General features: G+C 42.1%; 17 protein-coding genes, 2 long non-coding RNA genes and 1 other non-coding gene across 31 annotated transcripts; 14 read left to right on the top strand and 6 right to left on the bottom strand.

Moving 5' to 3' along the window:
* The first annotated feature begins 4,955 nt into the window (after nt 1-4,955).
* Nucleotides 4,956-24,450, top strand: ptp4a3a (protein tyrosine phosphatase 4A3a). 2 transcript variants are annotated; one of them, XM_062989283.1, is made up of 6 exons: nt 4,956-4,998; nt 14,544-14,907; nt 16,492-16,584; nt 20,118-20,248; nt 21,982-22,056; nt 23,019-24,450. In XM_062989283.1, the coding sequence occupies exons 2-6, from the start codon at nt 14,803-14,805 to the stop codon at nt 23,134-23,136; spliced, it is 522 nt and encodes a 173-aa protein (XP_062845353.1). In that variant the 5' UTR covers nt 4,956-4,998; nt 14,544-14,802; the 3' UTR covers nt 23,137-24,450. The 2 variants fall into 2 exon arrangements, with proteins under 2 accessions (XP_062845353.1, XP_062845361.1); XM_062989291.1 differs by having other exon boundaries at nt 4,966-4,998; nt 14,547-14,907.
* Nucleotides 23,324-35,518, top strand: LOC134300852 (C-type lectin domain family 10 member A-like). Its single transcript, XM_062985292.1, has 10 exons — nt 23,324-23,387; nt 26,911-27,000; nt 28,070-28,150; nt 31,637-31,699; nt 33,013-33,072; nt 33,161-33,250; nt 33,572-33,649; nt 34,672-34,826; nt 35,101-35,213; nt 35,301-35,518. Exons 1-10 carry the CDS (start codon nt 23,324-23,326, stop codon nt 35,467-35,469), a joined length of 963 nt encoding a protein of 320 aa, XP_062841362.1. The 3' UTR covers nt 35,470-35,518.
* Nucleotides 35,519-37,193: 1,675 nt separating this feature from the next.
* LOC134300847 (CD209 antigen-like protein E) lies at nt 37,194-41,496 on the top strand. Its single transcript, XM_062985278.1, has 8 exons — nt 37,194-37,257; nt 37,608-37,697; nt 39,139-39,201; nt 39,517-39,588; nt 39,681-39,746; nt 40,470-40,624; nt 40,986-41,098; nt 41,200-41,496. Exons 1-8 carry the CDS (start codon nt 37,194-37,196, stop codon nt 41,363-41,365), a joined length of 789 nt encoding a protein of 262 aa, XP_062841348.1. The 3' UTR covers nt 41,366-41,496.
* A 2,624-nt stretch (nt 41,497-44,120) lies between these two features.
* LOC134300838 (C-type lectin domain family 4 member E-like) lies at nt 44,121-49,821 on the top strand. Its single transcript, XM_062985266.1, has 8 exons — nt 44,121-44,196; nt 45,594-45,683; nt 47,204-47,266; nt 48,023-48,112; nt 48,310-48,388; nt 48,927-49,110; nt 49,450-49,562; nt 49,665-49,821. Exons 1-8 carry the CDS (start codon nt 44,121-44,123, stop codon nt 49,819-49,821), a joined length of 852 nt encoding a protein of 283 aa, XP_062841336.1.
* A 1,380-nt stretch (nt 49,822-51,201) lies between these two features.
* Nucleotides 51,202-54,247, top strand: LOC134300829 (perlucin-like protein). The gene is made up of 5 exons (XM_062985256.1): nt 51,202-51,214; nt 52,377-52,466; nt 53,275-53,429; nt 53,843-53,955; nt 54,058-54,247. The coding sequence occupies exons 1-5, from the start codon at nt 51,202-51,204 to the stop codon at nt 54,224-54,226; spliced, it is 540 nt and encodes a 179-aa protein (XP_062841326.1). The 3' UTR covers nt 54,227-54,247.
* Nucleotides 54,248-65,861: 11,614 nt separating this feature from the next.
* Nucleotides 65,862-68,005, top strand: LOC134300819 (perlucin-like protein). Its single transcript, XM_062985245.1, has 4 exons — nt 65,862-66,015; nt 66,791-66,963; nt 67,330-67,442; nt 67,529-68,005. The coding sequence occupies exons 1-4, from the start codon at nt 65,862-65,864 to the stop codon at nt 67,695-67,697; spliced, it is 609 nt and encodes a 202-aa protein (XP_062841315.1). The 3' UTR covers nt 67,698-68,005.
* Nucleotides 68,006-69,901: 1,896 nt separating this feature from the next.
* LOC134303811 (CD209 antigen-like protein E) lies at nt 69,902-82,611 on the top strand. Of its 5 annotated transcripts, none has more exons than XM_062989249.1 (11): nt 69,902-70,522; nt 70,741-71,330; nt 72,135-72,199; nt 78,474-78,563; nt 79,839-79,919; nt 80,173-80,235; nt 80,547-80,618; nt 80,711-80,776; nt 81,478-81,632; nt 82,026-82,138; nt 82,225-82,611. In XM_062989249.1, the coding sequence occupies exons 3-11, from the start codon at nt 72,139-72,141 to the stop codon at nt 82,385-82,387; spliced, it is 864 nt and encodes a 287-aa protein (XP_062845319.1). In that variant the 5' UTR covers nt 69,902-70,522; nt 70,741-71,330; nt 72,135-72,138; the 3' UTR covers nt 82,388-82,611. The 5 variants fall into 5 exon arrangements, with proteins under 5 accessions (XP_062845319.1, XP_062845302.1, XP_062845329.1 ...); XM_062989232.1 differs by having other exon boundaries at nt 80,173-80,253; XM_062989241.1 differs by having other exon boundaries at nt 69,903-70,522; nt 79,839-79,901; nt 80,173-80,253.
* A 2,141-nt stretch (nt 82,612-84,752) lies between these two features.
* Nucleotides 84,753-87,780, top strand: LOC134300809 (CD209 antigen-like protein E). Its single transcript, XM_062985235.1, has 7 exons — nt 84,753-84,783; nt 84,900-84,962; nt 85,419-85,508; nt 85,903-85,968; nt 86,629-86,783; nt 87,207-87,319; nt 87,426-87,780. The coding sequence occupies exons 1-7, from the start codon at nt 84,753-84,755 to the stop codon at nt 87,580-87,582; spliced, it is 675 nt and encodes a 224-aa protein (XP_062841305.1). The 3' UTR covers nt 87,583-87,780.
* Nucleotides 87,781-94,531: 6,751 nt separating this feature from the next.
* On the top strand, nt 94,532-97,140 carry LOC134303800 (uncharacterized). The gene is made up of 3 exons (XR_010007705.1): nt 94,532-94,665; nt 96,470-96,579; nt 96,727-97,140. It is a non-coding gene; the product is annotated as an uncharacterized LOC134303800 (long non-coding RNA).
* Nucleotides 97,141-102,692: 5,552 nt separating this feature from the next.
* On the top strand, nt 102,693-108,064 carry LOC134328500 (CD209 antigen-like protein E). 5 transcript variants are annotated; one of them, XM_063009623.1, is made up of 9 exons: nt 102,693-103,060; nt 103,936-104,023; nt 104,141-104,203; nt 105,245-105,349; nt 105,483-105,563; nt 105,831-105,902; nt 106,345-106,499; nt 106,925-107,037; nt 107,140-108,064. In XM_063009623.1, the coding sequence occupies exons 2-9, from the start codon at nt 103,993-103,995 to the stop codon at nt 107,294-107,296; spliced, it is 777 nt and encodes a 258-aa protein (XP_062865693.1). In that variant the 5' UTR covers nt 102,693-103,060; nt 103,936-103,992; the 3' UTR covers nt 107,297-108,064. The 5 variants fall into 5 exon arrangements, with proteins under 5 accessions (XP_062865693.1, XP_062865686.1, XP_062865678.1 ...); XM_063009616.1 differs by lacking the exon at nt 102,693-103,060 and adding an exon at nt 103,223-103,617; XM_063009608.1 differs by lacking the exon at nt 102,693-103,060 and adding an exon at nt 103,223-103,766.
* Nucleotides 108,065-110,840: 2,776 nt separating this feature from the next.
* Nucleotides 110,841-111,862, top strand: si:dkeyp-92c9.2 (uncharacterized protein LOC571482 homolog). The gene has a single exon (XM_062989230.1). The coding sequence runs from the start codon at nt 110,897-110,899 to the stop codon at nt 111,860-111,862; it is 966 nt and encodes a 321-aa protein (XP_062845300.1). The 5' UTR covers nt 110,841-110,896.
* A 6,602-nt stretch (nt 111,863-118,464) lies between these two features.
* myo1g (myosin IG) lies at nt 118,465-144,973 on the bottom strand. The gene is made up of 22 exons (XM_063009584.1): nt 144,879-144,973; nt 141,016-141,224; nt 138,308-138,401; nt 137,738-137,903; nt 137,182-137,235; nt 136,966-137,064; nt 136,764-136,880; nt 136,137-136,343; nt 135,872-136,017; nt 135,546-135,660; nt 134,449-134,619; nt 132,801-132,871; nt 129,049-129,123; nt 127,905-128,037; nt 126,641-126,807; nt 126,349-126,556; nt 125,296-125,519; nt 125,066-125,210; nt 124,327-124,431; nt 124,125-124,238; nt 122,846-123,003; nt 118,465-118,729 (listed from the first exon to the last, which is right to left on the bottom strand). The coding sequence occupies exons 1-22, from the start codon at nt 144,971-144,973 to the stop codon at nt 118,567-118,569; spliced, it is 3,036 nt and encodes a 1,011-aa protein (XP_062865654.1). The 3' UTR covers nt 118,465-118,566.
* A 2,844-nt stretch (nt 144,974-147,817) lies between these two features.
* si:dkey-154b15.1 (RNA-binding protein 43) lies at nt 147,818-155,095 on the bottom strand. The gene is made up of 5 exons (XM_062989229.1): nt 155,020-155,095; nt 153,323-153,515; nt 153,153-153,238; nt 152,980-153,069; nt 147,818-147,948 (listed from the first exon to the last, which is right to left on the bottom strand). Exons 2-5 carry the CDS (start codon nt 153,498-153,500, stop codon nt 147,931-147,933), a joined length of 372 nt encoding a protein of 123 aa, XP_062845299.1. The 5' UTR covers nt 153,501-153,515; nt 155,020-155,095; the 3' UTR covers nt 147,818-147,930.
* A 2,217-nt stretch (nt 155,096-157,312) lies between these two features.
* Nucleotides 157,313-159,520, bottom strand: LOC134303757 (uncharacterized). The gene is made up of 5 exons (XR_010007692.1): nt 159,478-159,520; nt 159,280-159,368; nt 158,612-158,698; nt 158,282-158,328; nt 157,313-157,860 (listed from the first exon to the last, which is right to left on the bottom strand). It is a non-coding gene; the product is annotated as an uncharacterized LOC134303757 (long non-coding RNA).
* LOC134309456 (small nucleolar RNA SNORA9) lies at nt 158,410-158,539 on the bottom strand. Its single transcript, XR_010011171.1, has one exon. It is a non-coding gene; the product is annotated as a small nucleolar RNA SNORA9 (small nucleolar RNA).
* A 2,887-nt stretch (nt 159,521-162,407) lies between the features above and the next one.
* On the top strand, nt 162,408-173,272 carry LOC134300798 (uncharacterized). Its single transcript, XM_062985224.1, has 11 exons — nt 162,408-162,464; nt 163,078-163,332; nt 163,458-163,745; nt 164,422-164,694; nt 164,938-165,045; nt 167,643-167,708; nt 168,919-169,173; nt 169,753-170,040; nt 170,185-170,457; nt 170,928-171,035; nt 171,273-173,272. The coding sequence occupies exons 1-11, from the start codon at nt 162,422-162,424 to the stop codon at nt 171,314-171,316; spliced, it is 2,001 nt and encodes a 666-aa protein (XP_062841294.1). The 5' UTR covers nt 162,408-162,421; the 3' UTR covers nt 171,317-173,272.
* Nucleotides 173,273-207,156: 33,884 nt separating this feature from the next.
* On the top strand, nt 207,157-215,109 carry si:ch211-195b13.1 (STKc_SGK domain-containing protein). Its single transcript, XM_063009573.1, has 12 exons — nt 207,157-207,328; nt 208,400-208,475; nt 210,206-210,284; nt 210,411-210,454; nt 210,547-210,688; nt 211,230-211,361; nt 211,669-211,781; nt 211,887-212,010; nt 212,106-212,201; nt 212,875-213,030; nt 213,127-213,216; nt 213,334-215,109. Exons 1-12 carry the CDS (start codon nt 207,259-207,261, stop codon nt 213,499-213,501), a joined length of 1,290 nt encoding a protein of 429 aa, XP_062865643.1. The 5' UTR covers nt 207,157-207,258; the 3' UTR covers nt 213,502-215,109.
* A 1,088-nt stretch (nt 215,110-216,197) lies between these two features.
* eya3 (EYA transcriptional coactivator and phosphatase 3) lies at nt 216,198-232,213 on the top strand. 3 transcript variants are annotated; one of them, XM_063009550.1, is made up of 19 exons: nt 216,198-216,267; nt 218,719-218,815; nt 218,912-218,961; nt 219,045-219,145; nt 220,610-220,681; nt 220,759-220,825; nt 220,915-221,021; nt 221,201-221,338; nt 222,005-222,084; nt 222,852-223,032; nt 223,119-223,249; nt 223,327-223,410; nt 225,100-225,189; nt 225,805-225,863; nt 226,647-226,807; nt 226,903-227,017; nt 227,120-227,241; nt 228,230-228,330; nt 229,336-232,213. In XM_063009550.1, exons 2-19 carry the CDS (start codon nt 218,783-218,785, stop codon nt 229,414-229,416), a joined length of 1,773 nt encoding a protein of 590 aa, XP_062865620.1. In that variant the 5' UTR covers nt 216,198-216,267; nt 218,719-218,782; the 3' UTR covers nt 229,417-232,213. The 3 variants fall into 3 exon arrangements, with proteins under 3 accessions (XP_062865620.1, XP_062865615.1, XP_062865625.1); XM_063009545.1 differs by having other exon boundaries at nt 223,116-223,249; XM_063009555.1 differs by lacking the exon at nt 221,201-221,338 and having other exon boundaries at nt 223,116-223,249.
* A 20-nt stretch (nt 232,214-232,233) lies between these two features.
* On the bottom strand, nt 232,234-236,300 carry LOC134328469 (XK-related protein 8-like). Its single transcript, XM_063009565.1, has 3 exons — nt 235,993-236,300; nt 233,914-234,104; nt 232,234-233,831 (listed from the first exon to the last, which is right to left on the bottom strand). Exons 1-3 carry the CDS (start codon nt 236,298-236,300, stop codon nt 233,101-233,103), a joined length of 1,230 nt encoding a protein of 409 aa, XP_062865635.1. The 3' UTR covers nt 232,234-233,100.
* Nucleotides 236,301-240,447: 4,147 nt separating this feature from the next.
* On the bottom strand, nt 240,448-244,469 carry xkr8.3 (XK related 8, tandem duplicate 3). The gene is made up of 4 exons (XM_062985213.1): nt 244,464-244,469; nt 243,621-244,057; nt 242,421-242,608; nt 240,448-241,190 (listed from the first exon to the last, which is right to left on the bottom strand). Exons 1-4 carry the CDS (start codon nt 244,467-244,469, stop codon nt 240,448-240,450), a joined length of 1,374 nt encoding a protein of 457 aa, XP_062841283.1.
* Nucleotides 244,470-245,301: the final 832 nt, after the last annotated feature.

The raw sequence follows: 245,301 nt of genomic DNA, 5'->3' as shown, positions 1-245,301 counted from the left end.
GTTTTGGACGAGGGTCTGCTCAACCCTTCAGCCATAGAACTTTTAGGACGAGGCTCTGCTCAACCCTCCAGCTGTAGAAGTTTTGGACGAGGGTCTACTCAACCCTCCAGCTGTAGAACGTTTGTTCGAGGGTCTGTTCAGCTCTCGAGCTATAGAAGTTTAGGACGAGGGTTTGCTTGACCCTCCAGCTGTAGAAGTTTTGGATGAGGGTCTGCTCAGCTCTCGAGCTGTAGAACTTTTGGACGAGGGTCTGCTCAACCCTCCAGCTGTAGAACTTTTGGACAAGGGTCTGCTCAACCCTCCATCTGTAGAAGGTTTGGACGAGGGTCTGCTCAACCCTTCATCTGTAGAAAGTTTGGACGAGGGTCTGCTTAACCCTCCAGCTGTAGAAGTTTTGGATGAGGGTCTGCTCAACCCTCCAGCTGTAGAAGGTTTGGACGAGGGTCTGCTCAACCCACCAGCTGTAGAAGTTTACTAAACTAAACAGCTAAACCAGCAGCTTGTGTCTTGATCTGCACTGCAGAGGAGTGATGAGTGGAGGAACCACAGACTGAAGATCTGAAGGTGATCGAGCAAATATGGTGGAGCTTTAGGTTCCTTCCCAACCAGCATCTGGATCCTTAAAAAAATGAATGTTTCTTTATGTCTTAACCAGAAAGCTGCATGAACAAAACGATGGGTGTGGGTTTGGGTTTTGATGGATCATCTCTTGAATGATGGATTTTCTCAGTGTAGCCTTCAAGCTCTTTTTCTGATTGGAGCCTCTTGATGTTTTCTCCAGCCACCATTGCCACCCTGATGACTTACTGTAGACGTTTCTTTTTATTTTGGTCTCTTGATGTCTCATGTTGGTATCTTTTTTCCTTTTTGGTCTTGATGGACTTCAATCAGTCATCATTCTTAAGTCTGGGAGCCTTTATTATGGACAAAAATGCACTGTGTAGCTTTGTGAACATAAAATGTGATATTTTTTTCCCCTAATCCAGTCATGGCCAGTTGGAGCTTCTCTATTTTGTCATCGCTGCCCCCACCACCACTGCCACCGCCGATTAAAGGGCGCAGATTTCCACTTTTTACTGTCAGCGGGGGAATTATGTGCTGAGAGCCACGCACTGCCATCTGTGCTAATCCATCCCTCGTGTAGGTGCCTCGACCGGCCAGCAGAGGCCGCCTTTACACCAGCGACAAGTTTTAGCCTCTTACTACAGACACGCAGCCAATCGTGTGTCTGTGCAGGCGCCCGACCGGCTGATAGCAGAGCTGAGATTGGAACTTTAAAGCACTTGTCAGTAAAACGAGCACCACATGAGCTTGTCCCTTTTTTAGGTTGGTGCTTTTTTTCTTCTACTGCTGCAGACCTCCACTCCTGACTGAGGAAACTTGTGACTTACATGTGTGCAGTAGCCGACCGCTTCTTTTCACCTGCACCAGGTGGGTTCATATGGAGATGCGTATTGTGCACTGAGAGTCACGCATCTTGCAGCGTTGTCGATCAGACAGCAGAGGTCGTAATTGCAGCAGTTCCCTTTTTCAGTCGAGCCTTTAACGTCCCTATAGGTGTTCAGTCACGAGTTCTGGAATATTTAAAGCTGTGATGGGATGAGAATGAACGTGTGGTTGGTTGGATTGTCGTGGGGATTTTGCAGAGCTTTATCGGAGGCTGGTGATTGGTCTTTGCTTCGTTGATGAGGGCTTTGTGAGGATGATCTCACTTTATTTGTGAGGGGCGCTGTAGGTGGGTTTAAAGTATTTTCGGGGATGTTTACTCTGTTAAAGATATTGAATGTATTACTTGACTCCTGATGAGATCCTTACTTGCTTGAGCTGAGGGTTAGTGTGAGAGTTTATAGGAATTCCTTCAGGACAATTAGATTTTCCGGCCTTGTGGAATCTGACGGATCGAATTTATTCCAGTTTCAAGATCTGTGTTGATGTAGCGTATTTAAACTGACGTGTCGAGTCAGGCTAGACGGAGAACTTGATTTATGGTGGTACACGGTGCGCTGATATTGCTGTTTACACGTAGATTCATGATTATAAAAGGTTTATAATCAGGGAAAGCCAGCATGCAGGGATCTGAAGAAGACTTTTTGTAGCATGTTTAAGCCTTCCATTGTTTTAAAAACCATTCAGTTTGCAATAACCTCCTATGCCTGATTTAATTTTGGTGAAATATTGTTTGCACTGCTGCAAGAAAAAAAAAAAAAAACTATTTTGTGCAATATTTGTTTTCAGGTTGATCCCAGCCAGCAGAAAATGTGATATTAATCATATAAGGAGCAAAAAATGATCCTCATGGTTATGAAATAATGGCTTCTGTAATTATGTAGTGCAGCACGACGGTACTGAGATATTACACAGGTTGAGGGTTCAAACCCACCAAAAAGAACCCCCACAAATGCTGTAGTGAAAATGTGTTAGAAATCCAGCTGTGTACTTCATATCTACTAGAATTCATTAATATTAGAGCTTTTTAACGTATATAATGACCTGTTCGAGATCGGGATTGATTTTGGATTTGGCTGCAACGTTGGACCCTACAATATGAACTTTGGTATGGATTGGAATCCCTGCGGTCGAGGAGGGTATATTGATGCTCACACCTCCTCCGACCCGCGTGCAGCCCTTAGCTGAACCCTTTTCCATCCATGCATTCTGCACAGGCGCCTCTATCTGCCAATCAGGGTCCTTACACAGCCTTTGAAGACCCCACCCACATTGTCCGGTCATCCCACCCTAGCACTAATTATGCCCGCTAGATGGCGTCCAGAGTTTTGAACCGAGGAGTTCAGAATCCCGGCGCTGGTGTGCTAGTGGAATATCCCACTGCGCCACCTGGGCGCCGCAATTGTGGCTTTCTTGAACAACTTCAGTGTCTGTTTATACAAACGCTGTCATTGGCACAAATCCCCATACACAGACGTACTTCAAAGTCTTGTGAGAGGGTTTTAATACGGTCCGTTTTTGAGATGGGACGTCCGGCAAGCTCACGCTCAGGTGTCCACATACTTTTGGTTGGTTTAGATGACCTGTGATGACTGCATGAATTATAGAAGCCGTTATTTTAATGTTAGTTGGCTGTCGGTTCTGGTTTGTACAGTTTAATCTTTATTCACAGTAGCAAAACTAAACGGACACTCAGTTCCTGTCGGCTCGTGTGTGAATCTCTGGTTTTTATCCATCAGTCTTTTCCTCTTGTTAGTCAGAGCACAAGAACCTGAACTTTCACCCGGTCGACAGGCTGTAGAAGTAAATATTACTATTAGAGATGTAGCTTTTACCCGGTTCCACTATGTATTTAAGCTTTTAATGATGTATTCATGTATTCATGCCCTGAGCTCAGATAGAACCCGGGATGAAACTGAGGGCGATCACACGAGGGAGGGAGGTGAGGACGACGGGTACCAGCTCGCTACAGAATCGAACGGAGCTGTAATTTTCTACTCGTGCTTTGTAAATGTTTTCTATGTGCAGTATTTGATAATGTAAAACTGGTATTTTTGTGGTTTGTACGCTGAGGAATCGACTATTTAAGGTGCACGTAGTTTTATAAAAAAAATCAGAAAGGGTTTAAAAAAAAAAAAGAGGTTTTTAATCTGAAGCCTGTATCTGCATGCTCAGTGAGTGCTGGAGGAAGAGAGTCAATAAAGTTCTAATGGAATCAACGTTTGGTTCGTCTCCAGTGGTGTTCTGCAATTTCACTGGCTAATAATAATTAAAGCATTATGTTTTTACTCTTTAATATTATTTTATTAATTTAAATGAACATTTCAAGTGATTTAAAAACTTAAAAGCATTAAGCTCATTAATATTTGCATGTATAAATGTGTAAAACAATAAAAGTAAATATATAGAAAAATAAACAAAAATACTTTTTAAGGAAAAGAAATTTATACAGATCAAGAACTTCAATTTAATAATAAATAATAAAAGAAAATAATAATTAGTATTAATACTGTTTTTGTATTCATATTTATTTTTCATTTATATTTATTATATGATTATTTTTATTTAATATAATATTATAATAATATATATTATAAAGAATATTATAATAAATAACATTATTTAATATAATAATAAATAATAGTAAACATTAGCAAAAATAATTGCTGTTTTTTATTTTGTATTATTATTAGCATTATTTATTATTATTATTATTATTATTATTATTGTTATTATTATTATTATTATTATTATTATTATTATTGATACCACAGTATTGTGAGGGGATTGGCCTGACTGTAAGAAGTTTGGCATGTTCAAAATCTTTAAAACATGAAGGTGGAGTTGATTGCCTTTAAGTGTGAGTGAGTGTGAGAGTAAAATTCCACACAGTCAATTATTATTATTATTGTATTATAGTTATTATATTATATTATATAATATTATAATATATTTATTATATATTTTTGTATTAATATTTAATTTTCATTTATATTTATTATATGATTATTATTATTTAATATAAATAAATAAATAATACTAGTAAACAATAGCAAAATAATTATTGCTATTATTTTATTTATTATATTATTATGTATTATTATTATTATTAAAATTATTATTAAAAATTACTAATTTATTATTATTATTATTATTATTAGTGAAACAACAGTATTGTGAGGTGATTGGCCTGACTGAGAAATTAAAACATGCAAAAGGTGGACTGGCTGCTCTAAACTGCCTTTAGGTGTGAGTTTGAAAGTAAAATTCCACACAGCCAGGTCAACCCCCCTCATTACTGTAATAATAATAATAATAATAATAATAATAATAATAATAGTAACAATAGTTGTAGTAGCAATGATTGACCACTAGATGGCTCTCCACGATGAGTAGTACGTTTCACACTCAGGCGAGCAGGCGGTGCTGGTGACGCGATGTTTGTGACGTCACTGGGGGAGTTGGGATCAGTGAGTGAGTGTTGTGATCTCACCGGGACCTCCACGATTCATCAGTGTAACGGAGAGCTGCTGCTACCGAGGAGACACTCCGGTAAGTACCGGGATTTACACACTCTATACATTATTATTATATTTTATATATTATTATTATTATATATTTTTATTATATATTCTGTTGTGATCTGAACCAGCTGGACCATCCGTTATTAAGTCTCTCTTTATACCGAATATACACCAGACACTAAATACAGTCATGCTCCTCTGATATGTGTACATGTATAAACGTATTTATAAATATTTGGACCTAACTGAACTACGTGTTGAACCAGGCGGCATACTGGTGGCACAGCTGGCATTGTCGGTGCCGCACAGCAACGTGGGTTCGGTCGACTCTCCACCCGCTTGTCTGGTTTCCTCCTAAAATGGACTAACTGCCCTACATTACACCCACACCCAGCTGTGATTGAATACGTGAATGGGTGATGGACTGGTGCCATGTACAGGGCGCTTTCCTGCCTCGCACCCACTGTTTTCACGTGGCTCGGGACCCACTGCAACCCTGATCCATGTGAATAAATAAAATACGTAAGATATATCAGTTACGTAGTTTGTGGAATGACCCAAACCCCAAAATATAAGTGAGGTACGTTAATGGTGGCATTAAGTAGGTGCCCAGCAGAATTATGGGTCCGTGGACCTGGGGAGTTTCCCAGGATGTTCCATGCCAGCGTGGGCTTTCTCTGATTCAACCAGAAGGTGGATTGGCTGCTTTAAATCGCCACTGTAAGGGACTGTGTGCATCTTTGGCTTTCTTCTCTAGATTGAATCCATGTCCAAAGTCCAAGTGCTTCATTTCACTCTGTGTTGTCAAGCGGTGTCAGGACCCACCGTGTCACTGATCACTTTTGATTCCAAAGAGTGAAACTATCAGGTCTTGCGATGAATGGACAAAAGTATTGGGACTCTGACCGTGAGCTTGCTGGGCATTTATATTGAATCGCTTTGTATCGTCCACCCTTTCTGCAAGACTTTGGAGTGTGTCTGTGGGGATTTGTGCCTTTTGTGACCAATGTTGGAAGAGTAGAGAAGGTGTGGCTCACAATCCAGGTTGAATTCATCCCGAAAGTGTTGAGTTGTGTTGAGTGTTTACCAGGCCTCTGTGTAGAGCGACTGGAGCTCTATTGTGCACGACTAGTCGAACCATGTCTGTATAGAGCTCGCTGAAGGAGAAAGGGAACTTCCCCAAACTGTTGCCACAATGTTTAAAGTTTATCATTTACCTTACATCATTGTTTGAATTAGTAGCTAGCAAGCTAAGCTAACTCGGGTCCTGTAAAATATATATACATGATTAGCACCTCGTCCATATCGGACCTACTGCAAAGTAAAAAGCCGCTTCACCCACTTCCCCCGCCAGCTCATCCAAGACGTGAGTGTGTAAGCATGGTTTGAATTATGGGGGGATTGTGGGGTATGACTCTCTCTCTCTAATAAAGACTTGGAACCCTTTAAAAAACATAAAAACAACATTTGGGGGACATAAATATTACAATATATTTCCCATATGTATGCCTGGAAGAATACGATTTCAGATACTGTTAAAGTGGACCGTACCGCTTCTGCTCTCGTCTGCTGCCTTCACTCACGTTACTGGTCACTTGTTTGCTCCAAGTTGTGGCATGTAGAATAAGACAGCTGGACAAATTCAGATTCTGTGGTCACATCACACGTCATCAAAGTGCGAATATGAGATGAATCTGCATTAGTGTGGAATAAGCGTCAGATCCAGTGTTACAGCGTCCACATGTATCTGTGTTTATCTGGATTTTCCTCCCTGTTTCACTTTTAAACTTGTGTTACAGCTCGAGCTTCTGAGAAATCATCAGAATCAGAATCAGCTTCTCCCAGAGTCCCAAATAAAGCTTAACGTGGTTTGATGTAGTAAAAGACAGGAGCACTAAACTTCTCTTCATTATTACTGCTCATAAGTCACTTTTATCGCCTCATATCAAACTGTTCGTCTCATTGAAGGAGCTTTGAAAAAAATCCTGGCCAGGATTGTAAGACTTCAGTTAATTGAAGCAGCACCTGTGCTGTACTGGTTTCCCTTTATGTCCTGGAGAAAAAGTTTAACCCCCTAACCCCTCTATAATTCGCACTCCGCCCGCAGTCATGTGATTCGCCGGCCTTGCTGGCGTGACGTTCTGGTCCTCGGCTGTTTGAAGGATTTGCCCTCGGTCGGAGCCTCTCGTCATTTAAAGCTCTCAGAGCAGAAATCCCACGTGGGTCCAGAGAAAGAACAGGAGGTTCTCAGGACAGGGAACTTCGCAGAACTTCCCCCAAGAGGCTCCCGGAACCTCAAATAAATAGTTCCATGTGACCCCGTGTCCCCGCGGCTGAAGGAGCACAACAGTGACGTCCAACCGGCCTTAACATGTCAATTAAGGGTCCTGATTGTGGTCAGGGTTTGACCTGGGGACAGGGGGGGGTCTCAGTTTTGGAGGATCCTGGGATTTTTCTTATTAGTGATCAGGCTTCACCACATGCACAAAAAAATCTGACGACCCAGCGCATTAGGAAATACAAACAGTGCTGCACTGATACAACACTGTGCCGGTATTAGTAGCGATATTGGCATTACGCTGTGTAAAACTTTATTAGATTATGCTAGCATACAGCACGCTCTTTAGTCGTGCAGATTTGAGCCGTTCGGGGACCGTATCGCGTCTGCGATGCTTATCGAGCTACACAAAATTTCTGTAAACAAACAGCGCCCTGTCAGTGGCTTTGAAGCCTGGCTGTTATACCGATGGTCATCACAGCGCTGCTGACCCAGAGCGGCCGTGCAATTAGCCAAAGATAAACAGTCGTTAGCCTCACACTGAGAGAAAGCTGACCTTTGGAACGTAGTCAGACTTTGGGACAGCCTTTGGGTTGATTTATGGTCAGAAGTATGTGGACGCATAAGCTTGTTGGACGACACATTGCATGACTATGGGCATTAATATAGATGTGGTGAACCTTAGCTGTGCTACTGACCGATTGGCTGTGTCTGTACGGGGGAGGAACGTTGGTCGAGCAGGGATTCCTCATCACTGCTGGAGTCACGGCCTCTGCTGGCCGGTCGAGGCGCCTGCACAAGATCGCGGATGGCAGTGTGTGACTCTCTGTAGCTGATACTACGGTCTGTGAGACCCCCCATCTAACAAGTGAAATGAAGCGGTTGGTGGCAGCATGTGTCACAGGCGGTGCATGACTGCCTACAGCCCTCCTTGGGGGTGGTGGGGAGGGTCTAGGATCCTCTTTGCAGCTTTAACAGCCCTCATTGTTTTGGGATGGCTTCTCACGAGATTCGGAAGCGTGTTGTAGACATTTGTACCCATGTGTTTAATAAGGTCGTGTTTAGGGCTGTGTGCAGGCAACCGGAATTCCTTACGCCAATTCCATGACGCCCATGCTCGCCCAAGAGAGCGCCAGGCTAACACGCGCTCCCGGAATGTGTAAGCCACTGGCTGCTTCTTTACATGGCAGACCATGCTGTACTCTCTGTATTCCTTCACCACTTGGTCCAGCTCTCGAACCAGACAGCAGCTGATTGTGTCTGTTGGGTGCCCAACCAGGCCGGCACTGCGGAGAAGATGTGACAAGGCAGGGCAGACGAGCTGCTGGACGTTGTGAAGGCGTGTCTTAAAGGTCAGCGGAGTTAAAGTGGCCTCGAAGCTTTGCTTGTGTGATTTATTTGCGTGGGAACCCCAACGAGACGTGGTTCGGACGTTAGTGGGAACGGGAGTCGCCCCAGATGTTCCGAGATGTTCCGAGACGGGGTGGGGGGGTGGGATGGGTAGGCGAGAAGCCCGTGTGTGGTTTATGGGTCGCTGTGGAGGTTTTTCAGGGAAATCCTGAATCACTGGGGGATTTCAGCACGCTGGATGAATGATAACGTCCCTGCAGTGAGAGTTTTGAGGTCGAGCTCTGCGCTTGACCCCCGTCTGACCAAACACGCCCGTTTTCTCATGTTCCGCATCACTGATCAAATCCAGACGTGGACGGCGGATCTGCTCTGCTCGCTCCAGCGTTGGTTCTGGTCTGAAGGTTCAGATTCGTGTGTGAGACACGTGAGTGTGAGGTTTTTGTTTTTAGGAGTTAATTACCCCGCGCTCCTCCCCAAAAGACTGGAGGTCCAGCTGCAAGTCGCAGACAGGAAATCCCCCGACATCAGAACAACATCATGTGGTTTGAGAAGATCCAGCTGCAGGATCATACCGTCGGACGAGAACTGGGCCGGGGTTCAGGTTTAGAAAGGCGTGACCTGGCAGGTTTTGGTTTGGAGGGACGTCAGTGCCGGACCTCACTAATGCTATTTTGACCAATGTTGGGAGACACGCCCTAAGATCTTGAGACATAAAACAAAAGCTGGAGCAACCAGGTGCAGCTGGAGGCACTTAATCAGGTTCTTATAAGAACACTTGGTTCTTGAGGCACTTAATCAGGTTCTTATAAGAACACTTGGTTCTTGAGGCACTTAATCAGGTTCTTATAAGAACACTTGGTTCTTGAGGCACTTAATCAGGTTCTTATAAGAACACTTGGTTCTTGAGGCACTTAATCAGCATCTCTTGATCAGTTCTTGATCAGCATCTTATAAGAACCCTTGGTTCTTGAGGCACGTGATCAGCTTCTTATAAGAACCCTTGGTTCTTGAGGCACTTAATCAGCTTCTTATAAGAATCCTTGGTTCTTGAGGCACTTGATCAGATTCTTATAAGAACTCTTGGTTCTTGGGGCACTTATTCAGCTTCTTATAAGAACTTTTGGTTCTTGAGGCACTTAATCAGCATCTCTTGATCAGTTCTTGATCAGCATCTTATAAGAACCCTTTGTTCTTGAGGCACTTGATCAGCTTTTTATAAGAACCCTTGATTCTTGAGGCACTTGATCAGCTTTTTATAAGAACCCTTGATTCTTGAGGCACGTGATCAGCTTCTTATAAGAACCCTTTATTCTTGAGGCACGTGATCAGCTTCTTATAAGAATCCTTGGTTCTTGAGGCACTTGATCAGATTGTTACAAGAACTCTTGGTTCTTGGGGCACTTATTCAGCTTCTTATAAGAACCCTTGCTTCTTGAGGCACCTAATCAGCTTCATATAAGAGGTACTTGATCTGCTTCTTATAAGAACCCTTGATTCTTGAGGCACATGATCAGCTTCTTATAAGAACTTAACAATCCCATTGAGCCTTTCAAAAGTTCTGGACCCTTTTCACCCAATCCAGCTTTCTTCTCGTTGCTGTTGTTCCCCCCCCCCATCTTCAGTTGAGGAGGGCCGAGGCTGACAAACCCCCCCTCCCCCCGCGCCCAGACACAACCTATCGCTTCTTTTCACCTGCCAGGGGCGGAGTGCTTAGAGCCTGTGTAGGCGCCCAACAGGCTGACAGCAGAGCTGAGATTAGAAATTGAGAGCTTGAGATCTCAGTACTGGTGGGCTAGTGTGTTTTGGAATGAATGAATTATTAAATAAATATATAATAATATTACTTTTAGTAAACAGTCATTTGTAAACATGTTTTGAGAGCTTGAGGATAAAAACCCAGAAGAGATTTCCTCCAGGCCTGGATGTGCTATCAGAGCTGAAGGTTGAGTGTGTAGATGTTTGTGAGACAGGATAAAGGATTTCCTGTGTTGTTCTTCATCTCTGCCCGGCCTAATCTGGGCATTCCTGAACCTTCCCAAATGCTTTTACACTTCTAGTTCCTGCTCACGGTCTCCCTCTGACCCCGTTCCTTATCCAGTACTACGGGTTCAGGGGGTCCGTCTGAAAACCTGCTCCCTGATCAGCTGCCTCAGTAGAGAGGATTCTAATCAGACCTGGAGCTCATAATCAGATTATTTAGACGCTCTACTTACGTCACGCAGTTTTAGTGTACTACGCTAACACAGTTAGCCTCAGACCGTTCAAACCACACTAGCACGCCAGCTGTCTCCCTCCGTGTACCAAAACGGTTAAACTGTCCCTGACGAGCCCCAATTTACAAATAAACAACACTTGTGCACCTTTATACAAATTAAACATCAACAAGAATTTATTTACATTTGAAAGGAACTCTGTTGGTTGCTCCGCATTTCATTCATTCGCCAAGTTTGTAGTTTTTTGTGAGGAAAGTCGTGCCGCACTGAATGATGGGATTGCCTTCAGCGCTGAGAACGCGTCGGACGCTCCCTCGTTATTCAGTCAGATTATCACTCAGAATAAAGGCGCACTCTTCTCGGGAGTGTAGGACGACGCAGCTGGTTATTGTAACTCCATTCATCCATCTATTTAGACACGCCCTCTTCTCGGGAGTGTAGGGCGACGTAAAATGTGTATATGTAGGTTGAGCGTTGAAAATTTGTTCTCTTGAGTCAAGTGACACCTAATACGGGACCGAATGTGATGCGTCCTAATGTGTCCAGACTAGTGCGGTCAGGTAGTATGTTCATCGTTTTATGATGGACGTGGTCTCAAAGCAGCTGTACAGATTCCAGAACAGCATCAAGGAGTAACGTCCCAAATATTAGGAAGAGGGAAGAAACCTTGAGAAGAACCAGGGACCTCCCTCATGTTTGGGTGGCTTTGAGGATATTCGGATGAAGATTGCGAGGCTGTTTTGAACACAGTAGCGCCAGTGCTTGTTATATTGTGATGTCACAGTGTCTCTTACCATCGGAGCAGCTTGTTTGTTTACATTCATTGAGGTAAATCTTTTAAATATGAAATTCCTTTGCATCTGTTTGGTGTAGAAGCCTGACCGGCATATTGCAGAAAAGCTTAGACTCATATCTTCATCGTACGAAAGTCGTCGTTCATTTTTAATCTCTAATAGTTCTAAATAAACTCGGCGCAGCAGAAAAAGCAGCGGCCGAGCCGTTTTTAACACCCAGGCGGTCTAAACAGAGCTGAAGTCCACAGCACTCATCACTGAGGGGTGTGTTCGCAGCCAGGCGTAGACCGCCAGGACCACATTGGTGTTATTTACACCCCCTGTCTGTGGTTCGTTTCTAAATATGACATGAAGATCTAGTCACGTCGTGAACTTTTACATCTGTGGCTAAAACTAGCAAATATTTCAGTGTCCGAGCCAAGAAAAATGTCTGAGATGAAATACAGAGCAGATATTAAAGATCTAGAACGTTATAAATGTACGTCCAGTTCTGCCAGCGGCGGTTATTAGAGTCTAAATATTATTTTGCATACTTGGCTTGGGGTGAGGGACTCGTAAACCATGACATGCAGAAGGGGGCATCATTTTGGCGCCGTATGCAGACTTGGAGTCGGGTCAGGAGGCCAGGAATCATGGCACACTTAGATATATCCAAGTCCTCTTTTTGTACTGTGTTGATACATACCAAGGGTCTTGTGTTCCCTTCTTTTTCATCAGCCGCTTTATCCCAGGCAGGGTCACGGAGGTTGGGGTGGACAGGGTGCCATTCCAACCCCACCCCCAGACACAACCAATTATGTCTGTGTAGACAGTTGGCTGGCTGACAGCACAGCCAGCACACAAACCTGGATCCCAGTGACAGTTGGGGATCGTGGGTAAAAAATAAAAGCTTAAAGGCTGGCAGCTTTTTGTGTTTTTGTTAGCATATTCTACCAGGCGATATCCTTCCTGAACACGGCTGCATCATGCATTGAAGTGACAGTCGTTTTTATAGAGTTGCCTGTAATTTCTCTATAGAGAGATTGGATTGTAGCTGGTTGGCAGAGATGTTCACAAGTCACAAAATACGAGTCCGAGTCAATATAATAAACACAAAACATATATTGGAAATGTAACGTAGAAATAAAGAAATAATCTGTAAGTTCAGATAAAAACAACAACAGATTAGCGAGTGTATTTAGCCATTTTACTTCGTGCCTTTACTTTCCTCCTCATTGTGTAAATGAATGTAATTTCTGTAACAAGAAGGTTCCAGTTAAAAGCTTCAACTGATACGTTTTGTTTTCATTACAGAACCAAAGCGCTCGATAAATCACGGTACAGCGGCCAAAGTCGTTAGAAAGCCGATCGAGCGTTTCATTACCACGTCATCTGTGTGACGCAAACTGAATAAATGCAAATAACAGCATTTCTTACTAACAATTACAATCAGAAGCTCTGATTGGTTCAGAAAGCGCTCTTTCAACCATTAGCGCCAATTCTGTAGGAGCATTCCATTCACCCCGGTCGTTCCTGTGAAGTGCACTACGTAGGGTATTCCACCATTTTAAGTGAGATTCCAATCCAAAGGTAATGAAAATCTTCAAATGAAGTGAACTTCAAACTGTGTAGGGAGTAGGGAGCGACGCATCATATATATATATAATTGTCATTACGTGCAACTCAGACTCGAGTCCCCATCTCTTGGTGGACTGAGTAGCTGGAACTAGAAACTCCATTCTTCCATTAATTTGTCATTAATCTATTTATTATTCCATCCATTCATCCGTCGTCCATCCGTCCGTCTACCAGCGTTGGCAGCGACTATAAAAACAATACGTTTTTCTGTGCAAAACCGCACATACAAACCAAACTTCTTTTTGGAAAATTAAAAACAGGATGAACTTTTTTGCAGAGCTGAGACTTTTTTTTTTTAGAGCAAACTTAGTTTCTTGCTCTCACAGGACCTCATTAAAAGTTTCTCGGTGCACCTCGTGGTCGCACGTTCAATTCCCGGCTGGAGCTGCCAGTGTTTTACTGATCTGCCCATGTTTGGTGGGATGTCGGAATAACGTTACGTGCAAGACGAGCACGGAGATCATGGTTTGGGCTCATCTGGACACATGACATACGCTGTATGGTCAGAAGTATTTGGACGCCTGACCATGAACTTGTTGGACGTCCTGTTTAAAAAATAAAACTATTAAAATAGATTTTTTGCCATTTAGCAGATGCTTTTATTTAAAGTGACTACAGTCTAAAGAAATGAGAGTTAAGGGCCCAACAGTGGGCTTGAACCAAGTGACCTTTTTATTACTAGTCCTGTACCTTCACCTCTAGGCTACAACTGCCCCTAAATAGAGTGACCTCTGTGTGACCTCGGACAACCGCCGCTCTTCTGAGCAGGCTTCTCACAAGACTTTGAAGTATGTCTGTGGGAATTTGTGCCCATAAAGAAGCCTCAGTCGATGTTCCAGTTCATTCCAAAGCTGTTCAGTGGGGCTTATACAAGTCCTTATATTGTGAACCCCTTATCACACGCCCAGAGAAACATAACTTGTGGGACTTCACGTGGTTCTGTAGCTACTCTTTTGTTCTGGTCGTCTCGTCCACTCGCTCAGTGGTGATCATCTTGCTCCAAGAGATTTGCAGCAGTTTTCTAATGCACTTGTGCTCAAAACCTTGAATGCGTCTTTCTTCCTTTCTTCAGTGTCCAGACTTCTGGCCAGACCAACGTTTTCATCAGTCGTAGCTTGGCGATGGTGCTGATTGGCTGGTTTTTCCAGATATGTGTCAATTTGACCATCGCTGCCACGTCCATTACCGTTCTTGACTTCCCTTTACCAGCACATTCTGGAGTATTTGATACCCAAAATGATGTTTGATTCTGTTTTAGTTGATCTGATTTGCTTTATTGATTATTTATTTAACCTTGATTTACTGTCTTGTGTCTCTCCAGCAGCCGATTGTTCCCATGGTGCCGTTCTTCATGGCATTCCTGCCGAAATCTGGATCTTACTGCCATGCTCAGCACTGGTGAGCGATGATCTGAACTGATCTCCGCTCTTCACCTCCTCTTCACAGTCATCGCCTGATGGGGTGACCTCACACGTTTTATGGTTTAGAACACCAGAAGTGGAACGTCTGATCTGATTAGCTTTCAGTAGCTGCTGTTTAAGGTTCTTCCTCGAGTTCGATCGGGTTTCGGGCGAGCCAGGATGGCACGGGTGAACAGGCCGGCGCCGGTGGAGGTGCGCTACAAGAATATGAGGTTTCTGATCACCCACAATCCCACCAATGCTACACTTAGCAGCTTTATACAGGTAATGATGTACCATACGTTCAGATGATTCTTTTACCTTACGCTGCCCAAGTCAGTGTTCTTCACTGGGTGTGTTTTTGCTGTTTTATTTCTTGTCTCACATAAATTAGCCTCATGTAGTCGTGTCCAGACTAAAATACCTTACAACCCTGGTCATGAATAAGGTTTTAATTGCTTTTTTCTGCCGGTTTCATCTCTTCACACCCTTTTTTCCATGAAGAGACCTGAGACGTGACTTTTTTCTGCACCCACGTAGATTAAAATGTAAAGCCGCGTGTGTTCAGTTAGCTGGAATTAGCTTAAGAATTCCAAGAACGCTGGAGCTGTTGGACATGGTGGTGGTGGTGGTGGTGGGGGAATTAATACTTTATTTTTAATCCCCACTTCATCCTGAAAAGATCTGCACTGAGAATACAGAAGAATAAACCCCAAAAGGAGGGCATCAGTCCCCAAAATGAGGGAATACGACCACAAAAAAAGGACATTAGACCCCAAAAAAGGACAAAGACCCCGAAAGGAGGGCATCAGACCCCAGAAAGAAGGAAGTTAGACCTCAAAAAGGAGGGAATCAGACCCCAAAAGGAGGGAATCAGACTTAAAAAAGGAGGGAATCATGCCCCAAAAGGAGGGAATCAGACTTAAAAAAAGGAGGGAATCATGCCCCAAAAGGAGGACATCAGACCTCAAAAAGAAGGATATCAGACCTCAAAAAGGAGGACATCAGACCTCAAAAAGAAGGGAATCGGACTTCAAAAACAAGGACATCAGACTTCAAAAAGGAGGACATCAGACCTTAAAAAGGAGAACATTAGACCCCAAAAGGAAGGGAATCAGACCCCAAATAGGAGGGAATCACACTTCAAAAAGGAGGGAATTAGAACACAAAAACAGGATATTAGACCCCAAAAAGGACAAAGACCCCCAAAGGAGGAGATCAGACCTCAGAAAGGAGGACATGAGACCCCAAAAAGAAGGGAATTAGAACACAAAAACAGGACATTAGACTCCAAAAAGGACAATACCCCCAAAGGAGGAGATCAGACCTCAGAAAGGAGGGAATCAGACTTCAAAAAGAAGGATATCAGACCCCAGAAAGGAGGGTATCGGATCCCAAAAAGGAGGAGATCAGAACCAAAAAACACGAGGACATTAAACCCAAAAAGGAGGGCATCAGATCTCAAAAACAAGGGCATCAGACCTTAAAAAGGAGGGTATTAGACCCTCACAGTGTTTTTGGTTTTGGTGTGTCGACAGCGTGAATGGTTATTAAAACTTTGCTGGGTCTCGGCCATCAGTCCCCCCTCTCAGACGTAGCCAGTCATGTTTGTATGTAGACCCCCCGGACCTCTGGATTCCAGCAGTAGTGGACTGGCGTGATTTACCGCTGAGCCACTCAAGCGCATATTTAATATTTATTTAATTATGGTTAAAAAAAAGTGAACCACAGTGAAAAGTAAATGTTTATAGTAAAATAAAAACACGTCTTAGGTGATTAAAATGAGCGCCTGAATACTTCTGGCCGTATAGAGAGTCGTTGTTTACGTTATCATCAGTTTCATTCGTTGTTCTGGTTTCTCTGATTCAGGACCTGAAGAGGTTCGGGGTCACGACGGTGGTCCGTGTGTGTGAGGTGACCTACGACAAAACCCCGCTGGAGCAGGACGGGATCACTGTACTGGTGAGTGGCGACGCACGTCCAATACCAGTACTGTTACACCATACAGACAAAAGTATGTGGACGCCCCTTCTAATCACTGAATTAATGTGTAATTAATCAATTGTACAGTATAAAGGAAATTATGTACTTCCAACTGTGCATTAACAGTTTAGGGAAGGCCCTTTCCCATTCCAGAAGACAGAGCCCTGATATCAGCACCACTCAAGAGCTCTGGGATGAACTGGAACATCGACTGATCAGTCAGTGCCCAGCCATACAAACGCTGTATGTTTTAACTGAATGGGCACAAATTCCCACAGACATACTTCAAGTCTTGTGAGCTGTTTTTCTATCTGAAACTGTCACAGAGGTCACTTCTTTTCTATTTACAATTATGACTGAACACTATCTGATCAATTGAGGGTCAAGGGCCTTGACCAGGGGCCCACCAGGGGCAACTTGGCGAAAATAGAGCTTAAACCAGCAACCTTCTGATTACTAGTCCAGTACCTTGACTACTGAGCTACTACTTTTTCAGTAGTGTTTGTTTTTGTCACGGGACGTCTGACAACTAACGGTCAGGCGTCCGAATACTTTTGGCCTTGTAGTGACTGGACGGACAGACGCACGCTGAGCGGAACGTTGGGAGTTTGGGGTCTGGAGTCGTTATCGTAAAGTTGTCTTTCACACACACACACACACACACACACACACACACACGTAACACGGAGTCGTCCTCCGCAGAGCCGCCACACGTGTTTCTGATTACCGCCATTGACGTTTTTCCCTGTTGCCATGGCGACGGCCTCCAGTTCGTTCTGTTTTGTTCTTCGTTTCTCAGACTTCTGAGCGAAAGGCGAGTGTGAAGAAGCGCCGTTACATAAGAGCCGCTCGGCTCCGTCTCAATAAGTAAAAGACGGCGTGTGCCAGATTAACAAGAGCTGGAAAAACTGATGCTAATACACCCTAAAACCACTTCCAGGAAAGGAGGCGTGGCCTCTGTACCTGTTAGTTCCAGTAAAGGAGGCGTGCCCTTTGAACCTGTCAGTCTTAGTAAAGAAGGTTTTGCCTCTATACCTGTCAGTCTCAGGAAAGGAGGTGTCGCCTTTGTACCTGTAAGTTTCAGGAAAGAAGGCGTGGCCTTTGTACCTGTAAGTTTAAGGAAAGAAGGCGTGGCCTTTGTACCTGTAAGTTTCAGAAAGGAGGTGTGGCCTCTATACCTGTTAGTCCCAGTAAAGGAGGTGTGGCCTCTATACCTGTTGATCCCAGTAAAGGAGGTGTGGCCTCTGTACCTGTACGTTTCAAAAAGGAGGTGTGGCCTCTATACCTGTTGATCCCAGTAAAGGAGGTGTGGCCTCTATACCTGTTAGTTCCAGTAAAGGAGGTGTGGCCTCTATACCTGTTAGTCCCAGTAAAGGAGGTGTGGCCTCTGTACCTGTTAGTCCCAGTAAAGGAGGTGTGGCCTCTGTATGTGTCAGTCCCAGTAAAGGAGGTGTGGCCTCTGTACGTGTCAGTCCCAGTAAAGGAGGTGTGGCCTCTATACCTGTTAGTTCCAGTAAAGGAGGTGTGGCCTCTGTACCTGTTAGTCCCAGTAAAGGAGGTGTGGCCTCTGTACCTGTTAGTCCCAGTAAAGGAGGTGTGGCCTCTGTATGTGTCAGTCCCAGTAAAGGAGGTGTGGCCTCTGTACGTGTCAGTCCCAGTAAAGGAGGTGTGGCCTCTATACCTGTTAGTCCCAGTAAAGGAGGTGTGGCCTCTGTACATGTCAGTCCCAGTAAAGAGACCCTGTCTTGTGTGGTATTTGGCATGTTCTCTCTGTCTGTGTATTTCCATTTCCCAAAGCTTTAGTGTGTAGACCCTTGATGTGAGTGAATAAGTATGTGTGTGTGTGTGTGATGCCCTGAAATGGGCGAGCAGCCTGTCTGCTCTGGACTCACTGTGACCCTGATCAGGATGAAGTGATTAGTGAAGATGATTGTTCATGTGCTTGTTTGCTGGGTGTTTATCTTTGTTGTACCCGATGAGCGAACACTCAGGGAACAGCAGCGATTTGGGACGTCAAGTGCTGCTGAAGAATAGTTCTCAGGAGGGTAATCAGCAGCACCCCAGGGGTGTGTGTGTAGATGTGTGTGTGTGTATGAATGTGTTTAGGTGTTTGTGTAAGTTTGTGTGTGTCTATGTGTGTGTATGTGTGGGTGTTTGTGTGTATATGTGTGTGTATATGTGCGTGTGTGTATAGGTGTGTGTAGATGTGTGTATAAGTGTGTATGTGTGTGTATATGCTTATAGGTGTGAGTAGATGTGGGTGTGTTTTGATGTGTGAGTATATGTATGTGTGTATAAGTGTGTATATGAATAAGTGTGTGTATGTGTTTCATGTGCTTGTGTGTGCATGGCTGTGTGTATAGGTGTGTGTGTATGTATGTGTGCATGTGTGGGTGTTTGTATTTGTAAGTGTGTATATGTATGTGTGTATGTGCATGCGTCTGTGTGTCTAGCTGTGTGTAGGTACGAGTGTGTGTGTGTATGATGTGTAAGTGTGTGTGTGTGTTTTCCTGTGCTTGTGTGTGTTTGGCTGTGTGTAGGTGTGTATAGGTGCATGTGTTTGTGTGTGTGTGTGTATATGTGTGTACGTGTTTAAGTGTGTATGTGAATGTATCTGTGTGTATAGGTGTGTATGTGGGTAGAGCTGCGTGAATGTGTGTATGTGTGTATGTATGTATGTGTGTAGATGTGTGTATATCTGTTTTGTGTGTGTGTGTGTGTTTGTGTATAGATGTGTGTATATGTACAGTAAGTGTGTATGTTTGTATGTGAATAAGTGTGTGCATATGTGTGTTTGTGTGTGTATGTGTGTATATGCTTGTATGAGTGTGTACTGTATATAAGTGTGTATATGTATGTGAGTGTGTGTATGTATGTGTATAGATGTGTGTATATGTAAGTGTGTATGTTTGTATGTGAATAAGCGTGTATAGCTGTGTGTGTATAGCTGTGTGTATGTGTGTGTATAGCTGTGTGTAGATGCATGTATGAGTGTGTACTGTATATAAGTGTGTATATGTGTGTGTGTTTGTGTATAGATGTGTGTATATGTAAGTGTGTATGTTTGTATGTGAATAAGTGTGTATATGTGTGTGTGTAAATGTGTGTATATGTATGTGTTTATGTATCTGTGTGTATAGCTGTGTGTGTGAGAGTGTGTAAGTGTGTGTTGTTGTTTAACCCTCGTCTCTCTGGTGTGTTGGACCCATGTGGACGCGTCGCCCTGTGTGTCACTTTACACGTGTCACGTAGCAACCGGTCCACATTAAATCCCAGCATGCTTTGTTTGGGTGTAACTGGGCAGGACGGGAGCGCTGCTGTGTGATGCTACATTAATACTGCACTGCACCGTCGCTTCATTTACTAATGACGTCACTTCTGCTAATGCGTCTGTGGGAATTTGTGCCCATCCACTCAAAACTGCCCTAGAAACACAGTCCATAATTAGAAGAGGTGTCCACATACTTCTGACCACATGGTGAGTACTGACCCCTGTGTGTGTTTATCTGCAGGACTGGCCGTTCGATGACGGAGCTCCTCCGCCCTCTAAAGTGGTGGAGGACTGGCTGAGCCTCCTCAGGAGACGCTTCATGGAGGAGCCGGGATGCTGCGTGGCCGTGCACTGCGTGGCCGGCCTGGGCAGGTCAGTCGAACCAGAAAACAGGACGTCGAAAGTATGTGGACGCCTCTTTTATTATTACATTCATTTCAGCCACTGCAGTAATTATATGCTTCCGACTTTGCAGCAACAGTTTAGGGAAGGTCCTTTTTTTGTCCCAGCATGACCTCAACCCCACTCAACACCGACATCAGTGCCCAGATATACACACAAATGACTGAATGAGCACAAATTCCCACAGACGTGCTTCAAAGTCCAGTGAGAAGCCTTCACAGAGGAGCTGCTGTAATGATTGGAGTTTCTTGTAGTATGAACCGAGCAGCCGGGCGTCCAGGGTCCTGTCTGTGTGGTGTTTTGCATGTTCTCCCCATGTCTGAATGGGTTTCCTCCAGGTGCTCCTGTTTCCTCCCACAAGTCCAAAGACAACGGCCTTCTCCCAATGTATCGGACCCACCATGTTTTGACTGAACGGGCACAAATCCCCACAGACGCACTTCAAAAACCTTCAAAAGTGAGGAGCCTTTTAGAAGAGCGGCTCCTGTTCTAGCTGAAACGATCGCACACTGTTTGTTTTTGAGATTCCGAAAACATCGCGCCCCTTGATGTGATCTAATCATCCATGACAAGACTTCGAAGTATTGGTATGGGAATTTGTGCCCATTCAGTCGAAAGAAGAAGCGTATCATTTCCTTGATATTGTGAGAAGTCGGTTTTATCTGCACACGTCTCAAACGATGCAAATGTGGCTCTAATAAAACCGGATCGTTGGGAGGGGGGCCGGGAGGGGGTCCAGGGTCGCGCCGCACCGTTTCACATGTACGGGAGGTAAGAGCTGGTCTCTGACGCACGTCTTCCCCCTCCGCCGGGACTCCAGCTCGACTCTTGACAGAGCGCCAGTGTTTTCTTGGCCCGGCTGGTTATTTTCAGCCGTCGGACTCTTAAGAGCTTCTGTGAAAAAGTGGAGAACGTGGGCAGAACGAATCACATAATGAGACGTGTTTACCGGAGCCTGGCGAGCTAGAGAACGTCTGGATGTTCTTCTGAGAAACTCACAACTCACCACGATTCCTAGAAAGTCGTTTTTTTTGTTTTCTTTTGAGCATCTGTGGGTCGATTTAACCGCGAATTGTCTTTGTTATAAATGTTGTGAGTATTTGGACCTGAGCGTGAGCTTGCTAGACAAAATAGAGCGACCTCTGTGTGACTTTGAAGTATTGGTGTGGGAATTTGGGCCCAAGGGTTGAGGTCAGGGATCTGTGCAGTTTCAGGCCACTGGAGTTCCTTTAAACCGAGCTTGCTTTGTGCAACTGTTGTGTCTGAAACATGAATTAAGAAATTAGAAGGGGCGTCCGTATACTTTTGTCCGTATGGTGAACGTGCAAACCCCATCCTACATTCTGAGACTGAAGTGTTTCGGCCACACCTACTAACGTGGCTTCCAATTTTGTGGAACGAGTCCCCATTCAGACACGACATTTGGTGCACAAAGCCCAGACCTCAACACCACTGCTGTTTTGACTGTTTTGAATGGGCATAAGTTCCCACAGACACACTCTAAAATCTTGTGGAAATCTTTCTATAATAATAGAGGCTGTTATAAGAGGCAGCTTCATACGAATGCCCGTAATTGTAGAAAGAAACGAAGACAACAGGCTTAACTCCAGAAAGCGAGTAGGTCGGTACCTATAGAGGCGTCTGGCAGTGTTGAGTGCCGGACCGTGTGTCCTGTTCTTTACCGTGTTTATTTTTATTCCCAGGGCTCCGGTGTTGGTGGCGTTGGCTCTCATCGAAAGTGGGATGAAGTACGAAGACGCCATCCAGTTCATCAGACAGTACGTAGCGCCGAGACACTTCCTGTATTAGCATGCTGCTTTTTAACGTGTGTTCACTGCGAGCGCTTCATCCTGGTTGCGGTGGGTATAGCGGGGCAGCGATTTTACGAATTCACTCAAAGCTAGCATTATCTAACTGAGGTTCCAGGGACTTTGACCAGCTGCACCGGTACAGCTGCTACACAAAGCATTTGATCCAATAGCATGTGCTAACGGCCGGCAGGCACCTACACAGACCTATATATGATTGGCTTGTCCGAGGGAGGGAGGGTCATTAGGATTCCTCATACCTGCTGCAATTACGACCTCTGCTGGCTGATCCATGGTGCTACACAGACAGGTGACTCTCTGTGCGCTATATGGGTCTCCATATGAACACGCCCGGGGCAGGTGAAAAGAAGCGGTGGATAATGCGCACGTGTCGGAGGGGGCGTGTGTTAGTCACGGCTCTCCTCGGTCAGGAGTGGAGGTCTGCAGCAGTACAGGGGAAATACGATCGGGGAATAAGATCGGGCTGGTCGACATGCTGATGCAAAGCTTGCTTGACTGGGGACAGTGTCATCTGTGGCACAACTTTATAGATTGTGGTGTTTCCAGGGTGCTTCAGGCCTTTTGCCTAATGAATCGCACCCACCGTGACCCTGACCAGGGCTAAGCCGTGGTATAAGTGAACAGACAGTGAATCAAGTGAGGGTTTGAGTTTCTTTCCAGTCTTGGCCAAGAGACGACTGTTCCACGTGCACTCAAACAGACACCGTCTAAATACTTGTGGAAAGGCTTTTCATAAGAGCGTAGCTGTTATAGCCTCAAAGTATGGGGCAGAGGGGTGAACTGTCCCCCCTAATGACCCTGTAAATTAGTGCACCGGACACACCGAGACCCGCACCAGGATGAAACGTTTAGCGAACGCGAATGAACGCTAGTTTCCGCTGACGTTTTGCTAACCGCGTTTCCTTTTCCAGGAAGCGACGCGGCGCCATCAACAGCAAACAGCTGACGTACCTGGAGAAGTACCGACCCAAGCAGCGGCTGCGCTACAAGCACCCGCATTTCTTCAAGAGCAAGTGCTGCGTCATGTGACTCCGGACCGTCCAATGAACCGCTCCCTGAACTCGGACTATCAGAGCAGAGACTGATCCGGACTGACCGAATTCCTGCCGGTGTCTGAACCTCCTCACGCTGCCACCAAAGGTGCCACACGGTACCCGGAAGATGACCGCTAACGTAGATGTAGCAGCAGGCCAGTGGGCAGCTACACTCCGTAACGATGGCGTGGTCAGACCGTGAGACCATTGTGTCCTTCGGGGTTCGTTTTGTATCCGTGCGGACTCGTACGTGGGAACTGGATATGACTTTGCAGCTTCGAAAGCGCCGTTTGTCGTCCTACGTGTACCTGCCAGTCTGCCTCTTCCGTCCTAGCTGCTTATAGCGAGCCATGCTAATTCACCCTCTTCAAAGCTAAATGATGCTATTTCTATGTTTGCAACGTGTGAATCAGTAATAAGCTAGTGCGCCTTCGTCTGGGCGTCGGAAGAACGATCCGAACCAATGAATCCTCCACCAATTGGCAATGTGTACTCGCTGGATCCCGGCCAGCACAAGCAGCAGTCCTGAAATTGGGCATGAAGGGATTCTTTATGCAGTTTGGTTGCTTTAGGGTGTCCCGTCTCTTGCTAATACATGTTAAAGGGCTGTTAGCTTCACACTGAGCTAAGCTAAAGGAGCCCATGCGCTCTGTGGAGACGGCGAGTGATGTTGTTGTTCCCTGCTGACCTGACATCAGTTTTCCCGTAGCTAAAATGCTACGTTGTCATTCCATCGTTAGTTGACTAGCAGTCCCGACCTCACGCTCCAGGGTTCTAGCCTGACCTTGATGTTCTGATGGAGACTCAGGTCTGAGTTATTTAGCCGTATTTACTTTCCCCCCGAGATGCTTCCATGTTTTGTGGACGCAGAAGGACCAAGAGGCGCTGCAAAAGGGCTCGTCTGATTTATCGATACACTACATGGTCATGGACTCTCTGGATTCCGGCCAGCACAAGCAGCAATCGTGATTCTTCATGCAGTTTGGTCGGTTTGGTCAAAAGTATGTGGGCGCCCCTCCTAACGAGTGAGTTCAGGTGCATAAAATCAACGATATAAAGTTCATTATATGCTGCCAGTATCCATGGTTCCACAAGTTTAGCGTGGAGGAACTCTAGCGGCCTCCACTGATCCCTGGTCAGATCCCTGGCTAACTTTTGGGTGGTTATCACTGTATCGATGCTCATGCTTTAGAAACAGAGTCAGTAAGTGGGTGTCAACATACTTTTGGCCAGTGTACTCGATCAAACTTTGCAGCTTCTAGAAATATTGAATGTTCATTAAGAATAAAAGATGTTTTCATGATCTTTATATCAAGTGTTTATATTGTTCATGTTCAATCTGGTTTACATAAACAGTTTACACACACCAGTAAAGGAATCACTGCAGTCCTTAAACAGCCCTGATAATAATAATATTAATAATAAAATAATAATAATTATAATTATAACAATAATAAAATAATAATTATTATAATTTAATAATAATAATAATATTAATAATAATGATAATGATAATAATATTAATAATAAAAATTGTATTAATAAAATAATAATAATAATAATAAGATAATAATAATAAGTTATTAATAATAATTAAATAATAATAATAATAACTACAATAATAATAACATAATAATATAATAATTGTAACAATAACAATGATAATAACTACAACAAAACAACAACAATAATAATAATTAAAATATAATAATACTACAAAAAACAATAATAAGAATGAAAATAATATAAAAATATAATAATAGTATTATTAATAATAATATAACAATATAATAACAAATAATAATAAAAATAATAATAATAAAAAAATAATAAAAATAACAGCAATAAAAATACCAAAAAGAATATAACAAAAAATAATAATAATAAAACAAATAAGAAAAATACAATAACATTAATTATAATAATAATAATGAAAATAATAATAATATAAGAACAACAATTATAATGATAATAAAAATAATATAACGATAACAAAATTATAATAATTAAAATAAAAAAACTAATAATAAAACAATAATAGTAATACAAAAACAACAACAATAATAATAACAATAATGATAATATTTAACAGTGTTTATGAATCACTGATTGTGGTTTACTGTAATGTGAGTGACTGAATGATGTGAGTAAACGTGTGACTCACAGTTACATCATCACTCACCACCTCATCAGTTCATCCTCTCATCAGTGTAGATGTGAAAGTGCTGCCACCTGCCTGCAGGAAAGAACAACTGCACACGAACCGGGGCACATTTTTAATGCACTTAAAAACTGAGTTCCTGCTATCAGCCAGTCTTAACTAAACCCTCGATGTGAATGAACGACAAGATCTGGAAATGGCTGGAAATAAAGTTAGAATAAAAACTGTATTTGGTAAGATTTTGGGTTCTATATAAGAGAGATAGAGAGTTTATCCTATTATGTAAAGAGTTTAATATGTTTTGTTTGTTTCTGTTATTTAGATGATAATATTTACATGAACACAAGAAATAACAACTACCCAAAGACCCAGAAATGTCCAGGTATGTATAATGTATTATTATTATTATTATTATTATTATTATTATTATTAGATGAAAAGACACAGACAGGGCAAATATGTTCCAGTTTAAATATTCACTCTTATACACTTTACGTCTTTAAATTCTAAATATTTATGAATGTATGAATGTGTGAAAAGTTTTGAACCACTATAATATAAATGTACGTCAATGTTACATAAACATAAATCTAATTCATGCTGAGTTCGACTGGTAGTGGCAGGTAGTGAAGGTGCAGTTTGAACTAGACTTCAAAGCATTCCCTTTGCCCCATCAAACATGCTTTAAAAGTGTACCTGAGACTCACATCCTGACGCACACTTCTTCTGTTTCATATAGCTGTTACAGGCTTTACAGTCTTTAGTTTAAAGCTTAGTCTATAGGTGACGTGGCAGCATTTTCTGGTTGTTCCCCTGTATGGTTCCTGTGGTGAGCGTTTGGGTCAGCCCCCCCCCCTCCCTCATGGCTTGGTCTTGGTTTGGGTTGCACCGGTGGACTGAGTAGCTGTGCTCTCAAGTGCTCTTTTGTTCCTTTTCCAATCGTCCCCTGTGTGTTCCATTTTTCCGACCGCCTGTCTCTTCTGGTTGTGTGTCATTACAGTCTCCCGCGGTTCTCAGTTTTAAGCGCTCACCCCGCCGTGAAAGGTTCATGGAGGCACAAATCATTTTGGACTGGTGCACCGTATGGCATGCCTTTAGACTGTTAATAAGCAAGGTAGGGGAGAGAGGCCGGCAGTTTGTGTTCCTATAGCCTAAGCAAAACTCCTAAAATGAAGCACAGGGGTGCTAACACGTCCAAAATTTGCACACAGGAATTAAAGCAAAGCAAAATATTGTTGAGATAAAATCGTGGCTGGAGGAAGAACAGTCGAGGTGGAAGATAAATGGCATGCATGGTAGTTTTGGGGTTTTGTAGCATTTCTGTCTGTTCGAGCTGTTACCGTTATTGTTAATGTGGACAAAATGTTCACTGCATATTTCTCACATCTCTGACCACACTGGGTTTAAAGCCGAAGAAAGAAAACCAACTTCCTCCAAAACAACAGTGAAGTTCCTCCTGGTGTTTCTTGGTGTCCTTTCGATTGGTGCTTCAATTGCACTTTGTGTTTTGGGCTTCCTGTGTGAGTATCACTCATCATCATCATCTCTTGTATAACAGATTTTGCAGTGTGTTATGAACTGATTTTATTTTTCACCCAAATCCAACAGATCACAGTCAGTCCGTCTCGTTTAATGAATTAAGCGAGCGGTTTGCTAACGCTACAGCTGAACTGAAACTGCAGGACCTCAAAACCACCGGTGAGAGATTCAAACCATTTCATTTTGTACGTGGGTTTAAAATACACCAAAGCCACAGTTTTAAAACTCTTTTAATAATGTCATGCACTGTAGATTGTGAAATAATTCCATAATTCCTTGCAACTGATCACTACAATGAGGCTCTTTGGTAGCCCATCATAGCATCACCTTTAACCTATTTACCTGTTTACCTGAGTTCCAGATTCCAAAACAGGTTGTTTTGAACCATTCCACAAACTTTACAGTCTTATTTTGCCCCTGTCCAAACTTTTTTTGGAACGTGTTACAGGCATCAATTTAGAAATTATCATATACACAATATGAACCAAAATATCAGGTATCAAGTATCAAGGGCGTTGTTATCTAATTTAATGTGTTTTAGCCACAACAGTTGCTAACAAGTGTAATAAATCAATTATATAAAGAACAGTTGTAGCTTAGTGGTTAAAATGCTGCACTAGTAATCAAAAGGTCGCTGGTTCAAGCCCCACCACTGCTAGGTTGCCACTGTTGGGCCCTTGAGCAAGGCCCTTAACCCTCAATTGCTTAGACAGTATACTGTCAGAGTACTGTTAGTCACTTTGGATAAATGCTAAAAATTTAAATGTAAAGGAAATTATATGCATCCAACTTTGCAGCAACAGTTTAGGGAAGGACATTTCCTTTTCCAGTACGACCGCACCCCTGACCACAGCCCCACTCAGCAGCCCTGGAATGAACCTGAACATCAACCCCAGCACCCAGCCATACAAATGCTGTCATCTTTTGAATGAATGGGCACAAATTACCACACACAGATGCACTTTAAAGTCTTGTGGCTGTTGTTCTAGCTAAAAAGATCACACAGACGTCACTCTGTTTTAACTCTGTTTTAACTCTGTTTTAACACTGTTTTAACACAGTTTGGTTTTGAAATAGGATGTCCAGCATGTGGTCAGGTGTCCCATTTAATGCCATATAATTTATTCATGAAAATCAATAAAATGTCAGCGTTCTTGCTCGTCTGTATTAGCATTTGATATTGAACACTGAACATGCTGGTGAATTTCCTGTGTGATTTTTCTTCTAGTTTCACAAAAGCAAGAGGAAGCGTGCACGCTGTCAAAGCTGAAGTTTCAACGACTGCGTCAGTGCCTCCACCAACAGAACGGTAACACTTTTAATTTCATTTCCTCCCATTAATAAAAAACACCCATGTTTTTAAGTGGAGCGGTACGAGTCCTTTGTGTCTGGAGTTTGCATGTTCTCCCCAGGTCTGTGTTGGTTTTCTTCTAAAAGTCCAAAACATACAATCAAGCAAATTGGAGTTACTAAAATTGCCCTTGTGTGTACCCTGTGATGGACTGTGGACCTGTCCGGGCTATTTTTAACTTTCGCTCAGTGAATTGTACCCACCACGAACCTAAATAGGATAAGACTAGAATAAGAGGATAAGAATGAATGCATAAATGAGTTAACAGTGAATTTTATTTTTGATATATTTGATATATTTGTCTATTTAGTATGTTTATACTGTATTGTATACATTATGTTCATTTATATTGTCTCTTCTTTAAGAAATAATAATAATAATAATAATTATGATAATAATTATAATAATAATAATAAAAATAATAATAATACAATAATAGTAATAATAATAATGATAAAATAATAATAATAATAATAATAATAAAATAATATTGACAATAATACTATTAATAATGATAATAATAATAATAATAAATAATGATAATAATAATATAATAATAAAATAATAATAATAATAATATTTTAATAATGAAAATAATAATAATATTAATAATAATAATATTAATAATAATATTAAAAACATTTTAAACCCAAGGTCACTTTACATATGTGAGATGAAGGTTAGGCAACAAAACACTTAGGATCAAGGAGTAAGGAAATACTGAGAGAAAAAGCTTTTTTTTTAGCTTATTGTTAAAAGTAGAAAGTGAAGAGCAGAAGTGGACAGTTTGTGGTTATGCGTTTCACAGCTTTGGTGCAATGACACTGAATAATCTGCCACCGACAGAAACCAATCTGAATTTTGGAACAGATAAGAGACCACAGAGAAAAAGGAGGGGTGTAAAAGTTCTGACGATGGAGGGATTTGTGTGTTAGCAGTAGAACTTTAAATTGAATACGAAGTGAGGCGGGTGGTCAGTTTTACATCATGTTTTACACTTTGGTTACATTCATGACAGGACAGGTCGTTACTCTTTACACAAGATTCATTAGTTCACGTTTTTGGACTGTGAGAGAAAACCGGAGCTTCCGGAGGAAACCCGCACAGACACGGGGAGAACATGCAAACTCCACACACTCCGCCGTACTGCCTTACGAGTGTGTGTAAACCTTTGATTTAACCAACAGCAGACAGGAGCTGTGAGCTGTGTGATGATGGGTGGACGTTCCTTGGGTTGAAGTGCTACTTCTTCTCCACTGACAAACTGACCTGGACGGAGAGTCGAGACTCCTGTGTTGAGAAAGGAGGCCACCTAGTGATCATAACCAGCCAAGCGGAACAGGTGATCGTCATACAATATATGGCCAAAATATGTAGACACCCCTCCTAACGATTTGGTTCAGGTGTTTCCGCCTGTATATTGTACCGTAGTTTGTATTGCAGTTAAGCCTAGCGGTTAGAGCACTGGACTAGTAGACAGAAGGTCGCTGGTTCAAGCCCCACCACTGCCAGTTTGCTGCTCTTGGGCCCTCGACAAAGGCTCTTAACCCTCAGTAGCACTGTGTACTGTCACACTACTGTAATTCTATGCTGAAAATGTAAATGTATTGCACTCAATTATTCTATACTAATTATACCATAAAGTGAGCAAAAAGGAGAAAGAGATTCAACTTTGTGCCAGCAGTATTACAAATGCTTGTGGCCTAATGGACACAAATTCCTACATACACATTCCAAAGCCTTTACAGTAGGAGTAAAGGTTGTTATATCTGCAAGGAAGGTGGGCTGAAACAAGGTGTACATCAAGCTCTTGGTCATTTGGTGCCATACAGTGTACTTCTTATTTATTTTAGACATTTTTAGATCATTGATATTAATAATAAATAATGAAGATCATTTTATTTATTAGAATTTTCTTGCTTCACAAATTAATGAGCTTCACTGGTTGGGTCTGAATGATCTGGAGACAGAGGGAAAGTGGATGTGGGTGAACAACAAGACCTTGGATGAGATCGGTGTGCAGTAAGAGCTTTCTTCACTTTACATGTTTTACTGAAACGTTTGAGGATCTGAAGCTAGAAAATAATTTAGCTGATAAGATACTTTTTTTTTTAATCTGTAAAGGTTCTGGTATAAGAGGTCAGATCAAGACAGAGAGCCTGATAACTGGAAAGGGGAGGACCCTTCTGGAGAGAACTGTGCTTGTATAAGACAACTGCAGGGAGCGAAACACTGGGTGGACGTTTCCTGCCTTCGGAAAGAAAAGTACATCTGTGAAAAGCAAATACAAATATAATAAACTATGGAGTGTGTGTGTGTGCGTGTGTGGACACCTGACTAATTACATTTATTAAACTATTTACATGTACATTATTAAATCAATCATGATTAATCATTAAATAACTGATGTCACTTTATTTTCTAAACTTTTAATCTTATATTTATGTGCTGCGTATTTTTATGTACTGTGTGTGGGGGTGCATGTATAGATACATGTATAGATGTACAGTATGTATATACTATTATATATTATATATAAAACATATACATTGTTTACTATACCTTATATTGTGTTATAACTTCATATTTGTATATCCCTGCCATACTGTTTTCTATATTTTGTATGGTTGTGCAATCTGTCTGTCTGTCTATCTATCTATCTATCTATCTATCTATCTATCTATCTATCTATCTATCTATCTATCTATCTATCTATCTATCTATCTATCTATCCGTCTGTCTGTCTGTCTGTCTGTCTGTCCATCTATCTGTCTGTCTATCTGTCTGCTTATTTAGCTGTCTGTCTGTCTATCTACCTTCCTACCTATCTATCTGTCTATTTATCTGTCTGTCTATCATTTTCATCACATCCTAAAGAAGGTCACACACTTGTTTTTTTGTACATGTAAAATTGTGTCTCTCATTAAAGCTCCGGATGAGACTTGAACTCTCTCTGTATCTGAGTGATCACTGTGTCTCCTGATATCAGTTTACCTGAATCTATCCACTGGGGTACGAGTCCACTGGGGTTTTACTTATAAAAATCGATAAATTTGGCTACTAAAACAGCATCCACATGATTTTCAGTCCTTCATGAAGGTGTTGGGTGGAGTCGAGCTCAGAGCCTCATAAAGGCCACAGAAGGAGCATGTGTACGAGTGTATGTAAACTTATGACTCTAACCGCATATGTACAGTATTTTTCATATTAATGTACCTGCTGCACTTCCTGAGGTATAAACACCAGGGTTTGTAGTATTTCCTGTCAGTCGACTCTGAACCTTTGATGTGAATTAACTACAGAAACTTTCAGCTTCCAGAAATGGCAAAAAATACCAGAAATAATCAAACAGGTAAAAAAACTTTTGTTTCTGTATAAAATGTAAAAAGATTTGATTCATTGTAATTGTGTAATTAAAATAACTATTTTGCTTCTGTTACCTAGATGAAGATGTTTACGAGAACGCTATAAAACATGAAGAGGATCCAAAGAGGCAGAAAAGTGCAGGTACAATTTCATATTATTACTAAATAAACACTATTCTTATACTTCTGTTATTTAATCATTTAACCTTATATTTATGAATGTATTCTAAATGTAAACATAAACAATTTTAGATGTTAGTGCTGCATATTAATAAATAATCTTTTTAATGGTAAATGTGTTGCAAATTACCATCAACAGCTCTGCAACAGAGAACTACAATTATTACATTACATTACAATACATTATTATTATATTTTTATACTATTATTATTATTTTATACTGTTATTATTGTTTTATACTATTGTTATTATAATTTTATACTATTATTATATTATACTATTGTAAATATTTTATACTACAATTATTATGATATATTTCATTATTTTATACATTTATTATTATTTAATACTATTATTATTATTTTATACTATGATTATTTTATACTATTATTATTATTTTATACTATTATTATTTTACACTTATTATTTTATACTAGTATTATTATTTTATACTAGTATTATTTTATTGTATTATTATTTTATAATATGATTATTATTTAATACTTCTTGTTCTAGGCTAAGGAAGATGTAAATGTGAGATGGATCAGTGTAATGTTCTGTTTCTGACCATGCAAAAAGCAACAAAACATTTTTTAAGAAATTAAATTTTATACACTTTTATAAGATGTCTGTTATTTAAGAATCTTAGAAGTATTTATCATTTTTTGCTCTGTTCAGATTCACTGTATTCAGTAACACTGTGTGTGTGTGTGTTGAGCTTCAATCAAAAGCTTGCGGGTCGAAAAATGGCGTTGCTAAGCCCTTGTGTGTTGTGCACACGTGTACCTGTATATAATACATACAAATGTACTTCTATCTGAGGAACATGTTAAACTACGAGGATTCCTTTGCCGCTTGTGCCGGTGATTATAGCATTATAGAAAGCTGTACTTCGTTATCATTGTGTCATGACCTTATAGTTTCTTCTAGAGTTCCTACTGCAGGATGTACCAATGTCATGCTTAAGAATGTGTTATTAAGGCTTTATAAAGGGAAGGTATTCTTTTAATAACGTGTTACCCGATATACTTTTAAAACTGGTACGACTGATTTAGTTTCATATTAAAGGTTTTATTTTTTATATCTGTGACACAGTTGTTACTGTGGTAAATATTTACTGCTTATTTTTCCACATCTCTCACCACACTGGGTTAAAAACCGAAGAAAGAAAACCAGCTTCCTCTAAAACAACAGTGAAGTTCCTCCTGGTGTTCCTCGGTCTCCTTCTGATTGGTGCTTTAATTGCACTTTGTGTTCTGGGCTTTTGTTGTAAGTATCACTCTTCATCATCATCATCATCATCCTTGTCCTGCTCATCATCAGATCTCCCTGTGGTCAGATTAAAATGTGTTCTTGTGGGGTTTTCGGTGCACAAACTGCTTTTATTCAACCCATATCTGACCTCACTTTATGATCCAACAGATCACAATCAGTCCGCCTCGTTTGATGAATTTAGCGAGCGGTTTGCTAACGCTACAGCTGAACCGAAACTGCAAGAGCTCAAAACCACCGGTGAGAGATTCAAACCTTTTACCTTTTAGTTTTTCTTTCAGTAAGTTAAAAATATACCAGTCAGAACTGCTCTGAATTCAGTTGAAGTTGAAAAGTAATATTCTAGCAATAACTAGTATTTGTTTTGTAGTCTTAAGATTGTTTAAGTTAATGTATGTATGTTTTTGACCCAGATAGACAAAGTAGTATGTGTCCCTATTATTCAGACACATATTCAGAATAAGAGCCCAGGGTGCCCTCAGGACACCTGACCATAAGCTTGTTGGATATCCTATTCTAAACTGTTGGGCACTGGTACAAATTTTTTTGTTTTTGCTTCAGATGAGAAAAAATGTGATAGTGATAAAGTGATAAACTGGAAGTTCCAACAAGTCCATCAGTGTCTCTCTGTACAAAACGGTAAGCATGTTTCTAATATCTAATTAAAAAATCTGTAAATAAAGGGCCCATGTGGCGCAGCGGGATGTTCCGCTAGCACACCAGCCCCGAGATTCTGAGCTCCTCGGTTTGAAACTCGGCGTTGCCACTGGTCAGCTGGGTGCCATCTAGCGGGTATAATTGGCAGTGCCTGCAGCAGACACATCTCTACTAGGGTGGGATGACCAGACTAAGTGGGTGGAGTCTTCAAACGCTGTGTAAGGATCCTGATTAGCAGATAGAGAGGCGCCTGTGCAGAGTGCATGGGTGAAAAAGGGTTCAGCTAAGGGCTGTATGTGGGTCGGAGGAGATGTGAGCAGCAATATACCCACCTCGACTGCAATCGGATCCACCAGCAGCAGAGGACAGACTGACTACAATAAAATGAGAGAAAAATGAGAGAAAATGCAGAAATAAAACAGAAATCAGTAAATGTATGCTTTTAGCTAACACAGTGGTGCAGTGGGTAGCCCTGTCATCTCACAGCAAGAAGGGCATGGGTTCAATTGTGTTTCCATTGGGTGCTCCTGCTTTCTCCAACAAGTCTGGTAGCAGAGCTGACCAAGAGCAGGTTCATCTCTAAACGATGCAAATGAAACGCTGTAGCAGGACATTAACAGGAAAGTTCCCCTTAAAGCCTACACTGTGTCCCAGTAAAGAGGTTTTGTAAAGAAGAGTGACCCAAAATATGAAAGATCAATCTCCAGATCTGAAATAAAGTGTGGCACACGGTATTTAACACAACGTTAATCAAGACATGAACAATTTGAGTGAATATTGACTCATCAGAAGCTGGTTTGAGTTCATACATGTGTATTTATTCATCCCCAAAACTAAGAATGTCTGTAGTTCAAAGATTTTCACTGAAATGATGCAGCTCATGTGATTTTATTTGAGAAAAAAAAATTGAATTAGAAGCATTTTCACTTGTGGTCTCAGACTTTTGGCCACTACTTTATATTCCAAACCCGTATGACTTTACATGCTTCTGTTTCTGACAACAGCAACCAAGACTTGTGAACTGTGTGATGAAGGGTGGAGGTCTCTCGGGTTGAAGTGCTACTTCTTCTCCACCAATAATCTGAACTGGATGGCGAGTCAAGACTATTGCATCGAGAAAGGAGGCCACCTAGTGATCATAACCAGCCAAGCAGAGCAGGTGATCAGTATAAGTCACACACTCAATGACCAACATCTGCAGAACCAATTTTATGTTTCCAACGTGGTTTGAAACTCGAGTGGACTGCACATTAAATACGAGAAAATTCCTACAGACACACTCCAGATCCTGATCAGAACAGCCTAGTTGTTGTAGGCACAAAACGGGTGGGGCACAAAGCTTTACATTAATAACCACGGCCAGGTGTCAACATACTCTTCCACATGGATATTTCCACATTATTTATACATTTTTATTTTATTTTATTCATTAGAATTTTCTAGCTTCACATTTTAGAGTTCTTCACTGGATCGGTCTGAATGATTTGGAGACGGAGGGAAAATGGATGTGGGTGAACAACAAGACCTTGGATGAGACCGGTGTGAAGTAAGAGCTTCATTCACTTACTTTACATGATTTACTGGAACATTCAGCATTCAATTCAACTGATTAAATTAGTTTCTTTCTGTAAAGGTTCTGGTATACGAGGACAGATCAACCCAGTGAGCCTGATAACTGGAGAGAAGAGGACCCTTCTGGAGAGAACTGTGCTTGTATGGGGCATTTATTTGGTGCTGTAGGTGACTGGTTTGATATCACTTGTCGTAGAAAGCAAAAGTACATCTGTGAAAAACAAGTGTGAGATACAAATATAAGAAACTTGAACCATTTATTCAAATGTTCGAACCGGCTTGAGTTATTTTTTATAAATGTCACCTGCATGTTGTAGCCATCAATTCTAAATGTGTTTCTATTTACAAAATACCATAAAGTTAATCAGAAAATCTTTTCTTTCTACTTTCTACTAGTTAAATAAAGATTTAAGAGAATGAACACATCACAGATTCTTCTTTTTATTGTGTTTTACAAAATGTCCCAACTTAATTCTAATGTTAATGTTAATTATATTCATTTAAAATCTAATAAACAGAACAATAAAGAGTGAAAAAGTCTGAATACTTTCTGAATCCACTGCATCCACAGAATAAGCACTGACAGGTAAAGTGAAGACGAATCCTTTTTGTGTAAAGTTTGCATGTTCTCCCAGTCCAGAGGCAGTTTGGAACTTGGTAGTGAGTCTCTCTAGATGTCGTGTTCTGTACGTAAGCTTGTGCAACTTCTCTACTGAGCTGTTGTTGCTCCTAGATGATTTTTACTGTACAATAACAGCAGCCGGGGTTAAATCAGATCAGATAGGTTAGGAAGATGTCGAATGAAAAATCAGGAAGGTCCTCAGTATGACTTCTTCTACTGCCAGGGTGTCTGTGGAGAGTGTACACCCAATTAATCGCAGTTTGTGTGAGCAGTTTACATTGTTATTTTTATTATATGATAATTACTCACTTCCTTCGTGAAGCAGTTATTTCCTGCTATCTGACACTTTAGCTCGAGCTTCTAGTGTAGAGATCAGAAAATGGAGAACATCTACAGTAACGTTGATGTTGAACTCTCAAATATGAATGAAGAAGAGAAATGTTCAGATTTTGCAGGTATGGACACTTTTTGATTCCAGCACTACATGTAGTTGCAGTTAAAATGTTAATTTATATGATTTTTGCAACTGTTTTTTTGATTCACTGAACGGTTGGAACGCTTCCCTTTTAAAGTCTTTCTCAAGTTCACTGTGGGTTTTCTAAGAATCTGCTGGGTCAAGAATAGATGCACAGCAACTGAGATCATATCAGTGGTGTAGGAAGTTCCATAACGTCCGTTTAATTGTGTGGCATGATATTTTAATTCAAACAAAGTAAAGTTGATCAATCGTATCGTCCCTCTAAATTGACGGCCTTTGTTATTGCTAATTTTATGACGAATTCCGGCCCGCTGTGGGGACATGGATGCAATGTGATGATGCATTTGTTTGCAAAATGGTGCAAAAACATCAGAAATCCCAAAAGCCTCTTATAAAATTCTGTGGTAATTTCAATTATGAGCTTTTTTGTCAGAATCTGAGAATGGTGATGATGATTATGAAAATGTTGAGGAGATGGATGGACGTCCAACAGCCAGCATTCACACAGGTAGGTTCTTATAGTTATAAGAATGACTATATATAAAAATACAAAAACTAGTAAAAAAAAAAAGTGGTTGAATAGTTTTCTGTCACTATAAGTAAAGCTGTCCACTTCACATTTTATTCACATTTTTGTCCACTTCTAATCCTGTAAGATGGTATTAGAAGGTTTTGGTTTGAGTGGTGTGTTTTGTAAGCACAGCTTTTGACTGGAGTAGTTGTCCCCACCATGTGGAACTTCTCACAACAGTAAACCTATGATCCATTATTATTTTTCAGATGTTTCTGATTGTGCTGAGTGGAAAATTAAAGAGAGAGAATACACTCCATCAAAAAGAAAAGTGAAGTCTCTCATGGTGACTCTCATCCTGCTCCTGCTTGGTGCTTTAACTGCACTCAGTTTTCTGGCCGTCCTTTGTAAGTAATTGATTCATTTATTTATTTAACCGTCTTCAGTAACAGCTTCTGAGAACAGGGCAGAAACAGACACGACCAAGGGGACGCAAATTTATTCACATCCTATTTCAGAACCATGGGAGTTAATATGGAGTTGCAGCCTCCACTTTCTGCATGTGGGAAGGCTTTTCCATCACATTTTGGAGTGTGTCTGATGTCAGACACTGATGGACAAGAAAAGTCAGGTCTGAAGAGTGTGGCTAAATAATTAGGGTGTTCACATACTTTCGTCCACATGTAAATTATCGAGGTGTGCATTTTTATTAACTGTCTGACTACGCTCATTTGATTTTGCTTTTCTTGCTTTACAGATTTCAGTCAGTCAGTCTCACTTGATAGAGTTAGTGAGCAGTATGCCAACGCTACAGCTTTACTGAAGATGCACGAAAATGAAACTACAGGTAAAAAGTTTTAATCATCAGTGATTAGTTGATATATTATTGATTTCTGTTCATTTCTTTTTAAATATACAAACTGCAATTCTATTTTTTCTGTGTTAAAGAATTAAAATCCAGTTTGGAAAAAGTTCAAGTGAGCTACCAGGCTGCATCAAAACAACTGGACTCATTAAAAGTTAAATCAGTTTAGCCAGCCTTGTGAATGCATTTAGTGGTTAGCAATAACGGTTAGCATTAGTGATTAGCTTTAGCTTAGTCTTCGTTTATTCTAGTGTTGCAACAAAGGCAACATAAATGTTTGTTTATGAACTTTTACATTTCTATGTATTATTATTATTCCATTTGTTAACACTCTTTTCCAGGACTATTTGAGCTGTGAGGTGTGCTTGTGCTTTTTTGGAACTATCAGACACACTGGTTTTGTTCAATCTTTTTATTATTATTTCATCCAATTATCCAATTTTTATTTTAGAATATAATAGTAAAATAATTAATATGTGAGGTCCAATTGACACTTTTCACACATATGGAGCTCTCTTTGTCTTTTTTAGATTGTTTATTTGGGTCGTTAATATTCAGAAAGCCAAAAGCCAATGAGCTGTAATTTTGTGGAGAGCCAAAAAAATCCTTGATGTTTGAAAGTTTAGACAAATGCCCAAAAGATTGAATATTAAGACTGTCCAAATTACCTGACCTGCCAGCATGTGGATTACCAGATCCCAGTTAAGCCTATCCTAGAGAGTTCTTCTATAAAGACAACTTGATCCTGTCGTTTTGTCCTTTACTCGTCTCTCTAGTCTCTCTAGTCAGGTCGCCTATGACCAAAATTTTTGGATTTACAAAAATAAAATCATTGCCAATACTATGTATATGTGACCTCATCACACTGTCAACCAGAACTGTATAAACAGTTTTTCCATGAATACAAAGTTTTTTGTAATACAGATAACAGTCACAGTTAAGCAAGTTTCACATCACCAAAACTGCCAATTTGTTGTGAATCACAAAAAAGGAGCATGGGAAATATTTTTTGTAAACATAGTTTTTACTTATTTTTGATTGAATTTATTATTTTGTGTGTGTGTGTGTGTGTGTGTGTGTGTGTGTGTTTAAGAATTGAAATCAAGTTTGGATAAAGTTCAAGAGAGCTACGAGAGTGCATCAAAACAACGTGATGGTAAATCATTTACCTACAGTAGGTAAAATTAAGTAAAGTAAAATTAAGTAAGTAAAATCTGAAGAACTGTAGTATAAACTAGAACTGTATAAACAGTTTTGCCCTGAATAAGAATTTTTTGTAATACAGATAACAGTCACAGTTAAGCAAGCTTCACGTCACCAAAACTGCCAGTTCGTTGTGAATCACAAAAAAGAAGCATGGGACATAGTTTTTACTTATTTCTGATTAAATGTATTATTTATGCTTTTTTTCTTTGTGTTCAAGAATTAAAATCAAGTTTGGATAAAGTTCAAGAGAGCTACAAGGGTGCATCAAAACAACGTGATGGTAAATCATTTACTTACAGTAGGTAAAATTAAGTAAAGTAAAATTAAGTAAGTAAAATCTGAAGAACTGTAGTATAAAACATCTCCACATAATACAATAGTTCTTTGTTGATGTATGCATATTTTTGACCCAGTCTATTTTTGTCATATTCTCAAAACATTGTTGTTCCACTTGGTCGGTTACAGAAAAAAATTGCAGATTTCAAAGACTGTTACAAAATTCATTCCTTTGTTTATTATTTTAAGTTATTGATTTCTGTTTAAGAATGTTAAAGATGTTAATTTCTCAGTTTTACTCTTTTTTTCTGTGTTGAAGAATTAAAATCAAATTTGGAAAAAGTTCAAGTGAGCTACGAAGCTGCATCAAAGCAACTGGACTCATTAAAAGGTAAATCAGTTTCTGTGACTGCAATAAATAAAACTCACATGCAATTAAAAATGTAAACATACATAAAAAGAGACTTTTTCTTTTTGCATCAGCTAAAGAGCGAGTGTATAAACAGCTGGAGGAAAGACGTCAGCGCATCCATGAAGTCCTTTCTAAAGGTATGGATACAGTGTCTGATTCTAATAATGAGAAGGTATAACATGTTATAGCGTGACACAGGATATACGGTAAAATAACAGAGTGAAGTGCAGAACCACCACGTTCCTCCAGAACAGATCTTTCTCGTAACGCTCTCATACAAATCCTGAAAGATTTGTGGTGGTTCGTTATAGGATGTTCAAGCTGAGGTCTGTGGAAAGATTGAGAAGATGAAGATCTACTTTACAGTCCACTGTTTAAGTCTGATAGTTGGTTGGACCATTGAGGGCTCTTGACTTTCTTTATACAAATTGTGGTGCTCTGTTAAATTCCATTTTATCTGGTCTCTTTCATATTGCAAAATAGTGAGCACTGACCTGAACTCGATCTGCATTCTGTTTTTTTCCCCCGGAATCATTTGTGATTAACTGGTGGAGCAGTTGTCAATGACCCCTTGAAGTAATTTAGCAGGCCACTTCTGGACAGGTTCACCACTGTTCTCCACTGTGGAACTTCACTGTATGAAGTCCTAGAGATTTGGACATGGATTTGTAACAGTTTCTAACAACTAAAATTCAAATATTTATAAAACATTTGTGTGATTTGATGTTTTGTTTAATCTGAAATCATTCAGTGTGATAAAGTCAAATAACTACAGCAGATATCAAACACAGACACCCCACACACGGCACATTTTACTACATTTTACTAAATATTTCCTTCTTCGCTCTTTTTAATTACAGCAAAGAAGAGCTGTGAGCTGTGTGATGAAGGATGGAGGTCTCTTGGGTTGAAGTGCTACTTTTTCTCCACCAATAATCTGAACTGGGCGGAGAGTCGAGATTCCTGTGTTGAGAAAGGAGGTCACCTAGTGATCATAACCAGCCAAGCAGAGCAGGTGATCGTCATACAATATATGGCAAAATATGTAGACACTCCTTATAACGGTTAGGTTCAGGTGTTTCAGCCTGTATATTGTACCGTAGTTTGTATTAGACTTATGTAGCACAGTTCGGGGCCGCGTGATGCCCTGTGTAACGTGCCTAATGGACACAAATTCCAACAGACAAATTCCAAAGCCTTTACAGTAGGAGTGAAGGTTGTTAGAGCTGCAAAGAAGGTGGGATGGAATAAGGTGTCCAACAATATCATGGTCATATAGTACCATGTAGTGTACTTATTATTTATTTTTATATCATCAGACAATTTTTAAATCATTAATAATAACAATAAATAATGAAGATAATTTTATTTATTAGGATTTTCTAGCTTTACAAATTAATGCGCTTTACTGGATGGGTCTGAATGATCTGGAGAAGGAGGGAAAGTGGATGTGGGTGAACAACAAAACCTTGGATGAGACCGGTGTGAAGTAAGAGCTTCATTCACTCACTTTACATGATGTACTGAAACGTCTGAGGATCTGAAGCTAGAAAATAATTTAGCTGATAAGATACTTTTTTATCTGTAAAGGTCCTGGTTTCAGAGATCAAATCAAGCCAGCGAGCCTGATAACTGGAGAGTGGAGGACCCTTCTGGAGAGAACTGTGCTTGCATAAGACAAGTGGAGGGTGAAAAACACTGGGTGGATGTTTCCTGCCGTCGAAAAGAAAAGTACATCTGTGAAAAACAAATATAAACTTTGGAGTGTGTGTGGACACCTTATTAATTACATTTATTAAACTATTTACATTTACTCATTATTTAATCAATCAATCATGAAATAACTGATGTCACTTTATTCTGTCTGTCTGTCTTTTTCATCACATCCTAAAGAAGGCTACTTACACACTTTTTTTTTTTTTTTGTACATGTAAAATTGTGTCTCTCATTAAATTTCCGGAGAAGACTTGAACCCTCTGTGTCTGAGTGATCACTGTGTCTACTGGTGTCAGTTTACCTGAATCTGTACAAAACTGTAAGTGTGCACACCAGCGCCAAGATTCTGAACTCCTGGGTTCGAAACTCGGCGTTGCCACTGGTCGACTTGGCGCATTTTTGCTAGGGCAGGATGACCCGACTATGTGCGCTGTGTAAAAACCCTAATTAGCGGATAAAGGCACCTGGGCAAAATGCATGGGTGAAGGGGGGTTCGGCTAAGGAGGTGTGAGCAGCAATATACCCACCTCGACTGCAATATGTATGCTTTTAGCTAACACAGTGGTGCAGTGGGTAGCACTGTCGCCTCACAGCAAGATGGGCATGGGTTCAATTTTGTTTCCTTTGGGTGCTCCGGTTTTCTCCCACAAGTCAAAAGACAAGCAGTCTTGACACATCATTTACATTTACATTTTCAGCATTTAGCAGACGCTTTTATCCAAAGCGACTTACACAATGAGCGGAACACAATGAGCAATTGAGGGTTAAGGGCCTTGCTCAGGGACCCAACAGTGGCAACTTGGTGGTGGCGGGGCTTGAACCGGCAACCTTCTGTTTACTAGTCCAGTACCTTAACCACTGAGCTATCACTGGCCCCACATCAGTCCCATTTCTATCCAGGATTGGGCCGAAACACAGCTGAGATTCGAACCCTGGATCCCCAGATCTCAGCAGTAATGGGCTAATGTACTATCCAATTGGGCGCCCAGCCGACTGGTAGCAGAGCTGACCAAGAGCAGGTTAATCTCTAAACGATGTAAATGAAATGCTGTAGCAGGACCTTAACAGGAAAGTTACCCTTAAAGCCTCCACTGTGTCTCAGTAAAGAGGTTTTGTGAAGAAGAGTGACCCAAAATGTGAAAGATCAATTTCCAGATCTGAAATAAAGCGTGGCACACGGTATTTAACACAACGTTAGTCAAGACATGAACAATTTGAGTAAAATATTGACTCATTAGAAGCTGGTTTGAGTTCATACATGTGTATTCATTCATCCCAAATACTAAGAATGTCTGTAGTTCAAAGATTTTCACTGAAATGATGCAGATCATGTGATTTTAATCGAGAAAAAAAATAGAATTAGAAGCATTTTCACTTGTGGTCTCAGACTTTTGTCTGCTACTTTATATTCCAAACACGTATGACTTTACACGCTTCTGTTTCTGACAACAGCAACCAAGACTTGTGAGCTATGTGATGAAGGATGGAGGTCTCTCGGGTTGAAGTGCTACTTCTTCTCCACCAATAATCTGAACTGGACGGAGAGTCGAGACTCCTGTGTTGAGAAAGGAGGTCACCTAGTGATCATAACCAGCCAAGCAGAGCAGGTGATCAGTATAAGTCACACACCATATGACCAACATCTGTAGAAGCAATTTTATGCTTCCAACGTGGTTTGAAACTCGAGTGGCCTGCACAGAGCCCTGATCTCAAGCCCATTAAACACGAGAAGACCTGGCTCACAAATTCCTACAGATACACTCCAGATCCTGATCAGAACAGCCCAGGTTGTTCTAGGCACAAAACGGGTGGGGCACAAAGTGTTACATTAATAACCACGGCCAGGTGTCTATATACTCTTCCACATGGATAATTCCACATTATTTATACATTTTTATTTTATTTTACTCATTAGAAATTTCTAGCTTCACATTTTAGAGTTCTTCACTGGATCGGTCTGAATGATCTGGAGACGGAGGGAAAGTGGATGTGGGTGAACAACAAAATCTTGGATGAGACCGATGTGAAGTAAGAGCTGGAGGAGAAACGTCAGCACATTGTTCAAATGTTCGAATCTGCTTGAGTTATTTTATATAAATGTCACCTGCATGTTGTAGCCATCAATTCTAAATGTGTTTCTATTTACAAAATACAATAAAGTTAATCAGAAAATCTTTTCTTTCTACTTTTATCAGTTAAATAAAGATTTAAAAGAATGAACACATCACAGATTCTTCTTTTTATTGTGTTTTACAAAACGCTCCCAACTTAATTCTAATGTTAATGTTAATTATATTCATTTAAAATCTAATAAACAGAACAATAAAGAGTGAAAAAGTCTGAATACTTTCTGAATCCACTGCATCCACAGAATAAGCACTGACAGGTAAAGTAAAGAAGAATCCTTTCTGTGTGATGTGTGTGTGAGTCCAGAGGCAGTTTGGAACTCGGTAGTGAGTCTCTCTAGCCATTGTGTTCTGTATGTAAGCTAGTGCAACTTCTCTACTGAGCTGTTGTTGCTCCTAGACGATTTTTATTGTACAATAACAGCACCCGGGTTCAATCAGATCAGTTAGGTTAGGAAGATGTCGAATTAAAAATCAGGAAGGTCCTCAGTATGACTTCTTCTACTGCCAGGGTGTCTGTGGAGAGTGTATGCTCGATTAATCACAGTTTTTAGTGTAAGCAGTTGACTTTGTTATTTGTATTATATGATAATTATTCACTTCCTTCATGACTGTAGCAGTTATTTCCTGCTATCTGACACTTTAGCTTGAGCTTCTAGTGTAGAGAAAATGGAGAACATCTACAGCAACACTGATGTTGAATTCTCAAATATGAATAAAGAAGAGAAATGTTCAGATTTTGCAGGTATGGACACTTTTTGATTCCAGCACTACATGTAGTTGCAGTTAAAATGTTAATTTATATGATTTTTGCAACTGTTTTTTTGTTTTGCTTTTTTGTCTCACTGAACGGTTGGAACGTTTCCCTTTTAAAGTCTTTCTTACGTTTACTGTTTTCTGAGAATCTGCTGGGTCAAGAATAGATGCACAGCAACTGAGATCATATCGGTGGTTTAGGAAGCTCCATAACGTCCGTTTAATTGTGTGGCATGATATTTTAATTCCGTTTAAGTAATTATGATGAACTGCCTCTCATTTACAAAGTACATGAAACAGTGGTCCCCTGCCAAGGTCAGGAAAACAATACCCTGCTTTTAAACCTGCCTATTCAATTTGTGTTGGAATGTAAAGAGTTAAATTAAAAAAGCGTCTTTGCCGCCTCTGCTGTTGCTAGAAAAATGTTGTTGACCGGTGGTCCAGTTATACATGTACAGAGGGCCGAGCAATAGTGATTCAATTAAGACCAATTTCAAACAAAGTAAAGTTGACCAGTCGTATCGTCCCTCTAAATTGACGGCCTTTGTTATTGCTAATTTTATGACGAATTCCGCCCGCTGTGGGGACATGGATGCAATGTGATGATGCATTTATTTGCAAAAGGGTGCAAAAACATCAGAAATCCCAAAAGCCTCCAATAAAATTCTGTGGTCATTTTAATTATGTAGTAGTTGAATCATTTTCTGTCACTATCAGTGAAGCTGTCCACTTCACATTTACACACATCTTATCTGTTAACTTTGTACTTCTAATCCTGTAAGATGGTATTAGAAGGTTTTGGTTTGAGTGGTGAGTTTTGTAAGCACAGCTTTTGACTGAAATAGTTGTCCCTACCATGTGGAACTTCTCACGAGAGTAATCCTATGATCCATTATTATTTTTCAGATGTTTCTGATTGTGCTGAGTGGAAAATTAAAGAGAGAGAATACACTCCATCAAAAAGAAATGTGAAGTCTCTCATGGTGACTCTCATCCTGCTCCTGCTTGGTGCTTTAACTGCACTCAGTTTTCTGGCCGTCCTTTGTAAGTAATTGATTCATTTATTCATTTAACCATCTTCAGTAACAGCTTCTGAGAACAGGGCAGAAACAGACAGACAGGACCAAGGGGACACAAATTTATTCACATCCTATTTCAGAACCATGGGAGTTAATATGGAGTTGCAGCCTCCACTTTCTGTATGTGGGAAGGCTTTTCCATCACATTTTGGAGTGTGTCTGATGTAATTGATGTGTGTCAGATCTCTGTGAAGAGATATATAAATAATTAGGGTGTCCACATACTTTCGTCCACATGTAAATTATCGAGGTGTGCATTTTTATTAACTGACTATGCTCATTTGATTTTGCTTTTCTTGCTTTACAGATTTCAGTCAGTCAGTCTCACTTGATAGAGTTAGTGAGCAGTACACCAACGCTACAGCTTTACTGAAGATGCACGAAAATGAAACTACAGGTAAAAAGTTTTAATATAAAAAACTTATTATTATTATTATTGCATAATATAATTAATGAGGTTATCTGAAGCAACAAGTGACATCACAAGGGCACTTCAGGGGCAAATCTGATTTCAACTTGGGCCAATGCCCCTGTGGCCCCGCTCCTGGATTCTCATCTGGACCACACATGTAAGTTATGGTCAGTAGTGTAACTAAAGGACTGGACAGTATAACTGGTTTGTTATACTGGTTTTTGCTTTTATCATTAGTAGTTTGGATAAACATGCTACTTTATTGAGGCTGCAAATTCTAGTCGAAGTGTGGAAAGCTGAGCGAGAGAATAAATAGAGAAGTGAAATATAACTGTATTGGTAAGCAGTTGTGGTATTAACAAATCTGTGCAAGTTTAGAATTATTTCCTTGTTTGCAAGCCTTGTAAATGCATTTAGCGGTCAACATTAGCGGTTAGCATTAGCTGATATATTATTATTGATTTCTGTTTAAGAATGTTAAAGATGTTAATTTCTTTTTACATATACAAACTGCAGTTTTACTCTTTTTTTCTGCGTTGAACAATTAAAATCTAATTTGGAAAAAGTTCAAGTGAGCTACGAGTAGGGTTGCCAAGCGTCTTGTAAAATACGGAATCGTTCCTTATTTGGAAACTAAACGCCGAGTTCCGTATTGAACTGATACAGGACGCGCTTTTTTCCGTATTTTTATCAATGGGAGAAATGCTGCAGATTAGACTGAGACAGGGCGATATGTATGAAATAGAAGGAAAGTGCTGCTACTGTGGGAATTAGAAAGCGTTTGGTTATTATTTTAAGTAGTGTTCACTTTTAGTCTTAATAACACCGTGTGTTCATTACTCCGCTGTTCGAGTAGCGCAGTTGGCAGAGCGCAGCGCGCATATTTTTCCACCCTAGGTTCGAATCCGGCTTTCAGCAAAACTGAACTAACACAAGCAGGGCCAGCGCTATGATGAGGACCAAGATGAGGCGCTCGGGGTGGTGAAGCGGCAAAATACGCTAGCCCACCAGTCCTGAAGTTCAAATCTTAGCTTTCCTATCAGCCGATCGAGCACCTACACTGACACATGATTGGGACAGCAGCTGAACAGGGATTCCTTATAACTCCTCGGTCACTAGCAGGTCTGCAGCAGTAGAGGTGAAATATGATTGAGGAATTGAATATGACCCAAGCTGCATTCAAATACAGCTCACTTATAAGTGTATGTAAACTTTTGACTATAACTATGTCAGTGTATTAATGTGGCTGCTTCACTTCCTGATATATTGAGGTATAAATACCAGGGTTTGTAATATTTCCTGTTAGACAGTCGACTCTGAACCTTAGATGTGAATTAATTACAGAAACTTTCAGCCTCCAGAAATGGCAAAAAATACCAGAAATGATCAAACAGGTAAAAAAACTAAATCTTCATTCTGTAATAGTTCTATTTCTATACACATTTAAACAGTTAAGATTTGATTAATTAAGTAAATAAAATAACTATTTTGCTTCCGTTATCTAGATGAAGATGTTTACGAGAACGCTATAGAACTTAAAGAGGATCCAAAGAGGCAGAAAAGTGCAGGTATAATTTCATATTATTACTAAATAAACACTATTCTTATACTTCTGTTATTTAATAATTTACCTTTATATTTATGAACATATTCCAAATGTATAATCATAAACTATTTTAGATATTAGTGCTGCATATCAATAAATAATCTTTTTAATGATTAATTTGGTGCAAATACCATCAACAGCTCTGCAACAGAGGATTTATTTGCCGCTTGTGCCGGTGATTTTATCATTATAGAAAGCTGTGCTTCATTAACACTGTAGAACGACCTTCTAGTTTCCTGCTACTGCCTTCCTACTGCAATCATGCGTAAGAATGTGTTATTAAGGCTTTATAAAGGGAAGATACCCTTTTATTAAAGTTTCACCCAATGTCATTTTATAAACTGGTACGACCAATTTCTGAGGGTTCTTTCTTTTAGTGTATTCCACTCGAATATTCAAACGTGTGATAATGATATTTTATGTGAATGTCATGTGATTATTGTTACTGTAGTAAATCTTTACTGCTTATTTTTCCACATCTCTCACCACACTGGGTTGAAAACTGAAGAAAGAAAACCAGCTTCCTCTAAAGCAACAGTGAAGTTCCTCCTGGTGTTCCTCTGTCTCCTTCTGATTGGTGCTTCAATTGCACTTTGTGTTTTGGGCTTCCTGTGTAAGTATCTTCATCATCATCATCATCATCATTGTATAACAGTAGATTTTGCCGTGTGTTATGAACTGATTTTATTTTTTAATCATGTCTGATCTAATCCAACAGATCACAATCAGTCCGCCTCGTTTGATAAATTAAGTGAGCGGTTTGCTAACGCTACAGCTGAACTAAAACTGCAAGAGCTCAAAACCACCGGTGAGAGATTCAAACCTTTTACCTTTTAGTTTTCCTTTCAGTGAGTTATAAATATACCAGTCAGAACTGCTCTGAACTCAGTTGGAGTTTTAAAAGTAACAGTAGCAGTAACTATTCTTGTGTTTTAGTACTATAATTTATTTTAAAAATTAGCAGTAGGATTCTTTATTACATAGAACTTTTTCTTTTTGCATCAGCTAAAGAGCGAGAGTATAAACAGCTGGAGGAGAAACATCAGCGCATCCATGAAGTCCTTTCTAAAGGTATGGACACAGTGTCTGATTCTAATAATGAGAAGGTATATAGCATGTTATAGCAGGACACAGGATATACGGTAAAATGAGAGAGTAAAGTACAGGACCACCACGTTCCTCCAGAACTGATTTAATCTTGAAATAAATAAACTGTACATATACAAACCATCGAGAGCAGAATACTTTACTGGTTTGTTCTTTTGAGGTGCAGCACAGAGATGATCACATGACAAAATGCACTTAATGCATAAACACACACATTAAACATCATTAGCACATGAAAAGTCTCTTATGCTAACTTAATTACTATATGATTGCTAGGACCGCTTCATATGCCTCACATTTCATATGCTATGCGAATGAAAAATGTTAAATAGCTAAACACAAACCCTAAAGTTTGACTTTCACAGCAAATTACGTATTTCACAGGAAACGGCTCATTCATAGCTGTAAATTAGGTAAGGCCCTAAGTATAATAAATGCTATAATGAAGGTCAATATTTTCATAGCACCACAGAGAGCAGCAGATATCAAACACCCCACACATGGCACATTTTAAGATTTCCTCTTTCTCTCTTTTTAAACACAGCAAATAAAACTTGTGAACTGTGTGATGAAGGATGGAGGTCTCCTGGGTTGAAGTGCTACTTTTTCTCCACCAGTAATCTGAACTGGATGGCAAGTCGAGATTCCTGTGTTGAGAAAGGAGGTCACCTAGTGATCATAACCAGCCAAGCAGAACAGGTGATTCATTCAACCAAAATTTTCAGGCTAATCCACTTTATTGTTTAGATCTACTGTATAAAATCAATTAAAATTTTGATGGGGCCTTCTGTATATTCTTCTGTAACTTGTGACCACTTGTGGAAGTGGATTTTTTACCCATACTTTCTGTCTCTTGAAATCTCTAAACTCCCTGAACTTGTGCATTGGGACACGTTCTTCTTAAAAATAGTTTACAAATCACAGCTTTGTGTTTTTATTTGCATTTGTCAAATAAGAAAATTATTATGTATTTTTAGATGAAATGTTGGTACTGTTGTTTTTTGTACTCAGTTAATTGTATGTTATTTTATATTTTAGGATTTTTTATACTTAAATGTTAAAGAAACTCACTGGATGGGTCTGAATGATCTGGAGACGGAGGGAAAGTGGATGTGGGTGAACAACAAGACCTTGGATGAGACCGGTGTGAAGTAAGAGCTTCATTCACTCACTTTACATGTTTTCATAAAGCTTCTGAAAATATAAAGCTAGAAGATTATTTATCTGATAATGTTCTTTTCATTCCTATGAAGGTTCTGGTTCGAGACGGATCCCAGTGAGCCTGATAACTGGACAGTGGAGGACCCTTCTGGAGAGAACTGTGCTAGTTTGGGAGATGAGAAAGGCAATTATCATAGATGGTTTGATGCTTCCTGTCAGAAGGTGAAAAAGTACATCTGTGAGAAGTAAAAAGATTGGAGAAGCTTTTTTAGGAGAGCAGAACAGGATCTGTTTGTTTAAATGTTTAAACTTGGTTTGGTTATTTTGTGTAACTTGCAAAGGTTAAAAAATAGCAAGCTTTAGATTTACCTATAAGAGATTTTCTTACCTATTATTTTTGCTTTAATTTACACAATGTTTGTGACTGTACTCGTGTAAGAAACAATAAAAGTACAACAATTCTTGTTGAGCATTAATTCAATAATAATAATAAATAATTCTCTTACACACGTCACCTGTTTTGAACAACCAGTGAAAGACCTGGAGGTGGAGAAGCTCTGCATGATGGATGTTTATGAGAGAGTCAGAACATTTTGAATGAAAATATTGAAATGAAATCAGGAGAGTTTTACTGGGTATAAAAACAAAATGTAACAAACTGCCCCCTGCTTATAATTGTCTGAAACAGCATGTCACTGGTTTTCAGAGTGCCAAGATCTAATGGCATTAAAAACTTTTATCTCTCGAAACGGTGACATGTTACCAATAAAATTGTACATATAAACCCTCGTCTCTGAATAAAGCTCTGGATCAGACTGAACCCTCTGTACCCGAGTGATCACTGTGTCCCCTGGCGTCAGTTTACCTGAATCTATCCACTGGGGTACGAGTTCACGGGGTCTTGCCCCCTTTGCCCCTTTTGCCCCCTTTGCTAGTAAAACAGCATTCAGATTTTTGTGTCTGTTGGAACTGATGCCCATGTGAGCTCAGGCGGTGATGTTTAATGAGAAGGTCTGGTTTGAGAAGTCTGTTGCAATCCTTCACAAAAGTGTTCGGTGGAGTCGATCAGCGCTTTGTCAAGGCCACTAAAGTTCATAAATACCAAATTCTGCCAAATCATGTCAAATCGGGACATTATTGACGACGCTTTGTACACAGGGGGCACAGTCATGCTGGGAAAGCATTTCAAATATTATTATTATTATTATTGTCTATAACTGATTTTGTATTATGTACCTGTTAGCATGGCTAAAACACATACACTCGATCAGGGCTCTTAAGTCTCACGCATTTCAACAAGCTCTCACGCTCACACGCCACACATGGTATTTCTCACTCTGAGAAATGATTAACTTCGCCGCACAGAAATGACTATATCCTATCTATCCTATTCCTATCCTACACACGAGTCAAAGGCAGATTACTCCGAGCTCATACAGCTCAGAGCGGTAGAGAGAACATCTCTATCTACGGCTCTGGTACAGCTGTCTTGAATTAGCGACCGATAGGCCAATCAGAAAAATGGTGGCCAATCAGAAAAATAGAATTTCTCAGCCAATCAGAAAATAGAATTTCTTGTTGCTGGGTGAGGTCTGAAATAGGTTTCAGCTGCAAGCACGCGTTCCATGAATGCGCAGCGGAAGTAACCTATGCTCTGGCTGGAGGTGGAGGAGAACCTAACCTATGTATTAGGAACATTGTTCAAAAAAATATAATATCTAAACCAGCTGCAGTATGCTTTAGGAATAACTTATATTATGATTTTAGATTGGAAAATAACCAGGCTTTTACCAAATAATTTTTTTTTATCACAAATAAGGTAAGGGAAGTAACTCTAAGGATTCTGCATAGATGTTACCCTATCAATAAAACTATTGCTAAATTTAAAAAAGATATAAATACTGAATGTTCATTTTGTCACAAATGTGAAGAATCCCTTAATCACTTATTTTGGGATTGTTCATTTTGCTAAATTTTTTGGACTGATTTAAATAATTTTATTCATAGAAAAATTAACTATAACTTTAAATTGAAAACTGAATTTATTCTATTTGGAATAACTAAAAGTGACATATTATCTTAATAATATAAAGTGTCTTAATATTATCCAAATATCACATTCATTGTTGTAAATTTATGAATGATAGACCAAACTTCAACACTTTTAAGGCATCCTTTATATCGTACTAAAGGATTATCTTATCTTATCCTGTCTTACCTTAAAAAAAATGTGAAGGCAAGATGTACTTTAACACTGCTAGAAAAGTTCTCTATCCCTTAAGGTCATTGTAGAAAATCATTAAATGGTATTATCTATAAATTCCTGCTTTAGCTAATTTTATTGATAGTTTATTTTATTTCTATTTCTATAACCTCGAGCAATTTTTAGTTAATAATTGTCTAATTTTCATTGTGTCTGTTACATCTTGGCCGTGATTGATTTATTCTTTTGTAATATATTTGTTGTTCAATAAAGTTCATTAAAAAAAAAGGTGGAAGAGAACCGTCAGGATCATCAGGTAATACCGACACGCACCCCCCTCCCCATTTTTCCACATCTCTCACCACGCTGTGTTGAAAACTAAAGAAAGAAAACCAGCTTCCTCTAAAGAAACAGTGAAGTTCCTCCTGGTGTTCCTCGGTCTCCTTCTGATTGGTGCTTTAATTGCACTTTGTGTTTTGGGCTTCCTGTGTAAGTATCACTCTTCATCTTCATCATCATCATCATCATTGTATAACAGTAGATTTTGCAGTGTGTTAAGAACTGATTTTATTTTTTCATCATGTCTGATCTAATCCAACAGATCACAATCGGTCTTCCTCGTTTGAAGAATTAAGAGAGCAGTTTGCTAACGCTACAGCTGAACTGAAACTGCAGGACCTCAAAACCACCGGTGAGAGATTCAAACCATTTACTTTTTGTCTCTTTCTTTCAGTGAGTTATAAATATACCAGTCAGAGCTGCTCTGATCTCAGTTGGAGTTTTAAAAGTAACAGTAGTAGCAGTAACTATTCTTGTGTTTTTAGTACTAGAGTTTATATGAACAGTTTTATTTACAATAAATTATCAGTAAGATCCTGTATTACATAGAAATCAAACAAACAAAAAAAAAACATTTTTAATGTTACTGATTTCTGTTTGAGAAATTTCTTTTTACTGTTTTTTTCTTTGTTGAAGAATTTAAATCTAGTTTGGAAAAAGTTCAAGTGAGCTACATAAATGCATCAAAGCAACTGGACTAAAAGCTAAATCAGTTTCTGTGACAGCAATAAATTTAACTAAAGTGCAATTAAAAATGTAAACATACATAAAAAGAGACTTTTTCTTTTTGCATCAGCTAAAGAGCGAGAGTGTAAACAGCTGGAGAAAAAACATCAGCGCATCCATGAAGTCCTTTCTAAAGGTATGGACACAGTGTCTGATTCTAATAATGAGAAGGTATAACATGTTATAGCAGGACACAGGATATACGGTAAAATGAGAGAGTAAAGTACAGGACCACCACGTTCCTCCAGAATAGATCTTTCTCTTAACACTCTCATACAAATCCTGAAAGATTTGTGGTGGTTCGTTATAGGATGTTCAAGCTGAGGTCTGTGGAAAGATTGAGAAGATGAAGATCTACTTTACAGTCCACTGTTTAAGTCTGATAGTTGGCACATTTTACTAAATATTTCCTTCTTCGCTCTTTTTAATTACAGCAAATAAGAGCTGTGAGCTGTGTGATGAAGGATGGAGGTCTCTTGGGTTGAAGTGCTACTTCTTCTCCACCAATAATCTGAACTGGACGCCGAGTCGAGACACCTGTGTTGAGAAAGGAGGTCACCTAGTGATCATAACCAGCCAAGCAGAGCAGGTGATCGTTTTACACTATGCAAAAATAATTAAATAACGAATTATGTTGCCCCTGTCTTTATTATCCTGTAGTTTGTATTGTTCAAATAAAAGCATATAAAATTATACTAAGTATTATACTTTGTGCCAACAAATTTAGAAATGCTACTTCCAGTGATTGTGCACGAAGCAAGGCACAGAAAGACATGGTTTAACAAGTTTAACATTACTTCATTTGTCTGACCTTACAAATGCTTGTGGCCTGATGGACACAAATTCCTACAGACACATTTCAAAGCCTCACAGTAGGAGTGAAGGTTGTTAGATGGAATAAGGTGTTCATGGTCATATAGCACCATATAGTGTACTTGTTTTTAGATGATTTTAGATCAATGATATTAATAATACATTTTTTCATGAAATTTTATTTATTAGGATTTTTTAGCTTCACAAATTAAAGACCTTCACTGGATGGGTCTGAATGATCTGGAGACGGAAGGAAAGTGGATGTGGGTGAACAACAAGACCTTGGATGAGACCGGTGTGAAGTAAGAGCTTCATTCACTCACTTTACATGATTTACTGAAACGTCTGAGGATTTAAAGCTAGAAAATTATTGAACTTAATTAAATTAATTTCTATCTGTAAAGGTTCTGGTATAAGAGGACAGATCATGTCAGTGAGCCTGATAACTGGAGAGAAGAGGACCCTTCTGGAGAGAACTGTGCTTGTATGGGGCATTTATTTGGTGCTGTAGGTGACTGGTTTGATGTCACTTGTCGTAGAAAGCAAAAGTACATCTGTGAAAAACAAGTGTGAGATACAAATATAAGAAACTTGAACCGTCTGTTCACATGTTCGAACCTGCTTGAGTTATTTTATATAGATGTTAAAACTGAAAAAATAAGGAATAAGGAATGTGTGTTGTAGGGCATTGCATTCTAAATGTTTTTTTATTTACAATATACAATAAAGTTAATCAGAAAATCTTTTCTTTTTACTTTTATCAGTTAAATAAAGATATAAGAGAATTAACACATCACAGATTTTTCTTTTTGTGTTTTACAAAACGTCCCAACTAAATTCTAATGTTAATGTTAATTATATTCATTCAAAATCTAATAAACAAAATAAAGAGTGAAAAAGTCTGAATACTTTCTGAATCCACTGCATCCACAGAATAAGCACTGACAGGTAAAGTGAAGAAGGATTCATGTGAAGTTTGCATGTTCATGTCCAGAGGTAGTTTGGAACTCATTAGTGCCGTCGTGTTCTATGATAATTGTTCACTTCCTTTGTGAATATAGCAGATATTTCCTGCTATCTGACACTGTAGCTCGAGCTTCTAGTGTAGAGATCAGAAAATGAAGAACATCTACAGTAACGCTGACTTTGAACTCTCAAATATGAATATAGAAGAGAAATGTTCAGATTTTGCATTTTTGATTCCAACACTACATGTAGTTGCAGTTAAAATGTTAATTTATATGATTTTTGTAACTGTTTTTTTGTTTAACTAAACGGTTGGAACGCTTCCCTTTTAAAGTCTTTCTCAAGTTCACTGTGGGTTTTCTAAGAATCTGCTGGGACAAGAATAGATGCACAGCAACTGAGATCATATCAGTGGTGTAGGAAATTCCATAATGTCCGTTTAATTGTGTGGCATGATATTTTAATTCAAACAAAGTAAAGTTGATCAATCGTATCGTCCCTCTCAGTGCTTGTAACTTTGTGATCATTGGTATTCCTGTGTGAGGTAGGCTATTGGTTAAAGTATATTATTTGCTGTAACTTGTTTTAGAATAACTTGTCTTAGAATTTATCTCTGCAACTTTGATTATTAACTTGCTTAACTGTGGCTGCATTAATCTGTGTTCTGCTGATTGGTTAAAGTGGTTTCAGGTGACTGTTGTTAGGCCTGTTGTTAGAGGCCTAGGTGTGAATTGAGGGGCAGGGCTAAGCTTAGTATAAAATTAAAGCTGGTCTTCTCTATCACTAGGTTTTAATATCTGTCTGAATTGTTTAACCTATCTATTTTTTTTACTACTAATCTAAACTAACTTGGGTAAGTACTATCAGTCTCTGACATTGTCTAAACTATCTACTTTTCTCAGCATGTGCTACTCAAACATTCCTGTGCTTATATCTCACAGACCCTGCAGACATCAGAGGGCACATTATAGAAACAGCAACGCCAGCAACCTCATCTACCCCCAACTGTTGCAACAGTCTCAAACAGTGGTGGTAGGTGGGGTCTGGAATTGTCAATCAGCCGTCCAAAAAGCTGACTTCATCTCAGCTTATGCACTTTCTCACAGCCTTGACTTCCTGGCACTGACTGAGACGTGGATCACCACCGAGAACTCAGCAACACCAGCAGCCTTATCCTCTGCCTACACCTTCTCTCATACACCGAGAGGATCTGGTAGGGGCGGTGGTACAGGTTTGCTCCTGACCAAGAAATGGCAATTCACTACTGTGAATGTTTCTCACCTTAACATTTCATCTTTTGAATTTCATGCTATTATTGTTACTTTTCCGATTACTCTTAATGTCATTGTTATTTACAGACCACCTGGCGCACTGGGAGACTTCATAGGAGAGCTGGATGTTCTTCTGAGTTTCTTCCCTTCAGATGGTACTCCTCTGACTGTTCTTGGTGACTTTAATCTCCCTTCACTTCAGTCCTCCTGTCTTCTTCCTCTTCTTTCATCTTTCGACCTCCTCTTTAATCACAGCCCTCCGACACACAAAGGAGGCAATCTTCTGGACCTGGTCTTCAGCCGTGCAGCTTCTGTTCTGGACCTCACTGTCACCCCACTGCACCTCTCTGACCATCATTTTGTGTCCTTCTCTCTCTGTCTCCCAACTCTTCCTACCTCCAATCACACTTTCACCCTTACAACACGCCCCAATCTTCACTCTTTATCTTCCTCCCTGTTGATCTCCACCATCCTAACTTCACTACCTAATCCTGACATTCTTGCTACCCTTCCACTTAACTCTGCAACTAATACTCTACTTTCTTCTCTTTCAACATCCCTCGATCAGCTCTGTCCTCCTACCCTCAAACGAGGAAAACCTTCTCACCCTGCTCCTTGGCTTTCAGACGCATTGCGCAGCAACAGAAGAGAATTGAGGGCAGCTGAGAGAAAGTGGAGGAAATCTAAGCTTGGTGTTGATCTCCACTCCTACCACGATCTGCTGTCCAGGTTCTCATCTGATGTGACTGCTGCAAAAACATCTTTTTACAAAGCCAAGCTTGAACAATCTGCTGCTGACCCACGTAAGCTTCATGCTATATTTTCCTCTCTTCTGAACCCTCCTCCTCCTCCCCCTTCTGCCTCTCTCACTGCTACTGACTTTGCAACATTCTTCCAGGACAAGATTGACAAAATCAATCAATCCTTGTCTCCGACTGACCCACTTTCAACTGACCCTCAACCCACCAACACACTCACCAGCTTCACCCCACTCACCATGGATGAGGTTACACAGCTCCTCTCATCCAGCAATCCCACTACATGCACACTTGACCCAAATACCATCCACCATCCTCAAAGACCTCTCGTAGGACCTAATCCCCTTCATCACACCCATCATCAACAACTCCCTGACATCAGGTGTTGTCCCTACTGCTTTTAAGAAGGCTCAGGTCATTCCCCTTCTTAAGAAACCTACACTAGACACTATAGACATTAACAACTACAGACCTGTCTCACTCCTCTCTTTTCTATCCAAAATTCTTGAACGTGCTGTCTATAACCAACTATCTGCCTTTCTTACTCAGAATGACCTCCACGATCCGTACCAGTCTGGCTTCAAGGCAGCACATTCTACAGAAACAGCACTTGTAGCTGTTACTGAGAAGCTTCATGCAGCTAAAGCAGCCAAACTGTCATCTGTTCTTATTCTTCTTGACCTTTCTGCAGCCTTCGACACAGTGAATCACGGCATTCTCCTGACCACTCTCTCCAACCTTGGAGTAACAGGTTCAGCATGGCAATGGATGGCCTCCTACCTGGAAGGGCGCTCCTACCAAGTGTCATGGAGGGGATCCATATCTACCCCATGCACTCTCTCAACCGGTGTTCCTCAGGGCTCTGTACTTGGCCCACTTCTCTTCTCTATCTACACCCGCTCTCTGGGTAAGGTCATAGCCTCCCATGGCTTCTCCTACCACTCCTATGCAGATGACACTCAGCTTGTTCTGTCATTTCCTTCTTCAGACACGCAAGTCTCAGCTCGCATCTCAGCATGTCTACGAGATATCTCACAATGGATGTCAGCTCATCATCTAAAACTTAATCCCAGCAAGACAGAGATGTTGCTCATTCCTGGAGATCTGTCTCCAACCCAGGACCTAGTCATTTCTCTGGATGACTTCCAGATTAGACCATCTGATAAGGTAAGAAGTCTTGGTGTTGTCCTGGATAACCAGCTGACCTTCTCTCCTTATATAGCCAACATGACGAGATCGCGCCGGTTCCTCCTGTACAACATCAGGAAGATTCGGCCATTTCTCTCCAGAGAAGCTACCCAGATTCTGGTGCAATCACTTGTAATCTCTCGGTTGGACTACTGCAACTCCCTCCTGGCAGGAAATCCCATGGCCACTATTAAACCCTTACAGCTCATTCAAAATGCAGCTGCCCGTCTGGTCTTTAACCAACCTAAACACTGCCACATCACCCCACTGCTGCGTTCTCTTCACTGGCTTCCTGTAGCTGCACGCATTCAGTTTAAAACACTGACGCTCGCCTACAAAGCCAAAAATGGACCAGCCCCAAGCTACCTTCGGGGTCTAATCAAACCCCGCTCTGTACCACGCAACCTCCGAGCCTCTAGTCTCGCTCGACTTGAGCCTCCATCCAGGACTAAAGGAAGACAAGCATCAAGGCTGTTCTCTGTTCTAGCGCCCAAATGGTGGAACGAACTTCCTCTGTCTGTCCGAACAGCTGAGTCTCTTGCTGTCTTTAAAAAACGATTAAAAACCTTCATCACCTTTTTACTAAACACTTAGGCTGATTAGTACTTATTTACTAACACTTTATTCCAATCTTTTCCATTTAAAAAAAAAAAAAAAAAAAAAAAAAAAAAAAGGCACTTTAGTTCTAACAGGTTTTAGCAGATTTGTGTTCTTCGACTGTTGTCTATCTAAACTTAAGGAATGAAATGTTCACTATGGAAGCACTTCTGTAAGTCGCTCTGGATAAGAGCGTCTGCTAAATGCTGAAAATGTAAATGTAAATTGACGGGCTTTGTTATTGCTAATTTTATGACGAATTCCGGCCCGCTGTGGGGACATGGATGCAATGTGATGATGCATTTATTTGCAAAAGGGTGCAAAAACATCAGAAATCCCAAAAGCCTCCAATAAAATTCTGTGGTAATTTCAATCATGAGCTTTTTTTGTCAGAATCTGAGAATGGTGATGATGATTATGAAAATGTTGAGGAGATGGATGGACGTCCAACAGCCAGCGTTCACACAGGTAGGTCTTCATAGTAATTAAATGAATGACTATATATAAAAATACAAAAACTAGTAAAAGAAAAAGTGGTTGAATAGTTTTCTGTCACTATAAGTAAAGCTGTCCACTTCACATTTTATTCACATTTTTGTCCACTTCTAATCCTGTAAGATGGTATTAGAAGGTTTTGGTTTGAGTGGTGTGTTTTGTAAGCACAGCTCTTGACTGGAATAGTTGTCCTCACCATGTGGAACTTCTCACAACAGTAAACCTATGATCCATTATTATTTTTCAGATGTTTCTGATTGTGCTGAGTGGAAAATTAAAGAGAGAGCATACACTCCATCAAAAAGAAATGTGAAGTCTCTCATGGTGACCCTCATCCTGCTCCTGCTTGGTGCTTTAACTGCACTCAGTTTTCTGGCCGTCCTTTGTAAGTAATTGATTCATTTATTCATTTAACCGTCTTCAGTAACAGCTTCTGAGAACAGGGCAGAAACAGACAGGGCCAAGGGGACGCAAATTTATTCACATCCTATTTCAGAACCATGGGAGTTAATATGGAGTTGCAGCCTCCACTTTCTGCATGTGGGAAGGCTTTTCCATCACATTTTGGAGTGTGTCTGATGTAATTGATGTGTGTCTGACGTCAGACACTGATGGACGAGAAAAGTCAGGTCCTAGTGAAGAGTGTGGCTAAATAATTAGGGTGTCCACATACTTTCAGCCACATGTAACCTATCGAAGTGTGCGTTTTTATTGACTCTCTGACTATGCTCATTTGATTTTGCTTTTCTTGCTTTACAGATTTCAGTCAGTCAGTCTCACTTGATAGAGTTAGTGAGCAGTACACCAACGCTACAGCTTTACTGAAGATGCACGAAAATGAAACTACAGGTAAAAAGTTTTAATATAAAAAAACGTATTATTATTATTGCATAGTATAATTAATGAGGTTCTCTGAAGTGACATTACAGGGGCATTTTAGAGGCAAATCTGATTTCAACTGGGGCCAATGCCCCTGTGGCCCCGCTCCTGGATTCTCATCTGGACCACACATGTAAGTTATGGTCGTTAGTGTAATTAATTATACTTGATGGACTGGACAGTATAACTGGTTTGTTGTGCGGTGTGAACTTTGAAACCCAACACACATGAAATTATTCTAAAACTGCCCTAAATTATCCGCTAAAAGCTAAAACTTTTATGTTTTTGCTTTTATCGTTAGTAGTTTTAGAAGCAGAAGGATGAACATTCTACTTTACTGAGGCTGCAAATTATATTCCAAGTGTGAAAAGCTGAGCGAGAGAATAAACAGAGAAGTGAAATATAACTGTATTGGTCAGCGGTTGTGGTATTAACAGATCTACTGATGTGCAAGTTTAGAATTATTTCCTTGTTTGCAAGCCTTGTAAATGCATTTAGCGGTTAGCATTAGCGGATATATTATTATTGATTTCTGTTTAAGAAATGTTATTTTCTTTTTACATATACGAACTGCAGTTTTACTCTTTTTTTTCTGTGTTGAAGAATTAAAATCTAATTTGGAAGAAGTTCAAGTGAGCTACGAGGCTGCATCAAAACAACTGGACCTGTGTGAACAGCCCTGTGAATGCATTTAGTGGTTAGCAATAACGGTTAGCATTAGTGATTAGCTTTAGCTCAGTCTTCGTTTATTCTAGTGTTGATTGTATCGTGTAGTTTCCATGTTCATATTTTTCCCTGTTATGCTCACTCTTGCCCACATTGTTTGGTTTATTTTTCTTCTGTCTTGATCAAGCCAACATAAAAGTTTGTTTATGAACTTTTACATTTCTATGTATTATTATTCTTCCATTTTTTATCACTTTCTTTTCTAGGACTGTTTGAGCTGTAAGGTGTGTTTGTGCTTTTTTGGAACTATCAGACACACTGGTTTTGTTCAATCCTTTTATTATTATTTCATCCAATTATCCAATTATTATTTTAGGATATAATAGTAAAATAATTAATATGTGAGGTCCAATTGACACTTTTCACACATATGGAGCTCTCTTTGTCTTTTTTAGTTTGTTTATTTGGGTCGTTAATATTCAGAAAGCCAAAAGCCAATGAGCTGTAATTTTGTGAAGAGCCAAAAAATCCTTGATGTTTGAAAGTTTAGACAAATGCCCAAAAGATTGAATATTAAGACTGTCCAAATTACCTGACCTGCCAGCGTGTGGATTACCAGATCCCAGTTAAGTCTGTCCTAGAGAGTTCTTCTATAAAGACAACTTGATCCTGTCATTTTGTCCTTTACTCGTCTCTCTAGTCAGGCTGTTAACCAGAACTGTATAAACAGTTTTGCCCTGAATAAGAATTTTTTGTAATACAGATAACAGTCACAGTTAAGCAAGCTTCACATCACCAAAACTGCCAGTTCGCTGTGTCACAAAAAAGAAAGATGGGAAATAGTTTTTACTTATTAATTATTCATGCTTTTTTTTCTTTGTGTTCAAGAATTAAAATCAAGTTTGGATAAAGTTCAAGAGAGCTACGAGGGTGCATCAAAACAACGTGATGGTAAATTATTTACTTAAAGTAGGTAAAATTAAGTAAATTAAAATTGAGTAAGTAAAATCTGAAGAACTGTAGTATAAAACATCTCCACATAATACAATAGTTCTTTGTTGCTGTATGCATATTTTTGGTCAGCCTATTTTTGTCATATTCTCAAATAAATTGTTGTTCCACTTAGTTACAGAAAAAAATTGCAGATTTCAAAGACTGCCACAAAATTCATTCCTTTCTTTATTATTTTTTTATATAAAAAGTTATTGGTTTCTGTTTAAAAAATGTTAATTACTTTAGAAATATACTAACTGCAGTTTTGTTTTTTTTCTGTGTTAAAGAATTAAAATCAAGTTTGGAAAAAGTTCAAGTGAGCTACGAAGCTGCATCAAAACTACTTTACTACTGGATTAAAAGCTAAATCAGTTTCTGTGACTGCAATAAATTTAACTCACATGCAATTCAAAATGTAAACATACATAAAAAGAGACTTTTTCTTTTTGCATCAGCTAAAGAGCGAGAGTGTAAACAGAAACATCAACGCATCCATGAAGTCCTTTCTAAAGGTATGGACACAGTGCCTGATTCTAATAATGAGAAGGTATAACATGTTATAGCAGGACACAGGATATACGGTAAAATGAGAGAGTAAAGTGCAGGACCACCACGTTCCTCCAGAATAGATCTTTCTCTTAACACTCTCATACAAATCCTGAAAGATTTGTGCTGGTTTGTTATAGGATTGTTACGTTCCTCTAAAAGATGTTATTACATAGGGGTAAGGAGGAGGTAACCACGTGACTGTATTTAAGAAGAAGTAAATAAATAAATAAATAAAGACCACGACCGTGGGAATTGCCAGCAGTAATTATTGGAGTTTTACTTAGTAAGTGAATAACATAAGTGAATATTTTTTTACAGATTTTCACAAACAAAAAAAAAATCAAATATTAAACAAGCCAAGCCTTTATGGCGTACAAACATAGAACTAAAATTTAAAACAACTTATTAGGCTCAAAAGTAAAGGTGGACTATAGACTGTGCCAAAAGAAAGAAAAGAACAAAACAACTAAACTGCCTAACCAAAACTAAAACTGACCAAAAGTACATAAGTGGCACCAGCCTCTAACCTAGTGTGTCTAAACAGTTCATTTTAGTACTATCGTGTGTGTGTGTGTGTGTGTGTGTGTGTGTGTGTGTGTGTGTGTGTGTAACTTGCCTGTCCACGCTTCACGTTTTCAAAATGAGCTAAAAATAAATATACAATCGGCAGGAGCACGCTGAGAATATAACTTATCTATATTACTACAAGCGGTTTTGCGGTCCAAACAATTCAGCAGTTTCCCCAAACACAGGCTGCGTCCGGAATCGCATACTTCCATACTCAATAGTACGCGAAATGAAAACGAGAGAGCAGTTAGTATGTCCGAATACACAGTATACACAAAGAGGTACGCGAGAAGTACCCGGATGACCTACTTATTGGGCAGCCATGTTTGAGTATACAAGCGATGCACACTTGCGGTCCGTTAATGTATCCCATAATGCAACTGGAGCTGCGTAGGCGTTCGAAGCGTAATAAGAAACAAGAAAGATAGCGGTCCTCTGTTTACAAGTGTAAGTAAGATAAATAAAATAAAACATTTTAAAGACGAATGAATAACAAAAACACGATAAATATCCAAAAGTTTGGCGAGTGGGGTTTGTAATGAGTCTGTAACCATGGTGATATTACGTCATCACGTCCCACGTCATCACTTGACGTTGGAAAGATGGCGGATGTAGTGCGTAGCGGTGTTGTGTGCATACTGCACACTTCTGTACTGGAAGTATGTACTTTTTTACCTGCAGAGTAGTGCATACTTCCTCCAATCTAGTACATACTCTCTAAGTATGCGATTCCGGACGCAGCTAATAGGCTTGTTCGAGATGAACTGCGCCTCGCCTTGGTGGTCAGTGAGAGCTGCCGGTTGCAGTTGGGGGAGGAGGTTAAAAGAAAGCCGTCAAGTCGGACAGTCGCCACCTGCAACCCACGTGAGCTACAGCGGATCTCGCGGCGTTTGCGTTCATCGTGGCTGATGAAGTGAATGCAGTAGAAATCGCTCTGCTTTTGCGTGAAATCGAACTAAACATTCTTGATCATTGAGCAGGTTAAACCCAGCGTTTGTTTTCCAAATCCATAGTGGTGAATATAGATGACCATAAAGTGTCAAACTAAGTTTCTGTAAAATCTGTAAATAAATATAGTTTTACTCATCATTCATTTATCTTGTAGATTGGTGAAAAGGAAAAGTTCTAACAAACATGTTATCAAACACATATTTATGTTATTGAATAGATTTAAATATTTGTCTACAACAATTTAAATGAATAGACCTAAACTAAGTAGCCTATTTTTCAAGACTGTCTATTGAAACATTTCACATGAAAACGTGTGAATACATAATTCCAAATATACGGTTTGTTCAAGGTAGAATTAATGAATATGATAAACAATGTACGTAAAAGTGTTCTAGAAATAATTAGATGGAAATTATAAAGTGCACTCATTCAGACCTTAATCATCATTATGGTTGTGTATATGGTAAATAGACTGCAATTATATTGTGTCAAAGTGGCTTAAAGTCCAAACTGTCTAATTATATTGTCTAGTAAGGACTTAATCACATTTACCCTTCTTTAGGCTTGTTCCAAAAATACAACATTTTGTAGAGGATGTTGTCCCCCTCTATAGTCTCTCAGAATTTAGAGGTCATTTCAGACTCTCCAAAGGACAAGTGGAGGTACGATATGATAACCTTCTTTTCTCTCACTTACTATGTAGGATCTTATAAGCACCATTGGCCCTGTCTATATGAATCCACAGCAGACAAAATTGCCACTGACAAAGAGTGTCCTAGCCTGTCTATGGACACTGTCGAACCAGGAGTCATATATATAGGGGTATTTCAGACAGATTCAATATCACAAAATCCACTCTTGCCAAACATCTCCATGAGTTTTGTACTCACATGGCACACCACATTTCCTGGCCTTTAGGACAAACCCTGCACAATTCTTTGTTAGGCTTTGAAGCAGCTGGATTTCCAAACACTATCTGTGCAGTAGATGGATGCTACATTCATATTCAGAAGCCACACTGTGACAACCCCCTGGCATATTTTAACAGGAAACAGTTCTATTCTATCATTCTCACTGGATTTTGTGACAGTCACCGGCAGTTCACCCACATCAGCATGGGTCATCCTGGTAGCTGGCATGATGCCAGAGCCTTTCGCCTCACAGAGGTTGCTTGTCTTTTAGAAGAAGATCCCCTGTCTGTCCCTGGTTCCACAAGGGATGTATATAATTGGGGATTCAGCCTACCCTCTATTGCCCCAACTGATGAGGCCTTACAGAAACAATAGGCAGAAGCGTTTTAATAGAAAACTAAACACTGGCCGTGTGGTCATTGAGCATGCCTTCGGCAAAGTTTAGGAGACTCCGACGCCTGCACATGAGGAATGTCCAGTCCATCAGCTCAGCAGTGTCTGTTGCATTCTACACAGTGTTTGCTTGGAGCCAGGAGACCATGGCGATGATGTGCAGGATGAAGAGGATGATGAACAGCATTCACTACTACCTCACAACCGAGATGTAATTCATAATAGAGATATAAAAAAAAAATCTTCAACTTGCTTAACTGTTCACAGTAACAGTAATTTTGACCGGGGTGCCCAAATGTTCGCATGCCACTGTATTTTATAGATGCATTGTTAAACAGTATACTTCAGTATGCTCACCGATGTGCCCAGTATGAGTCATTAATAAATAATGTGGTTAATAAGTACATTGAACAATTGTGTAGAAGTTTGTGCTTCTTCGAGCACTGACAAATCAGTTATTTAGGCATTGATGATGAATAGTGGCTGTGGTTTATTGAAGATGAATCTCTTAACACAATCATCTTCTGAACAACACATTTGTTTTGTTCTTCCAGAACAGCTTACCTTCTGGCCTTGGTTCTTGTAAAGAAACATGACACCATGCACATCCATTTATTTATGTAGCATATTTTAAAATGTTTACAAAGTTTACAGAGAAGAATGAAAAATAAATCAAAGTGTAATAGTGATAGTGGTATTAAAACAGTTAAGATATAAAATATTAAAGCAATTTAGATTGCTTTATATTAATAAAATTAGAAGACAAGAACCATCAGAAGTTCTAGAAAAACATCAAGATAAAAAGATATGTTACATTAAAGAATATCAGGTAGCTTACTTGAGTCTTTTCATGATATGGAATGATAATTATGACATATGTTGCAATTTGTACGAAAATAAACTGTCATGCTACTAGAAAGCATGATAGTATTTCGCACATATCAGGTCTTTAAGACAAATAAACAGATTTACATTTTAGAATGAAACGAAACAACCGCCAGAGATTCAGCGGAGCTTCTAGCCAATGAGGATTAAGCTCTGTCGTCATCAAGCCTTCTCTCAGGCAGCGCAGCCCGTGGAGAGCAACTGCAGCGACCGGTTCCGCCGCCTGCAGCCGCCCCGCTCTCGCGAGATTATAACCAGTCTGTCACCGAGACGCGCCGGTGGCGCCGACGCAAGTCGGACAAAAAAAACTAACCGGCATGCACCGTACCGAGCCAGGCGGCGATCGGTCTGCGCAGCGCCGGGTTAAGTCGAACAAGCCTATTGTCTCAGCCTAACGGTAGTGCTCCTCCTCCTTAGCTCCGTCTCCATTGGTGCCTTTATGTCTCTAGACCCGCCTCCAAAGACACAACGGCAGATGCGGATTGGTGGCGAAGTAATCATAGAGTTTCTTTCATAGGCTGCACCTATAGTGAAGTTAGGTAGAGGCAAAAAGAAAAGGAAAGAAAAACATACGTGCAGCACTTGCACGTAACAAGGATGTTCAAGCTGAGGTCTGTGGAAAGATTGAGAAGATGAAGATCTACTTTACAGTCCACTGTTTAAGTCTGATAGTTGGATGGATTATTGAGGGCGCTTGACTTTATATAAATTGTGGTGCTCTGTTAAATTCCATTTTATCTGGTCTCTTTCTTATTGCAATATAGTGAGCACTGACCTGAACTCGATCTGCATTCTGTTTTTTTTCTCGGAAATCATTTGTGACTTCTGGTCTGGTTCTCCACTGTGGAACTTCACTGTATGAAGTCCTAGAGCTTTGGACATGGATTTGTAACAGTTTCTAAACTGATAGTTTTCCAACAACTGAAAATCAGATATATCTAAAACATTTGTGTGATTTGATGTTTTGTTTAATCTGAAATCATTCAGTGTGATAAAGTCAAATAACTACAGCAGATATCAAACACAGACACCCCACACACGGCACATTTTACTAAACATTTCCTTCTTTGTTCTTTTTAATCACAGCAAAGAAGAGCTGTGAACTGTGTGATGAAGGATGGAGGTCTCTTGGGTTGAAGTGCTACTTTTTCTCCACCAATAATCTGAACTGGATGGCGAGTCGAGATTCCTGTGTTGAGAAAGGAGGTCACCTAGTGATCATAACCAGCCAAGCAGAACAGGTGATTCATTCAACCAAAATTTTCAGGCTAATCCACTTTATTGTTTAGATATATATTTAAAATTAATAAAAATTTAATGGGGCCCAACATGTTAATCCCTGTGTTACATATTCTTCTGTAACTTGTGACCACTTGTGAAAATGGATTTTTCCTCATGCTTCCTGTCTCTTGAAATCTCTAAACTCCTGGACTGTTTGCTCATGCAGGTTTAGTGCAGGGATGATTTTTCGACCCAGAAAAAAAGTTTACAAACTTTGTGTTTTTATTTGCATTTGTCAAATAAGAAAATTATTATGTATTTTAAGATGAAATGTTGGTACTGTTGTTTTTTGTACTCAGTTAATTCTATGTTATTTTATATTTTAGGATTTTTTATCCTCAAATATTAAAGAAACTCACTGGATGGGTCTGAATGATCTGGAGACGGAGGGAAAGTGGATGTGGGTGAACAACAAGACCTTGGATGAGACCGGTGTGAAGTAAGAGCTTCATTAACTCACTTTACATGTTTTATTGAAATGTCGGAGTTAGAAAATGAATCAAGTGATTAAATTCATTTGTAAAGGTGCTGGTACACAAGAACAAATCAACCCAGTGAGCCTGATAACTGGAGAGAAGAGGACCCTTCTGGAGAGAACTGTGCTTGTATGGGGCATTTATTTGGTGCTGTAGGTGACTGGTTTGTTGTCACTTGTCGTAGAAAGCAAAAGTACATCTGTGAAAAACAAGTGTGAGATACAAATATAAGAAACTTGAACCGTCTATTCAAATGTTCGAACCGGCTTGAGTTATTTTATATAAATGTAAAAACTGAAAAAATAAGGAATTTATAACGTTCTGAGCTGTGTGTTGTAGGGCATCGAATTCTAAATGTGTTTCTATTTACAAAATACAATAAAGTTAATCAGAAAATCTTTTCTTTCTACTTTTATCAGTTAAATAAAGATTTAAGAGAATTAACACATCACAGATTCTTCTTTTTGTTGTGTTTTACAAAACGTCCCAACTTAATTCTAATGTTAATGTTAATTATATTCATTCAAAATCTAATAAACAGAACAATAAAGAGTGAAAAAGTCTGAATACTTTCTGAATCCACTGCATCCACAGAATAAGCACTGACAGGTAAAGTGAAGAAGGATTCTTTCTGTGTGAAGTTTGCATGTTCTCCCAGAGTCCAGAGGCAGTTTGGAACTAGGTAGTGAGTCTCTCTAGCCGTCGTGTTCTGTGATAATTACTCACTTCCTTTGTGAATATAGCAGATATTTCCTGCTATCTGACACTTTAGCTCGAGCTTCTAGTGTAGAGATCAGAAAATGGAGAACATCTACAGCAACACTGATGTTGAATTCTCAAATATGAATAAAGAAGAGAAATGTTCAGATTCTGCAGGTATGGACACTTTTTGATTCCAGCACTACATGTAGTTGCAGTTAAAATGTTAATTTATATGATTTATGCAACTGTTGTTATGTTTAACTGAATGGTTGAAAAGCTTTCCTTTTAAAGTCTTTCTCAAGTTCACTGTGGGTTTTCTGAGAATCTGCTGGGTCAAGAATAGATGCACAGCAACTGAGATCATATCGGTGGTGTAGGAAGTTCCATAACGTCCTTCAGTCACATAGTATGGAATTTTAATTCCATTTAAGTAATTATGATGAACTGCCTCTTTACAAAGTACATGAAACAGTGAAACAGGTCTCTTGCCAAGGTCAGGAAAAAAGAGATCCTGCTTCATACCTGCCTATTCTATTTGTGTTGGAATGTAAAGAGTTAAATTAAAGAAGCATCTTTGTCTCACTGTCAAAATTTTGCCGCCTCTGCTGTTGCTAGAAAAATGTTGTTGACTGGTGGTCTATTATACATGTACAGAGGGCCGAGCAATAGTGATTCAATGAGAGACCAATTTCAAACAAAGTAAAGTTGACCAATCGTATCGTCCCTCTAAATTGACGGCCTTTGTTATTGCTAATTTTATGACGAACATGGACACAGTGTGATGATGCATTTATTTGCGAAAAACATCAGAAATCCCAAAAAATACATTTAAATTTTCTGCATTTAGCAGACGCTCTGATCCAGAGCGACTTACAGAAGTACAAGTCAGCTTAAGTACTTAGTAAAGAGGTGATGAAGGTTTTTAACCATTTTTTAAAGACAGCAAGAGACTCAGATGTTCGGACAGACAGAGGAAGTTCATTCCACCATTTGGGTGCCAGTACAGAGAAGAGCCTTGATGCTGGTCTTCCTCTAGTTCTGGGTGGAGGATCAAGTGGAGCGAGTCTAGTGGCTCAGAGGTTGCGTGGTACAGAGCGGGGTGTGATTAGACCATGAAGGTAACTTGGGGCTGGTCCATTTTTGGCTTTGTAGGTGAACATCAGTGTTTTAAATTGAATGTGTGCAGCTACAGGAAGTCAGTGAAGAAAATGCAGCAGTGGGGTGATGAGGCAGCAGTGAGGTGATGATGAGGCAGCAGTGAGGTGATGAGGCAACAGTGGGGTGATGATGCGGCAGCAGTGGGGTGATGATGTGGCAACAGTGGGGTGATGATGTGGCAACAGTGAGGTGACGATGAGGCAACAGTGGGGTGATGATGAGGCAGCAGTGGGGTGATGATGAGGCAGCAGTGGGGTGATGTGGCAGTGTTTAGGTTGGTTAAAAACCAGACGGGCAGCTGCATTTTGAATGAGCTGCAGGGGTTCAATAGTGGACATGGGAGCACCTACCAGGAGGGAGTTACAGTAGTCCAGCCATGAGATTACAAGTGACTGGACCAGAATCTGAGTAGCTTCCTTGGAGAGAAATGGTCGAAACTTCCTGATGTTGCAGATGAGGAACCGGCACCATCTTGTTATGTTGGCTACATGGGGAGAGAAGGTCAGCTGGTTATCCAGGACAACACCAAGGCTTCTTACCTTATCAGATGGTCTGATCTGGGAGTCATCAAAAGAGATGACTAGGTCCTGGGTTGGAGATTGATCTCCAGGAATGAGTAACAGTTCTGTCTTGCAGGGATTGAGTTTTAGATGATGAGCTGACATCCATAGTGAGATATCTCGCAGACATGCTGAGACGCGAACTGAGACTTGTGTGTCTGAAGGAGGAAATGACAGAATGGGCTGAGTATAATCTGCATAGGAGTGGTAGGAGAAGCCATAGGAGGCTATGACTTTACCTAGAGAGCGGGTGTAGATAGAGAAAAGAAGCGGGCCAAGTACAGAGCCCTGAGGAACACCGGTTGAGAGAGTGCATGGAGGGGACATAGATCAAGAAGAATGAGGACCGATGACAGTTTGGCTGCATGAAGCTTCTCAGTAACCAACACAAGAGCTGTTTCTGTAGAATGTGCTGCCTTGAAGCCAGACTGGTACGAATCGTGGAGGTCATTCTGAGTGAGAAAGAAGATAGTTGGTTATAGACAGCACTTATAGAATTGCTTATAAAATTCTGTGGTAATTTCAATTATGAGCTTTTTTGTCAGAATCTGAGAATGGTGATGATGATGATTATGAAAATGTTGAGGAGATGGATGGATGTCCAACAGCCAGCGTTCACACAGGTAGGTCCTTATAGTAATTATAAGAATGACTATATATAAAAATACAAAAACTAGTCAAAATCATATGTTAACTTTGTACTTCTAATCCTGTAAGATGGTATTAGAAGGTTTTGGTTTGAGTGGTGTGTTTTGTAAGCACAGCTTTTGACTGGAGTAGTTGTCCCCACCATGTGGAACTTCTCACAACAGTAAACCTATGATCCATTATTATTTTTCAGATGTTTCTGATTGTGCTGATTGGAAAAATAAAGAGAGAGAATACACTTCTGAGAACAGGGCAGAAACAGACACGACCAAGGGGACGCAAATTTATTCACATCCTATTTCAGAACCATGGGAGTTAATATGGAGTTGTAGTCTCCACTTTCTGCATGTGGGAAGGCTTTTCCATCACATTTTGGAGTGTGTCTGATGTAATTGATGTGTGTCTGATGTCAGAAGCTGATGGACGAGAAAAGTCAGGTCTCTGTGAAGAGCAGGCACGCGCACAGATAGACCCCTAGTGGTGCTCAAGCACCTGCCCTTTTGCCATGGAAGAGAAAAGTGCCCTATCTGCTGGAGCCCAATTTTTTTCTACATTCATCATTACTTAAAAATAAAAATTACCCTCTCTGTCATCTATTCCCCCCAAAAGTGTTTTGATATCTGACGGGCATTTATTTGAGTTCTTGTGAGAATTCTGCCTTTGCGCGCACAAGCTCCCGCCTTGCCCCTCCCTCCTCCTCCGGTTAGCACTCATGCAGTGCTGAGTGCCAGGCCAAACCGCTGCTACACACTTCTTCTCTGACCAGCAGTATCAGACAGACAGGTAATGACAATGTTTCATACAAAAAGCATCCATGCATAATGCATAGCTTACATGTTTTGTACTCATGAGTCATGAAATATGTGATTTCAAAGCCTTGTCCAGCTTTTTACTGACGTTTGTCATGTTTAATGAAGGGGGAGGGGGACAAACTGCAGCAGACAGGCAGACAGAGAATTTAAAGACAGTTTTACTGTTTTACAAATTAGACAAGTTCACTAGTTTTGTTTCATTTAAAATCTTACTTATTTTGTAGTACAGTAAAGTGTTGAAAATAGATACAAACATACAATATTTTATAATGACAACATCTTGGCCAAAACGCTGTGTAGGAAAAGTCACCTTTAGTCAAGGAGTTATTTTCATGCAAGCATTTATAATTCAACAGTTGAGGTTTACAAATGAGGAATAATTTTGCTAGGTAATTAACATTACAAACTAATATATGTAGAAGGCTAAACATAATGCTGTATGATATAGAACAGCATACAAAAAATGATGAATAAATAGGAAAATGTCATTTAGCTGTCTATTTGATTTTATTGGCATAATAATAGGCCCATTGTTAACATTAACTACCCAAAGTGGGTTTCTGATTTGAAATCAAAGGTAGGTCTTAAGTTGAGCTACATGACAGTCTGGTGAGGTAAACTGATACTAGTAATGGTATATTATTAGTGTAATGCTTCAACTCTGTCAGAAAACAGTAAAATGATGTATACTGTGTTCTCCCCGTTATGGAGATTTAGTAAGTCACTCTTGATTATTATGCAAAACATTGATTTATCTCATTTACAAATTTTGCAGCATAATGCCAAGAAAAGAAAGGTTACAAAAGCAGAAAGAAAAGGAAACTACAGCAGCATCTCAGGGTAGCAGCTCTCTTCTATCCTGGATTAGGCAAATCTACCAGTAAAGCAAATGAGGGAGATGTATCAGTATCAGTTGGTTATTAAAAAGCGTGCACAATATGGCCTTGTTTTTGCATGTTATTTGATTAGATGTGTATTAATTGTGTTAACAAAATAAATATATAAGTTAAATATTCTACTGTGGGTTTTTTTTTAAAATAATTTTGGCGATGGGTGCCCTTTTTTTTGGCTTGAGCACCTGCCCTCAAAAATGTCTGTGCACGTGCCTGGTGAAGAGTGTGGCGAAATAATTAGGGTGTCCACATACTTTCGTTCACATGTAAACTATTGAGGTGTGCATTGTTATTGACTGTCTGACTACACTCATTTGCAGAGGCGATTTAATCTGCCTGTGGGCCCAGAGGCTACAGCTGCTTGTGGGCCCCCCACATATAATTTTCATAAAATCAGTACACAACGCAAGACAACAGAGTTCAGTGGCGTAACTAGGAGCTCATGGGCCCCAGTACAAAAAATAATGTTGCCCCCCCCCCCCTCCCCCCCATATACAGTGTATCACAAAAGTGAGTACACCCCTCACATTTCTGCAAATATTTTATTATATCTTTTCATGGGAAAACACTATAGAAATAAAACTTGGATATAACTTAGAGTAGTCAGTGTACAACTTGTATAGCAGTGTAGATTTACTGTCTTCTGAAAATAACTCAACACACAGCCATTAATGTCTAAATGGCTGGCAACGTAAGTGAGTACACCCCACAGTGAACATGTCCAAATTGTGCCCAAAGTGTCAATATTTTGTGTGACCACCATTATTATCCAGCACTGCCTTAACCCTCCTGGGCATGGAATTCACCAGAGCTGCACAGGTTGCTACTGGAATCCTCTTCCACTCCTCCATGATGACATCACGGAGCTGGTGGATGTTAGACACCTTGAACTCCTCCACCTTCCACTTGAGGATGCGCCACAGGTGCTCAATTGGGTTTAGTCCATCACCTTTACCTTCAGCTTCCTCAGCAAGGCAGTTGTCATCTTGGAGGTTGTGTTTGGGGTCGTTATCCTGTTGGAAAACTGCCATGAGGCCCAGTTTTCGAAGGGAGGGGATCATGCTCTGTTTCAGAATGTCACAGTACATGTTGGAATTCATGTTTCCCTCAATGAACTGCAGCTCCCCAGTGCCAGCAACACTCATGCAGCCCAAGACCATGATGCTACCACCACCATGCTTGACTGTAGGCAAGATACAGTTGTCTTGGTACTTCTCACCAGGGCGCCGCCACACATGCTGGACACCATCTGAGCCAAACAAGTTTATCTTGGTCTCGTCAGACCACAGGGCATTCCAGTAATCCATGTTCTTGGACTGCTTGTCTTCAGCAAACTGTTTGCGGGCTTTTTTGTGCGTCAGCTTCCTTCTGGGATGACGACCATGCAGACCGAGTTGATGCAGTGTGCGGCGTATGGTCTGAGCACTGACAGGCTGACCTCCCACGTCTTCAACCTCTGCAGCAATGCTGGCAGCACTCATGTGTCTATTTTTTAAAGCCAACCTCTGGATATGACGCCGAACACGTGGACTCAACTTCTTTGGTCGACCCTGGCGAAGCCTGTTCCGAGTGGAACCTGTCCTGAAAAACCGCTGTATGACCTTGGCCACCATGCTGTAGCTCAGTTTCAGGGTGTTAGCAATCTTTTTATAGCCCAGGCCATCTTTGTGGAGAGCAACAATTCTATTTCTCACATCCTCAGAGAGTTCTTTGCCATGAGGTGCCATGTTGAATATCCAGTGGCCAGTATGAGAGAATTGTACCCAAAACACCAAATTTAACAGCCCTGCTCCCCATTTACACCTGGGACCTTGACACATGACACCAGGGAGGGACAACGACACATTTGGGCACAATTTGGACATGTTCACTGTGGGGTGTACTCACTTATGTTGCCAGCCATTTAGACATTAATGGCTGTGTGTTGAGTTATTTTCAGAAGACAGTAAATCTACACTGCTATACAAGCTGTACACTGACTACTCTAAGTTATATCCAAGTTTCATGTCTATAGTGTTGTCCCATGAAAAGATATAATGAAATATTTTCAGAAATGTGAGGGGTGTACTCACTTTTGTGATACACTGTATATATATATACAGTGTATCACAAAAGTGAGTACACCCCTCACATTTCTGCAAATATTTTATTATATCTTTTCATGGGACAACACTATAGAAATAAAACTTGGATATAACTTAGAGTAGTCAGTGTACAGCTTGTATAGCAGTGTAGATTTACTGTCTTCTGAAAATAACTCAACACACAGCCATTAATGTCTAAATAGCTGGCAACATAAGTGAGTACACCCCACAGTGAACATGTCCAAGTTGTGCCCAAAGTGTCAATATTTTGTGTGACCACCATTATTATCCAGCACTGCCTTAACCCTCCTGGGCATGGAATTCACCAGAGCTGCACAGGTTGCTACTGGAATCCTCTTCCACTCCTCCATGATGACATCACGGAGCTGGTGGATGTTAGACACCTTGAACTCCTCCACCTTCCACTTGAGGATGTGCCACAGGTGCTCAATTGGGTTTAGTCCATCACCTTTACCTTCAGCTTCCTCAGCAAGGCAGTTGTCATCTTGGAGGTTGTGTTTGGGGTCGTAATCCTGTTGGAAAACTGCCATGAGGCCCAGTTTTCGAAGGCAGGGGATCATGCTCTGTTTCAGAATGTCACAGTACATGTTGGAATTCATGTTTCCCTCAATGAACTGCAGCTCCCCAGTGCCAGCAACACTCATGCAGCCCAAGACCATGATGCTACCACCACCATGCTTGACTGTAGGCAAGATACAGTTGTCTTGGTACTTCTCACCAGGGCGCCGCCACACATGCTGGACACCATCTGAGCCAAACAAGTTTATCTTGGTCTCGTCAGACCACAGGGCATTCCAGTAATCCATGTTCTTGGACTGCTTGTCTTCAGCAAACTGTTTGCGGGCTTTCTTGTGCGTCAGCTTCCTTCTGGGGTGACGACCATGCAGACCGAGTTGATGCAGTGTGCGGCGTATGGTCTGAGCACTGACAGGCTGACCTCCCACGTCTTCAACCTCTGCAGCAATGCTGGCAGCACTCATGTGTCTATTTTTTAAAGCCAACCTCTGGATATGACGCCGAACACGTGGACTCAACTTCTTTGGTCGACCCTGGCAAAGCCTGTTCCGAGTGGAACCTGTCCTGGAAAACCGCTGTATGACCTTGGCCACCATGCTGTAGCTCAGTTTCAGGGTGTTAGCAATCTTCTTATAGCCCAGGCCATCTTTGTGGAGAGCAACAATTCTATTTCTCACATCCTCAGAGAGTTCTTTGCCATGAGGTGCCATGTTGAATATCCAGTGGCCAGTATGAGAGAATTGTACCCAAAACACCAAATTTAACAGCTCTGCTCCCCATTTACACCTGGGACCTTGACACATGACACCAGGGAGGGACAACGACACATTTGGGCACAATTTGGACATGTTCACTGTGGGGTGTACTCACTTATGTTGCCAGCTATTTAGACATTAATGGCTATGTGTTGAGTTATTTTCAGAAGACAGTAAATCTACACTGCTATACAAGCTGTACACTGACTATATATACAGTGTATCACAAAAGTGAGTACACCCCTCACATTTCTGCAAATATTTCATTATATCTTTTCATGGGACAACACTATAGACATGAAACTTGGATATAACTTAGAGTAGTCAGTGTATTCTGCATATAATGAAATATTTGCAGAAATGTGAGGGGTGTACTCACTTTTGTGATACACTGTATATATATGTATGTACAGTGTATCACAAAAGTGAGTACACCCCTCACATTTCTGCAGATATTTAAGTATATCTTTTCATGGGACAACACTGACAAAATGACACTTTGACACAATGAAAAGTAGTCTGTGTGCAGCTTATATAACAGTGTAAATTTATTCTTCCCTCAAAATGACTCAATATACAGCCATTAATGTCTAAACCACCGGCAACAAAAGTGAGTACACCCCTAAGAGACTACACCCCTAAATGTCCAAATTGAGCACTGCTTGTCATTTTCCCTCCAAAATGTCATGTGATTTGTTAGTGTTACTAGGTCTCAGGTGTGCATAGGGAGCAGGTGTGTTCAATTTAGTAGTACAGCTCTCACACTCTCTCATACTGGTCACTGAAAGTTCCAACATGGCACCTCATGGCAAAGAACTCTCTGAGGATCTTAAAAGATGAATTGTTGCGCTACATGAAGATGGCCAAGGCTACAAGAAGATTGCCAACACCCTGAAACTGAGCTGCAGCACAGTGGCCAAGATCATCCAGCGTTTTAAAAGAGCAGGGTCCACTCAGAACAGACCTCGCGTTGGTCGTCCAAAGAAGCTGAGTGCACGTGCTCAGCGTCACATCCAACTGCTGTCTTTGAAAGATAGGCGCAGGAGTGCTGTCAGCATTGCTGCAGAGATTGAAAAGGTGGGGGGTCAGCCTGTCAGTGCTCAGACCATACGCTGCACACTACATCAAATTGGTCTGCATGGCTGTCACCCCAGAAGGAAGCCTCTTCTGAAGTCTCTACACAAGAAAGCCCGCAAACAGTTTGCTGAAGACATGTCAACAAAGGACATGGATTACTGGAACCATGTCCTATGGTCTGATGAGACCAAGATTAATTTGTTTGGTTCAGATGGTCTCAAGCATGTGTGGCGGCAATCAGGTGAGGAGTACAAAGATAAGTGTGTCATGCCTACAGTCAAGCATGGTGGTGGGAATGCCATGGTCTGGGGCTGCATGAGTGCAGCAGGTGTTGGGGAGTTACATTTCATTGAGGGACACATGAACTCCAATATGTACTGTGAAATACTGAAGCAGAGCATGATCCCCTCCCTCCGGAAACTGGGTCACAGGGTAGTGTTCCAGCATGATAATGACCCCAAACACACCTCTAAGACGACCACTGCTTTATTGAAGAGGCTGAGGGTAAAGGTGATAGACTGGCCAAGCATGTCTCCAGACCTAAACAAAATGGAACATCTTTGGGGCATCCTCAAGCGGAAGGTGGAGGAGCGCAAAGTCTCGAATATCCGCCAGCTCCGTGATGTCGTCATGGAGTAGTGGAAAAGCATTCCAGTGGCAACCTGTGAAGCTCTGGTAAACTCCATGCCCAGGAGAGTTAAGGCAGTTCTGGGAAATAATGGTGGCCACACAAAATATTGACACTTCAGGAACTTTCACTTAGGGGTGTACTCACTTTTGTTGCCGGTGGTTTAGACATTAATGGCTGTATATTGAGTTATTTTGAGGGAAGAATAAATTTACACTGTTATATAAGCTGCACACAGACTACTTTTCATTGTGTCAAAGTGTCATTTTGTCAGTGTTGTCCCATGAAAAGATATACTTAAATATCTGCAGAAATGTGAGGGGTGTACTCACTTTTGTGATACACTGTATATACGTGTATATAGTCTAGTAACGTTAAGCAGGTTACACAGATTCCCAAAATCCCTTGCTGTGCACTCACTGTGTAGTGTGATTACATGCATTCTGATATTTCATTGTCTTAGTTATTTTTATATTTTACTTAATGAAAACATTGCCGTGTTTTTTTTTTACTTTCGTTATCGCGGCACTTTACTGCTAGCATTAGTCACTTGCTGCCGTAGAGGCTCGGCTCACCTAGCCGCTGTCCGGTGGGGATGTTACGGGTCTTTTGCTGTGCGGTGGTGGAGGTGTGGGAATAAAGACACACGACAGGGTAGAGTCACTTTAACTGTTTAGTCAGGACTTCAATGAGCGTTACAACACTTTAGACCGCCTAGTTCCAGAACCCCAACTTCAATGCTGGGACCATAAGGCGAGACTCACATACAAAACTAACTGCAGAACGTCCGAACGCACATGTATAAACCTGGTGCTGTATTCTGATTGGCTGAGCTGAATGTCAATCACATACTAGCTCTAATGTTCACGTTGCTTAACTGAAACCACCAATCAGAATTACGGCAGCTCGTTTATTTGGCCAATCAACAGTCAGAAATATGAATAACGCGTAAATGATTTACAAAATCATTGGTTTGTAAGCTTCCCTATTCTTATTAACCAAAATAACTAACAAAATAAATAAAAAATAAAACAGCCAATCCGGGGCCCTCAATTATTCGGGGCCCCTGGGCTGAAGCCCAGGTAAGCCCGTGCATTAAATCGCCCCTGCTCATTTGATTTTGCTTTTCTTGCTTTACAGATTTCAGTCAGTCAGTCTCACTTGATAGAGTTAGTGAGCAGTACGCCAACGCTACAGCTTTACTGAAGATGCAAGAAAATGAAACTACAGGTAAAAAGTTTTAATATAAATGTAATATAAATGAGGTTATCTGAAGCAACAAGTGACATCACAGGGGCACTTCAGGGGCAAATCTGATTTCAACTTGGGCCAATGCCCCTGTGGCCCCATTCCTACATTCTTATCTGGACCACACATGTAAGTTATGGTCAGTAGTAGTGGTGTGCAATACTGCAAAATTTGGTATCGATCCGATACCAAGTAAATACCGGGCCAGTATCGCCGATACCAATACCGATACTTTTTAATAATTAAGGTAAATGCATCAACAAATTGCCAAATCTGAATGAATTTTCATGATGTTTATGTGTATTATTGTAATATTCTATTTTTCTGATTGGCCGATAGGTCGCTAATTTAAGACAGCTGTATGAGCGCAGAGTACATTTACATTTACATTTTCAGCATTTAGCAGACGCTTTTATCCAAAGCGACTTACACAATGAGCGGAACACGATGAGCAATTGAGGGTTAAGGGCCTTGCTCAGGGACCCAACAGTGGCAACTTGGTGGTGGCGGGGCTTGAACCGGCAACCTTCTGTTTACTAGTCCAGTACCTTAACCACTGAGCTATCACTGGCCCTCGTCGAGTAGTCTGCCTTTGACTCGTGTGTAGAATAGGCTCCAGTAATTTCTTTGCGGCAAAGTTAATCATTTCTCAGCGTGAGAAATACCATGTGTGAGCGTGTGAGCTTGCTGAAATGCGTGTGTCTCACGCTCAATGCGTGAGACTTGAGAGCCCTGGTGAAGTCCAATTGACACTTTTCACACATGTGGAGAGCCAAAAAATCCTTGATGTTTGAAAGTTTAGACAAATGCCCAAAAAATTGAATATTAAGACTGTCCAAATTACCTGACTTGCCAGTGTGTGGATTTCCAGATCCCAGTAAAGCCTATCCTAGAGAATTCTTCTACAAAGACAATTTTATCCTCTCTGTTTGTCCTTTACTCATCTTAGTCGTCTCTCTAGTCAGGTCGCCTATGACCTAAATTCTTGGATTTACAAAAATAAAATCATTGCCAATACTATATACTGTATATGTGACCTCATCACACTGTCAACCAGAACTGTATAAACAGTTTTTCCATGAATACAAAGTTTTTTGTAATACAGATAACAGTCACAGTTAAGCAAGTTTCACATCACCAAAACTGCCAGTTCGTTGTGAATCACAAAAAAGGAGCATGGGAAATATTTTTTGTAGACATAGTTTTTACTTATTTTTGATTAAATTGTGTGTGTGTGTGTGTGTGTGTGTGTTTAAGAATTGAAATCAAGTTTGGATAAAGTTCAAGAGAGCTACGAGAGTGCATCAAAACAACGTGATGGTAAATCATTTACCTACAGTAGGTAATATTAAGTAAAGTAAAATCTGAAGAACTGTAGTATAAACTAGAACTGTATAAACAGTTTTGCCCTGAATAAGAATTTTTTGTAATACAGATAACAGTCACAGTTAAGCAAGCTTCACATCACCAAAACTGCCAGTTTGTTGTGAATCACAAAAAAGAAGCATGGGAAATTTGGGTTTTTGTAAACATAGTTTTTACATATTTTTTATTAAATGTATTATTTATGCTTTTTTTCTTTGTGTTCAAGAATTAAAATCAAGTTTGGATAAAGTTCAAGAGAGCTACGAGAGTGTAGCAAAACAACGGGATGGTAAATCATTTACTTACAGTAGGTAAAATTAAGTAAAGTAAAATTTAGTAAGTAAAATCTGAAGAACTGTAGTATAAAACATCTCCACATAATACAATAGTTCTTTGTTTTTGACCCAGCCTATTTTTGTCATATTCTCAAAAAAATTGTTGTTCCACTTGGTTGGTTACAGAAAAAATAGCAGATTTCAAAAATTTCTGATTTTGTTTTTTTAAATAAAAAGTTATTGATTTCTGTTTAAGAATGTTAAAGATGTTAATTTCTTTTTAAATTTACAAACTGCAGTTTTACTCTTTTTTTCTGTGTTGAAGAATTAAAATCTAATTTGGAAAGAGTTCAAGTGAGCTACGAAGCTGCATCAAAACAACTGGACTCATTAAAAGGTAAATCAGTTTCTGTGACTGCAATAAATTTAACTAAAGTGCAATTAAAAATGTAAACATACATAAAAAGAGACTTTTTCTTTTTGCATCAGCTAAAGAGCGAGAGTGTAAACAGCTGGAGGAAAAACGTCAGTGCATGCATGAAGTCATTTCTAAAGGTATGGACACAGTGTCTGATTCTAATAATGAGAAGGTATAACATGTTATAATGAGAGAGTAAAGTACAGGACCACCACGTTCCTCCAGAACAGATTTTACTCTTAACACTCTCATACAAATCCTGAAAGATTTATGGTGGTTCGTTATAGGATGTTCAAGCTGAAGTCTGTGGAAAGATTGAGAAGATGAAGATCTACTTTACAGTCCACTGTTTATGTCTGATAGTTGGTTGGACCATTGAGGGCTCTTGACTTTCTTTAAACAAATTGTGGTGCTCTGTTAAATTCCATTTCATCTGGTCTCTTTCATATTGCAAAATAGTGAGCACTGACCTGCATTTTGTTTAGTTTTTTTCTCTGGAATCATTTGTGACTAACTGGTGGAGCAGTTGACTATAACCAATGACAATGATGAAGTAATTTAGCAGGCCACTTCTGGACAGGTTCTCCACTGTGGAACTTCACTGTATGAAGTCCTAGAGCTTTGGACATGGCTTTGTAACAGTTTCCAAACTGATAGTTTTCGAACAACTGAAAGTCAAATATTTATCAAACATTTGTGTGATTTGATGTTTTGTTTAATCTGAAATCATTCAGTGTAATAAAGTCAAATAACTACAGCAGATATCAAACACAGACACCCCACACACGGCACATTTTACTACATTTTACTAACATTTCTTTGCTCTTTTTAATTACAGAAAAGAAGAGCTGTGAGCTGTGTGATGAAGGATGGAGGTCTCCTGGGTTGAAGTGCTACTTTTTCTCCACTAATAATATGAACTGGACAGAGAGTCGAGATTCCTGTGTTGAGAAAGGAGATCACCTAGTGATCATAACCAACCAAGCAGAGCAGGTGATTCATTCAACCAGAATTTTCAGGCTAATCCACTTTACTGTTTCGACATATAAAATCAATAAAAATGTGATGGGGCCCAACATGTTAACCCCTGTGTTACATATTCTTCTGTAACTTGTGGCCACTTGTTAAAGTGGATTTTTCCGCATGCTTCCTGTCTCTTAAAATCTCTAAATTCCCTGAACTCGTGCATTGGGACATGATCCTCTGGACTGTTTGCTCATGCCGGTTTAGTGCAGGGATGATTTTTCGACCCAGAAAAAAAGTTTACAAATTACAGCTTTGTGTTTTTATTTGCATTTGTCAAATAAGAAAATTATTATGTATTTTTAGATGAAAAGTTGGTACTGTTGTTTTTTGTAGTTTATTCTATGTTATTTTATATTTTAGGATTTTTTATCCTCAAATATTAAAGAAACTCACTGGATGGGTCTGAATGATCTGGAGACGGAGGGAAAGTGGATGTGGGTGAACAACAAGACCTTGGATGAGACCGGTGTGAAGTAAGAGCTTCATTCACTCACTTTACATGATTTACTGAAACATCTGAGTTAAAAATTAAATCAAGTGATTAAATTCATTTGTAAAGGTTCTGGTATACAAGGGCAGATGAACCCAGTGAGCCTGATAACTGGAAAGTGGAGGACTCTTCTGGAGAGAACTGTGCTAGTTTGGGGAATGAAGTTGGTACTGCTGATAGATGGTTTGATGCTTCTTGCCATAAGAGGAAAAAGTACATCTGTGAGAAGTAAAAAAAGATGGAGAAATCTTTTTTTTTTTTTAAGAGAGAAGAACACTGTCTGGTTGGTTAGATGTTTAAACTTGGTTTGGTTATTTTGTGTAACTCACAAAGCTGAAAAAAACCCAGCAAGCTTTAGATTTACCTGTGAGAGATTTTAATACATATTATATTTTCTTTTATTTACGCAATGCTTGTGACTGTACTCGTGTAAGGAACAATAAAAGTATAACGGTTCTTGTTGAGCATTAATTCAATAATAATAATAAAATAACTCTCTTACACACATCACTGTTTGGAACAACCAGTGAAATACCTGGAGGTGGAGAAGCTCTGCACGATAAATTTTTATTGGGTATAAAAACAAAATGTAACAGACTGCCTTCTGCTTATAATGGTCTGAAACAGCATGTCACTGGTTTCCAGAGTGCCAAGATATAATGGCACTAAAAACTTTTATCTCTCTAAACGGTTACCAATAAAATTATGGCCCTTCCTTTTTATTTTCAATTTTTTTGTATGGTTGTGCAATATATGATGTGTAGATTTTTGTGTTCCTGCTGCAGTAACGAAACAATTTCCACCGAGATTAATAAAGTTATCTATCTGTCTGTCAATCATCATGGAGTCGAGGTCAGCGCTTTGTCAAGGCCACTAAAGTTCATAAATACAAAATTCTGCCAAATCAAATGAAATCAGCACTTTATTGATGATGCTTTGTGCACAGGTGGCACAGTCATGCTGGGAAAGCATTGGAAGCATTTCAAATATTATTATCATTATTATTATTGTCTAACTGATTTTGTATTATGTACCTGTTAGCTGTTAGCATGGCTAAAACACCTACACTCGATAATAATCATAAAAACTTGGTGAAGTTACGTAAATATGCATAAAAATCTATAAATACATAATAATATTTGTGTATTTATTTATTCACTTATTTATTTGCAGATCTGTCATTTTAAATCTTGTTTATGAGGATTCGATTATAAGAGTTTGTTTTGAATCACACCAGCAGGGGGCGCTACAAGATTGTGGTTTTACAAACAGCGGATTTTACCTCATACAGAAATAAGAAATAAACTACAAATATAAAGTCTTTTTTCACTAAACAAACAATATTTCTCTAGAACAATTAAAATAAAAATTCTGAAGCTTTTTTAAACCTTTTGACTTGGATTTCTGGATGACTGACTGAGTGACTTCTTAGACGCACTTGTTAGATTCCTTTTAATTCCGTGTTGTGTTCTGTGTTGTTTAGTTTGTATTAAATAAGACAGTATTTGTGAAGGATGTTTCATATAAGCTTGAATTTCAGCACTTTTACCTCGTTGCTGATGCTGTTTGTCCATGTTTGATGTTAACAGTTGTGGTTTCATGACACTTCAAACCTCTAAATAACATCACAGTGTTTGTGACTGTTGCTTCGTCATTTACATTTAAAGTCAGTCATGTTTACTACAGCTTAATGACTTCTGCTGTTCAGTCACACTGTCCACAGTCAGACAAGCTTCACATCTTCATGGTCCTAAAGGCTTCTGAACAAGAAATAAGCCACGGCTTTATAGTTGGCGTCTTAAAGCTCGGCTAAAGTTTGTTGCCAATCATAAACTTGTCCAACACTGACCTGTAAATTAACCACACCATTGTCCTTCTTTTTGTCTGTGGCTGTTTATCCACAGTATTGTTCTACCCTGGTCAAGCGTTCTGCACTTGGGTTCACTTTACTAATAAATACTCAATTCATTACATTTTTCTTTGATAAAGACGTATGTGATCCAATCATCTAGTGGCAGATGAGGCGCTCGGGTGGCGAAGCGGCAACATACGCTACCCCACCAGTCCTGGTGTTCGAATCCCAGCTTTGCTATCAGCCGGCCGGGCACCCACACTGACACATGATTGGGACAGCAGCTGAACAGGGATTCCTCATAACTGCTGCAATTACGCCCTCTACTGGCTGATCAATGGTGCTGCACAGAGACGGGGGATAGTGGAGGTCAGTGCGTGACTCTTCATGCTCGGTACTCTCCTCCATATGAACCTGCCTGGTGCTGGTGAAAAGAAGTGGTCGGTACTGCACACGGGTCGGGATGGGGGTGTTAGTTACAGCCCTCCTCGGTCACTAGCAGGTCTGCAGCAGGAGAAGTGAAATATGATTGAGGAATTGAATATGACCAAGACTGCATTCAAATACAGCTCACTTATAAGTGTATGTAAACCTTTGACTATAACTACATGTCGTGTATTGATGTGGCTGCTACACTTCCTGATATATTGAGGTATAAATACCAGGGTTTGTAATATTTCCTGTTAGACAGTCGACTCTGAACCTTTGATGTGAATTAACTACAGAAACTTTAAAGCCTCCAGAAATGGCAAAAAATACCAGAAATTATCAAACAGGTAAAAAAATCTAAATCCTCATTCTGTAATCGTTCTGTTAGTATAAACATTTAAAAAATAGTTAAGATTTGATTCGTATGTGTAAATAAAATAAATAATTTGCTTCTGTTATCTAGATGAAGATATTTATGTGAACACTATAGAACGTAAAGAGGATCCAAAGAACCAAAAAAGTGCAGGTATAATTTCATATTATTACTAAATAAACACTATTCTTATACTTCTATATACTATAATTTAACTTTATATTTATGAACATATTCCAAATGTATAAGCATTAACAAAAATGTTTTAGTCACTGGGCGTTCAAATGCGTGATAATTAAATTTCATGAGAATGTCAGTCTGTGATACAGTTGTTACTGTGGTAAATATTTACTGTTAATTTTTCTACATCTCCAACCACACTGTGTTAAAAACTGAAGAAAGAAAACCAGCTTCCTCCAAAGCAACAGTGAAGTTCCTCCTGGTGTTCCTCGGTCTCTTTCTGATTGGTGCTTCAATTGCACTTTGTGTTTTGGGCTTCCTGTGTAAGTATCACTCTTCATCATCATCATCATCATTGTATAACAGTAGATTTTGCAGTGTGTTATGAACTGATTTTATTTTTTAATCATGTCTGATCTAATCCAACAGATCATGATCAGTCCACCTCATTTGAAGAATTAAGTGAGCGGTTTGCTAACGCTACAGCTGAACTGAAACTGCAGGACCTCAAAACCACCGGTGAGAGATTCTAACCTTTTACCTTTTGTCTCTTTCTTTCAGTGAGTTATAAATATACCAGTCAGAGCTGCTCTGATCTCAGTTGGAGTTTTAAAAGTAACAGTAGTAGCAGTAACTATTCTTGTGTTTCTAGTACTAGAGTTTATATTAACAGTTTTATTTACAATAAATTAGCAGTAAGATCCTTTATTACATAGAAATCAAACAAAAAAAAACATTTTTTGTTGAAGAATTGAAATCTAGTTTGGAAAAAGTTCAAGTGAGCTACGAAGCTGCATCAAAACAACTGGACTCATTAAAAGGTAAATCAGTTTCTGTGACAGCAGTAAATAAAACTAAAGTGCAATTAAAAATTTAAACATACATAAAAAGTGACTTTTTCTTTTTGCATCAGCTAAAGAGCGAGAGTATAAACAGCTGGAGGAGAAACATCAGCACATCCATGAAGTCATTTCTAAAGGTATGGACACAGTGCCTGATTCTAATAATGAGAAGGTATAACATGTTATAGCAGGACACAGGATATACGGTAAAATGAGAGAGTAAAGTACAGGACCACCACGTTCCTCCAGAACTGATCTTTCTCTTAACACTCTCATACAAATCCTGAAAGATTTATGGTGGTTCGTTATAGGATGTTCAAGCTGAGGTCTGTGGAAAGATTGAGAAGATGAAGATCTACTTTACAGTCCACTGTTTAAGTCTGATAGTTGGGTGGATTATTGAGGGCTCTTGACTTTTTATACAAATTGTGGTGCTCTGTTAACTTCTATTTCATCTGGTCTCTTTCATATTGCAAAATAGTGAGCACTGACCTGAACTCGATCTGCATTCTGTTTTTTTCCTCAGAATTTTTTGTGACTTCTGGTCTGGTTCACCACTGTGGAACTTCACTGTATGAAGTCCTAGAGCTTTGGACATGGATTTGTAACAGTTTCTAAATTGATAGTTTTCCAACAACTGAAAATCAGATATATCTAAAACATTTGTGTTATTTGATGTTTTGTTTAATCTAAAATCATTCAGTGTAATAAAGTCAAATAACTACAGCAGATATCAAACACAGACAAAAACGGCACATTTTACTAAATATTTCTTCTTTCTTTCTTTTTAATCACAGCAAATAAGAGCTGTGAGCTGTGTGATAAAGGATGGAGGTCTCTCGGGTTGAAGTGCTACTTTTTCTCCACCAGTAATCTGAACTGGATGGCGAGTCGAGACTCCTGTGTTGAGAAAGGAGGTCACCTAGTGATCATAACCAGCCAAGCAGAGCAGGTGATCATTTTACACTATGGAAAAATAATTAAATGATGAATTGTGTTGCCCCTCTCTTTATTGTTCTGTAGTTTGTATTGCCCTAATGTTGCACTGTTCAAATAACAGCATATAAAAATTATACTATTTGGAATGCTACTTCCTGTGAATGTGCACGCAGCGAGCTGCAGAAAGACGTGGTTTGACAAGTTTAACATGACTTCCGTGTCTGACCTTACAAACGCTTGTGGCCTTATGGACACAAATTCCTACAGACACATTTCAAAGCCTCACAGTAGGAGTGAAGGTTGTTATATCTGCAAAGAAGATCATGGTCATATAGTGCCATACAGTGTACCTATTTTTTATTTTTAGATTATTTTTAGATAATTAATATTAATAATAGATTATTGAAATAAATTTTCATGATATTTTATTTATTAGGATTTTCTAGCTTCACAAATTAAAGACCTTCACTGGATGGGTCTGAATGATCTGGAGATGGAAGGAAAGTGGATGTGGGTGAACAACAAGACCTTGGATGAGATCGGTGTGAAGTAAGAGCTTCATTCACTCACTTTAAATGATTTACTGAAACGTCTGAGGATCTAAAGCAAAAAAATATATATATTCAGCTGATTAAATTCATTTCTATCTGTAAAGGTTCTGGTACACAAGAACAGATCAACCCAGTGAGCCTGATAACTGGAGAGTGGAGAACCCTTCTGGAGAGAACTGTGCTTGTACGGGGCATCAGTGGGTGGATGTTTCCTGCCGTCGAAGAGAAAAGTACATTTGTGAAAAACAAATAAAAATATAAAAACTGCTGTTTTCTCAAACTAAGCAATGTTTGGTGTGTGTGTGTGTGTGTGTGTGTGTGTGCGTGTGTGTTTGTGTGTGTGTGTGTGTGTGTGTGTGTGTGTGTGGAATGTACTCATTACATGTATTAAACTAATTACGTTTACTCATTATTTTAATCACTCTTTATTAATCATTAAATAAATGTCACATTTTCTAAACTCCTAATATTTTGTTACTTGTTATCTTTAATAATGTTATTGTTATTATTAAAGCTATTATAACTATCTTTGTGTGAGGTGCGGTGATGTTCACAAGTGTTCAGTGGAGTCGAGGTCAGCGCTTTGTGAAGGCCACTGAAGTTAAATATTAATTACCAATAAATACATAAAACAAAACACCAAATTATACCAAATCATACCAAATCAGGACTTTATTGACGACGCTTTGTACACAGGGGGCACAGTCATGCTGGGAAAGCATTAAAAGCATTTCAATTATTATTATTATTATTATGATTGTCTATAACTGATTTTGTATTATGTACCTGTTAGCTGTTAGCATGGCTAAAACACATACACTCGATAATAAGAAGATAGGTTCATAAAAACTTGGTGAATTTACGTAAATTATGCATAAAAATCTATAAATACATAATATTATTTGTGTATTTATTTATTTGCAGGTCTGTAATTTTAAATCTTGTTTATGAGGAATCGATTATAAGAGTTTGTTTTGAATCACACCAGCAGGGGGCGCTAAAAGATTGTGGTTTTACAAACAGCTGCTTTTACCTCATACAGAAATAAGAAATAAACTACAAATATAAAGTCTTTTTTCACTAAACAAACAATATTTCTCTAGAACAATTAAAATAAAAATTCTGAAGCTTTTTTAAACCTCAGCAGAACGTTTTGACTTGGATTTCTGGATGACCGACTGAGTGATTTTCTTAGACGCACTTTTAATACTTTCTTAGATTCCTTTTAATCCCGTGTTGTGTTCTGTGTTGTTTAGTATGTATTAAATAAGAATTTCAGCACTTTTACCTCGTTGCTGATGCTGTTTGTCCATGTTTGATGTTAACATTTGTGGTTTACTGACACTTCAAACCTCAAAATAACATCACAGTGTTTGTGACTGTTGCTTCGTCATTTACGTTTGAAGTCAGTCATGTTTACTACAGCTTAATGACTTCTGCTGTTCAGTCACACTGTCCACAGTCAGACAAGCTTCACATCTCCATGGTCCTAAAGGCTTCTGCACAAGAAATAAGCCACCGCTTTATAGTTGGCGTCTTAAAGCTCGGCTAAAGTTTGTTGCCAATCATAAACTTGTCCAACACTGACCTGTAAATTAACCACACCATTGTCCTCTTTTAATTTGTGGCTGTTTATCCACAGTATTGTTCTACCCTGGTCAAGCGTTCTGCACTTGGGTTCACTTTAAACACTGTAAACATCTTGTTGCTATATTGTTTTTATTTAATTAAATTAACAGATTAAAACTAATAAATACTCAATTCATTATATTTTTCTTTGATAAAGATGTATGTGATCCAATCATCTAGTGGCAGATGAGGCGCTCAGGTGGCGAAGCGGCAACATACACTACCCCACCAGTCCTGGAGTTCAAATCCCAGCTTTGCTATCAGCCGTCCGAGCACCTACACTGACACATGATTGGGACAGCAGCTGAACAGGGATTCCTCATAACTGCTGCAATTATGCCCTCTACGGGCTGATCAATGGTGCTGCACAGAGACGGGGGATAGTGGAGGTCAGTGCGTGACTCTTCATGCTCGGTACTCTCCTCCATATGAACCTGCCTGGTGCTGGTGAAAAGAAGTGGTCGGTACTGCACACGGGTCGGGATGGGGGTGTTAGTTACAGCCCTCCTCGGTCACTAGCAAGTCTGCAGCAGTAGAGGTGAAATATGAATGTAAAGAGGATCCAAAGAGCCAAAAAAGTGCAGGTATAATTTCATATTATTATGAAATAAACAGTATTCTTATACTTCTGTTATTTAATAATTTAACTTTATATTTATGAACATATTCCAAATGTATAAGCATGTGATTTGATGTTTTGTTAAATCTGAAATCATTTATGACGCAGACATTGAACAGATGTTTCACAGCTTCATTGTCAGAAAAGATCATCGAGACTTTCTGCGGTTCCTTTGGTTCAAGGACAACAAACCCAGCAATGAGATTGTGGAGTACAGGATGAAAGTCCACGTATTCGGCAATAGCCCATGTACTTGGGTTTTCAATCCTCCTCATTCTTCCCACATGGGGGAGCTTGCGAGTGAATTATTGGCATCTCCAGATGGATACTGAACTCCATGTTCATGCAAACCAGCCCTTCACGCCTCACTCATGAGGTGTTGTTAACCTTCATGGCGGAGGTCATGGCTATCATTAATGCCAGGCCACACTGCAAAAAATGAAATCTTGACAAGGCAGAAAATCTTACAAATAAACAATAGATCTTGTTTTTTTTATTTTAAGATTAACTGACTTGACTAGATTTGCATGTGCAAGATTAATAATCTAGATTTAAGAAACTTTGTCTACAATTGACTTAATTTGAAAAATTAGCTAATTATACAGACTTCTTACAATGAAACAAGAAACTTTTTCTAGAGAACTGAAAAGTATTGACCCTCTCCACTAAGTAAAAAGAAATTTAAGACAATTTTACTTAATTTAAGAATACAATGTGTTCTGAATATTTCTTTTTTAAGATTATAAAGCTAAACATCCCCCACTCATGTTTCCCTTAATTTGATGACACATTTTTATGTGACTGCAAGAATTCTATTGGTATTTTCGATTTGCTGTTGGGTTTCTTTTAACCAAATGCTCATTACACAAAACACAAATTTCAAAAAAGGTGAAGCATTTTATGCGTTTTATAACACATTTTACAAAAAGTGCAAATAAATAAAGTACAATAGTGCAAAAAAACAAAGACATATCCTTTCTGTATATTCTTTTGTACATTATTTATACACATGCACTTTAAACTTTACAGCCATTCTGATTGTGGGTTCATACAGATGAAAAAACTGGGTCAAAAAAACAAAACAAAACAAAACAGGCAACTCCACAAAGTTGAATCAGTTCATCTGGACACAAGTTTGTTGTAGAGATACGTTTCGTCACTCAATCCGAATGACTTCTTCAGTCATAAAGAAGAAGTCATTCGGATTGAGTGACGAAACGTATCTCTACAACAAACTTGTGTCCAGATGAACTGATTCAACTTCGTGGATTTGTGTACCTGGATTATTGAGCATGCATCAACAGAAAACAGGCAACAGTTTATCTTCTCTTTCTTTCAAACCTCCCTTGTTCTCTCTACCAAGTGTTTATTTGACTTAAGTGTTAAAGCTACAAATACAGATACTGGGTCATTCTATAATTTGGGGTACATTCCATGTCCAATGATAATAATTATATTTATTCTAACTATTTTCTTTAAAAATGTCATATTTTACCTATTAATGGAAAACATGTTGTAATATCACAAAAACATTATGTGCATCCTATGCTTTATTTAGCTTGAAATTTGTCATGATGTTCCTAAATGAACAGTTTTTGCTGTGTCTGTTTTTTAAGTTGAGGATGCCTTGGTTTCAAAATAATGAATAAAATTATTAAGGGCAACAACATCTATTTTTTTTTTATTTCAAAAGTTTAAATACTAAAGAAAAAAAATATTTTTTAAATTGAGTTTCTCTTTTAAATAATTTAAATATCTTTATTTATTAATGTCCACAAACGTTTTGTCAACTATGTTATAACAGAACTCCACTCAGCAACTAAAAAATGGTTTGTCCTAAAACGATGTGACCAGCATGACATGATATCATTTTTCTCTGTGGAGGTTATATTGAACAAACTGTGGTGAATGTTCTCTTATTTTTTAAAATATTTTATCTATAATGGAACATTGTCAATGAGTATATTAATTGACCGTCAACTATGTTACATACATTGTTATGGTTACAATTTTTTTTTATAATTTTTATTCAAATGTATGTTCAAATTAGACATTATTCTGTTCAAGAAATGACATGTGGTCAGCCAGGCAAGGTCTACCACTGAAGTTATGGGTCAAAATAGGGAAATTGTCAACTATGTTACCTGTCAACTAAGTTACCTAGTAGTCTACATCTACTGTCCCTTTTAAATAAAAAAAATTAAAAAAAATGTTTAAGCTTTGCAACTAGTGGATATGTTACACTAAAGGAATATATTAACTTGAACCACTGATTGTTTTATTGAGAGAGAACAATTTTTTTGTACTTTTTTGGTGATGTGAAATGTACCCCAAATTATAGAATGACCCTACTATTAACAAGTAGATAACAAATATACTATTAACAAGTAGATAACAAGCCACTGCTAGTGGTGGGTGGATTGATCCAAATATCGATATTATCGATACCAACGTTGGTATTGGATTGATACTAGTGTGATGGGATCGATACTTTAGTTTCACTTTTTCTCCGCTACATTCAGCACGTTTCTCCCGTTTCATCAGAAAGTAAAGACCATGTGTGTACAGACTCGCTCCTCTCACATCTTACAAGAAACAAGAAATCTGAGCTTTAAACAACTGAATTTATTTACAACCCTACTGAGAGCAGCTCTTTACAAAAAAATTTATTACAATAATACAACTCATGAGAATTCAGATTAAGCAATTTGATGATGCATCTACCTTAATTATTAAAAAGTATCGGATTGATAATAGCGATACTGGCGCTGTATTTACTTGGTATTGGAATCGGATCATACCAAATTTTGCAATATCGCACACCACTAGCCACGTCACACGGTAACAGCTTAAACAGTCACCGGTATTGTTGAGCTGTTTTTGTTTAATTATATTACTGTTTTAGAGCTGTAATAAATGCAACACATTTCATCAATTCAAACAGCTAACCAAAACCGTGCTGCCTAATGAAATGAATTTCTCCCTTTTACAACATGAGATGATTCCTCCTCAGTTCCCGCCAGAACTTTCTTCCAACCGACATTTCAGTCTTTTTCTGCTGCTAAGTGCTAACCATAAACAACTGAAATGGAGAAACCCTGGATGATATTTTCACCACAGCACTTACAGGTGATCTAATAACTTATATTTTCTGTTTGAGTTTTGTGAGCCAGTATTGTGCTTGTTCAGAGTCTTGTCTAGGTTTATTTGCGTTAGCATTGACCTAATTAACTTAGCTAGCTTAACTTTAAATTTTTTTTCTTAATTGTTTTCAGGTTTGATAACCAAGTGTAGTTGGACCATAGAAGATACTTTTAAATTAAAATTGCAAGTGGTAACACTGGATTCTTGGATAATGCAATTTATTAGGTAACTGGGTAACAGATCTGCTCCTTACAGTAGGTCCGTATGTAGTGTCTCAAATCACTCCGTGTTCCCTATATAGTGCACTACACTGTCTGGGGTGGAAGCGCTAATATGTCATGTCCTACCAAGTGCACTAAATACGGAAGGAGGAGTGATTTGGGACGAAGCCTCACAGTAAACATGAGTGCTGCTTTCTGTAAGAGGGAAAAACAACGAAGTTTCATTTAGACTTGAAAAAGATTAAACTTAAAATGAGAGTTTTTAAATGTCAGTGAAGTGAGTTTGAGCTTCTGAACTGTTTTGAAACTGTTCATGGACAAGCGGCTCCACAGGTGAGGGTGACTTCAGCCTGGTGAACGTGGTGTTAGGGACAGGAGAAGAACTTTGTGGAGAACAATCTGCTAAAAGTTTCCATGTAAGGAAGAGGGTAAAAGTGTGGTGATTTATTAGAAGCGTTTTGGAGGAATAACTTGTAACCATAAGTAATAAATCAGGATAAATGAATGATTATTGCAGTAATAATACTGCAGTAGAATCATGTCATGGCTCATGTTGTGTTATTGTGGAGCCTGTAGTGATGAACACAAGTAATAATAAATAGTTTTGTTCTTTTCTTCTGATTCTTTACTTTGCTGCTATAAAGAACATTTTTAATCAGCTTATGTTTGTGAAATTGTCATTTGATGTATACGAAACAGTATTTTGAAAAACCATTTACTTATTGTAAAGAATACATTTGAATGCACAGTTAATATCTGCTGTTTTATTATATTTATTATTTATATTTTAGTAATTCTTGTAACTCATCTCTTAGTATTTTGTTTATTTGTAATGTTATGTAAATTATACTTTGTTTCGTTTAGAAGGCAGTGTACATAAATGTATATTTATTAGGGCTGTCGAAGTTAACGCGATAATAACGCATTAACGCAATCTCAATTTAACGCGATTTAAAAAAATAGTGCCGTTAACGCAAATTCTAGTTCATGTTGAGACTTGACTGGTAGAACAAACGTTTTAATGTCGGACTTGCCACCGTTGTTCATTTGCGGTTTGTTAAAATAATATAACTGAGTGTCGTAGGGATGCACTTGCATAATAAAGAAATAAATACACGCTATATTCACAAGTTGTCGGGAGCAGAACACTTTATTAACTTAATCTGTTACGGCACTGAATACCGGAGTCAAGCACGCTAGTCCATGAACTATGGAAGCCCCAAAAGGGTCAAAACACACTCACTTCGTGTAGAAACGTCCACTTTTCACATTTCACTTAAAAAACCTTGTTTTCTATAACATTTACACAGATTTTATTTAATGCGATTAATCGTGATTAACTATATGAAATTCTTAGATTAATCGCGATTAAAAATTTTAATCGTTTGACAGCCCTAATATTTATACTTTTTGTAAACTCTTTGTTTTAAATATCTCTTAAATCATATTTTTTTCTCCTTAGGGCCCAAATAAATTGTGACAATAGTGATCTCAGTTTTAGATCAGAAATAGAGATTAAATGAAAATTGAGATGCTTCAGTTCTGGTTCTCTAAAATATGTTCTCATGGCTGTTCGTGCTTGTTTACAGGTCATGGATGAGTTGGATGGATGATTCTTTAATCTGGCAATCACAAGTACACCACAGAACTGATGGAAAACATTCTGTTCAAAAGTTCAGTTTTTTGGAGTCATGAAAAATGTAATGACGCCACCAGTGACTCTGGATGAAGGTAAATTCAATTTAAGTCATTACTCAAAATGTATTCAGCAATTTGTACCCCTAGAGGCACCAGCTGTCTAAAATATTTTAAAGCATCACTTTATTACTTATAATGAACTTCATTCATGAAAACACATCAATGTAATTTAATATTGTAGTTAGGTTTTTTTGTAATAACTCTTACAATTATATGTAAATACTGTAATATTGTGGCTCAGAATGCATTGTAACCAGCATGCATTGTAATGGGCATCATACACACATCAGCTGTAACATTAACACCACCTTAATCTACACTCATCGTCTATTTTATCAGCTCCACTTATCATACTGGAGTACTTTGTAGTTCTACCATTACAGTCTGTAGTCCATCAGTTTCTCTGCATGCTTTATCCCTCTTCCATCCTGTTCTTCAGGACCCCCAGAGTATCAACACAGAGCAGGTTTTCTTTGGGTCGTGGATTATTCTCAGCACTGCAGTGGTGTGTTGGTGTGTGTTGCACTGGTATGAGTGGATAAGACAGCAGTGCTAATTGAGTTTTTAAGCATCTCAGTTCCACTGCTGAGTCCACCAGCCAACAACGTCCTTTGGGCAGCATCCTGTGACCACTAATGAAGGACTAGTGGATGACCAACAGAAACTGCAGCAAGAAATGAGCAAACGTCTCAGACTTTACATCTACAAGGTGGACCAACAAGGTAGGAGTGTCTGTGGAGTGGACACAATGTTTTAAAAACTCCAGCAGCACTGCTGTGTCTGATCCACTTGTACTAGTTCAACTCACACTAAAACACCACCACCATGTCAGTCACTGCAGTGCTGAGACAATCCTTCAGTGAATTAATACCTGCTCTGTGGGGGTCCTGACCATTGAAGAACAGGTGGCTAACAAAGTATGCAGAGAAACTGATGGACTACAGTCAGTAATTGTAGAACTACAAAGTACTCCAGTATGGTAAGTGGAGCTGATAAAATAGACAATGAGTGTAGATACAAGGGGGTGGTGTTAATGTTATGGTTAATCGATGTAAATAGCTAGCAAACAGTAATTATAAACAATTATTAACATTTATGGCTGAAAGAAGAATATCACAAACCTATTTTTGTGTTCCCTGGAGCCTAATTTAAGTTTTAAAATCACTAAATTGGCTAATCACTGAACACAAACATTAGATTGTTGTTTGTGAATAGTACTTAGAAGGTTGACCAGATTACAGAGAGTCTCTAACAGGAAATGTTACTTAAATGTTCGTTAGAAACTTTGTCTGACAAAACTGTTAGCTTGATGCTACAATACATTCTCATTAAAGATAGAAATTTGCGTTATGCTTGCAGTAAAAACTTGATGAAATAAAAGTGATTTAAAATAATGTCTGGATGAAATACTGCTTTATTAGTATATGATTGTTTTATAGATGTTGAGTGTTAAGTCTTTATTTGCCACTTGACCCTGAAGCAAAACAGTTGATCAGTAAAATATCCCATGTGCTATTTTTATCATCCTCAACAAGCGGTAGTCTGAAGCCCCGTCTAAAGTCATGTCTGTTCATGAGAAATGTTGTGAGCTCTCAGGTTGGTCTAGAACTCTGGTTTGTACACGTTTGGTGGTGTCTGTTTTATTCTGGGTAGATTTAAAGTCTGGTGGTTTCGGTGACTGAAGGTAAAATAAATGTGTAATTATTGTAAATCCTGTGGTGTGGCCAGGCAAAAATGAAATGAATTGGATATGACATATTGTAAACATTCTGGAAGGGAAAAAATTGATTTTAAAAGTGATTTCAATTTCAGTAAGACATTGCTTTTCTTTAAATAGTGCAACAGTCCATTGAGATTTTGAACGGCCTTCCAGCACTCTTCCCATCAGGAGTTGCACCACCACAGAAACTGGGACAGCCACGTGAGGCTCTGTTTCATATTCTCATGGTAAGTATTGTCAACTGTTATTTATTTGTTGTTTAGATAGTTCACTAAACTGCTCGCAAAGAAACTTTAAGTTGTGATTTAAATCCTGAATAAAGTTTGTTCTGTTCATGTCTGTGGGTTTAGTGCCTTTGGTTTTTGTTTTTTCAGCCCTCTGAAAACGCTGCTGCTGTTCTTAGCAGATGTCGTCTATCAACCCCCTGCTTCTAACTGACCAGGATAACTGCATGATCAGTGTTGGGAAGAACCCAGTGACAACATTCCCCAAAGACCTGCTGCACGAAGGTGTTCTGTATGTCAAGGTGTACTATTACGTGCTGCGAGTCAGGTCCAGATTGAAGACCCTTTTTATTGTTATTTCTTTATGTTTAAAGATGGTATATGAAGACCAAGCAATGTTGTTAATGTTGTAGACGTAGGGACATTGTTATTGGAAAACCTTGACATCTAAGATTTACATGTTTTAATATAATTCTCAGAAGCGGCCTGAACCTGCTTGTTGTGTATTTGGATAAATCTGTCTTGTTCGCACACTTGTAATGTATTCATATCAAGCTGCCATGATGGCACACTTATTAAAGTTAATAAAATTGATAGCAAAATTCAGATTTTCTGTTGTATTTTTGATAAACGGACTTGGCGTATGATGTTTTAATTTGAGTATAAAGTAGATTCTTTTGAGTCTCAGATTACTAGCAATGCAGTCTTACAAATAGACTTAAATGAGAGAAACAGACTTGTATTGAGTCTCTATATCTTTCTTTTGTGCATGGAAACTGAATTTTTAACGTTTATGTCATGATTAAAATGCTCTAATTTTCTGACTGGTTTTAAGGCATTTAGTGTGATGCAAAAACCTATGTATTATTGCTTATTTTAAGAAGTTTTACTAAGTAACATTTGTTAATTATAATAATGTGAGGGTTTTTTAATTGTTCATTTCTTATTTTGAGAACTATTTTCTGGAGTTGATCTTATTTTAAGCTTTAAAGTGTTAATTTAAGAACATTCTAAAGCCATTTTAGCTAAAAATATGTCCAAGCATTCTAATTTCAAGATATTCTTTACCAAATAAGGTTTTATGAAAATGCTTAAAACAAGTAATTTCTTACTAATTTTAAGATTATAAGATAATTTATAGCACAAGATTTTTTTTCTTGTTTTAGGAAATCTTGCTAAGAAAAATTTTCTCACTATACTGGCAGATAATTTTGCTTGATTTAAGCACCTTTTGTCTTGATTTGCTTTTATTTTTCTTGTTTTCTGAAGGTGATTTTTTGCAGTGAGTCGTGCCTATCTCTTCAGACCCAGAGTCACCCTTTCCTTTGACTCCTGCTACACTCTTGAAACAAAAGGTGCGTACTTACCCTCCTCCTCCGGGAACCTTTGACAGCAATGACCTCCACCATCAGCAGTGGAGACATGTGCAGCATCTGGCCAATACCTTTTGGAACCGATGGAAACGTGAGTACCTGCCAACACTTCAGAGTCGTAGTAAGTGGCAGGATACTTCTCAGGAGTACTAAAGACGCGGAGTGAATTTAGCTCCCTCTATTGTTGAGACATTCTCATGTTATTCAGTTAGTGGTATTTGAACAATACCAGGTGGGGAGTGTCATATCCTGTAAAAACTTTTCTTTATTTATGGTCCTTTTCCTTCCTCTACTGGTGTTTTAGAGTGATTTGTCATTTTCTTGTGTAATTCCAGCCTTTGTGTTGATTGGTTAGTTTGTTCACATGACATGGCCAGGTTATAGTTCATGTTGTGATCAGGAAAATCATTAGAGGTTACATGACATGTTACCAGCTTACAGCCCAGTTATTGCTTCTATCTATTCTGTTGTTTGTGCCTTGGACAAGTATCGCTTGTGAGTTATATTTACGTTTTATTAACATTAAAATGTTATTTGCATTATAATTTGAATATGAGGAACAAAGCATAGTGCACGCAAAACTCCACGCACGCATAAATGGATCGTGGTGTCAAAGAGAAGGACGCTGCACGCGAAACAAAGTCACAGTCTTCGACTTCGTCCACCTCCTCGAAATCCTCCTCAGCTAGCAAGGCAGCAGCCAGGGCCCGAGCTAAAGTTGCAGCTGCACATGCACGCACCCCTTTCATTCAGCGAGAAGCTGAATTAAAAATAGCAGAAGCCCGTCTGGCTGCCGAGTTATCGGCTTTAAAGCATGAGAAGGAGGTAGCAGCAGCTGTGGCAGAAGCTGAAGTCCTTGAGGCAGCAGCAGAGGATGAAAGTAGATAGGGCAGTAGGAGTCAATATGACACAATTCATGTTGCCAGACAGCTCACTTGTGACTATGTTGAACGGCACTCCAAGTGACATTCTAGTGATGCAGAGCCTCCAGAACTTCTCCCATATACGCCATCCTTGTTGCCGCTCATCAAAACTGATGACCAAACAGACACTAAGGAGCACATCCTTAGACTCGATAGCGGTGCTTCTCACATCTTAGATAAAAGTGATGTTCCTGCAGTTCAGCAGCCTGAGAGGGCAACGCCATTGGTTTGTCAACGCGCCACGAGGGATGACAACCACAAGGCACAGCAACCCGAAAGGCCATCACCAGCCCTCTGTTAACCTCCCCTTTGCTCATCCGGACACCTTTTTCAACAGGGACTCATTACAGCCACCTACTGGTGACAGGACTGGTATGAGTGACATCGCAAGGTTTTTAGCACGTTGTGAGCTTGTTAACTCTGGTCTCGTCAAGTTCAATGATCGCCCAGAAGACTATTGGACATGGAAGTTCTCATTCCACAATGCCATTGGAGGACTAAACTTAAGCACCTAGACTTGACCTCTTGACAACGTGGTTAGGAAATCAGCCTTCAGAGAACGTCATAAGGGTCCATTCTGTGCATGTAGCCAGCCCTGCCACTGGCCTAAGAATGGCCTGGGATCGCTTGGAGGAGTGCTACGGCTCCCCTGAAGTAATCGAGAGAGCTCTCTTTAAGAGGTTAGAGACCTTTCCCAAAATCAGTCTCAACGACCCGTTAAAATTCAGGGAGCTGGGAGACCTGCTAAGGGAGTTAGAGTCTGCCAAATCTGAGGGCTGCTTGTCTGGGCTTTCATACCTGGATACCGCCAGAGGAGTCAACCCTATCGTTGAAAAGTTGCCACATGGTCTGCAAGAGAAGTGGTTAGCGCAGGGCTCTCAATACAAGGAGCAGCACAACGTCTCTTTCCCTCCATTTGCATTCTTCACAGACTTCATATGTAATGAAGCACGCAGAAGAAACGATTCTAGTTTCACCATCTCAATAGTCCCTACAGTTTCATCCAACAGTTTCCACAAATTTTCCACAGGTTTGTCAAAGCCTGAACAAGTAGAAAGGAGATCAGGATATGTCAAAGGTCACTTATCTGCTCACAAGACCAAAGTTGCATCACAATTCTCAGCTTCACAGGCGGACGGTTCAAGTAGCAAGCTGAGTGACATAGATAGGCAATGCCCTATCCAATAAAAAAACGTCCTCTAAAAAAGTGTAGAGGCTAAAGGAGGCTTGAAGAGCGCAAAGGCTTTCTTAAAGAAATTGGTATCTGCTTTAGGTGTTGCTCTTCCACTGCTCACCTAGCAAAGAACTGTGAAGCAGCCCCTTGAAGTGCAAAGAATGTGAGAGCGACTGCCACATTGCAGCACTTCACCCTGGACCTGCTCCATGGAACATTAGAGACCCCTCTTTAGAGCATGGTCGGGGAGGGTGAAGGAGAGGCACCTCAGTCAGCAGTCACCACCAGGTGCACAGAAGTATGTGACAGGAGTGAGGAGCCTAGGTCCTGTTCTAAGATCTGCCTGGTGAAAGTCTATCCCAAGGCTCATCCAGACAAAGCCACCAAGGTCTATGCTATTCTGGACGACCAAAGCAACAGGTTGTTAGCCAGGTCAGAATTATTTGACCTCTTCCATATTAGAGGGTCAGACTCACCAGTCACTGAAACATCTGAGAGAAGAGCCACAGGGTTCATGGTGGAGTCATTGGATGGAGCGACAACGCGATGCTTCCAAAACTCATCGAGTGCAATCACATGCCAGATGACCGGTCGGAGATTCCAACTCCTGCAGCTGCACAGCACCATGCTCATCTGAGGTCTATTGCTCACAAGATCCCACACCTAGATCCTGAGGCTCAGATATTCCTACATCTAGGTCGTGACATCCTTCAGGTGCATAAGATCAGAGAGCATCGCAATGGTCCTCCCAATGCCCCCTATGCACAGAGACTAGACCTTGGCTGGGTTGTTGTTGGCAATGTCTGCTCAGGCTTAGCCCATAAGCCTGAACTGTGACTTCCTTTCGAACCAACGTGCTTGAAAATGGCCGTCCGTCTCTTCTCTCTCCATGCCCCAAACACCACAAGGTAAAAGAAAAGTTTGGCACTAAAGAGCAGCATTGCATCTCAGAAGAGCCACCAAGATAATTGGTGACCCCACACACCCGGCCTATGGACTGTTCAGTATCTTGCCCTCTGGCAAACGCTACCGCAGCATGCGATGCAGGACTGCCAGACTCAGCAAGAGCTTTTTTCCACAAGCCACCAGATTACTCAACTCCCTATAACAGCACACACAACATACCTGCTCACACTTACGGACTTTCTAACCACATATATTTATTAAGATTTAAATACCTACACCATGCTGCTACTCTTTTATTATATTCTGTGCAATATCTTAAGTGTTTAACACCAGGCATTTTATTTATTTATTACACCGGTACCTCATCACTGCAAATTATGTGCAATATTTCCTACTAGTGTGTATATATTTTTTACTCTACTTAACGTGTATTTTATGTCTGTTTACAATGTATGTGCAATAGCGCTTTTTTATTTTTTATTTTCTTACTGAATATATCTTTTTTAAAACAATGTATATTTTGTCTTGTATATGCTCTTTTTCTATCTTGTTTTATATTCTGCACATTGGAGCTTGGGAAACGCAATCTCGTTCAGCTGTGCACTCCTAGCTGTATAGTCTGAATGACAATAAAGTTCACTTTGACTTTGACTTTGCATCCCTCTTCAAAGCCTGGTGCGAGGCGCCCCAGTCTATGATGACTTCAGCCTTGGCAGGACAATCTTTGAAAGAACCAAGGATGACGACAACGTGGGTCTCTCCATCGAAGACAAGCTTTTCCTGGAACTCATGGACAAAGAGATGTTTATGGACGCTACCAACAGCTGGGTGGCACCCCTGCCATTTCAATATCCACGACGACGGCTCCCAAACAATCGGGAACAGGCTGAGAGTCGCCTTACCTCTCTCCGATGCACCCTAGAAAGAAAGTTTGAGGTGAAAATTCACTTTGTGAACTTCAAAACATGCAAAAAATCTTTGATAACGACCAAGCTGAGTTGGCGCCATCGCTGCCAGAGGGAGAAGAGCGATGGTATCTACCCATCTTTGGCGTGTACCATCCACATAAGCCAAATCAAATCAGAGTCGTCTTTGACTCCAGTGCTCAACACCATGGCATCTCTCTGAATGATGTGCTACTCACCAGCCCGGATTTGAAAATAGCTTACTCAGAGTCTTGCTGCGTTTCCGAAGAGAGCCAGTGGCAGTGATGCAGACATTGAACAGATGTTTCACAGCTTCATTGTCAGAAAAGATCATCGAGACTTTCTGCGGTTCCTTTGGTTCAAGGACAACAAACCCAGCAATGAGATTGTGGAGTACAGGATGAAAGTCCACGTATTCGGCAATAGCCCATGTACTTGGGTTTTCAATCCTCCTCATTCTTCCCACATGGGGGAGCTTGCGAGTGAATTATTGGCATCTCCAGATGGATACTGAACTCCATGTTCATGCAAACCAGCCCTTCATGCCTCACTCATGAGGTGTTGTTAACCTTCATGGCGGAGGTCATGGCTATCATTAATGCCAGGCCAGTCGTGCCTATCTCTTCAGACCCAGAGTCACCCTTTCCTTTGACTCCTGCTACACTCTTGAAACAAAAGGTGCGTACTTACCCTCCTCCTCCGGGAACCTTTGACAGCAAAGACCTCCACCGTCAGCAGTGGAGACAGGTGCAGCATCTGGCCAATATTTTTTGGAACCGATGGAAACGTGAGTACCTGCCAACACTTCAGAGTCGTAGTAAGTGGCAGGATACTTCTCAGGAGTACTAAAGACGCGGAGTGAATTTAGCTCCCTCTATTGTTGAGACATTCTCATGTTATTCAGTTAGTGGTATTTGAACAATACCAGGTGGGGAGTGTCATGTCCTGTAAAAACTTTTCTTTATTTATGGTCCTTTTCCTTCCTCTACTGGTGTTTTAGAGTGATTTGTCATTTTCTTGTGTAATTCCAGCCTTTGTGTTGATTGGTTAGTTTGTTCACATGACATGGCCAGGTTATAGTTCATGGTGTGATCATGAGAGGTTACATGACATGTTACCAGCTTACAGCCCAGTTATTGCTTCTATCTATTCTGTTGTTTGTGCCTTGGACAAGTATCGCTTGTGAGTTATATTTACGTTTACATGAAAATGTTATTTGCATTATAATTTGAATATGGTATTTCTAACCGTTGCTTTCTTTCTGTATTATTTCAGTTTTACAATTTAATTGTTTCTTGAGAAATGAAGACAAAAGTAAAGAGCATTTAATTTTACTCCAGCTTCTGCCTTTTTCTTGGAACTTGGTTAGCTATCTGTTTATTTGTGTACAGACACACACATTGAGGACAGAATAGAGTGACTTCTTAGATGCACTTGTTAGATTCCTTTTAATTCCGTGTTGTGTTCTGTGTTGTTTAGTTTGTATTAAATAAGACGTATTTGTGAAGGATGTTTCATATAAACTTGAATTTCAGCACTTTTACCTCATTGCTGATGCTGTTTGTCCATGTTTGATGTTAATAGTTGTGGTTTCTTGACACTTTAAACCTCAAAATAACATCACAGTGTTTATGACTGTTTGTGTCATGTTTACTACAGCTTAATGACTTCTGCTGTTCAGTCACACTGTCCTCTACTGGCTGATCAATGGTGCTGCACAGAGACGGGGGATAGTGGAGGTCAGTGCATGACTCTTCATGCTCGGTACTCTTCTCCATATTAACCCGCCTGGTGCTGGTGAAAAGAAACGGTCGGTACTGCACACGGGTCGGGATGGGGGTGTTAGTTACAGCCCTCCTCGGTCACTAGGAGGTCTGCAGCAGTAGAGGTGAAATATGATTGAGGAATTGAATATGACCAAAACTGCATTCAAATACAGCCCTCTTATAAGTGTATGTAAATTCTTGACTATAACTACATGTCGTGTATTAATGTAACTGCTACACTTCCTGATGTACTGAGGTATAAATACCAGGGTTTGTAATATTTTCTGTTAGACAGTCGACTCTGAACCTTTGATGTGAATTAACTACAGAAACTTTCAGCTTCCAGAAATGGCAAAAAATACCAGAAATGATCAAACAGGTAAAAAACCTAAATCCTAATTTTGGAATCATTCTGTTACTGTAAACATTTTTTTTTTAAAGTTAAGATTTGATTCATTTGTGTAAATAAAATAACTAATTTGCTTCTGTTATCTAGATGAAGATATTTACGAGAACACTATAGAATGTAAAGAGGATCCAAAGAGCCAAGAAAGTGCAGGTATAATTTCATATTATTACTAAATAAACACTATTCTTATACTATTTACTACTATTCTGTTATTTAATAATTTAACTTTATATTTATGAACATATTCTAAATGTATAAGCATAAACAAAAATGTTTTAGTCACTATAATAAAAAGTTATGTATGTTAATCTAGATATTTCTACATATTAGTGCTGGATATTGAAATACTGAATACTTTTTTCATTTCAGTGTAGATTCCTAAAGCTCTATATGCTTATAAATAAACTGCTTTATTTTAATATACTGGAATTATTAAAAACAGGTGACTTAAAAATATGTACTAACGTACTAAATGTATAAATGTGAATGTGTTAATGTACTAAAACAATGAAGATGTTTAAAATGCTGGTGTAATTTAAAACTGTGTCTAATGATTAATCAAATAGAAGCTGTAGAACAGAGGTTGCCATTCTTATGAACTCATGACCAGTAATAACTAAGAGAAGTTTGGTGTTCCTGGGTCATTTGTTTTAGCGCATTACACGTGAACTTCTCCTGTCTGTCGTTTCTTTCTTCTACCTGTAATTTTGTTTTGTGTTTCCTTCGATTCATGTTGTTAGACCATTGAATACTTGTTGTAGAGTAAGAAAACGTTGACTGAGGAAGCTCTTTTATAAGCAGACGTTCTGGAGAGGAGTGTCTGCTAAATGTATACTCAGTGGGCTTTAAATCAAAAGGTCGTGGGTCGAAAACTGGCTCTGCTAACTGACCCCAGCAGAGCTGGAATATGTAGAAAAAGAATTGAATCGTACTGCACACGTGTATCTGTATACATGACAAATAAAGATATATCTATCTGAGGCTCAACCATGCCAGCCTGAACCCGTAACAGACTTTTATAAACTGGTACAACCAATTTAGTTTTTTTATTTCAGGTTTTTCCATCTGGACGTTCAAATGCGTGATAATTAAATTTCATGAGAATGTCAGTCTGTGATACTGTTGTTACTGTGGTAAATATTTACTGTTAATTTTTCCACATCTCCAACCACGCTGTGTTGGAAACTGAAGAAAGAAAACCAGCTTCCTCTAAAGAAACAGTGAAGTTCCTCCTGGTGTTCCTCGGTCTCCTTCTGATTGGTGCTTTAATTGCACTTTGTGTTTTGGGCTTCCTGTGTAAGTATCACTCTTCATCATCATCATCATCCTTGTTCTGCTCATCATCATCATCATCATTGTATAACAGTAGATTTTGCAGTGTGTTATGAACTGATTTTATTTTTTATTCATGTCTGATCTAATCCAACAGATCACAGTCAGTCCTCCTCGTTTAGTGAGCGGTTTGCTAACGCTACAGCTGAACTGAAACTGCAGGAGCTCAAAACCACCGGTGAGAGATTCAAACCATTTACCTTTTGTCTCTTTCTTTCAGTGAGTTATAAATATACCAGTCAGAGCTGCTCTGATCTTAGTTGGAGTTTTAAAAGTAACAGTAGCAGTAACTATTCTTGTGTTTTTAGTACTAGAGTTTATATGAACAGTTTTATTTACAATAAATTAGCAGTAAGATTCTGTATTACATAGAAATAAAAAAATGTTTAATGTTACTGTTTTCTGTTTGAGAAATTTCTTTTTACTCTTTTTTTCTTTGTTGAAGAATTTAAATCTAGATTGGAAAAAGTTCAAGTGAGCTACGAGGCTGCATCAAAGCAACTGGACTCATTAAAAGGTAAATCAGTTTCTGTGACTGCAATAAATTAAAATAAAGTGCAATTAAAAATGTAAACATACATAAAATTTGCATCTGCTAAAGAGCGAGAGTATAAACAGCTGGAGGAGAAACATCAGCGCATCCATGAAGTCCTTTCTAAAGGTATGGACACAGTGTCTGATTCTAATAATGAGAAGGTATAACATGTTATAGCAGGACACAGGATATACGGTAAAATGAGAGAGTAAAGTACAGGACCACCACGTTCCTCCAGAATAGATCTTTCTCTTAACACTCTCACACAAATCCTGAAAGATTTGTGGTGGTTTGTTATAGGATGTTCAAGCTGAGGTCTGTGGAAAGATTGAGAAGATGAAGATCTACTTTACAGTCCACTGTTTAAGTCTGATAGTTGGCACATTTTACTAAACATTTCCTTCTTCGCTCTTTTTAATTACAGCAAATAAAAGCTTTGAGCTGTGTGACGAAGGATGGAGGTCTCTTGGGTTGAAGTGCTACTTTTTCTCCACCAATAATCTGAACTGGACTGAGAGTCGAGATTCCTGTGTTAAGAAAGGAGGTCACCTAGTGATCATAACCAGCAAAGCAGAGCAGGTGATCGTTTTACACTATGTAAAAATTATTAAATAATGAATTGTGTTGCCCCTCTCTTTATTATCCTGTAGTTTGTATTGTTCAAATAAAAGCATATAAAAATTATACTAAGTATTTTACTTTGTGCCAACAAATTCAGGAATGCTACTTCCAGTGATTGTGCACGAAGCAAGGCACAGAAAGACATGGTTTAACAAGTTTAACATTACTTCATTTGTCTGACCTTACAAATGCTTGTGGCCTAATGGACACAAATTCCTACAGACACATTTCAAAGCCTCACAGTAGGAATGAAGGTTGTTAGATGGAATAAGGTGTCCAACAAGTTCATGGTCTTATAGTACCATATAGTGTACTTGTTTTTAGATGATTTTTAGATCATTGATATTAATAATACATTTTTTTCATGAAATTTTATCTATTAGGATTTTTTAGTTTCACAAATTAAAGAAACTCACTGGATGGGTCTGAATGATCTGGAGAAGGAGGGAAAGTGGATGTGGGTGAACAACAAGACCTTGGATGAGACCGGTGTGAAGTAAGAGCTTCATTCACTCACTTTACATGATTTACTGAAACATCTGAAGATCTAAAGCCAGAAGATTATTTATCTGCTAATGTTCTTTTCATTCATATGAAGGTTCTGGTTCGAGATGAATCCCATTGAGCCTGATAACTGGAGCAAAGAGGACACTTCTGGAGAGAACTGTGCTAGTTTGGGGGATGGGAATGGCAATAATCATAGATGGTTTGATGGTTCTTGTCGTAAGGTGAAAAAGTACATCTGTGAGAAGTAAAAAAAGTCTGGAGAAATGTTTAAAGATTTTTTTTTTTTTGGAGAGAAGGATATTACCTGTTTTTTAAATGTTTAAACTTGGTTTGGTTATTTTGCAAAAACTTGCAAAGCTGAAAAACAAACAAACAAAAAAAACAGCAAGCTTTAGATGTACCTGTGAGAGGTTTTAATAAATATCATATTTTCTTTTATTTACACAATGCTTGTGACTGTACTCGTGTAAGGAACAATAAAAGTATAACAATTCTTGTTGAGCATTAATTCAATAATAATAATAACCAATGAAATCAGAGACTCTGTGCCTCGAATTAGACTTGTTTTACATCTCATCTCTATTTTCTCGCACATAAGTGTAGTTTTAATTTTGATCACACAAACATTTAAAGTTAAGAACCTATATAAAGGACCTCACTCATGTTTCTAAAGAAGAGTAAATTAAATTTTAATTGTAAATTAAATATGAAAAGTGTGAGAACGTGGGCGACTTTCACAAGGTCCAGATTATAATGGTCAGATCAGAGCGTCTCCAAAACGGCAGGTAGCGTGGGGTGTGTCCAGCATCTCATATGTTGAATCATTATTACACTCCTTATTTTGAATTTTATGTTCTCTGACCTACGCAGAGTGGATGTAGTTTCATTTTTATGACATGTCTTTGAATGACATGATGAACTGAATTGAGCTCAAAGGTGCGTTTGGTGTCTTCAAAATACTCTTGTGTATTCTGTGTTTCAACGGTTTGCATATAAAGATTCTGAACACTCCTGGACTCTTTGTACAGTTTTTGATTATTTTAATTGTAATCGGGCAACACGGTGGTGCCATGGAAAGTGCTGTTATCTGACAGCGAAATGGGCCTGGGTTTGATTGCCCAATCAAGCACCCAGCATCGTTTCTGTGTGGTTTGCATGTTCTCTCTGTTTCTATTTGGGTTTTCTTTGGGTGCTTTGATTTCCTACCACAAGTCCAAAGACATGTAGTCAGGTTAATTAGAGGTACTAGAAATTACCCCAAGTGTGTGAATGAATAAATTAATGAATAAAGATGTTTATGCTCATATTGTATAGCTTTGGCGCACCTGACACTGTTTGTAGATGATAGCGTTGGGCAGTGATGGCTCAGTGGTTAAGGTACTGGACTAGTAAACAGAAGGTTGCCGGTTCAAGCCCCGCCACCACCAAGTTGCCACTGTTGGGTCTCTGAGCAAGGCCCTTAACCCTCAATTGCTCATCGTGTTCAGCTCATTGTGTAAGTCGCTTTGGATAGAAGCGTCTGCTAAATGCTGAAAATGTAAATGTTGTAGATGCTTGTTGTTGATTAATGAATTGATTCTGAAACACTAAGGGAAAAGTTGCTCGAAATAATTCTCACTACACCTCCATCGTCAAAACTGGTGGGGAAAAACTCACATCACTGTTTGTAGGGCATCATTTTTGGAGCAGAAGGTTCCAAACCGTGACTCTTGCTTGTCTGTATGAGTTCTACCAGTCGGTGGCGCACTGAGCCAAATTTACGCACCGTGCGCTTTAACCGCAGCAGCTCAGGTTCTCAGTTCGGTTCCTGAACTGAGGGTGATGGAGCTCAGAGCTGGTCTTCCCTCCTCCTCCTTAAAACCCATCAGTTTTGCGTGAACCGTGCGGGTTTGTGTTCAGAGGTTTAAGAAGATTTGAGGAGGTGATGAGGTTTCCTGTCCAAAGTTTTGGATTTAAGGCGCGATATTAAAAGTGGAGCAGCTGAAGCCTGAAGCTCGTCTGAAATGTGCTGGACACAAGACGAAGCGTCGGACTGCTAGAAGATGGAGTGATTTTGGAGATTTGAACTGGAGTTGGACTGATCTCAAGGTAAGTGAGGATTCTGTATCCTATATCAGGGACTTTCTGCTGGATATAAGGCGTTATGTATGTAGTGCGTAATAACATTGTCTCCTATATAGTGCACTAATATCAGTAAATGTGAATTTTTAATGCAGATTCCACTTCTTTATATTAGTGGAAAAACACCAACAAACCCTAGATTGTCTTGTTTATCCATGAAAATTGGAATTACACGACTGCACTTTATCTTTTTTATGCAGAGCAATTATTTTAACCCCACCATGCAGCGCATGAATACATTTAAAGTAAAACATGTACATACACTTGAATGGAACGTGTGTTTTATGACAGTATTAGAATTTTAACGATTTCTGCAGCTGTTTGTTGGAAAACACAAAAATAAAGTTATTGTGTTTTCTACATATACACTGGTTCAAAACATACACACAGCAACCTAGATTAATACATTAGTGATTATGAATGGGGGGGCGACACTGTGGCTTTTCTGTGTGAAGTTTGTATGTTCTCCTCGTGTCTGTGTGGCTTTCCTCCCACAGTCCCCCAAGACATGCAGTCAGGATAATTGGAGATACTAACCTCCCCAAAAGTATAAGTGTGTGCCCTGTGATGGACTGGCAACCTGTCCAGGCGTTTCCCACCTCGTACCCACCTCAACCCTGAATAGGATAGAGCCGTGCTAAAACAGACAGTGAATGATTGATTTCATATAGGGGAAGTCTGAGGATTGTACTTGTTGTACCCAGACGCACAGGTGCATGCAGAATGTGGCCAAAAGTATGTGAACCCCAATCAGGAGCTTGTTGGACGACCCATTTCAGGTCTAACTGGGTCAAGTTTGGTGTCTTAATCTACGTCTGGCACATTGTGGACGTACAATCAGCACAGGAACTTCTACATTTATTGTAATTTTTTTTAAATATTACAGAATCTGGGTTAACACAGAGTGGAGCCATTATTTGGAAAGCTGGTTTCACCTCTAAGGTGCTTTTATTTGACATAAACAAGCCTTTGGGACATAGCTGGCTGGATTTACCTGGCACAGATGTGCCTTTCATTCATGAATTGCCTGTTTTACCACCGCTTTGTCTCGGTCAGGGTCGCTGTGGGTCTGATTCATTGGCCAAAAAATAGGAAACACTCCAGACAGGTTGGCAATCCTTCACAAAAAGTAACCTCTTCACCCGGCCAGAGAATCGAACCCTGAAAAGAGCTACGCACTGCGCCAACGTGTTGCCCTTTTGACTTTTTAGTGCAGTCCAAATATTTTATGTACAGTTGAGGTCAGGACAGGAATGGGACAGCATTTTTTGACATGAACAGTTGGTCATTTTCATGCTGGAACACCCAACAGCATTCAAGCTATAACCCAGTTCTACTAAAGGGTAGACAGTAGGTGCAGTGTTGTTGGTTTTGAATGTCTCCTTCTATTGACCAAGATGTCACAGTTCCATGTACATTGTACATATAATTGTTTGTACAGATGATCTTGGAATCTGAAGTGGCTTAAAATGGCTCCAAAAGACAATCCTGATGGTCCTTACATTCTGAGATCTGTACACAGCTTCCTAGACTTTCTCCTTGTAATGCTTGATGGTCTTTTGGAGCCGATTTTTGCTTAACATCATTATTTCCCATCATTCTTCTCAGGTCCATCAATGCCGGTTGCTTCTCCTGCCCTGAACTTGTGGATTTCAGCCACCGAACTGAAGCTTCCACCAGTTTGACATTCAGTCTGATCCCACACGGCTCAGCATTTAAACCTCAGCATGGGCACGGCCTTGTCCCTGTCTCCGGGTCCTCGACGGTCAGACTACTACGATGGCTGGCCCAGCTACCTGAGTGGCTACCCAAACCTGAGCAGCCACTCCCTGAGTGCTCAGAAGGAGCACAACCTCAGATCACATGGGCACTCCGTCTTCCTCCCTGTGCTCATGTGGAAACGCCTGGTGGCGTCCACCAAGAAGAGGAGTTCCTCCGCAAAGAAGGGATTCCCGAGTGGCCAGGCGTCCGTCGGTGTCGTTGGAGCTTCGGTTCACAACAATAATCATATTTACACCAAGGACCCCGTGATACAGCTCAACCGGGAGAACGTCAAAAAGTCCCTCTCCTGCGCCAACCTGTCCAGTTACGAACCTCCGCTAGGTCTGGGCCTGGGCACAGGGCTCAACCTGGGATACAAACCTCAGCAGCTTTCCTCAGTTCAGAAGGTTCCTCGGGGCGCCTCGACTTCTCCGAAGCGCGTGATCGTACAGGCGTCGACGAGCGAGCTTCTGAGGTGTCTGGGCGAGTTTCTGTGTGGACGATGCTACCGACTGAAGCTCCTCTCGCCCTCCGAGCCGGTTCTGTGGCTCCGCGCCGTCGATCGTTCACTCCTCCTCCAGGGTTGGCAGGACCAAGCCTTTGTGACCCCGGCGAACGTGGTCTTCGTCTACATGCTCTGCCGAGACGTGGTCAACGGGGAACTGGTGTCGTCGGAGCGCGAACTCCAGGCGGTCCTGCTGACCTGTTTGTACCTCTCCTACTCGTACATGGGTAATGAGATCTCGTACCCTCTCAAGCCCTTCCTGGTGGAGGCAGCTAAGGAGGCGTTTTGGGATCGGTGCCTGGCCATCGTCAACGCCACGAGTTCCAAGATGCTGCGCATCAACGCCGACCCGCATTTCTTCACTCAGGTCTTTGCGGATCTGAAAAGCGAAGGATTGCAGGACTACGGACGAGTGCTGGATCGGTGATAAGTTGGTCTGAACCATTGTATTCCTTTCTAGCTCAATGTACTGTAAGGATTTACACTAGATGGCCAGAAGTATGTGGACACCCCTTTTAATTATTGAGTTCAGATGTTTTTGTGTTTTTTATTTGTTACTTGGTTTGTGTTATTTTGTCCTGATTATTTATTTTTAATTAGTGGCTTTCCAGCCACAGTGTCGTTCTACCTCAGACAAGCATTTTGCATTTGGGTTCACTCGCTAGGTGTGAACCACCCCGTTACACCTTGGTCTGTTCATCAGTCATGAGGGCTCGTATCTGATGGGTCAGTTTGTACTTGAACCATGGGTAGATCATTAGAAAAGTCTAAATTCACTGGTCGCGCCCATCAGTCGTCATTTATTTCATTTTGGGACGTCCAGTATTTATTTTTGGTGGCACCTACAGTATAAAAACATGGAGTCGACTGTGTGATGTCCTTTTGTTTTATGTTCCTAGAATTAAGGTGCTGGCTATTGTGGCATTAATGAGATTAACAGATTACCAACACACACGCACACACACACACACACACACACGTTGTCTTGCTGATGGGTTGAGTTAATCCCTGCTGGCGGGCTGATGTGGGCGTGTGTTCCTGTCCTCTCTTCATCACGTGTATCTTCTCATATGTCGAGCAAACAAACTCCATCATTTTTTGTTATTTCGGCTCCTCCTGTATGTATTTAATTTATTCTATTTTATTTCTGCATTTTCTCCCTGATTTATCATAGTCAATCTGTAACAGTTTAGGGAAGGTCCTTTCCTGTTCCAGTTTAAAGAAACTCCAGTGTCCTGCACACAGCCCTGACCTCAGCCCCACTTAGCAGCTCCGGGACAAACCGGAACATCAACTGAGGCTTTCTCAGTCCATCGACCAACATCTGAATGGGCACGAATTTCCACAGACATGTGAAGAAAAGCATGTCTGTATATACTCAGGCCGGCCGATAGAACTGGTACGTTAGTGTAACAGACCGCAGCACCACCTGAGTCTCAGTTTTATGTAAAAAATAATCATAATAAAATAAAATTGCAGATCAAATTATTCACTTAGTCTAATTTTTCTCAGGAACCAGACATTAAAATTCATAATTTTTTTAACTGAAATTCCAAAGCCGAGACTCTGTAGAGACCTGAAACAAGCAATTCACAGGCACAAATTCCCATACTGATGTTTAAAGCAGTTCTGTAAACACCTCCATCACAATGGAATTATGGGTTAGAAAACAGAACCTAAAGTGATTTCCCTGTAACGCCACGTGTTTATTCATCTAAAATCATCCAGCCCGACAGAGACGTGACCCAAAACCGGGGGCACTTACTTTTTCACCAAGCTGTACGGCTGGTGTACGATCAGATTAGACCGGACGCGTCTCAAATGAAGAACGCGAACACGCCAGCAGACACGTGCGCGCGGTCACGTCCGTCCCCGTCGTGCACATGGCCGTGATAATCTGATAATCCTCCTCCGCTCGGTCAGGCACCGGCGGAAATGAGCGGCACATCGGGGGAGACGGGGGTTCGTTCTGAATCGGAACGTCAGCTGAGGTCATGTTTTGTCTGAACGTGCACAAATTCCCACATGTTCCAGCTGAAAAGATCACAGATTAAAATCACTCGTTTGTTCTTGAATTGGGACAAGCTCACAGTCAGGTGTCCAAATACTTTTGGCTATGTAGTCACATATAAATTCAGCTGTCCTACAAGCCACGTTGGTTGAAGGTTCCGTCTGCCAGGCTAGAAGATGATGAAGCTTCCTTCACTACCCCAGTTTATAAGTGCAGAGAGTCTCGGGGCTGCCCAGGAGTCCAGTGTTTCTGTGCTTTACCTCACATATCTGCTGAAAACAAGCTCTTAATCAGGTGTCCACATACTTTTGTCAGTTAGTGACAGTTGCAGAAATAGAAAGAGAAGGAGGTTGTGTGGAAGGATTCAGCAGCTACAGACAGTCTCGTGATGAGTGTGTGATGAGTGTGTGATGAGTCAGGCCAGTTTGGGGTCAGTCTGTGTTTGTTTATGGTCTGTAATGGTCACTGTGACCTCAGGACCAGCTTTTGTTTCGGGCAGCTGCCCTCTAATCCACTTTCTCGCGCCTCCCCTCATGAACACTCGACTTCTTGTTCCTTGTTGGGGTTTGAATTTGGTCGATGTGTGTAGGGCTCTGTTAGAGCCACGCTGAATAGAAAATGGGAGTGTGGGTCTGGTTGGCACTGGTCTTAGATTCTGGTCTGGGATTCTAGTCTGAGATTCTGTCTAAATATTAAGTCCTACACATTATATGAAGTTGCCCCATGTTAGGGCGCATGCAGATGAGAACCGTTTTGCGCTTTGCTCACCGCTCCATGAGAACAACGGCACAGCCAGAGCAAAAGCGGTTTTGTCGCTTCCCATTTGAATGCGCCCTTAGGAGTCGTGTCTCTCTGCGCTGCCTAGTTTGCCGTCAAACGGGGCACGGAGATGTAGTTGAGTGTGATCTGTTAATCTCTCTAGATGTACAATCGCCTGAGCCTTATGGATGCTGCTATGCTCCAGGTGGATGGTCCCCTACATGTTACAGCTTCTCCGTTGCACACTTGCTTTTCTCAGAAGCCGTGATGCTCGGTCCAGTCTGGTCCAGTTTTCCGCTGATGTGGTATGTCTGCAGTCTTTTGGTTTCTGGAAACTGCCCCTGGTATTGCGTTCTGGGCCACATGGTGGAGACGAGAGCGGATCGCCCCAGTTATGTGCAACGTTTCTTTATTGATTTACTTTTTCCTAAAGCCAGGATTCTAAATATCAGTGACGGGAACGTTTTCCAACACGCCAACATACAGCATGAACAGAAATTGATGGTACTGTGATAAAAAGCTGGTGGTCACATGGAATTTTTACCTACATTTTGACTGTACCCTGCCGTCCAACTTCACCTGATTACGCAACATTCTCTTCAAACAAAATGATTTTTGCACACGTCAGATTATTTAAAGCTTAAAAATTTATTTAAAATGTCCATGCTGATATTGTTTGGTAGCCATTGTGCCACACTTAACGCAGATGCCTGCAAATAAGCCGTCTGAACCAACCATGTTCCAGGAAAAGACTTATTTTTAGCTGAAAATCAATCACACTCTGTAGGATTCACTCCTCAGTCAGTCCTGGATTAAATTTCAGTTACATCTGCAGGACGGAAGCTGGAATATAAACGTTACAGAACAGGATCAGGATTTTCGCCGAGCTCTGGATTAAAGACTCTCTGGACCACTGATGAGCGAGTCTTTTAAAGACTCCGGATCCGTCCGGAACCAGCAGGAGACTCTCAGGATTGGATGTGACTCTGCACTGGAGCTGTAACTGTTATGGTTGTAAATGCTGCTATGTGTGTCTATAGGAGTCTGAAATAAATGATGTGTATAATTAAAATGAGATAAAAATAGAAATACGTGTGTGTGTGTGAATCCTGCATCGTTACACTGATGGTGATGTCGAAAGTATCTGGACGCCCCTCCTAATGATCGAATTTAATTTAAGCAACTGATGCTTTTATCATTGTGGCAACAGTTTGGGGAAGTCCCCTTTCTCTAGTCATGTGCAGAATAGCTCCAGTCTCCTACACAGTCCTGGTTGGATCACTGAAAGCTACATAGAAAAGATGGAGTGACGGTCAGGTGCCCCAATACTTTTAGTTTGTCCATACAGTGTGTGTTACTGCCCTGCACTCAGTTATTTTCGAGAGACTGGACCCACCGCCACACTGACCAGGATAAAGCGGCAGTTTTAAAGATTATAATAATAAAATTTATTATTTATGCAATGTCAGGCATAAAAGGTCAAAATCTTTAGGGATAACAGAGAGTGAGTGAGTGTGAGTGTGTGTGTGAGTGTGGTGTGTGTGTGTGTGTGTGTTGGGGGGGATGTTCTGAGTACCAGCTGTGAACCTGTTAGTGTTGATTATTGTTCATTCTAAAGCGCCTGTGTTTCCTCAGCATGTGTGAAACAAACACCACTATTGTACACACACACACACACACACACACACACACACACACACAGGCCTGGTGTTGTAAATCTACAGTGGACGTGAGTCGCGTGGAAAAGCAGTAACATGAGCGGTTTCAGTCCCGATGCATCCCTTGATGGGCGTCACATATTAAAGAATTACACTCGCACATTAACACTGGGGTCCAGGGTTCGAATCCCCCATGGTGCTACCCACCGGTCGGGCTTTTGCATACAGACATTAGCTGTGTCTAGAGGGGACGGCTCCACCTGGGAATCGAACCCAGGACCTTCTTTGCCAAATTAGCTGAATTTAATTTGCACCAGCGATTGATTGAACCACGTCCAGATTTTTTTTGCATCCAGACCCTCTGCTGTAACTCAGCTCCTCAAAGACAAACAGAACATGACAATAAACGCAGCATCCATAAAATAAAGAATAAAGACACCTCGTCTCGTCTCGTTCCTCAGAGGAACCAAAATGGACGGGCGGAGCCTCGCGGTGAGAATAAATCTGAAAACAAAGCGGCGTTTGTGTCTGAGGTTCTGAATGGACCTCCAGCGTCTGTCCACAGTCGTAAACTCAGACGATCTTTTATTTTAGCGACACTTTAGGTCAGAACCCAGTAGATGTTGGTATGTGGAGGATGAGGAGGAGGTGAGGAAGAGATGAGGAGGAGGATGAGGAGGAGGTGTGGGGTTAAAAAAGGGGGACGAGGTTTGGTGCAGATGGTCCATAATTCATATGGGTCTTTATTTTCTCAGATGGACACAAATCACTTCTGCAGCATCGTGGAGTCGTTCTTTTAGGTTCTTATTTAAAGAGATTGTTAGATTGTTAGATATGCAGAGCAAAGTCTCAACAGAACATGAGAACAAACAACACGAGAACTAACAGATCATATATACAAGCAGAACATGAGAACAAACAGAACATGAGAACACGAGAACAAACAGAACACGAGAACTAACAGAACATGAGAACACGAGAGCATACAGAACATGAGCAGAAGCAGAACACGAGAGCATACAGAACATGAGCAGAAGCAGAACATGAGAACATACAGAACATGAGCAGAAGCAGAACATGAGAACATACAGAACATGAGCAGAAGCAGAACATGAGAACAAACAAAACATGAGCAGAAGCAGAACACAAGAACAAACAGAACATGAGAACATACAGAACATGAGAATGTGAGAAGCAGAACATAAGAACAAACAGAACATGAGAACACATGACTTCAGTAATTAGAGGGACGTCCTCATACTTTTGGAACCTCTGTTTTTTTGTGTGCACCATGTGATCAGAGCTCTTGACGTCCTGATTGGTCCAACACTGACGTACGAAAGAAGGACAATGAGTGCAGATGTGGTGCTGGTACTCAGTACAGTGACGGGGACCCATACAGCTGTGTGGAACATCTGTATAAGAACAAGGAACCTCTTGTGGTACCGACTGGAACAGCGGACACTCAACGAGTGTGCCAGTAAAACTGATTTACTCAGACCAGTAGGTACAGTGGCAGTGAAATGGAAGGACTGGTGATACTGGTATGAGACACGACAGACTGTGTGCAAATGTTTTTTTTTCCAAAAGTATCTGGACACCTAAACATGAGCTTGTCTTATGTGTATTAAATTCGCTTCCTCTTTCCTTTGTAGCTTTAATATCATCCGCTCTTTTGGGATATCGTCTCAAGACTACAAGATTTGGACTGTGTCTGTGGGGATTTGTGCCCTCCTAATCAGTCAATAGAGTCAGTGAGGTCATAATTATAATTAATTATTAAGCTTTATCCCTTATTTATGAAAATAAGTGTAATAATAAATCACCGCTATATACATTACAGAACAAACAGAACATGAGAACAAGCAGAACATCAGAACATGAGGACATGAGAACAAGCAGAACATGAGAACACGAGAACAAGCAGAACAAACAAAACAGGAGAACTAACAGAACATGAGAACAAACAGAACATGAGAACACAAGAACAGAACATAAGAACAAACAGAACATCAGAACACACAGAACATCAGAACAAACAGAACACAAAGGCCAATTGATCAAAAGTATGTGGACACCTGATCTTCAGCTTGTTGGACGTCACATTTCAGAACCGTGTGTATTTGTAAATATCGGTGAAGGCTTTCCACAGAATTTTAGAGCATGCCTGTAGGAATTTGTGCTCATTTAGTCAAAAGGGCATTTGTAAGGTCAGGAACTGATCATGGGCGACACAATTGTTCACAAATGTTGTTTTCCAAAAGTATTTGGACACCTAGCTGGTCGGACATCCCGCTCCAAAACCACCGGCGCTTATTAATATTAAATCACCTCCTCTTTCTCTTCTGGAAAATCTTGCTACTAGATTACAGGGCATTGGAGTGCGTCTGTGGGAATTTGTACCCACCCATTCAATCAATACAGTCAGTGAGGTCATAATTATAATTCAATATAAAGCTTTATTCCTCAATTTATGAAAATAAGTCTAATAATAATAAATCACTGACAGAATGACTAGAACACGAGCAGATTTACAGTCGTAGATATGAAATAAATATCAAACAGAGATCAAAGTGAAATGATTGCAGAATGACGGAGCTGTTACACGTGAATCCTTTCATCTTTAATAAACCATATTTATTACGATACACTGAGGGGTTCCTCTGGAGTGGTGTTCGTCCTCGTCCTCGTCCTCGCCGCGTCTCACTGAGGCGGGAGCAGTAACGTAAACCCCGCCCGAGTCTTTTTGAAGTCGGACACGGTCTGTCCGGCTCTCGTTTCCACGGTTACGGTCTTGGGTTTGCCGCTGATGTGAACCTGCAGGCCGGCGGAGCAAACGTTCACGTTCAGAGGGGTTTTTCTCACCCTGTAAAACACACACACACACACACACACACACATTTACTATAAATGGTTTAAAGTATTCGGACACCTCAGTGACCTCTGTGTGACCTTTTCAGCTAGACTAACAGCTGTTTGTGTGTGGGAATTTGTGCCCGTTCAGTCAAAGGATGACTGCGTTTGTATGGCAGGGCGCTGATGCTCAGTTGATGTTCCGGTTCATCCCAGAGTTGTTGAGGGGGGTTGAGGTCAGAGCTCTTCATGTCTTTATAGAGCTCGCTTTGTGCACAGGGCCTTCCCTAAACTGTTGCTGCACAGTTGAAAGGGTGGATGCTTTCGGGTCCAGCGTGACTGCACCCCAGTACTGGGATCAAAGGGGATGTCCAGCAAGCTCACGCTCAAGTGTCCACATACTTTTGGCCTCATGGTGTCATTCAGATTGTGAATCCCAGTAGTTCTGGTCCTTATCCTGCTGCGTTCAAGACGTGAACCATGAGGAACCTCCATCAGCCCGACGTCTAACAGATCCCTCAGCCTCACACCCACCAGGGGTACCAAACAGACACTACCACGCCCCTTTTTTTGCAAAGGGGGGTCAGTAGCTGTACTTCCTGGTGCCTAACGGACACATTGTGAATCCCAGTAGTTCTGGTCCTAATCAAAGTTCCTCAGGTCTTAATGCTGATCATATCTTCTGCATTCAAGACGTGAACCATGAGGAACAGATCCCTCAGCCGCACACACACCAGGGGTACCAAACCGGCACTGCCACGCCTATTTGTTTGGAAAAAGTGGGGCAGTCGTTGTACCACGTGGCATGTAACTGACAGCTGGGTGTGTTGACATAGAAATGTTATATAATAGCGACAGTAGTGTCTCATGACAGATGCAGACTGTCTAAAAACGGCTTAGTCATGCACCGTTCCCACTTCCTGTTTCCTTATTATAACAGGAATCAGCGCAGTATGAATGTGTTCCACTGACAGTTTGGGGAAGGCCTCTTCCAGTTCCTTTGGGATGAAGTGAATGAACTGGATGAATTGAAACGTCCGAACGTCCAGCGTCAGTGCTCGACCTCGCAAATGCTCTTTTGAGCATCAGGCACAAATTCTCACAGACACTTCCCAGTCTTCCCAGGAGAGCAGAGCCTGTTATAGTGGCAAATTCCTGCCCGTGCTTTAAATGAGTGCGTGTAGGCGCATTAACGCGCCCCAGAACGGGGCCTGAAATCGGCTCAGGCAAAAATAATCTGACATTTAGGCCACAGAAGACGATCTAGGACGTCGGGTGTCACCGCGTCCCAATTTCCTAAAAGCTCTCCCTCCTTCTCACACTGAGCAGGAATATGACGCAGGTTTTTGGCTCGGCCCGGCCTGTAGGGAACGGGGTGGCATTTGGGACACGACCCACAGACTCGGCAAAGGTGACGGACTCGGACGAAGTTCGGAAATGAGTTTATGAGTTCAAGTTTGTGTTCAAGAGGCTTTAATGTTATTTGGCTACATCCAAGTACCCGTACCCCTCAGTTCTATACACCCAGGACCTACAGCAAATACGAGGGACATTTTTTGGGCCTAAAAAACGTAACGGGGCGATTGGCTGGCGCAGCAGAAGTGACAACTCGAACTCACAGGTTTAAATCTTGAAATTTTATAACGTTTTAAATATGGGAACATTTATTTATTTCTTTTACTTTTTTACTTATTCACAGGTGTGCACACACACACACACACACACACACACACACACACACAGCACATGCACACACACACTCGCGTGCGGACACACACACACGGTTTTAGACTTTCTCCCCTGACGGGGTTGCAGATGTTGCCAGGCAGCAGAGGAAGTGTTAATTACAGTTATGAAGGTGCAGATGGGTTCATGTGTGTGTGTGTGTGAGTGTATATGTACTCCCTAACCCTAAATTCTAACCCTAAACCCTCAGTTCTAACCCTAATATCTAACCCCTCAGTTCTAATACCTCAGTTCTAACCCTAATATCTAACCCCTCAGTTCTAACCCTAAATTCTAACCCTAACCCCTCAGTTCTAACCCTAACCTCTCACTCCTTTGCTAAATGAAATCAATGTAAATATGATTGGATAACTGATCTAAACGTGTTCCATAATTTTCCTGCAATTAAATCGCTTCCCTCAGGACAAATTCCGTCCGCTCCTCCGGCTTCAGATCTGCTGCGGGTCTGGAAACGGGAACCTCTGACATCGGAGGTCGGAGCTGCATCATTAGGTCACCATGACAACAACTTCACCGATTATTCAAAGCCCGTCTGTGAAGGTGTTCTAGATGATAGAGCCGGGTGAGCGAGGACGTGTCGGACCGGCTGAGGCTGGGGTGGAGGGGGGGTGTACCGGGGGCTGTGTATTAAACGTATGAGTGAGTGGGTTCTGAGAACACGCGTCACGGTCCTGCTGTGAACGAGCCTCGAGCGTCACAGACCTTCACACCGACACGTCATGAGGACACGATTAGTTTCTCAGTAAGGTCGTCCAGGACCGACTGATCTGGAGAACCCGCTGACATTTAAACCAGGTACTGGTACAGGTACAGGTATCTTCTTTCTGGTAATAAAAATCCAGGTGCTAAAACCCACCACACCCACAAATGTGCTCACAGTTCCATCTGGGAACAAACATTCCTGATTTGTGTCCTGTTTATTTTGGGTGAAAATGCACCGAGCGGTTCAGAAACAGGTTCTGGAACTGGAACGGAACCAGTTCCACATTGGTCGTAAAGAGCTACAGAGCAGAGACTGTAGGCAGGGTTTGAACCCAGGTCCACGAGACCCTGGTGCTGTGCAGCACCCTTGAAGGACTTTAATGAGTTCCACAGGAGTGACAGGACAGGACAGCTGGACGTCTGGGTGTTTGGTGGGCGGAGGAAGCAGTAAAACCCCGTCTTAGAACCCCGTCAAACTGATATACGGAGCTACGAAACACACACACACACACACACACACACACACACAGCTGTCTCCGCAGATGGTGCATCACAATGTGCCGATAAACACACATGGAAAAACTTTTTGATGAGGGTGTCCAAGTTCCTCAGGTGGCACCACCTCTGGGATCTTGGTTCAAATCTAAGCAGGTGCTATCAGCACAGACGCGATCTGATGTGTTCCCGCCCTGCGCCTACTGGACCCACTATGACCCTGACTGGGATAAAGTGGTGGGTTTTGGCAAAAGTATGAAGACACACCTTCTAATTATCAAGCTCAGGTGTTTCCGTCACCTAAAACTGAAAAAATAGCTTTTTATGAATCATTTTTATTTATTTGAGTTCTTCAGAAACACCAAACCAGGTGACCCCACCCTCCCGTCTCGATCTGGTCCCCCGGATCTAACTGGGCGCTAACTGGTGAAGAACCTGGACGAGTTTTTTCATTCTAGGAGTTTATGGAGGCCGACGCGTGTTTGTATCGTCACCTGACCGCCTGCCGATAACACACACACACACACACACAAGCCGCACACACACACACACTGACCGTGCCATATTGATGAGGAGGTGTAGGGGTCACGACCCCAGTCGTACGCCCACAGATGGCGGCACAAAGACTGTGAATGGATGTTAAGGAACAGCGAGCACACACACACACAGTAAATCCTACACAATGCACAGCTGCCCCCCCCCCCCACACAAACACACACTCACACAGCGGCTGCCGTCTGTCCAAAACCTAATAAACTGCCCATCAGCAACTGAAATAATGTTCAATGGCCAAAAATGCCAATGCATCTGTGTGTGTATAGACTACACATCCAAAAGTATGTGGACACCTCAAAAAACATTCAAAAAACACAAACCCTAATATTCCAACTCTGGTCCGCGCTTCTTGGTTTATAAGGTTTGGCCGTTTGACTGTAGGAATTTGTGTCCACTTACTTAAAGGAGCGTTTGTAAGCCAGGCACTGATGCTGGACTTGAAGGCCTGGCTTTGCAGTCAGGGTTCCAATTCATCTTTGTTGTTTGTTGTTTTTATGCAATTTCCACACCTCATATAAGCCGTGACCCCTCAGGTGTGTCTTGGCTAAAATCCCTCATCTAAATAATCATCAGTGTCCACATACTTTTGCTCCATGTTAAATATCCCGTCTGATGGTTTTTGAGAACTCACCGTGAGAAATGATCACACAGCGTCCCGACCAGTTCCCCCGTGCGGTCCTGATTCGACCCCAGCTGACCCCTCTGCAGGTGCACCAACACGTCATCCTGGGACGCGGTGTGTAGCGCCACCATCTGGTCCGTTCCACTGGTTACACTCAAACCGGTGACCTGAGACCACAAAAAGATACAAAATCAGGGGTCTAACGATCAGACTGGGACAGTGTTCTGAACATTTGTTATAGGTTTAGGGGTCTAAACAAACAAGCTGCTCCAGCACTCACAGTCAGTGATGTCTAAGTAAGACTGATTCCTTCCTTTACATCTCATTCTGTGTGTAGAATCTAGATCTTATTCTGTTTCTAGATTCAGATCTCATTCTGAGAGTAGATTCTAGATCTGTTTCTAGATCTCATTCTGAGAGTAGATCTAGATATTATTCTGTTTCTAGATTCTAGATCTCATTCCATGTGACAATTCTAGATCTCTTTCTGTGTGTAGATTTTGGATGTCATTCTGTTTGTAGATTCTAGATCTCATTGTATTTGTAGATCCTAGATCTTATTCTAAGAGTAGATCTAAATCTCATTCGGTTAGTAGATTCTATATCCCGTCCTGTTGGTAGATTCTAGATCCCATTCTGTTTTTAGATTCTAGGACTCATTATGTTTCTGGACTCACGATTCTAGATTTTCTGAATCTAGAATTCTAGACTTCATTCATTCTGTTTGTAGATTCTGGATCTCATTCTGTTTCTAGATTCTGGATGTCTTTCTGTGTGTAGATTCTAGATCTCTTTCTGTTTCTAGATTAAAGATTCCAGATTTTCTGAATCTAGGATTCTAGACTTCATTCATTCATTCTGTCTGTAGATTCTGGATCTCAATCTGTTTCTTAATGAAATTCATTGGAGATTCTGAATGTAAACAACATGACTCCCCACGCGGCGCCATCACCAGTCCTCTCATGCCCCCTTCTGCCCTGCTGATCTGATCCTGTTAGTGCTGGAGACGTGTGAAGCATCAAAACCGTGTGTGTGTGTGTGTGTGTGTGTGTGAGGGGACAGGGGGGGACGAGGGTGGGGGGACCTGGCACTGCCACCAAAATCCTGCCTGCACACTGTAGCACCATTCTGCTCACAGGCCAGGCTGAATGTAGGTCACACACACACACACACACACACACAGACAGAGATGAACACGGACTATAATAAATTATTTCTTTTAAGAGACAGGTGAACAACATGATGCAGTCATATCGTGTGTGTGTGTGTGTGTGTGTGTTGTACTCACAGTCTCCAGTGCTATCCGTTTCTGCACTTTGAAGTGTTTTTTGGGCTCCAGTCTGTAGACGTGTCTGTCGGTGATGAGAAGCGCTCGGTCCTTCGTGTTGTTGAACCAGTTCAGCTAAATATAAATAAAGATGCTCAGATGGTAAGAGGGTTTGGGATGAATAAGGAGAGGAGTAAGAAGAAGAAGAAGAGGAGTTTTTTACCATCCTGACGAAGCTTGAGAAGAGCACTTGGCCGAACTGATCTTTGTTCTTCAGCTCTTTGAGGATTCGCATAAAATTGGAGCTGGTTGTTGGAGAGTCTTTCGTCTGTCAACAAATAAAAAAACAGATCCAGATCAGCACAGTCAGAATCGCTTCAATAACTGGTCTTCTGGGATTTTCCACTACTGCACCAGCGCAATCGTGCAGTGGACAAAATCGAGCACTAGTCTGCTGGGTGGGAAAAGATGGGACTACAATAAAAAAGTGACCCTGGTTAGTGACTCTCTGTGCACGGGTCGGAGGGAGGGTGTGTCAGGAGAGTATACCCTCTTAGTACACCATCTGGGTCTCCAGCAGCGGAAAAGGAACTGGCTACAACTAAATTGGGCAAAACAGCCTGCCACTGTGCCACCCAATCACCTTATAGTACTGATATCAAGTAAACGACCCTAATACTCAAATCTGTACCAATTAAACCATAATCCCCTATTGACCCTCATCCTTAGTCATTAATCCTAAACCTAAACTTCTTAGTACTAGTCCTAAACAACTACAACCAGACTTTAAACATCAAATCCTTACCAACAAGTCTCGAATCCCTATTTTGCAACCCAACCCAAACCCATATGCCCAAACCCCATGGGCACTTATTCCTAATCCTAAACTTAAATCCCCTAAACCCTGAACTCTGTCCCTGAATAACGTAACCCGGATCAGAAGAACATGTCTGAGGCCTCACGTTGGACAGGTAGTCTCTCTCCCAGGCTCGGCTGTGTCCCCAATCTACTCTCTCTCCTCTCAGAGCGCCCATCGCTGCCACCTTCGCCCTCACCTCCGCCATATCCGAGGGTGGGATGTTCTTCACGATCTGTCTCGCCCTCCACCTGTGGGCACAGGTATGGCACAAATCTAAGAATGTAGACATGCCCTCTTCTCGGGAGTGTGGTTTTCTAGGTGGTGGCGCCGTACCTGCGATAGAGGTGCTGCGTGATCCGGTGGAACTGGCACAGGGCGGCGGGCGGAGTCGGCCACTCCACGCTCTTCCCGTAGTCGGACATGTTGCGCACGTTGGCGAAGCGCCGCTCCACCTCCCAGAAGTGAGCCTTCACCTTGTAGAGCTTGTAGCAGCCCATGATGGCGTAGACGGCCCTCATGCGCCGGCACCGCATCCGCGCCAACGCCCCGCGCCACACCTACAACACACCCGTAAAGATACAGAACAGGGGGATGAAGACCAGAGGGGAAAAATAAAAAGACTTACAGAAGGTGACTTGGCGTCTGTTTAAGTAAGTTTGGCTTTAAGTTGGTAAACGGGCGAGTGTGTTTCCGTGTGGCACGTTGGCACCCCTTTTAGGTCGTATTCCTGCACCCTGTGTTTAGGGTCTCAAAGGACCCACTACAACCCTGACCAGGATTAAGCAAGACTTGAATTCGAAACAAAAACAGTGGCACAGCTGGTAGAGTGGGCGATTTATCCTGATCAGGGCTGTAGTGGGCATGGTGCCAGTCTGTACAGGGCAGCCATGCATCGTGTGGCACCACTGGCACTGGTCTCAAAGCGTTTTAGGTTTTAAAGGACCCACTACAACCCTCACAGCTGGTAAAATGGGTGCTTTATCCTGATCAGGGCTGTAGTGGGTGTGGTGCAGGCCATTACAGGGCAGCCATCCATCACATGGCACCACTGGCACTGGTCTCAAAGTATCTCAGGTCTCAAAGGACCCACTACAACCCTGACCAGGATTAAGCAAGTCATGAATCCGAAACAAATAGCGAAATCTGACCGTTTTGAGCCGAAACGGTGGCACAGCTGGTAGAACGGGCGCCACTTTATCCTGATCAGGGCTGTAGTGGGCGTGGTGCCAGCCTGTACAGGGCAGCAATTAATCAAAGCAACCAATCGACCTCCTGCACGATTTCAGGAGTAGAGACGGTCGCTACCATGGTACCACTGTACCAGCTGTGCCCCGGTGCCACCCCTTATTATGCCAGTGTGATATTAATATTGTGAACATAAGCCACCTTCTGCAGGAAGAGGACGAGGATGGGGATGAGCGTGAGTCTCTCCTGCTCCAGGGTGAAGAGGGAGCGTGGCGTCCTCACGAACAGCTTGGTGTGCCCGTACGCCACGTCCTCCTCGAACCGGTGCTGCACGATGATGGCCTCCACCGCCTCGCGGTCGCTCGCCATCAGGTGATTGGGCCAGGTGTACTCGCACGTCATCTTGTACCTGCGGCAGAGGAAACCGTTAAATATAGAAGCGTCACCGTGGCAACATGTACAGCCGAGTGAGCTACGCGGTGTGACCTCTGACCTCTGTAGGAAGCGTTCGTAGGGCTGCCTGTAGGCGAAGCCGGCTCTGCGTACACGTACGTTCTCCAGCAGGCCCAGGTACGCCACCTGGTGGCGGCAGCGCGCCTCGTCGAACAGCACGGCCGACTTCACCTCGTTGGGTTTGACGCAGCGCACGTAGTACGGCTCCTGAACACAAGAGTCACACAACAGGCATTTCGGCTGTGCTATCAACCGACCGGTCGCCAAAGAAGTCGGGGCGCCTGACGGGACGCCTGTCCTGGACCTTGTTACCCACTCCTCCACCTTTTTTTATCATTTCTTCCTAATTTAGTCATATCTACTTCCCCAAGTGTAATGTTCTCTGCTGCTGCAGTCGCCCCCAGACTATCAACAAGCCGGTCGGGCGGCCACACAGACACGATTGGCCTTGCCTGACAGAACCAAAAGGAGAGAGCTTGACCTCGATAGGACAGTTGTAGCCTAGTGGTTAGGGTACTGGACTAGTAATCAAAAGGTCGCTGGTTTAAGCCCAACTGCCAGGTAGCCACTGTTGGGCCCCTGAGCACGGCCCTTAACCCTCAATTGCTCAGACAATATGCTGTACAGAGTACTGTAAGTGTAAATGTAAATGTTGTGACCTAAAATCTTTTCTTTGCCGACCGACCGGCGGGTTGATAGTCTGGGTGCGCCTGCAGCAGCAGACAGTATAACAGTTGGGGAAGTAGATATGACTAAATTAAGGAGTGGGTTACGATCCAGGTCAGGCGTCCCGACAGAACCAAAAGAAGCTCCTGCCAGCTTGTGACCTAAAACACGTCTTTGCCAACGTCGTCCCTGTCTCGGACGCAGGCACACAGGCTCGTGTTAAAATCCCAGATAAAGCGGGCAGCGTGCCACCCAGACAGAGGGCACGCCACGTAATCAGAGAGACCAGACGGAGGGTGAAGCACGGTCTTTTTAATCCCAGCAGGGTCACCAACCTGGCTGGGCACACAGTCAGGAGTGTCTGAGGGAGCAAAGGTCGGATTTGGGTCTCCTCCGGTGCTGTTCATCCAACATACTACTGTGGGAGGACTTCCGGCAGGATTCTGGAGTGTGTCTGTGGGTATTTGTGCCAAATTAGTCTCAAAAAACATTGTTAAGGTGACAAAATAAAAGAAAATCAGCTCCATATTATTGGCTGTGGTTTTGTACCGGAGTGAATCCCAAACCCGTGCTCAGGTGTCCACATACTTTTGACCGCGTAGTGTGTTTTTTAGCCGCTCAGCATGCCGCACCCTCACCTTACAGGCCAGTTTGTCGATCAGAGCGATGATGGAGTTCTTGAAGAGCGTGGCAGCAGTGAGCGGCCGCTTAGTCACCTCGGTGATGCCCAGTTTCCCGTCGGGCCACATGTCTCTGATCACCGGGTCTGAACTGCACGACAGAGGAGGAATAAATCAGGAGACGTTTCGGTCATAATGAAGCTGTACCCTCTGTACCTGTCAGTCATAATGAAGCTGTACCCTCTGTACCTGTCAGTCATAATGAAGCTGTACCCTCTGTACCTGTCAGTCATAATGAAGCTGTACCCTCTGTACCTGTCAGTCATAATGAAGCTGTACCCTCTGTACCTGTCAGTCATAATGAAGCTGTACCCTCTGTACCTGTCAGTTATAATAAAGCTGTACCCTCTGTACCTGTCAGTCATAATGAAGCTGTACCCTCTGTACCTGTCAGTCATAATGAAGCTGTACCCTCTGTACCTGTCAGTCATAATGAAGGTGTACCCTCTGTACCTGTCAGTTATAATAAAGCTGTACCCTCTGTACCTGTCAGTCATAATGAAGCTGTACCCTCTGTACCTGTCAGTTATAATAAAGCTGTACCCTCTGTACCTGTCAGTCATAATGAAGCTGTACCCTCTGTACCTGTGAGTCATAATGAAACTGTACCCTGTGTACCGGTCAGTCATAATGAAGCTGTACCCTCTGTACCTGTCAGTCATAATGAAGGTGTACCCTCGGTACCAGTCAGTCGTAATGAAGCTGTACCCTCTGTACCTGTCAGTCATAATGAAGCTGTACCCTCTGTACCTGTCAGTCATAATGAAGCTGTACCTGTCAGTCATGATGAAGGTGTACCCTCTGTACCTGTCAGTCATAATATAGCTGTACCCTCTGTACCTGTCAGTCATAATGAAGGTGTACCCTCTGTACCGGTCAGTCATAATGAAGGTGTACCCTCTGTACCTGTCAGTCATAATACAGCTGTACCCTCTGTACCTGTCAGTCACAATATAGCTGTACCCTCTGTACCTGTCAGTCATAATGAAGGATTTATGGCTTCAAAAATCTTAAGGCTTTACACTTTAACACTCTGTTTGGCATCTAAGCAGATCTAAATTGCTGATTCAAATTCACCAGTCTCACCAGTTTGTCTGTTTACCTGTTAAACATCAGACGTTTGAAATCCTGGAACAGCGGGTCCTTGTTCTTGTTCAGAAACCCCTCCACCGAGTACCTGGGTACAGGAGGAAGACTGATGGGCACAACGAGAGCAAGAATAGCTCAGCTCATAGTGACTCACCACTCAGCAAAGCTCATAAATGTGACTCATTCTGCCAGAAACAGCACGGCCCGAACACACGGAGGGCAGGGGGGCGCCCGCCGAACCCACACTGGCACCGTGTAACACCATACATTTTACATTTTCAGCATTTAGCAGACGCTTTTATCCAAAGCGACTTATACAATGAGTGGAACACGATGGCCTTGCTCAGGGACCCAACAGTGGCAACTTGGTGGTGGCGGGGCTTGAACCGGCAACCTTCTGTTTACAAATCCAGTACCTTAACCACTGAGCTATCACTGGACCATACAAGCCTCCTGATGCAGCGTCGTTCACATCTAACTGAAATGACCACAGACACACTCCAAAATCTTGCGAAAAACTAAAGACTACGGTTTTGGAACAGGAAGTACAACAAGGTTACGGTGGTGAGGCGTCCACATATTTTTGGCCTCACTGAAGTAAACATTAGAGCCTGACCGATAACAGTGAGATCCAGTAATGGGGGGAGGGGTCAGATCCTCGTCTGTGCGTGGAGTTGGTGGTTTTCCTCATGCGGAAGCATGCGGAAGGTGGACTGTCTGCTTCACGTCATGCATTCTGGAGTTTCCTGGACAGAGACCCTGACCAGGATCACTTTTTAATGGGAACAGAGGGAGAATGATGAGACGTGATGAAGTAGGGCAGGGAGTGGAGTCTGAAGTCTGGATGGGTGTAAATTCAGCAGAGGGAAGAACGACCTGCTTTAGTGAGTCCAAGAAACCCTGGGGATGTAGCAGCGTGTGTGTGTGTGTGTGTGTGTGTGTAGGTTGACAGCTTAGTTCCGACAGCACTGATCCCTCGGGGAGCTCGATCTGAGGTACCAACAAAAATCAGCAAGCATCCGTTTGCATCGTGTTACATTTGTGTTTTGGTGTTCAGTGTGTGTGTTTTGTGTAAATGTTAAGTATAAATTTGTGTGTTTTAAGTTTGTGTCATATGTGTATGTGTGTGTTATGTGTATTTGTGGTGTATGTGTGTTAAGTGTGTGTGTTATGTGTATTTGTTGTGTATGAGTGTGCATTATGTGTGTGTGTTGAGAGTTGTGTATTTATGTGTGTGTGTATGTGTGCTAAGTGTGTGATGTGTATTTGTTGTGTATGTGTGTGTGTTATGTGTATTTGTTGTGTATGTGTGTGTGTTATGTGTATTTGTTGTGTGTGTGCATTATGTCTGTGTTATGTGTATGTTTGGGTGTATTGTGTGTGTGATGTGTATTTGTTATGTATGTGTGTACGTGTGTTGTGTGTGTGTTGTGTGTACTATGTGTATTAGTTGTGTATGAGTGTGCATTATATGTGTGTGTGTTGAGAGTTGTGTATTTGTTATGTGTGTGCATTATGTCTGTGTGTGTGTTGAATGTGTGTGTGTTGAGTATGTGTGTGTGTATTTGTTGTGTGTGTTGAGAGTGTGTTGTCTATTTGTTGTGTGTGTGTGTTGTGTGTGTGTTGTGCTGTGTGTTATGTGTACTTATTGTGTGTGTGTTGTGTCTATTATGTGTATTTGTGATGTACGTGTGTGTATGTGTTAAGTGTATGCATGTGTGTATGTGTGTGCATTATGTGTGTATTATTCATTTGTTACTCAACATAATCACTCATTCATTAAATCAGCGACATCCGCTAAATAAAAGTAAATCCCTGCAGTCATGTTATGAAATGTAACCTTATCAGATCAGTGCAGTTCAGGTTGAGATGATTCTCAGGTGTCCACAAACTTTTGGCCGTGTGACGTTTCTGCACCTCTCCTGTCATAACTGCTGATCCTTTATTTAACACCATCAAACCCCAAACTTCTGGAAGTTTCCACCGCTCTATAACTCATGGCTCTGTCCTCATTTAGGAACTAGGGCTTTTTTTTGAGGGGGGGGGGGCAGAGGGGGAGAGATCACAGTGGAAAGTGCTCCGAAAATAGACGACACATTTTTCATTTTCACCTCCTTTTCATTCCCGGCGTCGTGAGAGTCAGAGGACTGGATGTCGGATTTAATATAAAATTTGGGGGTCTATAAATTTTGGTCACATAAATCGACTCCCAAAAGTGCTATCAGCCGACCGGGCGCCCGCACAGACACACTATTGGTGGGCGCTGGTGTAAGTGCGGCCTCTGCTGACCGATCGAGGCGCCTACATGGAGGGTGGATGATCACGGTTGGCAGTGCTTGGCTCTGTGAGACCCCATCCCCTGACTGGTGAAAAGAAGCGATCAGAATGAGCTCAACAGGGTGTGGGGGTGGACAGAGAGATAAGATCCAACTGGCCACGACTGGACGATCAAAGAGATAAAGCAGCAGTGCTGCAGTGCCACCCAGAGCAACACGGGTCCTAGGGACCTGGGTTCGATCCTGGCAACTGGTCACTGATTTCCTCAGGGGTTCTTCAGTAGCTCAGCTGATCCGAATGGTCCCCAAGTGTATCTAATTGCACCCAGTGTTTCGAGGGGGTCCTGGATCCACCACAGTCCTGACCAGGATGATAGCTAATGATACTCTACAGACGTGTTGATTTTTGTAAAGAATTCTTCATGCTGTTTTGTTCGTTGTGCCAGTGTTTGCGCTCCCAGTGGGCGGGGCAGGGTTCCACCGCAGGTAGGAATGGGGGAATTCAAGAACACTTATGTACCAACCGGTTCCCCCGAGTCCTGAAACCATGGCTGATGTGTACGGTGCCGGAATAAAGCGGCATTATTAAAGAGCACCGGGAGCATCAGGGATAAATGTTAGAGCACTTCAAGTGAGCTTTATAGTGAACGTAGCCAAAAGTATTCAGACGCCTGATCATGAGCTTGTCATATTAAAATAGCGCAACGTCTGTGTGATCTTTACAGCTAGAAATAACAACACTCGCTAGTCTGAGAAGACTTTGAAGTATGGGAATTTCTGCCCATTCAGTCCAAAGATGCACTCATGTTGATGGAGAAAGCCTCAGTTGATGTTCCACTTCATCCCGAAGCTGTCAAGTGTTGCACAGGGGCGCAGTCATGCCCGAACAGTCATGGTGTGTATGTGTGTGCATTATGTTTGTGTGTGTGTGTGTTGTGTATTTGTTGTGTGTTGAGAGTTGTGTATATTGTGTGTGTGTGTGTGTTGAGTTGTGTATTTGTTGTGTGTTGAGAGTTGTGTATTTGTTGTGTGTGTGTGTGCATTATGTCTGCGTGTTGTGTATGTTTGTGTGTAGAGTGTGTGATGTGTATCTGTTGTGTGTGCTGAGTGTGTGTTGTGTATTTGTTGTGTATGTGTGTATGTATGTGTGTTAAGTGTGTGTGTGTTGAGTGTGTGTGTAAAGAGTTGTGTATTTGTTGTGCATGTATGTGTATGTGTGTGTGTTTTGAGTGTGTTGTGTATTTGTTGTGTATGTGTGTGTTGAGTGTGTGTGTGTGTGTGTGTGTGTGTGGAAGGACCTTCCCTAAACTGTTGCTGCACAGTCTGAAGCATGTCATTTTCTTTTCATAATAGATGTATTACAGCTGTTAGCAACTGATCCAGGTGAAACAGAAGGGATGTCCCAATACTTTTGACCCTATAGTGTAGTGTAGGTTGTCCAGCGGAATTTGCATTAGCGGCATCTTTAGATGGTGAGACAGAAACTCACGTGACGTCGCCGGCGTAGTGTCGGATGCGGAAGTGGCGGTTGAACTCCAAGCTCTTGTCTGTGGGGGACAACTGTAAAGAATAACACGAACAGACTGAGATTATATTCTCAAGACTAAAATCCCATTAGTGATGTTCACACTGCCTGTCTTCTCATATATAAACGTCCATAATTGTCCATTATGTTGGATGGAAAGGTTATAAAACCTTGAATCATCCCTGGACAAACACGGTACGTGAGGTTTCACTACCTGATCAACGGCTAATGAGATTCGCCGAATGACCTGAAAGCAGCAGGAACAACAGTGATGACGAACGTACATCCTAATATATTGAAAGTTAATATGGACACTCATTTTCACTATACGGACAAAAGTATTGGGATTCCTGACCACAAGCTTGTATTTTTATTTCATCAAGTCTTCTGGGAAGCCTTTTCACAAGACTTTGTAGTGTGTCTGTGGGAATTTGTGCCTGTGCAATCAGTCAGTTAAGTAACAGAGTTGAGTTGGGTTGAGCCACTGGAGCTCCTTTGCACACAACTAGTCAAACCATGTCCTTATAGAGCTCGCTTTATAGAGAAAGGGACTTCCCTAAACTGTTCCCACGCTGATAAAAGCGTATCATTCACCTTATATCATTTGTAAACACGTGTTAGCAACGCATGTGTCAGAAACAGCTACATTCAGTCATCAGAATGGGCGTCTACATACTTCACAAAAGCTTACAATGGCGTAGCTTCTCCTCGCAGTCTGCATGCCATGCTGCTTCTGTATCTGTGAGCCCAGCCAGGCCGGGATTCGAACCCCGCAGAAATTAGCACCAGCAGCAGCAGCGTGGCTCTTAAATTACGCCACACGAGCGGTGTGTTTAAACACGAGTTTGTGAACAGCGCCCTCTGCTGGCCAGTCATTCAAAGTGCAAAAACTCATCGGAATTTATTACAAATTTAGACATAATCTTGATCTAAAAATATTAAACATACACACTATAGGGACAACAGTATATGGACACCCCTTCTAATTTATGAATTCATGTGTTTTAGCCACAATATTTATTTTTTTACTTTTTAAGATTTTTACGTCATGTTTTACACACTTTGGTCACATTCATGCCAACAGAAAGGCTCCACCAGGGAATCGAACCCAGGACCTTCTTGCTGTGAGGCGACAGTGCTCCCCACAGAGCCACAACAACTGCAAAAGAAACAAACAGCTCTGGGTTGAACTGGAACGTCAGCCATTATCAGAGCACAGCCATACAAATACTGTCATCTTCAGACCGACGGGCACAAATTCCCATACACAGACATATAGACATCCAAAGTCTTGTGAGAAGCTGAGAAGATCACACATAGGTCTCTTTATTTTAATATGATCAGGTGTCCGAATACTTTTGTCCCACATAGTATGTGTGTGTGGGGCGGGCAGCAAGGTGGCTCAGTGGGTAGCACTGGCCTCACACAGCAAGAAGATCCTGGGTTTCGATCCCCAGGTGGGGCGGTCTGGGTTCTTTCTGTGTGGAGTTTGCATGTTCCCCGCGTGTCTGTGAGGGTTTCCTTCAGGTGCTCCGGTTTCCTCGCACAGTCCAAAGACGTGCAAGTGAGGTGAACTGGAGATATAAAATTGTGTGTGTGTGTGTGTGTGTACCTTGCGTGAGGTGTAGTGAGGGTGCTGGGCCAGCTTGTTGTTCATGCTCTCCAGACAGACGGTGTCCGTGACGTTCCCGGCGGTGAGACAGGCCTCGTCCAGGATGGAGATGATCCCTTTGTGAGCTTGTTCCACCAGATCCACGATGATCTGATTATTGAAGTATTCGATCTGTAAATCAGGAGATCAGATTCAAGAGATCAGATCTGTGCAAGAGTTTACACACCCCTGATCTACATCTGTGTTTTTTTTTAAATACGACGTTTGTCTGCACGTTTCAGAGCACAAGTTCTGTTTCTTTATTTTACATACTGGAACAAAAGGCGATCGGGTGGCGCAGCGGTAAATCAGGGTTCAAATCCCCAGCAGTGTTATTAGCCGGTCAGCTGTGTCTGAGGAGGATGGTCAAGGCCTTGTGATGGACTGGGTGTGTTACTGCACTGTACTCAGTGATTCTGGGGAATGACCAGGAAGCATATTGGAACAAACAGGGCACTCAAGAGTGCAATGCTGTACACTATATGACCAAAAGTATTGTGACCCTCTGTGTAATCTTTTCAGCTAGAACAACAGTCGCTCTTCTGAGAAGCTTCTCACTTTAAATACTCTGAAGCATGTCTGTGGGAGTTTGTGCCTATTCAGTCAAAAAATTAACTAGAACGTCAACATTAGGGCCCAGTTGTACAAATGCATTTAGACTGAATGGGCACAAATTCCCATACACAGACATATAGGGAGTCAAAGTCTTGTGAGAAACTGAAAAGATTGTATTAAATGCGGTGTCCAAATACTTTTGGCCCACATAGTGTGTGTGTGTGTGTACCTTGCATGAGGTGTAGTGAGCGTGCTTGGCCGAGCTTGTTGTTCGTGCTCTCCTTGTGCCCATTCAGTCAAACTTGTGCCATACAGTCAAAAGATGGGCACCGATATTGGTTATGCTTCCCTAAACTGTTGCTGCACAGTCTGAAGAATATCGTTTCTTTTATATAACTGATTTATTACACCTGTTAGTGACTGTCATGGCTGTTTTAACACACTAATTAAAAATTGGATGGGACGTCCCAATATTTTGTCCATACAGTGTATGTGGCGCTTACGTGTTGCCAGGTGATGCCCTCTCTGTGATACTCCTCCTGTTCCTGTCTCAGGATGAGCTCGATGAAGAGCTGCTGCAGCTTCTCGTTGCAGTAATTAATGCAGAACTGCTCAAAACTGTCAATAAATAAACAAATAAAAACAGAAAAATCATTAGAACAAATATTCATAAAATACTGAAACAAAAAGGAAAAAAAACTACATTCCATAGCAAAAAATAGAAAGTGGAACCAGCACTGTCTGAGACTTTTGACTGAATGGGCACAAATTCCCACAGACATACTGTGAGAAGTGAGAAGCCTGCGAAGTAAAATCCTATTTTCTGTACCTGTTGTTGTCGAAGATCTCGAAGCCGTAGATGTCCAGCACCCCGATCACCGTGTTTTTGCCGTGCAGAGCCGGGTTGTAGTTTTTCACCTCGATGACGCTGTTAATCCTCCCGACGATCCAGCCGAACAAGCGCTCGTACAGAGCCTGCAGGAACAGAGAGAGAGTCCGACTACCGACAACCAGCAACCGACTACCGACAACCGGCAACTAACAACCGGCAACCACACTTTTAATGAAATGGTACAACATTAAAGAAGCGGCACCTTGGCGAAGGCTTCCCGACCGTAACTGGCCTCCTGTTGGCTGTGACCCTTGGCGATGACCTCTCCGCCCCCGGTGGCCACGGTGCGGTACAGCAGGGCTTTTAACACGCTGTCCTCGTCTGAGGACGTGAGGTCAGAGATGTGCTTCACCACTTCACCTCCCAGCACGTTCACACTCTCACCGGTACTTTCGAACTGCACGTTACCCTGAGACACGCACACACACACACACACACACATTCATTTATTCATTCTCACCGGTACTCTCGAACTGCACGTTACCCTGAGACACACACACACACATTCAGTCATTCAGTCACTTATTCATTCACTCCTTCATTTATTCAGTCATTCAGTCAATCATTCATTCAGTCATTCATTCATTCATTCATTCAATCATTCATTCAGTCATTCATTCATTCATTCATTCAATCATTCATTCAATCATTCATTCAATCATTCATTCATTCAATCAGTCATTGTTGATGTCACCTCATATCATTGACCCTATTACATCTACTGCATTCCAAACCGTCCTAACTGAAAATCTGGATTAAACATCTGGATTAAATGTGTAGATGAAACATCTGGATTGAACATGTGTATGAAACATCTGTATGGGGGTACCAGGAGGAGGATGGTGGCGAGGATCTTGTAGACGGAGCCGATCTCCTCCTGACTGAAGCCGATCACCTTCAGAGCGCTCGACACCGCCCGGTAACAGGAGCGGTCATCTGTGGAGGACTGACAGAGAAACAGTGTGTGTGAGCACATGTATGTGTGTGTGTGTGTGTGTGTGTGTGTGTGTGTGTGTGTGTGTGTGTGTTACCATAGTAACTGAAGCTCCCTGTTTGGTGTAAACATACTCTGCAGGATTGTTGTTCAGATGAAGTGACTTTAAGAGTTCAGCAGATCCTCCACGTAATAACTGCACACACACACACACACACACACACACACACACACACACACACTCAACACTTTAAGAATGAATTCAACATGAGTTTATATCCTTACATTCTTTTATGTGAGTGCTGAGACGTACCTGGTAAAAGGAGTGAAAGTTTCTCTCTCCTTCATGTTGCTTGATGACCCTGGACTAGGAGAAACAGAAAAAGTTTATTTATTCATTTATTTATTCATTTATTTATGTATTCATTTAATGAATTAATTTACTCATTTATTTATTATTTATTTACTTATTATTTATTTTTTATTATTTATTATTTATTCATTTACTCATTTATTTATTTATTTATTCATTTATTTATTGATTGATTCATTTATTTATTTATTTATATTATGTATTTATTTATTATTTATTTTTATTATTTATTCATTTATTCATTTTTTTTTATTCATTCATTCATTTGTTCATTTATTTATTTATTTGTTCAATGATTATTAATTCATTTATTTGTTCATTTATTTATTCATTTATTTATTTATTCATTTATTCATTTATTCATTTATTCATTTATTATTTATTATTTATTTATTATTTATTATTTATTATTTATTCATTTATTTATTTATTTATTATTTATTTAAAGGGGGTGCAGCTCTTTCCAGACAGACATATTAACACGCTGGTGCCTCACCTTCTCCAGTAGGTAGTTGTTGATGTGTCCGCCGGTCGGGTCGCCATTGAAGTTGAAGTTGATGTCCATGTACTTCCCGAATCGGCTGGAGTTGTCGTTACGGTTTGTCTTGGCGTTTCCGAATGCCTCCAGCACACAGTTGGATTTCAGGAGGACGTTCTTCACGCTGCAAAAGATCAGGAGCTCGTCAGACATTTTTTTCACAACTTTCATTTACATTTTTCCCTTCAGTTTTCCTCCCAGTTTAGTCATATCCAATTCCCTGTTCTTATTTTACCTCCGCTGACCGAGGAGAGCCGTAACTAACACACGCCCCCTCTGACACGTGTACAGTAGCCAACCACTATTTTTCACCTTCACACGGAGATCCGTATTGCACACAGAGAGTCAGGCACTGATCTCCACTATCCCCCGTCTCTGTGAAGCACCATCAATCAGCCAGCAGTTATGATGAACCCCCTTTGACACTCACACCCTCGGACGAGCCAATTATTGTCTGTAAAGGCGCCCGGTCGGCCGATAACCTTTCTAGGCGTTAGGATTTTAAATCAAGCGTATATTAACTCTCACCTCTCGACCTCCGCCCTCTGGCTGGGATTAGTTATGGCTGCGATGTACTGCATGATGTATTTGCTGGCTTCAGTCTTTCCTGCTCCACTTTCACCTGGAAAACACACAGAATGGTGTAAGGCATCGTCCAGCGCTAACAGCGGCCTCTCCTCGTAACATGGCAAGCAGTCTTTGGAACAGAGTTGTTTAAAAAATGTAGGGATGATATAAAAACTTATAACAGCATCATATTAATGCATCAACACACGCTCGGGCTGGGCCATACAGCATCAGAATATCAGCAAGATTTGCCACCATATTAATGCCCGTGGTTTTAAAGCTCACCCTAGGGTGTCTGGATACTTTTGGCCATACAGTGTAAGTACTTCTGTTTTGATTATTTAAAGGGTTATTTGAAGGACGTGTTTATGTTTCATCTCTCGGACGCTGCTTCTCAACATGTTCGCAGAAAGGAGCTGTAAATAAAGCGAGAATAAGAAGGGTCCTAAAATAAACACTTGTGGGACGCCACATTACCATTACCATGTGGCTTCAACGTCATGATGGTGCTGAAAATAAATTCAACCTAATGAAGGAAAGAGGAAGTGAGGTCGGAGCTGACTGTAAATGAGAAGTGTAGAAGAAGATGTGAATCTGGAACAGGAAATTCGGTAATTCTAATTTCTTTCATGCAAAAACCGATCATGATGTTTTTATTATCGTTTTATTATTAGTTAAGCTAAACGCTAGTTTGTGGCTCCTTGAGAAACAACTCCAAACAAGTCAAAATTGAACGACTGGTGACTACAAAAGTCCTCTATCATGGTGAAGTAACAGATTCAGTCGTGACTTCACATTTTCAGTAGCAAAATTGTGCTAAGCTCCACAGATTGTGAAATTTTGCTCTGAAGTTTCCAAGGTCAAAAGTTCATGGTTTGAGACGTGATCCTGACGGTCATGTGAGGAAAATAAACTTTGCCAGCGAACGCTGGATGCCAAGAACGTCCATGTGAGGTGAACGTAATGGTAGATAAAAGTGGGTTGGTAATGTGGGACGCCGGACTGGACTGGATATCAATTTTTTTTTTTAATACATCAATAAATCAATAAAAACAGTTGCCCAGTCGCTACTGACATTAAATACCATAAAATAAATAACTTACATAATTAGAATGTGTTTTAAGGCCGATAGAAATGTCTATACCATCATTAAAGTCATTATCTCTGAATGACTGGATAAACGTTTAGTGGTGCCACCCTGCTTAGACCAGTAGCAATCGCTGGAAGCCGGTTTATGCAACCAATTACTGATTTATTCCTGGATTTAGCTGGATAGTGAAGTTTTGTGCACAAAACTTGTCCCAAGCTGGTTGGTAATGCTAATGACCACCATTGTTTTGTGGTAGTACAAAAAGCCACCTTACCTACTCTGGTTGACGTGACCTAATTTAACCGTTTGGAACCAGACCTACCCTGCATGAACCATTATTTATTATTGCAGTACTGGCAGAAACCAGCTTAGACCAGCAATAGTTGGTGTAACGTGGCTGCTGCTGAATAAGCTTAGCAGTGGCCACGTTTGGAGTCATGTCCTTCTGCTCTGCCAGCAGAGGGGGCACAGAGGGGGCACGGAGGCACAGATGATTGCTGTGTCTTGATTGTTTCTCATGATTGACGATCACCAGTGCCTTGTGAGCATACAATTGCTCCAGGTGGAAGTTATTCTATATATAACGGTTTCTCGCTCATTGGCACAGCTGCATTTCTCCAGAACTGCGATACCAGTCCATGCCAGGGTACTATATAATTCTGGGAAGTCCCCCAGTGTCGCAGCATTGCGGGTCTCATGAATAATCTGAGCCCCAGAGATGACATGATGTCCCTTTTGTGGAGTGGACCTCGCCACTAAATCCACGTTATGCACAGGGTGCACCAGTTGGTGTAGATGGGTGGGGAAGGTTCCCTATCTGTCCTTTTTGTGACAACCGGAGCTCAGTTCTGCACTGTCCCAGTTCTGTCCACTCTCTCCGTTGCAGCCGCAAAGCCGTTTTTGTGTCCTTATTTTGGCCAGCCCTCTTTTTCATTAGCCACTACTTTGCTAGCTACTCTACCTTGGTTGAAATATTTGTTTTTGGGTTCTGTTCCTCTAGCTGACGGTTTTACAAGTGACTCCATTGCAAGGCCCAAAATGCCGCAAGCCTCGAAGGCAGTTCCCGGAAACCAAGAGAATGCTGACAACCCACATCAGCAGAAAATGGGCTGGATCAAATCGAACCGGACCGAGCATTATGGCTTCTGAGAGAGGCAGATATGTAGGTGAACTTCCATCTGGAGTGACAGATGACACTCTACTGAGTCTCCGTGCCTCATCTGCTGGCTAAACTAGGCCGTGCAGAGGGACACGACTCCTAAGTGGTGACCTTTAACCCTGCGGAAACCACTGGGATGATTTGGAATCTTGTGCCAGGCCTCACAAGTGTTCTTTTAACCGAATAAGCAAAAATATGGTGAAAAGCCTTTCCAAAAGAGTAAAAAAACAGGGTGGTGGTGCCCCATATTAATGTTTGTAGTTGTGTGGAGTGGGGTGTCCAACAAGCTCATTGTAGGGTGTCCGGATACTTTTGGCCGGATACAGTGTAACTTTTACCCACAGTGTCGTTCTACCTCAGTTGAAGTATTTGCTCCTGTGTTCTGTTCCTCTCTAGCAGGCGTGTTTGTGTGGAACCCACCTGAGATGACGATGCAGGTATCTTTAGCTCGTCTCTTCATGGCCTTGTAGGCCGCGTCAGCCACGGCGTAGAGGTGAGGCGGGTTTTCGTACAGCTCCCTTCCTCTGTACGCGTCGATGACCGCCGTGCCGTAGATGTCCATCTGCCTGTAGGGGTTGACCGACACCACCACCTCTCCGATGAAGGTGTAAATCCGGCCCTTCTCGAACCTGGACGTGACGAAGGAACAGAGAAACGTCTGATTAAATAAGACAACGTTCCTCATGGAACAAAGTTTTTCCACATGGTGCTAAATATAAAACACATGGAAGAGTTGTCTCTAAAAACCCAAGAAAACCCAAACTGACCTTCAAGTGACCTTGAGACGTCAGACTGAACCGAGACTGGAATAATGTTAAGAGGAACATGTTCACGTGAGTGAGGTTGGTTTGAAAGGGAACAAAAAATGCTGACAAAAGTATTGGGACGCCCGTTCTAGTTATTGAATTCATGTGTTTCATCAGTTTAGGGAAGGTCCTTATCTGTTCCAGCTCGGTTTAAAGAAACTCCAACGTCCGGCACCTGAGCTTCACTCAATAGCTCTGGGATGAACCGGAACACAGACTGATCGATCAGCGTCCAGCCATACAAACACTGTATCTTTTGACTCAACGGGCACAAATTCCCACACACAGACACACTTCAAAATCTTGTGGAAGCTGAAAAGATGGTTGCACTGGGTAGCACTGTCACCTCACAGCAAGAAGGGCCTGGGTTCGATTCCCTGGCTGTGCACTCAGGGTTGTAATTGACAGTAAGTCTACAGTAATCTAGACAGTTAGTGAATGAATGAATGGATACAACTATGACATGAGCATGAAGTGAAGAACATGTTAAGCAGACGCTTATACTGAACCTCCACCTGGAGTGACAGATGACACACTACTGAGCCTCCGTGCCTCATCTGCTGGCTAAACTAGGCCGTGCAGAGGGACACGACAAGTCTGGTGTGGAGAAACTACACAAAGCCCTGACCTTTAACCCTGCGGATACCACCGGGTTGATTTAAAATCTTGTGCCTGACCTTACAAGTGTTCTTTTAACCATGTTAAGCAGACGCTTTTATCCATGACAGCGTATTGTTTAAGCAATCGAGGGTCAAGGGCCTTGCTCAAGGGCCCAACAGTGGTAACCTGGGAGTGGTAGGGCTTGAACCAACGACTTTTTGATTACTAGTCCAGCACCTTAACCACTAGGCTACAACTACCCTGTGCCGTGTGTTGACCACGCCTGACAGCACGTTGCAAAATAACAGAAAGAACTCTGAGCCGAATAGAAAGTCATTTAGAGAACAGACGACGTCCACCATGACTAAAGGGTGCTTTTTTTTCGACTTGCTCCCGTTCAGTATTTTTGGGGGTGAGAAGGCGCGAAACATCTCAGCTCTGACTCACGCCTTCAGCCAACTCTGAAATCACGTTTCCAAACACATGATGTCAGAATCAAAGTGAACCAAAACAGACATTAACCTTCGTCCCCCGACTGGAGATCAGCTCAGGATTTAGGGATGAAATTAAGGGTCTTAAACGGATCTTCTGGCGGCCGCTGATCTCTCCACGCGACGTCATGTGCTTCTGTACGAGTACAGATACAGATACAAATACACGCCCCTCACAGGCGTATGTAAACTTTTGACTACTTTCTGTAGGAGCTTTTAGTTAAATGTGTGTTTTATAATCAGTAGCGACTTTTAAAGGCATTAAAGAGCCGCAAAACTGGAGAAAACGCGGTCCGAATTGTGTGAAATAAAGAAAGCGTGTCATCTTAGGCAACGCGCTGCACTTCCTGTTCTCACTTCCCACCGTCGTATCACTTCCTGTCAAATGCGGGTTCAAACCATGTCACAGAGACAGACTCTGGAATAAACGTCTCGTCTGATGTGAACATTTTCAACCTAAAATTGCAGCACTGACTGTGGGAACAACCAAAACGTGCTTTGTGCCTTTAACCACTGGAGCAGCTTGTTTGTTTACACCGCTGTTTCATATCTAGAGTTACTCGAAGGCTTGAGTGACCTGTGGTACATAAAAATCTGTGTGATCTGCACCACGTAGCAACAGCATATATTTTTTATTCCACTGGTGCAAGCACGTGTGTTCAAATTGCTGCCATTGACCAGGAGCAGCTTGTTTGTTTACGTTGTTTTCAGTGTTGAAAGTGGAATTTCTCTTCATCTGATGCATCTAATGATTAAATTTAGCTGTTTCTGTTGTTCCATCCGTTGCTAACCGTTGGGTGTATAAAAATGATATGAAGTAAACTATGTATTTAAAATGGTGCCAACAGTTTGGGGAATCCCCCTTCCTCTTTCAGTATGATTACACCCTGAGAACAAAGCAGCTCTATTAAGACACGATTTGACTAGTCGGATGCAAAGGAGCTCCAGTCGCTCTACACACAGCCCCAATGAACACTCAACCCAACTCAACACTTTTGGGATGAGTTTAACTTCTCATGCAACATCGGCGCCTGACTCTACTGACTGAATGGGCACAAATTCCCACAGACACAGACACGCTACAAAGACTTGTATCAAGGCTTCCCAGGAGATCGGATGATATTAAAGCTACAAAGAAAAGAAGAAGTGATTCAGTATGAATGCACACGGTTTTGGAACAGGACATCCAACAAGCTCTTGGCCGAGTGTCCAAATATTTTTGTCTTTATGGTGGATTTTGTTGGAAAGCTTGGATTCATTATAAAGAAAGTCTTGAATGACTTTTACAAAGAACTACAAAAGAACTGATGACTGAAGAAACGTAAATATATGAATGGTTGGTTTTGAAGGAAACACACTGAAGACTGTTTGAAATATGACCCACAGTTCTTTAAGCATGTTCTTATACACACACACACACACACACACACACACACACACACAGGATATTCCGCGAGCATGCCAGTGCCGAGATTCTGAACTCCTCGATTCGAAACTCGGCATTGCCACCGGTCGGCTGGGCGCCATCTATTGGGCATAATTGGCAGTGCCTGCAGCAGACGACCGGACTGTGTGGGCGCGGTCTTCAAACGCTGTGTAAGGACCCTGATTAGCAGATAGAGGCGCCTGTGCAGAATGCATGAGTAAAAAGGGGGTTCCGCTAAGGGCTGCACGTGCGTCAGAGGAGGCGTGAGCAGCAATATACCCTCCTCGACTCGATCAGGGATCCACCAGCAGCGGAGGAAAGATTGACTACAATAAATTGGGAGAAAATGCATAAAATATAATAGAGTATTACCATATGGGTGCACAAATCTTACGTTTGGTGATTTTCATACATAAACGGGAGCGATGCATCACTGCTTTATACACCATACTGCTAAAGATTATGGACACCCATCCTAATTAATATGATGTTTCAGCAACACTTTTTGCTAACAGGTGAATAAAATCTATTGTTTAAATATAATAAAAGTAATATTCTTCCACGTTTGTGGCAGCAATTTGGGGAGCATCATTCCATCATGATCGTCTCTCCATATAATGTAACCGACAGTTTCTAGGTTGGTTAGACTGCAGACTAAATTGAGCCTAAATTAAAAAAACTAAAATGTAGGTTTTGACAAACTGTAGATTGGATTGTGCAAACATTATATGTGCTAAAAAGTCCCAGAAGAACAATGTTCAGACCTGACAACGTTCTTCAAGGCTAAACTAGCTCTCAACGCGTTCCTTAAACCATCAACCATTCAAAAACCCTGACGGAATCATTCTGACGCCTCGGCCTGCTTTCATTGAGTCATTTCGGTGCAGCCATGCTTTACTTCCTCTCACTGATAGATCCGCCGGCCAGACTTCTCTTCTCTGCACTTCTCTTCCATCTTACCTGAGCTTGAGGTTCTCCAGGAACTGCTCCATGGTGACCTCGTCCAGCAGAACGAAGTCCGACTTGCCGAACTCTAAATCCTCCAGCTCCGCCATCCTGCAGCTGGCGCAGAGACCGGCGTAGAGACCGGCGTAGAGACCGGCGTGAGACGACGGGAGCCAGAAAGAGAGAAGTAGTCCGAGCCGGTAGAGGATGTCGAGGCAGAATGAAGTGGGTGCGGTGAAGAACCTTTTAGGTTCCTCTGTGTGACGGCGTTAGGCAAGCGCTGTGGTCTGCAGGCTTCAGCACGTCATCCTGTATAGGCGGGTGTGTATAGATAAGAGTGTGATGCATACACCCAACCATCCGCCGTTCCTACCACAGGCTTTAAGGTTTTATTTTCTCAGAAAACGTTTAATCGCTTCACCAACCCAAATTTAAGTCAGAATTTAAGTCCTACATTAACCCAAAACCTTCACAGATTGAAACCAAAGCTCCTACAAGTCATTTTATCCTTCTGATCAAAAGCACTGCTGATTTACTTTAATTCCCTTTAAGATCAATATAGCATATATATGTATATACAGTGTATCACAAAAGTGAGTACACCCCTCACATTTCTGCAAATATTTCATTATATCTTTTCATGGGACAACACTATAGAAATAAAACTTGGATATAACTTAGAGTAGTCAGTGTACAGCTTGTATAGCAGTGTAGATTTACTGTCTTCTGAAAATAACTCAACACACAGCCATTAATGTCTAAATAGCTGGCAACATAAGTGAGTACACCCCACAGTGAACATGTCCAAATTGTGCCCAAATGTGTCGTTGTCCCTCCCTGGTGTCATGTGTCAAGGTCCCAGGTGTAAATGGGGAGCAGGGCTGTTAAATTTGGTGTTTTGGGTACAATTCTCTCATACTGGCCACTGGATATTCAACATGGCACCTCATGGCAAATAACTCTCTGAGGATGTGAGAAATAGAATTGTTGCTCTCCACAAAGATGGCCTGGGCTATAAGAAGATTGCTAACACCCTGAAACTGAGCTACAGCATGGTGGCCAAGGTCATACAGCGGTTTTCCAGGACAGGTTCCACTCGGAACAGGCTTCGCCAGGGTCGACCAAAGAAGTTGAGTCCACGTGTTCGGCGTCATATCCAGAGGTTGGCTTTAAAAAATAGACACATGAGTGCTGCCAGCATTGCTGCAGAGGTTGAAGACGTGGGAGGTCAGCCTGTCAGTGCTCAGACCATACGCCGCACACTGCATCAACTCGGTCTGCATGGTCGTCATCCCAGAAGGAAGCTGACGCACAAGAAAGCCAGCAAACAGTTTGCTGAAGACAAGCAGTCCAAGAACATGGATTACTGGAATGCCCTGTGGTCTGACGAGACCAAGATAAACTTGTTTGGCTCAGATGGTGTCCAGCATGTGTGGCGGCGCCCTGGTGAGAAGTACCAAGACAACTGTATCTTGCCTACAGTCAAGCATGGTGGTGGTAGCATCATGGTCTTGGGCTGCATGAGTGTTGCTGGCACTGGGGAGCTGCAGTTCATTGAGGGAAACATGAATTCCAACATGTACTGTGACATTCTGAAACAGAGCATGATCCCCTCCCTTCGAAAACTGGGCCTCATGGCAGTTTTCCAACAGGATAACGACCCCAAACACAACCTTCAAGATGACAACTGCCTTGCTGAGGAAGCTGAAGGTAAAGGTGATGGACTAAACCCAATTGAGCACCTGTGGCGCATCCTCAAGTGGAAGGTGGAGGAGCGCAAGGTGTCTAACATCCACCAGCTCCGTGATGTCATCATGGAGGAGTGGAAGAGGATTCCAGTAGCAACCTGTGCAGCTCTGGTGAATTCCATGCCCAGGAGGGTTAAGGCAGTGCTGGATAATAATGGTGGTCACACATAATATTGACACTTTGGGCACAATTTGGACATGTTCACTGTGGGGTGTACTCACTTATGTTGCCAGCCATTTAGACATTAATGGCTGTGTGTTGAGTTATTTTCAGAAGACAGTAAATCTACACTGCTATACAAGCTGTACACTGACTACTCTAACTTATATCCAAGTTTCATGTCTATAGTGTTGTCCCATGAAAAGATATAATAAAATATTTGCAGAAATGTGAGGGGTGTACTTACTTTTGTGATACACTGTATATATATATATCTTTACAACTGTTATATGAACGGTTCTACAAGATGCTGAGGTGGCGCAGCGGTAAAACACACTAGCTGACATCTCAAACTCATTGTTCCAAATCTCAAGCAAGCTTAGGCGCCTACACAAACAACGGGGGGTGCCGGATAGGGACCTCATAACTGATGCAATTACGACCCCTGCTAGCTGACTGATGCCGCCTGCACAGAGTAGAGGAAAAATGCCTATCAGGGTGTGGCTCTCCGTACACAAAGCTGATCCGCATATGAACTCGCCTCGTGCAAATGAAAAGATGCAGTCTGCTACTGCACACGTGTCGGTCAGTCAGAGCGGAGGTTAACATCAGTAGAGAGGAAGCGTAATGCACGTTATGTCCATATTATTGTCCATCAAAATATCCAAATGCACATGACTAGATTGGGAGGAAAATGCAAAAAAAGACATTTGGACACCTCTTTGGATTAGTGGATTTAGCCGATTCAAGATTTCAGCCACGCCCATCGTTAACAGAAGCAGAATATTTGCAGAACATCAGCAGAGTTTTGCTTTCCAACTAGTCAAATTTCTGCCCTGATTATAGCCGACTGTGCTGTCATTGCTTCCTGAGACAGTCTGTAATTCAGTAGTGACTCTTACACCCTACCACAGTTGATGTGATGACTTCTCGTGCCCTAGAACTCACCACTAAGCTGATGTTGCACCACCTAGATGTTTCTACCTGTTCGTCAATAGATTAAATACTGTATGTTTAATTGTATGTCATTTTATTCTGCACCCAAATTTTGGAAGGGAAAACAGCTCTTCCTGCTCCGATATCAGGCCTCCAGATGTGTAGACGAGGCTCATCAGCGACCAGACCTCTCATTTCGTTATGCATTATGTTGCAGGTTCCTTTATTCTGAAAGCCGGATCTAAAATTAGGAGAGGAACTGAGATGACAACACACTGCGGCAGTGAAGTACAACCACAAAATACAGGACCTGCACACAACACAACACCATGTATGGAAGGATTTTTAACCACATAACAAATATTATTACATCTGTATATTAATGAAGCAGCTTCATCAGGCTGGGTTTGTCTCTGGGTTGAGTTTGGACCTTCCTGGGAGTGACGCACAAGTCACGTCCATATTAATGTCCATCGAAATCTTCCAACCATGACTGGACGTTACACACGACTTTAAATCCAGATCTAGTATACACCGACCAGGCATAACATTACGACCACTGACAGGTGGAGTGAATAACACCGATTATCTCTTATCACGGCACCTGTTAGTGGGGGGGATATATTAGGCAGCAAGTTAACATTTTATCCTCCAAGTCGATGGTAGAAGCAGGAAAAATGGGTCAGAGCATCTCCAAAACTGCAGCTCTTGTGGGGTGTGTCCCGGTCTGCAGTGGTCAGTATCTATCAAAAGTGCTCCAAGGAAGGAACAGTGGTAAACCGGCGACAGGGTCATGGGCGGCCCGTGTGGTCCGATCCAACAGACGAGCTACTGTAGCTCAAACTCAAGCTCAAATATCCTTTCAGTTCATCATCATCATCATCATCATCATCATCACACTACACACACTACACACACACTGTACATAAACATTCTACACAATACACACTGTACATACACACACACACTATACAAACACACACGCTACATACACACTACACAAACACACACATTCTACACACACACACACTGTACATAAACATTCTACACAATACACACTGTACATACACACACACACACTATACAAACACACACGCTACATACACACTACACAAACACACACATTCTACACACACACACACACTGTACATAAACATTCTACACAATACACACTGTACATACACACACACACTATACAAACACACACGCTACATACACACTACACAAACATTCTACACACACACAGTACATAAACATTCTACACAATACACACTGTACATACACACACACACTATACAAACACACACACTACATACACACTACACAAACACACACATTCTACACAATACACACTGTACATACACACACGCACATTCTACAAACTATACTTTCAGCCGCACCCATTGTATAATTTGGGGTCTTTATCTTGCCCTGACCTGAACTCCTCCAGTTCTTAGTGTAATAATTAGGCAATCCAAGATGCAGCTTGTGTGATTAGTTACAGCTTTAACACATTTCAGACGTTATTAAATGCAGATTGTGAGTTTAAACAGAACATGAAGACAGAAGCGATCACAGACTCGTGTTTACAGTATCTCACAAAAGTGAGTACACCCCTCACATTTCTGCAAATATTTCATTATATCTTTTCATGGGACAACACTATGGAAATGAAACTTGGATATAACTTATAGTAGTCAGTGTACAGCTTGTATAGCAGTGTAGATTTACTGTCTTCTGAAAATAACTCAACACACAGCCATTAATGTCTAAATGGCTGGCAACATAAGTGAGTACACCCCACAGTGAACATGTCCAAATTGTGCCCAAAGTGTCAATATTTTGTGTGAACACCATTATTATCCAGCACTGCCTTAACCCTCCTGGGCATGGAATTCACCAGAGCTGCACAGGTTGCTACTGGAATCCTCTTCCACTCCTCCATGATGACATCACGGAGCTGGTGGATGTTAGACACCTTGCGCTCCTCCACCTTCCGCTTGAGGATGCCCCACAGGTGCTCAATTGGGTTTAGTCCATCACCTTTACCTTCAGCTTCCTCAGCAAGGCAGTTGTCATCTTGGAGGTTGTGTTTGTGGTCGTTATCGTGTTGGAAAACTGCCATGCGGCCCAGTTTTCGAAGGGAGGGGATCATGCTCTGTTTCAGAATGTCACAGTACATGTTGGAATTCATGTTTCCCTGAATGAACCGCAGCTCCCCAGTGCCAGCAACACTCATGCAGCCCAAGACCATGATGCTACCACCACCATGCTTGACTGTAGGCAAGAGACAGTTGTCTTGGTACTTCTCACCAGGGCGCCGCCACACATGCTGGACACCATCGGAGCCAAACTAGTTTATCTTGGTCTCGTCAGACCACAGGGCATTCCAGTAATTCATGTTCTTGGACTGCATGTCTTCAGCAAACTTTCTTGTGCATCAGCTTCCTTCTGGGATGACGACCATGCAGACCGAGTTGATGCAGTGTGCTGCGTATGGTCTGAGCACTGACAGGCTGACCTCCCACGTCTTCAACCTCTGCAGCAATGCTGGCAGCACTCATGTGTCTATTTTTCAAAGCCAACCTCTGGATATGACGCTGAACACGTGGACTCAACTTCTTTGGTCGACCCTGGCGAAGCCTGTTACGAGTGGAACCTGTCCTGGAAAACCGCTGTATGACATTGGCCACCATGCTGTAGCTCAGTTTCAGGGTGTTAGCGATCTTCTTATAGCCCAGGCCATCTTTGTGGAGAGCAACAATTCTATTTCTCACATCCTCAGAGAGTTCTACACTGCTATACAAGCTGTACACTGACTACTCTAAGTTATATCCAAGTTTCATTTCCATAGTGTTGTCCTATGAAAAGATATAATGAAATATTTGCAAAAATGTGAGGGGTGTACTCACTTTTGTGAGATACTGTATATTACTTTATTACAATACTGTTATAACAATTAAAAAATCAAGTAAAAACATCAAAATCTTGTGCTGTATACAGTATATTGATTGGTTTTGTTTTGTTAATAAAGCATGGATTTAAAAAATACATATATTTAATTAATAATAACACTAAACTGATTATATTTTAATCAGAGCGCTATAACACACACCCAGTTGATCCCAGCATGCCCTGTTCTCTGGGTGACAGGGGCGTCTAACACTAGTCAACTAACACTAGTCTTTCAATGTCCTTTTTTGTTTATGTATATAGAATAAAGCAACCGGTGCCCACATTCCTGCCATGCCGAGCTTTCCAATGAGCTACAGTCGTGAAAGAGGTGCCGCCTGGACTATTTTGGCCCTTAACCTGCCATATTGGTCGCTGGAATGTATGTGTTGGAATTTCCAACAACTAAAATAAAAGTAAGGTGGGTTATATACTGGCCCGTAAGTTCATTTTTACAAGCTATATGGCCAAAAGTATATGGACACCTGACCATGAGCATGTCGGACGTACCATTTCAAAAAAAGATACCGTTTCTCCTTAGAAGGGGCGTCCACATACTTTTGTCCATACGGTGTATTTACTTTCGCAATTTCTTTTTAAAATCAGAAGACACAACACCTAATTGTTTTAAAATTTTAGGGCCTAACTTGGACTTTTTATCACCATGTGATGCAGGTAAATCCTCGCTTTGATGTTTCTGGAGTTCCTTGGTTGTTCTGCTTTTCTCTCGAGACTCAGAGCTGCTGCGTTCGTTTTTTGTAGATTTCTGGAGGTCTCGAGCATCCATCGCTGCATTTCCTGCATCCCAGTCCTGCATCAGATGCTTTTCAGGGTAGCTGTTGGTCACTGAACTGGCCTGAGCCTCAGGGTTTGGACTGTGTCTTTGCTGATCGGGGATCTTATGTTGTTTGGGTACAGAGGAGCTTCTCCGGCTTCGTGAGGGTCTCTCTGTGGTTCTTCCTCTTTGAGGCTCGTTATCTTGTCCAAGGAGCTTCTGCTTAACCTCAAAGCTTTGTCTTGAAGATCCCACAATTTTTACAATCTCATTGTTGCGCTTGATTGAAACACCTGGTTCTTTTAAATGTTCGATTCTTTCGAGTATTTGCACTTGCTGAGCGCGGTCATATTGAGTCAGGTCGATCTCTTGGGTGCGCAATGTAGGGCTGAGGTTAATCATATAAGCCTGGAGGTCATGTTTGGCTTCTTCACAGTTACTCCCCATGAATGTGACTGTTGTGAACCCTGCATTATCTTGTAGACTCATCTCTGCACTGTAAGTGTTCTCTATCATCTTTATAATGTCCTGCTTCTGAGTGAGGACATAATTTAGGGTATCTGTGTCCACCAGAAAGCTGGTCATTCTGCCAGTAGAGGGGGAAAAACTTCTCTTGGAGGAGCTCGGGAAGGTATCTTCTTCAGAGCTTAAAAGACTCCTCAGGGATCCCGCTGAGCTCGGCCGCGTGGATGGAAGGTCTTCTGATAATAACGGTGCACCATCAACAAAAGGGCGTTGGCTTCTGCTAACCACGTCCTTGTCCTTGACATCATTTTTATACTTTACGACGTCTGTGTTCATTTCCCTTCTTCGTGTAGATGTTTCACTGTTCTTCTGACTTCCTGATGATTCACCCAGACCTGATTGCCTTGATGTGGTGTTTGAGGATCTAGACTCCAATTGGGATTGAGGAAAAGAGTCAAAATGAGAAGCTGAAGCAGACGATGACTGATGCTGGGTAGGTAAGTACCTGCTGTAAATACTGGCGGATGATCCATCTGTTGGTGAATCTCTATAAGCTGATGCATTATAAGCGCCCCTTTCATTGCCTGTGTCATAACCATACACGGATTTGGACCTGAATGCGAATTGGGAATCCAAACCACTAAAGTCCCTTTGGTATGTCGTAGAAAAGTCACTGGTTAGAGGTAGAGATGTTGGCTGATATTGCTGGATACCTGCATAGCTTGGAATTTTAGTATCTACCACGGGACTTGTCCTTGTTTTGGAAGCAGATGAGCGACTGCTGTGATAACTTGGCTGGCCGTCTAAATTTAAATCTTTATATGCCGATGCAACACTGCCAACCAAGTCTTTATTACCCATCATATAATCATGCTTTGATATGGGCTTGGAACCAAATGTAGGATCCGAACCACTAGGCTTCATTTGGGACGTCAGAGATGAACCGTTTAAAAGAGCTGAAGAAGATCCGTTATAGGTCTGAGGACTGTCTCTCTGAAGCAGCATGAGTTTACCACGCAGGAGTTTCAGTTTTATAAAGGAGCCGTGCAAGTGAAGAAGAACTGACTTGTATTTGGTCACCTCAAAGTCATGTAAGGTAACAAGCTTTTCAACTTCTTCAGGTCTTTGGAACACTCTTAAGTCCAGCATGGCCTCAACCTGCATGTCGACCTAACGAAAATATAGCAAACCATGGTTAGAACTGCGACACGGACTGGACTGGGCATGTGTGAAATTAAAGCTGACGAGTTTACCTTGGACAGATGAGAGTTCTTGACTCGAATTGGATAGAATTTGCTGTCTGTCTCCAAAAAATGCTTGCTCTCCAGGACTCCGGGAACTAACACAAATGAAACACAATTAATTACCAAACAATCGTACACAGTGCACTGTCAGAAACACAACAAGTATCGGTATTCCATACCTTCATCTGATTCAAAGATGACATACGCCTGGCCTGAAGTAGAAGTCGGATAAATCACCATTAGAACATCGCCCCCATTGTTGCTGCGCTTCATGAAGTGAATCTTCAACTGGTCAACCATTTGGTTGTGAGGAGGTATATCTGGAATGCCATTAACTTCAATGACCATTGGGTCCATACTGACCTCCCAATGCTGAAAAGCAATACATGTAATATTTGTAAAGTACATCACATCAATAGAACAGCAGAAAATTAATTTTTCACAGTACGGTTTCTGGAAATCCCAATTTTCAAATTCTGGATCAGAAATGTGATCGGAAATACGTGATTGAACACACTGTTGAATGTCAAACTTAATTATCACATATTTGTCACAAGAGCTTAATTAACTAAAGAAGCTACAGGTACCACATCAATTAAAGTGTCTTTTTTTCCTCTTTTTCTCCCCCTTTAGTGCATCCAATTGTTCAGTTTGCATCGTGCTTCCTCTCTGTCTATGCCGAACCCTGCCCTGACCGAGGAGATCGAAGCTAACCCATATCCCCTCTGAAACATGGGCAGCAGCCGGATGCATTTTTGCCACCCACACATTGATGAGTTTGGCGCCACCTAGCGTTGCATGCGGAGAGACACACCCTAAGGGCACTCTTCCTCATCTCTGTGCAGAGCATTCTGACAGAGAGAGACCCACATCCGGTTCTTTGTCCCGCCCCCGAACTGAGCAACCGGCCAATCGTTGCTCATGTAGCCACTCAGCCTCGAACCGGTAAGGAAGAGCTGGATTCGATATGATGTATCTGGTTACAGCGTGTCTTTTTTACCGCTGCGCCACCTGAGCGGCTAAAGTACAAAATACAAAAACATGTTCCAACTATTTAGTTTTCAGGACTTATTTGGTTTACACATTAAAGAACATATTAATATAGAATAGACTAGACTAGACTAGACTAGAATAGAATAGAATAGAAGGCCTTTCAGTCATCGTAGCACCCCTGAGAGGGTTAAGAACCTTGCTCAAGGGCCCAACAGTGGCTGCATGGCAGAGCTGGGATTCGAACTCTAAACCTTTCAGTTGATAGCCCAAAACTCTACCCACTAGGCGTCCCCCTAATATGTCACAAATCACAATTCCAGAAACGTTGGGACAGTATAAATGGCTTCAATCTGAGGAGTTTCTGCGAATGTGGTCATTTCAGTAAAACCCTTTTGAAGATGTGATGAAACTGTGACCTGCTTCAGCTGCTTCAGTTTGTTCGATTCTTGTATTGACCCATACTTCATCTAAAAGAACTTGTACACAAATCTTAACTGCATCACTGGTTTTATATTATTCCCTACAATGTTTTTAGGTTTATAATGCCCCAGTTCCACCTTTTTAGGAACGTGTTGCAGGCAGTAATGTAAAGAGCAGATGTTACCAGAAACAAACTTGATCAGGAACATTATTACATTATTTACATCATTACAGGTACTGCTTCAATACTCTGGTTCAATTCGGATTCAACTTAGTGTCCCAACTTTCTGGTACTGGTGTTTTTATTGTTATGTAGCTTTAATATTTGAAGTAATTTTTACTTTCTGTTGGCGCATCAACAACAGAACCAAAACTTAGTGCAAACGAATCGATTCAGTCAAGTGAATCTCAATAGGCTGTGACGACAAAAGTACACGGTCATCGATAAAATGAAGAAACTCACCGGTATCACAGAAAACGATCTCAGTTAATGGAGTTTGTGCAGAGATCTGAGTTTATAAGTCTGCAGAACCCGCTCATGATCTCAAACTGAAATCGAAACTTATTCAGAGCCTGCGTTGTGACGTCACTAAGCACGACGTGCTGCACTTTAATCTGCACTCTACAGAAATCCTGCACCCCTCCTACTTCCTGTCTCAAAGTCATTTACTACAGCGCAATCAGAGCGTTCAAATATGTTAGAAAATGTTAATTAAAGGTAACTTATTAACACAATAAATGCATTACCGATAACGAATAAAATATATTAAATTATATTGAATTTAATGACACAATATATGTTTGAAATTTTTGTGGAATAGATTATTTTAGTGATATTATCTTATTTTAGTGGTTATCTTATTTTCTGTGACACAACGAAGTACTTGTCTACGTAGCTTATACAGTATTTTTTTATTAAACACTTATTTAAAAATAAATATAAATTACAGATTAAAAATGTACAGTACATTATTTAGTACTATCCTTGTGGACGCAGCGAATTTTCACCTGTAGTACCACCTGAGGTGCTTGAATCGTTCACCTGTGGTAATCAGAACAGTTTGACAACTAGTCAAAACACCAGTGAGTTATTTGTAATCGGGCAGATGTAAAGCACTACTAAAGGGTCCTTGGAATGCAAGATGAGCATGGATGCAGGATGCAATAGCACACCGCTGTGTTCGTTAGTAACTGGTCTGGTAGCGCTGGAAACCATCAACAATCAACAAACTTCTATTCACATTGAGAGCTGTTGTGCAATAAAATGGTCTTAGATATAAAAAACTAAGCTTTATTAATCATTTCACTTGTATACAAACCTACTACTGACTCTGATTAGCATGAAAAGTACAATTAACTCAATTTAAATGAACATAACTATGCTAAAATAAATAAAAGCAACTGTGTACATGTACCGGTACTTGGTATATACACTTGAATTTTCCACTACAGATATTTAGCTACTGGTAAAGCAAATGTATATAATATAATGCAAGTTCACAATAAACCTAAACACTTCATTACATAAACAGAATGACTATTGTTAGCATAGTTTGTGACACACATGCTATATATAGTATATGTTGCGTCTCCTCCCAATTTACAGTTAAAAATGCCATAAAACCAGTATAACTGCATCTCTCCTGCACTCTCTGAAATGGAAATATTAAAACATACCTTTTATAACTGGGAATCCTTAGTAGTTCATATATTTTTAAATGAGAAAGTACTTTATTCTCCAATGAGGTACATTAGTATAGTATGTAGCTTAAAGCAATGATTGTCAAACGTTTTAATTGAAATACAATTGAATCAAAACCAATAAATACCACCGGTTAGTGTCCTTACAAACAACAAGCACATGTGTGAAGTGAACATTTAACATTTCGGTGACAGAAACAAGGCTGGTTAGCATCTTTGTCTTGGTTCTTCCTCAGTGTCCAAACAGAAAGTCACAGAAATCTTGTTGTACAATCATCAGTGTTGACTCTCTCCATTTTAAGAATTCCCAAGATCTTGCCTCAAAATCCCAAAATTGTTTAGATTTATATAACGTATTTTCACAATTATTCACAAAAACCCAGAGTTAACTGAAAGAAAAAGCAGGTTCATTAGCAGTACTAATATTTACAAATTGGAATATAAAGAAAAATATTCATGTCTTTCAAACCCAGAGTGTCCCGTCTGATCTGATTTGCTATCAGACTCCACGCTATTACAATTATCAAACGATGCCATGAGAAAATCAGATCTTTAACCATTTACACTACGATGATTGACACACATTTATTCCTGCAATCCATCACAATTATCAAAAAAGTAAAATGCACAGATAACAGATGTGACATGTTCTCACGTCCAAGAAAATTTAAGTGAGTAAAGAAGTATGTTCAGCAGCCGTAGTAGTAACCAGCAACCAAACATTATTCAGTACTATGCTTCATCATTCCTTATTTATGACCGTAGACTATAAAATTGTGTGCAGATTTTAATTGCTTGAGTGCAAATTAAAAATCCCAAGATTACTCAGCAAAATCCCCAATTCGATCCCCTAAATCCCAAAAAGTGGCAACACTGGCAATCATTTTTAATGAGTTTAATGAGAATTTTTGGAATCTGTTCCATTTACCCATGAGAATGTAAGTGGTGTGAGGTATATGTTCAGGCAAATGTGTATTTAATAAAAATAGCATACGCTTGCGAACAACCAATTCTGTATAAAATAAGTCGAACTGGTTCAAATATTACACAACACATTCATCAAATGATGACTTTATTAGTAGAGCATTTTAAATAAGACACAAAGATGATAACATACACAGCCCTTTGCAGGCAAAATAACTCTGGATCTTGAATTGGTTCCATTCTGGCTTATTAGAACATTGGTGCTATTCAGAGAACCGACAGAAATTTGCACCAGTCCTTATTGGAACCAAGGATGTGTCATCAACGGAGGTCTCTGCACAACACATAACTAAAGTAAACAGGAGTAACGAGATGGCAGAGCACACAGATTTTTTTGTATCTGTTGGTCCTGGATTTTGTAAAGTTGCTTTGAGACAATGTATATTGTAAAAAGCGCTATATAAATAAAGTTGACTTGACAGATCAACTACAGGTATTGTTCTATTATTCTCTTTCCTCTCAAAGTTGACACCCTTTTATGTCAGGGTTCATGCTTAAAACCTAATATCATTTGGTTCCAGTTGGGAAGCTGGGAACAAAGCCAGAACCAAATGGTTCAAAAGTAGGTTCATGAACAGCAGCAGCTTGCAAATCCACATTCTGAATGCTGCAAGTTTCCCTGCAAAAGAAGAAACTTTGATCGAATAGTGCTCATGTGACGGGGTTAAGAACAAAGTGAAACGTTGACTTGTATGAGGTTTCTATGACACTGCTGTCATGAAGCACAGTCAGGTCTCAAACCACCTCCAGGTTCTCTAGCAGACATACAGGAAAGGTCAGAGTCACATGGTCAACTCTGCCTCGCTGAACAGTCTGCACCAGGGTTTAAATACATGTCCAAATTTTGCACTTGTGTACATTTAATGTATTAAACTTGAATGTGTGCATTAAACTGTATAGAGGTTTGTGCACTTACATATATTTCAGGTCATTCACTTTGACAATTAACAAAATACTCAAAAAAAGACTCTACTGTTCTACTGGCTTAATAATGGTAACATTTAATGTTATACCAGACCGAGTCCAGTTTGGTTACTCACCAAAAATCCCAATACACTTGGACTTGATTTTCCCATCTTACAAAAACCTGAAAACAATATAAACAGCATAAATTAAAACCCATAAACCGTGTATTCTCACCCACACCCACAGTGTATCTACATATAAAGGATGTGTGAGGTTTCTATAGCCTCACTGTACAAACACCAGTTAAAGCTTCAAACCACCTCAGTTCCTCTAGCAGACATACAGGAAAGGACAGAGTCACTACAGACTCAACCTCGCTGATCAGCCTGCACAATTATTCATTCATACATACATACATCCCATCTGGAAACTGTTGGCACAAGTGGTACAGACAAGATGCTCACCTCATGACCAGTACATCAGGACTCGAGACCTTCAAGCATCTCTGGTTCAGTGGAAACCATGAAGATTTAAACTGGGTCAATATAAACCTGCAAATAATTTATTCAATCAGTTATTGACTTAGTATTTTGACTTAACAGGGACAAAAATGTATATAAAACAGGCAATTCTTATAAAGTCTTCAATACTATGCAAAATAATTAAGCATTATTAATAATGCAAGCTTATGGCTTTAGTTTTAAATCGAGTCTGAATAACTTTTTATCGCCCAATTTAAAGGCAATCATTTCAGGCTTACAGATTTTAGGAATCATGTTTATTCCATGTTCACTCTATTTTACTGTCATAATAATTTGTAACTATTATATTACGATGTGTGAAGAAACTATATGATCATAAAATACACACCAAAACACTAAGATTATAATTATGTCCATATAACAGCTAAATGATCACTTAATATAACCTAGAGATCTAAAATAATGTTAATATTTAACAAAATTCACCATTAACAGAGTTAAACCTGGAGATTCAGGGGGGTACCAGTAATCCACGTAACATGAACTGGTAACTAATATTACACCCGTTTAGAACCACAATATGCAGTGGATAAATATTGCACAACCTATTTGAGGACTAGAACATTTTAACATATTAAATCCGTCCTCACCTTGATGTTCATGTGGATCTTCACGTCCAGCCACGTGTCCAACTCAAACTCACACATTTCAGTCTGATCCTGAAGCCACAATCAAACATCTGTAATAATAAACATATTAAATATATCATTAAGAATCACGACAGAATCTAAAACTTCATTTCACACGACTATAATTAAAGATATTTTAATAAATCCAGCAGTTCCTACTTCAGCAACACCACCCTCCGCAGCTCTCCTTAACACACGTGTTGAACAGAGGCTGAGGGCAAGTCTGCGCATGCGCTTTAAAGCCCGTTCTTTTTCTATGTGAAAGCTGTAAAGACTAAACCAGTCTTACTGCCACCAACTGGAACTAATGGTTTATTCTTTCCAGATCATCTACAGGGAGTGGACAAAACATAAGAAATTCTACTGCACACTGAAATAATATCATACAGTTAATAAGTCAAGTTTTCATTCCCTGTACAAATAACAAACTCTAGTATGTGGACACTTGAGCATGAGCATGGAAATATCATTAAAAAATAATAAACATAATAATGCAGTTTCTTCTTTGTAGGAATTTGTGCACTTTTCAGTCAAAAAGGCATTTGTGAGGTCAGGCACTTGACCTCACAAACAAGATGTGGTTAGACAAGATGTGGTAAAAGCTGTTGATTGGGGTTCGTGTTGATGACAAAAGTGTCAGTTCTCAGTTTTATTTTAATATAAAAAATAATAATAATAGCAGTAGTAACAATAACTAGAGATGTGCATTTTCGGAGAAAATGCGAGTGTGATTGCCGTGTGCCGGTCGGCGGGCGTGCGCAGGTCGGGGGCGCGCATGTGTTTAGAAGTGGTGCGGTGCGTGGGGTGTGAATACTTTCTCCCAGACAGGCCACTGTATCTGTGCACCAGCTGTGGTGTGAGCACAAGTTCACTCTGGGTGTGTTTGAAAAGCCAAACCTGTAAAAAAATGCATTTCTGCACGTTTCTACTGCTTACAAATCAGTACTCATTCATTTACATGTGATTATCACTGCAGGGGCCATGGTATTGCGCAATCTATGATCGGCTGTGTCTCATTTACAGCTTTCAGGCATAGTGCACTCAGACTTCGGTCCCTCTTTTAGCATTTACCAATTCCCATTGATTTCAATGCATCCGTTAGCCTTGAAGCTAACGGATAGAAATATCTTTTTTTCTGTTGCAACGCGATCGATTTGACGCTCACTGCCAAGTCTAACTGAAGTATAATTTCATTCTGTGCAGCATTTTTACTTTAAAAATCACTAATACTTTAGTTACAGACCAAAATAAGTTCGTTTTCAAATCGGCAGCCATGTAGCTTTTTCGGAACAGTCCGAGGTGGTTGCCTACGTCATCACGTTGACGTGTTATGGAAGGCCAAAGGTGTCAAAATTTTTCTCGCAAAATTCGGGCAAAAACGGGCATAAATGCCACACGGATGGGCGTATCCAGATGATTTTTTGGATTTGGGCGCTAATTAATGACCCGGTCCATCAAGAGTTGGAACGGCATTTATAGCTCGAAATTTTTTTCAAAATGAATGGGAGTCAATGGGGCAAAACGGGCACCTTAAAACGGGCACTGTGCCCACAGTGTTGGTTCGATCCAAAAGCTGTATACAAGCAGTCCATTCCCGTATGGGCCGGACGATTTGGCACTGGAACGGGGTCGATATCTCGAAAATTGCGGACGAAGAAAGGGAGACAAAAAACGGGCGGAATGGCAATAATATATTGAAAACGAAAATAACAATAACAATAGTGTGCTTGCATTCTGCAATCACACTAATAATAAGAAAATAAAGATCAATCAAATAATATTTTTATGAATAACAAATTGTTACTAGTTTAAAGAAGAAGTTTAAGGCAACCAGGGCCAATTTTTACATGTTTTAGCATTATATATTATACAACATTTTTTCTCTGTGATAGTTAAAATGGATTAATGTCATTGTTTTTCACGTGTTCGTGGTATTAAAAATCTGCTTTAACAGTAATAAATGGTTATTACTACATTTTTCTTTGCTTAACAGTAACTTAAACCTTTTTGTACGTATTATTCATTCATATTATTTTAAACAATCATTATTTTAACAATGTTTATAGTGCAGTAAATGTTTTATTTCCTGTATATTCATTGCTGGATTTGAGAATTAACCTGAATCTGGAGTCGAGTTAATGCCAAGTTCACACTACACGACTTTCTGATCTGCCGGGTCGCTGTACAGTTCACACTACACGACTGGATCTCTTGTAATCAGGAGTCTTTTCAGTCGGTGTGTATTTCACACTACACGACTGATCGGTGATAGGGGGTTTCAATTACAATTTGATGAATATTTTAAAAGCTATTGAAGTTATTAGGGCAGTTGTAGCCTAGCGGTTAAGGTACTGGACTAATAATCCAAAGGTCGCTGGTTCAAGCCCCACTACTGCCAGGTTGCTGCTGTTGGGCCCTTGAGCAAGGCTCTTAACCCTCAATTGCTTAGACTGTATACTGTCACTGTACTGTAAGTTGCTTTGGATAAAAGCGTCTGCTAAATGCTGGAAATGTGAAATATTAATATGCTGAATACTTTGAATGCTATTAAATTTATTCTTAAAAATCTGTTTTTTATTATGTAATAAAGGGTAAAAGTGTCAGTATAAGAGTTGTAGTATGTAATGTGGGTTACACTTGATAAAATACAACTCTTTGTTGTAGTTAAAATTTTTGTGCTTGAAATGTGTGCTTAAAACGTGAGAGTCGACTCTTTGTGTTTGAAATGTGAGAGTCGAATCTTTGTGCTTGAAACGTGAGAGTCGACTCTCTGTGCTTGAAACGTGAGAGTCGACTCTTTGTGCTTGAAATGTGAGAGTCGACTCTTTTCGGGTGGTTTCCAAACATTGTTTTCTCTCCAGAGATGTGAAATCATGGTGTTTTCGCTCATAATATCTCTATCTTTGTACAGTATTTTCAGTTTACATAATTTAATAAGTATTTTATCACGTTTGGGTATAAATCGGTGAGGCTGTTAATGAAATGTATAAGCTGGAACCACGGTGACAGTAAACATACAGACACTTTCACTTTCAGTCTGTTGTTGTGAAGCTGATATTTCCTTTAACGCTCTTTTAAGCTGTAAGAAATGAGAATAATTTACATGTTACTGATTTTTCTGCATCATCTTCAGCTGATCGATGGTGGTGAGTACATTTCTGAACCTTCAGTAGATTATTTAAAGTGTTTGGTTTGGTAAATATGTGTAGTTAGTTAATGTCAGTCCTGGGATTTAAATGGTTTCACCAAATGTTTTGTAACTGAATGATTGGAACAAACTTTATTGGCAAACATTTAACGAATTTAAGTTATTTTATAAGTTTATTGTGTGTTTTTTTAATTGTTCTGGGTACAAAAATATACATACAGCAACTTTAGTGACAATGTTATGTTTTAGAATGTTTTATATTGCTTGATTGACTATTGGCTATGTCTGGGAAAGTGTTGTGATTCCAGGGAAACCAGACCCACTGGACCCTGACCAGGATAAAGTGGTGGTAAAACATGAGAATGAAAAGAAATGGAGAAAAATTACACTCTGTGGTGTCATATTGACCAAACTGTTGTAGTGGTTGCAGCCCAGTAACAGTACGTCCTGGGGACTGGGGATTGATTCCATAGCCCTATTCAGACTGGACTGGAATGTAGTATGTTAGAGACATGTTTTGGGTACTTAAATGACATGCTTTGGGTACTTATTTACAAGAGATACCATTAAGCATTACTATGTCCTTTCATTTTTTTTCTTTTTTTTTACAGATGTCCATTCCATTAGTGGCTACTTTCTTGGCTCTCAGGGTCTCAACCTGCCAGGTTACATAGAGAGAATCACTGTGGACGACGTGACCGTCTTTCACCACAACAGCAGCATGAAGTCCACCCCACCGTGCCCCAAATGGCTCAACAGCTCTGCTGGCCAGCACCACTGGAACGACATTAGTCTCATATCACAGCACAACAAACAGACTATGAATACAAATCTCCAATCAGCCATACAGCAGTTTAACCTCACAGGTAAACATTCTTACATTATTTAATGCAAATACATTTTATAAACAACTTTCTTGGACAACAAGCTCATGGACATGTGTCCATATACTTTCGGTAATATATTGTATTTTTTATATATTCATATACAGGTTCGGTTTCAGAAGTTAACATTTACCAAGGCTTTAGCCGGTGTGAACTCTACCCAGATGGGACGCTCAAGGCGTTGCTAACACATGCCTTTAATGGAAAAGACTTCTTAAGTTTGGATATCGACAGAAAGACATTTGTTGCTTCTGCACCTCAAGCTCTTTCAATAAAAAGACAGAGAGAAAGCGACCAAATCTTGCTCGACATCACAGCATCTTTCTACAAGAAGACCTGCTTTGATCGACTGAAGATCTTTCTAAACAATGCTCCAGCGCTTAAAATAAAGAAAGGTGAGAGATCTGAGCTGTCGAGTTAGTTGTGCAATTTCTCCAGCTACTTAATTCCAGCAGGGGTCGTGGAGGGTCCAGTCCAACCCAGAAACATTGGGTTCCAAGCAGATATACAGACCAGGTGCCAATACGTCACTAGTCAACACACACAGGGGCTATTTCAAGAAGATAGGGGCAACTGCAGGAAGCCCTGGAGGAGAAGATTGGTTAGAAACCATGGCACTGATAACCTGGCTCGAAATCATTGCTGCAATTCATTCTAGAGGTGTTTAGTAGGGTTGAGGTCAGGGCTGTGTCCAGGCCACTGGGATTCCTCCTCACCAAATTCATCAAATCGTGACTATATAGAGCTCGTTTTGTGCACAGGGGCACAGTCAGGCTGGAACAGTAAAGGGCCTTTCCTAAACTATTGGCACAAAGGTAAGAGTATACATCATTCAGTAATTATTAACAGGTGTACAACACTTTTAACATCAGGTATCAGTAGATTTGGCTAAAGGACCTAAACACAATAATTAGGAGAGGTGTTTACTTACTTTCGACCATATAGTGCACAACACTGCGACTCTTAATAATAAAAAATACTTAAACACTGAAATATAATATTAATATAAAAAAAAAATACTTTAATTGTTGAGTGTTTCTTCATCTGCATCTAAATGATTTTTTTATGTAGTTCCAGAGGTTCGGATCATCGAGGTCCAGAGATCAGGATCCACCCTGCTCACGTGTCATGTGACCGGTTTTTACCCCCGAGCGGTGCGGGTAGAGTGGACGGGGCCAAACTTACTGCCGGTTGATGAAGGAATGAACGACGCGCTGCCTAATAACGACGGGACGTATCAGACCAGAAGAAGTGTGATCAGACCGGAGGAGGAGACAGAAGATCAGATCTACAGCTGTGTGGTGCATCACAGCAGCGTTCCAGAAAACATCACGCTCACCTGGGGTAGGAGATTCAATTTATACCATTTATTTCATCGAACCATTAACTCTCCAGAATACTCTTGAAAAACCCTGAGTTCGAAGATTGTGCAATTGCTTTATAGCTAAAAGTATGTGGAGTTTGCTTTTTTATTCCAGTAAAAGGAGCAAAGATCTGAAGATGATCTAAAGTAGCTCCACACACTCGTACCACAGTTTGAGAACCACTGTACTGGGATCATTTGTAACTTGTGGATTTTACTTGTAGATAAGAAAGAGAAGCCGTCCACACTTGCTTACTGGATTTTATTACCTTTGGGATTTTTCCTGGTCACTGCTGTTGGACTCGTAATCAGATGCTTCTGTAAACCCAGAGGTAAGAGGACACACCCTAATGTTCAGATTATACCTGTGATGGGTGTGGAGGTGGGAATTGGGATTTTTCCTCTTGGGTTTGTGTTGATCAGATATAATTAGTGATCAGTTATTACCACAATGAATTTATTCTCTCCGGCTTAATGTTTTACAGATACTTCAATTTGAAATGTCCACATGGATAAAGCTGTTCAAGTATCTTAACAACCCTGCAGATCTTCTACTCAGTGGAGACGGTTTATTCATCGGAGTCAGTGACTGGACTATAATGAGTATATTTATATAAAGGTTTCAGTTATTTTGTCACTTTTGGGTGCCATGAATAGATTAATTGTTTACAGGTTGCCCTGACAGTGAAAAGTCTGTGAACCTGTGTAGTACACAACCCTCCACTGCAATTACATCTTTAAGCAATGTTTCCAACATCTTATGAAACCAAGTCCACAAAGCTGTCGGCCACTTCTATTTACCTTTACCTGTCAGGGGTAGGGTCTCATAGAGTCTCATAGAGAGCGGTATTGCAATGCCTCCCCTGCAGGTGCCTCAACCAACCAAAGGCAGCTCTGAGTGCCCACTTAATGGTTCTATTTGTTGTGCACTGATGGCCCTGGTACTTCATTCACCTTACAAAAGGCCGGTGAAGCTGCAGGTGGTGATACCAATCAAACACAAGTTTACATAAGGTGTTCTTGATCAGTTGAATCAGGTGAAGCTCCTGGCTGGATGGTATGAAAGCCCGCAGGTACATTTGGCCATATAGTATGCATATGCTGTGCCATTTTTATCTGGCAGAAACAAAATATTGTAGCTCCTGCTTATTTTAATGTTTACATTACCCGCACATGACGTATAACCTCATCTTTACTGCTGCACTGTTTCTGTTTCATATTTTTTATTTGCTAAGTTTACGATGTTTGTTTGATACTTGTAATTAACTGCACTTTGTGCAATGTATCGATGTATATTGATTATATAATGTAAAATTCAACATTTTGTGTAAATGTACTGTAAATAACAGTTATATTATACTATATTATAAAGCTGAATTGAACCTGAAAAACTGCCCTACTCTTAGCAAAAGAGGACAACCTTAAATTTTTTTGTGTGTGTGTGTAATGACATTACTGTTTGCCTCGTTGACTTTTTACCATTCTTGACTTTTTAATTCAATTTTATTTTATTTTCATCAACCATTTTATCCTGGCCAGACAAAACAATGAGGAAAAGACAAAGCAGGAATACCCTGGACTGGGCACCACTCCATCACAGGGCTTTGGCCACTTAACCCTCAGACATAGCCAATCATGTCTGTGTAGATGCCAGTCCGGTCGATAATTCACCATGATAATAGATTGTAACCTTTGCCCTTCCCACATTTTTGTTGGTTCCTATAATCAAATTCCATTTTTGGAACTTGTGTCAGGTTTCACACTTGAGTGGTAGGGTGTCCATACGTCCGGTTTTAGGGCAGAAGGACTGGTTTTTCATCTGCCTGTCTGCAATCAGGTGCAAAGCCTGGACGGACACGTACTTGTCCACCTTTGGAAGCGAACCAGATGCTTGTAATGATCATAATTAATTTGCCTCTCACTGGCTTATGAACACATCTACAAAAATTACTGTATTTCATTGGTTTAAAGCCGCCACTTTCCGTGAGGACGTCCACTACTTTATTGAGGAGCCCGAAATGCTCGTTAATTACTATTGAATAAAGTTTTAATAACCGCTCATGCTGTCGACACGCCAAATGAAGCACCCGACTCATTTGGAAGGAAAGATGAATTTCAGGCTTTTTGTACCTAGAGGTTAAGGTACTGGTCCAGTAATCAAAAGGTTGCCGGTACAAGCCTTACTACTAACAGGTTGCCACTGTTGGGCCCTGGAGCAAGGCCCTTAACCCTCGAATGCTTAGACAGTACACTGTTACAGAACTGTTGGGATGCAAGCGTCCGCTAAATGCTGAAAATGTAAATATATGTAAGTCCACTCTTATAAGGTGAGTAGAGCCTTCATTAATGTGCTGATATTGTAGTTAGGGTTTTAATTTTGTGAGCTGTAGACGCGATCCTGTCTACCCACTGTTACACCCTCCATTTTGGGGTTATGGAGGTCTCCACCCTCTTATCAGGTTACGTGACGACGTTTTTCGGACATTATTTGTTTATAATGTCGTGTATTTCTTTGTTTACATCCACACACTACTCTTACAGCTTCTCTAATTTTACATTTCCGTGAGAATAGAACTTGTTGGACCTTTGGACCGTCTTCCTCCTCTGTTTAATGTGCTCATACGTGATGCCACAACATTCTCGCTTCTGATTGGCTGATCGGGATGTCAATCATATGTCCGTTATAGTGGGCGGGTCAACCACGCGTCGATTCAGCGCTTCTAACAGAAATGCGTCATTATAAGTTTCAGAGCTTTAGTGTAAATAATTACACGATTTTTAATATATTTACAATAAGAAAAAGTCAGTATGTGATGTGATGTGATGTAAAATCTAGAAAACGTTGCTGTTATTTTACTTTCATTTTTACAGATTATTGCATCAGGCTGAAGCTGATTTACATTATTTACAGTAAGGAATAAATGTTTAAACCTGGATAAAATGATTATTTACGTTTTATTGTTTCTCCTGCATCCACTCCTGCTGTTTGGTGATGGTGAGTACATTTATTTAGCTTTTGTTAGTTTGAGTAACTGTTTCCTGTCTGGATTGGTAACCTAAAGCTGATATACTTACACACACTTGTAGTAGAACATCATGGTAGTTTTGGATTCCAAACATTTCTGCAACTGTTTTATCTTCTGTGACTGAATGATTAAAACACTTATTTTCTCTTTTTTTTTTAAAAACGAGTTCACTCATGAGATATCTAAAAAAATATGCAGGGTCAAGTATACCTACAGCTTGTTGTATGATCGGTTTGGTTTGGTGGTATAGAAAGTCCCATAATGGCTTTTAACTTTGTATCATGGCCTCCTGATTCCTCAGCAGCGATTTTGTTTGACTACAGATGACTTCTCTGTGCCCATACAAATAAATATAGGCTTGGTTGCCTGACTTAATCAAGAAGGTCATGGAACAGTGGTCTAAGTCAAGTCATGTCAAGTCAAATTTATTTATAAAGCGCCTTCAAAGCTAAGTCGGTAGCACTGTCGCCTCACAGCAAGAAGGTCCTGGGTTCGATCCCCAGGTGGGGTCCTTTCTGTGTTGAGTTTGCATGTTCTCCCCGTGTCCGCATGGGTTTCCTCTGGGTGCTCTGGTTTCCTCCTACAGTCCAACTTATATGGTCAGTTTGGTTTGGGGGTGTGGAAAGTCCCATAATGGCTTTTTAACTTTGTATCATGACCTCCTGATTCCTTATCAGACTACAGATCGTGCCTTCTCTGTGCCCATATAAATAAATATAGGCTTGGTTGCCTGTACTTTTAAGAATTTCATGGAACAGTGGTCTTTGTCAAGTCATGTCAAGTCAGGTTTATTCATAAAGCACCTTCAGAGATCTCAAGTGTCATCCAAGGGCCTGTACAGTAAAATCAGGACAATAATAAAGTAAGTCAATGATGTAAAATACAGTAAAAGTACAGTACAGTCAGCAAAATAAAAATCAATGTGAATAAAACAGTTGGCGCAGAAAAACTCATGCTTAAACCCAATAGCCTGTGATAATAAATAAGACTTAGACTTTTAGGTTCTTACTGATGTAGCAAATCCAGCAGTGGTCTTGACCGAAGCGACATAGACTCACTCTCCCTGTGGTCATAAGTATCTGGACACTTGAGTGTGTTGGTCTCATTCCAAGACCACGGGCTTTAATGTTCTGTTGATAAATAGCATTAATTTTTCTGGTGTTTTTTCCCATTCGATAGACGTTTATTCCTTAAGTGGCAACTTCATTGGCTGTCAGGGTCTCAACCTGCCAGATTACATGGAGAGGGTCAGTGTAAACGACGTGACCGTATTTTACCACGATGACAGCATGAAGTCCACCCCACCGTGCCCTGAATGGCTCAACAGCACGGACGGCCAGCACCACTGGAACAACATCATTGCCAGGTCACACCTGAACAGACTGCGGATGAATACGGCTCTCCAAGCAGCCATACAGCAGTTTAACCTCACAGGTACAACATCTGTACACTGTAGAGACGAAAGTATGTGGACACCCTTTTAAAATAGTATAATCAATTGTATAAAATAAATTATTTGCCCCAATTTTGCTATCACCAGTTTGTCGTTTGTGGAACAGAGGTAGCCTAGTGGGTAGAGCTTTAGCCATCAATCGAAATGTTCAAGGTTGAAATCTTAGCAGCAACTGTTGGACCCTTGAGCAAGGCCCTTAACACTCTCGGCTCCAGGGGCGCCGTACAATGGCTGACCAGTTTCCAAATGAGCTGGGATATGCTAAATAAGAATTTCTCTGTACTGTACACCTGTATATGTATATATGACAAATAAAGATGTTCTATAATGACGTGGTTTCACAAGTTTGGTGTTGAGAAGCTCCAAAGCTCTCACAAATTCTGTTTTGACTAAATAGCAACAGATTCATACAGCCACACTTCAGAATCCTGTGGAAAGCCCTCCCAAAAAAGTAGAAGCCATTATCTTATTGGCCCTGGTTTAGAAATGAAATGTCCAACAAGCTATTGGTCCATATACTTTTGGCAGAATGTTATATTTTCTTATTTATTTCATCACAGGTTCGACTTCAGAAGTTAACGTTTACCAGGGCTTCTTTCGTTGCGACCTCTATCCTAACGGGACCCGCAGTGCGCTGCTAACACACGCATTCAATGGAAAAGACTTCTTGAGTTTGGACATCGACAGCAAGACCTTCGTGGCCTCGACGCCTCAAGCCGTTCCATATAAGAGGCACCGAGAAAGCGACCAAATCTTGATCGAGATCATAACGTCGTACTACAGGAAGACCTGCTTTGATCGACTGAAGATATTTCTGGACAATGCTCCAGCGCTTAAAATAAAGAAAGGTGAGAGATCTGAGTTAGTTGTGCGATTTCTCCAGCTGCCTCAACTCAGAAACACTGGGTGGCAGGCAGGTATACAGGCAGTGTGCAAATACACAGTATACCTTGTTTACTGTTTATCCATCTGCAAATGATTTTTTTATTTAGTTCCAGAGATCCGGATCATCGAGGTCCAGAGATCAGGATCCACTCTGCTCACGTGTCATGTGACCAGTTTTTACCCCCGAGCGGTGCGGGTAGAGTGGTCGGGGCCGAATTTACAGGCGGTGGATGAAGGAATGAACGACGCGCTGCCTAATAATGACGGGACGTATCAGACCAGAAGAAGTGTGATCAGACCGGAGGAGGAGACAGAAGATCAGATCTACAGCTGTGTGGTGCATCACAGCAGCGTTCCAGGAAACATCACGCTCACCTGGGGTAGGAGATTCAGTTTATACCATTTTATTTCATCTGTAGACTGTTTAGGGTATGACATGGCAAATATATAGAATAAAATACACCATCTGGCCAAAAGTATGTGGACACCCCTTGTAATGATTGAATTTTGTTGCTATTGTCATATCCGTTGCTAACAGTAGTATAAAAAATGCTATGAAGTAAATCCTATGCTTTTAACCACAGTTTGAGAACCACAGTTTAGGAAGCACAGGTAAAGAACCACAGTTTACGAACCACAGTTAAAGAAGCAGTTTAGGAACCACAGTTTGAGAACTACAGTTTAGGAACCACAGTTTGAGAACCACAATTTGAGAACTATAGTTTAGGAACCACAGTTTGAGAACCACAGTTTAGGAACCACAGTTTGAGAACCACAGTTCAGGAACCACTGTACCATGATCATTTGTAACTTGTAGATTTTAAACATGGACGTATTTTGTTACTCATAGATAAAGAAGAGAAGTCGTCCACACTCATTTATTGGATTTTAATTCTTCTGGGATTTTTCTTGGTCACTGCAGTCGGACTCGTAATCAGATGCTTCTATAAACATAGAGGTAAGAGGACACACCCTAATGTTTAGATCATATTTGTGATGGGCGTGACGGTGGGAATCGATCAGGTATAATTAGTGATGAGTTATTTTCTGTTGGGATCTGATCAAGCTGAACTTTATTCCTGCTGCTTTCTTTGTGTTGTTTACATTTATTTAAAGTTAAATTAAAGCCGTTTGTTTTTATTTATTACCATGATAAGTTAAATCTCTCTGTCTTTTTGTTTTTTATGTCTTTCAGATGCTTCCAAGATTCAAAAATCGCACAAGTATGAAGAATCATGAGAACCCCGACCAAACACAGTCTGTGGAGAAGTTTCTTTTGAGTCACTGTACATTTTTATTTATTTATCCTGTTTTTAGCATGAAACATACCAGCATATTGTTGCACACCAGCGTTTTCCAAATCAGGGTGACGCTTTATGTGTCAGTTGAAGTAACATATGAATGTAAACCATTTTATGCATTCCTATAGCACACCAACTCTCCAAGCTCGAATCTCAGGTCTGCTATCGGTCGACCGGGTGCCCCCTAGCAGCCACAACTGGTGACAAAATCAGCCACTAGTCTGCTGGGTGGGACTTACACCATCGGGGTCCCCAGCAGGGTAAGACTAATCGGCTATGCTAAAATTGGGAGAAAATTGCGTTCAAAATAGCAATAAAGATAAATAGGTGATTGTTTTTTCAACCCACACTGTTATCTATAAACATTAGATGTGTGTTTTTAGGAGGACCATTGTGACCATCCTTAAACTTGCATACATTAAAATAACATTGTTTTTGGCTGCTCTTGTATTTTGGGGTTGCCACAGCAGTGCATTCTGGTCCGCATACCTGATTTTATTTTTATTATATTCTTTTATTATATATATTTTTATTATTTATTGTTTTATTATTTATTTTTTTAGTGACATGATTGTTTGGGAATCACTGTGTTACCTCACCCTTCAGCACAATGTGATATAGTCATGTATACATTTCATATTAATGTAGTTAGTAAGATTATACACTCACTGAGCACTTTATTAGGAACATTTATCTGGTATACACATTCGTTGATTATTTTATAAACTATATCTACCCTTCAGATGAACTTTGTGGGTATACAATTACTGAGTGACCTTGCTCTCCATATTTATTAAGTATAAGTGACCCCAGATAACCTTTACTGATAACCTCCAGATTATTTTAAGTGGGATTTCTGAATACCTCAGTGTCTATTCTTGGAAAAGAATAAACAGCAGCGTCCTCTGATCAGAAAGTTTCCACTGATAAAAGACTGGGTTAAGATCAACACACTGGGTGGCATGGTGGCCAAGTGGGTAGCACTGTCGCCTCACAGTAAGAAGGTCCTGGGTTCGATCCCCAGGTGGGGCGGTCCTGGTCCTGGTCCTTTTCTATTCCATGTCATCACTGTAATATAGTGTTCACTGGGGGTAAGTTGATGGGTGGAGAAGGTGTACCAAACGACAGAAGGGTTACATGTATAGCTAGCTACATGCTGTAGCTCATAAAATGGCCAAAGAATCAACGTTTAAGACGAGTGCTCCTAATAAAGTGCCGGTAAGTGTATAATAGCTCTGGAGGAATCTGAAATGCTCTGTGGATATTATGTATTACCTGGTTCATCCAGTAGGAGGCAGTAAAGCCTGAGGAAACAGTGTCACATGATCTAAGCCTGATCTGTTGGGTCGATCACACAGTTTACTGTAACACTCATCACAGATTATCATCATTGATTATAATCAAAACCGAAAGTTGTCACTGAGTTGGAATAGTTTATGGGTCTGCTATATCTAGTCCACATATCTGGAGGTTTAATACCGATCAGACACGAGTTTGGTCTGATTTCACTTGTTTAGTGGGTCGTTCTTGGTTTTCAGTTGAATCAGGTGATGCTTCTGGCTAGTTTCCATTGGGTACTTTTGGTCATATGAGGTGCACTTGCTGTGCCATTGTTTTGACAGAAACAAATTATTGTAGCTATACATTGTTTTAATGTTAATCTTTATACGCATGTCTCTGTTTTGTACTGTAATAATGGTGTGATTGATTTATGACCAGTCCGTTCTGAAGTGTTCTGTTTCACAGAGGGTTTCATCAGTGTTCGTACACCATGTGGTGCACCACACCATTTAAAACAATCATTATTGTTTGTTTGTTTATAAGTTTGTATTCTTGGCATTATCACTGTTTTATAATCAGCTTCACTACAAACATGCACTTTCAGTTGTAATAAAAGTTGGAGCTGAATTACATATGTAATGTGTGATTAAATGTGAGATGATTGATGTTTTGAGGAGCGTGTGGTGGTGGTATGGTGTGGTGGTGTGGTGTGTTCTGTGTGAATGCTGGTGGGTGTCGAGAGCTTTCACATCACGCCCTCGTGCAGAATGACTCAGAATTAATCATCTGATACAATACAGCCCACAGACCGAGAGACTTTTGGTTTTATTCTCACTGTGGCCGTTGTCGTTCTGCACTTAGACATGATGTGTAGGACGACAGTGACAATGTGTGATGTGATGGTTACAAAACCACCTGTAAAAGATGAATTTTGAAATGGTTTAACCGTTGTGTTGTCTTAAGGGTCAAAAATGACCCAGCAATATAATTATCGACAGATACGGTCCTCTCAATCGTATTTCAGTCTGAGATTTGGCTTTTCCTAGAGGGACCCCAAATATTTACAAAGGTTGAGATAAATGACAGCTCGTTTCTTTATGCAAAATAGATCTGCCTTATGTTAGGGGGTTAGTAGGGGTAGTTTGGACTTTTAGATGGATGGATGGATGGATAGACAGACAGACAGGCAGGCAGACAGACACTTTATTAATCCCTAAGGAAATGTAGACCTTAGTAGCAAGTTACATAGATCAAAAGTAATAGTACACACTATTAAGATTCACATTATACAAACAAACAAGGGGAGAGCACAGAATGTCGAGACTACACAAAGGTAAGATGGGCGCTTGGGTGGAACAGCAGTCTGATTTGACACTCAGCTGTGCCACCGGCCTAGTAGTGCGCTCTACAGCCCCAAATGGCTGTGTCTGAGGAAGAGAAGACCAGATGGAGAGTTATTTACTGTCTGGAGTGTTGAAAGATAAATATGTAGAATAGAATAGATAGAATATATATGGATAGGATCCTCCGTAAATGTTAGGATTTTCCATAGGAATAGACCAACGGCTGGTGTAAAGAAGCAGGAGGCCCTTCATGACCAGTGAGGGTATCATGTAAGTATTGAGACGATGCTGTTGGGGAAAAGGTCGACTGGGTTGAATTTATTGCTTATTAGGTGAAATAGTAGACACTGGAACATCTTTTTCACTTGTTGATGGTACACCAGTGGCTGTTTTTCATAGACATTTATGGAATGCCCTGTTAGTAGTGATGCAAACTCAACAAACCAGATGCAAAGGTTGATGGATGATGGGGTGTCCAGTAAGCTCATGTTTATTTTCCCACATACTGTACCTATATAGCGTATCTACTATGGATCTGAAGTAAACAACAATTACCAGCCTGTATGTAAAGCTACAAAGAACCAGTACAGCTCTAATGGGACTGGTTTTAGCTCCCAGTGTTTGTTTTTACCATTTTAAACACTAGCCTCTCAGTGTAAACAGTAGAATATGTCATTATTTGTGCACGCTACCTTGCACATGCTTTGCATAAATAAATACACAAAGGTGTTCAAAACATTCTGGTTCCAGTCCCTGTGAGAAGGTCGTTATCCAAAAGAAGCAGTGACGCTCATTCTTATATAAGGACGATGGCTGACGTAACGACGGCAGCGTTTTGTAAGCAGGATTAGGGGCGACAATCCGCCTGAGAAATCTCAGGATGAAGTTTGTCAAAGTAAATGTTCACTGAGGTGCGAAAAGTATTTGGACACTGTTGCATTCCAAAAATTAAATCACTCATCCAAAGGAACACATTAATGGTATATAGAATAGTGATTTCTGAACTAGAACGGTCCATAAACACATGGTTTGACGGTATTGGTGTAAGAGAACCATTACTGATCTTCTGGTTGGAACATCCCAATGGTTTCACATTTGACTGAATGGGTGCAATATGACCATCAAGCTCATGGCCAGGTGTCCAGATACTTCTGGCTGTCAATGAAAGTATTGCATATGAACCAGCATGTGAATGTGTGACCCACTCATGTAAGAGGAAGTGAGGAAGAGCTGTATAAGTAGTCAGGATCAGTGAGGAGATGAATGATGTCATTGTGTAAGAGGGAAAGTCTGCTGATCAGCCGAGCACGTGGTCAGTCATGAACAGTTCAGTACAATCAGGCAGTTGACTGGGGTTCGAAATGTTAAGAAGCTCCTGAGCTCTTGGCACAAGCAGTAGAGAAATACTTGGAGTAAAGAGTTCTCCTCTGTACATGTTACTACTCTGTGTGTAGGAATGTGTAGACCAAAGGTGGGGGGGGGGGGTTTGTTGGTTGCTCTTTGACACTACAGCTGGTAACTCCGCGTTGGTTTGCTGACCTTGTTGGCAGCGATCTGATTCTCTTTTTTGAAGTTTTGGATTTTTTTTCCTCTGTTTTGATTCCCGCCGGTTCCCATGACCTCGGACGATACACAAGCAGAGCGGACGTCGATTCAAATGAGCAGATCTCAGTGGGTTTGATTCGGTCTCACACGGGAATGTTTTGAGACTTCGCAATCAGTAAGATAAGAGTCACGACTTGTACAAACTAAATTGGTGAGCGATTGTAGCACCTTTAGCAGCAACAATCTGCAAACTGTGAAGCAGAATCACTTCCCTTTAGGCCACTTAAAAACATTCATGTTGTTTCTTTGGAGCCATTCAGTGAAGGACTTGCTCCTGACACATGGATCACTGTCTTGTTTCATAACAAGGATTTATGACTGGAGAGTCTCCTCCAGGAATAAACGCTTCTGTCAACTATGGCCAGTCACACAGGCCTCGAAGCAGCAAAGCGTCCTCACACCACCACAGAACAGCCTCATTAGCCATCAACAATACTTCATGGAACTAAAACCCTGCTGAACACCATCACCTGTGTTAATCAGTAAAGAAGAAGAGGAAGAGCCGGTGTCAGCTCTATTTGCTCCATCGTTTCCATTCTCGGTTAATCATCTACACTACAGCACCGTCCGTTATTCCGCCGACTGATCCGGATGTTTCTCTGATCGCTCAGCACTAAGCTCTTAGATACCCGGTGTAATCCTGTCCTGTCTTCTGATTGGTTCACCTATTTTTCCACCACTCATTCATCCCTGTTTATCCCTCCACTACTCATTCATCCCTTCCTCCCTTTACCAGTCATTATTCTGTCCTTACCTTCCACCACTCATTCAGTTCTTCTTTCCTTCAAACACTTTTCATTCCTCCCCTCAATTCCACTCATTCATCCCCTCATATGTTCCTTCCGCCACTCATCCATTCCTCCATTCCATCCCTTTAATTTCTCCCTTCCACCATTCATTCTGCCCCTCTTACCTTCCAACACTTTTCACTCCTTCCCTCACTTCCATCCTTCCCTCATTCATCCCCTCATATGTTTCTTCCATCACTCATTCATCCCTCCACAAACCATTACCATTCAATAATCCCTCCATACCCTCCATCACTCATTCATCCCTCCATACCCTCCACTACTCATTCATTCCTTCCCTCCATCATACTTTGATTCCTCCATTCCATCACTCATTCATTCCTCCACAAACCATCACCATTTAATAATCCCTCCATTCTCTCCACCACTCATTCATATCTCCTTACCTACCACCCTACACCACCCATATAATCCTCCTTACACTTCACCACTCATTCATTCCTCCCTTCCATCACTCATTCATTTATCCTGATCGTCCATCACTCCAACACTTCATTTCCTCTCTCACCTCCACCAGTCATTCATCCTTCCTTATCCTCCAATACGTCATTCTTTCCCTAACTTCCACCAGTCATTCATCACTCCTTATGTTATTTACCAATTATTCATCCTTCTTTATTCTCCGCCACTTACCCCCCCCCCCCCCCCCCATCATTCATTTATCCCTCTACAAACCTCCACCACTCAACAATCCCTCCATAGGCTCCACCACTCATTCATGTTCTTCCTTGTTGCTTCTCAGCCACTTATTCATCCCCCTTACCTTCCATCATTCATTCATCCCACCTTATCCTCCACCAGTCATTTATCCCACCTTATCCTCAAATACATCATTCTTTCCCTTACTTCCACCAGTCATTCATTACTCCTTATGTTATTTACCAATCGTTCATCCTTCTTTATTCTCCACCACTTATAGATCCCTCTACAAACCTCAACCACTCATTCATTGCTCCATACCCTCCACTACTCATTAATCCCTCTACAACCCTCCACTACTCATTCATTCCTCCCTTTTATCGCTCTTTGATTTCTTCCTTTCCAGCAATCATTTATCCCACTTTACCCTCCAACACTTCATTCTTTCCCTCACTTCCACCAGTCATTCATCCCATCATACGCTCCTTACCATTCATTCATACCTTCCTTCCCAGCGATCATTCATCCTTTCAAAACTTGCTTCCATTATTCATTTATCCATCTATCTGTCCTCCTGTAGCTCAGGTGAGCTCAGTAATAAACCTCGGGTTATTTATGGAACTGAAACCTCTGAGCTGTGAGATTAATCTAATAGTATTAGGACAAAAATAAATAGATCAGATCATTTAAACAGACATTTCAGCACCTTTAATGCACAATAGGTTTAAAAGTCAGAATCCACTGCCAATTCAAAATACAATTATGGAAAATGAAGGTTTTTTGTACAGTTTACAGCAATTACAGCTTCAGGATGTTGATGTTACACTTGCCCATGCTAGCCCTGTCCTGGCTGATAGCACTGCTGAGTGGTGCTCTTGACTGGCTGGGCGTCTACACCGACATTATTGGGTCATGTGTTGGGGATTGCCACCCTGTCCAGGGTGATCCTGCATTGTGCCCAGTGTTTTACAGTGAAACTGGACCTGCTGTGACCCTAAAAAACTAAATGGGTTTATATTCATATGGACTCGACAATTATGTGGAAGTGAGGACAATGTTATAACTGTAAAACAAGAACCAACTCTGTAATAAAGCTTTTGGTTTTGGAATGAGCTGCCTGACAAGCTCATGAACTGGTGTCCAAATACTATCGCTCATGTAGTGTAATTCAGAACTTCACTTCCTGGTCTAAAAATAGCTAGAAAGCTAGAAAATAATGATGGTTTTTATTTCCTTTAAAGATTTATCTCACAGTTTAAGTTCCTGAGTGTGTTTATCAGTGCAGTGTGATGAACGTTCTGTCCTCCCGTCGTACAGAGGAAGAACTGAAGTAACTCACTCATCCTTTCACAATCTTCTCTGTCCACATTTCCTCCACGTTTCTGTCGGGGGTTTTTATTCTGTACAGACGAACACGTTTGTCGAGTCATGGACCAAACAAAAGGGAAAAATCCTTCACGCTAACTCTGTGTTAGCCTGCTGAGTGTTATTATGCAACCTACACCTACTGTGAACAGCTGATAGTGTCAGATGATGGTCAGGAATGTGGGGAATTAGTGTTTAGTGTTTCTTCTACGTCTCGTGATGCCTCCTAGCTGCGATTCTCAACTGGTGGGAGGTGATGGGGGGGCACGAGGAACACAAACACAACAGTCCTGCAAATGTAAATGAAAAGTTTTTGTTTTTGTGCTTGTTAATGTCTTAGCCAGCGGTGATACAAAGCTTGTCTGACTGTGGACAGAGTTACTTGAGTTCCAGCAGCTCTTATTCATAGCAGACCGGGTTTTTTTAAGGGGTTCCTGGATTACACTGACGATCTGGACCAAATTTCTCTTTGTGTTCACAAGTCATGAGTCAAGTCACGAGTCTTTAGACTAAAGTCCGAGTCAAGTCACGAGTCTTTAGGCCAGAGTCCGAGTCAAGTCACAAGTCTTTAGACTAGAGTCCGAGTCAAGTCACGAGTCTTTAGGCCAGAGTCCGAGTCAAGTCACGAGTCTTTAGGCTAGAGTCCGAGTCGTCACGAGTCTTTAGGTTAGAGTCCGAGTCAAGTCACGAGTCTTTAGGCTAGAGTCCGAGTCGAGTCACGAGTCTTTAGACTAAAGTCCGAGTCAAGTCACGAGTCTTTAGGCCAGAGTCCGAGTCAAGTCATGAGTCTTTAGGCCAGAGTCCGAGTCAAGTCACGAGTCTTTAGGCCAGAGTCCGAGTCGAGTCACTAGTCTTTAGACTAGAGTCCGAGTCAAGTCACGAGTCAATATAATCTACACAAAACATATATTGGAAATGTAGCGTAGAAATAAAGAAATAATCTGTAAATTCAGATAAAAACAACAACAGATTAGCGAGTGTATTTAGCCGTTTTACTTCGTGCCTTTACTTTCCTCCTCATTGTGTAAATGAATGTAATTTCTGTAACAAGAAGGTTCCAGTTAAAAGCTTCAACTGATACGTTTTGTTTTCATTACAGAACAAAAGCGCTCGATAAATCACGGCACAGCGGCCAAAATCCCAAACACAGCAAAAAACAATCATAACCGCTGCTTACCTTAGCTTCTGTTCTTCCAGATGCTATTACATTTATAAGCGTGTGTCCCATTAGGAACAGAATCCGTTATTTTGTAAATGTGCTTATAATTAAAAACCTCCAAACCTTTCCCGGTCGTGAAGTAAAACAGGAAGTCGTTAGAAAGCCGATCGAGCGTTTCATTACCACGTCATCTGTGTGACGCAAACTGAATAAATGCAGATAACAGCATTTCTTACTAACAATTACAATCAGAAGCTCTGATTGGTTCAGAAAGCGGCTCTTTCAACCGTTAGCGCCGATTCTGTAGGAGCGTTCCATTCACCCCGGCTGTTCCTGTGAAGTGCACTACGTAGGGTACTCCACCATTTTAAGTGAGATTCAGATCCAAAGGTAATGAACTAATGTTAACTCATGCTGACGCTAGGGACTCGTTTGCGAGTCATGAGTCGAGTCTGAGTCTTTTTAAATGAGTCCGAGTCGAGTCTGAGGTCTCTGGTGTAAGATGACACAGGTTTTCTTTCCAACCTCGTCAAGAGACCAGTGTTCCATGTACTTATTTACTGGAGAACATCAAGCCAAACAAATCACTACTTAGTCAACCGTAATCAATAACGAGCCACAAAGTTAAATGACATTATAGAACGTCCCACACTACCAAATTAATCATCAGAGTTGCTGTATGTATATTTTTGACCCGACAAAAGGTCAGACGGCTAAAAGAACTCAGTTTTGTGAAAAATTTTTTGGACTATAACATAAAACCAAAGCAGGAATGACCACAATAATCAACAGAGATAAAGAACAGATGACCTTCCGAGCATCAACAATAATTCAATCCAGTTCACTACCCAGAAATCCTGCAAATCCTCTAAAACACTCTGTGTGATCTTTTCAAAGAAGCAGAGCATGATGGGAAAAGAATATTGCCAGCGTGGTGCCAGGCCAGGACTTAATGAGTCTCCTTGTAAGGTCTCAGTCTGTACAGAGACGGATTACTGGAGCAGATCAGAGGAGAGTCGTGGTCTGACCGGCGGGGTCAGTGGAGATGAATTCATCTCTCACTAATGATTATACAGACATGAACAGACGGGTTTAATAGCGTCCTGTACTGAGTGTACCAGTCCAAACACCCCCACCACCCCCCTACCCATCACCCCACGTTCTGTAATATGAACAATGGAATCATTGGGTTCATTTCTGAGAATTTTCTCATCATCTTGTCCATTATATTATTGACCATCTTTGTCTCAGTTAGTTTGGGTTGCTGAGTTGCAATGGATCTTGTTTTTTTTGGTCTCAGGTGTCTTGACTAGAACCTTGAATGTTTCTGTTCCTCAGGTGAAACACAGACTGTATTGAGACGTGCACCGTTCCCTCTCAGAGCAAAACATCTTACATCATGTCTCAGTTTTATAAAAACAGGAAAAAATGACATTCAACAAAATCAGCAACGAGAAAAATGACTTTCATTACTGACTCATCTGTTATGGAAGCAGCCGCACTTACAGCATGTTTACTTACAGAGCACTTAGAGACTTTAAATAACTACAGGAGAGAAGCTACGCCCCCCTTACAGGGGAACAACTACACCCCTCACAGGGGAACAACTACACCCCCCCCCCCCCCCCCCTCCCCCAGTGTGCTGTGTTATTTTTAGCTCATTGGGGCTAAAAGGTAAGACGTTACCTGCATGGTAAACACACATTATCCTAAAGCCGAGCTAATACCTTAAACACTAGTGCTGTTCACTCAGCAGTTTACACACATCTGTAACAAACATGTACAGCAGATGTCCAAAAGTATGTGGACACATTGGAATTATTGAGTTCAGTTTACCGGTACGAGAAAAAAAAACCTTCTCAGAAGTGTGAAGGCCGTTTAATTTTCAGCTTTACTTATTAATGCTGTTTGACTTTTATCAGACCTGATCGGAAGGTTTTCAGGGTTCAGTGATGAGCCAGATTTACCAAAACAAAAGGGGAACATGGCTGGTAAAAAGTGAAGAAGATCAGCGCGGTTTACAGTAAACACTCGGCGAGGAATCTTTCACAACAGCAGGTGTGTAACGTCTCCCCTACGCCAGGCCGGATATTATTAGCAAAGCCAACAGAGGGACCTGGAGGAACCTGTGGAGGGTGAAGAGCGGGTCATCGTTCACCAGGGGTTCCTGCTTACAAAATACAAAACACAAAATACCAGTTTCAACAACAGACAGTAATAAAATACAGCAGATAGAACATCAGTCACAAGAGTCTGTGGGAATTTGTGCCTGTTTAGTCAAAAGGTGACAGTATTTGTATGGCTGGGCGCTGCTGATGGTCGGTGTTCCGGTTCATCCCATCCCAGAGCTGTTGAGTAGGGCTGAGAACAGGGCTCTGTGCAGGACACTGGAGTCTCTTTAAATCGGGCTTTTCTTCATGCTGGAACAGGACAGGACCTTCCCTAAACTGTTGCTGCAAAGTTGAAAGCATATTATTTCCTGTTGTGGCTGAAACACATGAATTCAATCATTAGAAGCTACACTATGTATTCACAAGTATGTGGATGCCCCTCCTAATTCCTGAATTTAGTCATTTCAGCCACATCCGTTGCTAACACGTGTATAAAAATCGTTTAAGGTGAATCATATGCTTTTAACATTGTGGCAACAGTTTGGGGAAGTCCCCTTTCTCTTCCAGCAAACTCCATACAGACACGGTTTGACTAGTCGTGTGCAAAGGAGCTCCAGACGCTCACACAGAGATCTGGTTTTAACCCGACTTTAATCCGACAAGCTCATGGTCATTGGTACTGGTGTCCCAATACCTTTGTCCTGGTGTGCAATGCGACACTTTTCCAGCGCTTCAATCTTCTGATCTTTTTTAGGTCGAGGATCCTTAATCACCCATCAAGTTGTCATGAATAATATAGACACACCAAAAAAAAAAAGAGCCCGAGAGAGACACACACGGACGTGTAACAATCCTAAAAAGCACCACTCCATTCATTCCAGTCATTCCAGAGAAGCATCTCACACATCACACCACGTCACACGACCGTCAGCAGCTCCAGGATCTGCAGATCTGTAGATCACAAACAGGTTTACAAGCTCAACCTTTGTTTTCTTATTCAAACAGCTGAAGTCTGAAGTGTGCATACACTATGTATGTAAACTATACAGCCAAAAGTATGTGGACACCCTCCTGATCACTGATTCCTGAATTTTATATATTAATAACATTAATGTTAATATACAGTGTATCACAAAAGTGAGTACACCTCTCACATTTCTGCAAATATTTTATTATATCTTTTCATGGGACGACACTATAGACATGAAACTTGGATATAACTTAGAGTAGTCAGTGTACAACTTGTATAGCAGTGTAGATTTACTGTCTTCTGAAAATAACTCAACACACAGCCATTAATGTCTAAATGGCTGGCAACATAAGTGAGTACACCCCACAGTGAACATGTCCAAATTGTGCCCAAAGTGTCAATATTTTGTGTGACCACCATTATTATCACTGCCTTAACCCTCCTGGGCATGGAATTCACCAGAGCTGCACAGGTTGCTACTGGAATCCTCTTCCACTCCTCCATGATGACATCACGGAGCTGGTGGATGTTAGACACCTTGAACTCCTCCACCTTCCACTTGAGGATGCGCCACAGGTGCTCAATTGGGTTTAGTCCATCACCTTTACCTTCAGCTTCCTCAGCAAGGCAGTTGTCATCTTGGAGGTTGTGTTTGGGGTCATTATCCTGTTGGAAAACTGCCATGAGGCCCGGTTTTCGAAGGGAGGGGATCATGCTCTGTTTCAGAATGTCACAGTACATGTTGGAATTCATGTTTCCCTCAATGAACTGCAGTTCCCCAGTGCCAGCAACACTCATGCAGCCCAAGACCATGATGCTACCACCACCATGCTTGACTGTAGGCAAGATACAGTTGTCTTGGTACTTCTCACCAGGGCGCCGCCACACATGCTGGACACCATCTGAGCCAAACAAGTTTATCTTGGTCTCGTCAGACCACAGGGCATTCCAGTAATCCATGTTCTTGGACTGCTTGTTTTCAGCAAACTGTTTGCTGGCTTTCTTGTGCGTCAGCTTCCTTCTGGGATGACGACCATGCAGACCGAGTTGATGCAGTGTGCGGCGTATGGTCTGAGCACTGACAGGCTGACCTCCCACGTCTTCAACCTCTGCAGCAATGCTGGCAGCACTCATGTGTCTATTTTTTAAAGCCAACCTCTGGATATGACGCCGAACACGTGGACTCAACTTCTTTGGTCGACCCTGGCGAAGCCTGTTCCGAGTGGAACCTGTCCTGGAAAACCGCTGTATGACCTTGGCCACCATGCTGTAGCTCAGTTTCAGGGTGTTAGCAATCTTCTTATAGCCCAGGCCATCTTTGTGGAGAGCAACAATTCTATTTCTCACATCCTGAGAGAGTTCTTTGCCATGAGGTGCCATGTTGAATATCCAGTGGCCAGTATGAGAGAATTGTACCCAAAACACCAAATTTAACAGCCCTGCTCCCCATTTACACCTGGGACCTTGACACATGACACCAGGGAGGGACAACGACACATTTGGGCACAATTTGGACATGTTCACTGTGGGGTGTACTCACTTATGTTACCAGCTATTTAGACATTAATGGCTGTGTGTTAAGTTATTTTCAGAAGACAGTAAATCTACACTGCTATACAAGCTGTACACTGACTACTCTAAGTTATATCCAAGTTTCATGTCTATAGTGTTGTCCCATGAAAAGATATAATGAAATATTTGCAGAAATGTGAGGGGTGTACTCACTTTTGTGATACACTGTACATAATAAATCAGAAGTTTGCTTCTGTGGCTTGGTGGGTAGCACCGGTCCTGGGTTCGATCCCCAGGCGCGGCGGTCCGGGTCCTTTCAGTGTGGAGTTTGCATGTTCTCCCCATGTCTGTGGGTTTCCTCCGGGAGCTCCGGTTTCCTTCTATAGTCCAACAAACATGCAGTCAGGTTAACTGGAGACACTGAATTGCCCTGTACGTGAATGTGTGTGTGTGTGTGTGTGTGTGTCTGCCCTGTGATGGACTGGCGCCCCGTCCAGGGTGTTACTGTGTGCCTAGCGCCCATTGAAAAGCTGGGATAGGCTCCAGTGCCCCCCTGCAACCCTAATTGGATAAGTGGTTAAGAAAGTGAGTGAGATTGGTGCTATCGGCCGGTCAGGCGTCTGCATGGACATGAAACAGTCATTATAAGGTGCACTTGTCAGTGCAGGTCCCAAGCCTGGATAGAAATAGGAGGGATGCATTATAAAGGGCATCGAACGATGACCAGATCCGCTGTGGTGCCGCGTAAATACGAGAGTAAAAAACACTTGGCAGCTTGGCAAGGATGGGGCTTGAACCAGCAACCTTCTGATTACAAGTTCACCTTAAACGCTGAGCTACCACTGAAATACGCACAGTGATGTAAAGCTCGCTTGACTGTGGAGTGCGATCGCCATGTTCAAAGAAGAGTCTTCAGGTCTTCTACCCAACTCTGATGACAAGACCACTGTTCCATGTAAAAAGTAAATCTTTTGTAAATCTTCTTTTGCAGCAATAACAGTCTCCTTTGATTAGAAAGGGTTTCACAAAATTTTTTAGCTGTCCATCTAGGCGCTGGTGATGGACACAAAGGCCTGGTTTGCAAGTGATGTTCCAATTCGTCGATTCAGCATCCAAACTGACATCAAACTGTGCCATCATGGACCTCGCTTTGTGCAGGTACACAGTCAGGCTGGGACAGGAAAGGGCCTTCCTCAAACTGTTCCCACAAAGTCAAAGCTTCTACTGTATTTTATGTGCAACACCCAGATGAATAACTAGGAAAGGCGTCCGCATACTTTCGTCCTGACCTTTCAGAGTGAGAGCAAACGTTTGGTTTAAACAATACAGCTGACGTCTGATTAGAAGGTCAACACACACACACCCACACACACACATGTTCACACACACACACGTTCACACACACACACGTTCACCCTGCTGCTATTAAAAGCCGGCGGTTTGGGAGCGGCTACGTCACTGCTCGGGCTAATTTTAACATCGCTGACGGATTCCGCTGTCGTTCTTCAGCTGAAATTCTGTCAATAAAAACAATCGTGCTATTTTAAACACTTCCTTTAATCTCGGGGTGTGAGAATAGGGCGGCGTGACGCGTGACACAGTTCTTTGAGACGCAGGGCGCCCCGCCCCGCCTGGCCCCGCCCTGTTGGCATTTGTGTTTGTGTTTTAGACAACGAAGTGTAGAAGGTTTCTGAGAACAATAGCTGAATCATTCACAACACAGAGCTGAGACGAGATCCTGGAATGTGATGGAGAACCACGAGAGCTTCACTTGTGTCAGCAGATAGAGAGAAGACAGGTGGATTGTGGGTAGACAAACTAGCCCGCGCACTGCAGCGACCTGCATGAGGGGGTGAAAACTTTACAAAACTGAACTGAATGAGATCACAAGTCAAACGTAACGGTTTAAAGGGTTTAAAACTGAGGTCTCAAATATTAATCAGACGCAATCAGATGCAATTAAACATCAGACTCTATAAGACTTGATCAGACTCAATCAGACATAATCAGACTCAAAAAGAAACAATCAGATGCAGTCGGACGCAATCAGATAAATCGGACATAATTAGACGCAGTCAGACACAATCGGACCCAGACATAGTAAGACACAATCATATACAATCAGACTCAATAAGACACAATAACTTGTTTAATTGTTCAATAAGACACTATCAGACAATCAGACACAGACATATTAAGACTCAATGAGCCACAATAAGACACAGTCAGACACAATCATACTCAATCAGACACAAACACAATTAGGTACAATCGGTCGAAGTAAAACAGACAAAATCAGACACAGTAAGACACAATCAGACTCAGTTAGACACAATCAGACTCAATAAAACACAGACAAAGTTAGACTCAATCAGACTCAATAAGACACAACCAGACACAATCAGACTCAATCAGACACAATCAGACTCAGTAAGACACAATCAGACACAGACTCAGACACAGTCAGACTAAATAAGACACAATTAGACACAATCATACTCAATCAAACACAATCAACCACAATCAGACACAATAAGACACAGTCAGACACAATCATACTCAGACACAAACACAATTAGATACAATCGGTCGAAATAAAACAGACAAAATCAGACACAACCAGATGCAATCAGACACAGTAAGACACAATAATATACAATCAGACGCAATAACACACATTAAGACACAATCTGACACAATAAGACACAATCAGACTCAATAAGACACACACCATGAGATACAATCAGACGCAGACGCAATAAAACAGAGGCACAGTAAGATGTGATTAGACACAATAACTTGTTTAGGACCGAGCTCGAGCTCGAGCAGTGAATTCTCTTTATCTCTGATTATCCAGCTGGTCTTTGTTGACTGAGTTGATGTAGTTACATTTATATTGGTAACTTGAGTCACTTGAGTAAAGTATCGGTGTTGTTCTAATCCCTGGATGTTCCGGCCTTACCGAGTTATGTTCTTATCTCATGTTCAGGACAATTTCACACCCTGTCCTGACATTTCTGTGAGCTAAAATCATGATCAACCATTACCTCAGTAAACACCCCCCATACCCCCCCCCCCCCCCCCCCACCCCCCCAAAAAAAATACCACAGGTTACAGCATCGGTATTAAAACGCATGGCTGTGTTCCAATCCACACCGGTCCGTCAGATCTCTCTGTGTGGAGAACACCGAGCGTCTTTACTGTAGTGATAAATACACGACATGTTTCACACCGACTCGAGATGTTCCCACCGCTCACACTTCTGTAACTTGTGTATCGGGAAGGTGAAGGGGAACGGTACAAAATAACCACCAATAAATGTAGGACCCACGTGGAATAACCCGATACAATCAGAAGGGATTCGGTACAAGGCTCTCAATCTGATTGGTCAATCGATGTTTGATTGTTGGAATTTACCATGACGAGATCAGGAGGAGTCGATGAGAACGTTTCTTCTTCTGCCATTTACATCCGATCTGGATCTGAGGAAAATAGAGCGGAGAGGGATTTAATAGATCCAGAAAATCAATAAAGGTCACGCGGCGGGGGATTTAACCCTGCAAATGAGAATAAAAACAAAACAAAAATGATTATAAAATTAAAAACAATAATAATAATTATTATAATGAAAACACAATAATAACAAAAACCAATAATAATAATAATAATATTAAGAATAATATAAGAAGAAGAAATAATAATAATAAATTAATCACAATAAAAATAATAATTAATACTACTATTAACAATAATAATTAAAATTATATATATACTGTATATATATATATACACTGATCAGCCATAACATTAAAACCACCACTTTGTAGTTCTACAATTACTGACTGTAGTCCATCTGTTTCTCTGCATGCTTTGTTACCCCCTTTCACCCTGTTCTTCAATGGTCAGGACCCCCACAGGACCACCACAGAGCAGGTATTATTTAGGTGGTGGATGATTCTCAGCGCTGCAGTGACACTGACATGGTGGTGGTGTGTTAGTGTGTGTTGTGCTGGTATGAGTGGATCAGACACAGCAGTGCTGCTGGAGTTTTTAAACACCTCACTGTCACTGCTGGGCTGAGAATCGTCCACCAACCAAAAACATCCAGCCAACAGCGCCCCATGGGCAGCGTCCTGTGACCACTGATGAAGGTCTAGAAGATGAGCGACTCAAACAGCAGCAATAGATGAGCGATCGTCTCTGACTTTACATCTACAAGGTGGACCGACTAGGTAGGAGTGTCTAATAGAGTGGACAGTGAGTGGACACGGTATTTAAAAACTCCAGCAGCGCTGCTGTGTCTGATCCACTCATACCAGCACAACACACACTAACACACCACCACCATGTCAGTGTCACTGCAGTGCTGAGAATCATCCACCACCTAAATAATACCTGCTCTGTGGTGGTCCTGTGGGGGTCCTGACCATTGGGGTAACAAAGCATGTAGAGAAACAGATGGACTACAGTCAGTAATTGTAGAACTACAAAGTGCTTCTATATGGTAAGTGGAGCTGATAAAATGGACAGTGAGTGTAGAAACAAGGAGGTGGTTTTAATGTTATGGCTGATCAGTTAATTAGAATTCCAACACATTAGTGTAAGAATGTATTAATAGCATTAAACCACAAGTACAAATTTAGTACATGCTACACTAAGTGGCTGTAAGTATGTGGACACCCATTATTATCACGTTTAGGTGTTTCAGCCACTCCTGTCCCAAACACGACACGTGTGTTAAATCAGTTACACCACATGAATCACACACAGGAATTTAGGACGTACCCTTTTCCCAATTCAGCCTGAATTCTAACCCTGTACACGAGGTGTGAACAGCTTTGGGATGAACTGGAATGCTGACTGTAAGCCGGGCCTTCTCGTCAGACATCAATGCCTTAGCATTACTCATGGTCTGACGATCGATTCGGCACAAATCCCTACAGACACCTTTTAAAATCTTAAACTCCCAAGTTCAGCAAGCTCATGGTTCAGGTGTCCACATACAGAAGACGAGACGAGATGAGAAGGCCCGACTCACGGTCGACATTCCGATTCACCCCAGAGGTGTTGAATCCTGGCTCGCTTTGGACACGGAGCGCACCGGGGACTGAGGTGTGAGGTACGAGCCGTCGTGAACTGTTGCCACAAATTTGGAACCTTAAAATTGACCTAATGGCCAAAAGTATTCGGACGCCTGATCATAAGCTCTTCTGAGAAGCTTCTCACAAGACTTTAAAGTGTGTCTGTGTGTGGGAATTTGTGCCCATTTAGTCAAAAGATGACAGCATTTGTATTTCTATAGCCGGGCGCCGATGGATCAGTCGATGTTCCGGTTCATTCCACATCTGTTGAGTGGGGCTGAGGTCAGGGCTCAGGGTGCAGTCATGCTGGAACAGGAAAGGGCCTTCCCTAAACTGTTGCTGCAAAGTCGGGAGCATGTTATTTCCTTCATATAGCTGATTTATTACACCTGATAGCAACTTTTGGGGCTGAAACAACTGAACTGAATAGGTTTGGTGGTTTGGAGTGTATCGTTCATGTTAACCACCCACCCACACACACACACCCACACACACACACACCAGTCTATTAGCTAGTGTAAACATATTAGAAGAGGAATCTCCTCACAGCACATGCTTCAGAAATGTGGCTGATCTGAACGCCAGCGGCTCAGACGTGGCGCCCCGTTCATGACGTGCCGTACAGGTAATGGCTGGGCGCGGTGGAATGGAAATGATTTAATTGGTTAGATGTTTGAACGTGAAAATGTCCATCATTACTGTAAAGAACCACAGCGAGAGCTGCAGACAGATCACTGATCTCAGCTCGTGCCAGCTCGAGTTCAGACCTTTTAAGTGAGATTCCGAACCACAGGGAGTGAAGTCGTTCGGTTGGAACAGAACTTCAGACTGTAGGGAGTCGTGAGTGAGGCTTCATTACTACACAGGAAGTCCACAGTCCACAAGAAGTCAAACTACCCATCAATTATGGCGTGTCTTGCTGGTTAAGACAGCCGGCACATTATCTCAGAGCTGCAAACGTAACCAAAAGTATATGGACGCACGACCTTGAACGTGTTAGCCACTAGGTAGGAAACATCTCCAATTAATGCTCGTGGTCAGGTGTCCAAATACTTTTGACCACATCATGTTTTGCTTGTAAACTTTTGACCACTCCGAGTTGGAATCTCAGCTCTGCTACCGGTCGGTTGGGCACCCCTAACAGGCACAATCGGCCACTGGTCTGCTGTGTGGGAAAAGACAGGACTATTGGGCGCGGTCTTGGACGCCGTGTAAGGACCCTGGTTAGTAGCCCGAGGCGCCTGGACAGAAGTGGAGGAACGTGCAGATCACCGAAGTACGGTTGGTCTGCCGAATATACCCTCCTCGTACACCATCTTGGTCTCCAGCAGAGGAAGAGGAACTGGCTATGACTATAATTGGGAGAAAAAATGTGTAAATACTGATCTGGAATCAGATGGTGCTCTGTAAAGATTCAGGTTGTTAAATAAAGTGATTATCTTCAGTGGAGTAAATTCCTCTCACATTCCTCTCATTCCTTTTCTTCCTCTCACTCGTTTATCCAGTTTTGTTCACCCTTCAGCTCTCGAAGCTCCTGCCAATCCCCTCGAACCCGGTGACGTCCGCACACACGGAGCTCTGAATCAAACAAAAAACACACAAACCCGTGGAGGTGACGCTGATCCCAGAACAGAGGAATAAACCTGAACCTTCCTCTCCACGTTATCTTCACCTACTTAATAATAAAGATGTAAACAAAGACTGGGTTTAATCTGAGACAGTACACTCTGTCTCCATCCCTACACCAGGACATTCAGGTGAGTAAGAGCATGAGTTCATTATCGTAAACACAGTCACATGATCAAAGGTTACACTATATGGTCAGAAGTATCTGGACGCCTGACCGGGAGCTTATTGGATGTAAAAAACAAACAGTATTAAAATAGAGCTTCTCCAGTCCTCCAGTCTTCCAGTTCTCCAGTTTTTTAGTCCTTCAGTCCTTCAGTCTTTTGGTCCTCCAGTTATTTAGTGCTCCAGATCGTCTGTCCCCTAGATTTCCAGTCCTTCAGACCTCCAGTCCTTTAGTCCATCAGTCCATCAGTCATCCAGTCCCTAAGATGTTTGGTCCTCCAATCACTCAGTCATCCAGTTTTTTAGTTCTTCAGTCTTACAAGTCTCCAGTCCTCCTGTCCTCTAGAACTTTAAACCTGCAGTCCTCCAGTCATTCAGCTCTCCAGTCATAAAATTTTCCAGTCATACAGTAATCCTGTCCTCCAATTCTTCAGTTCTTCAGTTCACCAGTGCTCCATTTCCCCAGTTCTCCAGTCCTTTGGTCCTTCAGTATTTCAGTCCTCCAATACTTCAGTCCTCCAGTTTTTTGGTGCTTAAGTCCTCCAGTCCTTCAGTTCTTTAGTCCTTCAGTCCTCCACTTTTTCAGTCCTCCAGTCCTCCATTTCTTCAATCCTTCAGTTCTCCAGTCTTCGGGTTCTCCAGTCCTTAAGTCCTCCAGTCCTTCAGTCCTCCAGCCTTTCAGTCAATCAGTCCATCAGATATTTAGTCCTTCAATCCCCCAGTCCTCCAGTTCTATAATTATTCAATCCTTCGGTCCTTCAGTTCTCCAGTCTTTCAGTTCTCCAGTACTTTCGTCCTCCAGTACTCCAATCATCCAGTCCCTTAGGCCTCCAGTTCTTCAGTTCTCTGGTCCTTCAGTCCTCCAGTCCCTCAGTCCTTTAGTACTTTAGTCTTCCAGTTCTTGTCTTTCGGTATTGCAGTCCTCCAGTTCTTTAGTCCTCCAGTTCTTTAGTTCACCAGTCCTCCAGTTCTTCAGCCCTTCAGTCCTCCAGTTCTTTAGTCCTCCAGTTCTTTAGTTCACCAGTCCTCCAGTTCTTCAGGTCTCCAATTCTTAGTTCTCCAATTCCTCAGTACTTTAATCTTTCAGGCCTTCAGTCCTCAGTCCTCCAGCAGTCAGCACATCCAGTAACATCAGCTGTTCATAACTGGATATGCAGTAGAATGTCAGGATTCTTCTACATGCCATTCCGGTCCTGTTTACTTTAGGATTCATAGCCTGTGGGCACAATGAAGGAACAGTGTGTTCACACACACACACACACACACACACACACACACACACACACAGACCAGCTAGAACTGCACTTAGTCAGATCAGAACTTGTGTAAACATACTGGTGTGTGTGTGTGTGTGTGTGTGTGTGTGTGTGTGTGTGTGTTTGGGACTGTAAATGCAGTGGAAACGTTCCAGTGACTCGTGGTGCTTTTACAGCCTGCTAAAATACTTTACACCATTTTTTCCTTTAATTTGTCAGACCACAGCAGAAGAAGAGGAAAAAGGAGGATGAGGACGGAACTCCATTAAGATCTACAAACATCTTCTAGTCCTGTAAACACCAGGACGAGCTCACACCCTGGCGGGGAGCCAGAAGTACAGGACGAACATAGGAGAAAACTACATGTCCCATAATTCATTGCAAACAAGTCATGCAAAGTATTATTCAATTTTTCCACCATTTATTCATTCATTCATTTATCTGTCGTAACCACTTATCATTACTCCAACCGATTTATACACCTGATACAATATACAATTTAAGCACCTGAGGGTCAGGGGCCTTGCTCAAGGGCCCAATAGTGCCAGCCTGGCAGATGTGAGAAGATTTTAAAAAGTAAAACACCATGATAAGCAACAACATGTACCCTCCTTGCAGTTAAAGTGCCTCTCCTAAAGGCCAAGCCCATCGTGTCTGTGTAGACGCCCAACCAGCTGATAGCACAACTAAGGTTTTTGCTGCCCGAGCGCCCAAGCTGCTACTTTAAGTGCCCAAAATTATTCTAGAACGTTCTGGAATCATTAAAATATTGTTGTGTAGGTGATGTTCTGAATTTTCTTTCGTTCGGCTGCCACTTAGGTTCATTCTGGTCCTCTTACCAGACTCAACACAGCAACCCTCTTTATTTTATCCAGGCTTGGGACCTGCACTGAGAGAGTGCACTGACAAGTATGTAGTGTGCCTCCCATTGGCCATCCCATCTTAGATATAGCCAATCAATGTCTTTGAAGACGCCCAATTGGCCGATAACCCTGGGTAAATTTATAATATATTTTGGGATCCTTCCACGTTCCCAAGATGTTCCTGGAACGTTCTGAAATCATGAAATATGTAACTGAAGATTATTCTAGACCAGGGGTCTCAAACTCAATTTACCTGGGGGCCGCTGGAGGTAGAGTCTAGGAGCGGCTGGGCCGCATCAAGTATTCCACAAAAAAAGGGTTTCAGGTATTCCAAACAAAGGTACAACTGATCCAAACTTCTCAATCTTTATTAATAACAGTTCAGAACATGAACAATTGTTCAGAACATAGGCTTCTTTTACCTACTCTTTGCTGCCAGAAACCTTCAAAGATCCATTATTCCCAGAATTGTTTTACATCTTGAAGGTTTTCTTTGGGTCATTTAGTGAAAGTCACAACACTTGTAACCGTGACTTGTTTTGAGTTATGAGATTTGCAGTGTGATTGTTGTTTGGTATTTGTTGGTGATGAAAAGAAGGCTGGTCTATAGAATCCACAATTAATGCCAACTTCACTGGTTATACAGTTTGAAAATGTTTTATGGGATGTTCTGTACTAAAAATGACACATTACACATCCCTAAATGTTTTAAATGTTCTATCAACATGTTTTTTCTATTATATTTTAATTAAAAACAACTATTGTGAGATATATCCACTTGTCCTGTTTGCATTACACAGGAGAGACCCCCCCTATTGTTAAGAAAAACATTTTTTACTAACACAAGTAACGAAGTAACGTTTACTCTGAGTACGGTGTAAATGAGTTACTTTTTTACTTGAGTAGGTTTTTAGAATAGTAATTTTACTCGTATTTCAGTAAAAATGATTTAAAGTAGTAGTACTTTTACCTGAGTACAATATTTTAGTACTCTTTCCACCTCTGCCCAATACCTGAGTGTTTGGGATATTATTCAGAAAGCCCTTTCTATATATTCTGAGAGGAATTTGAAAATTTTATCATTGTTCATAGCTTTTTTGAGCACTTCGTTTTTCTTATCATTATTAAATGTATCTCTCAGGTGTTTATGCATTTCACATTCATAAATAAAGTGATCTAGATTTTATTCTTTTTGTTTACATCCTACACATCCTTCTGCTCTACCAAATCTCTCCGCCACTGAGCTAACTCTGGTGTCCATGTTACTTCACCTCTCTTAATTGTTAATATGAAAGATTGTCTGTTTTATATATTTTAAATTCTTGCTCTTTTTGATGAAATTGTTCTTGGTAAATTCGTTTTCTTTTGCGATCGCACCTTTCTGTCCTCTGTACCTTGCACTGGCTGACAGGATATATTTTCCTTCCACTTGGTGTCGCTCTGAATCACGTTTCAGCCAAGTGACGTTGCTAATACGTTGCTAAGTGAAAAAAATAATAAAATGTGAAGGGTAAAGAGTTGCGCAACGACTCGGCAAAATAGGTGCATGTGAGAAAACCGCGCGGGCCGCACTAACAATGAACTTTGACGTTATGTCGGGGGCCACAAAATATCGGCCTGCGGGCCGCAACTGGCCCGCGGGCCGCGAGTTTGAGACCCCTGTTCTAGACTATTTAGGTGTCACCACAGCACCTCACTCTGGTCCTCATACCAGATTTGGCAGTTTTTACACCGGATACTTATTTTATCTGGGCTTGGGACCTGCACTAAGATTGGCTGTTCAGCCATCCCATCTCCATATCGATATAGCCAATTATGTCTGTGTGGGCGCCTATTTTGCAGATAGCACTGCTGAGATTCGAGCCCCGCTGCCCGAGCGCCCAAGCCTTATAGTAACACAATTTGCTGCTAAATTAGATGCCATGTTAATAAGTTTCGGATGTTTCCTTGTACCCAAAATGTTCCTAGAACGTTCTGGAATCATTAAAAATAATGTTGTGTAGGTGATGTTCTGGATTTTTTGTCTTTCGGCTGCCACAGTGGTTCATTCTGGTCCTCAAATCAGACCTGGCTCAGTTTATACGTCGGATGCCCTTCGTAACTCCACCCTTCAATTTCTATCCGGGCTTGGGACCTGCACTGAGAGAGCGCACTGATGAGTGCACCTCCCAATCAAGTGTACCTCCCAATGGGTGTTCAGACATCCCATCTCAGAAATAGCCAATCAATTGGCCGATAGCACTGCTGAGATTCGAACTCCGCTGCCAGAGCACCCAAGCCTTGTTAACAAGTTTCGGATGTTTCCTTGTACCCAAAATGTTCCTAGAACGTTCTGGAATCATTCAGGTATTGTTCTGGATTTGGTTTTACGGCCGCTCCCGTATATAGGCGTCGCCACGGTTCAGCTTGGTCTTCAAATTACAGACCTGGCACAGATTGTATGACAGAGAGAGCGCACTGACACATGCACCTCCCTATAGCTCGCCTGTTTTATCCTCCCCCGCCTCCTCAATCATGTTCGTGCAGATGCACGACTGGATGATAGCACCACTGAAATTCAGCAGAAAGATCTTAAAATCATCCTGCTGTCCCAAACTTTGTGTCGGGTACAGCGCGGCGCAGCTGAACGTTGTGCACCCCGACGTCTCGATAACTCAGCGCCGACTCAGCAGCGAGATGAAAACGAAGTATAAATATTCTGAGTTACTCCAGACTGTTGATGTGAGAAGCTGAAATGTAAAACCGGCCTGGCATGTGGAGGGCAGACGCCGGGGGGCGGGGGCGCCCGTGTTACCTCGCCTGACTCCGGAGTTGCCTGGCAGAGAAACGATCTTCTGCACCTCGCTGCACCAGGCCGAGCGCCCCCCGATTCTCTGCTCAGGTGCTCAACATGGCAGGCAGAGGAAGTCAAAAGTTTGCACGGGGCATGACGGGGCAGAAGTCCATGATTTTATTTTATTCGAAATTTCGAAAGTTGAAGCGTGTAAATGATCAGAATCACATTGTTAGCAGATTCACTAAATGGCCAAAAGTTTTTGGACACCTGACCGTGAGCTTGTCAGACATCCGACTTAAAATAGACTGACCTCTGTGTGATCTTTTCGGCTAGAGCGACAGTCGCTCCCTGAGAAGCTCCTCACAAAACTCCACTAGTGGACAGAAAGTGCAATGTTACGAGAGTTCGGGTTGTTCTGTTGAGGTACAGTCGTATTTTGGATGGGGTGGATTCAGCCCCTGCAGAGACCAATCTCAGCTTTGCCACCAGTCAGCCGGGTGCCCCTAACGGGCACTATCGTCAGTGCAGACGGCACAGCAGACAAAATCGGGCACTAGTCTGCTGGGTGGGAAAAGACAGGACTTCGAAGCAGTGTGAGGACCCTGGTTAGTAGGCCAAGGCGCCTGTACAGAAGTGGAGGAACGTTGAGATCTGATCCACCAAAGTACGGGCAAAGAATAGGTCGGTGGAGTGTGCACGTGTCGGAGGAAGGGGGTGGCAGGAGAATATACCCTCCTCAGTATGCCATCGGGGTCTCCAGCAGAGGAAGGGGAATTGGTTACGACTTAACAGGGCAGAAAAGGGGAGGAAATGCAAAAATAAAATAATGAAATAAATAAAAGTAGAGTTAGCGTAGTTGTAGCTCGGTGGTTGAAATTCTGGATTAGATACTGTTGGTGACTAGTGAACAGTCAGTGATTGACTACACCGAGCACTGCGGGGACGTCTGTGTGCACCGACTGTGCTGAATCTTCATCTGCAGCTTCCAAACACGCTGTAACGTTTATATCTCAACAGAATTTGATCCCAGTGGCACGGCGAGAATGCGTCTGGCGCTAGATCCTGCAGGGTCATGGGAGGGGGTTGGAGGAGGGTGATAGAGGGTATTAGGGGGTGATAGGGGGTGATAGGGGGGTCCTTTTAAATATTAAAATTAGATACATGTGGCTGAACGTCTTTACATGTATAAAATTCAGCAGTTATGGTTTCATGTCGTAATCAGGGGGTAAAACAGCCTCGTACAGCCGGGTTCGATCCACGGTGTGCTGTGATACTGCTGCGCCGTACCAGACACCATGGGATCGTGTCCTCAGGTCTTTATAGTAGTTCTGGAACTGGATGTTCCACAGTCAGGAGAAATCAATAGGGAATTGGTTATGACCGGTTTGAGAGAATGCGGGGAAAATTTATTATTTAAATTTTCGGGAAGGGGGCGTGGGTTGGAACATGTGTACATCTGAACTGTGGGGTACATGCAGGCGGATCAGAGCGGTTCTCGCTGGCTTGTTTTGTACGGTCGTTGTTCTGCACTGTGGAACAGCGACTCCCCAAAAACACCCAGCACCGGCGCATTCATCCGCAGGCCGAGTTTGTACACTGTATTACATAACAGTGAATAAACCAGTCCAGACGTGCCGAGTGTGAGTGTCGTTATGACACACTGACTCATAATTCACACACACACACACACACACTCACACACACACACACACACACACACACACTACTCTCTCCAGCTGGAACGTTTATTATTCAGCAGATTAAACTGAAAGCCAGATGTGAAGGATCTGAAGGATCTGATGGATTTGTGAAGGATGACCTGGTTCTACAGCCCTGCAGCTCCGTCTGATAAAAACACTTCATTCATTTGCTTGGGCAGCAGAACAGAACAGTTGGCGAAGTGTGCGTGGCACAGCCACATGAGACCTGGGAAGCTGGGTACGATCCCTGCCTTCGAGCACCTTTCAAAAAATGCAGGAGGTTGATTGGCTGCTGCAGAACATCAACAGAACATCATCAGAACAAAAGAACCAGCAGGAACCGCTTAGTTCCACCTCAAGCAAGTTCTACCGAGTGTGTGGTGTTCCTGTCAGTGTTTACACACTATATGTCAAGAGTATTGGGACGCCCCTTTTAATTTTTGAATTCATGTTTTTAACAGATCAATAAATCAATGATAGCGTTGTGTACGGAGAGACGAACCCTGAGAGCACTCTTTTCTCATCTTTGTGCAGACGCCACCAATCAGCCAGCAGAGGTCGTAATTGCACCAGTCATGAGAGAGAGACCCCATCCGGCTTAGTCCCGCCCATATCTAAACAACAGGCCAATCGTTGTTCATGTGGCCACTCAGCCTTAGCCAGCAGGCAGACCTGAGATTCGATACGATGTATTCCAGATCCCAGCTCTGGTTCCAGCGTGTGTTTTTACCGCTGCGCCACCTGAGCAGCAAACTCGTTCTTTTTAATAATGTTTGTTTCTTAAACTGGACGTTCGACAAGCTCACCATCAGGCGTCCGAATACTAAAGACCCCATAATGTAAAAACACACGTCATTCACCCTTTTATATTTTAGGAATCGTGTCCATGCAGCGCTGAGAATATTTTCGCACTGGTGAGGAACTGATCTGATTCCTGCGTCATCGCTCGACACGACAGACGGACCGCGAGAGTCTCGCTGCTGTTCCAAAAATCTTAGGACGTTTTTCATTACGAGCAAAAAACCTTTGCTTACATTTATGGCATTTAGCAGCCACTCATATTCAAACCGACTTACAGCACTGTGACAGTATACAAACTAAGCAACTGAGGGTTGAGGGCCTCGCTCAAGGGCCCAACAGTGGCAACCTGGCAGAGTTGGGGCTTGAACCTGCAACCTTTTGATTACTAGTCCAGTAGCTTAACCACTAAGGTAAAATAAATTACATTCTTAAATTCTATCAAACTTTGTGTCAACAGTTTCTGGAAGGTCCTTTTCATAGCTGTGCCCTTGTGCGTCCATAAAGAGCTTGATGTCCATTGAGATGAACTGGAATGTCAACTGTGAGTCTGGCCTTCTCATCCAACATCACAAAGGTTGGCAAAGTGGGTATAAAAGGATTTGCAAATTTGCCACGTAAACAACCTGTGGGATGGTGCAGCATGTGCAGGGTTCATGAGTTCAAATCCCAGCTTTATTAGTTGCCCGCAAGTTCATGAGTTCGAATCCCAGCTCTGCTGTTGACTGACCAGGCACCTACACGGACATGATTGGCTGTGTCCAGGGGAGGGAGGGATGCAGGGGTTCCTTACCACTGCTGCAGTAGCGGATTCTGCTGGCTGGTCGAGGCGCTGCACAGAGATGAAAAACGGAGAGCAGTGTGTGACTCTCAATACGCCATACGGATCTCTGTGCCAACCTGGACACGTGTCATAAGGGCCGGGTGTTAGGTACGGCCCTCCTCGGTCAGGGTCGGGTCTGCGGCAGTAGATGAGATACAACTGGGGAATCGGATATGACTAGACTGGGAGAAAAGGAGAAAATGCATAAACCCCACCCCGTAAGCACCAGCGCAACATGGCAGTGACGCAAATCCATCCTTCACTTTGCATAGAATTTTACATGGAGTCCCGGCCTCGTCCCAATCACACCGGAACCTGCCGTCACCAAATCACTTACCACGGTAATCCCATTCAAATTAACATCGTTTTGCATCTGAAGACCTGGAGTAACCGACTTCACTGACCTGAATGAGGAGGGCACGTTGGTGCAGCGGGTAGAGTGGGTGCTGCACAGCCTCAGGGACTGGATCGAGGATTAGTGTTTAGTTAAGGTGGTACGACAGGTTATTAAGGTGGAAATAATGTTTTACAAAATGTGTTGTGGGCGGCACGGTGGCTCAGAGCTTGGTGTGGTGGAACTCCAGTGGCCAAACATCTTTGGGATGAACTGGAAAGCTGACCGTGAGCCAGGCCTTCTGGTCCAAAATCCTATGGAAGGCTTTTATAAAAACTGAGGCAGTGCATCACATTTACAATAAAAGGATTTGTGGTGATAAGCAAATGTGCTCATGAGTTCAAATCCCAGCTGGGCGGGGTGGGCGCCTATACGGACACGATAGGCTGTGTTAAGGTGGTGCAACTGGTTATTAAGGTGGAAATAATGTTTTAAAATACGTGTTGCCGGTGGCATGGTGGCTCGGTGGGTAGCACTGCAGTCTCACAGCACGAAGGTCCTGGGTTTGATGCCCAGGTGAAGTGGTCCGGTTTCCTTCCACAGTCCAAAAACATGCTGATGCAGTCAGGTTAATTGGAGACACTGAATTGCCCTGTAGGTGAATGGGTGGGTGTATGCGTCTGTGTGTTTGCCCTGCGATGGACTGGCGCCCTGTCCAGGGTGTTACTGTGTGCCTTGCGCCCATTGAAAAGCTGGGAAAGGCTCCAGCACCCCCACGCGACCCTGACTGGATAAGTGGTTAAGAAAGTGAGTGAGTAAATGAATCCAGATCTCTCGTTTGATGATCTGAATGAATCCAGTGACAAATATACATAAAATAGGAGATCAAAAGAGGGGGCAAAAACTTATTTGGACACCCGACCATCCAAACCCATTACGATGCATTTGTATTGAATCGCTCCACTTTCCTTCTATAGCTATTATACTATCCTGTGTTCTGGGAAGACTTTCTATAAGACTGGAGTGTGCCTGTGGGAATTTGTGGCCTCCCAGTCAATAGAGTCAGTAAGTGGATCAGAATCCACTCCAGTTGTTCAGGATCTACCTTCATCGTGAGGAACTACGTGAGCACGGCACACACCCGTCTCCTTAATGACATGAGAAGATTAAAATAATGAGCGCGCGCTAATTGAGGTGAAGTTAAACGTTTGTGCGCTTGTAAAAGTCGTGCGATTTGTGGCACGTGCGTCTTGGAATTTCAAGAAGCTTGAGATTCCAGAGGTTAAGAAGCCTGAGGTCATCCAGGCTGGAGCGAGATGATGATAACACGGCTGTAACGTAGCAGTGCTTCAGGAAAGCTCCAGTGAGCCAACATCCCTTCTGCAGCTTTACATCACTGATACGTGGTCGCCAGTTTTTACGACCCAGAGGAAGGTGAAGAAAGTCCGTCAGCACGGAGGGATTCACTCTCAGAAGGCACTATGTGGTCAAAAGTATGTGGATACCCATACTGAATTGAATTGAATTTAGTTGATTCTGCCACATCTGTTCTCAACAGATGTATAAAAGTGATAGAGGGTAAATGATATGCTTTTAACATTGCGGCAACAGTTTGGGGAAGGCCCCTCTCTTTTTAAACAAGCTCTATAAAGACATGGTTTGAATAGTCATGTGTCTGGTGAACACTTATCCCAACACCTTCGGTATTAAATAAACTTAGATCACGAGCCAGGCCTCTACTCTTCCAACATCAGTGCCTTCTGACCTCACCAGCACAAATTCCCACAGACACTCTCCAAAGTCTCCAAAGTGGCAGAAGAAGGAGCGAACCAATATAAATACACACGGTTTTGGAACTGGATGTCCGACAGGCTCGTGGTCAGGTGTCCCAATACTTTCGATCATGTAGAGTAGTTCATGTAGAGGGGGGGCAGGTAGTTAAGTAGGTGCATCACAACATTTGGACCTGGTTTGATCCTCATAAGCAGTCATAGTGAAGAAATGGGAAGTTCTTTCCAAGTGTGCACGGGTTTCCACCAGGAAAAAGAAAAAAATATTTAATTAATTATAATATTTGTTTTCTTATTCCCTATTATTAGCACCTCACAATCTCCAAAAAAAGATTCTGGGTTCCATTTGCATCACTGCTAACTGAAATGAAAATAAAATATCAAATGAATTTAAATAAAAAATACAATTCTGTTGCTGGACAATCTAGAAACATCATGGAACAACAGAACACACAATGAGAACGTCGTTCCTCGTCCATTATGTTCTCCATCATCGTCACTCATTCATCCGCTGTACCTGTGCAGGAAAGGGGCAGGTGTGCCCACATCACCTACTGCGGAAACGCTGCACCCAGCACAAACAGGAGGCCGGTCATCGTTTTCAGCCCGTCCCTGCGCCCCGGAGGAAATGGCCGGATGAGCGGGGAAGTTATTAGCAGCTGATGGTACAATCAGAGCATAAATTTAGGACTGGGTGTATGTAAGTGGTGTAACCTAGACGCCGGCCTCTCTGGAGTGTGCCCGCGATGCCCGGGGGACGTGTTACCTGACACCTGGTGCTTTGTTTCGTCGGTGCACCTGAGATGCGAGCGAAAGGTGAGGACAGAAACGTCAGAACAGAACAGAAGCTAAAAAAAGCTTGATGTGTGGACCTGGATTCAGTTCCTTTATCTGGACCTGCAGGGGAACCGAACGCAGTGGAGATGTGACTGTAGAGATGGAGAAGTAGAAGATCTACACCTTCATATGCAAGAGTTACTCTCAAACATGGTCTCCAGGATTCAGGATCACGCTGGGAAACTCAACATGAAGACCGGCAAGAAATCCTTCCTCGGTAAGAACGTCTCATCCAGTCAAATTTCTATTCTTCTGAAAGGTTGCTACAACAGACCAGGATTACTCAACCTTATCTAGGTATAGGCTACCTGGTTACTGTTTCTCAACTCTTATGCTATTAAAAATATATTATGAATTAAAACCATAAAAAAAACTCAATTATTAAAATATAAAAAGAAAAAAGAAAGATAAATGTCTTGCCTCTAACGTCAATAAATACAGTCTGTATCAAACGATGAAAATAATTATTACCATTTTATAATATTCCCCTGCGGTGGTGGTTCGAATCCCAGCCTGGGCTCACAAATACAAAAAGTACATTGCACTCTACAAACCTTGACATTAGGGGGAAACATAAGTTCACCCTTAGTGCTGGTCCCAAGCCCGGATTAAAAGGAGGGTTACATCACAAAGTGTATCTTGGCCAAATTTGACCCTAGGATGTCCAACAAACACATTGCTTGGTGTTGGGCAGTTGTGGTAAGGTGGTGGTTAAGGTGCTGGAGCTGCTGTGGCAACCCATAACGTCATCTTTATATTATATTTCTGTTTTATTCACTACTTTTAAATGGTTATTAGTTTTAGTACCATCATTTATGAGATTAATGTGTGGTCAGTGGTCCAGTAAGGCCCAGTCAAGCCTGTTGCTATGGTTACCTGTCAGGTTTAGGGAAGGCCCTTACATGTTCCAGCACAACCTCTATGCAGTTCTATAAAGACATGAAGAAAATCTCCAAGAAGAAACTCCAGCGTCCTGCACAGAGCCCTGACCCCAGCCACACTCAGCAGCTCTGGAATGAACATGGAACATCTGAAATACGCTCATCTTTTGACTGAATGGGCACAAATTCCTAGATACATACTTCAAAGTCTTGTGAGAAGTCTCAGAGGAGCGGCTGAAAAGATCACACAGAGGTCAAACGCCGTAATGCTGTTTGTTTTTGAAATGGGACGCCCAACAAGCTCATGGTCAGGTGTCCAGATACTTTTGGACATATAGTGTAGCAGTCTGAGAAAACGCATGAATAATAAGCTAAGTCATTAAGTCATTGCAAGTCATTAACTGACCTAACAAAGGCTGGACAACTGGGACCCTGGGATGTCCAACAAACACATTGCATTGTGTTGGGCAGTTGTGGTAAGGTACTGGACTAAGGTACTGGACTAGTAATCAAAAGGTTGATGGTTCATGCAACACCACTGCCAGGTTGCCACTGTTGGGCCCTTGAGCATAATCCTTAACGCTCAATTGCTTAGACTGTATGAACTGTATGAAAATGTAATGGTGTCCAGATACTTTTGGCAACTGTGCCGGCAGGTGCCTATCTACGAAAAGCCCCTGGGACCCTTCCCATGAGGCCCAGCAGCTATGACTATAAAGAGACCCTTATAGAATGCTGTGTTTGAGAGTGCAGTGGTGCTATCGGGTGTGGTAGGGGGTGAGTGACTCATTTTTGCCTACCAAGCGTGGCAGAGGAGAACCCACGTCCTGTTATGTAAACACACACACACACACACACACACACACACTTGTATTGGTTGTGTCCATGGTAACAGTGAGAGTAGCACAGCAGATTGGCTCGTCGGGTGTTACGATGACCAGCTGAGGTAAAGTCTGTGCCACCGGTCTGCCCGGCAAACATGCCAACCAGTGACCGGACGGAACTCCATTTAGCTAAATATAACCGTTAGATGAGGTAACATGCTAGCACTACACCATTTTTGCCCTGATTTTCGCTCGCCGACAGGTCTCCACTAGGTGTGGCAGCTCGGCGTTCACTCAGGGATCAAAACGACCGCTGATCGCTATGTGTGAACTGTTCAACGACTCTAGCATGTTAAATATCTGGACCAGTCAGTGACTCCAGATCATGTAGCGTAAAAGGTGTTGTCATCAGGTTGTAATTGTTATGAGCGCAAAACACTGAGGCATAATATAGTTTCTATCAGAATACATCACCACACACAAGCTTTACAGTATTTGTGACCTTATCATCCACGAAAACCATAATACCAACATTGCATTGCAAAAAAATATTGCAGAACAGAACAGACGATCCCTGCTGGCTTTAACCAGATTCATTTATGTTTCCTACTTGCTTTTACGCTGCACATCAGCACTCAAACAACTTTGATCGCTCGCTTCTTGTTGCCGTTTATTTTTGGACATGATATCACTAAACCTCTCGTCACTTCTCATGTGTGTTTTCATGACAAAACAGAGTTTGGGAGAACAGATAGACTCGTCTGAGATTCCTCCTGGTGATAGATGGTGTAGTGTGTGACCCCCCAACGACTTCAAACACTCCTGATTACAAGAGATCAAGTTGTGTAGTGTGAACTGTACAGCCATCTGACGACTTGAAAGTCGTGCAGTGTGAACTTGGCACAAGGTGCTACTAGTCTGATAGTGCTTTTCCACCAAAAGAACTCTGGTTCTGGTTCTTGAACTGATTCTGTTCAGGTTTCTTTGAACCTTGCTGTTCTATAGAGAACCGAACCGCGTTTCCACCAGTTTTTGGGAACCAAGCGCACGTCATCAACAGTGGGCGTTACATAAAGAAAGTAAAGAGTAACTTTCTATAGTAAGATATTGGAGTGTGTAGATTAACTGTGGGGATTTGTGCTGTTGTTACAGATATTCTCTTACTGGTTATAAGAGCTCTGTACTGGTTATAAGTACTCTGTACTGGTTATAAGGGGTCTGTACTGGTTATAAGCGCTCTGTACTGGTTATAAGCGCTCTGTATTGGTTATAAGTGCTCTGTACTGGTTATAAGCACTCTGTACTGGTTATAAGCACTCTGTACTGGCTCTGTACTGGTTATAAGCACTCTGTACTGGTTATAAGTGCTCTGTACTGGCTCTGTACTGGTTATAACTGGTTATAAGCGCTCTGTACTGGCTCTGTACTGGTTATAAGCGCTCTGTACTGGTTATAAGTGCTCTGTACTGGCTCTGTACTGATTATAAGCGCTCTGTACTGGTTAGGAGCGCTCTGTACTGGTTATAAGAGCTCTGTACTGGTTATAAGTGCTCTGTACTGGTTATAAGCGCTCTGTACTGGTTATAAGCACTCTGTACTGGTTATAAGAGCTCTGTACTGGTTATAACTGGTTATAAGCGCTCTGTACTGGCTCTGTACTGGTTATAAGCGCTCTGTACTGGTTATAAGAGCTCTGTACTGGTTATAAGCACTCTGTACTGGTTATAAGCACACTGTAGTTCCCAAATTTGTCACTCAGTGTTTTAGTACAACAAGCCACGTTACGCTTTATTTTTTACGTTAAGTGTTTATCATTCTTTAATTTGGGGTACATTCCATGTCCAATGATAATAATTATATTTATTCTAACTATTTTCTTTAAAAATGTCATATTTTACCTATTAATGGAAAACATGTTGTAATATCACAAAAACATTATGTGCATTCTATGCTTAATTTAGCTTGAAATTTGTCATGATGTTCCTAAATGAACAGTTTTTGCTGTGTCCGTTTTTTAAGTTGAGGGTGCCTTGGTTTCAAAATAATGAATAAAATCATTAAGGGCAACAACATCTATTTTTTATTTATTTCAAAAGTTTAAATACTAAAGAAAAATAGTATTTTTTAAATTGAGTTTCTCTTTTAAATAATTTAAATATCTTTATTTATTAATGTCCGCAAAAGTTCTGTCAACTATGTTACTAACAGAACTCCACTCAGCAATTCAAAAATGGTTTGTTCTAAAACTATGTGAGCAGCATGACATGATATCATTTTTCTCTGTGGAGGGTATATTGAACACACTGTGGTGAATGTCCTCTTATTTTTTAAAATATTTTATCTATAATGGAACATTGTCAATGAGTATATTAATTGACCGTCAACTATGTTACATACATTGTCATGGTTAAATTTTTTTTATAATTTTAATTCAAATGTATGTTCAAATTAGACATTATTCTGTTCATGAAATGACATGTGGTCAGCCAGGCAAGGTCTACCACTGAAGTTATGGGTCAAAATAGGGATATTGTCAACTATGTTACCTGTCAACTAAGTTACCTAGTAGTCTACATCTACTGTCCCTTTAATATAAAAAAAAAAAAAAATGAATGTTTAAGCTTTGCAAATAGTGGATATGTTACACTAAAGGAATATATTAACTTGAACCACTGATTGTTCTATTGAGAGAGAACATTGTTTTTGTACTTTTTTGGTGATGTGAAATGTACCCCAAATTATAGAATGACCCTTTTAAAACTGTCCGGGTCACTTTTACCACGTCGTATCACACAGTTCATCTCTTTGAAAATATCACCGAATATCAGCGACAAACTGGATCAAAATGTAATCAGATGAACTTTAAAAGATGAAAGTGCAGCACAAACGCGGCTTAGCAGCTTCTCATAAAGCACCCAAACCTCGACGCTGTGACATGCCCACAGATGACAGCACGGCTCGCGCTAAAAAAACAGTATTGTGTGGTGCCAGATTAGAACACTAGTGTTGTTGTTTTTGTAATATCATCGTTTGTTGTCATAAAGATCGTCATTAGCACGGAAACATGGCCGCGGTTTCCTCACAGAACAGAGATTTCCCGCGGTTTGAACACGGCCTACTGCAACGCAGTCGCCATGGTTACACGTGTGACGTCAGACCCCCGCCCTCACTCGCTCGGTATAAAAGCAGCAGAGCGGCGCTTCTCCTGACAGTAATGAGAGAGACCGGGAGTGATAGAGATCTGAGGCTGGAATAAATACCGTCGATTCATTCTCGTATCGCTTCTTCACTCCGGTTACTGCTGCTCCGGTACACCGAGTTCAGTCGGTATTATGGACGTGACCGAGACTCGCTGTGATCTGACTTACTGCAAGATGAGAGGAATCGTTTCTGTACTGACCGGTATGTACAGCAAATATATATATTAATAATTAATATCATATAACAATAATACTACTACTAATAATAATAAACATTCATTCTTTATTCATTCATTCGTTCATAATTTGAGCATTTTCACTCAAGTTACCTGATTGAATGAGTAAACATATTATATATTATATTTTGAAGCACAATTTCTCTTTATTTGCTAAATTTAATATATTGGAAGTATAAAAACAAGTAATTATTTGCGCCACAACTGGTGCACATCTCACATTTTGCTTTTATTTCCAGAATACATGCATCAAAATGCTTTAGGTTATTTTACCGAGAAAAACCAATTACCTGGGGTGCACAAACTTTTGCAAAATATCAGCAACATTAAATACGACCATAATTCCACAGGTTTAAGGAATAATACAGCAAAAGTGATCCGAAAAGTACATAACCTTGTCAGGGTCATGTCAGGACAGGACAGGCTTGGGGTTTGACTGTATTTCTGTGACTGAATGACTTCTGTGCTGATAATAAGACGTGTTTTATATGTTTTATAATTTAAATAATAAATAGTGCCATTTAGTGCCTTTGTGGCATGACTTCTGTATGTCTTAGTACTGATTAGGATTTACTACAGATGGCATTGGCATCCTCTCTGTGCCCGCATGAGTAGGATTCCATTTGGACGGGTCATGTGGTTTGTTTAAGTCTGGTTCAATTGAAGGTGATTTTGTTGGAGCTGTTAATATGGGTTGTTATACTGGGTGGCACAGGTATGTTTGCAGGTTATTACATGGCACTGAATATGGCACTTCATCGTATTGAGGCATGTGTGGCATTGGCTGAGGTACGGGCCAAAATACAGTGAAAGTAAAGGTCCAGTGGTTCTGGTATGGGTTAGGTCCACTTGTTTCCATAGAGGGAATCAGTTAAAAGCAAGACATTTATATATTGATTAAATAGGTATCTTCATTTTGGTGCACTGACCAATACTAAGAATTGCAAGTGCTCACCCACCTTAATATCTGGTATAATTGGCAAATTATTTATTCCAGTAGGTGTACTGACTGACGTGGATGTGTCTCTCTATTACAGCCTTCATTAAAGAAAGGAAGATGGGTCTGAACGACTTCATTCAGAAGCTGGTGTCCAACCCTCACATCTGCCAGCAGTAAGTCCTCAATTTCCTGACTGTTCAGGGATCAGTGAACGTCCGTGCACGCAAAGCTGGAGGTGGCTTATTAGAAATAAATCATTAATTTGTTCATTCATGACACAACGAGCGTACTTATCCGACTAAACCGAGGTCAGGCCGGTACATTTATAAGTACATTTATAAGTACATAATCCCATTGGAAGGACCAAGCAGTCCAGGGTTGGACTTCCGTCTGTACCTCCTGTTAATAGCATAATCTCTGTACTGCACAAAAAGCCAGTGTTCCAGAATAGCCCCCCTCCGTGTTCCAGCCACCGCCTCTCAGCGGCCGTAAGCACCTTTCGGTTAATCCCGCGGGTTCTCTGGACCAGAATAACGGCCCGAGCTCATTAGGTGCGAGCAGGACCGACTCATTTGTTCTGTATGTCAGTCTGAGTCATGTAGGTCACTTCTGAGCCGTGGTGGAAAATTCCCCAGCAGCTCATCTGTCACACTAAGAAGCTTCAGTCATGTCTGAGTGACCAGGGGGGGAATCCAGAGATCTGAACTGTAGGCCATTTCTCAAACAGCCTGGACTACTTTTTAATTTGGTAACTGTTCAGAAAATACAGAAGTATCACCAACACAGTTTGGAGATACCGCCACCTACTGGCTCCAGATGTTTTCCACTGAGGACCGTATTTTCTGGTTTATAAGACCTGTATAGCCTGAATAATGTGCTAAATAAAGATAAATACATGAATGGAGTATATTTACAGTATTTCCCATCATATTAGGTGCACCATTTTGCTACCATGAAGCAGAAATTAAAGACAAATAAATGAACAAATACATGAAAGTCACATTGGCCACTCAGAACATGTAATTGTTCCATATTGTTGAATATAATAATGAAAATATAGTATTATTGATACGCTTTAGAGATACTGGTACCTGCCCACTCCATGTAATCATCCCAATAAAAGGGTGTTCTTACAATGGACATGTGTCCACATACTTTTGGCTCTGTAATGAACTACCTCTGTAACGTACTATCTCCATGCAGTCCTGTCAACCGCATTTTGCTGTATTTTGAGGGCTATAAATCCTGTATAACCTTAATGAAGTGCTTAATGAAGATAAATAATAGAAGTTGTACAGTTTGTGTACAGTATTGTCAGAAATTTAGATTATTTAGAGGTACTATGTTGCTACAAGGAGGCAGAAATTAAAGATGAATGAATGCACTAATACTCAGGACATGTATTAGTTCCATATTGTTTCAATTATTGAATATAATAACAAAAATAGAGTATTATTAGTACATTTCAGGTCTTTATTAGTCACTTACACAGGTCTTCCAATGGAGACTGTACTTTGGAGGTACCACCACCTAAGGGTGTTTGTACCGTATTTTCTGGACTATAAATCCTGTAAAACCTTAATGAAGTGCTTAATGAAGATAAATAATGGAAGTTGTACAGTTTATGTACAGTATTTCCAGATATTTGGATTATTTAGAGGTACTACATTGCTACAAGGGAGGAGAAATTAGAGATGAATGAATGGACTTATACTCAGGGCTTGTAATTATTCGATATTGTTCCATTTGTTGAATATAATAATAAAAATATAGTATTATTAATACATTCTTCCACTGGTTGTGTGTCCACATACTTTTGGCTCTGTAGTGTACTGTACTTTGTAGATACCGCCACCTACTGGTGCCTTACAGCTCTCTCATTTATGTCTCTCTCTCTCTTCAGTTCTCAGGATGAGTCCTTCCTGAAGATCGACATGAACCAGAATGAGGAAACGACCATAACTGACATTGAATCCCCTCAGGTGAGAACACACACACACACACACCCATGGTGTTCCATACACACCTGCATCGATGCATTGATAAAATACACCTGTATTGACCTGTGTGCATGAATTAATTTGATCTGCTTGATCTTTCCTGTCCAGATGTGCCTCACCACCCAGAGGAGTTCACTAGCCGAGGAGACTCAGTGAGTACCCGCTCGATGATATTCCATTTGCTTATTTAAGGGTTCGCTTTCATCTGAGATCCTAACGTGTTGCAAAATTCTGTGTGGGTCAGGATCAAACCGTCCGACTTCGACTACCTGAAGATCATCGGGAAGGGAAGTTTCGGGAAGGTTCTGCTGGCCAAACACAAAGAATCGGAGCAGTACTACGCCGTGAAGGTTCTCCAGAAGAAGATCATACTGAAGAAGAAAGAGGTGAGGATTTCCCACTGGACATATTTATGGAACACCCCAAATACACAGAGGCATTAAAATCCAAATAAATAAATACATACATTTCCCACTGAATAATATACACCGATTAGGCATAACATTATGACCACCTTCCTAATATTGTGTTGGTCCCCCTTTTGCTGCCAAAACAGCCCTGTAACTGTGATGCTCTGTGTATTCTGACACCTTTCTATCAGAACCAGCATCAATGAGCCTTGGCCACCTATGACCCTGTCGCCGGTTTACTACTGTTCCTTCCTTAGAGCACTTTTGATAGATACTGACCACTGCAGACCGGGACACACCCCACAAGAGCTGCAGTTTTGGAGATGCTCTGACCCAGTGTTCTAGCCATCACACTTTGGCCCTCGTCAAACTCGATCAGATCCTCACGCTCGAGGATAAAATGTTCACATGCTGCCTAATATAACTAACTGATGCTGTGATGAAGAGATAATCGGTGTTATTCACTTCACCTGTCGATGGTCGGTGTATTAAATCGTACTGTCGTCTCTCGTTCCAGCAAAAGCACATCATGGCTGAGCGCAGCGTGCTGATGAAGAACATCAAACATCCCTTCCTGGTGGGGCTTCATTACTCCTTTCAGACCACAGACAAGCTCTACTTCGTGCTGGACTACGTCAACGGGGGCGAGGTAATTCAGGAACATAATCTCAATCTCAATCTGAACTATACAATGATTTATCGTGTTTACTGGACTATTATAAGCTCTGTATAACCTTAATGAACTGCTTACAGGCGTCTGAATAGTAGTGTAGCCATGTAGTGTATTAAAAGCGTGTTTTCCATACTGTTGGACCATGTATTACAGACCACAGGTCATTTCTAACAGATGTTCTGGACTTATAGTGACCAGAAATATGAAGCAGTTAAGCTGCTCCTTCTTGTTGCTACTTCACATGGAGCAGGGTATTAAGAACTGCTTTATTTTCCTCCCGTAGTTATTCTACCACCTCCAGCGGGAGAGGATCTTCCTGGAGCCCAGGGCCCGATTCTACGCCGCCGAAATCGCCAGCGCTCTGGGTTACCTCCATTCCCTGCACGTTATTTACAGGTGTGTTCACAGACCTCACGCTGCCCCCTAGTGTACGTCCTCCAAACACAAAACAAACAGCCAACATCTGGTGGTCAACATTTCTCGTGTTTCTTCTTCTTGCAGAGACTTGAAGCCGGAGAACATCCTGCTGGACTCTCAGGGTCACATCGTGCTGACGGATTTTGGGTTGTGCAAAGAAGGACTGGATCCCAACGGCACCACCACTACGTTCTGTGGAACCCCGGAGGTAAGAGCAGAGCAGGAACTTCTGCGTCGTTTATATCCTGTATATTGGGAGTGTTTTGATGGGTTTGAGGGCTTATTTTGTCCTGTTATTTACAGTATTTGGCCCCGGAGGTCCTGCAGAAACAGGCGTATGACCGCACCGTGGATTGGTGGTGCCTCGGGTCGGTCCTGTACGAGATGCTGTACGGACTGGTGAGTAATGAACTACATATCTATTGTTGGCATTTAGTGGACTTACAGTTGTGACAGTATACAGTCCTAAGAAATTGAGGGTTAAGGGCTTGAACTGGCAACCTTCTGATTAGGACGCATGTGTTTTCGTGTGTTAAAGAAAATATACCTTAATATTACACTGCCAGAAGTATATGGACGCCTGATCATGAGCATGTTGGACATCCTGTTCCAAACTCATGGGCACCCCAAATTGCCACTATAACAGCCTTTACTCTCCTGGAGCAATTTACATTCCATGTCATCCTACTGGGGTTAAGATCAGGGGGTGGTTCACTGGAGGACCTTGTTTTGTGACGGATTGGTGGCCCATCCAGTGTTACCCCTTGACCCCTGGGACCCCAGAGACCCTGACCAGGACGAATCAGTTGATAAAAATGAAATAAAAAGGTTGATTGTCCACACCTGTTGTCCACATACTTTTGCACTTACTATTATTATGTATATATTAATATATTACTATGTATATAGATGAATACCATACATTTAAATATGTACAAAGCAATGTCAATAAAGTTCAATCCATCTACCTATCTATTAAAAATCTTAGGGATTCACTGAGGCCCCCTAGTGGACAGTGTACTGAACTGCTACAGTAGTTTAATTTTAAGTTCTCTTTGTATTTTCTCTCCAGCCTCCGTTCTACAGTCGTAACACGGCCGAGATGTACAACAACATCCTGCACAAGTCTCTGGTGCTGAAGCCCAACGTGTCCAACTCCGGGCGCGAGCTGCTGGAAAGACTGCTGCAGAAGGATCGGACCAAGCGGCTCGGAGCCAAGGATGATTTCGTGAGTATCCACACGATCGAATGTTTAGCGTTGTATATGTTTGAACTGTGGTGAGATGTAGTGTGCTAATGCGCTGGGTGTGTTCTCTGTCTTCAGCTGGAACTGAAGTACCACAGCTTCTTCTCACCTATTAACTGGGACGACCTCATGGCCAGAAAGATCACGCCACCCTTCATTCCCACAGTGGTGAGTCCGACAGAGCTTCATCTTCTAAATGTCCTCGTACAGCACATACAGTAGTACAATAGTATGCAGTAGTTGAAGCTTACGGCTAACGAACGATCCGTTTTCGATTTTCCGCAGACGGGTCCGACCGACCTGCGACACTTCGACCCCGAGTTCACCCACCTGCCCGTGTCCACGTCCGTCTGCAACAGCGACAACCTGCACCTGAGCAGCAGCGTCCGCGAGGCGGCCGGGGCGTTCCCGGGCTTCTCCTACGACCCCCCGGCTGATCTCGCCTTCCAGTAGCACCTCCGGAACACCACCTTCGGACCAAAATCTGCAGGAAGACCTGCCGAGAGACCAGTACGGAGCAGATCTGTCGTATACGGGTCACTGACTGTCTCACTGTGAGGGACCGGTTCAGGTGCCAGGTTTGGACAGGGGCGCAGGGGGCTCGCAAGTGCCTGAGGGTTTTGGATTTTGTTCCTGCATCCGATCGAACAGCCTGAACTTTGATCTAGATCTAATCGCTGGGCGTTCTACAAGAAACGCAGTTTAGCTAGGATTTTGGACAGCTTGGTAAATGCACTCCAGTCTATTTAGTTTTGAAGGTTCTTGGTTCTAATACGCTGGTGTTGATGGACTACACAAACCTACAACTCGGATCTCAAATCTTGTTCTAACACTCGACAGCCGTTTCGAGGATCCGTGGACATCAGGGAAACATCTGGAAGCCAAATGATGTTTTATTTTTAATAAATGAATTTATTTTGCTGCTTTATTCTACGGACAAACCATGAATTTTCTCTAGAAGTGGCCGAGCTTCTGAATACCACTGTGTATCCGGATTAAAGTACCCAGGAAATACGAAGACGACCTGATTTTCTTCCAACAGTCGTTGTTTTAGTATAAATACCATGAACAGATCTACCATGTGGCCAAAAGTATGTGGACACCCGGTCATATTGTGTTAATCCACAGATATTGCTCTATAAGATGTCTAAAATCAAGTATTTAAATAACAGACCTGCTGTTCCAGCATGGTTGGGCCGCTGTAGCCTAGTGGTTAAGGTACTGGTCCAGTAATCAGAAGGTTGCCGGTTCAACCCTCACCACTGCCAGGTTGCCTCTGTTGGGCCCTTGAGCAAGGCTCTTAACCCTCAATTGCTTACACTGTATACTGTCACAGTACTGTAAGTCGCTTTGGATAAAAAGCGTCCGCTAAATGCTGAAAATGTACATTTCAAGCAAGGTCCATAAAGACATGCTTTGTACAGTTTGGTGTGTACTTGAGTAGCCCGCACAAATCCTTGACCTCAAGCACACTAAACAATATGCAGGACTTGATTACGAGCCAGGCTTGTGTCCAGATTTAATCCCTTTTATCCAAAAATGACTGATTTTGACTGAACAGGCACAAATACCCACAGACGCACTCCGAATCATTCAGGTTAGGTGTCCATATACTTTTGGCCATATCGTAAATCCGGAACGTTCTACGGTACTGTGTGCTTTAGCAATATTTAGGTAGAATTAACACCAGAGATCGGGCCGTGTGATGTACAGGAGTGATATTTCTGTGAGTAAGAATGGTGAATGATGCACAAAGCGTGCCTGTCCGAATACTTTTGCACACTGTGGTTTGTGTGTGTGTGTGTGTGTGTGTCTGACTTTACACTGTAGCTCATCTGATTGTTTTTCTCGGTACTGTGGGACCAGCGCCAGTCCTTCTCTCCTCTAGAACCTTTATTTTCTTCCATATTTGGAAGTCGCACCTTTTTTTATACATTTTATGTATATTTATTTAAATGCTGCTCTGTATCATATTGTTCAATTGTAGATTTGCAGAAGGATGAAATATTTAAATGATCTTCATTAAATGTTGAATAAATTATATTAAAGATGATCCAAGGTTCTCGTGTTCTTCTTTGATTATGGTAAACAATCATCAACACAGAAACGAACAGTCTCAGTGCCACTGTGTCGGCATCATGCAGCGTAAGAACAGATCTGCATCCCTCGGAGCGATAATGAGAAATCATGAAGCTCTGACACGTGTCCATATCATGCACAGAGACACGCACTGAACCCTGTTATTCCTCGTCTCTGTGCAGTACCATGAATCAGCCAGCAGAGGTCGTAATCTCAGCAGTTATAAGGACCCTACGACCCTCCCTTCCTCGGACGAACCAATCACCCGTGTAGGTGCTTGGTCGGCCGAAAGCAGAGCTGAGATTGGAACTCGCGAGCTTGAGATGTCAGCACTGGTGGGCTAGCGTGATTTACCGCTGTGCCACCTGAGCGCCCGCCATTACCCATCTATTATATATATATATATATAAACCTCTTTAATGTGGTCATATCTAATTCCCTATTAGTTCCTCTTCTGCTTCCAACACCCCCAGCATTTCAGCGAGTATCAATACACTATAAGGCCAAAAGTATTTGGACACCTGACCATGAGCTTGTAAGACATTCATTCAGTCATTGTCTGTTTTACCACCATTTTATCCTGGTCAGGGTTGCGGTGGTCAGCTTCATTGGGTGAAAGGCAGAAAACACACTGGTCAGGTTGCCAGTTCATCACATTACACACACACTCACAGTCAGAGCGATTTCTAGTAGCTGCAGTTAACCTGGCTGCATGTTTTTGGACTGTGGGAGGAAACCGGAGCAGCCGGAAGAAAACCAACACACAGGGACACAGGGAGAACATGCAAACTCCACACAGAAAGAGCGCTAGGTTGGGGAATCGAACCCAGGACCTTCGACGGTAATGCAAACAATGCAAATTTCCCCCTGCGTAAAAGTATGTTAAAAAAATTAAATGTACTTCATTTTTATTAAACGCATCAGTAGGGCTGTGGGGAGTCCAGGTTGCGGTGGGTCCGGTGCCTTCTCTGCAGAAGGTTTGTGCTCTCGTTGATAAGGAGCAGCGCTGGAGGTCTGTGTTCTGCGCATGCGCAGTGTGATTTCCCTGCTAAATACTTGTTCCCAACAACCTATGACTGAACCGAGTCGTTTTTATGATTAGCTTAGCTACCGGCTCCACGCTAACACTTCACAGTCATGGTAAGATTGACATTATTGTGTATTTAGAACACGCTTCTGTTTATAATTTGGTTCATTTCTGTAGGGTTTGAAGGTCGGTAGAGCGAGCATCCGAGTAATACACGCTAGGCTAACGTCGCGGCTAACTGGCTAAGCTAACGATATCTGACATATTGTGCTAGCTGCTGTTTGCTAGTTAAAAGTTAGTTAACATGGTAATAATAACATTTACTGTTCTTATGTGTTTGGTCGAATAATGTGGAAATAAGTTTGTTACATAACATTCGTTATATTTGTACACTGAGTGCGACTGAACTGGAACAATGTATTGTTATTACGGTTAGCCAGATAGCTTAGCATAAGCTTGTGTGTACATTTGCTGCGCGGCTAATTGTAATCATCGGCATTATTATTTTTATTACTTTGCCCTTCAGTACAAGCTATTTAAATTTAAAATTCCAATACTGTAGCTCAGCTGCTTGTCCTTCCAGTCATTTCTACTAGAACTGGAGTACCAATACTGTATCCCAAATCTCCGCCTCCTTCCTACACAAGTGCACTAAGTAGGGTACACCGATAATACAATGTAAACCCTATGTAGTGCACTTCATGTGTATTTGGGACACAGCCATGGTGTGTCTATGTATATCTGCTCTTGTGGCAAATGGGCTGAGAGCTTCACCTTCAGAACAGACCCTCACTTGTCCTTGATCCACAGTAGGAATGTGACGGTATGAAAGTCTATCATCACGATATCACTGACCTAAATGATCACTCTACATCAACATCTATCTATCAGTCATAACATTAAAACCACCTCCTTGTTTCTACACTCACTGTCCATGTTATCAGCTCCACTTACCATATAGAAGCACTCTGTAGTTCTACAATTACTGACTGTAGTCCATCTGTTTCTCTGCATGCTTCAATGGTCAGGACCACCACAGAGCAGGTATTATTTAGGTGGTGGATGATTCTCAGCACTGCAGTGACACTGACATGGTGGTGGTGTGTTAGTGTGTGTTGTGCTGGTATGAGTGGATCAGACACAGCAGCGCTGCTGGAGTTTTTAAACGCCTCACTGGCACTGCTGGACTGAGAATAATCCACCAACCAAAAACATCCAGCCGACAGCGTCCTGTGAGCACTGATGAAGGTCTAGAAGATGACCGACTCAAACAGCAGCAACAGATGAGCGATCGTCTCTGACTTTACATCTACAAGGTGGACCGACTAGGTAGGAGCGTCTAATAGAGTGGACAGTGAGTGGACACGGTATTTACAAACCAGCACAACACACACTAACACACCACCACCATGTCAGTGTCACTGCAGTGCTGAGAATCATCCACCACCTAAATAATACCTGCTCTGTGGTGGTCCTGACCATTGAAGCATGCAGAGAAACAGATGGACTACAGTCAGTAATTGTAGAACTACAAAGTGCTTCTATATGGTAAGTGGAGCTGATAAAATGGACAGTGAGTGTAGAAACAAGGAGGTGGTTTTAATGTTATGGCTGATCAGTGTATATACAGAGTCAAAAGTTGCAGGACACTTTTATTTCATATATATACTGTATATATATATATACACACACACACAAATATATGTATACATGATATAAAAGTGTCCTGCGACAGGTGTGCAGTATAATGGAATTCTCTCTTCGCATATCCAAGCTCGTTTGGAAGTCGGGGTCAGAGCACAGGGTCAGTTATTGTACGGCGCCCCTGGAGCAGAGAGGGTTAGGGGCCTTGCTCAAGGACCCAACAGTGGCAGCATGGCAGAACTGGTATTCTTAACCTCTCAGTTGATGGCCCAACCACTGTCCCTATTGTGTGTGTGTATATACATGACAATATAGTAAAAATGCAATTTTGCTTTGAAATATCAAAACATTGTTGCACCCAAACATGGAAAGGAAATGTTGGACTCTTACTGTCCACATTTTTATGCTCCTGAATGCATCCCAAGTTAAACACAGGACATCGGGAATAAAGTTGTAACTGCAAACCCGTCCGCTTCATGCGGCCAGTTCAGTCAGGTGGAATAAAAACGATTTTCTGATGCGGTATGAATAATACATCCTGGAACTTATCACACACTACCCAGTACTGATGACCAGGGTTCAGTGAGATGCATCACACATCCACTGCGCACTCATGTTTACCACAAATTAATGACGTTTGCAACCTGAAATATTACTCACATCGTAACTCCAGCTCCCACAAATCACCAACCTTTTTAGGAGGTTGGTTTATTTATCTGAGGTGTTATTACAAACCCAGTGAGCATCACTGCGCCTTTTTAGGGACCAACAGACCAAAAACCGCTGTTGAGCAAACCGAAGGCGACGGGCGGGAAAAACTCCCTTAAAATACAGGAAGAAACCTTGAGAGGAATACATACACAAAACTAAAGTTTAGTGGGGCAGAATTCATGTTTAATTAAGATTTGTGTCTGATCCAGGACGCACACTTGGTGTGAGTTAGCAGACACATCTGGATACACGGTGACGTCCTCGCACGCCGTCATGGAGGAACCACAGGAGACGTCGGAGCTCCCGGTCTGTCCGTGTTTACTCTCTTCACTCATGTTCGTGTTTTTTTGGAGACGTTATAGATTCTGGTCTGAATTTTGATCTGTTGTGTTGCTTCATTAGGCAAAGAAAGCTCGGCATGATCCTGAAATCAGTCAGAAAGAAGATGCGAGGTAATTGTTTTATCTCCTCGGGTCGGTATGTTCGGTATGTAGAGCGAGCATCAGCGTTCATGTCCTGACGTCTTGTTTTATAGGGCGGAAGCTGCTCGACGGAGAGACAGCAGAGGCGGTGCGGTCGATTTAGGGTCTGAGGTCAATACCTACCCTCCACCGTCTACCAATCGCCGAGATGCCGGTCAGTTGCTTCTGTTCTTATTAACTTACCCGCTTTAAAATGCTTGTCCGGGCCCTAAAGCAAAAAACGTGATCCTACAATTTCACTATTCTGACATAATGGCTCTCGCTGTGGTTCACTAGAGTCCCAGAACTATAGAAACTAGGGATGCACCGATCCGATATTAAGATCGGATATCGGTCCCGATATTACCAAAATGAGATGGATCGGATATCGGATAATCAGGCCGATCCATGGGTCCGATACGTTCACTTTAGTTCGTTGGCGACGCGCGCTGAGCCCACACAGGACGCGCTGCCGACGTACGGCGTATAACACAAACAAAAAGAGCAACATGGAGCGAGCCAAAGAGTCAGCTGCATGGAGGTATTTCACGCTTGCTATGCTAACAAGTTCGATGGCAACATGTTTAGCTGCTATATTTTATTTTGTATTACTGTTTGCACTAAATATTTACGGATAAGTCTATTTGAAAAAGTTATTGAAGCTACTGCTGTTTTTCTCATCGTCAGCAGCCACATTATGGGTGTGTTCGGAAACCTAGTGAGCCGCCTCGCTGCCTTACTGCCTACATAAGCGGCTGCCTCAGTACAGAGGATTCTAATAAGTCATCAACTCATAAATCAGGTTATTCGAACGCGTTACTTACACAGCGATTCCATCGGGTTTAGCATTTAGCGTCTTGCCATTAAAAACAATGAACTGAGGTCAATATAACATTTCCCTTCATGTACCGATAACGGTTACATTTCCCGACAAGCTCGAACTTGCAAATAAAAACACTCGGTATAAGTTTACACAAGTTAAAAATCAGTAATATTTTATTTACGTTTGATAATAACGCCATTCGTTTCTCCGCCCCGTCAAGCTATGTTTATTTTTCTGCAATGAATGCTGGGATTGCTTTGGTCACCAAGGCAGCGAGTGAAAATAACACTGAAATATTAAGATGCCTGTTTATTATTTTATTGACAAATAAATAGCAGTTCAGTACATTTATATCTGTGTTAATTATATTTTGTTTTGCAAACTTAGTAATGTTTAAGTCGATCCTGATGCCTTAAGTCTTTCCCACATGATAAAGTATACGGTTTATTAATTCAACAATGGTATCGGATCGGTATCGGGTATCTGCCGATATGCAAAGTATGTGTATCGGATCGGTATCGGAACTGAAAAAGTTGGATCGGTGCATCCCTAATAGAAACGGCTTTGTGACTCTTTCCAGACTAATATAGTGTGATAACATTTTCTTCTATGCTCAGAAATGGTTTAGATTGGAGCGTGATGTGCCATTTATAGAGACCTTTTAGCTAAATCAGCTCGGGAACTTTTTATTTAAGAGGTTTTTTATTGGTTTTAAAAGAAGTAAGTGTGGCAGATGTGCACAAATGTGAAACCAGGAGGGGGCGAATGTCTTTCCTCATTAGAATACTGTGAGTTTAAGTGCTTTAATGTCTCCAGGGAGTCAAGAACAGTCGAATAGCCAAATATCAACCAAGAACTGTGACACGGACGCCTCCTATACCGCTAAAGGTATTTAGATCTAGTTTACTGGCTAATCAATCAGCTGTGCGTCCGACTCGCATCATGTTATAATTTATGTTCATCAGACGAGACGTGCAAAGAGCTCGGCGGCGCGGAATCCGAATTTACCTCGCAGATCTACCCGGGAAACAAGTAAGAACCCCCGCCGTCCTTAAATCGTTCAGATTCAGGCACGTCTCATCAGTTCTTCTCCACGTTAACGCTCTGCTTGTCCTCCTCAGCCCTGCAGTTACGGCGTACGACAGCCAGGTGGCGTTCACCTCCCTGAACCAGTCAGCCGCCTTCAACGACAGCTTCACGGGTCAAACCTACGGCCTGCCGCCATTCGGTCCGTCCCGGGCTCGAACCCTCACGCTCTCGTCCCATTCACAGCACAGCTTCCATTAGCATTCACATCTGCTTCGTTTCTGCTCTCCAGTCATCTCACTCTGTCTGCATTCTCTCTCTCTCTCTCTCATGTGTGTTTGTCCTCTCTCGCTCCATCTCTCCACCTTCACCCGCCCGCAGGCGCCATGTGGCCGGGCGTTAAGAGCGAGCCCAGGCTGCACGACGCGTCCGCCGCCGGCCAGACGCCGTTTCTCAGCTTCAGCACGGCTTACGCTTCGACTCAGCCCCAGCCGGCCCACTTCTCCTACCCCAGCCAAGGCAAGCCGGCTTCCTGCCTCACTTCCTGTCTCACTTTGCCTGTCCTGCAGCCAGCGTGCCTTCTGTCTCTGCGTTTATAAGTAATACGGGCAAAAGTATGTGGACGCACGGTTACGAGCTTGTTGGATGTGCCCCTGTGCACCACTGTAGGATCTCACGCGGGTTACTCTGGTGTCCCCCCACCTCCCTGAATACGCGATTGGCTGCTCTGAATTGCCCCCCCCCCCCGTCCTACACGATGTGCTCCTACGCGAACGCCCCCTTGTGGAGGCTTTACGTTACATCTGGGCAACCACTACTCGAGCTGGAATCTCAGCCGTGCTGTCGACCGGCCGTGCAGGTTCCCACACGGGCACGGTTGGCTGTGCCTGATGGAGGGATGGTCGAACGGGTGCAATTGCGGCCTCTGCTGGCAGGTCGGGGCAGCTGCACGACCCTCCGCGCGCGATACTGCTCTCTGCGAGACCCCGTCTCAGGCAGGTGAAGAGAAGTGGTTGGGTGGGGCCGCATGATAGTCTGCGAGTAGGGGAGAAGGGTCGAATTAAGGAATTAGATATGACTAAAAACAGAATTCCATTTTCATATTTTGCGACCCATTTGTACCTTTCGTTTGTTTTTTGCTGCTGTATCTCTGGTGCTCTGAGATGTGTCGTGCTTCTACTCCAGGTTCCTGCTTCACCACATCCAGCGTGTACTCCAACATCCCCACAGCACCCGCCGTCACCACAGCAACCGCTACCCATCAGGTACCAAAAAAAGATGATGATGCACCCTTGACGGACACTGATGTGTAGGACTGAGCCGTATAACCGTTTATACCGCCTGACTGTAGGAAAGCAGCTGGCGGTGGTGGTTTAGCCGTACCGTTTCTAGGTGGTTACTAGGGTGTTGCTTAGAAGTGACTGGGAAGTCAAAATAGCATTTAAGGCGGTTGCTAGTGTGTTTCTAAGGCATTTGAATATATAGCACAGAGGGTTAAGGGCCTTGCTCAAGTATCTCTGTATTTCTGCTTGGTCCTACAGTGGCTTCATGGCAGAGCCGGGATTCGAACCCACAACCTTTCAATTGATAGCACAAAGCTCGATGTACCACCATCTAAAGCAATACTGTGTCATCCACCTGGATCTCCTTAGAAATGGCTTAGAAACACACTAGCAACCGCCTTAAATGCCTAGCAACTTCTAAGCAACACCCTAGTAACCACCTGGAGCACCACATGCAAAACCCTGACAGCAATTCAGCAACACTAGCAATAGAAAGGAAAGGTCTATCTGCATATCCTCAGTGCAAGAAGGTCCTGGGTTCGATTCCCAGGCGGATATGCAGAATTGTCCATGACTGTGTGACATTATAAACTTGAACCGATGAATCCAGTGTTAGGTCAGACTGGGTGTTTTCCCGCTGCAGATCTGGGACTAGTCCGGGCGCCTGTGTAAGGGTGGGGGGGGCGGTCACATAGAGCATAGCGTGGCTCTCCATGCACGAAATCACCTTTTCTCTCTTTCATTTACAGGATTTCTCCAGTTATAACTCCCTGGGACAGAACCAGTTCTCCCAGTACTACCCGTCCCCTCACAGTTACCTCCCACCTGCGCCACCCAGCATCGACGGAGACGCGGGAAACGCCGCCACGCCGCCGTACCAAGCTTTGAAGTCCGAGGATGGCGCCTCCACGGGCGTGCCGAGCACCACGGGTACCTCCGCTACTTCGTTAGCCTGAACGCGTCGTATCTTACAAGCGCGTTTAACGTTTCTGTTACGGTCTGTTTCCTGTTAGCAGCGTCTCCAGCCAGCGCCAACCTCCCAGCTGGTGCGGCTCAGGACGCCGCCGCCCAGAGGAACCCCCCCGCCAAGGCTAAAACCAAAGCCAAGAAGACCGACAGCGCCCAGTCTGGTGACAACGACCTGGAGGTAGGGACGGTTTAGACGTCGTGATTCTGACGATATCGGAGGAAACCTGACGTGCTTTTATTTTCCCTCTGTTACAGCGGGTCTTCCTGTGGGATCTGGACGAAACCATCATCATTTTCCACTCCCTCCTCACCGGCTCGTTTGCTCAGAAGTTCGGAAAGGTGAGTGTGCCCAGCTCGCCAGCGCAGGGACTCGAATTCGGAGAGAGGGAGGGTCGGATAGGGTTTGCCTTTTTGCCACCGCAACACTGACTCCTACTGGCTGGTCGAGGTTAATACAGGATGCATACGCATTAAAGCGTTGTAAATTCGCCCTAGGAAGCTTGTGCTAGTGCTAGTCAACACTGGCCTGGGAGAACATGCCAAACTCAAAACAGTTGACTTCTTCTTGCTGTGTGGCACTTGTTTTACCAGCTAGGCCACTTGTTGGTAGATAGGGACACTGCCAGGACCCTGTCAAATACACCATGGGCGTCTAGGCGGCGCAGTAAAATAATCCCAGGTTCGAATCTCGGCTTTGCTTCCGGTCGTCGTGGCGCAATCGGCTTCCGGTCTGCTGGGTGGGAAATTGGCTGTGTAAGGACCTTGGTTGGACCTTGGTTACACCCCCGACAGCATCCAGGGAGGGTGTATATTCGCCTGGCACACTCTTTCTTCTAAATTGGGAGAAAAGGGGGTAAAATGCATTTAGAAATACACCAGAAGACGCATTTGTTTCTGTTTATAGTTTCTGAAATTGGGGGGGGGGTCACATGGCTCTCCGTACGCTATACGGCTCTCTGTGGGAACCCAGGACCGGCTGGTGAAATTGGGATATGAAAGGAGGTGGGGATCAGGTCTGACTGACGTGATTATTCAGTGAGCAGATGAACCGTACCTGGTTTACCCCTCACAAACCCCTCTTACCCCTTTTCCACCAAAAAAACCGTGGTTCTTAAACCGGTTCTGTTCGGGTTTCTCTGAACCTCGGTGTTCTGTAGAGAACCGACGCGCGCTTCCACCAGTTTTTGAGAACCAAGCAGCGTCATCAACAGTGGGCGTTACTTAACGAAAGTACAGAGCGGTAACGTCATGGCGGAGCGTGTGGATTATGTGCGAGCATTTGTGCTGCTGTTACAGATGTTTGTTTTTATGTAAAAAAGCAGCGATCTAACAATCGGTGATAAGAAGACGTGACGTGTTCGTCTCAGTTGTTGTTTTCTGTAGTTCATTAATGTGAGAAGCGTTTTGCGCTTCACCGCGACTCTCGACTCGAGCGGTGAAACATCACTAAAGTTCCACAACACGAACAAACATCTGTGTGAAATAAACATCAGATCCAGTCTAAAATACCACGTGTATCTGTGTTTAGCTGGATTTACTTCACGTGTGGTTATGCAGCTCGGGGAGATGAAAAAGCTTCACGCTTTATATTTCACGTTAAACGGTGTTCGTTCTGTCCGGGTCACTTTTACCACGTAATATCTCACAGTTCATCTTTTTAAAGGCGCTTTGAACATATCAGAGGCAGACTGGCTCAAAATGTGATCAGGTGAAGTTTAAAAGATAAAAATGCAGCATTAAGCTCCATACGAGACCCCAGCTGATGCCGTCGTTGCTGTCGCTATGCTGTACAACACGACGCGCCCACAGTTGACGTCACGGTTCGGGCTGAATAACCCAGTATCCTGTGGTGCCAGATCGGCCCGCTAGTTCTCCGTCTGGAACCTCTTTTTTCCGGTGGAAACACGCGGAACCGGTTTAAAGCCGCGTCGGTGGAAAAGGGGTATCGGTGGACCTTCAGCCACCTTCCTTCCTCCGAAGCAGCTCTACGGGTTGAATTGTTGCTCCTCTGTGTTTTTGCTCCCTCAGGATCCGGCCACCCTGCTCACTCTGGGTCTGCAGATGGAGGAGCTGATCTTCGAGTTAGCGGACACGCATCTGTTCTTCAACGACCTGGAGGTGAGCCGCCACTTCTCATGTCTGGGGTTGGAACTCGCAGCCGTGATGTGCAATCGGTGCTACTGAGCCGTACAACTCTCTATCTATCATTACTTCCATACTTCCTTACCGCATTCAGGTGGTTGCTAGGGTGTTGCTTAGAACAGTCAAAACAGCATTTAAGGCGGTTGCTTGTAAGCCATTTGAAATGCGTTTTCTGTGCAAGCTGGGGTCAGAGCACAGGGGCGACCCTCGGAGCCGGGATTCAAACCCACAACCTTTCAACTGATAGCACAAAGCTCAACCGAAAAGGCTTCCACTGTCTCACTAAATGTACCACCAGCTGTCAACACCGTATCCACCTGGATCTCTTCAGAAATGGCCTAGAAACACACTAGCAACCACCTTAAATGCCTAGCAACTTCTAAGCAACACCCTAGTAACCGCCTGGAGCACCACGTGCAAAACATTGACAGCAATTCAGCAACACTAGCAATAGAAAGGAAATGTGTAGCACTGTCGCCTCATAGCAAGAAGGTTCTGGGTTCGATTCCCAGTTGGAGATACAAAATTGTCCATGACTGTGTTGAACTTGAACCGATGAATCTTGGGGTAACCTGTAATGTTTGCGTTCAGGAGTGCGATCAGGTCCACGTCGAGGACGTCGCTTCCGACGACAACGGACAAGATCTGAGGTACGTGGATGTTCCACCCTTGGGATTCCGTGTCCATTCTTTTATGTGCACATACACCATTCAACCAAAACGACACTACATGGTATAAGTATTGGGACGCCCCTTCTAATTATTGAATTTCAGCTACAGCATATGCTAACACGTGTAATAAATCAATGAAATAAAGGAAAGATTATGCTTCCAACTTTGCAGCAACAGTTTAGGGAAGGACGTTCCCTGTTCCAGCATGACTGTGCTCTATTAAGCTGCACAGAGCCCTGACCTCAGCCCCATTCAACAGCATGACCAAAATCAGCGCCCAGCCACAAAAACGCTGCCATCTTTTGACTGAATGGCCACAAATTCCCACAGACATACTTAAAAGTCTTGTGAGAAGCCTCCTCAGAAGAGCGGCTGTTGTTCTAGCTAAAGAGATTACATATAGCTCACTCTATTTTAATGCTATTTGTTTTTGAAACAGGCTTAATGGTCAGGTGTCCGAATACTTTTGGCCGTATAGTGAGTGTATGTGGACTCCCAACACCCCATTCCAAACCCATGGGTACAAGTGTTCTGTTGAAATCTGTACCTATAAAGATTAAAGAGGAGGTACGAGATCAGACTCTGATGCTGGATGAGAAGGCTTGGCTCATAGTCAGTGTTCCAATGCATGCTAAAAGTGTTTGATGGGCCTGAAGTCAGGGCTCTGCGCAGGGCTCTCCACATGACACTCACTAAACCCTGTCTCGTGAGTGGCGTCCACATACTTTTGATCTGACTGCAGGGTGAATTTGACTTTTTCAGCAACTACAACTTCGGGAGCGACGGGTTCAACGGGACGGCCGGCGCAGGGGGTCCGGGTTCGACGGCGGGGGTGCAGGGAGGGGTGGACTGGATGCGCAAGCTGGCCTTCCGATACCGCCGCCTCAAAGAGATCTACAACGGATACAAGGGCAACGTAGGAGGTGAGAGACGCGGCGGCGGCGGCGGGTGCGTTTCTCGCTCGCCTCGCTGCGATTGGCTGGGATTGACGGGTGCTGATTTTTCATTGGTTCCCCAGCCCTGCTGAGTCCTCTGAAGAGAGAGCTGCTGCTGCGGGTGCGCGGCGACGTGGAGACGGTGACGGACGGCTGGCTCAGCACCGCCATCAAAGCTCTCCTGCTCATTCAGTCCAGGTGAGCCGGACCCGCCCTGCTCCTCGTCACGTGACTAACTGACGGAGGAGTGGATGAGGATGGCGTCTGATTGGCTGGTGGACTTCTCTTTCTTGTGTGCAGGGGCAGATGTATGAACGTTCTGGTCACCACCACTCAGCTGGTTCCTGCTCTGGCTAAAGTGCTGCTTTACGGCCTGGGAGATGTTTTTCCTGTCGATAACATCTACAGCGCCACCAAAATAGGTAAACGATGCATTATAATGAGCCGTTTCCTGTGAAATATGCAATTTGCTGTGATATTCAGAATTGAGCGATTTAACTTTTTCCATTCGTGCAGCGTATAATATATGAGGCTCAATATCATGAGGCTTCACCTTTTTCGCACCACGGATCGGGTTCATATAAGACAGGGGTGGGCAATTAAATTTTCCAAGGGGCCACATAAGAAACTGGGACTGTTGTGGAGGGCCGGACCAATAAGGTGAACCTAATTCTGCTCAATATTAATTTGATCTCTTTATAAAAAGCAGTAAATTGTACAGTTCTGATCATCTGTTACTGTTTAGATGTTACAATCAGAAAATTAGAAGTAGGCAAAGTAAAAACGTCAACATTATTTTACTATTTAAACAAACAAATGCAAAAAAAACAAATGTTTTGAGTCTAATCACCTCATTTGCTGTTTTTCAGTCCTTTGTTATTGTTGGATATTCTGTTTAAAATCACAGAGCTGGTCCTGACTGCTGCAGTTCCTGATGTGTTAAACTTTATAAAAAGTTCTTGTTGCTTTCGCAGTTTAGTTAGAGCAGCTCCAGGTGTGACGCTCCGCATCGATCATGTTCTTGTATTTCTCTGTGTGTTTAGTACCGTAACAGCGATTTAAACCCTAAATTGTGATCGTTAAACACCTTTACACCTTGACTTCAGTTAATAGATCATTTAGAAGTTCACGTCTCGTTAAAAACTCGACCGTCAATTACCACAAATGCCCAGGTCTGATATAAGATATAATTTCACAGACCGGCGGGGTTGGGAGGATTTAAAATAGCATTATACGTTGAGCTGCATAATAACACCACACAGTACTTCTTGTGTTATCGTCTTTCCGATATTAAGGGAGCTGTGCTGTGTGTTGTAGCTTCAATTTATTCTATCATTCAATTTATGAGTGTCATTTAATGACTGGTGTGAAATGGGCTCGAACACTGATGGGCACCGTGTGTTGTGCCAGGGAAGGAGAGCTGCTTCGAGCGCATCGTGTCCCGTTTCGGGAAGAAGGTGACCTACGTGGTGATAGGAGACGGCCGCGAGGAGGAGTTCGCAGCCAAGCAGGTACAGAAATCGTACAGATCCGTTAAATATCGATCGAAGCATGCGCTATATGGCCAAAAGTATTCGGACGCCAGTTTTGATTATTGAATTCATGTACTTCTGTTATGACAGTAGCAAACAGGTGTAATAAATCAGTGATATAAGGAAAATAGTGTGGCAACAGTTTAGGGAAGGCTCCTTTTTATGTTCCAATTCCCTGATTGAGTCGAGGTGGGTATATGCCGCTCACGCTTCCTCCGACCCGTGCGCAGCCCTGAGCGGAACCCTTTTCCACCCATGCACTCTGCACAGGCGCCGCTATCTGCCAATCAGGGTCCTTACCCAGCGTTTGAAAGTACGGTCATCCCGCCCTAGCAGAAACGTCTCTGCTGCAGGCACCGCCGATTATGCCCGCTAGATGGCGCCCAGCCGACCGGTGGCATGGCTGAGTTTCGAACCGATCAGTGCCCGGACACACAAATGCTCCCATATTCTGACTGAATAGGCACAAATTCCCACAGACATACTTATAAGAAGCATTCTGAGAAGAGGTTGAGCTATTTAAACCCTTTAATGGTCTGCTGAAGCATTGGTTGAGCTCACTTGAGTCTAAATACTTAAATAATCTTGTTCGGGTCGTATCTACTGCTTGGTTGATGTGCGTTAAACTCAAAAATATTATTAGATGGTTTTAATAAAACAGCTTTTCTAACCTAGATGTCAACTTGAAGTGAGCAGGTGAAAAATCATCCATGAAAATGATCATTTTGTGGATCATCTCAGCTGTTTGGTAGAGGTTTATTAAAAATATTAACTGTTTCTTGTTGGTTTAGTCCCAAGAAACTTAAAAAATGCAAATAAATAATTTTAAACATTATTTAAGGGGTTAATACTGTTTGTTTTTAAAACTGGATGTCCGACAAGCTCACGGTCTGGTGTCCAGATACTTTTGGCCATATAGTGTGTCTGCTTTTGTAGCTGGGGGTGAATTACAGACTGTGAGCGTGTGATGCCCTCTTTCGACAGCACAACATGCCGTTCTGGCGAGTGTCTGCTCACGGTGACCTGGTGTCTCTGCACCAAGCTCTGGAGCTGGACTTCTTATAGAGCCGGACGAGCTGGACACCAGAGCGGGCCTTCCTCCTCCTCCTCCTCCTCACACACACACAGCACCTGTTTCTGATGCCTTCTGAGCTGAACCGGGCTCAAACCTCAACCCTGGAGAAGAGAAGTGACGACTTGAAGCCGACGAGAAGCCTTCAGAACCCTTGAGAACCCTTTAGAACTTTTCAGATCCCTTTAGAACCTTTAAGGCAGCTAAACACCCACATACAGTCGACCGCAGGAGCACGGATCGCTCATGGGTTCTCATGGTGTGGGACGTGACCTGGAGATTTTTTTGTCTTGCACTCATTCCGGACCTCGTAGCGGAACCGACTCTTCCAGGACTTGGACTTGAGTCGAGGTTTTTTTTCCGTTCTTGTTTTTTGGTACCAGTTTACTCGGCGTCTCTCGTCTCCCGTCGCCCCTCGGTATCGGTCCCGCCCGAGCGTACTTGATCAATGTAAATATTTCTTTCAGCCGGTCACGTGCGGCTCCGAGTGTCCTTCCGGGGGGAGCCACGCTCCTGGAGCCACGCCGAAGGACGCCGCCGAGGGTGAGGCGCAGATGGAGACGGGCGCGGCTCACTTGGGTCTCGGACGTACGCCACCCGAGCAAAAATGTGTGGACACGCTTTGCTTTGTAATCACCACACCTTGCTGTTACAAGCTAAATCATGTGATCTATACAGACGGGCATTGCCAGCCTACTGAACGTCTGGACGAAAGTATTGGGACACCCGATCGTGGGTTTATTGAATCGCTTTCTCTTTCATTGTAGCTTTAATATCGGGCGTCTCCAGGAAAGCCTCGTTAGACTTAGACTGTGATGTGCGTCTGTGGGAATTTGTGCCCTGTGGGGGGGGCGAGAGCTGACCGTGAAAAAGGGACTTCCCTAAACTGTCGGCGCAATCCTTTAAATTAAATTGAAATCATATGCTTTTAGGATTGCTCCAACAGCTTAAGGAAGGTCCCCCTTTCTCTATCAGCTCTTTCCAGTCGCCCCCACAAAGTCCTCTGACACCTTTGGGATGAGCCAGGTCACAAATGGGCACAAATTCCCACAGACACGCTCCAAATCTCGTATATGCTTCTCATTTAATAATCATTTTTTTACGTGTGTTAACAACAGACAGGAACAGTGAAGCAAAATCAATCATTAGGAGGGGTGTCCACATACATTTGGCCACGATCCCGTCTGTGCGATACGTTTGATGTCGCCTTTGAAGTCGTGAGGTTGAATGAAAGTGAATGTGGACGCTCCGTCTGTCTAAATCTCTTTGATGTATTTATATTGTGCCTTTTATCTTCAGCTTTACATCGTGTGTCACGTTTAAGAGATTCGCCGTGTTACAGAAGTGTGTGTGTGTGTGTGTGTGTGTGCGTGAGGGTTCGAGTGCGCCGTGTTTTTTTTCAGTACCTGCGTTTGGAAACGTCCGTGTCTCGTCTGTGATTCAGTACGCTGAACCCGTGCTCAGTCTAGACGTCCCTCGTTTCGTTTTGGTCAAACTGGAGGCGTCTTTCGGTACGGATTTGCGCCAGACGGGTCAGACTGGGAGGTTCTGGGTGCACGTTGTTTCAGACCAAAGTGCTGGATTATTTTTTATTGTTATTATTAGTTAGTTTCTGAAGGAGCGTAGCAGCAAAGCTTAGCTGTGTACGGTGCAGGTTTCAGGTGGCTACGGTTTGCGTGGTCAGGGTGTGGCTCTCCGTGCACAAGGCTGATCCGCGTATGAACTCGCCTAGTGCAGGTGAAAAGATGCGGTCGGCTACTGCACACGTGTCGGAGGGGGCGTGTCAGTTGCGAAGCTCCTCAGTCAGCAGTGGGGGGTCGTATCGTAAGTAAAGGGGAAGCGTAACGCAATCGGGGGAATTGGATACGACTAAATTGGGAGGAGAACCTTTTGTTCACAGCAAAAATACGTCTAATTAAAACAAAACAAAAAATTTAATTGAGGGTCCTGGGTGAAGATTTTGAGTCTAAAATGTGTTGATGTGGCGCTCGGGTGGAGATCAGAGAGCCACACGGACACAATCGGCTGTGTTTGAGGGAGGGGAGGTCGGACGTGGGCTCGACACACTGGCTCTGTGATTTAAGATCTCCGGTGTGAGTATATTGGGGGGGGCGGGCACATGGAGCTTAGCGTGGCTCTCTTGTATGTGATACGGCTCTGTGTATGAACCCAAAACTGGCAGGTGATGAGAAGTGGTTCATGGGGGGGCACGTGGTGATTCTGCAAGCAGTAGCAGATTCACAATTAGGAATCGGGAGTTGGAAATGACTAAATTAGGAGACAAAGGGAGGAAAGATCTTTTTTTTTTTTTGCTATAAATACGAACATCCAGGGACATGGGTCCGATCCTCACTTTAAGTCTCGGGCCTTCTAGATCAGGTCAGCAGGAGCGCTGATGAGGTTCAGATTTGCGTCTGGCGCATTTCCACACATCTAAGGCGCCTGAATCGACCAAACTGAACCCGAGGGGCTGAAACGACGGCCGGTGTGTGTTCGTTTGTGCCGAGGAGCCTTCAACCAACCAACAGAGCAACAAATCCTTCGACTTTTCTGTGTGTCGTGTGAAACGATTCTGTAGAATCACGGGATTCGACCACGTCAGCCTGGAACGGGTTTAGATCTCACACTCCGCTGCTTCGTGTTTTGTTCTGTTTCGTTCTTTGTTTTGTTTTGTTTTTTGTTCTCTGTATGGGACCGGATCGCTGTCGGGCCCGGACGAGTTTTCCTGTGGTGTACTTACTATATAAGACCTTTGTGGCAGCGTAAATAATAAAAAAAAAATGAAAACTTGAGGTTTCGGTCACTGTGAATACAAATAAAAGTGCTTTTATTATCAAAATAAATAATCTGGAAACATTTAGTGCAGCATTTCAGTGTTCAGTAAACAAATATTCATCGTTTTTATAATTACTGAACACTCGGTGGAAATAATACCGTCTATAACCATGAACAAATCCAGCTCGAGGACGTCTGTGGTCGTTCTGCAGCATTGTGCTTCATTTTTGAACGTTTCCTCCCGGTCAGTCGTCCTCAATACCCCGAGGTTACAAGAATCCCTCGTATAAACCCGGGACGGGAGATTCTGTACCCCACACAGGCATGGGGAGAACATGCAAACTCGCTGTGAGGTGAGAGTGTAGCTGTGCCAGCTGGATACACTGGGCTCAAGGCAGGAATACCTTGGACAGGGCATCAAGCCATCCAAGCCAGTCATGTTGGTGTGAGTGGCACTGCTGAGATTCGAACCCGGAACAGCCTGCTGCACCACCCAAGAGTGCGGCCACTGTGCCACGAATTTGAATCTGGGCAGAGCTACCAGCCTGGCCAGGCGTCCACACAGGTGAAAACACGGGCGTGGCTGAGGGAGGGAAGGTCGGATGGCATCTCTTCCCGCTGTTGCTGCAATATACGATCTCTGTGTCTGACTCTTTTTGATCAGATCGAGGATTGTGCAAGCAGCAGCTGATTCATCATGAAGACTTGGATATGACTAATTTGGGAGGTAACAGGAAGGAAATCCAGGGAATTAATTCCCATGAGTGCAGTGATGCATGTATGTAAACTTTTGACCTCATGCTCATTTACTGCATTTAAAAATAATAATAAATAAATAAATAAAATGTTATTAGTTATTAACGGTGCAGCGAGCGGATTCTCCTGAATGTGACCGGCGCATCCTAACAGTAAAAATGAGCCGCCATGTGTCTCATCCTCCTGCGCCCGGTGGTCTCGGGTTCTCCGGCGGGCGTGGTCGTCTCCGTCTCGTTGGAGTCGGTCTCGAGGTTTGCCGGAACCCTCACACACGCGTGCATTTCCAGCCTCGGCTCCTTGACGAGCTCCAGAGGCGGCTGGTTCGGGTGGCATTTCCAGTAGTAAACCAGTTTCAGGACGAGTCCCGCGGCGTAGACCAGCGCTATCGCGGGTATGAGGACGTACGGCTCGATGAGTGGCGGACCGAGGCGGGCGGACTCCACCGATCTCTTCCAGAACCATAATCCCAGGAGCAGCGCGGTGTCGAACCCGGTGAACGTGTGGTACACGATTCCGCTGAGCTTCGTGCTCCCGTCCGACACGTTAAACCAGCTGAAGTACCAGATGAGCGCCACCGTGGCACGGTACAGCCACTCTCCAGCTCTGGTCTCCATGAAGTCCGTGTTCTGCCACCAGGCCCAGACGAGCAGCAGCGTCCACAGGGACAGGAAGTGAGCCGGGACGTAGCAGGGCAGGACGGAGGCGAAGAGCGCCACGCAGAGCACCCGCGGCCCGATCAGGAGCAGGTTCCACAGGAAGTAGACGACGGAGGAGAACCATCCCATCTTCAACTTGTCGGGGACGAACGCTCGCATGTTGCGATGGTAGGACAGCATAGTGAAGGTCAGCGCGCCGAGCAAACCCAGGAGCTTCACCACTTCAAAGAGAAATCAACATTCAGTGCTGGACAAACCAGAAGGACCTCAAATAAATAAATAAATAAGATTCCTCATCCTGACCTGTGAAGAGCTGCAGCTTCCGACTCCTGATGACGATGACCATCATGAGGGCGAGCTGTGGAGCGCTCTCGGCGAACGCCTCGAACATACGGAGCATGCTCAGATCGTGGCTCAGGTGCACGGCGACGCCTTCATGGAAGGTGTTTTCCTGCCGAAAGCTGAAGATCGAGCTCTCCAGCAGCCCAGCGAACCTACAGAAGATCAGACAAAACACCAATAAGAACACAACTGTGGCTGACCGGTGGTCCAACTCTGGTCCTTCAGGAGAATAAATCAGAGACAAACTGGAAGGTTCAGGTTAGAGGGGAAGGTTCAGAAGGTTCAGAGCTCAGACCTCCAAACTGTGGAGAAAATCTGGAACCTTGAGCATTTATTAAGTGCTTTATGCTGTTCGGGGTTCCAGCAGGTCCGGTAACAAGCTTCTGGGAACCTCTGGACATGAGACAGGACCCCAGTCAAGGCACCAATCCATCGAGATGTCTTCAGACAGAGCCAATCACATCTGCCCGAGATTCAAACCTAGAACTCTGTGTCACCTGCTGCTTGGTGCTCGGTCTGATCGTGGAAGCCTGAATGTTCACGCTTCTTCTGTAACATCTGACCAGCCAGCCTGGGTGTTCTTTCCTTGACCTTGGCACAGAGATCACTGTTCCATGCTGTACCTAGGCACAGTAGTTTGCACAGCGATCTTAAGACCTTAAGACCATGAGGATCTTAATTAATGATACGTCAAGTGAAGTCAGATTTATTTCTATAGAGTTTTTTTTTTACAGTAGACGTCGTCTCAAAGCAACTTTACAAAATCCAGGACCGACTGACCAAAAACCTTCTGTTGGTCAAGCCGAGGGCGACAGTGGCAGGAAAAACCCCCTTAAAATTACAGGAAGAACCTTGAGAGGAACCAGACTTAAAACTATCTATTTCCTCGGCTGCTCCTATTAAAGGTCGCCGGTGGATCGTGATCTGCATTATTGATGTGGCACAGTTTTTACGCCGGATGCTCTTCCTGACACGACCCTCCCTATTTATCCGGGCTTGGGACCGGCACTACAATGCACTGGTTTGTGCATCCTAGCGGCCGGGTACCTGTAGGGCGATTCAGTGTCTGGCTGCATGTTTTTGTACTGTGGGAGGAAACCGAAGCACCACACGCAGACACGGGGAGAACATGCAAACTCCGCACAGAAAGGACCCGGACCGCCCCACCTGGGGATCGAACCCAGGACCTTCTTGCTGTGAGCCGACAGTGCTACCCACCGAGCCACGGTGCCGCCCAAATTACAGAAAGATCACCAACTCAAAAACGTCTTCGTCATTACATTCAGTCACAGACAAAGAACCGTCATAGAAATCACCGACCATGCCCAGACTGGTATGAGGAAGTTAACGTCAACGCCAAGACGTCAATCATCTGAGCTGCCGTCTTTATATTTTTGAATCAAACAGATTCAGACCCAGTAATTTATTTTAATTGCAGAAAGTTCACAAAAATGTCTCAAAATCAACTTCTGGCCATTTCATTCAGTCACAGACAAAAAAAACGTCGCAGAAATCACTGAACACGCCAAAACTGGTATGAGGAACCTGACGTCAACGTCAAGACGTCAATCATCTGAGCTGCCGTCTTTATACTTTTGAACCAACCAGATTTTAAGCCAATTCTTTTTTTTAGAAAGCTCACAAACTCAAAAACATCTTCCTGTCATTTCATTCAGTCACAGACGAAAAACCGTCACAGAAATAACCGAACACGCCAAAACTGGTGAGAGGAACTTAACCTCAACGTCATCAATCATCTAAGTCGCCGTCTTTATATTTTTGAAGCAACCACATTTAGATCCAGATCATTTTTAAATTCCAGAAAGTTCACAAACTCAAAAACGTCTTCCAGTCATTTCATTCAATCACAGACGAAGAACCGTCACAGAAATAACCGAACATGCAAAGAACGGTATGAGGAACCTGACAGCAATGCCGAGACGTCAATCATCTGAGCCGCCGTCTTTATACTTTTGAAGCATTCAGAATTATCACAGCTCTGAAACCCGGCGTGTGAGAAGAGAAAGCGAGACGTCAGACCTGAGAAAGACTCCGAGCTGGAGGACGTGAAGCGGAGTCATTAGTCCTCTCCTCTGGGTGAACTTCTCCACGGAGGTGGTCAGGTCCCCGGCGGACTCCGAGTACCACGTCCAGCTGAAGACCTGCAGGAGCACCGAGGAGCCGAGCAGCAGGACGATCAGCAGCGCCATCAGGACGTACTCCTCCTCCTGAGCCAGGGACACCACCGCCCAGGCGTCCAGCGCCACGTCCAGCAGGTACAGGAGCAGAGAGAGGACGGAGAGCAGGCTGTCCGAGGGCCGGAGCATAAATGGAGTTCCTTCCTCCATGATCTCCGCGAGGAACTGAGCGAGGAACAGAGCCAGGAACTGAGCCAGCGGACTTTTGAACCCTGACGTGACTCCTGTCGGGACACGCCCCGCCCAGCGCTACAATTCCACTTCCTGTTCCCTTCTCCACGCTGGTGGAAATTCCTCAACATGTAAACAAACGTAACTTAAAAATCAAACTGAAACCAGAGTCAGGTGAGTCAGAGCGAACGCTCAGGGTGCCAGAAGTATGTGGACGCCCCTTCTGATGACTGAATTTGTGAAATGGAGCGTTACTAAAAAAGCCTGGACTTCTTGTATGATGCTGTTTGACCTCATGAACGCTCTTATAACTGAATGCACAGCTGTATCCTAGCGGTTAAGGTACTGGACTAATATTTGAAAGGTTGCTGGTTCAAGCCCCACCACAGGTTGCCACTGTTGGGCCCTTGAGCAAGGCCCCTAACCTTCAATTGCTTAGACAATATATACTGTCACAGTGCTGTAAGTCACTTTGGATGCCATAAATGTAAATGGGCACCTGGGTGGGGGCCTCAGTAACAAGCCTGTGCTCAGGTGTCTACATACTTCTGTCCATCTCGTGTATTCCTGTTGTTTGGTGTGTTTGTGGTCAGTGTGGCGGTGCGCCGGACGTGACACTGACGTAAGAGAGTCATAAGCTCTCACGAGTGGACACACAATCACCGTCCAGACAGCTTTTGATCATGTGACATAAGCCGGTGTGACCATAACCAGTTTTAGCAGAAGGTAAACATGAGTTTTACTGTTATACTGCTGCTTTATCCTGGTCAGGGTCACAGTGGGTCTGATTCATAGAGTAAAAGGCAATAAAACACTTCGGGCAGGGCAATTTTTAGTAGCTCTAATTCTCCTGCTGTACGGAAAACCCACACAGACACGGGGGAGAACATGCAAATTCCACACAAAAAAGGATCAAACTCAGGACCTTCTTACTGTGAGACAACCCCTCCCCCCTTTCCCCAAATATTCCCTCTTTTCAAAACGACTTCTCAGACGAATCTAAGTTTAGTTTGGTTTGGTTTGGTTTGGTTTGGTTTATTTGGCACATTTTTCTAAACATATAAAATCACAAAGCAGCTTCAAGAGACTAAAAACGTCACAAAACACAAAGTAACCAAAAACTCGAGGGTGCAGTAACGACCCTCAGCAGTCCAACAGGATTTATAACCCAGGCCTGAGCTTAAACATTCAGTGTGTGACCTTGTAGAAATGAGATTTACATTCCACAGCTTTATCCACAGTCAAGCAAGCTCACCACTGCTCAGAATACATTATACGGCCAAAAGTATCGGGACACCTGACAACTGCATTTACATTTTCGGCATTTAGCGAACTTACAGTATGCAATTGAGAGTTAAGGGCCTTGCTCAAGGGCCCAACAGTGGCAGCCTAACAGTGGTGGGGTTTGAACCAGCACTCTTCTGCGTACTAGTCCAGAACCTTAACCACTAGGCTGAGCTCTGACCTCTGTTTGATCTTTTCAGCTTCTCACAAGACGTACACTTGAAGTACGTCTGTGTGTGGGAATTTGTGCCCATTTAATCAAAAGATGACAGCACTGAGTGGAGCTGAGGTCAGGAAGCTGTTTTACATGCTGGAGCAGGAAAACGTATCATTTAGTTTATAGAACTGATTTATTACACCTGTTAGAGCCGCTCAGGTGGCGCAGCGGTAAAAACACACGCTGTTCACCAGCGCTGGGATCTCGAATACGTCGTATTGAAGCTCGGCTCTGCCTACCGGCTGAGGATGAGCGGCCACATGAACAACGATTGGCCTGTTGTTCAGATAGGGGCGGGTTTAAGCCGGATGGGGACTCTCTCCCAGACTAGTGCGATTACGACCTCTACTGGCTGGTTGGTGGCGCCTGCACGGAGATGGGAATGGAGTGCGGTAGAGGGTGTGGCTCTCCGTACACAGCGCTGTACTGCACTGCGCTCGTCAAGTGTAGGTGATAAGATGTTCGATTGCTGTGCACGTGTCGGAGGGGGCGTGGAGCAGCCTCGTCCTCCCCAATCAGAAGCAGGGACCGGCATTAGTGAGAGGATGATTGACGGGTAGAAATTGGATGCGGGGAGAAAAGTGGAAAAAAAAGAAATACACCTGTTAGTGATCATCAAGGCTGAAGCACATGAATTCAGTCGTTAATAGGAGCGTCCCAATACTTTTGATCCATATAGCGTATCAGAGCTGAGCATCGTTTAACACTAATAAATACAAACGAGACAAAACAAGTAAACGTAACCACACGTGTAAGAGCAGCAGAGTCTCTGATCTGAAACGTGTTTTGAGGTCTCGGTTAATCACAGTTAAAACCAGGTGATGAATTATACAGGACGAGATTAAACACCAGCGCAGCAGCAGCGGCGGAGAAACGTTCCGCTATGATTCCTCTTTAATGTAACAGAAGATCTTGAACCTTGAACTCTCATCAACTGGTATCTTGTTTGGGGTTGGGGCAGGTCAGGATGTTACCGGGAACCACTGGGCGTAAGGCAGGAACACCCCAATCAGGGCGTCGGTCCATCCAGAGAACTTTAAGCACAGACAGTTACGTTCACACAGCTGAGATTCGAACCTGCGTTCGGTCTGATCGGTCAAAGCTAAAGCACGTGAATTCTCAGCACTGCAGTGACACTGACATGGTGGTGGTGTGTTAGTGTGTGTTGTGCTGGTATGAGTGGATCAGACACAGCAGCGCTGCTGGAGTTTTTAAACACCTTACTGTCACTGCTGGACTGAGAATCGTCCACCAACCAAAAATAACCAGCCAACAGCGCCCCGTGGGCAGCGTCCTGTGACCTCTGATGAAGGTCTAGAAGATGAGCGACTCAAACAGCAGCAATAGATGAGCGATCGTCTCCGACTTTACATCTACAAGGTGGACCGACTAGGTAGGAGTGTCTAATAGAGTGGACAGTGAGTGGACACAGTGTTTAAAAACTCCAGCAGCGCTGCTGTGTCTGATCCACTCATACCAGCACAACACACACTAACACACCACCACCATGTCAGTGTCACTGCAGTGCTGAGCATCATCCACCACCTAAATAATACCTGCTCTGTGGTGGTCCTGTGGGGGTCCTGACCATTGAAGAACAGCATGAATGGGGGCTAACAAAGCATGTAGAGAAACAGATGGACTACAGTCAGTAATTGTAGAACTACAAAGTGCTTCTATATGGTAAGTGGAGCTGATAAAATGGACAGTGAGTGTAGAAACAAGGAGGTGGTTTTAATGTTATGACTGATCGGTGTATATATTGTTTTTTTTTCCTTTGGGACCAACCGCTTCGTTTCCTCTTTTTTTTTTTCACATCAACATTCTTCACCCGTCGTTTCTGTCCTGACCTGCACTGATCTGACCGGTTCTCAGAGCGTCTCTCAGAGCAGGATTAGTGTGAAGCACCGGCCGCGGTTGTGCTGAGCTACGGCTTTAGTCTGATTGATCGCTGATTGTTGTCGAAGGAGGGTAGAAGAAACTGCAGGGGTGCGTTCACTGTCACCGGCAATTCTGTTAAAAATAATAATCTTAAAGATTTTTGAGCTGGACGGTGACTGTAAAGTCTCTGGTGCTTCCTGACCACATGAAGAATCCTCACCCATTCATTCACTGTCTGTTTTGGCACTGCTTTATCCTGGTCAGGGACGCTGTGGGTCCGATTCACTGGGCAAAGGCAGCCAGTTCATCACAGACAAACACACACGCGCACACTTTGGACAATTTAGTAGCTCCAGTTGTCCTAGGTGTGCGTCTTTGGACTGGGAGGAAACCCACAAGCACATAGGGAGAACATACAAAACTCCACACAGGAATGACCCGAAAGGAATGGAACCCGGGGTTGAAATGTGCGACGGAAATGATTCATTAAGTGCAATAAAAAGTCCGCGATCCAGGGTTCGAATCCCCAGCGGTTCTTCACGTCTGTGTCTTGGGAAGAAGGGGGCCAGTGATTCTGGGACACCGGACCCACCGGGATCCTGACCAGGATGAAGCTTTGATGAAATGTGGAGATGAAATGAAATACAAACAAACATATAAACGTTTAACATAAATAACTGTGATAAATTAGGATTTCGGATCAGAACTGCGCAGAACGACGCTTGACCCCGACGCCCCCTCGTCTCAGGCGCCTCTGTCCTCCCGCCGTCCGTTCGCCTGAGCGCTCGGGCGCTTACTGACCACAGAGAAGTTAGCGGCGTGTTGAGCCATCCTCTTGTTCACGAGGCCCGGTTTAACAGACTGGGGTTTATCACCAGCGCAGTGAGCGACCGGTCCGTCGGGCTGGTCGTACAGAGCCACGCCCGGCTCTGCTGACCCCCTCAGTTTAGGGTGGAAGAACTCGTAATACAGCAGCTTCACGAACAGCCCCAGCGTGTAGGACAGAGGGACGAACACGAGGGCGTAGAGGCCGTAAGCGGCCGGTTCGGGGTCTCTGAACCACCACCACCAGGTGAAGAGCAGGATGCCGCAGTCGGTCAGAATGAAGGCGTGGTAGATCAAGCTCCTCCCCCTGGTCCTCCCCTCGGCCACGTTGAACCAGCTGAAGTACCAGATGAGGCCGACGGTGGCGCGGTACAGGGCCTCGCCCGCTCTGCTGTCCATGAATTCGGTGCCCTGCAGGCAGGCCCAGAGTCCCAGCGCCGGCCAGGATAGCAGGAAGTGAGCGGCGACGTAGTAGGGCCGGACGGAGGCGAACAGGGACAAACACGCCACGCGGGGGCCGATCAGGAGCAGGTTCCACAGGAAGTAGACCAGAGACGACAGCCAGGTCTGTTTGCTCTTCTCGGGGAGGAAGGAGCGCAGGGAGCGATGGTAGTCCACCACCATCCACGCTAAAGAAGTCGTCGAAGCAGCGGCGCTCACGTCTGCAGAGGAGAGAAACAGCAGAGTTACGGTTTCACCCTGGATGTATCGACACCCTGTCGAACAGCACAATGGTTCTCGAGGGTTCTTTAGAGGTCGTAGGGTGGTGACCACTCAGGGCTGGTCAAATCATCAACTCATTAGATACCTGGGGCTGAAATGCCCGTTCTGTGGGCAACCGGGTGGAACAGTAGTCACAAAATGTTATGAAACCAGCACATGACTTCGAGCATGGTTCGGTTGCCCAAATACATTTTTGCACAGAGTGATCTGGACTTCGAACCCCCAGCATGGCCCCAAAAATAAAAACTACTCACTTCTTTTCTTTCACAAATAACACTATATGGCCAAAAGTATTTGGACGCCTGACCTCGCGAGCTTGTCCGACGTCCAGTTTAAAAAACAAACGATATTATAACAGAGCAACCTCTGTGTGATCTTTTCAGTCAGAAGAACAGCCGCCCTTCTGAGACGCTTCTCACTCTGAGACTTTATTTTGAAGTGTGTCTGTGGGAATTTGTGCCCATTCAGTTATAAGATGATAGCATTTGTATTTCTATGGCTGGGCGCAGATCGATCAGTCGACGTTCCGGTTCATTCCAAAGCTGTTGAGTGTGGCTGAGGTCAAGATTCAGAATAGGGCCTTCCCTAAACTGTTGCTGCAAAGTTAAAGGCAAATAATTTCCTTCATACAATTGATTTATTATTATTAACACACAGATTCAGAAATTGGAAGTGGCGTCCACATACTTTTGGCCATATAGTGTATAAATGGACTAAATAAAAAGTCTACCTTCTAAAATATACAGTATTTATATTTATTTAAGTGTATTATGTTTTTCAGAAAAGGCTTTAATGATTGATCTCGGCTGGTGACTTCTCTGTGCCCGTATAAATAGGGCTAGTTTGACTGCATCCAGTTTAAGATACAAACAACGGAGCAGCGCCTCTGTCAAATTCGGAACGAAAAACCTGAACCTGAAATGATGGACGGGTGTAATTAAGAACACCCAAAAATCTGTTATGAATAAAATGCTGTGGTGATGCTGTCCACAGTCGAGCGAGCTTTGTTTTTTATCAACAGGGGCTTAAAGGTGCAGATTTCATCCATGAGTTAAAACAAAACAAACTCAAGCTCGCTTGACCGTGGACAGCGTCCCTAACGTACAAGCATCTCCCCCAGCCGCACGAGGCCGAGGTCACGCGATCGTGAAGCAGAAGTGGTTACCCACACTGGATGAATCGGGCGTGGTCGTTGTGGATGATGATGTAGATCATGAGGACGAGCTGCGGCGCGCTCTCGCAGAAGGTCTCGATCAGGCGCAGCATGCTCAGGTCATGCGTCCAGTACACGGCGAACTCCGAGCCGCTCTCTCCTCTCCACCACACGCAGAAGCCCTGCCGGACGGCCGAGACGAGCCTGAGGACAGAGAGCAGGACGCCGACGTTATTCCGCCGTCCCAAATAATAAGAGGTCTCGACATCATGGTCGTACACAGTATGGACAAAAGTATGTGGACGCACTTTCTAACTTTTTAATTCATGTGTTTCATTTACATTTCAGCATTTAGCAGAGGCTTCTATCCAAAGCGACTTACATTATACAGTCTAAGCAATTGAGGGTTAAGGGCCTTGCTCAAGGGCCCATCAATGGCAATTCCCAGTTAGTGAGAATTTAGGGCAGCCAGTCCACCTTCCGCATGTGTCTGAGAGGTCGGAGAAACAAGTCGTGGTCTGACCCTCTTAATTAATACTTGGACCCCCTTCCTCCCAAAAATAAAAAGATAAACACAACAATGCGGCGGGTCGTTAGTTTGCTAAATATAAAGTTGCACTCTGCCCACATGGACCTGGGAGAACGTGCCAAACTTCTCACAAATGGACCAAAACTCAGAACAGCATTTAGCAGAGCAGACGCTTTTAATATCCAAAGCGACTTACAGTACTATAATATTATCCAGTCTAAGTACACAATTGAGGGTTAAGGGTCTTGCTTAAGGGTCCAACAGTGGTGAGCTGGCAGTGGTGGGGCTTGAACCAGCAACCTTTTGATTACTAGTCCGGTACCTTAACCACTAGGCAACATCTGCCCTGTGTGCTTCAGTTAAGAGAGTTGCAAATAGGTGTAAGGGTTCAATGATATAAAAGAAATGACTTGCTTCCAGCAGTTTAGGGAAGGTCCTTTCCTGGTCCAGCATGGAGAAAAGATCGGTTTAAAAACCAAGAAGCCCCACTCAACAGCTCTGGGATGAACCGGAACATCGACTGATCAATCAGCGCCCATCCATGCAAATGCTGTCATCTTAAGCGTCTAAGAATGGTTTGTTTTTGAAATGGGACGTCCAACAAGCTCATGATCTAGTGTCCACATACTTTTGACCACTCAGTGTATGATCATGTGTGTGTGTGTGTGTGTGTGTGTGTGTGTATACCTAAGTAAGAATCCGAGATGACACAGGTGGAGGAAACATATAAGCCTGTAATGCCTCACATTCCCAAACAGTATGATGTTCTTGTGTGAGCTCTGGAAGCTCTGCAGCTGCAGGTCGTATTTGTACCAGAACCAGCTGAACATCTGGACTATTCCAGATGAGCCCAACATAAACCCAATCACCAATCCGGACCAGAACACATCTCCGTGTGTGTAGAACTCCAGAGCCACGAACAGGTCCGACCCCACGTCCAGCACGTAGGTGCAGAGTCCGATCACTGAGAACACCAAGTCCAGAAAAGAATATTTAGGAAACATGTCGAGGAGCTTCCAGTATCTCCATCCATCCGCTACTTCAGAACCATTGAAACCAGCACACTTCCTCTCAACTTCCCATTTATCTCGCACAAGTTCAGCTCTACAGCAACGGGTCCTCTCCTCAAAAAGTTCAGAAAGTCCAAAATTACACTAATTATTAACAACAAACGATCAAATCTGATTATTTTTATTAAAAACATCAAAGAATTTCACAACAACCGCAGCTATGAAAAACAGAAAGTAAAAAGGAAGTTATAAACCACGCCCACTTAGACACGCCCTGCTGTATACCACGCCCACATGACCTATTATGGTCATTCATTCATTCATTCATTCATTCATTTATCTGTTTACACGAACCCACCGGACACAAGATGGGTCAAATACTGACTGAACAGAGCACCAGTCCATCACTGGGCATCCCACATTCACCCACCCATTCACAGCTAGTGAGAATTTAGAGCCAGTCCACCTTCTGCATGTGTCTGAGAGGTCGGAGGAACAAGACTACACAAAAGAAACCCACTCGCATGGTTCGTATTACGGGGGTTTTAAAAGGGGAAAGGGGGTCTGACCCTCCTAATTAATACTTGGACCCTCTTCCTCCCAAAAACGAGGTAAAAACAACAGTTCGCACTGGTCGTTAGTTAGCTAAATATCTCCAGGGTGGATCTGCCCTGCACTTACTGTTTTCAGGTGGCACAGGACCCACCGCGAACTTTTCCAGATTAAATGATTAATGATTAATGAATAAATGATTTTTTGAAATGTAGTGTTGAAATGTGACCAGTAGGGTGCAGCACTGTAACATTCTTCACTTAACAATATCATGGAGCTTAATGATTGAGGTAAGAGGTGATTAGTAATAATTAGCTGGTGTAATCAGGAGCAATCAGGAACTCATTACATACATTTAAACAGTAACATAAGATGTAAAGAATCTGGAATGCATGAGTGTGATATACTGGAGGCAGTGGATGCAAACTAGCCCTATTTATATGGGCTTTATATTGGCGCAGATATGTCACCAGCTCTCGTCAATCTAATACCTAACAAGAAACGAGAAGGCCTTATTATACTTATATGACAGTATAGAACTTTGTATACCATGAAATTAGACATTCGAGTTGCTGTTTGCATATTTTGACCTCGCATTTCTAGGAAATTTGAACCTCATACAATGCACAATTGCACATTAAAATGACTGATGCTACTTGCAGTAATGTTGCATAATTTGCTGCTATATTCTCAAACACTGCATCATTTCTCTGCACCTTATATGATTGCTGCTACGTGCCTTTTTTACTGTCTTAGTTCATCTCTATTTTCATTCCTTTGTATATAAAAGTTTTTATAGTTTAAAT

This window comes from Trichomycterus rosablanca, chromosome 2 (assembly GCF_030014385.1).
Source record: "Trichomycterus rosablanca isolate fTriRos1 chromosome 2, fTriRos1.hap1, whole genome shotgun sequence".
Classification (NCBI taxonomy): Eukaryota; Metazoa; Chordata; class Actinopteri; order Siluriformes; family Trichomycteridae; genus Trichomycterus; species Trichomycterus rosablanca.
The sequence above is the reverse complement of the archived record's forward strand: the minus strand, read 5'-3'. Positions and strand labels throughout refer to the sequence as shown.

What these genes read in the sequence shown, in the direction of transcription:
- LOC134300838 (XM_062985266.1), top strand. Translation starts at nt 44,121, where the DNA reads ATGGAGAACATCTACAGCAACACTGATGTTGAATTCTCAAATATGAAT. An exon ending in AAAGAGGCAGAAAAGTGCAG is followed by an intron (nt 47,267 to 48,022) that starts GTATAATTTCAT and finishes CTAATCCAACAG; the next exon opens with ATCACAATCAGTCCGCCTCG. An exon ending in TCTAAAGGTATGGACACAGT is followed by an intron (nt 48,389 to 48,926) that starts GTCTGATTCTAA and finishes GCACATTTTAAG; the next exon opens with ATTTCCTCTTTCTCTCTTTT.
- xkr8.3 (XM_062985213.1), bottom strand. An exon ending in CATCTCGGATTCTTACTTAG is followed by an intron (nt 242,609 to 243,620) that starts GTATACACACAC and finishes CTCTGTCCTCAG; the next exon opens with GCTCGTCTCGGCCGTCCGGC. An exon ending in CCACGCCCGATTCATCCAGT is followed by an intron (nt 241,191 to 242,420) that starts GTGGGTAACCAC and finishes TCTCCTCTGCAG; the next exon opens with ACGTGAGCGCCGCTGCTTCG.
- si:ch211-195b13.1 (XM_063009573.1), top strand. Translation starts at nt 207,259, where the DNA reads ATGGACGTGACCGAGACTCGCTGTGATCTGACTTACTGCAAGATGAGA. An exon ending in AATCGTTTCTGTACTGACCG is followed by an intron (nt 207,329 to 208,399) that starts GTATGTACAGCA and finishes TCTCTATTACAG; the next exon opens with CCTTCATTAAAGAAAGGAAG. An exon ending in TCATACTGAAGAAGAAAGAG is followed by an intron (nt 210,689 to 211,229) that starts GTGAGGATTTCC and finishes CTCTCGTTCCAG; the next exon opens with CAAAAGCACATCATGGCTGA.
- LOC134300819 (XM_062985245.1), top strand. Translation starts at nt 65,862, where the DNA reads ATGAGGATTAAGCTCTGTCGTCATCAAGCCTTCTCTCAGGCAGCGCAG. An exon ending in CGCCGGTGGCGCCGACGCAA is followed by an intron (nt 66,016 to 66,790) that starts GTCGGACAAAAA and finishes CATTTCCTTCTT; the next exon opens with TGTTCTTTTTAATCACAGCA. An exon ending in TAACCAGCCAAGCAGAACAG is followed by an intron (nt 66,964 to 67,329) that starts GTGATTCATTCA and finishes TTTATATTTTAG; the next exon opens with GATTTTTTATCCTCAAATAT.
- LOC134300798 (XM_062985224.1), top strand. Translation starts at nt 162,422, where the DNA reads ATGTTACTGATTTTTCTGCATCATCTTCAGCTGATCGATGGTG. An exon ending in ACAGCAGTTTAACCTCACAG is followed by an intron (nt 163,333 to 163,457) that starts GTAAACATTCTT and finishes ATTCATATACAG; the next exon opens with GTTCGGTTTCAGAAGTTAAC. An exon ending in AAACATCACGCTCACCTGGG is followed by an intron (nt 170,458 to 170,927) that starts GTAGGAGATTCA and finishes TGTTACTCATAG; the next exon opens with ATAAAGAAGAGAAGTCGTCC.
- si:dkeyp-92c9.2 (XM_062989230.1), top strand. Translation starts at nt 110,897, where the DNA reads ATGGGCACGGCCTTGTCCCTGTCTCCGGGTCCTCGACGGTCAGACTAC.
- LOC134328469 (XM_063009565.1), bottom strand. Translation starts at nt 236,300, where the DNA reads ATGGAGGAAGGAACTCCATTTATGCTCCGGCCCTCGGACAGCCTGCTC. An exon ending in CAGCTCGGAGTCTTTCTCAG is followed by an intron (nt 234,105 to 235,992) that starts GTCTGACGTCTC and finishes GATCTTCTGTAG; the next exon opens with GTTCGCTGGGCTGCTGGAGA. An exon ending in GAAGCTGCAGCTCTTCACAG is followed by an intron (nt 233,832 to 233,913) that starts GTCAGGATGAGG and finishes TTCTCTTTGAAG; the next exon opens with TGGTGAAGCTCCTGGGTTTG.
- LOC134303811 (XM_062989232.1), top strand. Translation starts at nt 72,139, where the DNA reads ATGCCAAGAAAAGAAAGGTTACAAAAGCAGAAAGAAAAGGAAACTACA. An exon ending in TGGTAAATCATTTACTTACA is followed by an intron (nt 80,254 to 80,546) that starts GTAGGTAAAATT and finishes TCTGTGTTGAAG; the next exon opens with AATTAAAATCTAATTTGGAA. An exon ending in ACAACTGGACTCATTAAAAG is followed by an intron (nt 80,619 to 80,710) that starts GTAAATCAGTTT and finishes TTTTTGCATCAG; the next exon opens with CTAAAGAGCGAGAGTGTAAA.
- LOC134300847 (XM_062985278.1), top strand. Translation starts at nt 37,194, where the DNA reads ATGGTGACTCTCATCCTGCTCCTGCTTGGTGCTTTAACTGCACTCAGT. An exon ending in GCAACTGGACTCATTAAAAG is followed by an intron (nt 39,589 to 39,680) that starts GTAAATCAGTTT and finishes TTTTTGCATCAG; the next exon opens with CTAAAGAGCGAGTGTATAAA. An exon ending in TTGGATGAGACCGGTGTGAA is followed by an intron (nt 41,099 to 41,199) that starts GTAAGAGCTTCA and finishes TTATCTGTAAAG; the next exon opens with GTCCTGGTTTCAGAGATCAA.
- LOC134300829 (XM_062985256.1), top strand. An exon ending in GCAGGACCTCAAAACCACCG is followed by an intron (nt 52,467 to 53,274) that starts GTGAGAGATTCA and finishes TTTTAATTACAG; the next exon opens with CAAATAAGAGCTGTGAGCTG. An exon ending in TAACCAGCCAAGCAGAGCAG is followed by an intron (nt 53,430 to 53,842) that starts GTGATCGTTTTA and finishes TTTATTTATTAG; the next exon opens with GATTTTTTAGCTTCACAAAT.
- eya3 (XM_063009545.1), top strand. Translation starts at nt 218,783, where the DNA reads ATGGAGGAACCACAGGAGACGTCGGAGCTCCCG. An exon ending in AGTCAGAAAGAAGATGCGAG is followed by an intron (nt 218,962 to 219,044) that starts GTAATTGTTTTA and finishes CTTGTTTTATAG; the next exon opens with GGCGGAAGCTGCTCGACGGA. An exon ending in GGGCGTGCCGAGCACCACGG is followed by an intron (nt 223,033 to 223,115) that starts GTACCTCCGCTA and finishes GTTTCCTGTTAG; the next exon opens with CAGCGTCTCCAGCCAGCGCC.
- LOC134300809 (XM_062985235.1), top strand. Translation starts at nt 84,753, where the DNA reads ATGGCAAAAAATACCAGAAATTATCAAACAG. An exon ending in AAAGAACCAAAAAAGTGCAG is followed by an intron (nt 84,963 to 85,418) that starts GTATAATTTCAT and finishes CTAATCCAACAG; the next exon opens with ATCATGATCAGTCCACCTCA. An exon ending in TAACCAGCCAAGCAGAGCAG is followed by an intron (nt 86,784 to 87,206) that starts GTGATCATTTTA and finishes TTTATTTATTAG; the next exon opens with GATTTTCTAGCTTCACAAAT.
- ptp4a3a (XM_062989283.1), top strand. Translation starts at nt 14,803, where the DNA reads ATGGCACGGGTGAACAGGCCGGCGCCGGTGGAGGTGCGCTACAAGAAT. An exon ending in AGGACGGGATCACTGTACTG is followed by an intron (nt 16,585 to 20,117) that starts GTGAGTGGCGAC and finishes GTTTATCTGCAG; the next exon opens with GACTGGCCGTTCGATGACGG. An exon ending in GCCATCCAGTTCATCAGACA is followed by an intron (nt 22,057 to 23,018) that starts GTACGTAGCGCC and finishes TTCCTTTTCCAG; the next exon opens with GAAGCGACGCGGCGCCATCA.
- myo1g (XM_063009584.1), bottom strand. Translation starts at nt 144,973, where the DNA reads ATGGCGGAGCTGGAGGATTTAGAGTTCGGCAAGTCGGACTTCGTTCTG. An exon ending in GAGATCTTCGACAACAACAG is followed by an intron (nt 135,661 to 135,871) that starts GTACAGAAAATA and finishes ATTTATTGACAG; the next exon opens with TTTTGAGCAGTTCTGCATTA. An exon ending in ACGCAGCACCTCTATCGCAG is followed by an intron (nt 125,211 to 125,295) that starts GTACGGCGCCAC and finishes CTGTGCCCACAG; the next exon opens with GTGGAGGGCGAGACAGATCG.
- LOC134328500 (XM_063009623.1), top strand. Translation starts at nt 103,993, where the DNA reads ATGGCAAAAAATACCAGAAATGATCAAACAG. An exon ending in GCAGGAGCTCAAAACCACCG is followed by an intron (nt 105,564 to 105,830) that starts GTGAGAGATTCA and finishes TCTTTGTTGAAG; the next exon opens with AATTTAAATCTAGATTGGAA. An exon ending in TAACCAGCAAAGCAGAGCAG is followed by an intron (nt 106,500 to 106,924) that starts GTGATCGTTTTA and finishes TTTATCTATTAG; the next exon opens with GATTTTTTAGTTTCACAAAT.
- si:dkey-154b15.1 (XM_062989229.1), bottom strand. Translation starts at nt 153,500, where the DNA reads ATGGACCCAATGGTCATTGAAGTTAATGGCATTCCAGATATACCTCCT. An exon ending in CATCTTTGAATCAGATGAAG is followed by an intron (nt 153,239 to 153,322) that starts GTATGGAATACC and finishes CATTTGTGTTAG; the next exon opens with TTCCCGGAGTCCTGGAGAGC. An exon ending in AGAACTCTCATCTGTCCAAG is followed by an intron (nt 153,070 to 153,152) that starts GTAAACTCGTCA and finishes TATTTTCGTTAG; the next exon opens with GTCGACATGCAGGTTGAGGC.
- LOC134300852 (XM_062985292.1), top strand. Translation starts at nt 23,324, where the DNA reads ATGGCGTGGTCAGACCGTGAGACCATTGTGTCCTTCGGGGTTCGTTTT. An exon ending in GTGTCTCTCTGTACAAAACG is followed by an intron (nt 33,650 to 34,671) that starts GTAAGCATGTTT and finishes TTCTGACAACAG; the next exon opens with CAACCAAGACTTGTGAACTG. An exon ending in TAACCAGCCAAGCAGAGCAG is followed by an intron (nt 34,827 to 35,100) that starts GTGATCAGTATA and finishes TTTATTCATTAG; the next exon opens with AATTTTCTAGCTTCACATTT.